General features: G+C 51.6%; 2 protein-coding genes across 5 annotated transcripts; one reads left to right on the top strand and one right to left on the bottom strand.

Annotated features, from left to right (window-relative positions):
* Positions 1-8228: 8228 nt before the first annotated feature.
* TAS1R2 (taste 1 receptor member 2) lies at positions 8229-29782 on the top strand. Its single transcript, XM_028164680.2, is given in 9 exon segments — positions 8229-8410; positions 10495-10795; positions 13294-14082; positions 16288-16405; positions 16408-16496; positions 28282-28405; positions 28869-29291; positions 29294-29582; positions 29584-29782. Coding segments are annotated over 9 exon segments (2514 nt in total).
* An 83898-nt stretch (positions 29783-113680) lies between these two features.
* Positions 113681-217752, bottom strand: PAX7 (paired box 7). Of its 4 annotated transcripts, none has more exons than XM_007175019.2 (9): positions 216942-217752; positions 214173-214408; positions 213473-213602; positions 212334-212468; positions 162345-162544; positions 155348-155513; positions 153680-153882; positions 123700-123946; positions 113681-116635 (listed from the first exon to the last, which is right to left on the bottom strand). In XM_007175019.2, the coding sequence occupies exons 1-9, from the start codon at positions 217024-217026 to the stop codon at positions 116520-116522; spliced, it is 1518 nt and encodes a 505-aa protein (XP_007175081.1). In that variant the 5' UTR covers positions 217027-217752; the 3' UTR covers positions 113681-116519. The 4 variants fall into 4 exon arrangements, with proteins under 4 accessions (XP_007175081.1, XP_007175082.1, XP_057387617.1 ...); XM_007175020.2 differs by having other exon boundaries at positions 212334-212462; XM_057531634.1 differs by having other exon boundaries at positions 213473-213599.
* Positions 217753-235721: the final 17969 nt, after the last annotated feature.

Below are 235721 nucleotides of genomic sequence, written 5' to 3'. Positions count from 1 at the left end.
GACTCAACTGCAACTTCCTGCGTCTCTGGCCTGCTGGCCGGCGCTACAAATTCTGAACTTACCAGCCTCCATGATCACGTGAGCTACATTCTTACAATAAATCTCTCTCCCTGTGTCTGTCTCTCTCTACGCCTCATAGAGGTTCCGCTTCTCTTCAGAACCCTCAGTCATACATGTGCCAAAGTCTATGCATATGTGTTTTTCACTCACAAGTCTTATGAAGGAAGTACTGCTGTGCTCCCATTTTGCAGATGAGGGTACTGGGATGTAGAAAGGTGAAGGGACTTGCCGAGGGTATGCTATCAGTGGGGTGGAAACCCAGGTCTGTCTGATTCCAAAACCCATTCTCTCTCTTCCACCCAGATGTCCACACATGGCTCGCAAAGATCTGCTCAGTTGGCCAGGTGACATGGCAGGGAGCAACCGTGGCCAGTTAGCTTGAGCCTGGAATCCGTGGGTCCAAACCCACCTGGGCCAGCTGACTTGGAGGGGAAGACACGTGTGTCCTGACCTGTCTCCACCCACAGATAATGTAAACAGAGCTGGTCCTGAACCACGCAGACACCACCCTGTCCGAGGGTCCATTGCTTAGGGCTGTTGGCTGGAGGATCTCAGAGCTGTGGGGAGGGGAGGGGACTCAACCCCGGGCAGAGCCCCTGCCCTGGCTCACCCAGGGGCTGCTACTGATTTGTGCCAAAGGGGGCTTGAGTCAGGGACAAAGGGCAGCACCCAGAGTGCTCTGGCTGGAGCTCACGGAAGGGAAGGGAGGCAACTGCCTTTTGTCGTCAGGGGGTACATAGGCCTCGCTAACCTTGCTGAATGGAGTGACTTACTCAAGGTCACACTGAGACAGCCGCAGACTTGGCTGATGACTGGCCAAGTGTTTTACCTACCTAGTCTCAGAGCCTTGACCTTGACCTTACCAGGTAACTATTACAGCATTCTATGGAAGGGCTAGTGGAGGTCAGAGGTAGAATGATGAGCCCAAGGTCACATAGCTGGTTAGTAAAGGGCCGGGTTAGAACCCAGGGCTGTGGGTGCTGCAGCCCATGCTCCTCACCACCTGCTCCATCAGGTCCCCGACTCCCAGCTATGCCTCTACCAGCGTCATTTTACCCTGGTGCCTCTGACTCCACTGAACGAGGTCAGGGGGTGGCTCAAAGCTATCGTTCCCTCCGTTCTGTCTGCCCTCCCTTGTCCCCCAGGCTTGGGGCTGGTGGCTCCCGAAGGCCCAGTGCCCACCCGGGTGCCAGAGGCCTCTTTGCGTGGTCACCGCAGTAAGTCCCCATGTCCATGGTGGCCCAAGGAGCCTCTTCATTTCCCTGTTGTGGCCGGAGGCCCAGCCGCAGGTCTGGGCTGGAGCGTGAACCATTTGACTGAGGCTGGATGTCCCTGCCACCGCGGTGCAGCCAGTGGGGTGTGCACGCGAAGGAAATGAGGGGCCACCTGTGCCCCGGTCACCAGGCAGACCTGGAGCTCCTGGGGGGCAAGAGGAAGCAGCAGGGTGCAGACCCACGCTCTTCACAGAGTCACGCCTTCATTTTCATTAATTCCCCTACTGACACATTCATCATCAAAGTTCCTGTAGGTCCTCTGTCTAGAGGCGCGTAGGAAATAGTAAGAGTCACCATTACTTGAACGCAGGCTGTGTGCCAGGCGTTGTGCTAAATGCTTTAGACGTCACACCCTCGGATCCTCACTGCAACCCCCGAAGGTACATTCCGTTAGTCCCATTTTACAGATGAGGAGACTGAGGCACACATGGGTGAAGTAACCAGTGTACCAGTAGGAGAGGACTGCCTGGGTTTCTGTTCCTCATGTCTCCCTGCCTGGGCACTGAGCACAGCCCTGATGTCCTGCCTTAACCCCTCTTACCTGTGCCTTGGCCTCCCCAATCTCAGAGTTGACATTTCTGTGGGAGCTGAGGATCGAATGACATGTTTTAGAACAAAGTGCCAGGTCCCGTGCCCTGCACAGAGTGAGATGCTCAGTGAATGAGAACTTACCTTCACCCACCCTCTCAATACCCTCATCCTGCATGCCTGTGCCCGGGAAGGAGATGAAGCTGGGCTTCCCTGAGCACCTATCCATGGGCAGGTGCTCCTGCTAATTAGCTTGGACCACACCAGCCTGGGAGGGAGGTACTATTATCTTGGCCCCATTTCACAGATGAGGAAACTGAGGCTTAGGGAGCCTCAGGGAGACTTGTTCAGTAAGGGACAGGTACAGGGACAAGAGCTGGCTATACCAGCACCCCCTTGTCCTGGTCTCTCGAAGGAATGCAGCAGCTTCTAGGTGGGAGCCATCCAGCAGGTGGATGGGAGTAGGTATGGCTGACACTGGCTCCAGACATAGCCAGCCTTGTCCCCCTCCCCCGGGTTGTTGACAGCTACCCTGGATGGTGGAGCGGGTACCATATGACCCTAGGTGCCGGGGTACATGAGCTTTCTGTTCTGGGACTCTGCCATGCCCTCCCTCCAGGCCCCAGGTGCCCGGCAGGTACTCCTCAGCCTCGCGAGCATTTGGCACACAGAGGCCGGGGCGAAACGAGGGAGCTGATGTTCTGCTGGGCACCTGCTTGGCGAGGTGCATCCGGGCAGGTGTTGTCGGAAGGAGAGTGAGGCTTGTGGAGAGATCTGAGTCTTAGGAAGGAGAGTCATACAGAATCATAGACCCTAGCCCTTTACTGGGCCTAGAATCAAGGGTCTCATGCCAGTTCCATACTAGGACAAAAGCCATCAACGCTGTAACGTAATATTCACTATCATTTATTAAGTAGGTGCTTGATGTATCCATCCCATTTAATCACCCTTGTTTGAGGTGGCTGTGTGCATTTTACAGGTGAGGAAGCTGAGCGGAGTCAGGGCCTGCTGGTTGGCCCCTGTCCGGTGGTGCAGGCGGGGCCCTCCAGAGCCCCACAGAAGAGGACCAGCCCCCTTCCCCATCCCAGCCCTTTATGCTCCCTTTAGCGACTATCACCTTTTTGGCTCTTATTGGACTTGTGGTCATTTGGAATCTTCAGATCTTTTTCTGAATGAGACACAGCTGGCTTGAGTGGATCGCTGGACCCAAGAAGGTGTCCCAACCACAGCAGAGTCCCTCCTTCAGGCCTTAGCTGACCCCCAGGTCCCCAGCTTCTAGGGGTCACCCTACCCACTACACTTTTGACATCTCAGAGGGGTGACCAATGAGGCTGGGTCCTCTGATAACCAGCTCTGAGGCCTCCCCCGTGCCCTCTTCCAAGGTGTCTCTGAACCAAGCCAGCTGGCTCAGGGGCTGTGCAGCTCCCAGACCCTCCTTGGGGAAGCCTTACCTGCCTACCCCTGCTCTACCCTCAGCTGGATTGGAACTAGGTTTCCAGCTGCCCAGTTTTGTCCTGGAGGAGGCAGTACTGGTAGGAAAGAGACAGGGGAAATGGGGGGGGGGGCAGAGAAGCAAACAGAGGATGTACAAAGGTGGGGGAGGGGAGAGGAGCCGATGCAGCCCCCAGTCCCTGGGGTCATGCCCCTCTTGGGGGCTCCCCCCTGCGCTCCAGGCCCCTCCAACCACCATGGCAGGGGGAGGAAGGAAGTTCAGGGCAGCCCCCTCCAGCCTAGAGCAAACATGGCCAATTCCTTTCTGTGAGCACCCAGGGAAGCAGATGTAAGGCAAATGGGCAGCATCTCCCAGGCCCCCATTTCCATGGCTCGCCCCTGCCCCATGAACTTTGCATAAGTCTGTCATGGTTCTCCATCACCTTGGCAACCAGTAGCCACACAGGTGTGATCATGGGGACCTCGGGCCCTGGACTGGGCCATGAAGGTGGCAGTGTGTTCAGCCTGGGCCACCGTGGGGCCTGTGCTCTGGGTGCAGCCCTGAAGGAGAACTGCAGGGCCTTGGTGTTCCTGGACATTTGTTCTCAGGGCAGCCAGTGCCCTGGCCTCACTCACTTGCCCTTCTTAGGTGATGTCAAGGCTAGAGGGGACCGCGGAGATCATCCAGCCCAGGGCATCTCAAGGGTCACGGACTGAGCCTTGTGTCATCCTGGATCTGGGCGCACGGCTGCATTTGTAGGTGTGTGCATTAGTGTCCAGGGCTTTCATCAGAATCCCAAAAGGATCCTTGCCCCTGAAATGTTAAGAAGCACTGAGTCCATTTTACAGGTGGGGAGACTGAGGCCGAGAGAATGGAAGCCACTTGTCTGAGGGTAGCCTTCGGGTTGGGGCAGAGCTGAACCAGAAGCCAAGACTTCTGACTTTCCATCCAGGGCTCCTTCTTCAGATTTTACTCTTCAGAGCAGATCATCCATCTGGACTAATAGCCCCCACTAAGCAGGGGGACCCCATCATTCCTTCCTCATTGGAGCGCCTTGGTCAACACCATTCCCCTGAGCCCCCATTAGGGTCTTGGATTCCTTCAATCCACATACTTGCCATGTGGCTTTGAATAAGTTACTGTCCCTCTCTGAACCTCAGTCTCCTCATCTGAAAAATGGAGAGATAATAACAGCACCTCAAAAGGTAGTGAGAATAAAATGGGATGGCAGCCTGGCGTAGAGTGAGCCCTCCAAACGTGTTAATGATAGAAATAACTTGTGCTCATTATCACCATCCTCCTCCCATGCTTCGTGGCACAGACACTGCCTCCCCCATGGAGCTCTTGGCTGGCCCACGCCTTCCCTCCTCCTTACCCCTTCTTGGCGGCCAGCACAGCGTGGGTCATCATAGAGCTGTCCCGACATGCTTTTGATTTGATTGGAGTCCAGGGGAAATCCACCTGCTTTTCTGGCCCTTTGGCGACTGGCCCTCTCTGGGCCTCAGTTTCCCCATCTGTATAATGGGTAGGTTTGTGGAGCTCTGCAGGCCCTCTTAGATCTGATACAATACGCCACACTATGGGTGGCCCTGGTGCCCCTGGCATCTTCCAGCATGTGCTGCCTTCACGAGGGCCCTGATTTCTGTCTCCAGACCGCAAGCCGTATCCCTTGTGTGTCCTGGCTGTGTCCCTTGTGCCCCACCCAGCCCTGGCACATAGTGGGCTCTGCTAGTGCCCTCTGGATGCATGGCTTTCTCAGCCACTCTTGTCCTCCACAACGCCACACCCAGGGGGCTCCAGTTAACTTAGATGCTCTTTTTCTCTACCATCCCCTTACCCCCAAGCTTTGCTAAATAATCTGACTTGACTGGGAGTCTCCAGAACATTCCGGCGCCACCCAGCAACTGGCATCTTTATTCTCCCTCTTCAAACTGACGCACACACTCATTGTGCCTGGAACTGGTCCTTCACCAACACCTTGGCCTTGAGGTGGGACCGGCATTGGGAGAGGGCGGCACCAGTCCCCACCCCCGTGGTGGGTGTAGCGGTGACAGCTCCTGAGGGCAGAACACACCCGAATCAGACAGTACAGGGTTGAGAGCTTGGCAGCCTGGGTCTAAATTCTAGTGTGATTGGGAATTCCCTGGCGGTCCAGTGGTTAGGACCCGATGCTTTCACTGCTGTGGGCCCGGGTTCAGTCCCTCGTCCGGGAACTAAGATCCCGCAAGCTGTGCGGTGCAGCCAAAAAAATTAAAATAAATAAATAAATAAATTCTAGCGTCACTACCTATTAAATGTGTGATTTTCGGCAAGTCGCTTAACTGTTCAGCCTCAGTTTCCTCACTTTAAAAATGGGAGTAATAATGGCTGCTTTGCAGGGTATCTAAACGATATGATGCATAAAAAGCGCTTGGCACCGTGCCTGGCACATAACACACCCCAGAAAAGTGCTGTTTAGTTACTGTCCTCACGACTCCCTAAGTAGCTGGCAGGGCAGAGGACAGTGGTCTTGGGGGCTCCTAGAATGCCACCAGGGACCGCGTTCCAAGGAGGCCAATGTGGCTGTAGTTTGCGGCACACAGTGCAGGAGAGAGCCGGGAGGGAAGGATGGGTGAGCCGGGGTCAAGCTGGGGAGGCCTTGAAAGCCAAGAGGCCAGGAGCTCAGCTGTGATCCTGCAGCAATGTGGAGTCCCAGGGGGTGTTAGAGCCAAGGAATGATAGACTCAGAGCTGTCCTTCAGGGATTTAAACTGTCAACCTGAGGCAGACGGGGAGGTCCAGACAGGAAGTTATAAGGGTCTGAGCTTGGGGTGTGGCAAAAGGGGGAGGAGTCTGGAGAGAACCGATAGACACGGTGAATTAGCGCTGGGGCTTTTGACCTGCTGACACGGAGGGTGAATAAGGGCAGTCCAAAGAGGACCTCCCCATTGTACAGATGAGGAAACTGAGGTCAGGAGAGGGGAGAGCTAGGACCAGAACCCACACCTCCAGACACCCCGTGCAGGGCTCTTCTTTTCATTCTATGGGTTGGGTCTCCCCCACCCCCCACTGGTTTACATACACCCAGAGAGGGCCAGGGCCAGGCCCCAAATCACGCAGCAAATCCTGCATCTTTCCACAGCACCCAGAGGCCTCTCCCTGTTGTTTTCAATGTCTGTGGGTTGACTCCACCCCGGGGGAGGTCAGGGGCGAGGGAGGGGGTGCTCCCTCTGGAGTTGCTAAAGACACAGCCAGTATCTTTCAGGGTAACTTCCAGAAGATTTGGGCTCTTTCAGCTGGGCTCAGAGCCCGGGGTGCCCCCCGGGGCAGTTCATTTCATTACAAGAAAGGACAATCTCGCACTCTGGCAAATTCACCTTTCTCCAGGGTCTGCCCTGCGCCCCGCAGTTCACACATGCCTTTTTATTTAATCCCCACACCGATCTCATGAGGCTAGAATTATTATTCCTATTTCAGTAGCAAACAGAGGCTCAGAGAGGTTAAGTAACCTGCCCATTCTCACACAGCACACAGAGCTGATGTCCAGTCCAGGCCGGCTGGAGTCATGCTGCCTCAATGTTCCTCGAGTGTAGACACACACGTCAGCAGGAGCTGGTCAATGATGTAGGTCCGTTACCAGGGGCGCAGTGCTGATACAGATGGAAGAGTCACTGCAGCGCAGAGCAGAAGTGGTTCCCGTGAACTGGGGCCAGGAAAGGGCTCTAGGAGGAGGTGAGGCTCCAGCTGGCCCTTGAAGGAGGATCACGGCTTGGCAGGGGTGGGCAGGGGGACAGTACTGGGTTTCCAATCCCCTTTTGGTCCCTTGGAGCCTCCTCCTCCCATGAGCCTGGGCCCCAGGAGCAGCATTCAGGCCTGTGACATATCCACCTAGGCTGGGCATTTTATAGCAGGCCCCCAAGGCTCCTGCTAGGCCATACTGTTGCGGCAGGAAAGGACCAAGGCAGCATTCCGTGGACAAGGGTCTTTGATTAAAACAGGTCCCTGATTTGCTGGAGCTCTCTCCCTCCATTCCACTCCTTGGGGGCAGTCACTTTCAACGTTAGGAATTTTCAACTTTCTATTCTGCCAACACCCTTGCCCCTGGGTCCTGGATCCCAGGGGGGATACCTAGAGGGGGGTCCCTCTGCGGAGGTGATGATGGATTATTGGGCTGACAGATGGCCCCCCTCCCCCACCCCCACTTCCCAATCTCTTTGCTGCTGTTCTGCTGCTTTTACCAAAAGCAAGGTGCTCGCGATGTAATATGGCATGAAGGTTAAGAGCCAGGCCCTGGGGTCTGGCTGTGTGATTTGAATCGCAGCTCTGCTGGTTGTGCAACCGACACTGAGTTTCTTAACTTCTCTGTGCCTCAGTTTCCTCACCTGTGAAATGGGGTTAGTAATAGTCCCAGTTATTGTGAGTGTTAAATGAGATGGTGAGTGACAAGCACTCAGCGTGATGCCTGGTTCTTAGTATCAGTGGCTGCTGTTTTGGAACAACTACTATGGGTCAGGGGCGGGACACATGACCACGTGCCAGCCCCAACTTGGTCAGGCTCTGAAGTGTGGGCTCCATTTGCCCCCCGACTCTGTCTCCTGATGGGAGCATCTATGTCCTTTACTCCCAAATGTTTGAAACATCAGAGAGATGTGACCTGACCTCATCTAAATGGCAGAAGGCGTAGGTGTGGCCAGGTTAGCAGGACATGCTCTGTCTACTGCCAAATGGGGTTCTCCTGGACCACCCAGGCTCCGCTGTGCCCTAAGAAGGGTCATCCTAATTCCAGCCTCCTCCCCTTCCTCCAGAGCCCTCAAACCTCTCTACCTGTGCCAGGTGCTTTCCTGCTCCATGGACAGCGACAGCACCCATATGTAAATGTCTGTGCAAATCCCCTGGTGTTAGGTTGCCAGCTCTCCAGGGAGGCAAAGCCGCCTCTGGGACCTCCACTTCCCAGCCATGGGAGCCCAGGGCAGGGTGGTCTGCTCCCTGATCTTCCTGCTGCGGGCCCTGGCTGAGCTGGCTGAGAACTCGGAGTTCTACTTGCTTGGGGATTACCTCCTGGGTGGCCTCTTCACCCTCCATGCCAACATGAAGGGCATTGTCCACCTCAAGTACCTGCAGGTGCCCAAGTGCAAGGAGGGAGTCTCCAGTGCGAGGCTGGAAGTGATGGTGTGGGCGGGGTGGGAGCCGAGGCTGGTCCTGTGGTCCTGGGGAGGCCAAGCCAAGCCCAATGGGTCAGAATGCGTCTCCTCATTCATTGCCAAACCCCCATCCTGGATGCACACCACTGGCTCTCAGGGAGGCCCGGCACAGTCCGTGTTATTAAAATCTATGGCGACTATGTCCTGAAATTTTGAAACCTGGTGTCTCAATGTCACGTCTCTTACTAAAGAGTTATGGGATGTTTGAGCCTAGAGGGGTCTTAGAGACCATCAAAACCAACCCCCTTCCCTCTGGCAGCAGCGGGACTCCCAGTGAGTCCATGCCAAGGCCCGGCTGTTATACCTTTGGGAGGCAGGTTCTCAGACTGGAAGGAAGGTTTGTATTTTCCCAGGGCTGTGGTTGGGTGGGCAGGGGTGTTTCCAGGACCGGGGGGGCTTTCCTCTGCACTCCATCCCCTGTGAACCCACTGGGGTGGCAGCATCATTCAGAGATTGAGTGGGCCACCTTCGGGCAGGCATGAAGGCTGAGATACTGGAGCCAGCCTGGGATTATAAAATAGTGATCTTGTGCAGAGAGGGCGAGGCATTCTGAGAAAGAGAGAGAAAGGAAGGAGAGTGCAAAGATGATTAAAGCCTGACTGTAAGAAATGAACCATTTATAAGATGTTGGGGAAGATTATATGTTGGCTTGAGAATGGTGAGGGTGATGGTACTAAGCATGATGTTGGATATTTTGATGCTTGTGATGATGGTGGAGAGTCTAGAGAAATGATGGTGGTGATAGAAGTGATGGTGATGTAGATAACGTTGGTAGTAGTAATACTGGTGATAAGGAAAATGGAGTACGGTGATGATGGTGGCGGCAGTGGTGATGGTGATGGTGGTGGTGGTGGTGATAGTGAAGGTGGTGGTGGTAGTGATACTGGTGATGGTGGTGGTGGTGGTGGTGATAGTAGTGATGGTGGTGGTGGTGATTGTGATGGTGACAGTGATGGTGGTGGTGGTGGTGATGGTGATAATAGTGATGGTGGTGGTGGTGGTGGTGATGGTGATGGTGATAGTGATGGTGGTGATGGTGAAGTTGATAGTAGTGATGGTGGTGGTGGTGGTGGTGATGGTGGTGGTGATGGTGATGGTGATAGTGATGGTGGTGATGGTGAAGTTGATAGTAGTGATGGTGGTGGTGGTGGTGGTGATGGTGGTGGTGATGGTGATGGTGATAGTGATGGTGGTGGTGGTGATGGTGATAGTAGTGATAGTGATGGTGGTGGTGGTGGTGGTGATAATAGTGATGGTGGTGGTGGTGGTGATGGTGATGGTGATAGTGATGGTGGTGGTGGTGATGGTGATAGTAGTGATAGTGATGGTGGTGGTGGTGGTGGTGGTGGTGATGGTGATGGTGATAGTGATGGTGGTGGTGGTGATGGTGATAGTAGTGATAGTGATGGTGGTGGTGGTGGTGGTGATGGTGATGGTGATAGTGATGGTGGTGGTGGTGATGGTGTTAGTAGGGATAGTGATGGTGGTGGTGGTGGTGGTGGTGGTGGTGATGGTGATGGTGATAGTGATGGTGGTGGTGGTGGTAGTGATGGTGATGATGGTGATGGTAGTGGTGGTGGTGATGATGGTAGTGGTATTGATAATGATGGCCACAGACATAGGGTGACTGTGATGGCAGTGGTGATGATACCCATAATAGGAATAGTAGGTGATGATGGTCACAGTGATGATAGTGATGATGGAGGCTATGGTGGGTAATGGTGGTCACATTGGTGGACATTGATAGAGTGATGACGGAGGTCATAGGGACGGTAGTACTGGTGGCAGTGGTGGTGACTGATGGTGGCCACAGAGATCATAGTGTCAGAGGTGGTCATAGGGACGATGGTGATCTCAGAGCTGTGAAAATGATGTGGTAAAAATGCCAGAACCCTCTGGAGTGGTTCCTTCTTGGGCGATGCCTTGGCTTTCCTACTGCAGGCAGGAGGAACAGGCTGGCCCTCCCCTCCCCTTCTCACTCTGGACCCGTTGCCCACTCCACCCTACTGCAGCCTCTCCAGGTACGAGATGAAGGTGCTGGGCTACAACCTCACGCAGGCCACGCGCTTTGCGGTGGAGGAAATCAACAATGACATCAGCCTGCTGCCCAGTGTGCTGCTGGGCTACGAGATGGTGGACACCTGCCACATGTCCAACAACGTCCATCCTGTGCTCTACTTCCTGTCACAGGACGACTATTTCCCGCCCATCCAGGAGGATTACAGCCACTACGTACCCCGCGTGGTGGCCATCACTGGCCCTGACAACTCCGAGTCCTCCATGACCGTGGCCCACTTCCTCTCCCTCTCTCTCCTTCCACAGGTGAGGCCCCTGGGCCCTGGGAGAAGGGGCTGGGCAGGAGGGCAGCCGAGTGCTTTTCCTGAGGGCTCACCACCCCCACCCGTCCCGGGGGTGTTGGATCGGGGAGCGGAAGCAAGGTCAGGACATCCACCCCAGCCCTGGCAAGGTAGCCAGCCTATTGGTTCAGAGCTCAGGCTTCGGAGGCAGAAGGACCTCGGTGTGCATCTTGCCTCTGAGTCTTGGCCATTGTGAGACCTTGAGCCAACCTCTTAACTTACCCAAGCCTCAGTTTCCCCATCTCTAAAGTGGGATGATAAGAGTCCCATCCTTGGACTGTCTGAAGATGAAAGCGTTCAATTTAGGTAAGAATTTCTAGTGCACAATAGGTAGTCAGTAATGTTACTGTTGTTACGTAAAGCATCTTGCGCGAGAATAAAAACTCAGAAAGTGCTCAATATTATCCTGTATAATTGCCTAGCACAGAATCTGCCTCACAGCAGGTCCTCAAAAAAGTGCTATAGAATTACTGCTGCTATGCTAACTATTTTCACCATCATGATCAAAAAGGCGTAGTCCAGAACTGGCATAAAATATCTGCTTGTTAAAGAGCAGCTAGCACAAGACTCGGCCCACAGTGGGTAGTTACAAATACTGTAAGTTTTGCTGTTGTTTTTATTATATCAAGCACCAAGGATCTGACTCAGAGTAGGTGCTCAATCAGTGTTAATATTCTTATGTGAAGAATCTAGTCCAGGATTGAAGTGATTCTTTCATTCATTTAACAAATATTTATTGAGTGCCGACGGTGCCAGGTATTGCTGTAGGTGTCGGGGATGCAGCTGGGGAAATGCACAGAAATTTGCCCTCAGAGAGTTTATCTTCCAGTGGGGAGAGACAGACGATCAATGTAAATAAGTATGTGAGATAGGATGATGGGAAGTGAGAAGTGAAATGGATAAAAGGAAAAGTCAAGTCAAGGTTAAGGGAGGTGGGGCGTGTCGGGGGACAGGCGGAGTGGGTACAGGGAGATTGGATGGAGGCTTGAAGGAGGTGAAGGAGGAAGAAGAGCACCCACGACAAGGGGTCAGCAAATGCAGAGGCCGGGAGGTGCCTGGCGTGTTCATGGAACCGGGTGAGCAGAACTGGGACTAGTGGGAGAGAAGGAGGTGAAATCAGAGCGGGAAGGGCTGGGGTCAGTGATGGTGCCCCTTAGGGACCACCGATGGACTCTGGCTTTTCCTGAGTGGCATTAGGAACGGTTGGAGGGTCTTGAATATGTGACTGGTGTGTATGTGTGAGCAGGACCGCCCTGGAGCCATGCTAAGTGTAGATTGGAGAGGGGCGAGGGGCGAGGATATTGGGGTAACTCGTAGCAGGAATGATGGTGGCTGGACTAGGATGGTGGGGGGGGGGTGTAGGCACTGAACGGACACACTGTGAAGGTAGATCCCATGGGGTGTGCTGATGGCTTGAAGGCGGCATGTTTGAGAGAGACGAGCCAGTGAGGACTCTACAGTTCTGGCCTGAGTAACTGGAGGAATGGATTCACCATCAGGGGTGATGGGGAGATTGTGGGCGAAGCAGGTTCAGGGGAGACAGGAGTTCAGTTCTGGCTACGTTAAGTTTGAAATGTCAAGGAGGCAGTTGCAGGTATGAGTCTGAAATTTAGCAGAGAGGTCCAGGGCAGGGCTATTGGGAGTTGTCAGCATGGATATGGTATTTAAAGCCAGGAGCCTGGATGAGATCACCAAAGGAAGGGGAGCAGATGGAGAAGACACAAGGGCTGAAGGCTGAGCCCTGGGGTCCTCCAAGGTCAAGAGGTCATAGAGGAGAGGAGAAGAAGCAACCAGTGAAAGGGGAAGAAAACCGAGACTGTGCCATCCCAGAGGCTGCGGAAGGAAATGTGACTAATCTGAGGATGATGATGGTGAGGAGGAAAGCTTTATGCTCAGGGGCACACAGTAGGCACTCAATAAATGTTACTAGATCATGAGAATGATAATGATGGAAATCACCGAGCCTAGGGCTTGGCACACAGTAGGTGGTCAACAGTGTTGCTAAAGGGTGAGGTGGGGCTGACGTCGATGAGAAGCATCTTGCCCAGGGCCTGGCGTGTGGTGGGTGCTCACGAAAGGCTACCATGCTGATGACCATCGTGAGATGGTGTACATCACTTAGCCCAGGGCATGGCACACAGTAGGTGCTTGGTAAGTGTTACTACAAGGATAATCACGATGATGTTAACGTAAAGCACCTAGCCTAGGGCCAGGCCCATGATAGATTCCTGTGAAATGTTATTTCAGTAATGACCATGGTGATGATGGAGCAAACCACCTAGTTCAGGGTCCAACACATAGTAGGTTCTCATTCATTGTCATTACTGTGATGTCCATGATGACGGTGGACTAAACCACTTAGCCCTGGGCGTGGCTGGCGCTGTGTGCTCCTCAAACGCCATAAGGATGATGGTGGTGGGTGGAACCCCCTTGGGGGCGGGGGCCCTGTGAGGCCCTCGCTAGTACCTGCTGGACCCTCCCCTCCGGCGGATCACCTACGGTGCCATCAATGACCAGCTGCGTTTCCCAGCGGTGCTGCGCACGGCGCCAGGTGTGCACCACCAAATGGAGGCCATGGTGCAGCTGATGCTGCACTTCCGCTGGAACGGGATCCTCGTGTTGCCAAGCAGCGATGACTACGGCCGCGGCAACAGCAAGCTGCTCAGCGAGCGCCTGGCCCACCGTGACATCTGCATCGCCTTCCGGGAGACGCTGCCCATGCCGCAGCCCGACCAGACGATGACGCAGCAGGAGCCTGAGCGCCTGGAGGCCGTCGTGGGCAAGCTGCAGCAGAGCACGGCGTGTGCTGTGGCCGTGTTCTCGCCAGACCTGGCCCTGTTCGACTTCTTCCGCGAGGTTCTGCGCCAGAACTTCACGGGCGCAGTGTGGATCGCCTCCGAATCCTGGGCCATCTACCCGGTCCTGCACCACCTCACCCAGCTGCAGCGCACAGGCACCTTCCTGGGCACCACCACCCAGAGCGTGCCCATCCCGGGCTTCAGCGAGTTCCTCGTGCGCCGCTCCCAGGTCAGCCGGCCCGCGCTCAACAGGAGCAGCCTGGGGGCCGCCTGCAACCAGGAGTGTGACTCCTGTATGAACACCACTGAGTCCTTCAACTCCATCCTCACACTCTCCGGCGAACGCGTGGTCTACAGCGTGTACTCCGCCGTCTACGCCGTGGCTCACGCGCCGCAGAACCTCCTGGGCTGCAACCAGACCGGCTGCCACAAGGAGGTGGTCTACCCTTGGCAGGTGAGGTCTGGCCTGTGGAAAGCCAGGGCCCCACGGAGCAGGTGCAGAGTCCGTGGTTGCCATGGAGACCGCAGAGCTGCCCACTGCTCTGCTCTATCCTCCCCTTCCCTTGGTGGGTTCTGGGCAAATGGGTGGGAGAGGCCATGGATCACGCCCTGCCTCCAGACACATAGGAGTCCTTCGTGGTGACAAAACAAAATTCCTTAAAAAAAAAAAATTAACTTAATCATCACCATCCATGATAGTCTGTCCTTGCAGATTTGGGTGAAATTCCCTAGAAGGAAGCCCCGCAGGCCGGAGCCCCAGGTCTCCCCACAGCCTCTCCAGGGTGGAGGCCCTGGGGATGAGCTTGTGTATTCCCATCAGCTCTCAGGTTCATCGTCCCAGTTCGGCATCACCTTGATTCAGGCCTGGAATTTAAAGCTGCGTTTTCCTGGTTTATGCACAGGCACACACACCCTACCTTGGGCCTGCGGAAGGTGTAGAAGGTTTTACTGAGGATCCAGAGGAGCAGAGGAGATATACACCAGGGACATATGCTTTCTACTCGTCATTAGACATCTCTGCTTAAACAGTTCACTGACTTTTTCATAGTTTGGAGCCAGCTGCCTACTCTATTGCTCAATCGCCCCCCACCCCCGTCTTTATCCTCCCCTGATACCCCGCAGGCATCTCTGATACAGCCCATCCGTTAGGAGGCAGGTGGTGATGATCTGAGCAGAGCTTTGGAATCAGGCAGCCTGGGTTCAAGTCCCAGTTCTGCCACCACTAGCTGTGCAACTTTGGGCAAGCTATTTAATATCTCTGAGCCTCAGTTTTCTCATTTATTAAACACAAGGAGTAATATGAATGCTGCTGAGTTATTATGAGGATTAATAATAATGTATGTACATTACCTGGTGCAGAGTAGAAGCTGAGTGTCTCCTCCTCTGTTTCTGACACCAGTGTCTGGCCTTAGGAGAGAGGGTGGGGCCTGGGGGTAGAACCACTGCTGGGGTTGGGGGTGGGGCTAGGTGAGGAAGGGGAAGCAAGGCTCAGACCCAAAAGGGGAGCCCGGAGAGACCCAGGCCCCTGCCAATAATAGGCCCTGCCTACTCAGGAGAATTACAGGGAAATGCTTTCTGGCCCCATGTATTGGACCCCTGGAATCCAGGCTGCTCAGCCCAGCTTGGCCAGGTCGCCGCAGGAGTGTGACATGGACACTAGTGCTGGCTCCCCAGGGGCCGTTGCCATCCTGATCCTCATCCTCAGGCTGACCACTGGGATGGAGCCTCCCCAGTCTCAGCTCCCAGGACCATTGCTCTCAGACCCAGCAACCTGTGCATATGCGAAAGAGACTTCAGCCAGGTCCTCACTCTCCCGGCAGGGCAGGGAGAAGGCTAGAGATCAAATCCCTGGGCTATCTGTCTGTCAGTTCCTGAGATGAGGTGAGCTCTGGGCCCCCAAGATGTAGTCCAATAGACTCTCTCATTTATGGAGGAAAGACCTACGAGCCAGACTGATTTGATAACTAAGCTGGAAGCCCTTTTGGGATCAGCCCAGAGAGGTTCAGTGACTTGCCCAAAGTCACACAGCAAATTTAGGACAGAGCTAGGACTGGAATTCAGGCCGAAGGATGTCCTAGCATGTTCTAGTTCATACCAGCTTCTGCATAGTGAGAATGATGGGTGATGGGGTGGGGAGAGACTGAAAAAAGAGTTGGCTCCAAAGTGTGGGGCAGCAGGCAGGACCCAGGGGGCAGGGGAGACCCCAGTAGGTGGGAGAGACAGTGGACTCTGGACCCCCCATATTGGATCCCAGAAGGATGGCCGAAGTGACTTCCAGGGAAAAGGAATAATATTGACATCTCAGTAGGAGGTGAGAGCTGACTATTTTCCAAGCACCGTTCTGAGCCCCTAACGGAGATTCACTCATTTATTGCTTCAGAGCCCAGAAGGTCAGGCCATTTTGGCCCCCACTTTGCAGAAGAGGAATCTGGGGTTTATAGAGGTTAAGTGCCAGGTCCAAGGCCTCACAGCAGGTGGTAGATCTGATGCCTAAACCCAGGTGCATCTGACTCTAAAGCCAGAGCTCTCAGCCACTGCCTCCAAACTGCCACATTTTTCAAAGTTTTGGAAATCAAGGCCCGTGGGCTGCTAGCATTTCTCCCAGGTCTGGCCCAACCTCTGATGCCAGCTCCACTTCCCTTCCCTCCGGCTCCTTTAGCTACTTCTGGATATCTGGAAGGTCAACTTCACCCTCCTGGGCCACCAAATCTTCTTCAATGAGCAAGGGGACCTGTCCCTGCACCTGGAGGTCATCCAGTGGCAATGGCACCTGAGTCAGACCCTTTCCAGAGCATCGCCTCCTACCAACCGTCGAAGCGGCAGCTGAAGGACATTTGTGACATCTCCTGGCACACCCCTAACAGCACGGTCAGCTCTCAGGAGGGGGTGGGGGAGGGGGCTGGAGGCCGGGCCCCAGAGCTCATGCTGGGGTGGCAAGGACCCTTTTACCTGGGATTCGTTCTCGACAGCTGGTGGCGTCTCTGTTTGTGGGTGTACTGTCTGGGGTCCCAGCCTTCCTCCTCTGACGGAGAACTGTACAAGTTCAGGGCTTTCTGGCTTCTCAGGACCGAGGGGCTCAGGACATGTGTGTGTTAAAGACTTCAACTCTCATGCCAACCCTGGGAAATAGATGCTACTCTTCTCCTTATCTTATGCGTTAGAAAACTGAAGGCACAGAGTGGTTGCATGACCTGCCTAAGGGCACACAGCTTGTCCATGTCTTTCTATACAGCATTCAGGCTACACCCCATCAAGGAATACTCACATTTTGGGGATAGTTCTTCTTTCCACCATGTCCGACATCTGTCAGTCCAAAGCTCCTTTGTTTTACCCTCTTTCTATAAAAAGCTGTCAGAATGCTGCTGGGGAGGGCAGGATAGAGACCCAGCCCTGTGGGGTGAGGGAGGGAATCTAAAAACTTTTCAGAGTCTTTGTCACTCTCCCCACCCCCACTTGACCCCTGTTCCAGAGGCATTTGGTGCTGCTAGTTTCTGAGCTTCTGGGGGATTTTTATGGAGTACATTGGGTTGGTGTCTTTTTTAGTTTGCTAGGCCTGCCATCACAAAGGACCACAAACTGGGGGGCTTAACCAACAGAAACATATTGTCTCATAGTTCTGGAGGCCAGAAGTCCAAGATCAAGGTGTTGGAGGGTTGATTCCTCCTGAGAGCTGTGAATGAGACTCTGTCCCAGGCCTTTCTTTTGGCTCCTGGTGATTTGCTGGTCCCTGTTGGCTTTCCTTAGCTCCTGCTGCATCACCTGATCTCTGCCTTCATCTTCACATGGTGTTCTCCCAGTGGGTGTGTCTGTCTCCAAATCTCCCCCTTTCATAAAGACATCAGTCATATTGGAGTCGGGACCCACCCTCCTCCAGTGTGACTTTATCTTAACCAATTACATCTGCAGTGATCCTATTTACCAATAAGATCACATTTTTAGGTCCTGGGGTTAGGACTCTAACATAGGAATTTTGAAGGGACACAAGTCAACAAATAAGTGTCTTAGCCTGGCTTTCCCCCAGAAAGCAGAGCCTGAGACAAGGGCTGACGTGCAGAAGGTTTATCCCAGGATATGATCTGGGGGAACAGGAGTAGGAGGCTGGGGAGTATTTAACAGGGAAAGAGGAAAAGGGAATGTTCTCAAGCTGGACCCTGCTGTGAGTAATGGGATCTCAGTCTTACCTGAACCTTCTCAGGAGTCACTTTAGAACGGTCCCCAAGGGTGGGAAGAGGATGGCACTGATCCGTTGGCTCCGTATCTCCCAGTGGTCAAGGGTCGTGCCAGGGGGTATGAGTTCCTTGGCATTTCCAGGTCGCGCTCGTGTGACGCCCAGCAGCTCCCTGCGGGCGTCTCACCCTGCAGCCCCTGGGCAGAGAGTGGCCAGTTTGGTCTCTGCACGAGGGGAGTCGAGTGAACCCAGCCACGGGTCCTGCTGCTGCCCTGGGCCCCGGGTGGACCTGATTCATCCCTCTCTTTCTGCCACCGTCCATTCTGGATTCCCTCACCCTCAGCCACTGGCTGCTCTAGGTCATTGGCATATGGGGTGATCCAGACATACATCCCCAAGGTGTCAGAGGCTGTTGTCACCTTGTCCTTGCTGGCTTGTGGTCCGGTGGCTATCTAGTAGCAGTCATCACTGGGCTAGAAGCACCAAGTGCCGCCTTGGGGAATCGCCTGGATCGCAGTCTTACTCCTTCCTACCCCTAGCAGCACCCCTAGCCCCTCCCGCTAATCCAAGTCATTTACCTCTCCTTTCTTGGCTTTCTCGTTCGCTGGCATGAGACCCCTTAAATGACCAGGTGGTAACCATAGAGCCCTATTGTGTCTGCTGGTGGGAGTATTCCCCCTTTGGATCTCCATGCTTTATTCTAGCAGAATCTAAGGTTCTGGAGATGAGAAGCCCCGATTCTACAATGGGCCTCTGCAAAGAATGGTGAGTGTGGCCAATCCTTTTTCCACCCTGTGGTTGCTGGACCCACGTCTTCTAGAATGATCAGGTTCCATGTGGATTCTGTCATGACAGACAGTAGCAGAGTACACAACTCTGCAACAAGGTAGTGAATGTGATTTGAGATCTTTCTTTTTTAATGTGGGCATTGACAGCTAGACACTTCCCTCTAAGTACTGCTTTCATTGTATTTCATAAGTTTTGTGACTTAAAAAAATTATCTTTAATTATTGTAAAAAAAACCCCACAAATGTTACCATCTTAAATGATTTTTCCCAATGTTTTAATTGTGGTAAAATACACATAACATAAACTTTACCGTCTCAACCATTTTTTTTTTTTAGTAAGCGGTACCTTATTTTATTTTATTTTATTTATTTATTTATTTATTTATGGTTGTGTTGGGTCTTCATTTCTGTGCGAGGGCTTTCTCTAGTTGCGGCAAGCGGGGGCCACTCTTCATCGCGGTGCGCGGGCCTCTCACTATCGCGGCCTCTCTTGTTGCGGAGCACAGGCTCCAGACGCGCAGGCTCAGTAGTTGCGGCTCACGGGCCTAGTCGCTCCGCGGCATGTGGGATCCTCCCAGACCAGGGCTCGAACCCATGTCCCCTGCATTGGCAGGCAGGTTCTCAACCACTGCGCCACCAGGGAAGCTCTCAACCATTTTTAAGTTGACCGTTCGGTAACATTAAGTACATTTATACTGTTGTACAACCATCACCGCCATCCATCTCTAGAATACTTTCATCTGGCAAAATTGAAATGCTATGCCCATTAAACAGTAACTCCTCCTTCATTCCTCTCCTCCAGCCCCTGGAAACCACCATTCTACTTTCTATCTCTGAATCTGACCGCACTAGATACCTCATATAAGTGGAATCATACAGTATTTGTCTTTATTACTGGTTTATTTCACTTAGCATAAGGTCCTCAAGGTTCATCCATGTTGTAACATGCATCGTAATTTCCTTCCTTTTTAAGGCTGAATAATATTCCATTTTATGGATATATAATATTTTGCTCATCCATTCATCCATAAATGGACACTTGGGTTGCTTCCATATTTTAGCTATTGTGAAATTAATACTGTTATGAATAAGAGTATACAAATATCTCTTCAAGACTGCTTTCATTTCTCTTGAGTATATACCCAGAAATGTAATTGCTGGATTATAGGTTAATTCTATTGTTAATTTTTTGAGGAACTACCATGTTTTCCACAGTGACTGTACCATTTTACATTTCCAGCAGTGCACAAAAGCTCGCTGTTCCAATTCCTCTACATCCTCACCAACACTTGTTATTTTCTGTCTTTCTGATAGCAGCCATCCTAATGGGTGTGAAGTGGTCTCTCATTGTGGTTTAGAGTCTCACTTTCCCAATGATTACTGATACTGGGTATCTTGTCATGTGTTTATTATCCATTTGTATATCTTCTTTGAAGAAATATTTGTTCAACTCTATTTTTTTAATTTTTGAATCAGGTTGGTTTTTTGGTTGTTGTTGAGTTTTAGGAGTTCTCTATATTCTGTGTATTAATCCCTTGTATATCTTATTTGCAAATATATTCTCCCACTCTATAGGTTGCCTATTTACTTGGTTGATAGTACCTTTTGATGCATAAATTTAAAATTTTTCATTAAGTCCAATTTGACCATTTTTTTCTTTTGTTGCCTGTGCCTTTGGTGTCATCTCCAAGAAACCATTGCCAAAGTCAGTGTCGTGAAACTTTTGCCCTGTGTTTTCTTCTAAGAGTTTTTATAGTTTTAGATCTTCCATTTAGGTCATGGATCTGTTTTCAGTTAATTTTTATATATGGTGTTATGTACAGGCCACTTCATTCTCTTGCCTGTGGGTATCCGGTTTTCCCAGCATCATTGGCTTAAAAAACTATCTTTTCCCCATTGAATGGCCTAGAAACCCTTGTCAAAATCATTTGACCATATATGTGAGGTTTTATTTTTGGACTTTATTTTATTCCATTCGTCTGTGTGTCTCTTTAGTCTGGTACCACGCTATTTGATTACTGCCACTTTGTAGAAAGTTTTGAAATCAGGAAATGTGATTCCTCCAGCTTTGTTCTTTTTCAAGATTGTTTTGGCTATTCAGGGTCCCTTGAGATTCCATATGAATTTCAGGATGGTTTTTGTATTTCTGCAAAAAAACCTCATTGGAATTTTGATAAGAACTACATTAGGCCTTCCCTGGTGGCGCAGTGGTTGAGAATCCGCCTGCCAATGCAGGGGACATGGGTTCGAGCCCTGGTCTGGGAAGATCCCACATGCCACGGAGCAACTAGGCCCGTGAGCCACAACTACTGAGCCTGTGCGTCTGGAGCCTGTGCTCCGCAACAAGAGAGGCCGCGATAGTGAGAGGCCCGCGCACCGCGATGAAGAGTGGCCCCCGCTCGCCGCAACTGCAGAAAGCCCTCGCACAGAAACGAAGACCCAACACAGCCAAAAATAAATAAATAAATTTATATAAAAAAAAAAAAAAGAACTACATTAAATCTGTAGATTGCTTTGGGTAGTATTGACATCGTAACAATATCAAGTCTGCCAATCCGTAAACATGGGATGTCTTTCCATTTATGTATGTCTTCTTTAATTCCTTTTAGAAATGTTTTGTAGTGTTCATTGTACAAGTCTTTCCCTCCTTGGTTAATTCCTAAGTATTTTATTCTTTTTGATGCTATTGTAAATAGAATTATTTTCTTAATTTCCTTTTTGAATCATTCATTGTTAGTGTGTAGAAAACAACTGATTTTTGTTTGTTGACTTTGTATCTTGATACTTTGAAGAGTTCACTTATTGGTCCTAACAATTTTTCTGCAGAATCTTTAGGATATTTTACATATAAGATTATATCATCTGTGAGCAGATAATTTTATTGATTACTTTCCAATTTAGATGACTTTTTTTTTTTTCTTGCCTAATTGCTCTAGCTAGGACCTCCAGTACTGTGTTAATAGAAGGGGTGAGACTGCACATCTTTGCCTTGTTCCTGATCTTAGAGGAAAAGCTTTCAGTCCTTCTCCATTGAATATGATATTCACTGTTGGCTTTTCACATAGAATTTTTATTATGTTGAGGTAGTTTTCCTTTACTTCTTGTTTGTTGAGTGTTTTTTTTATCATGAAAGAGTCAAATACTTTTCCTTCATCAATTAAGATGATCATGTGTTTTATTACATTTATTTATTTATTTATTTTTGATTGAAGTATACTTGATGTACAATATTATATAAGTTACGGGGCACAATATAGTGATTCACAATTTTTAAAGGTTATACTCCATTTATAGTTATTATAAAATATTGGCTATATTCCCTATGTTGTACAATGTTTCCTTGTAGCTTATTTTATACATAGTAGTTTGTACCTCGTAATCCCCTACCCCTGTATTGACCCTCTTCTCTTTCCCTTTCCCCATTGGTAACCACTAGTTTGTTCTCTATATCTGTGAGTCTGTTTCTTTTTTGTTATATTCACTAGTTTGTTGTATTTTTTAGATTTCACATATAAGTGATACTATACAGTATTTGTCTTTGTCTGACTTATTTCACTAGCATAATACCATCCAAGTCCATCAATGTTGTTGCAAACGGCAAAATTTCATTCTTTCTTATGACTGAGGAACATGTGTTTTTTTCCCCTTCATTTTGTTAATGTGGTGTATTACATTGATTGATTTTTATATGTTGAACTATCTTTGTATTACAGGAATAAATCCCACATGATCATGGTGCATAATCCTTTTAATATGCTGCTGAATTCAGTTTGCTAGTATTTTGTTGAGAATTTTTGCATCAATGTCCATAAGGGATATTGGTTTGTAGTTTTCTTTTCTTGAGCCTTTTTGACTGGCTTTGTTATCAGATTGATGCTGGCCTCATAAAATGAGTTAAGGAGAGTTCCTTCCTCTTTAGTTTTTGGTAGAATTCACCAGTGAAGTCATCAGATCCAGGACTTTTCTTTGTGGGGAGATTTTTTGATTACTGATTCAATCTCCTTACTAGTTATAGGTCTATTCAGATTTTCTATTTCTTCATGATTTAGTATTAGTAGATTTTGTGTTTCTAGGAATTTTTTTCATCTAGTTTATCCAATTTGTGGGTGTATAATTGCTCATAGTACTCTCTTATAATTGTTTTTATTTCTGTAGAATCAGTAGGGATATCCTCACTTTCATTTCTGATTTTAGTAATTTGAATCCTCTCTTTTTTTCTTAGCCATTTTAGCTAGAGGTTTGTCAATTTTGCTGATCTTTTCAAAGGACCAACTTTCGGCTTAATTGATTTTCTCTAATATTTTTCTATTTTCTAATTTGTTTCATTCTGCTTTAATCTTTATTATTTCCTTCCTTCTGCTAGTTTCGGGTTTAGTTTGATCTTCTTTTTCTAGTTCCTTAAGCTGTAAAGTTAGGTTGTTGATTTGAGATCTTTCTTGTTTTCCAATGTAAGTGTTTATAGCTTTAAATTCCCCCCTTAGCACTGTTTTGCTGTATCCCATGTTTTTGTACATTGTGTTTTCATTTTCATTCATCTTTAAATATTTTCTAATCCCACTTGTGGGTTCTTTGATTTGTTGGTTGTGTAAGAGCATTGTTTAATTTTTACAAATTTGTAAATTTCCCAGTTTTCATTCTGTTATTGATTTTTAACTTCATCCTATTGTGGTCAGAGAAGATACTTTGTGTGATATCTATCTTTTAAAATTTATTCAGACTTAATTCATGGTTTAACATAAGGTCTGTCCTTATCTGTAAAATGTCACATGTGCACTTGAGAAGATGTATATTCTGTTGTTGTTGGGTAGAGTGTCCTATGTATATCTGTTAAATCCAGTTGGTTTATTGTGTTGTTCAAGTCCTCTATTTCCTTACTTATTTTCTGTCTGGTTGTTCTATCCATTATTGAGAGTGAGGTATGGAAGTCTTCAATTATTACTGGGGAATATTATGTGTTGAATTGCCTTTTCTCCCTTTAATTCTGATGGTCTTTGCTCCATGTATTTTGTGGATCTCTTGTTAGGTGCATTTCTGTTTATAATTATTATATCTTCTTGATCTATTGACACTTTTATTGTTATAAAGGTCCTTCTTTTTCCCTAGTAAACGTTTTTGTTGGTATTTCCGCCCCCTCCCCCACGCCCGGCTTCCTTTGAGACATTATCTTTGTTTTTTTACATTTTGAATATTGTATACCTAAGAGTAATTTTTTAAAAGTATTTATCCCACTTGGTGTTCTCTGAACTTCCTGGATCTGTGATTTGGTATCTGTCATTAATAATTATAAAATTCTCAGCCTATATTCCTTCAAATATTTCTTCTGTTCCTTTCTTTCTTCTCCTTTGGGTATTCTCATTAAATGTATGTTACATATTTTGCAATTGTTCTATAGCTCTTAGATATTCTGTTCTCTGTTTTTCACTTTTTTTTTTCTCTTTGCTTCACTTTGGGATGTTTCTATAGAGATATCTTCAAGCTCACTGGCTTTTTCCTCAGCTGTGTCCAGTCTACTGATGAGCCCATCAAAGGCATTCTTTATTTCTGTTACCATAGGTTTTTAAAAAATGTGTTGCATTTCCTTTTGGTTCTTTCTTTCAGTTTCCATTTCTCTGCTTACATTACCCATCTTTTCTTGAATGTTGTTCACTTTTTCAGTTACAGCTCTTAGCATATTAATCATAGTTATTTTAAATTTCCTGTCTGATAATTGCAAAATCTCTACCATATATGAGTCTCATTCTGATGCTTGTTTTGTCTCTTTAGACTTTTTTTTTGTCTTTTAACATGCCTTGTAATTTTTTGTTGAAAGCCAGACATGATGTATTTGTTAAAGGAACTGAGGTAAATAAATTTTAGCATGAGGTTTTATGTTTATTTGGGCAGGAGTGAGGCTATGTTTACTCTTTGCCATAGCTGTGGTGTCAGAGGCTAAAATTTCCTCTGATGTCTCCCTTTTGGGGTCTCCCCTGCTGGCTTTGGGTTTCCCTAGAGACTCTTTCTTAAACAGAATTTGAGCCTTGCAGTTCTTTTGGTTGTAATCCCCTGTTATTATACAGGAGCCTGAATGATGTGGTCATAAGATGTGGGAGGAGGGGAAGAATTCTGGAATCATCTATGACCAGGTTTTATTCTTTTGGTAAGCCTCTGCCCTGGGCGGTGCCCTCCACAAGTGCCTCTCAGCTCTCCCCACCTTCGGTGAGACAGGAAGGCTAGAGGGGGGCTGCAGTTGGGTACTTCCTTTCCCCTATGTCAATTCAGCTGTGGTAAAATAGTTTCCCTTGAGGGCAGGCCTTTGTTAAGGAGAACAGAATGCTCTGGGTGTATTTCAGAATGGTTGCTTTTTCCTCTCCCCTTGCTGGAGAGCAGTCTTTACCCTGAGAAGCTGGTGGGGCTCCTGAGGTTAAGGATGCACCCCTAGAGGTCTCTCTCAAGCTAGTCTGAGCTCAGTCCCAGCAACTGGTCATTTGCTGTCTAGCTGCTCCTACCGGTTTCTGCCTCCAGCAGCATTTCCTGCTCCTGCTAAGCTGTGACTCTTTGTGTGCACCTGTCTCCCCAGTTTTGGGATCTGTGGTTTGCCCCATGACCCCAATTCTCTGATGGACCTAAGAAGGGTTGTTGATTTTTAGCTTGTTCAGCCTTTTTCTTGTTGTGAGGATGGAGGAGATGACTTCCAAGCTCCTTACATGCCAGACCAGAAACCAGAAGTTCCCCATTCTCTCTTGAACCTACACCAACAAGGCTTTCCACCACATCACTCTTCTGAAACTGCTTTTGTGAAGGTCACTGATGTCTAGATATTGCCAATCCAACCATCATCATCGTAGTCAACCTGTGAACAGATGTGACACAGCTGATTACGTCCTCTCTTTGGAAACAATATCTTTACTCGAATTCTGGGCCAGTCTATCTCTTGGTTCCCCTACAGCTATGACTACTCCTTCTAAGTCTCCTTTCCTGGTCCCTCCTTATCCCCTTGACCCTTAAACCCTGGAGGGTACAAGAGTTCAGCCAATGGACTTATTCTCTTCTCTGTCTACATGGCTGGAAATATGATCCATAGGTTTATAACTTCCACTTTTATATCTTCAGACTGGACTTCTCCCCTCAACTTTAAGTCAAATATTCACCTACTTACGCAAAGTTGGTCCCCCAAGGTCTTCCCATTCCAGTAAAAGGCAACACCATCTTTCTGTTGTTTGACCAAAAGCATTGAGTCATCCTTGACTCCTTTCTTTCTCATCCAACCCAGCAGTAAATCTTGTCCAGCCTACTTTCAAAACACATCCAGAATCTGACCACTTCTCACCTCTTTCACGGCTCTCTCTTTAGTCAGAACCGCCACCATTTCTCAGCTGGGCTATTACAATGACACCCTGCCTGGTCTCCTGTTGTGCCATTACCCCTCATGATCTCTATTCAGACAGGGCAGTCCTGTTAAAACGAAGGTCAGATCCTGTCACTCCTCTGCTTGGGATCCTCCAGTAGCTTCTCATTTCATTCAGAGTAAAAGCCAAAGTATTTTGACTCCAACTCTTTGAACAGACCCGCTGTTCTTCCTCTTGCTCATTCTGCTTGAGCCACGCTGACCTTGCTGCTCCTCGACTATGCCAAGTCTCCCAACCGCAGGACCTTTGCACATGCTGTCCCTTCTGCCTGAACAGATATCTTCATGACCTGCTCCCTCCCAGCCTTTACATCTTTGCTCCAATGTCACCTGATGGATGAGGCCTTCCTTCCCCTCACCCAATGTGAAAGTGAAACCAGCTCCTCCATCATTTTCCATATCCCTTGCATGGCTTTATTTTCCTTCACACTATATATCACCATCTGTTGTATCACAAATTTATATGTGTGTTGTCTCTCTTCCCCATGAAAATATTCATTTCATAAGAACAGAGACTTTGCCTCATTTGGTTCACAGCTATATTTCCAGTGCCTGGCATCGGTATGTACTCAATACCTTTTTGAATGAATGAATGTGTAAATATCAGGTTGAGACTCCATGGGTAAGAGGTAGGATTAATTTGGTTACTTAGGGGCTCAGAGTTAGTGAAGAGATGAATTTGGAGGAGGGGGAGAATACATGGCAAGGGAGTGGTAGGGTGTAGGTCTGGATAAGGTGTGTGTGTGCGTGTGTGTGTGTGTGTGTTGGTGTGCATATGCCTGCACATGTGTGGCCCCACAGGAGGCAGAAAAGACCACAGAGGGAAGGCTGGCAGGGGATCAGACTTAACTTGGCTGATGGAGAGGCTCTTCCATGAGGTTTCAGGGAGAGAACAAGACATCCAGAAACATCATCTGATGCATGTGCAAGAGAGACTAGAGGGGTGGAACAGGAAAGCATGTGATCTCTGAGAGGCCAGAAGAGAAGGGCTCTGAGGTCGAGTGGTCCTACCATGGCTCCTCGTGTCTGGGCCCTGGGTCCTTTATCTGTGTTCTCGTGCAACGCCCTCCTCATTGGTTGTCAGAATGATTTTTATATAACCCGAATCTAATCAGGCCACTCCCCACTCAAGAGCCATGGTTGCTTCCCACCGCCCCTACTTTTTTAGTGTCATAGTTCAGTCTTCCACCCTCTCCCACCCTCTCCCCATGCAGCCTGACTTCAGCCAGGCTCAGACACACCCTCTTCCCAAGAATGCCATCCCCATCCTCTCCTTCACCTCATTGCTCTTACTGTTTCCTCGACTTGTAATTCATTCATTCATTTAATAAACAATCATTGGAGGCCTCCTCTTTGCTGGGCACTCTTCTAGTTTCTAGAAATATAGCAAGGACTTCCCCGGTGGCACAATAGTTAAGAATCTGCCTGCCAGTGCAAGGGACATGGGTTCAATCCCTGGTCTGGGAAGATCCCACAGGCTGTGGAGCAACTACTACTACTACAACTACTACTACTACTACATGTGCCACAACTACTGAGCCCACATGCCGCAACTACTGAAGCCCGCACGCTTAGAGCCCGTGCTCTGCGACAAGAGAAGCCACAGCAATAAGAAGCCTGTGCACCGCAATGAAGAGTAGCCCCCACTAGCCACAACTAGAGAAAGCCCGCGTGCAGCAACGAAGACCCGACACAGCCAAAAATAAATAAATAAATAAATTTATTTATTTAAAAAAAAAGAAAAAAGAAATATAGCAGTAAAAGCAATAGACATGGCCACTGGCTACCTGCTCTTGCTCACCTGAAAACCCCTGCCCCTCCATAAAAGATGTGTTAATTGGGACTCTTGGTGGGAAGTGACAGAAAGCAATATAAGCAAAAAGTTAGTTTATTGCTTCACATCATTGAAAATTCCAGGAGTTGACCTGAAGGGGAAGCTTCAGGCAAGGCTGGATCCAGGGTCTCACTCTCTCCATCTCCCAGATCCTTCCTCAGGCATGTTCTCCCCCCGGAAACCAGCGGGCTGCTAGCAGCTCCAGAGTCATATCCTATTCACTCAGCAACCTCAGAAAGTCTCCGTCTCTACAGCTGGGTGCTGTTACCCGAAGAAGGTGGATTAGGTCTTTGCTGGGCGAAACTAAGAAGGTGCCTACAGAGGTCCAGTTCTAATGGCAATCCCAGCACCCCTCCCCCTCCCAGACAGAGGCCAGTTCCCCTCCCCTGAGCATCCTGCTGGGGATGAATTAGAGAGGGTAAGGGAGCCCCCAGAGAGTGGGAAAGAGGACTCAGGGTCTTCTGCTCTCCTCCCTCCAGATCCCTGTGTCTATGTGTTCCAAGGACTGCCAGACTGGGCAAAAGAAGAAGCCAGCTGGCATCCACCCCTGCTGCTTCGAGTGTATTGCCTGCCTCTCTGGCACCTTCCTCAACCGAGCTGCAGGTATGATTCATGGGCCCACATGCTTGCCTTGCCACTGCCCTGCCCTGGGAGGGGGGTGGTCTCCAGGGCCCTTCGCCTTTGGCAGGGTCTCTGGGGTCTCCCCCATGGTACATAAGTGTCCAAAGGCCAAGGATTATGTCTTTCCCACCAGAGGGTGAGGTCGTGGGAGGGAGGAATTATAGTTATTAGACTCTGAGTCAAGGAGACCTCGGTTCAAATCCTGCCTCTATAACTTCCTGGCTTTGTGACTTTACCTGGCTGGGCCTCAGTTTCCTCATCTGTGAAATGGGGTTGTTGTGAGAAGTTGATGAGCCAGTGGGTGTAAGGGACTCAGTGAGCGTTGGTCGCCCTTAGCTCTCTCTCTCTCTTTCTCCTTCCCGGGGCCTGGCCCAATGCAGGCCCAGAGGATGTAGATGCTGAGAAGGCAGGTTCGGCTGATGGGAGCTGCTGTGGGGTCTTGCAGGTGAATTCGACTTCCAGCCCTGCCCAAGTTATGAGTGGTCCCGCAGGAAAGACACCTCCTGCTTCAAGTGGCAGCTGGCCTTCCTTGAATGGCATGCGGCACCCACCATCACTGTGGTCGTGCTGGCTGCCCTGGGCTTCCTCAGCACCCTGGCCATCTTGATAATCTTCTGGAGGCAGTTTCAGACGCCCATGGTTCGCTCGGCTGGGGGGCCCGTGTGCTTCCTGATGCTGACGCCGCAGCTGATGGCATACATGGTGGTCCCTGTGTATGTAGGGCCGCCCATGGTCTCCACGTGCCACTGCCTCCAGGCCTTCTTCACGCTCTGCTTCACCGTCTGCATCTCCTGCATCACCGTGCGCTCTTTCCAGATCATCTGCATCTTCAAGATGGCCAGACGCCTCCCACGCACCTACGGCTTCTGGTCCGCTACCATGGGCCCTATGTCTTCGTGGCATTCATCACGGTGCTCAAGACGGTCATCGTGGGGAGCAGCATACTGGCCAACCCCACTGCCCGCACTGACCCCGATGACCCCAAGATCACGACCCTATCCTGCGACCCCAGCTACCACCGGGGGCTGCTGATCAACACCAGCCTGGACCTGCTCGTCTCCGTGCTGGGCTTCGGCTTTGCCTACATAGGCAAGGAGCTGCCCACCAACTACTACGAGGCCAAGTTCATCACCTTCTGCATGACCTTCTACTTCACCTCCCTTCCTCTGCGCCTTCATGTCTGTCTACGAGGGGGCGCTGGTCACCATCCTGGACCTCTTGGTCACTGTGCTCCACCTCCTGGGCATCACCCTGGGCTACTTCGGCCCCAAGTGCTACATGATTCTCTTCTACCTGGAGCGCAACACGCCAGCCTACTTCAACAGCATGATTCAGGGCTACACCATGGGGAGGGACTAGCACTCCTATCATCTGCCCATTGGGATGAGGGCCTCAGCGTTGGGAGATGGAGGCCGGGGGCTTGCTTGTTCAACTCCAGATGGATGCAAGGAAGCCACCCCCAAAGATTACCACCAAGCCCTGGTATCTGATTTGGCGTTCCTCCGAGGTTCTCTGTGTCCTGGCCATTTTTACCCACCTAGCGATGGATGCCTAGAAACATTTGCCCTTCGTTCCTTTCCCTCGAGCTGTTTAGCTTGCCAGGCAATGCCACCCCATTGTAGAAAAACAACCCAAGGTGACCTATTGGTCTCCAAGGACGGAGTCCAGTTTGGCAGCCTACAGCCGCCATCTGGTGGTCACTGTGGGTACCTGCAGGTTCACGGTGAAGGGACGCCTGCTGGAGGGCTGGGCGGGGGTTGGAGGATGTGAGATCAAATAATGCTGCCCTGCCTCATTCACTAGCTGCCCGTGTGTCTGCGTCTCATCCCCGAGATTCCCCCAGAGCACGAATCCCCGGCTTCTCTGTTGTCTCTGAGTACGGCTGAGCCCATAAATGCTCGGGAATAAACCTCCCTTGGGTGAAATGAATGAGATTCCTTCTTGTTTTCCAGAGGTCCCCTAAGAAGATGTGGAATCGGAGACCTCGGTTTCAATCCCAGCATTGCCACTTCCAAGCTGTGTACCTTGGGCCAATTATTTACTGCCCCTGAGCCTACACTTCCCGGTCCCTAAAATGGGGACATTGAAGGATCAGAGATAAGGGGTGCAAAGTACGTATATTAGGTACTCAATAAATGCCAACCGTTGCAAATCCACACATCCCTGGAACCATCAGGGGCAAAATAAGGCTGTGTTTCCTTTTTACACCCTGATGTCCGTGGCATATCTTCTAGTCCATGGCACTAGCCTCTGCTGGAAACTGGCCCCCACCCAGTAAATTCTGGGTGTTGTTATGGGGGTGCTCGAGCCTCTCATGTGCTCCAGAGCCACTGTGTACCATGGCACTGCCAAGCCTGGGAGAGGCTGCTCTGCTGGGTGTGGCCGTGTGCATGTCCACCACCCCCGATGGAGGGCTCCAGCTGCAGGAGGGGCCCTGTCTTCCCTGTTCAGGGGTCAGACCTGGCCTCTGACAGCTCACCAGGGAACCAGAACTTCCATACTGAGGCCTCCAAACTGCTGCCTGCCCAGAGAGGTTGAGCGACCGGCTCAGGTGCACCCAGCTCCAAGTTGGGAGAGGGAGTGTCAGAGCCTCAGTGCACTCAGGCAGAGAGATGGGGGCCCTGAAGAAGCCATAGCTGCGGTGACATGGTGGCCTTCTCAGAAATCCCCTGGGAGTGACTGAGAGCTTGGCCAGCGCCAACCCTGGAAGGAACAACTTCCCTAAGCTTATTTGCAGCTGGGAGGGCAGGACTGACTCCTCCTTGTCCTGAATTTACCTCTTTCATGCTTCAAGGTGGTGGGTGGCAGGATCTTGGCTTGAACCATCTGGGATTTGGGGCAACGGCCTTCATATTTTGGGCCACTTCTCCGTGGACGGTCCCTGTTTCTCTTCCCTAAGCCTCTTTCTGGAGCCTGGCACAGAGCAGGTGCTCCATGGATACTGATGAACCGCTAAATCACTGTCGGCTTCCTCCACCATCCCCTCCACCACCCCTTCCCCAAACCATCACATCATTCATTCAGTTCATCCTTCGTGGCCTTGGGTACTGGAAAGACGCAACAAATATTTGTACTTACAACTGATGAGGACAACAGCTAACATTTATTGCCCTCCCTAAGAACTGTACTGTAATTTTATCCATTTATTCCTCACCAAACTCTATGAGTTGGGTGCTGTTAGGGTCCTTATCTTACAGATGGGGAAAAAAAGAGACTCAAAAGGGTTATGAAACGGCCCCAGCCCCACACAGCTCACCTCTGTGGAGTGAGACCCAGACAGCCCTGCCTGGAAAGCTGGTGCAGGGGAATAGCAATCATGGTTGCGTGGAGGGGATGCAGTGTCCCCACCAGGGCGCTGTGGTGTGCTGGGGGGCTTCAGATTTTAGAGAGATGGCTGGTGGATGCAGTGACCAGGGAAGACTTTGGGGGAAGCTGGCATTTGAAAAGAGCCTTGAAGGACAGAGAAGTTTGGGAAGGCAGGAAGTATGAGTGTTGAGGGAGGAGCGGGGTGGGGGAGGGGCGGGGTGGGTGGGACAGGCAGCAGAGCAAAGGCAGAGTGGAGGGAGGCCCGCAGGAGCAGGCGGCTGAGGGTGGCTGGGTTGTAGAGCCGAGCGTGGAAGGATACCTGGGGCTACATGTGGGGGACCCTGACCTAGGGATCTGGACCTTGTCTTCCCTGGTGGCCACTGTCGGCGTCCCCTGCACAGGCTGGCTTGCCCTGCTCCTGGGGTTGCCTGAGGTGCTGTCCCTGGATGTCCCTGACCTCTGTGACCAGCCTCCTCTCTGGCTCCATCCTCTTCCCACAGTCTTGGGTGTTGGCCTGGTGGGCTGGAGACTTGCTGGGACAAGACCCCAAGGACGGACTATTGGTGGGACCATCCCTTTTCTGTCCCCTCTGCTTGCCTCGCAGGGGAGCCCGGAGCCTCGGCTGAGACCCCATCCAGCCCTGAGTTTCTGGGGAGCAGCTCTGTGCAGTCTGTTCCTGGATGTGCCTGTGTTCCGTCCCCCTCGCCCTTGGGACCAGCTTGTCAGAGGCTCAGGGAGTTTTAAGCTCTTAATTCTCTTTTCTTGCAAGCTTCTGATGCCTTGGTTTAAACATTTTTTTTTTAAGAGATAATGACCTCATTTTCCTGGTTCTGCCTCACAGACCACCATTAGAGAGAGAATCCTGGAATCCCACTGACCTCAGAGACATCTGCTCCGCACCGCCTGCTATAGCCACCCCGAGCTGAGAGCTTAATCCCTTCTTGTTCCCCTCCAGTGACGGGAGGCTCACTGAGGACCACGCCAGTTACTATGTTGATAAAATTCTTCTTAGACTGAATCAAAACCTAACTCTCCAGGATTTTGAAACATCTGTGGCCACTAGTTTTATTTTGGGGGACCACAAATTAAATCTCATTCCTCTTTCTCATGAAGGTCTTTTATATGTAATAACAAAAAGCATATCGCCTTTGAAGGAGCACCTACTGTGTGCCATGTGCTTCATACACATTGTCTCTAATCCCCATGATGACCCTGCCTGATGGGTACCTGTGACCCTCGGTGGCCACGTGCTGATACCTCCCAGCATCCCCTTCCCAAGGGAGATCTATGTGGTTATAGGGAAGCTGCCTCCCGTGTCCTGGCTCCAGGGGATGGAGCAGGTGACCCAGGCCAAGCCAATCCACACACACCCTTCCTTTGGCTGCAGTGATTGGCTCAGGGGTGGGCACATGACCTGGGTTGGTCCAATCAGAGCGACTTTCAGGATGCTTGCTGGGATAGCTTCTTTCTGAGGAACCAGCAAGGCTGTTGACCCAGGAGCTGGGGGCAGCTCTTACAGGACCACAAGGCAAGTCAGCCTTAGAGGCAAAGTGGAAGGATGGACAAACTGGGTCCTTGGAAACCTTTGAGATGATGGATCTTGCAGGCAGGCAGCCCCACATCTGAAATCTCCCATTTCACGAGTCCATTAATGTCCACTATTGCTCAAGACAGTTTGACTTGGATTTTCTGTCCCTTGCAACCCAATGCGTCCTTACCCTAGGGAAGAGGAAACTGAAGCTCAGAGATGCTGATTAACTTGCCCAGGGTCACCAGCTCATAAGTGAGAGAGCTAGGATTTGGGCTCAAAGGATAATTGGGGTGGGGTTCAGCTATTGTGCTCTCCTCGGATCATTTCTTTTTTTGGTCTAAAGGTTCTCAGTTGCTCTTAGGACCTGATTGTGACCACCGACCCGGACCTCTCCTTTGGTCCTCTCCTTACCCTCTGACCCGTAACCATCTCTCCTAGAGGACCCCACCAGCTTTCCTCTCCAAGGCCCCTGTCATCCTTCCCAAATCCACACTCTGGCCAGCTGATTGACGTCCCCTTATTCCAATCACAGTCACAGGTCTTCCCTGCTCAGAAACCTTCTGCGGTTCCCCAGTGCCTACACGATCCTGCTCCAACCCCTCCGTGTGCCAATCAGATCCTTCAAAATCTGGACCCTGCTTGCCTCTCCAGCAGCCCCCCACCTAGTCCCCAGACACACTGCCTGGTTTCACACCTTTACTCAGGCCCTTCTGTCTTTTCCCCAGTGGACTTACATTTGTCCCCTACGGCCCAGTTCATATGCCTCCTCCCCTGGGAAGACTTCCCTGCCTTAGGCAGGGGGCTTCCTTCATGCTCCCATAGCTGCTTGAGCTTAACCTCTGTTGGTCCAGCACTTGTGACATGGCTACTGCCTTTCTGGTCTGCGACCACCTGCGGGGGAGGGCAGGAACTGTTCTCTGTGCAGCCTTTTTCTCCCCTGTGGTCTCATCTCCAATGCTTTCGTTGCTCAAGGCATTGCTGGCTGAGCAGTGAGATGCCCGGGGCCTTACGCAGGGCTGGAGTGGACCTGGTGGGAGCTGGCTGTGATCTGGGGCCGGGCCAGGAGAAAGGTGCTGCCTTCCCCGGTGGCAGGGGCTGCGGGGGAATGGAGAGGGTGACAGAGGGCAGCCAGCAAGCTGGAACTGAGCCTCCCAGGCAAGCACAAGTCTCTAGTGCTGCCTAGTCTCCAACAGTTTACTTACCTCAGGTATACTTTATATAACTCTTAACTTGGAAAGAGAAAAATCCCAAAGACTAAATTCCATTGTTTTAAGAAAGAAAAAGCAAATATCTGTTCCAGTTGCACCAGTTAACAGTTTTACTTGGGAAATTTCATAGAAATAGTAGGATATCTTTCTCTAAATCTTACTTTTTGAAGAAAAAACAAAAATGGCAGCATCTCCATCACTCAGACCAGAACCCTCTGCATCATCCTGACTTCTCTTTATCTCTCATCCTACATCCTATCTGTCAGCAAAACTGTTGGCTCTACCTTCAAAATATATCCTGGTTTAAAACTACGTTCCAGCAACAGCCTCCTAATGGCTTCTGCCCTCGTCCCCATAGTGTCCAAAATGGTTCTCTAAAAACCTAAGTCAGTTCATTGCCTTCCTCTGCTCAGTACCCCATGGCTCTGCAGCACCCTCAGACGAAGAGCCAGAGTCCTTATGTGGGCGTGTGTCAGACCCACAGGGCTCCCCGCCACCTCCCTCCTACACTCCTCTGCAGCCACAATGCCCTCCTCACCATCCCCCAAACATGTCATGTTTCTGCCTCAGGGCCTTTGCACTGGCTGTTCCCTCCTCTTTATTTTTATTTTTTATTTTATTTTTATTTCATATTTTTGGCCACGCCGTGCAGCATGCAGGATCTTAGTTCCCCGACCAGGGATCGAATCTGGGCCCCCTGCACTGGAAGAGCAGAGTCTTAACCACTGGACCTCCAGGGAAGTCCCTGTTCCCTCTTCTTGAAATGTCCTTCCTGATAGTCACATGGCTTGTTCTCTCATGTATTTTGTCTTCCTGTTTAAAATTTTTTCTTTAACACTGGCCACTAACACACTATATATTTTACTTCTTTGTCTTGTTTATTGTGTTTCTTCCCCAATAGACTATACATTGCACAAGGGCAGGGAGATTTGTCTGTTTTGTTAATGGACGTATCTCAAGCATCTAGGTAAGTGCCTGGTACAGAGTAGGTGCCCAACAAATGCTGGTTGAATGAATGAGTGAAAGAAACAGAACTGTAATGGGTTGTGAGGTCAGAAGCCAGAGAAGCAGGGGCAGGTCGGGAAGTGTGGACGGTGACGGTCAGGCTGAGCAGTTCAGGTCTGTGAGTGAGGTGCATTCACTCGTGCACCCCTTCTCTCACTCCCTCGTTCATTTATTCACTCCACAAATGCTTACAAAGCACCACTAGGGTCAGGCGCTGTGTGGCCCCGAGGAGACACCACCCCAGACATCAGTCCCTGCTCCCAGGCACTCATGTTCCAGTGGGGGACCCAGGACTCCATGTGACACTGTGTGAGGGGTAGGCTCCAGGTGCTACAGGGGCACCCAGAGTAGACGCCTCGCCTTGGGAGGGGGAGGAAGGTGCCCCGAGAAGGTGACATCGGGCCAAGACCTGAGGGGTGTGCAGCCATCAGCCCAGCAAGGGGGGCTCGGAGGGCGCACCAGGCAGGGGCCAGCCTGAGCAGAGGAGGAGCCGGTAGGTCCAGAAAATAGAGAGAGGGGGTGTGGAGCCGAGCTTGAGTGTGAGGGTGAGTTGTGGAGGGGGGAGGGGAGAGGAGGAGGGATGGAGATGGAGAAAGAGAGAGAGGGAGAGGAAACTAAGAGGATAGAAGAGAGGAAGGGAGGAAGGGAGAGAGGGAAGGAGAGAGAGAGACAGAGACAGAGAGATAGACAAACAGAGGCAGAGACAGAGACAGAGAGACAGAGAGAGAGAGCGCACCTATCCAGCTGTGTGGTTCTGGGAGAGTGAACTCACCCCTCTGTGTTGCAGTTTCCTCTCCTGTGAAATGGGGGGATGGTCACAGGACCGCTGTGAGGATGACACGAGCTGCCCTTGTGAAGCACTCAGCAGGCTGCCTGGCACAGAGTGAGTGGCCGGCAGGTGTAAGCCGTTCGGTCCTAAGAGGGAAGTTTGAAGGGTTTCTGAAGGGAGAAAGCAGGCTGTGTGGTGTGAGACAGGAGGCGGGGAGGCCCCTTGGGCATCAGGTCCAGGTGAGTGAGGACACAGGCGTGGACCTGCGGCGGCCGTGGATGTGGGGCGGCCATGGACCTGGGGGCAGCTTGGCCCTGCAAGGAGGAGGGGGCTCCTGATTTGGGCAGCCGCTGGCTGGGGAAGCTGTCAGGTGGGTGGGTCCGGCCCACTCAAGAGTCAGAAGGGACCCCAGAGGGCATTCACACCTCCCCCCTTGCTTCTGGGCAGGCCTGGGGCCCAGCCTGGTGGCCAGCGCTGACCCGCTTTATAAAGGTCTCCTGGGCAGGCTTAGAGCACTAGATGCAGAGAACCGGCAGAAAGAAGCTTGTAATATCCGGGAACTTGGGACCACTTGGGTGGGTCCCCATACTGGCTCACTGCATAACGAGAAGCAATATTTCCTCCATCTCTCTGGGAGCAGGAGATGAGGCGGATTCTCCTTGGGCCTCAGATCTCCCCCATAAGACCCCCAAAGGAGACCCTCTGAGCAGCGACCATGGGGGATGTCCAGGGTGGGCCGGGAAGAAGGGCCGAGCCCCTCCTGCCCTTTCTGCAGGGAAGATGGGAGTGTGGGGTTTTCCATACAATAACGCATAGGCCCATCTGCTTCCAATTAGCAGCTCCGGGGGAGCCTAATTGGCAGATCAAACCATTCGATGTTCCACATTAGATAAGTAGTCAGAAGAGCCCCAGCAGAGTCTGATACTTTTTGGACAGAGCCCAAGCCCTGTGTTGACCACCGTGGGGCCTGGGGTGCTAATGCAAACCAGATCCTCATGCACAGAAGTGGCAGGATATTAACAAGTGTCAAAAGGCTTTGAAGAGCCTGGGCAGATGCGGCTGTGCCTCTGCCCCTGCGCTGAGGAGGGGCGCCTGGGCTCCTGAAACTTAAGCTTGAACTTCAAGGAGGCGGGAAGGGCTCTTGGAGAGTGGCATCCTGACCCTGGCTGTGGCAGGGATGTCCGAGAGCCAGTGGGTCCTGCCCTGGCAAAGACACATGGTGGAAGGCTACGGGCTCAAAGAGGGGAGACCTTGGTTCTCACTCCCTGCATGACTTGCTGTGGGCCACATGACATAAACGGACTGGCTCTAGCTGTGTGACTTTGGGCAGGTGGTGTTACCTCTCAGAGCCTCAGCTTCCCCATCTGTAAAATGGGAGAAAACCGTCTAGGCTTATTCAAGGTGGATGGATTCCATTCAGATCCCAGCTTTGCTCGTTACTACTTTGGACATGATACTTAACCTCTCAGAGCTTTACTACCCTCATCTGTAAAACAGGGTTAATAACCGGAACCATCTTATCAGGGTTGTTGTGAGGGTCAAATGAGATTTACACATGTAAAGTACTCAGACTGTGCCTGGCCCATGGTAACTGCTGTATAAATGCTAGCTGTTGTATCAGTCAGTGTGTGCTAGGTTATGCTAGCATGACAAACATCCCCTGGATCTCAATGGTTTACAGAAGCAAAGATTTTCTTTCTTTCTTGTGTGGGCTCACTGCAGCTCTTCTCCATGTGTCTTCTTTCCAGGATCCAGGCTGAAGGAGCAGGCCTGCCTTGAAACACCCTGCTCTCACAGCAGAGGGAACAGAGCGATGGTAAAGGCACATCATGCCTCTGAGGCTTCTTCTTGGGGTGTCATATGTCACTTGTGCTCACATTTCATGGGCCAAAGCAAGTCACATGACCTGGCCTGGTGTTGATGGGCAGGGAGATAAATCCTCTCAGGGGGTGGGGCAGTGAAAGTGAGGACGGGCAATGTGATGGATCACAGTCATGACTATTGTTAATTCAGGGGCCATGGGGATGTGGAGGCGGGGATTGTCATTACCCAGATGTTTTATCTCAGTTTGGTTCGAATTGTGGCAAAATGGTGAGTTTTTCAAACTTTGTTGTTAGCGTGCCTCCGCTCCCTTGTTGGTACCCTCACCCAGTCTGTCTGATACCTCCTGCTGAAGGGAAAACCTCACAGAATAAATTCACAAAAGGTGAAAGTCAGTATTCATCTGAGAGGAACACTGAGGGTGATGTTTGGCATGCTGCTCGTGGTGGAATTAGGCATCAGCCAGAAGGAAGAGAGTTTTGCCAAGGAGGTCTCTCAGCACATGGGCAGAAGAACAAGCCTGAAGAGGATTGATCGGGCCTGGTTACACCAGGCATCTGGCCTCGGAGCTGAGCCATCAGTAGCAGTGAGGCCTGATTGGAAGGGTCACCCCCTTGATTTTGCTTTGAACCATGAGCCGGACTGTCCCAGCTGGAGACCTTTGAGACCTGCCTTTAGGGGGACCTCTGAAATGCACCTGTGCATTCTGTAGCTCCTTTCCCTATGGCTGGAATCTCAGGCTCCTGGGGAGGGGCAGACTTGCCCACCCGTGGGCTCTGGACTCTGTTAGTCCTGCCTCATGCCTGATCCCAGCCCTGGGGCTCCTGCCCAGCTGTGATGTCGGGGCAGGTTCCTTGAACATGAGTCATGAGCCCCCACGAGTGGGGGTGTCTTGCATCCCGCCCAGCACATTTCCAGCCCCAGGGAGGATCTGGTTCATGGCTTTCTCGTGTTGGTGAACTGAAGGTGTTTGATGAAGGTAAATGGCAACCATGATAGTGACAACAGGTGCCATTTAAGGGTGTTTCCTGTGACCCAAGAGCTGTGTGGAGCATTTTACACCCATCATCCCATTTCATCCTCATAGTCACTACCTGAGGGTTGTTATTATTCCCATTTTACAGACGGGAAAACTGAGGCTCAAGGGAGTCTTGAGTCATTCATTTGATAAAGGATGGAGTTGGGATTGGGATCCAGGTCTTCTGACTCTAAAGTAAAAGTGGAAGTGACGCTTCTAGTGGGTAGGGTGGGGATAACATTGTAGTGGCCTTCATAATGATGCTGTGTTAACAGGTAATATAACAGCAGTACAAATCGCCACCAAGGAGACAGCTCTGGATTCAGAGCTGGTGGGGAGGTGTGGAGGAGGGCAAACCTTGTATGTTAATACATGGGGTTCCTTCACACATACATCATTTTGTTTCATCCTTATGACACCCTTGCAATGTATACAAAATTATATATTATAAATTACATATTTTCTGAAGAGGAAATTGAGGTCCAGAAGGGTATAGTGATATGTCCAAAGCCTTAGAGCAAGTGGGCAGCAGAGCCAGGGTTGAATCTGGAGTTGAACTTGGTGTTGGTGATGGTGGACACAGTGGTTATACTGTTGTCAGAATAGTAATGTAGGTGGTTGTTACTCAATTGGGGTAAAGGAGAGTAGACTACAACAAAGAGACCCCCCCGAATGCTTATACATGGCAGAAGTTGTTTCTCTGCCATGTAACAATCTGGAAGTGTGCAGGTGAGAACTGGTGGGCAACTCTGCCACACTCCACATGTGGATCCAACTCTGGGCCCAGCGTGGCTGCTCCAGCTCCCACCATCACATCTGCATCACAGCCAGTGAGAAGGTAAGTGGGAAGAGGATTACATGCTCATTCCTTTTCAGGCACAACCTGAAAGTGGCAGACATAATTTTCTCTTACATGGCATTGCCAGAATTTAGCCATCTAGCCACACCCTGCTACAAGGGAGGGTGGGAATGTGGTATTTAGTGGCATCTTTGGTGGACACGGAATGCATCACGCAGATCCCCTTTCAGGACTGAAGAACTTCTTCCCCCCGCTTCCGGGAGGGCTGCTGGCTGATAGTCCTCAGTCCTCCCTAGAAATGGCTCTTGGCTGGAGAGAGCTGTCTTGCCTAAAGTTACATCCCCATCCAGTGGGGAGCTTGCAGGCAACGACTGTAGGCTGTGGGAATCTCGAGGAATGTCAAGGCCAGTCTCTCAACTGTAGAAAACCATCCAGTCTTCAGAGGTCCTTGTGGGATCAGCCAAGACCTTTGTTGAGCTGGCTCTGCATCCAGCTTCTCCCTCTGCCCAATCCCATTTCTTTTGCTTCCTTTCCGCAGGTGTCAACCTCGAGGGCACTCCCCAGTAAACCTGCCCACTAATCTCAGAGTCTGCTTCTGGGAGAACCCAACCTGCATCCATCAAACATATTTGGGAGCGCTGTTGTAAGGGAAGTAGGGGAGAAGACCTACTGATGGGCAGCAGAAATCTGCTTCGGGAATGGTGGCATCATGGCGGGGCTAATTGTGGGGATGTGAGAGTGTTGATAGCTATGATGGTGTCATTCGTGAGGCTTGTTGCCATGGTGATGGAGGTCATGGCCATGATAGAGAGTGGGAAGCCATGGTGTTACAATGTTGGTATTCATTCACGTGGGGGTAGGCTTACCTGGCTGCTGGACCCCAGCTCTGAGAAGCTGCTCCCTCCTGCGCTGCTCCCTCACGAGCGGGCTGCTGTAGGGGCTGCTCTCTTCCTCTCTCTGACGTTCCATGTAGATGACGGTCAACCTGCTTCCTGGCTCCTCAGACTCCCTAGTCCCTCTTCCTTCTAGCCAGCCTTGAGAATTACCCTGCCCTGGATGGGGTCCTGTCTACTGCTTCTAATCTCCCGTCCCAACTCTGGGTCCCTCCAGTCCTCCCAGCTCTACTTCCCTGATGACTAACTGAGCCGTTTGGCCCTCTCTGGGGGCTGACACTCAGCCTCACTCTCTTCAGCTAGATTTCTGAGTTCAATGTTAGCTGCAGGGGATCCCCTTTCTTCCCCGGTGTAACCCAACCTAGATCTGGCTCAGTGGTGATGGTAGAAAGGCTGGTGAGGTGTGGAAGGTAGTGATGGTGATGATGGTGGTGGTAATGACGGTGATGGCAGGGTTTATGTTGGTGGTGGTGCCCTTGATGGTGATGGTGTTGATGGTGGTAGTTATGGTGATGGTGATGGTTTGCTTGTGATGGTGTTGATGGTGGTGGTAGTGGTGGTGGTGATAGTGGTGTTGGTGTTGGTGTTGGTGATGGTGGTAGTTATTATGGTGGTGGTGATGGTGTTGGTTGTACTGGGGATGCTGGTGATGGGCAAGGTAGTGAAGGTGGTGGTGGTGATGGTGGTGGTGGTCACAGTGATAAGGATGTTAATTCTGGTCCTTTCCTTTCCAGATGAATGCCTTCATTAAGTCTCTTTTTTTAGAGGCCAAAAGCCAAGATCACTTGTCCTTTCTTATACCAGCAATACCTAGACCTCTCTCTTTGTCAGACCTGGGTCATCAGGGGATCCATCCAGATTCTGGCTGAAGTGGAGCAGACCATGGGATAGAAGAGAGTGAGGACGGAGTCTGGCAGATAGAGCTATGTTCCTCTTCAGCCCCTCATCATCCACCCCCTTCTCTAGAAAAGGGTGGGCGGGTCTCACCAGGCCCCTGACCCTCTGTCACCACAGTCCTAAGGGGCAGGCCTTGGGCTTGTGGCACAATATAGAAAGAGCACTGGACAGGGAGTCAGGAGACTGGGTCCGGTTCTGACTCCCTGAGTCACTGCGACCGAGTTTGCTGCTCTGAGCCTCAGTTTCCCCACTTGCATAATGAGGGGTTTGAATGGGAGCTGAGGGTTTCAGCTGTTTCTTACAGTGGCACAAGGACTGCCTCTGGGGCCGCAGTGAAGCAGGACGTCCACACCGGGGTCCCTTAGTGACCCGGCCTGGGTGGGTCCAGCTGGCCCTCTGCCCTGTGTGCAGTTTGATCACCCAGGGGACCAGGTGGGAGAGCATGAATGGTTTGGTGTAGCTGACTCCTTTACAGCTGAGGGTGGGTTCGCTCACAGCTTCGCCTGTGAGTGTGTGTGTGTGTGTGTGTGTGTGTGTGTGTGTGTGTGTGTGTGTATCTATCTTCAGAACAGATCACAAATACGACCTCTTCTGGCCTGACCCATCCTGATCTTACCCTGGGTTCCTGGGTAGCCCCTCCCTGGTCTCCGACCTTCTGCCCATGCTGCCTCTACGGTTTATTAACTACATATTGTCCAAAGTGCACTTCAAAACTTGTCAGATCTTGCCACTTCCCTGCTCAAAACGACTCCCATCCCATCAAAGGGAAAGCCACAGTCCTGCCAGGGACCCACAAGGCCCTGCCCGATCTCCTTGTTCCCTCCCTGACCTCCCTCCTCCTCCTTCCCCGTCTGCTCGCTCTGCCCCAGCCACACCGGACGCCTCAGTTTTCTCCAACACATTAACCTGCATGGCCCCACCTCAGGGCCTTTGCACAGGCTACTGGCTTGGCCTGGAAGACACATCCATGCACCTGGTTCCCTCACCTCCTTCAGGTCTCTGCTCAAGCATTCCCTCTCAGTTACACCTCCCGAGCCTCCTTCTGTTCCTAGCGGCACCCTCCATCCCATACACACACACTCCTTATCCTGCCTCTGTGCTCTTTCTCTCCACAGCCTGTATTGAAATTTGGCGAGATGTGTCTTTTGCTAATTCACCTTATTTATCTGTTTCCTCAGTAAAAGGGAGTTTTATTTGTTTTATTCTCTGCTGTATCTTCAGCACTTGGGGTGGTGCTTGGCCTATAGTAAGTGCTCAGTAAATACTTGTTAATGAACTCCTGGGGTGTTTTCAGATCCGTGTTGCTGTGGGCCGTCAATACTGCTGAATGGATTCAAGATGCAAACACTGCCCTGGCCAGTATCTGGTAGTGGGGGCAGAGGAGAGGGGCTTGGGCTAGGGGCCACTGTCCCAGGAGTGAGACCTGGGGCAGTCACTTGGGGGTGATGTGAAGTTGGGCAAATTAGGGCACTAAGCTGAGCCTTGTTTTCCTCATCTGTAGATGGGATAAGAAGGATCCATCCTGCAGGAGGATGGCCCCAAGCTCCTTAATAAACTGTTAATAGGGGCTTCCCGGGCGGTCCAGTGGTTAAGACTCCACGCTTCTACTGCAGGGGGCACGGGTTCAATCCCTGATCGGGGAGCTAAGATCCCGCATGCTGTGTGGCGCGGCCAAAAAACCCCAGAGAAAACCATGATTCAAAAAGACACACGCGGGGCTTCCCTGGTGGCGCAGTGATTAAGAATCCACAAGCCAATGCAGGGGACACGGGTTCGATCCCTGGTCCGGGAAGATCCCACATGCCACGGAGCAACTAAGCCCATGCACCACAGCTACTGAGCCTGCGCTCTAGAGACCGTGAGCCACAACTATTGAGCCTGCGCCTAGAGCCCGTGCTCCGCAACAAGACAAGCCACCACAATGAGAAGCCCGCGCACCACAATGAAGAGTAGCCCCCGCTTGCCGCAACTAGAGAAAGCCTGCATGCAGCAACGAAGACCCAACGCAACCAAAAAAAAAAATAATAATTAATTAATTAATTTTAAAAAAGACACATGCACCCCAATGTTCATTGCAGCACTATTTACAATAGCCAGGTCATGGAAGCAACCTAAATGCCCATCAACAGAGGAATGGATAAAGAAGATGTGGACATATATACAATGAATGGGTTATTACTCAGCCATAAAAAGGAAATAAATTGGGTCATTTGTAGAGACGTGGATGGACTTAGAGAGTGTCATACAGAGTGAAGTAAGTCCGAAAGAGAAAAACAAATATGACATATTAACACATACATGTGGAATCTAGAAACATGCTATAGCTGATCTTATTTGCAAAGCAGAAATAGAGACACAGACGCAGAGAACAAATGTATGGATACCAAGAAGGAAAGGGGGGAGGGTGGGATGAATGGGGAGATTGGGACTGACATATATACACTATTGATGCTATGTATAAAATAGATAACTAATGAGAACATACTGTATAGCACAGGGAACTCTACTCAGTGTTCTGTGGTGACCTAAATGGGAAGGAAATCCAAAAAAGAGGGGATATGTATATATGTATAGCTGATTCATCTTGCCGTACAGTAGAAACTAACACAATATTGTAAAGCAACCATACCCCAATAAAAATTAATTAAAAAAAAGAAAATCTACCTCACTGTAAAAAAAAATAAACAGTAGCTACTAGGATCTGACCATTACTATTATGAAGATCTATGACATCCATGACTTAAAAGGAGGGAGGCAGGGGTAGGGGTTGGCCTAGGGCTTGGCTAAGGAACCTGGTAGAAGCCACCTTGTCCCAGGCATCCTGCGCCTCCGGCACTGCCCTCTGCTCTGGGAGGAAGGCCTGACAGACCCTTTCAAGGCCTAACTCAGCCACATCCACCAGGGATGTGAAAAGAGCCCCCCACCTTAGAAAGGGTAATTCTGGGCCCAAGGCGATGAAGGAGCCGGCCACGGGGAAGACAGGAGTGCTGGGCTGTGACACAGAGGACCTGGACCAATTCCTAGCTGGCCATTGGCTCCTGTGACCTCGGGGATCCTTCTTCCCTCTGGGCCTCAGTCTCCCCATCTGTAAAATCGTGGACAGGTCACCTCCACTCTAAGGCTGCTTCCCTCCTGCATTCAGCAGGTGTTCGCACGGTGGGACGGGAGCATGGTGACAGAGCCAGCCAGGGCCACCTTCCCAGCCACCTGTGGTCTCCCTCGCAGCCCTCATCCCTTTGCGGTTTCTTGCCTGGGCCTCCCCGCCTCTGCAGCCCCCTTTCACAGGGGGTCAGGTGTGGGCATTCGTGTGGGAGAACACGTGATCTGTACAGTGGGCCTTCCCGTCCTGGGCAGGACTCAATGTGTCTCCCATTGCTTCACCCCAAGAATTTGAGAAAAACACTCCATTTGTGAGATGGCCGTGCCCCTCTTCCTGGGGCGACCAGTGGATCTCATCACTCCCTGACTTGGGGCCCCAACTTGGGTACCAACCTTCCCAGGAGGTTCTGACCAGGAGCCCCATTCTGGACCACAGGACTGGGGTGTCCCTGTAGTCTCAGCTTGTTCTCAGGATCTCAGGTCCTTTGGGAAAGCCAGCTGAGGGCCAGGCGCGCTCTCTGCGGGGCAGGTCCAGAAGCCGGCGGCAGGTGGTGCTGTTGACCCCGTTCCTGGGCAAGGGGAAGGCCAGGAGTCTCCCGGGCTCCCAGCTCCAGGGCCTGGCAGAGCTGCTGGGGCCTGGGGTCCCCTCTCCTAGGAGGCCGGACTCTCGGGCACACCCTCCATGGTCCATCACTTGCCCTGGGGAAGCGCAGACTCACATAGACACATGCGCACACCAGACACACAGGGGCACACACAGGCTGTTCACCTCTGTCTTCCTGGTGCCAAATGCCCAGCCTGGTGGTCTTCACGGATCACACGTGTGCTTCCGTGTAGCCCACGTGGCAGGGGGCCTGCCTGGCTGGGGGTGTGTGAGGGGAGGAGGGCTCATGGCAGGGGATGCTTGTGTGGGCTCCTGTGGGTCAGCGTGAGTGCACGAGAGCTTGTGTCTGTGGTCTGTGTGTCTGTACGTGCACACGTGAAAGGTGTAGCATGTGGGTGTGGGTGCACACGTGTGTGAGTGGGTGTTGTGTGTGTGTAAGCCCTCCAGCGCCCTGTCCCTCTGGGCACGACTATTCAGCTGTGTGTGGGGAGACGTGTGTGTCTACAGCTGCCCACACAGGTATCTGTGCACACGTGTTTGGCTGTGTGTGTGTGCTTGTGTGGGCGAATCTCAAACTCCTGGCAACCTCTGGGCTGGGCTGATGGATGAGAAGGAATAATAAGTGGTCTGAGGAATAGAGAGGGTATAGACAGACAGGCTGCAGAGACGAATTAACCTCTTTGTTGGTGCCCAGAGACCCTGGCCCGGTGGGGAGTGACCCAGCGGTTCTCAGGCTGGGAGCAGGCAGCGCTGCCACCATGATTAAGTGCACTGAATTATGTGTGATGAATTGCCAGGCTCTTTCACACACTGTCTCACCTAACATCCTCCTAATGTCCCCCTTTTACAGATGAGGAAACTGAGGATCAGAGAGGTAGAAGAATTTGCCTGTGGTCAGACAGGGCTGGTGGAGCTGGGTCTTGAGCAAAAGTCCAGCCCTAAGACTTGTCACTGAATCTCCTCTACGCCAAGCAGGTCTGGCTGATGGGCCGTGACGCTGATGAGTGTCAGACCCCAAGCCTGGGATGGGACCGGAGGACATTTTCAGGGTCAAGGGCGAGATGAAGGAAAAGAGCCATGACTCCTGGTGTCGAAGGAGGCAACTCAGACAGTGGAAAATTCCCAGCTCTGTGGCAAGAGTGGCCTGGGAGCGTTGGCCTCTGCCTGCAGCGAGGGGTCAGCCTCTGGGAGCCTCAGTTTCCCTGCGTGCTGAGCCCCGACCTGGTGCAAGAAGCCTTGTTGGGTACTGCCCGCCCCCACTCATTCAGCAAAAGTTTATTGAGTACCTGCTATGTGTCCCGCGTGGTTCTAGATGCTGGAGATACAGCAAGGAACAGGAAAGACATGGTCCCTGCGCTCATGAAAGCTAAGTGCCATGAGAGACAGGAAAAAAAAAAACCAGCACAAACGAGACCTGTTCAGACCCAGGTAAGTGCCGGGAAGAATGGAACTGGCAACGTGACAAGCAGTGGCCGGGCCGCTCTGCACAGTGTGGTCAGGGAGGGTCTCCAGGGGACGGCCCTGGGGCTGAGGTGGGGGTGGGGGCCAGGAGGGGCTGAGCCGAGGCAGCAGCAGGTGCTTGACAGGGGCTGTTGGGATGGTGGCCGGAGGATGGAGCCGGCCTTGCAGGCCATGGCGAGCCCTTGAGATTTTATTCTCAGAGCAACGGGGAAGCCATGGAGAGGTTTAAGCAGGCGAGATCTGATTTGCCCTTTAAAGCTGGTCTGGATGCCATGCAGAGAATGTTCCACGGCGGCTGATGATTCTGCAGAATGGGACTTGCATGGGTGTGGCAGAGACTCCCTAACCCCTTCCCTGGGCCCGCAGGTTTGGAACACAGGAGGCCTGGGAAGTTGTGCTTTGAAATTTGGATCCTGGAGCAAGCCCTCCTCCTGCTCTCTTCCTTCCCATAGGTCCTGTGTGCCCTGTGACTTCCAGTTCTTTCCTTGAACCGGGAATTTTCTTATGCCTGGAGATGTTTTCTTCGCCACTGTGGATCCTGGGAGTGAGGTCTCCAGGTGCAGACTCTATCCTGCACAGAGGTCAAATCCCAGATCGTTTCTTATTGGCAGGATGACTTTGGCCAAGTTACGTCTATGCAAGCCTCAGTCTCCTTGTCTGTAAAATGGGGATGATGATGCTTCTTAGAGTATCAGACAGTGCTGAGGCTTAGATGTGATGGAGCACGCAAAGGGCTCAGTACAGGGCCAGGCACGTGGCCGTCAGAGCTCCCTTAGTGTTCGCTGTTGCTATGGTGTTGATTACTTAGTTACCTGAATGCCTGGCGTGGGTCCCTTAACACTCTGAACTGCAGTTTCTCCACCTGTAGAATCAGACCCACTTTGAAGGTATAGCCAGAAATTCAAATGAGATGTGGGAAAGTGCGTGGCAGACTAGGTACTTGGAAATGTGGCTTTGAGGTGCTGCCCAAGCTGGCCCAGCCTTCTTTGGGGGGCAGGCACCTGGCCACCTCTGCACAGAGGTGGCTTCCGGGGACAGGGGCACGGCCAGGAGGCCTCCACGGGCCCTTCTCTGACTCATCTGGGCTCTTCCTCTATCTGCCCTCCCTCCAGCCCCCTCCTTCATCCTCCAGTGTGTCCCCAGGAGTGAGCCTTTGGCAGTCTCCCTGAGTCCCTTGCCTTCCCCCAATTTGCATGTTTAAAATATATCTGCAGACACATCTTGCAACTAAGGCCCAGCCTCCCTCCCTCCCTCCCTGCCGCGTCTCTGGGAGCTGAGCTATCTGCGTGCACAAGAGCCCAGAAAAGCATATCCACTTGCTTCTCCAGGTCAGCATCTTCTGAGATGCCCTGCTCTTATTTGGGGGTGTCAGGTTTTTTTTAATCTCCCCATCTTTGCCTGTACCCGTGGGCCGTGCTCACTCATTGGCTGCTGGGTGATGCTTTCAGATCACAGGCCTGACACTTCAGTGTTTGTGTCTCTGTGCTAGGCAGGCACAAGCCCGAGCAATCGATTCTCCCTGCGTAATCGCCAAGCACCGTCCATAACACTTCATCAGCCCCCATCAGCCCTTTGGGCTGCTTCCTCTGGGCCTCACGCTGGGTTACCCATGCCCTCTCTGCTGTGACTGGGTGCCCTCTTTCCAAACTCCAGAAAGAACCACCCCCCCCCACCCCCGCTCCCTACTCAATTCTCCTTCTACTCCCCATGAGACAAGTAGGGATGCCTCAATTTCTGGTCACTTCCACCTTCCTCTGTGTCATCTTGTACCAGCCACATTGTGTTCCCTTCAATTCCTCTAGGAGGAGGTGCCATCCCACCTCAGGGCCTTTGCACATGCTGTGTCCTTCACCAGAACTCCTTCCCAGTAGCCTCAACACAATCTCCTTTCTACCTAGCTCACTGCCACTTGGCATTCAGGTCTCAGCTTAACTGTTACTTCCTTCAGGAAGCCCTCTTGAATTTCCCAGCCTAGGTTAGGTTATTCCATTCCACTCCTTTTTACCTTCAGCCTGTTTCTTTCGTGCTCTGTCCCTCCTGTAATGATTTATTTGACATCTGTCCTCCTCACTCCATTTGAGGGGGCCTTGCCTCTGTTTTGTTTGCTTGTGTATCCCTTTGGCTCACATGGTGGTGCTCAATAAATGCTGATTGAATTGAATGAATGCTTATTAAATGCAGTCTAACAAAGGCCTGAATTTTTGGCCAAGAAAAATTTCCTTCCGTAATCATGGGGAAAATGCTCCTCTCCAGGCCATCCTTCATATAATGAGGTGGCAAGGCTGGGGCAGGAAGAAGTGGTCCTGATGATGGATGTGATCATGGCTCCCAGGGCTTACTCCTCTGTCTTAGGCTAATGTTCACTGAGCTGAATCTAAAAATGATGATGTGTCTGGTGGTGATGGTGGAGTCAGTGACGGGGAGGTTAATGGCAATAGCTCTTGGCAGTGATGGTGCTGGTGATGGCAGTAATGATAAGACCGATGCTGATGTTGGTTACTTTTTTGGTGGTGAAAACGATGACAATTTTGCTGTGGTTTTGGGGTGGTGATACAAAGCATGTTTAAGAAGATGGACTTTGGAGTCAGACGCCTGGATTCTTCCCTTGTCTCTGTCACTTTAGAGATTCAAGAAACCCTTCAGTGTCTTGGTTTCCTCATCTGTTAAATGGGTATAACAAGAGTACCTACCCCATGGGTGCAGGGCTGGGACTAGGGTTGTCATGAGGATTAAATGAGGGGATTGCATGGAAAACCCTTAGCACAGAGCTTGGCTCACGTGAGGTTTTGGGTAAACATGTGTGGAAGGAAATCACGGGGACGATAGCTCTGTGGTGACGGCCTCTGGACTGTTGCTGTTGCTGACGATGACGATGGTAGCATTTGTGGCAAAGGCGTTGAAGACGGCAGCATTGGTGCCTTTCCTGCTGCCGGTGTAGTTGATGGTGGTGAAGTGATGGTGCTGATGGTGACAGAGGGGATTACAATGTATTAATTCAACCTGTCAGTTAAAGACACAGCGATGTGTTTAGTGCCAGCACATTTTTGGGAAAAAAATAAATAGAAGCCTTGATTTTCAGGCATCATCAATAAAGTAGCAACTACACACACACACACACACACGCACACACACACACACACCATGGTATAAAACAGGTGGCCAGATGTCAAGTGGATGTTTGCGTCAGAGGAAAGCCAGGGGATGGAGGATCAGAGAAGGCACCAAGCAGGAGGTGGTTTCAGGGCAGGAAAGGTGTGGTGCTCAGAGACTCAGGGAACGGTGAGAGGCAGGGGGGAGAGGGAGTGGAGAGGGAGAAAGAGAGAAGGCTGGAGAGATAAGAGCCATGGCCAAGGTGTGAAGGATGACGGTGCCTTGTGTCCCCACGACGTGCCGAGTGCCACGTGAGAACCCCGGTCTCTAGTCTGGAGCCCTGGTTCCAATCCCAGCTCTGCCACGATCCTCTGTGTGATCCTGGGCCAGCTCTTTCCCTCGAAATAGTCCCTGGGTTCCCTGTGACTCCTAGGGGATTTAGCTCCCATTTTAAAGATGTACACACTAGGCACATTTGGACTCTTGGTTTAGAAGGCCGGTGGTGACCTTGCAGAAGGCACCCTTGGGGTATCAGGACCACACGTTTCATGGCAGCGTTGAGTCAATTTGTGAGGAATGTCTGAGCATCCTTCCCTTCCTCCCATTTGCATGTATGAAATGTATCTGCAGATGCACCTCGGGCTGCCAGCCTCCCTCCCCGCTCTGCCTGCATCTCTGGGGGCTGAGCTTTCTGCATACACAAGAGCCCCCAGAAGCGCTTCTGCTTGGCTCCTCCTCACCAGCGCCTCCCATTCTGATGTTCACGTCCAAGATGTGAGTCACAACCAGAGAGGGCAGTGCCTTGCCCAATGTCGCACAGCTAGGGGAGGCAGAACAGTGGCTTAAGGGGCACAGGTGAAAGCCATTGTGTGACTCCCACCTTACCCAGGGCTCTCCCCACACTGGATTGACCACAAGGGTGGGGAGAAGGTGAGGAATTGGGAAATAGGGACGAGGGGAACCCTTATCTACCAGACACTGTAGTGTAATTAAGCCTGTGGACTTTGGAGCCAGAAAGGCCTGGGTTGGAATCCCAGCTTTGAATCCCATGGACTAGCTGTGTGGCCTCAGACAATCCACTCAGCCTCTCTGTGCCTCAGTTTCCTTGTCTGTAAAATGGAGGTGATAACGATGGGACCTACCTATCTCTGAGGATTCTTGTGAGGATTAAATGAGTTTGTACATAGCCCCTAGGACGGGGCTGCCCGGTGGTGAAGGTGGCTGGTGTTACGTGCCCTGTACTTCCTAGATTCACACCTGCCTCTTTGGATGTCCCCCTCTTTGACTACCCTCGTCTCTACTTTACAGGTGAGAAAACCGAGGCTCAGAGAAGAGAGATGGGAGACTCGCCTGGCCAGGATTCATGCCCGGGCCTGGCTGGCTCCAAGCCCCCTGAGCTGCCTTGGCAGAGGGACATGCAGGGGTGGGTCTGGAGAGCTGGTGGCGGGTGGAGGGGTCTAGAGAGGGGAGTGGAAAGCATTGAGCCTGACATAAGGCCCTCAAGAATGTGATCCACTTCCTCTGGGGTCCCTGGGAGCCTGGTAATCCTGGGGCGGCTGGGATGTGGGGAAACAGCTGTGCTGGGTAGGGTGGAGGGGGGGAGGATCGAGGACCATGGGCCCCGCTTCTCCGCTTTTCCTGCAGGGGTGGAGGCTACGGGACAATTTATTCTGGCAGAGCTAGAGCCAGGAGGTGGGAGAGGAAGCAGGGAGAGGAAGGCTCGAGGTGGTGGGGGAATCAGCCAGGTCTGAACTAGGCCAGTGGTGAGCCCACCCCGGGCAGCCCGGTCCCAGCTGTGGCCAGCTGGCCCTCCCGGGGAGGCGCTGGGAGACCAAACTTATGAGCGTGACAAAGGAGGAGGGGAACAGGCTTTTAACAGTGTCTCAGCTGGAAGGGCCATTGGGAGTCCTCTAGCCCAATCCCCTTGCTTTACTGAAGGGGAAACTGAGGCCCAGAGAGGGACAGCAACTGGCTCAAGGTCACACAGGAGTCAGTGACTGAGCTGGGAATAGGCCCAAGGCCTCCTGGCTCCGAAGCTGAGAAATTCTCTGCTGCCCAAGCGGCACCCTATCCCTCCAACCTGCCGCAGGGCAGGAGGTTAACTGGACGGTGGACACAGAATCCTTGGATTCATCTGAGCTGCACCAAGGGTGCCCCCTGCAGGGTCACGTGTCCACCACACTGAGCTGAGTCTAGAAGGAGGGAAACGTGTGGTCCAGCGGAAGTGGGCAGGGAAGGGATTTCTGGCAGGAGGCTCGGTGAGCCCGGGTGGGGAGGCAGGGAAGAGTAGTCATGAAGGTACTGAAAGTATTTTGTTGCTTTTTGATTTTATACATGGTTTCTAGTTTTTCTAGTTTCTATTTTACCGTATTTTCTAGTTGAGCAAGCCCTTCACATCCTTTGTCTCATACAACCCTCGCCACACTCCGTGTGAGTAGACGTTCTCACTCCCATTTTACAGGTGTGGACATTGAGCTTCAGAACGGAAGTGCTTTACTCAGTCACATGGCAACTGATAATAGCAGCGAGCCTTTATAGACACTTGCTGAACACAGGCTCCCACCTGCGAACTCGTCCACAGACCCCGTGGCTCCTGCGGGCCGTGGGCATTTGTCCTCCGTTCCTCCCTTCCCTGCGCCCTCACACCCCATCCAGCAGCCAGGGGATGGTGCCTCCTGCACGTTTCCCAAATCTCGGCCCCATCTCGTTAGTGCCGCCGCGTCCTTTCCCCTGGATGACACCTACGCCCCCCTTGCTGGTCTCTGCCTCTGTTCTTGCCCCCTGCGGTCCATCCTCCACAAAGCAGCCAGGGGCAGCTTGCCAGAGTGGGAATTCGATCCTGTCACTCGCCCCACCCCTCCCGCTACAGCCCTTCAGGACTTCCCATCCTCTTAGAAGAAACTCCGTTTCCTGAACACGGTCCCCAGTGCGGCCCTGCTTCCCACTGCTCTGATCTCATCTCCCAAGGTTCTCCCCCTCACTCTCGTCACCCGCTCCTTGCTTCAGACTCAGGGTCCTCCTTCCTCTTCCTTGAACCCGCCAAGGTTGTTTCCACCACAGGACCTTTGCACATGCTTGTCCTCCTGTCTGAACTGCTTTGCCCACATCCAAACACGGTTGTCTCCTTGTCAGTTCAGCCGGCCTTTGCTCACCACCCTGGCTAATGCTGATCTCCAATAGCCTCACTGGGCTTGACTTTCTTAATAGCACTTTCCAGCATCTGAAATCATCTGGCTTGTTTCTTCTGTTTTGGGGTTTATGATCTGTTTCCCTGACTTAGAATGTAAATATTCTGAGAGCAGGGACTTCATCTGTTCTGTTCACTGCTGTAACCCCACTTCCTAGAGTAAAGCCAGCACATAGTAGGTGCTTGATAAATCCGTGATAATTGACTGACTAGGTGACCAAGATTGTTGGGATCTGAAATGTAAGACATTTCCTCTCTATCAGCCTATCTGGCTTTCTGACCCTGATTCACTGTTGCTGTCAGAGAGCAGAGGACACTTTGGGACCAAACCCTGGTGCACTTCGACTCATGCTTCTTCACGTAATATTCAAATTATGGACTCCTTGTTATGCACCGGGTGGCCTGCGAGGCCCAGAAGCAAAAAAGGCAAACAAAAAATAAGACCCTGCCTTCAGGGAGCTTAAAACGTAAAGCATAAGATAAGAGAGGTGGACAAAGGATCCTAACAAGCTGGAGGGCTTTAGTGAGCACCTACTATGTGGTCGGTACATTGCAAACCTTGTTACATTGAATCCTCACGGAATGAATACCTGTTTGAGGGAGGATGGGATAAATCCTCACAAAATCCCAGCACAGTGGGGACTCGCCTCCGGTGACAGCTGGGGAAGGGGAGGTATGCTGAGGACAGTGACGTGCCCGAAGTCACTCAGCGGGTGAGCGGCAGAGCTGGATTCAAATTCAGCTCTACTGAAATCTGCTCTGAAATCTATATCTACCAGAGAGCAGTAGGTCAAGCCTGATTGGAATGGGGAGGATGCAGTTGAGCGGAGTCTAGGAGGGGAAGGTGTGGGCCAGGGGAAGTGGGCAGGCAGGGGATTCCTGGCAGGGGGCCCAGGAACTGCGGTGGGGAGGCACGGAAGAGCAGGACAGTCATAGCAAAGGGAGTGGCTTTCCTGGGGGCATTTAGGGGAGGAAGGAAGGGAGATGAGGGGGAAGGTGGCCTGGCCAGACCCTTGTCATTTGTCTTAGCATCACGGTGGCACCGTGGGGTGACAAAGGGAGTGCAGGGTAGAAGTCAAACCCCAGAAACTTCCCAGCAAATTGGTCCTGAGGGTCAGATGCTGGTGTGTTGGGGGGTGTCTTCTCTAAACTCAGCTCCACTCCAGGGGTTTGGGGGAATGGGGAGGACAGGAGAGGCCAACGAGAAAACAATGTGATCGGGAGAGAATTTGAGGCTTAAGTCTGTAAGGCTGGGAAGCAGTAGCCTTGCTTGGTGCTTTGAACAAGAGGTGGTGGGCGCTCTGGCTTTTGGAGTTGCCAGACCTGAGTTCTGATCCTGCCATTTCTGGACTGTGGTCTTTGTGTGCCAGACGGCTCTGAGTCTGGAATCTTCATCAAGAGAATAACAGGAATTCCCATTGCTATGAGGACTAAAGATCTTAACAAACGTAATGTGCCCAGAACAATGGCTGGAGCAGCATTTAAACACTCAATAAAGATTAGTTTCTAAGTCCACCCCCCATCCCCTCCCCTGCCCCATGGGAAACCCTAAAGGGGTTGCAAACAGACTGACTTGCCCGAGGAGGCCAGGTTGCTCCTGTAAAGGGGCAAAGTGGTTGGGTGGGGCTCTGGGGAACTATGTAGCCTGAACATTTTTTTCAAGAGAGGCTAGAAATATGGATTGTAAACCTCCCACAGCTACGGTGCGAGACCCCTCACCTCCCCAAATAAAACACCCATATGGTCCCTGAGGCTGCCAGTCTACAAACCCTCTCTGAGCACTTGGCTGAAGAGACGTGGGGGCACCTTCTGAGATTGGGGTGGGGAGCATGGTGGGTGGGGGATGAATCAGTCCAGGGTGTTTGAGGCATAGAGGACTGTTAACTGTTGAGTTAATGAGGGAGAAAAGCTTCATAGACCTGGTCAAGGTCACAGTCAGAGCAAGTCAGGGAGTGAGATTGGGACTGAAAGATGATGAGGTCTGGGAGCAGAAAGCCGAAATCTGGCCTTGGTTCTGGACAAGATTGCTGTGTGACCTTGGGCAAGCCCCTTGCCCTCTCTGAGCTTCTGTGACATGAGCGAAGAGGCTCTATCAACCGTTCTGGCATTCTAGGCTTTGATGGGGTGGGCACCTGGTCTCCACCCCTGAGCAGACGGTAGGGGAGAACTCAGGGAGAGAGCCCCGCCTCTCTTCTTGGGTCCTGGGAACAACAGGAGGTCTAATCTGCTGTTGACATTCCGCTGGGTCTAGGGGCTTGGGTTTCTCCTGGCCTGTGTGATCCTCCAGCCCCTCGCAGCAGGCGAATGCTGGGATGGAGCACTTGCTCCGTGTCACTCTGGGGTGGATTAGGGACCCTGGGGCCAGGGGATTGGGGGTGCTGAGAAGAGGGGAGTTGGGGGCAGGGCTGAGGGCCAGCTGCTGGCTGGGGGCTCTTCTTCCTTCTTAGTGTGTTTGTGGGGGATGTGCTCAGATAACCAGACGGGGCCTTGGAGATAACGATTGCTCATACAAGTCAACAGATGCTAACTGAGCACCTACTATGTGTCAGAGTTAGTAGGAACTCAACAGTCTGCACTATCTCACCATTATTATTGCCATTTAACAGAGGGAGAAAATGAGGCTCGGAGAGGGGGGATGACTCACCCAAGGTTGTTAGGTGATGGTGGGGTTTGAATCCGGGTAGCCAGGCTCTCAAGCCCACACATTTAACTCACATGTGCTCACGCGGACCAACGCCGAAGGCAGAACACAAGAGCAATGGATGCAGCCAGAGTGGCGTGGCCTGGGCTACGAGGTGGGTATGTGATGGGGTGGTCGGTGTAGCCCCGAGGGTCCCCCCGGGGAAGCTGGCACTGGTGTCCTGGTGAGCTTCAGTGAGGGGTGGGGGGCACTGAGGGGTCTTCAGTGGGGTCTGGTTTGTGCTTTAAACAGCTTTCTCCCAGCATGGTTCCTCGGAGGCAGACCTGAGTGGGGCTGTTCTGAAGGCCAAGTCTTGCTTTTTCAGGCGCTGACCCAGGTGTCCCCATGCTGGGTTCTGAGCATCCGTGGCTGGCATCTGCAGGGTGAAAAAAGGACCCGCAGTGGTCTGCAAAGACAGTTTCTCCTTGGGCTGCTGAGCTCCACGGTGTCCTCCTTTTCTCTCCCCTCCTCCTTCCTCTCTCTTCCTTTCCCTTCATCCCTCCTCTGGTCTTGGTGCTAAATGAGTGACCGGAGGTCCCAGACACAGATGGGCACCACCTCTGTCCCCAGGAAACTCATGATTGGCTGGGAGGGCAAAGACGGGGACTTCAGTTACGGGGGTGCTAAGTCTCTAGCTGAGGCATGCAGGAGGCCGTGGAGACTGCTGAATAGCCTAGGGCACGTTGCTTCCTGAGACTGAGTATCCCCGTATCACACCTTCACGGTGGGAGTGAAATGAGATGTCCTGTAGAGAGCACCTCGTGCAGCCCGGCACACCAGCTTCCTGCATGCACTCATTCACTCATTCATTCATTCCCGTAGAGGGCCAGGCACTCTTCCAGGATCTGAGAGCATCATGGGCAACATTAATTATTTGATTACTCGATGCCAGGCATGATGTTAAGATGCTATATTCATTACCTCATTTGCTATACACCGGTACTCCAAGTGGCAGATACTATTTTCATGCCCATTCTATAGATGGGGCATGGAAAGGTTAATTCCTAAGTGGCAGAGCTGGGGTTTGAGCCTAGGTCAGCCTGGAGGCAGAGCTCAAGCCCCAGTCCATACTTCAGCCTTGACCAGGCCCTCAATCCCACATGCCCTGTGTGGGAATGAAATCTCAGAGTTGGTCTTTCCTGGGCCTCTAGATTGAAAGCTCCATGAGGCCAAGGACTATGTCTGGTTCTGCTCACCTCTGGAGCCTCTTGACCAGGCACATTAGGTACTTGAGAAATGAATGGATGGATGGATGAATGGTCGCAGAGGTCAAGTCTCTCGGGAGTCCTGGAGGGGACCCTGTGGGCCATTCTCGGGGCAGGCCCTGGCCCCAGGGACCTTCTGCCTTGTGGCTTGGCTGTGGAGGACGATCTGTCTGGCCTCTCCACTCCCCAGCCTCCTCCAGGACTTACGGGGCTTGTGGATATGGGCCCGTGGCGGGATCCAGAGGGCCTCAGATAGAATATCAGTGGCTGAGCCCTTGAAAATCTGATCTCACCCCAGCCCACCTCCCCAAGTTTCCCCCCAGACCATCAATCAGCAGCAAGACACGATCGTATTTTATAGCCAGGCCGGGGTGGAGGGGGGCATGAAACCCAAGCCCCCACTCTGCCTGGGCTCCTGCTTGCTTATAAGGATCAAGGCAAACCCGGGCAGAGCCTTAACCCTTTGTGATCCTGTTCCTACCAGTGGTGGGCACAGCTCTCCCACAAACCCTGCCAAACGAGGTCCCTTGGGGTAATGGAGGGACTTAACAGAAAGGTGGGTAGGTGTTCTGGGGTCTTGACTGCCCCCAGAGACTTGCAGGAAGGCCTCTGGATTAGAGGATGGTTTCTGGCTTAAGGTCTGCCAATTTGCAGCTGTGTGAACTCAGGTGGGTTGCCTCCCCTCTCTGGGCTCACTCGTCAGCTCTAATCTGGGAATCCCAACAGCTTCCTGCTTATCTTATTAGGGGTTATCCTACTGTCTTTAACAAGGGTGAAAATTGATTCTTGGTCTTGGACCCCACGGTCTTTATAACAGGGTCCTTCCTGGACCCCTGGAATAGTTTATCCATAGTAAGAGACTCTTACCTCTCTCAAGGATTGGTATTTCCGTTTTACAGACAGGGAAGCTGAGGCCCAGATAACAGTTTCCTTTACCCCGGATCACAGCCAGTTGCACAGCTGGTGGACTTGGGTTGAGGGAGTTGAGAAACTTGGAGTTGGCCTGAAGGTGTTGCCCCAGCTCGGAACCCTTGGGAGTGACCTGGGATGAAGACCACATGGGCTTCTGGAGAACCAAGGCTGGTGGGAGAAACCCCAGGGTGAAGGGACGTGTTAACATTATGAAGGAGGTCTGGTGACACCCTCCCAACTTTAGGGTGAGCCAGTCCTCGGCTGGGAACCTTGCCTAGGTGACCTTGGAGCCTAATTTTATCATCCTTGAATGAGAAGAATAATATCACCTTGCCTAGTTATCTTGAAGCTTAAAATAATGACCATTCCCAATTGCTCCCTACTCAATGGACCCTCAGTTATCATGGGGCTATGCCAGTAGGGGCTGAGCGCCCTGTCACTGAGGGGTATTCAAGCAGACTATGGTTATGAGGTAGGGAGGCATCTTGGGGAAGGGGGTGAACGAGGTGACCCTGAAGACCCCTTTCAGTCCTGATGTGGGCAGGGGGGTGAGTGGCAGGGGAGGTGCTTTCTCTGGTGTCCAGTTACCAGCTCCTGGAATTGCAGAGGTCATTTTGGCAGCAGGGGGCGAGGAGGGCTCTAGGAGCAGTTTCCTCATGGGGACGAGGCTCTGGGGACGCGAGTGTCACACCAACAGCTGGACGTGCTGGGTTGATGGATGGCTGTTAGAAAATCAATTTTCTGAAGCCCAGTCAGTGGGGCGGGCGGCTGGCCTTGGGGAGACTTGGGCTGGCGTTGGGAGGGGCTCTGTGCCCTGCAGGTGGAGCTCAGCCCCCTCCCCAGCTCCAGAGGCCCTCCTAGGGGTCACCTCCCCTGCCTCTTCACTGGGGCTGGACCTCAGGCTTAGAGACCCTGTCCTGCCCCCTTTCTGGGCTCATGGGGAGGAAAAGAAACCAAGTCCTCGTGGGAGGGTCAAGCCATCTGGCACCTAGTTCCGGCTCCGCCTCTGATGGGCTGTGTGAGCTGTCTGGGCCTCAGTTTCCCCATCCGTAAGTAGAGGGAATAGGGCTAAATTCCCCCCACTTCCCAGGGGCCAGTAAGCCAGATCCTCCTATGCTCCAGTCTCAGTTTAAACATCATCTCCTCATTTTAATTTAATTTAATTTTATTTTATTTTTGGCCACACCGTGTGGCATGCAGGGTCTTAGTTCCCCCATCAGGGATTGAAGCCACACCCCCTGCAGTAGAAGTGCAGAGTCTTAGCCCCTGGACCACCAGGGAAGTCCCATAAACATCATCTCTTTAGAGAGATGGCCCCTCCCCTCCAACCACCCTAAGGCAGCCATCCTGAGCAGCCTGCTGGCTTTTCCCTGGCTCTCAGCACAGACCCAGGGGCTTTATCCATGCCTGTCCCTCCCATGAGGAGACGAGCTCCATAAGGAAAGGAGCTATGTTGAAGGAGATGCTGTTATGTCTCCAGGGCCTACACTGTTGTGTCTGGAGCATAACGGGTCCTCAATCAATGTTCGTTGAAGGAATGACTCGGTGGCAGGCCCTCTGCTAAGCGCTCTGGAGGCCCAAGAAAACAGTGACAAGTTTCTGTCTTCAAGGAGCTAAGATGGGGGTGGGGGGGTGTTCCCAAAGTGCTTTGATTCTGAAGCAGCGAACAGGCCAAGGAGGGAGGTGACCTGGAGCGCGGTGTGGGATGATGGGCAAGAGCTGATGGGAATGGGCTTGGGGGGACCGCTACATCTCGGCCCCTGGGGTTTTACGGGAGCATGCGCATTGTGATGGCCAAGTGGAAGTTCAGCCCTGGATGCAGGGCCGGGAGTCACAGGTCCCTCCTGCTGGACCAGGTGCTCCTGGCTTTCTTCGGCTTTTGCTCAGAGCCTTTGGCATTGCTTGAGTTCCTTCTTTTGGGAGGCCGCAGGATAGGGCATAGCATCTGGCCTGAAACGCCCAGGTTTCAATCCCACTCACTCTGGGTGACCCTGGGGCAAGCTGTTAATTTCCCTTTTACACCCCCTCTGTGACCCCGCAGGGGGTTGTGAACAGAGATCCAGAGATCCACGTGTAAACCATTGGCAGGCATTGTCTCTGGCACTTAGCACTCAGCGGTCCAGTTCTCAAGGATCAAAAGCACATTCACACCCATATCTCAGCAGGGAAAAGTGAGTCCCAGGAAGAACTCCTGCATTTATGCAATATTTACTTGAATGCCTGACTCAGTGGCACATGAGTTGGGGAAAAGCCCTCCTCCCCCTCTGCCTAATTTCTCTGATTTTGACTCAGTGTTTCAGCAACTCCACTGGAACCCCTCCTCCGCCCTTGATAAACCCAGGCTTGTAGAAAACAGACCTGGAAGGGGCCTATCTTAGAGGTCTGTGGCCCGTCGATCCATTTGGCATATGAGCAAGTAAAGCCCGGAGAGTTCCGCCCGGCCAAAAGTGGACAGAGCCCGGGGGAGACAGAGCAGGTCACGATGTCCCCTGAGCAGGAAGCCACCTCGGGGAGCTGTGGGTGTCTCCTGACCGTGACTGGGGACAGGCAAATGAAGGCGGGGGACGGGCAAACGGAACGGGGGCGGGGGCTGAACAGCACTGTGGAAGGTCTGTTCTTCTTCTCTCTCTCTTTTGTCCTAAAAAAGAAAAAAAAAGAAAGAAAAATCCCGGATCTCCCACGACTTGGAAAAATGGCCTGAATCCTGTGTCTGGCTCCGGAACATTTTATGGCCCTTTCCAGCCAGGGATGTGAAGCCCCTGGTGACATGAGCTCCCTTGTTCCACAGCCCTGGCCGGGGAGGGCCCATCCATCTTCCGCAGCTGGCGGCCGCGTGTGGGAAAGGCCCCGCTGGCAGGGGTGCCACCTGTTGCTCTCACTCTCCCTAAGCTGGCTGGTTCAGTCCTTCGTGGAGGCCGTGATGGGGGAGGGCCCTGGGGGGACCTCTGTCCCCGTTGCAGACTCTGAGCACCACCAGCATTGCCCGGGTGATGAGGCTGCCATGGGAGTCAAGGTCTGTCCAAGGCCCGGGCTCTTCGGCGGCTGTGCCCCACTGCATCCCTCCCAGAAAAGGTGGTGGGCCCTGGAGCGTCCCCAGAGGGGGAGGGAGCCAGCCCTGGCCGGGTAGGGGAGGCAGACATGTCGGTGGCAGTGACAGTGGGAAGCACAGGCAGCGAGGGAAGAGCAAGCTAGGCTGAAGGAACAGCCTCTGTGAAGGCCCAGAGACCCAGCAGGGCAGGGTGTGTTTGGGGAACTTTGTACAGGGTGCGAGGCAGGGAGGGACGCAGTCTCGGCCGGGCATGTAGGAATGGCCTTGACCATGCACTTGGACTAGTCCTGAAGACAATGCGAGTTACTGAGGGTTCTAAGAGCAGGAGAGAGACATGCTCAGATCTGCACCAAGAACTGCTCTGCTTCCAGGGTGGAGGAGGGATTGAAGATGGATGACGAGGCAGAGATTGAATGGAGCCGGATGCACATGGGCGCACGCCCAGCCTGGACACCCCTAACCGTTGTCCCCTCGGCCAGCCACCTCTCCTGTTTCCCCACCATTGGAGTGAGGGGGTTGGACAGGCAAGGTGTGGAAGACCTTGGACCAACGCAAGCTCTTCCCCAGAGGTGCCGTCGCTCGGCGCTGGGAGCAAGTGTCTTGCCTCCCTGAGCCTCAGTTTCCCTATTTATAAAGCATCAAACTCACAAGCAAGTTGGAAGCACCAGCTCACTGATTGGAAGGTGCCTAGCACCGGGCTTGGCACATACTAGGTGATCAAGGTTGGAGAATTTCATCTGCTTTAAGCCCCTCCCAGGTTGAAATTGCTCTATTTCTGTGATGACTGTTATTGGGGCTTTCCTAGAGAAACAAGGCAGGGGCGTTGAAGGAAAATGGTGCCCCAGGGAGCCCTGAGTGGGGTGGAGGGAGAGGGCCAGAGCTCTGGAAGGGCCACTCAAGTTTCAGAGATCCGGGGACCTGCAGAGCTCCTAGGAATTTTCCCAGGCCAGGAGTCAGGCAGCTGGAAGCCATCCGTCCCAGGGAAGGAGAGAGGATCAGGGGTTCTGCCAAGGTCTTTCGCTGGGAACAAGAACTCGGGAGGGGAGCGGGATTCTCCCATCCAGCCTGGAAAGACGAAACCCTTCTGCCGGGGCAGCTGCTCGTGGGGATGCCAAAAACCCAACGGCCGGCCCCTGGGCTCTCCTGGGGCTGTGACCGAGTTAAGGGGGCTGTTTGGAGCCCTGACAGCCCCGACAGCCAGGGGAGCAGACCTGGAATCTGCCACCTTCTGAGTCTGAACAGCCTCTGGCATAGACCTGCCCTGGGTGGAGGCCCAAGGACATTGCCCCTGGGGTGCTGAGGTTTCTCTTGGGTAGCCAGGGTGCCACACACTGGGAGATGGGGAGGTGGGAGACAGTGGGGGTGAGAGTCCCACTTTGGAGCCGGCCAAAGTGGGGAGCCCAAGTTCAAGGTCATCACAGGGTCAGTATTCTCTACTCTGCAAGGTTGTTGTGAAGATTAGAGATAATACATGGGAAGAAACAGCACACAGTAGGTGTTCAATAGACGCTAATTATATTACTGGAGGGGATATAGACTAGTGATTAAGAGCGCAGGCTGAGACTGATTCTCTGGGTTCAAATCTCGCCCCTGCCACTTCCTCGCTCTGTTAATCAGTTACCATTCATGAGCCTCAATTTCCTCATGGGATGCACTTGAGACACTGCCTGGCAAGGCAGTGAGCCCTCCATAAGCACTAGCTGTTATTGTTATGCTTGTTGCTACGAACGCCCTATGAATACTTTGGGCCCGGATCTACAGAATGAGAACATTCTTTTTTTTTCTTGCCAACCCTAGTAACAATAACAGCTGCTACCCACACCTTGCCTTCTGGGTGCTGGGGGCCCTGCCTGATGACTTACGTTATCGCAGGAGTCTGCTTACCATGCAGGGATATAATGATTTACTGTCGCATTTGGACAGGGGAGGAAAGAGAGATCTTAGGTCTGGAGAGACTCACCTAAGGTCCCACAGCCAGGAAGTGCCAGGGAGAAGAGATTTCAGGCCAACCTCACACAGTACGGGAGCAGAAGCAGGGAGGACTTCCAGGCACAAAGACAGCGGGGAGAGCACTGGGCTGGGAGTCAGGAGCCAACACTCTTTTTCAAACACACCGTTAACTTTCTTAGTCTCATAGTTAAAGAAGAGGTGATAATAGCAGGTACTGCGTGAAGTCGGGATGAACGTTGGTTGAAATCATGTGTGTAGAGGACCTGACACAGTGCCTGGAACAAAGTGAGTGCCGCCAGTGGTGGCGTGTCGGTAGGGAGTTTGCATTGTTGATGTTAATGGCGTTGTTGGCTTTTCTATTAGTGTTGACATAGTTGCTGCTGGGCTGATGGGGTAGGTGTGGCTGTTGTTGGGATAATCGTTGCTGTTGTTGTCGATGGTGGAGATGGTGTTGGTGGTATAATTGGTGGTAGTGTTGGTGACGGTGACACTCTTGTTATTGGCATTGGAGTTGGCGGTGATGGCGGTGTTGACGCTGATGGTGTTGGTGTTAATGTTGTTATTGGTGGCAGTGTTGTTAGAGAGGAATAGTATTGTTGGTGTCGGCAGCGTGGAATTGCTTGGTGTTGGTGCTGAGGTTGTCACTGTTGGTGGTGGTGGTGTTAATGTTCTGACTGGTGATATTGGGGGTGCAGGGACTCACTGTGGTTATAGGTGGCATTACTGCTATTGGTAATGTTGAAGTTGTTGGTGCTGAGGTTGTTCTTTTTGTTGTTATGGGGAGCGGTCAGGTTCATGTTGGTGACGTCAGTGCCCATGCTGTTTCTGGTGGTATTGGCATTGTTGGTGGTGATGCTACCATGATCACTGGTGGTGTTAGTGGTGTTGGTGCTGATGATATTATTAGTGATATTGGTGTTGGAACGGGTGTTAACACTATTGCTGGTGGTATCAGTGTGGACGACGTTAGCCTTGGTAGTGTTGATGGTGGTGATACTAACATGATCACTGGTGTTGGTGTTGGTGGTAGTGGTATTAACATTATTACTGGTGGTATTGGTGTTGCATATTGATGGTGGTGATGCTAACATTATTACTGGTGGTGTTGGTGTTGGTCCTGACATGATTACTGGTGTTAATGGTGGTGGTACTTACATGATTATTGGTGGTGTCAGTGCTGTTGTTGGTGGTGGTTCTAGAACGATTCCTGGTGTTTTGTTCGTACTCACATTGTTCCTGGCATTGGGGCTGGTGTTGATGATGGTAGTGCTGACATGATTGCTGGTAGTGTTGGTGGTGGGATGGTGGTAGTGCTAACATGTTTATTGGTCTGGGTGGTGTTGCTGTTGGTGCTAACATTGTCACTGGTGGTGTTGGTGGTGGTGTTGTTTGGGGGATGCTTTTGTTTTCTGGGTCCAGCGCTCACCCAGCCAGACTGAAACAATGCCATGGCTCGTGACTCTTCCGCTGCTCCAACCAGACTTTCCTTAAGGAGTCCGTGCCCTGCAGACACACCTGTGTGCTTTGCCATCTGGCTTCCTCTGCCTTTCCTTGTTTTCCTTTTGAAAAACTCTAGCCTGGCCTGAAAGAGCATTGCTCACTGTTCAGTTGGGATAGGGAGGGGATCGGGGTATCTGGCAAGGCCTGAAGGAGAAAGGGGGAACAACATGGGGTGGGGTTAGACTGGGGGAGGTGGGGCCCACAAAGCCTCTCCTACCAGGGCTTTCCTGTTCCCCCACTCCAGCCCTCAGACTCTCCTTCTTTCCTTCCTTCTTTCTATCTACCCTCCTTCATTCTCAAATTCACTTATTCAGCAAAGACTCCCTGAGGTCCCTCCATGCCAGGCCCTGGGTGGGCCCCTGATGTACCGTGATGAACAAAACACATTTTAGACCATGAGTCCTGTGAGAGCAGGGAGCCCCTCTAGCTTGTTCATCACAGTGTTCCCAGCTCCTGTTGGATGAGTGAATGAATGAATGAATGAATGCACAGATGAATTCCCATTTCTCAGGGGGCTCACAGACTGCCAGATGATCAGCTGGTGTAGTGGGAGTGGCACCCAGGGTTCAGAGCCTGAGGGAAAGAGGGAGGGATTATTTTGCCTGGAGGGGTCTGAGGAAGCTTTACTAAGAGGTGACAATTGATCTGGGCATTAAAGGACCAATAAGATCAACAAGAGGAGGGAAGTGAGAAGCGCTCGATAGTTGAAGGAGCAGCCTTTACTGGGGGCCACCCTCCCTCACTTCTCCGGCCCTGCCTCCAGAGACTTGGAGGAGGTCTTGTGCCTCACGGCTGGTGAGCTGCCCCTCTGGGATGGAGGGGGGTGGGATGGGGGCTTAGTCAAAGCCTTGCTTGTGGGTGTTAGCATGGGCCAGAGTGCCGCTTGGGGATGTCTTAAAATCCTCACAGAGCCTAGAATGTCAGTGCAGGAAGGGCCCTTAGAGGATGGCCAGTCCAGTGGTTCCCAAACTGGGTTTCTGGGAACCCTGGGGTTCCACTGAAGCATCACTGGGAATGAGAGGGGGACAGAGGGGCACTAGCCTCAGGCCCAGCGGTACTTCTTTCATCGGATCTATCCACTTGGGTTCTGGGTAGAAACTTTTCAAAATGCGGATCGTATTCCATCTTCACCTTCAATGGCCCCTGTTGTTCTTAAAGATCAAAATTCTTACCTTGACCTACAGGGTTGGTACGTTCAGCCCCTGGCATCCTTTGACCCTCACCACACGCCAGCTGTCCCTGTCTCACTTTGTCCTCGAAGGCAGCATCCTCTGTCCCACCCCTGCTGCTCCGTCCTCTGCGACACCTGGCCAACTCCTACTCCTCCAGGTCTCTGCTTCCCCAGGGAAGCCTGCCCTGGTCCCCAGGGGCAGTGCTGACTCCTGTCACTCATGCCTTCTCCTCGGTCCTTTCGCCGCTGGTCTCACACTTCTCACTGAACTCCTGTGATGTCTGCCTTCCCCGCAGACCATCAGCTTCCAGAGGGCAGGGAGGGGGCCCGTTTCCTGCACTGCTCTGTCTCTGGGGCCCAGCACACAGTAGGTGCTCAGCAAATACTGTGAAGTAAACCATCTTTCCCAACCCTCTTGGGTGGCAGATGGAGGCATGAGGCCCAGAGAGGGCTGTGCGGTACCTGGGGTCGCACAGCAGGTCAGCGGTGGAGGCTGCCTGTGTCCTCCTGCCTTGCCTGTTCCATTGTCCCCTGCGGCCTCTCCAGGGCTCTCCCCCATCCTTCCTGGCCACATCTCCCTCCCCTCCCCCCGCCCCTGCCTTAATCCCTGTGCTTCCCCTGAACGCTCCCTTGAACATCTGTAAACTGGGATGGGCATGGGAAGCTGGCAGTGGTCTCATCTCCCCTGTGAGGGCAGGAAGTCTCTCTCGCTGCCAGCGCTGGCTGCTTGGCCCGGACCACGCTCCTCTAAGCCCCAGCCTGGGAAAGGCACTCCTGGCCCCAGTGTGGCATTCCTGGTCCAGGCTTGCCAAGGGCCTCAGCTGGTGAAGGCCAGGATATGGGGCGAGTGGCTGAGGTGCTGGCATCAAGACTCACAGGGGGGTGGGGGCATTTACGGGAACCAGCCTTCTGCCCAGCTGCCCTTCCACTTCCAGGCTTCAAATGCAAGAAGCAGTGAGAGGGGAGAGGATTGGGCCAGGAGGTGGCCAGCAGCCAGGGAAAGATGAATAACGACACCAGAGAGGCCAGACGGCTTCTGGGAAACACCCTTGAAAATTGATTCTCAGTGTGGAAAACCAATGGGTGAAGAGGGGTCTTTTGGGGTCTTTTGAGCTTGTGGGCTGTGGCCTGCTCCCCTGAGTCCTCTGGGGCCTGCCATTCCCAGGGAGGCTCCATCCTGCCGGGGTCCACCCAATTCCCAAGGCACCGCGCCCATCTGGATACACAGGGCTGCGGCCAGCTAGACTGAGACAATAACAGTAATAATCCCTGATGTTGTTTGCTCGGCTCTCTCTACCCCATCGTGTTGCAGGCCGGATTTGAGGCAGATCATTAAATTCAGGCTCTACTTTTCAAACAATGAATGCTCTCACATAGTAGGTGCACAGTGAATGGTCTTATTCCACTAGGTCTTCATAACAATGCTGAGAAGTGGTAAGTGTTGTTGATTCCCATTTTGCAGATGAGAAAACTGAGGTTCCCAGGTTACAGTCTTGCCCAGAGGCTCCTAGCTGGTGTAGAGCAGACCTAGGGCTCTGTCTGCAGACCCCACTGTCTCTAACTGGGAAGTGTGTGGGACTCAGGCCAGAGCACCCTAGGGGTGGATCTCATCGTGCCAGCAGCCAGGATAGAGTGTCTTTGAGACAGAAACTGTAGACTTGCGGTGTCACAGGCTCCAGAACAAGCAGGCAACCCACCAAGGAACACTTTCTAGTGTTTGCTTATTTTTTCTTCTGATTACTGCAGTAAGACACGCTTATTAGAGAAAATATAGAGATGTATAAAGAAGAAAATAAACCCGATCTAAGGTGGAGGCAGTGGGGGGACGTTGAAAGTCATATATTCTGGGTTCATATCTCCATTCTGCCCCTGGGACAGGCACTCAAATTCTCTGTGACTCAGTTTCCTCTTCGTTAGATGGGGATAAGAATCCCTTTTACTGTCATGAGACAATTATGGGAATAAGGTAATGTTTGAGCAGTGGTCAGAGCTCATCAACTTTACCAGCTTATGGCAGGGTGGCTCCCGCTTCCCCACAGCTATTATTCCATCACGAGGATCATGCTGTATATACTTTAAATCCTGCATTTTAAAAACCTTTCTATTGTGAAATAATTATAGATCCTCAGAAAGTTGTAAAGATAGTACAGAGATTCTGTGTACCCTTCACCCAGTCTCCCCCACTGGTTACATCTCCCATAGCTTCAGTGGGATATCAAAACCAGGAAATTGACATTGACATTGAAAATGACATTGAATTGCCTAGTTCTCTGCCATCTTATCATGTGTAGGTGTGCGTAACCACCACTGTAATCAAGATACAGAACACAAGGGTCTCCCTTGTGCTCCACCCAATTTCTTCTCAGCCACCAGCCCTAACCTGACAACCAGGAATCTGTTCTCCGTCTCTATGATTTTGTCATTTCAAGAACGTTATATAAATGGAATCATACAGTATGCGATCTTTTGAGGTCTTTTTTTTTTTTTTTAACTCAGCAAAATTCTCTAGAGGTTCATCCAGCTGTTGAATGTATCACTAGTTTATTCCATTTTATCTCTAGGTAGTATTCCATGGTATGGATGTACCACTGTTTGTTTAAATATTCACTTATTGAAGGATAGTTTGGTTGTTTTAAACTTTTGGCTATTACACATGAACATTCACGTGCAGGTTTTTGTGTGGACATCTATTTTTATATCTCTGGGATAAATGCTGAGGATGGTAATTGCTAGGTTGTATGGTAAGTATATGCCTAGCTTTTTTGAGAGACTGCCAAACTATTTTCCAGAGTGGCTGTATCACTTTACATTCCCACATGAGAGCTCATTTTTCCTCATCTTCACCAGCATTTGGTGTTGTCACTATTTTTTATTTTAGCTGTTTTAATAGGCACATTGCGATATCTCATCGTGGTCTTAATTTGCATTTCTCTAATACCTGGTGATGCTGAACTTCTTTTTATGTGCTTCTGTGCCATCCTGAATCCTGATTTTTTTTACCCAGCATTAAACGTTAGCCCTTGCTGCCTGTGTTATTGCAAACCCTTTATAAACATTATTCGTGATGACTGCATAACCCTTTATCATATTTAATTTCACCATTCTCCTATTCTCCCTGTTATAAATAATGCTGTGATAAACATCATTGTGCATAAATCATGGTCCACATAACACACCACTCACCTAGAACAGATTCCCAGGAGCAGAATTCCTGGATCAAAGAGTGTGGACCACTCTTAAGGCTTTGCTGCACATCACCGACTGTCCTAAGGGAGGTTTCTTCCCACTACCCTCCCCAATTTTCCCATAACTTCTTTGGCAACAACTAAATGTTTTAGAACACAGGGAAGCATATAACATTCTCAAAAGGAGATCATATCCTGTGGCCAGGCTTTTGGAGGTTAAATCCTGGCTCTGCCATCCACTTGCTATGTGACCTTGGGTAAGTTACTTAATTTCTCTGAGCCCCACTTGTCTCCTTTGTACAATGGGGGTAATTAAAGAATCTTCCTTTATAGGGTTATTGTGAAGGTAGAACGGAATGCTCTCATAAAGAACACAACATAGCGCCTGGCACATAGTAGATGCTCAACAAATCAATGTTTACTACTGTTATCATCATCATCGTCGTCGTCAGGCCCTTTGCTGGGCACTGGGGACACAGAGATGAATGATGTAAAGACTGTGTTGTGCTCATGATAACAGTCAAGAGAAATGTGAAGTTATGTGGTTGGTGAAACAAAGTGCTCTGGGAGCCCAGAGGAGGGAGCGATTCTCTTTGTCTGGATCTGGGGAGCAGCAGGAAAGCTGAGGGGAGCTGGGGAAAGCATCGCAGACAGACTAAGAGTGGAGGATGCTGAGGCGCCCACCGGGAGGAGGAGGGCGTTCCTGGTGGAGGGAAGAGGGGGCACCGGTGGGTTGTGAGAGACGAGGCAGCAGAGGAGGCAGATTTTTGACTCTGCTGCAGGGTGGAGGCTGGGTCAGAGAGAAGGGAGAAGAGGCAGGGAGATGGTGGAGGCTCCTGAACATTCCGACAAGGTGTGAATCACAGCCAGACGCAACCTCAGAATCCCTCAGCTGGGAGATCCCCTAAAATGTCCAGGGACTTCCCTGGTGGCGCAGTGGTTAAGAATCCGCCTGCCAATGCAGGGGACACGGGTTCGGTCCCCTTCGTCCGGGAAGATCCCACATGCCGCAGAGCAACTAAGCCCGTGCGCCACAACTACTGAAGCCTGTGTGCCCTAGAGCCTGCACACTGCAACTACTGAAGCCTGTGCGATTTAGGGCCCGCCTGCTGCAACTACTGAGCCCGCAGGCTGCAACTGCTGAAGCCTGTGCACCTAGAGCCCGTGCTCCACAACAAGAGAAGCCACCGCAGTGAGAAGCCCGCGCACCGCAACAAAGAGTAGCCCCCGCTCGCTGCAACTAGATAAAGCCCACGCACAGCAACAAAGACCCAACGCAGCCAAAAATAAATAAAATAAAATAAAATATCTAGTCCTCTCACTTTGCAGTCGTGGAGGTTAGGCCCTGAGAAGGCAAGTGACCAGCCCAAGGTCACACAGCATGGTGGTGGCAGAGACAGAATTAGAGCAAGGAAGGGGGTGGATGAGTGAGCTGCTCGCCCTGTGACAGAAGACTAGGCGACATCCCAGGCTGTGGACCCCACCTAGCCCCTAACCTTTGTACCCCTTCCCCACACTGCGCCCAGCCTTTCCGCTGGAGCTCAGACAATCACATCACTGAGACCTCCCAAGCTTCCTCCCCCACTGGCCTCTCTGGAGACCACCTTCTTGGCCATTAGCCAGACTTCGCAGCTAAAATCCGAGTGACTAATAGAAGTTGATGGCTGAAAGGCCTCTCTGCTAATTGAGGCCTAATCAGAGGTGGCTGCAGCCAGAGTTGGGCTGTGGGAAGGGTGCAGCCTGCAGTGCCGGCCCCCTGGTATCCCTCCTGCCACCGTCACAGAAGAAGAGGACCAAGTCCCATGCGGCAGGGTCTTCACGGACCCCCATTCATTCATTCATTCATTCCACCAAGATTTATTGGGGCGACTACATGCCAGGTGCTGATGATATAGCTGCCACCAAGAAGGACATGCGGCAGGCAGCGACGCCCTGCCTTCACAGAGCTAACTGTCCAAAAGCAGAGTCAGATGGGAAGCAGGGAGATAAGACAATGTTGGCTGGTGACAAGTGCACTTGGAAAATAAAGCAGGGAAGGGGCTGGAAATTTCTGGGGAGTGGGGTGGGGCTGTGTTGGAGATGTGTGATCAGGGAAGGTGACATTTGAACTGAAACCTGAAGGATGAGGAGGAGGGAGCCAAACAGAGATCTGGGGGAAGAGCATTCCAGGTAGAGGGAACAGCAAGTGCAAAGGTAGAACTTGGAACCAGGAGTCAGAAATCCATGACTTGCTGGGTGGCCTTGGGTCAGGCTGTGGCTCTCCAGATAGGGTTGGGCTTGCTTATACTTCCAAGCCTTAGCTTTTGTATAGGTGGAAACTGTGAGGGCCACAGGGGGTTGGGAGAGGGTGGAAGAGAAGCTGGGATTTCGTGTGGGAGCTGGCAGCTCTGGCAGAGGTGTGGAAAGTCCAGCCAAAGTCCGCTGGGCTGCGATTGCAGGCAGACTGGAGGCCCCAGCTTCACACTCTCTGGCTAACTGAATTAACTCTTTAGCACTTTGGCAGCCAATGCCCCCAGCTCCAGGCTTCTCACATTTGCCCAACTCTGGCAGTAATTTAGGAAAGGGTATTTAATTTCTTCAAGGTGGCTGGAGAAGGTCACCCAGCAGATGGGGCCCCTGAGGAGGTAGACCAGATGTCTCCAGGAATGACTGGCCCTTAGAAACTGGGGCAGTTAAGGACAGTCAGGTGCAAAACTGGGGTGAGAACCAGTGCTCTCCTCCTATCCTCACCCCAGAAACTCCCAGAATGATGGGGAGAAATAGTCCCTGTTTTGAGGGACTCCCTGTCTGATGGGAGAGATGCAGCACCTGCCCTGGGAAAATCGTCTAATGGGGGAGGTACAGCCCTGACCCCAGAAGAGTTCTGGTCGGATTTAAAAAAACAAACAAGCCAACAAATGTAAAAACACATACCAAGAAACTAACGAAAGAAATCAGACCTGGTTGCTGAGGACCTCAAAGGAGCACTGCAGGTGCCTTGTTTATATGAACTTGGTGGCAGACGTAGGGGTGCCTGGTCATTTGGGCCAATTGCTTATGGACCTCAGATGTGGCTGGAGGTGAGAGGTGGTGGGGCACGAGGGGTGAAGAGAGCAGGCTCTGCGGCTTTGTACTTGGCTCCAGCACCTGCCACTGTGTGACCTTGAGCATGCTATCTGACCTCTTGCGTCTCAGCTTCTTTCATTTGTAAAATGGGAGGTGGTGGGACTTCCATCAATTTACACCTGTAAAGTGCTTAGACCAGGCTCATAGTAGCAAATAATTCTTATTTTGATGATTTGTATTCTCCCCATTTCGCAGCTGAGCAGACAGGCTCGGGGAGGGGCAGAGATTTGCCGAAAGTTCGTCAGTTAGCTATGGCTGCCTGGGACTTGAACTCAGACCTCCTGACTCCATGCTGGGTCTTCTTTCCACTGCTCCCTCAACATGGCCACATGAACAACTTCCCAGGATCCTCACAATTGCCCTGTGAAGTGGTCCAGGGAGGTATGGGTGTCCCATTCTGCAGATGAGGAAACTGAGGCCCAGAGAACTTTGACCACCTGGAGGTAGGAACCACGTCTTATTCACTGGAGCATCCCCCGCCCTTGGCCTGCAGTGCATGATCAGACAACATTTGTTGAAATGAAGAAGAAAAGAGGCGGGGATTGGTGGGGGCAGTGGTTGGGAGCTTAACATTCCCCTGGGCTGGAGCTGAGACTCCAACTCAGATCTTCTGCCCCTCGGGTCAGCGTCTCTCTCTCTCTCCATCTCACGGCCCATCCCAGATGCAGACATTTGAATTAGCATCCTGCCCAAGGCCCCTCTTCGGGCTTAATAAGTCTCACTTGCAGCCCATCTACTTGAGCTGGGGGAGGTCTATGTGAGGGCAGAGGTGGTGGCGGGGGTGCCTCTGGGCACAGACGCTGAGACCTCATGTCCAGGGCCTTGGGAAACCTCACACCTGGCTGGGGAAGATGACAAACACAGCAGAACAGTGTCTGTGACATCCTGTGAATTAATCTGAGCATCCTGGGCCTCGGGCAGTACAAGCAGTGGCAGCAGGGGGATCCTGTCTCCAGCCTTGATTAAATCAGAATGTTCTGCCAGCCTGTGTCTGTTAGTACACCCAGGAAGGGCAGTGAAAGTGGAGAAGATGTGGCTGACACATGAGGGGAGAGGGGCACCAGGTTTGTGGGTGCAGGGCTGGGCCCAGGCTCTGAGCAGCCTGGAGCAGAGAAGGCTTTGGGCCTTGGAATCCCCATCTGGTCATTGGGGCTGCTCACTCCCACACGCCCTCACCTGGTGATGCGAGCTGCCTCTGGGGCTCCCAGCGGAGCACTGGCTGAGCAGGTCCACTTGGTCTCTGTAGATCCCGGAAGTATTCATTATTCTGTGTGTGCAGAGGACAGCTCTTGAACTGGGTATTGTCGGCTGAGTAGGAGTTTTCTTGGCTCCTTCCCACCACCCTCATCTCTAATCTCTGCATCCCCTGTGGCTGGCTGATTCACGCCTCTATGCCTCTGCACATACTTCTCTCTGAGCCACCCGGCAAACTCCTGCACATGGTGGAAATAAGCAAGTCCAACCAAAGGAGACAAACAAAGGCTATGTATTCCGAGCTTGCTATAGCAAGGAGTCAGCCACTGTCACTTGTGTTTTGGCAGAGACTCAAAGGCAGGCAGAGAAGTGGGGAAGATTTATAGCGGGAAAAAGTGAAGACTTCAAGTGTGTCCTGATTGGAGGCCATTGGCACAGGGAATCTGCAGATGAACTAACCAGAAGCAGGGCATCCTATGTCATGGTCAGTGGAGCAAGTCTGGCTTTCTCTGGTTGCTCCTAAGTTGGAAGTGAGGGCAAAAATGAGGGAAACTGCCAGTTATTAATCATGTCCCAGCCATCTGGGGCCGACTGTTATAAAGTTCTTGTTTAGTGTCATGAATTGTCACTCAAGATGGCAGGCTGGTTTCCTGCAAGGCTGACTGATGGCAGGCTGACTTCCTGGGCTGTTTATTGTAGATAAGGAGTTGGTTTCCTGGGCAGGTTGTGGGTCAATGTTCTATTTTTATGTATGGTGTGGCCATTGTGCATTTGTATAATCAGTCTCTCAACATCTTTAAGAACAAGATCAAGGGCCACCTCCTCCAGGAAGCCTTCCCTAGACTCCACCATGATCTGTGCCAATGTCCTTCCTCCATGCTTCCAGACTCCCCCACTCACATGGAGACGTCGAGGCTCTTAGTCCAGACAATTAAGGGTTTGAATCACTCCTTAGCTGTGTCTGCTTTGAGCAAAGTGACTTAACCTCTCAGCTTCCTCATTGGTAAAATGGAAGGTAATGATAGTATTATCAGGAAGATGAGTTGAGATAATAAATATACAGCGTTTAGAGCACGGCTGTTGTTATTCGTAGTATTATTATTACCTCCACTCCAGCAAGACTCAGCGCGGATGGGATCATTTGTTTATGAATCTCTCTCCCCCTTAGACTGTCATTTCCAGGTCCCCCCTCCCCTTCAACCACCTGGCTCCCAGTGCAGCCAGGCACTACACAGGCATCTTTACCTGCTGGCCTCATCCCTACTGAACTCTGAGCACCTTGAGGGCAAATCGATTTCTTATTCGTCTCTGTTCTTAATGCCTCATTCAGCGTCTAGCCAGGAACGGGCGCCCAGAGAGGTTTGCTGAATGAGTGACTACACGAGTGAGTGAATGAACACACAACGTGGTCTCTGAACCACCCTGCCTTCCTTTTCCCACCCACCTGCCTGAGCAAGCCCTCCTCTTCCTTGGTTCTGACAGGTGGTGTGTGTGGGGAGGTGGCTGGGACTCATGTCCCTGGGGGAAGTTTATGCTTTAGGGGGGTTGGGGAAATGGGAGGAGGATGGGGAGAAAGGTGAGAGCTTCAACCCAGGGCAGCCTTCTGACAACCAGAGCTCTGCAGTGGTCAAGCTCCCTCCAGAGGGGATGAGTTCCCTCTGGGGGTGTGTAACCAGCATCAGAGGTGCTACGGATGGAGCCTTTGTTTAACTCATTCACTTACTTTTATATGCATTTTTTCACTTATTGAGCACCTCTATATACCAGGTACTGGGGTGGGCTCTCAGGGCAGAAGGGTAAGTAACACTGGATGGAAAACTTCAGATTAGTGATTCCCAAAGTGCGGGGTATGTGGAACAAGAGCCCCACATACCCTTCCTTGGCCAGAAGTGTCCACAGCCTCCCACTGACCCCATGTCACAAGACATTTCTGATGCAGCCCTCCATCTCTCTCTCTCTCTCAAAAACCATAGAAAAAAAAAAAGAAAGCCATTCCTGGAAAAATATACCCCTAACTACAAAGACAGCCAGTTCTCACTAAAAACTCAGCTACTAAGAGTGTTTGGAAAAGTAGATGTCACCTCAAGGTGCCAAGGAGCTGGTGAGCTGAGCCTGGCTGTAAGTGGCCAAATTGTGACTTTAAAGTTAAATAAATTTTGTTTTATTGACATAAGACATAAACACAGAAAAGAGCACAAGTCATAAGCATACAGCTAGAAGGATTTTCTCCAGGTAAACACACCGGTGTAGCCAGCACTCAGATCAAGGAACAGAGCGCCACCACCTCCCAGAAGCCCCCCTCATGCCCCTGCTGGTCACCACTCCCCCTCCCCCGAAGGTAACCACTTTCATAGAAATGGAATCACACAGTGTACACCCTTTCTGTCTGGTTTCTGCAGCTGTACTCTGTTCATTCATTCTCATGGCCCTGTAGTATTCTACCCCGTTGCATGAATAGACCTCAATTTATTTATCTGTTCTACTGTTGATGGACATTTGGATAGTTTCCAGTTTGGGGCTACTATGAATAGTATTGCCATGGGCACACAGGCTTTTGGTGACCGTAAGCACTTGTGTTGGATGGGTATCGAGGAGTAGAAAGGCTGGATCCTAGGGAAGGCATATGGTCAGCTCCATGGACACTGCCTAACAGTTTTCCAAAGTAGTTTTACCAATTTCCACCCCTGACAGCAGAGTAAGAGCGTCCCAGTTGGTCTACATCCTCAACAAAGCTTGGTGTCTCCTCCCCACTCCCATTCTGCCATGTAGTTTTAATTTGCGTTTCCTTAATGACATTGAGCACTTTTCATATTTTTTAATTTAATTTTTATTTTATACTGGAGCATAGTTGATTTACAATGTTGTGTTAGTTTCAGGAGTACAGCAAAGCAATTCAGTTATACATATACATATATCCATTCTTTTTCAGATTCTTTCCTCATATAGGTTATTACAGAATATTGAGTAGAGTTCCCTATGCTATACATTAAGTCCTTGTTGATTATCTATTTTATATATAGTAGTGTGTATATGTGTGTGTGTATGTGTGTGTGTGTATATATATATATATATATATTTTTTTTTTTTTTTGGCTTTGCCACACAGCATTTGGGATCTTAGTTCCCTGACCAGGGATCGAACCCATGCCCCTTGCATTGGAAGCATGGATTCTTAACCACTGGACCACTAGGGAAGTCCCAGTAGTGTGTATATGTTAATCCCAAACTCCTAATTTTATCCCTCCCCCCTCACATTTCCCCTTTGGTAACCGTAAATTTGTTTTCAAAAAAACAATACACACTTCCTGGTGGCCATTGCTGAAATAGAGAGAGAGAGAGAGGGAGAGAGAGAGTTTGATTGGATCACACAGTGATGGGAGAGGTTGGGGGAAGCTTTCCTGGGTATTAGCCTCCCAACCTATCTCAGGATTGTCTTTCCCCTGAGTGGATTGACAGGCACTGCGCTAAGGGCTAAAGCAGGTCAGAGCTTAGGATTCCTCTTCCTGCATCTTAGCATGTGCCTTTGGTAACAATGATGAAGTTCAGGGTGAGCACAGACCCAAGTGCTAATTTTATGTGTTTTGCTTCAGTGACACACTCTATCGCGGGGTGGGCTGCAATTATAGGAGGGCTTGGACACTTCACTTATACTTCACTTAGCAAGCTAATTCTAATTGTCTTTGAATCAGAAATGAATGAGAACTTTTAAAAAGTCTTCAGGGCTTCCCTGGTGGCGCAGTGGTTGAGAGTCTGCCTGCCAATGCAGGGGACACGGGTTCGAGCCCTGGTCTGGGAGGATCCCACATGCCGCGGAGCAACTGGGCCCGTGAGCCACAATTGCTGAGCCTGCGCATCTGGAGCCTGTGCTCCGCAACGGGAGAGGCCGCGATGGTGAGAGGCCCGCGCACCGCGATGAAGAGTGGCCCCCACTTGCCGCAACTGGAGAGAGCCCTCGCACGGAAACGAAGACTCAACACAGCCATAAATAAATAAATAAATAAAAATTAAAAAAAAAAAAAAGTCTTCAGTAGTGAAAAATATAACATTTAAATTTAGTCTTTCTGGGAAAAAAGCAACTACCATTGTCAGGTCACATGGATACTTTCTTTGGTGAAGTGTCTGTTCAAGTCTCTTGACCATTTTTCTATGGGTTTCTCTCTTTCTTATTTATTGGTAGAAAAAAAATTTACTATTCTGGACATGAGTCTTTTGTCATATATATGTAAATACCTTCTTCTTCTCTGTGAGTTGCATTTTTACCTTCTTAATGATGTCATTTGATGAACAGAAGTTCTTGATTTTAATATAGTCTAGTTTATAATTGTCTTCTTTCATGGTTAGTACTTTCTGTGACCAGTTGAAGAAATTATGCCTACCTCCAGGTCACAGAGATGGTTTTCCCTTTTCCTGTAAAAGTTTTATTATTTTACCTTTCACACTTAGACCTGCCGTCCGTCCAGAATGACTGGATATGGTGTGAGGCAGGGTTTAAGAATCACGTTTTTTCCATGTGGATTTCCAGTGGTCCCAGTGCTATTTATTGTTGTTGGGGAGGGTGATGTGGATGGAGGAGATGTTTGTGGAGACAGTGGGGTTGGGGGAGCAGGGTGAGCAGGTGGGGGCATCTTTTCCCCTAATTAGCAGAGCAGTTATCTTGGGGCGTCTGTCCCATGATGCCTATCTCCGAGACCGTGGGACTTAGGATTTGTCCTCACGCTGCTCCTTGTCAGAAGCCCATGCAAGAGGCTGTTCTCAAGTAGTAACTGCCCCTGCGCCTCCCACGTTGGAGGAGCTTGATTGCCCAAGGCTCTGAAGCGCTGGGTGGTTGAATGTCCGCTGTGAATACCCCTTTCTGGACAACACATGGCTTTTATTCACACATTTCTTCATTAATTTATTCACCCATTTCTCCCTCCCTCCATCCTTCTCTCTTTTCATCTCCCTTCCTTCCCTTCCCTTCCTTCCCTCATTCCTCCCTTCCTCCTTTTTTCCTTCCTTCCTTCCACGGACATCCTATGTAAAATCCCAATCTCCCAACCGCAATTTCCTTCTTTCGTTTCCTCTTAGCATTGAGAACCATCTGATACCATATATTTTTTCCATACATATATGTTTTACTTATTTTTTATTGAGGCTTAATTTATATACAGTAAAATGTGCAGATCTTACATGCATGGTTTGAAAAGTTTTGACAAATGTATACAATCATGTTATCACCTCCCCAGTCAAGATATATAACATTTCTATCACCCCAGAAAGCTCCCTCGTGCCCCTTCCAGCCAATCCTCCCTCTAGAGGCAACCATTGTTCTGATTCCTATCACCATAGATTAGTTTTGCCTGTTCTTGAGCTTCATATAAATGGAATCCTACAGCAACACTATGTGTTTTACTTATCTTGTTTATTGTCTGTCTCTCTGACTAGAACTGTAGGAGTGGATTTTTGTTTGTCTTGTTCATGGCTGAATTCCCAGCTTCTAGAATAGTGCCTGGCGCATACTTGGAACATATTTGTTGAATAAATGAATAAATGTATAAATAAAGCTATAGAGTTGCCCTTTCACTCACCCATTTACTCATTTTTTCTCTAATAAGAGTCAGAATGAAGTTAAGCAAGAGGGCCCCAGAGACAGCCTGCACCCTGGCTCCAGCATCTATCTGCTCTCTGAACTGGGAGAAGTTGCCTCAGTTTGTTCATTTGTGAAATGGGGATACGAATGTTCCTACCTCATACGATAGGAATCTTACTCATAGGGTAGGGTCGTAGGAGTTGATATATATAAAATGATTTAGTAAGCTTTCATTAAATGTTAATGATTGTAATTAATTGATTAATCAACTGTTTGTTAACATACACTTAGAGGTCATCCAGGGCATTCATTCATTATTTGTTCAACAAATATTTATCGATGACTTGACTGGTGACACACACTGGTATTATAACAGTGAATAAGTCTAAGTCCCTTCTTCATGGGGGCTGACATTTTAGTGAGAGAGTATTTTAGTATTACATATTAGTATAAGCTACTAGAAAAAATAAACCCAACAATACAGTTTCTTAAACAACTTAGAAGTTTTTTGTTTATTTAATTTTTTTTCACCTTGAGTAATACTCCAGAAATAAGTGGTTCAGCCCTGCTAGGGCAACTCTGCCATCCTTAGCATATGGCTTCTACCTCTGGGTCTATAATGGCTGCTGCAGCTCCTGCTATCTCATCTGCAACCCAGCAAACAGGAAGTGGGAAAGGGCAAGAGAAGTGTCCATTGTTTCCTTTTAAGGCATGACCCAGAAGGGCCCTATGTCACTTTTATTCACATCCCACTGACCAGAACTTACTCATGTGACCACATCTCATCACAAGGAGGTCTGGGAAATAGAATCTCTAGCTGAAACTTCTAAGAGCTTGGGAATTAGTGGTTTGGAGCACTGACTTCATATCCCCATGTGAGCCAGACCCCTTGTGGGGTAGTTTGGGATATCTCAAAGCTAGGACTGCCAGATTTAGCAAATAAAAATACAGGATACCCAGTCAACCTGAATTTCAGATAAATTATATTTGGGACATATTTATACTAAAAAGGTATTCATTGTTTATTTGAAATACTGTATTTTATCCATCAATCCTGTTCAAAGCTCTTCCTTGGGTAGGGCCCAAACCAGTCTTCTCTGGCTCTCCCAGTCCATCCTAGCTCTGCCTCCGAAGCCTATGAGACGGTTAAGCCAAGACTTAACTGTGTACCTAAAGGGTGCTAGACGCTGCAGAAGGATGCAGAAAACACAGCTGATGGGGCATCTTCTGCTTGGGGCATAGCCGTCAGGACAGGCAGCTGCATCTTTCCCATGAAGGTGCATTAAACAGAAGTCCATGGTTTGTGCCGTGGGACAGCTGATCCGAGGCAGCCTAGAGGTGCCCATCCCAGGAGTCTCATCACAGTGGGCTGAGGTCTGCCTGAGAAGGCTTCTTGGAGGAGCTGAGCTTTGAACTTGGGGTTTTCACGTGGTGCCAAGGCAAGACCCAACTCCTAGAAGCACCCTAGCCCTGGTTCAAATCCCAGGTCTGCTCCTTCCTAGCTGTGTGACCTTGGGCAGGTCCCCTCACCTCTCCAAACCTGGGTTTTCTTATCTGTAAAGTGGGGATCAAAAGAGAACCCACCTCAGAGCATGGTGGTGAAGATCAGGTGAGACAGTGTCCATGCGATGCTCCCGGGACACCCTTATCTTGCAAAATAAGATCTGGACTAATGTTCCTTGTCTGGTTGTTGTAACTGTTTTTGTTGAGGCTTTGAGGGAACAAAGGATCGGGATGGTTATGCAGGGGGCAGCAGGACTCTCACAGCAGGATGGGGGTGGGAGGGAGTGCAAAGGCATATATGTAAAAGGGGCGGGGTTGTCTTCCTGGCCGCCCAAGGGGATTTGGTACCCCAGGGCTGGGCTTGGTGTCGTGGGTGACCCGGTTGGGGACGGATCAGGGCCAGCAGGACCCCGAAGGCCGGCAGCACTATCCATCCTCTTGTCCCCAAGCCCCTGCCCCTCGGTACCCCCTCACTCAGTTCAGTGCGCCTCTGGTTCCCACGGCCCGCTGCGTCCTAGCCCACCATAGCCACGGCCACGGCCACACTGTGGAATTTCCAATTTTCAGCTAATGTGCAGGTCGTGACAGAGGCTCAGAGGCCCTGGTCGGACATAATGGCAGAAGAATTGTAAATGTCGCCCCAGTGAATGGCAATGAGGAAGGGCGGGGAGGAGACATTTTCCACTGGCCACGCGCAGAGCCCGGGAATACATTTGCTCTCCGAGTGTGTCGCATTAGATTTCCAGAGGTGCTGGGGCTCCAGGTACATGTCATTAGTAACAGTTTGGGTGATAATGAATCCTTTTATTTCTTTTCCTCACAGCTCATGAATACATAACGAGGCCCCGCTCAGGCGCATCTGGCCTGGGCCCCGAGCCTCTGCCACCTAATCTCGTCCTGCTCCAATATCCAAGCAGCCCAGCTGGGGCCTGCCTTAAAGGAGCCGTGTGCCCTTTCCTGCCTGGCGAGGCCCAGCCAGGCCGGCCGAGGGGCTGAGCCCTAGCTGAGAGTTTGGCACCACTGAATCCCAGGACGTGGAGGAGGGTGGCAGAGCCGGGCAAGGAAGGCACCACCAGATCCTGACTCGGTTGTGAGCATCACGCAGTGCATCCAGCAGGCACTCAACAATGCTGCTTAGTGCACAGTGCCTGCCTGGCGAGGGGCGAACTGTCTGAAGGCTTTCTAGAGACCCCCTTGTTGAGCCTGGCCAGCTGTTCTATCAGGTGGGGTTGTGAGGTTGTGACCCCATGTTATAGCTAAAGAAACTGAGGCTTAGAAGGGTGGAGGGTTCATCTTGGGCTTAGCAAGGCAGGCCAAAGCAGAGCCCAGCTCCTCCCCAGCTGGCCATCATTTAGGGAGGTTCCCAGGAAAGGACATTTTATCAAGTGATTCTTGGTTTTATAAAATGTTCCCTACCAAGAATTTGGTTTCTGTATTCATCGTAAATCTGTGTAGTTTTATCACTTAACCGAGCAAATGCTTCAAGGAAGAACAGAGGGTTAGTTTTTTAAAATTGTTTTCCGAGATGTCTACAACCTTCTTTTCCAAAAAACTCCCTCCTCCCTCCTCCCCTCTTTGGCCCACCCTGTTTTCTTCACTGCACCCCGTCAGGTCCTCACATGCTCTCCTACATCTCACATTATATTTGTTTACTGTCCCATGGGGATGTGAGCCCTGTATGAGCAGGGACTTTGTTCTCAACTGGATCTTCAGGACCAAGGACAGTGCCCACCACACAGTAGGTGATCAGCCTCCAGACGCAGAACAACTAACCAGGTTGCGTCCCAGTCGTGGTCACCCCAAGGCTGGGCTCTGGACTCCATTGGCTCCAGGAGGAAAGACCTCCATGGTGACAGGCCTCCAGGTGAGTGTGTGGCCTCGCAGCTGAGGCTCTCTGGGACTTTCAGGTGTGGTCAGACCTCGGTGGCCTGGACACTGTGGAGGGTGGAGATAGAGCAGGCAAGCACGGCTCCTGGCTGCGAGGGTGTGGAGGGAAAGTTCAGACGCTGAGATGACAATGCCTTTGTGATGGCCTGGGTCTCAGCTCTCTGATGGTCCCTCCTCAGGCGGGAGGCACCCGCCCCCAGAGCCACAGGGATCTGACAATGTGAAGGTCACTCTGATGCTGGGACCCAGGCCAGGACATCCATCTATTGAGGGCTTGTTTTCTGCCAGGCAAAATTACAAACACATTAAAAACATTACTTAACAACTTAACTCTTCTGAGAGGCAAGTAGGTATTATCATGCACCCCATTTCCTCGTGTAAGGAAACAGAGGAAATGGGGTGCATGAGAAACTTAGGCAACTTGCCCAAAGACACACAGCAGTAAATGGCAGAGGTAGGATCTGAACCCAAACTGTTTGGATTCTGCATGCAGTTTCTTAACTACAAGACTATTCTGCTCTTCTGATATGACATTATAAAAAGGCAGATAGCATTATGAGGACCCTCTCTGCAAAGCCAGCCAACCCGTCTTTCTGGATCCACTGAACGCTGAGAAACTCTCTATGATTCCACTCCTAAATCTGAGCTGTGTTGGTGTGAAGTCTCTAATGGACCAGGGCCTGGGAGGCAGTGTTGCAGTGTTACAGTGTTAGGTGTGTGGGCCCTGCAGTCAGACAGACCTGGGTTGGAACCTTGGATCTGCTACTTAGTGCTCTGTGATCTTGAGCAAGCCACTTTCCCTCTCTGTGCCTCAGCTTCCTCATCTGTAAAATGGGGGTGATATAACACCACCTCGTAGGGATGCTGGGGGGATCAATGTGACAATACATGTAACACTTTTAGAACAGTGCCCGTGATGCTCAAGGAGTGTTAGGTTTTTCTAGAAAAAGCTTGAGGGGGTGCAGGGGAGGCACTCTGGTTAGGGCTCCACCATGGTCTCGTCATGGTGATCACCTATCATGACCTCTTACCTCACCTTTCTTCCATCTTCCCATCTCTGCCTTCTGCCCCTGAACTTCCGCCCCGGCTAAGAAGTCTTCCCAGATTAAAGGACAGAGGGAGAATAAACGCCACCCCCCTGCCATCATCTGCACGCACTTGCCCATGGTCTGAGGTTTGTCTTGCTCAGACTTTGTGTCATAACTTTCAGGGACACGCCTTAGGGCTGAGTGTCTGGTGGGCAGGCTCGGCCCAGGGAGGCTCCGGAAGGCAGGAAACCGAGTGTCAGAGCCTTGGTATCCAGCCCTGCTCCGTATGGTGTCGGAGCCCTTGACCTTAGCCTCACCGCCCCGGCTTTGCCATCTCCACCATGCACTTGTGGGGAGGCAGTGTGATCTGGGGAAACTATATCCTGGGCGGAGGGAGAAGGCCTCGATCCCAGCCCGAGCTCAGCCACTGACTAGCTTTGTGACCTTCTGGCCAATGGCCCCTCTGATACCCAGTTTCCTCATTTATAAAATAGGCGCAATAATGCTACTTCCTGTGTGGATATTGCCTGTGCTCAAAACAGTGGTCGGCACTTGGAAGTTCTCAGTAAACGTCAAGCTATAATTATAAGGATTATTTTATTTCCTTCTCTTGGGATGTCTCTGTCCTGTGGCCCATTCATTCAGGGCCCTGCCTACACAACCCTTGCTTGCCTGCCTTGCTGTGTTCACTCTTTAACCCATTTTGTGAGAGTTGCCCTGATGAGTCTTCTGAGAACACCTCTCTGATCATGGCAATGCCAAGCCCAGGAATCTTCAGTGGCTCCCTATTGCCTCCAAGACAAAGACCAAAGCACTTACTCTGGCATTCACAGCCCTTCACAGTCCTCAGCTTCCCTCACAGGGCCCCAGGCAAACCCTCCACTCCCCACAGGCACCCACCCCACATGTGGCCGGTCCTGCCTCGTTCGTTGGCTTTCCTCTCGCTGTATCCTCCTCCTGGAATGCATTCCCCCTTCCAGCTTGAGTTTCACCTCCTGCAGTAAGCGGTCCTTTCACCTGACCTCCCTGAGCCTCTGTTTTCTCATCCGTCAAGTGGATGTCCACCGTGCCCGTTTTGTGGAGTTTCCATGACAACCGAATGTTCTAAAAGCACAGTAAGGACTTTGAAAATTGTCACCGTGGGACATCTTCTCATGATCCCCCCCCTCTGCCCCCACTCCCGATTCCCCAGCACACAGCAGGGCGTGCCGAAGAGCAGCCTGAACAGCAGTGAAGCCCCTCGGATGCTGTCTGGTGAGGACTGCCACCCATGCCCTGTGCAACCTCTCCCGGCCTCGCTGTTGACTTTGGCACACAGCCCTCACCTGAGCTGCCGTGACCAGCCTGGAATTTCAAGCTGAGTTTGATTTGACCTGTTCCGCAGGTCTGGCCCCTAAACCAAACCATATTCCTGCTGAGGCCCCAGTGCCCAGTGTTCCCTGGGGAGCTGGGGATGAAGCCTGGCTGGGCTACCGCCTGGGGCCGCCTTCACCAACCCCTGCCCGGCGCTGCCTCCTGAACTAATTCCATAATCCTACCTCCTGCCTGGCCCCGGCGGCTCAGGAAGGCTCCTCTGGCAGGCTCTGATCCCACCTTCCTGCTCAGCCTGGGCTGGCAGCCCCTCGGCCCCTCGCCAGCCCACACTAGGGCCCTGCTGGGGCTCTGAAACTCATTTAGGCCCTGTGCTCTGCTGCCTTAGCACCCCGCCCTGGACCCCCAGCCAGGCCTTGTAACAGGATCCAGATGTTCCTTCCCCTGTCCCCAGGGTCCCTGGGATAATCCGTGACAGTCCGGGGGGCCAGTGGGGGCAGGCACAGCTGCTGGGATAGAGGACAGAAACCGGGTATGAGGCCCAGGGCCCAGGGTCAGTGGAGGGATAAACATACACCCCAACCCAGGCGCCCTCGGTCTACACAGCTCCACCCTCGTCCAGAAAGCATCCTCATGTCCCCAGCTGAGGGTGGAAGTGCTGTGTGACCTTGGGTGGGTTGTAGACCTCTCTGTGCCTCATCTGCCTCACCTGTTTGACCAGCTCTGACCTCACAGCATTGCTCTGCATAGATGAAGGGCTGATTTGGTGCAGGAGCCTGGTACCTAGTAGGTACTCACCAAACAGTCTTGGGGAAGTCACCTCATCACTTGGGACTTCTTTCCTTGCCTTTCAGTGTTTCAGGGAGAACTGGCACAGAGCAGGGGTTCAGCAAATGGCAGGGGCTCCCCTCTCACGTTCCAGGGTCTCTGGCCAGCACACATGTGGCAGAAGGAGGGGCCAGCCATCTCCTGGAATCTGCCTCAGAGGCCTAGACTAGCTCGGGGAGCCCCTCATCCAATGGGGAACCCAGGTCAGGAAGACCCGGGTTCCAGTCCGAGGTCCACCCCCAGGTGAGTCCCGTCCCCTGAAGGCCTCAGTTTTCCCATCTGAAACATAAGTCCTTTTCCAAACATCTTCGAAACACAGTTGATGCTCCATGAATATCTGTTGAATGATACTCAGGATGCCCTCCATCCTTTTCTCTCTTCCACATTTCTGTGCCCACTGCTGCCCACCCCCCAAATGAGGGCCACCCCTGAGGCACCCCTGGGCCTGACCACCTTTCCCAGACTCTTACAGCCACCCCTGCTCAGCAGAGGAGGGATTGAGGGCCAGGTGACAGGCCAGGAGGACAGGCCCCGGAGGGACCTCCTGGCCTTTCCAGGCTCCCTATGGAAGCCGCCGGGGGGACAGAGTGGGAGACCAAGCTTTGGGTCGAGGTTGGGGTCTCAGCAAGTCATTCAGCCCTTTTGTGCCACAAATTCTTCCTTGGAAATATAATAAGAGTAGTTACCACGACCTGAGGCATCACAGGGGTCAGGCACCGAATCAGGGCCTTTATGAGTCTGTTCTCCTCCACCCTTATCTGGATCAGGGATACTCAAAGTTGTTGGCAGCAGCTGGGAACTGGTTAGAAATGCAAATTTTCCAGCTCCATCCTAGACCCGCTGAATCTCCACCTCTGGAGGTAGGGCCCAGCAGTCTGTGTTTTAACAAGCTCTCCTGATGATGCTTGTTGGGAACTCAAGCAGGAGAACCACAGATCCACATCCTCCTCCTCCTCTTCCTCGCCCAGGCCCTTCTTGTCCGCAGTCCCTCTGAGGCATCCTTTCACAAGCCCACCCCTTCCCCAACAGGCCACAGGGAACTCCCCCTACTTCTCAGGGTCTCCAGCGTTACCAGCTGTGCTCTCCTCTGGTCCGGAATCAGCGGCTTTTTGCCACACACCTGTGAGGTCCCTGCAGGCAGATGCCCCCCCCCTCCCCCCGCGCATCCCCCGCTGCACATGTACTCCGGTCTCTGAGATGGGTCCGCTGCCAGCCTACCTCTTTATACGTGGACAAATGCCTGGCAGCCATCAACAGACCACTCACCCTGTCCCCCTGCCCCATCACTGTGACCTAGTGAAATGAAGTGATTTAAAGCACTCACAGCCTGGGTTTGAACCCTGACTCCTTCGCTTACTAGCAGTGTGTCCTCAAATTCGTTTCTTAACCTCTCTGTGTCTCATTTTCTCATATTTAAGCAGAGATAAGAATACCTATTTCTAGGATGGTTGCAAGAATTAAAGATGATAATATGGGTAAAGCTTAGGCCAACACCTATCATGTAGCATGTACCGCATACGTGCTAGAAATTATGGTTCACTGGGTCCTGTCCACACCCCACCCCAGGCTTACCTGCTTCTCCTTCCCTCCATGTACCAGGTCTACCAGCCAGACTGGGCTACTGTGACTCCCTGAATCTGCCGTTCTTTTCCATGCCTCCCTTTGTATACGCTGTGATCTCTGTCTGGAGTGTTTCTCCCTCTTCACCTGGAATACTCCTGCTTGCTCACCCTTCCTGTTCCTGTGACTGATGCTTCTGCATTCACAGCCTGATTGGCTTAGCTGCCTGCCCCACCTCACCCCGCACCTCGCCCCCATCAACATACACTCTGATCCTTTCCTCCAAGCCCTCAGTTCGCGGGTGCTTAAATGCCTAATTTGATGTTTGGCTTTTCTCCTACCATGTAAGTTCCTTGAAAGCACAGTCTGCGTCTTATTTATCTCTGTATTCTGGCTGGCTTTTAGTGGGTGTTTAATAAATGTTTATGGAGTAAAAATTAAGAGTGAATTTAAAAAGATGAATTAGAGGGGCTTTCCTGGTGGTGCAGTGGTTGAGAATCCGCCTGCCAATGCAGGGGACACGGGTTCGAGCCCTGGTCTGGGAAGATCCCACATGCCGCAGAGCAACTAAGCCCGTGCGCCACAGCTACTGAGCCTGCGCGTCTGGAGCCCGTGCTCCGAAACGGGAGAGGCCGCGATAGTGAGAGGCCCGCGCACCGCGATGAAGAGTGGCCCCCGCTTGCCGCAACTGGAGAAAGCCCTCGCACAGAAACGAAGACCCAACACAGCCATAAATAAATTAAAAAAAAAAAAAAAGATGAATTAGAGTTATAGGGACTGACAAAGAAAGATCTTCGAGATATAGCAAGTGAAACTGGCAGAAAAATAATGAACGATATGATCCCATGTAATCACCCACCCCAAACTGCATATCTGTGTATATACTGAATGCCTAGAAAGGAATCTGGAAGAGTGAACACCAAAGTGACAACAGACATGGACTTGGGCAGGGAGACTAATTTCAATGGTGGGTGAAGGGGTCTCTGTCACCTTGTCTTGTTTGAACTATTACAGAGAGAAAAAATTGAAGTGTTATCTGTGTCTTAAAAACAAATTAAATAGTTCTCCTTCTCCTGTAAAAGGCTGACATGGAACCCTTGCCTCACTCTGCTCTAGAGTCAAACTGGACATGCCAAGCCTTTTCTGCCGCAGGGCATTTGCACTTGCTGTTCCTTCTGCCCGGAATGCCCTTCCCCAGCTTCTGGGTGGCTGCCTTCTCTGGATCATTCAGGTACCTGTAAATATAGCATCCTCAGAGGCACCTAATTCAGCCTGTCATCCTCTGCTCTTTCACCATGCTGAGTCCACCTGCAATTATTATTTTCAATCTTTATTTGTTCAGTTGCTTACTGTCTGTCTCCACTTACTAGAACATAAGCCCTCTGAGGTCAGGAACTGTGACCATGTTGTCCCTGCTACACCCCAGTGCCCAACACAGCTCTGGGATATAGTAAGAGCTCATGTAATATTTGTTGAATGAATAAAATCCTCTTTAATGGTCTTTTTTTTTTGGTCCAGTGTTCTTGAGCTTTTGTGGGGGTGTGTGCATGTCTCTCTCTCTCTTTTTGTGTGTGTGATGTGTGTCTCTTTTTTCTTAGCTTCTCTAGGTCAAACCTTGACCATCTAATACATTCCCTGTCCTTGGAATCCTGGGGCTCTCACTAACTTAGGCTCCCTTAAAGAACTGCCCAATGGTCCAAATAAGCTTTTCAAGCAATGACAGCGAGGAAATGCAAGGCTAATCCTGTGAAACCCCAAAGCTTCTCAGAAGAAATGGTTCAGAGACTGTTCTGATGAGCACGTGGTTGGTGATGACAGCATATCTGTGCTTTCAAGACCAATGTGTTCTTTGTTTTCCTTAAGTGTCACAATTTTTAGCTATTGACTCATACATCCACATGATTCAAAATTCGAAAGGACAAAGGCATCTCTCCCTGTCCCCCTTTCTACACGACAACCCACGTAACCAGCTTCGTATGTAGCTGCCAGAGTTTTTATATATGTTCAAGCAAGCACATGTATACATGTTCTATTTTTCCTCTTTCATACACATACAAATGGTGATATACTATACACACAGTTCTGCATTTTTTTAACCTAACTGGATCTCTTGGAGACCTTTCCGTGATTAATAACTAAAGGGCATCCACATATTTCCTTATGGCAGCAGAGAGAGACAAATGCTTTCTTACATGCAGTGGTCCAGCTGATGTTTACCAGGCTCCTGCCTAGTGAGCCGAGCCTGGTGGTAAAGGTCAAGAAACCAGGGTTTGCGTGTCAGCTCTGCCACTGGCCCTTGAGTGAGCAGCTTAAGTGGAACCTCCGTGCAGATCTGCAAAGGGGACAATCCCAGCACCTGCCTCGTGAGTAGTGAGGATTAAGCAAGGTCATGTGTGTAGGGGTCTTAGTTCTTACACATAAGGTGCTCAATAAATGGGGGCTGCTTTGACAAGTATTATTAATTATAAAAATAAGTATTATTGTTCAGTCCCAATTGCTAAGCCAGGGGGTGAGGACTTTGCATACTGTGACATGAGTGTCCTGTTGAAACTGGAACCCTCTGTTTATTACTATTTTTTTTTAAATAAATAAATTTATTTATTTATTTATTTATAGCTGTGTTGGGTCTTCGTTTCTGTGCGAGGGCTTTCTCCAGTTGCGGCAAGCAGGGGCTACTCTTCATTGCGGTGCGCGGGCCTCTCACTATCACGGCCTCTCTTGTTGCGGAGCACAGGCTCCAGACGCGCAGTTTCAGTAATTGGGGCTCACGGGCCTAGTTGCTCCGCGGCATGTGGGATCTTCCCAGACCAGGGCTCGAACCCGTGTCCCCTGCATCGGCAGGCAGATTCTCAACCACTGCGCCACCAGGGAAGCCCTATTACTATTTTTTTAATTGAAGTGTAGTTGATTTACAATGTTCTGTTAGTTTCTGGTGTACAGCAAAGTGATTCAGTTATACACACACACACACACATATATTCTTTTTTCATATTCTTTTCCATTGTGGTTTATTATAAGATATCGAATATAGTTCTCTGTGCTATACAGTAGGACATTGTTGTTTATCTATTTAATATTTTATATATACTTGTGTGTATCTGCTAATCCCAAACTTCTAATTTATCCCTCCTCCACCCCCTTGCCCCTTTGGTAACCATAAATTTGTTTTCTATGTCTGTGAGTCTGTTTCTGTTTTGTAAATAAGTTCATTTGCGTCATATTTTAGATTCCAAGTATAAGTCATATCACATGGTATTTGTCTTTCTCTGTCTGACTTACTTCAGTCAGTGTGATAATCTCTAGGTCCATCCATGCTGCTGCAAATGGCATTATTTCGTTCTTTTTTGCAGCTGAGTACTATGGAATCCTCTGTTTGGAAGAAGCCATGCTGATGGCTCATGGGAGGTGGCCTTGGTGCATCTGGGCAAGAAGGGCCCTGGGAGGCCATCCACACTCCGCCCCTTTCATGTGAGAATGGGAAGAGGAGCAGAGGCCACCAGATGAGCCCAGGAGTCCTCCTTGTGCATCGGGAGACAAAGGGCTGAGAGCTTTCCTTTGCAGCCTCACAGCCTTTTTTTTTTTCTTAGTCACTGGACACATTTAGGCTTGAAGCTTTTTGGATTTTGTTAAATTCCTTTGCTCCATTTTCCTTTCCCATGTAGAGGCAACTTCTGCTTTCCTTGGAGAGTAGTCATTAACAAGAGGTGATAACCAAGAAGAGGGCATTTTTTTCCCTCTTTCGCCCACTGACTCATTGTCTGTCTTTTGTTTTATGAATTTCTAGTTATCAGAGTAATAGGGCGTCTTTTGGAGAGTAAAAAGCGAATCCCCATAATCTCGTCCTCGATGGCAATTTCTATGAACACTTTCATACTGTCCCTTCTGGTCTACCTTCTACGCACTTCAACATACTCGAGATCATATCAGAACGCCAGTTTTCTATTCTAAGTTATTTGGGTCATTGTTGGAGCATCACCTTTCCCCGTGTGGTTAAAAATGTCGTAAATGTCCATTGTAATGGCTACAGAATAGCTTATTGAGTGGAAATACCATATTTCCCATTACTATCTTCCTATTGTTGGACCTTTGGGTTGTTCTCATTTTATTTCAGTTTCCTGAGCATTCACTTAAAAGAGCTTTGCCCCCATCACAGTTTCTTTTCTCTGAGGCTTGGATTCCTAGGGGTGGAATCCCTTGGCCAATGATTATGAAGGAGTTTAAGGATCTTGATTCTCCCTGCCCCCATGATCCCCAATCAGTTTTATTTTAATATGTGGCTTAGCAATTCCTGCTTCCATAACAGACAGGGCTCTGACCTGAGTGACATAAATTTCACATTTGTTTCCCCGAAAGCATCTCCGAAGTCCCTGAATCCAAAACCATTAGAACCTGGTGCAAACGACTTTCCAAGGCATCCATGACGGCCCTGCCCAACTGTCAAAGCAGCTAAGGACAGAAAATTCTGCCACGTGCAGCAGACCTGTGTTCCAACCATTCCCACCTACCACCCCATCCCTGTCACTTTGTAGCTGTGTGATCTTGCAAAAAAGCTTAGCCACTCTGAGCATCTGTTCTCTTTAAACTAGAGTTAATCCTCCACTCATCTGAATATTGGTTGGTGATTTCCTAAGGTCGCTACAGTTCTAAGAGGACCGTACATTCACTCATTCGTTTACTCAATACATATTTAATTAATGTTGTGTCAGGCTCTGGATTTGATTCCTCATTCCCCACAGTTCCATCTATACTCATTGTGTCAACAGAGACATGAGCTGAGGTCAGACAGTCATGAGTGTGGTACTTGGGCAAGTCATTGAACTTCTCTGAGTATCTATTTTCTTACCTGTGAATTGGGAACAATAATGATACCTGTAAGGTGGCTGTGAGGATTAAATGATGTACCACATGGACTTAGTAAGCATCCAGCGAATGTTAGCTAGAATAACAATTGTTAACCTGCTATTACATTGCATAAGAGGGTTTCAAACAACTTACAAGATAGTCATCTTGCTCCATATTCAGGATGACCAATTGCCTTAACTCTGTTCCACTTGTGTGGTGGAAGAGGGAGGGAGAGGCTGATATTGCCTGGGTACCTACCAGAAGGTTCTCCAGGGCTTGTTCATGGGGCTTGTTTGCACCCTCCCACCGAGGGTCTGGCCACCACCTTGTCCATGACAGAATCAGATACAGGAGAATTGAGGATTAGAGGGCTTCAGTGGAGACCAGACAGATTGAATGTCTGAACGAGGCAGTGCCTGCATGTTAGAATAATGTTATAATCAAGGGTGACAATGTCATAACGTTAGGATGTTAAAATGACTCAATGTGTGGATATTATAATAACCAGTAGAACGTTATACTAGAAGAACTTTGGCTTTGGAAGGGCCTACTGAAGAGGATCTGGTCTTTTGCTGAATCTGTAGATAGGCAAAGCCATAGCAAAAAGGCAGTATAACTTTTCGGGGGCTTGGTAGTAGTAATTATAGACAGAATCATGAGGGGGAGAATTCAGAAGTGAACTGGCACCATTTTTATATTACAGCATGCACGTGGAAACAGAATGCAAAATTAGAATGCATTTTAAAAATTATTTATTTATTTGGTTGCACTGGGTCTTAGTTGCGGCTCACCGGCTCCTTAGTTGCGGCACTTGGGCTCCTTAGTAGTGGTATGCGAAATCTTAGCTGCAGCATGCATGTGGGATCTAGTTCCCTGACCGGGGATTGAACCCGGGCCCCCTGCATTGGGAGTGTGGAGTCTTATCCACTGCGCCACCAGAGAAGTCCCTAGAATGCATTTTTAAGATTAAAAAATGTGACCATTTAAACTAATGTTGGTTTGGGGTGGGCTGTTTGGAGTTATTTGCCTTCTCCAAATGCCCTGGGCACAGTACCCATGGTCCCTCTTCTGTACCTTGGGAGGCTTGTGGAAATATGAGCAGACCATTGATTTCAGATCAGACCTTCATTCTACAGATGAAGATGAAGAGGCCTAGAGATACACAGTGATCTGGTCAAGCCACATGGGAGGCTGTGCAGAACCACAAGTGGAATCTGACCTCCTCCTAACTATGCATCCCCTATCCTCCCACACCTACTGCCTCAGCTGCTCCCTGGGTCATGGTCTGACCAGAGTGCCACGGGGGTGCTTGGTAACACTGCCTCCTATACTTGGCATCAGTGAATTCTGTCTTGGAATAAAGCTAATTGTGCACATGTCATTCTCAACCCACTAGCTGTTGACATACCTTTGTTTCCTGGGACAACCACAATGTTCATTGCAGCTCTATTTACAATAGCCAGGACATGGAAGCAACCTAAGTGTCCATTGACAGATGAATGGATAAAGAAGATGTGGCACATATATACAATGGAATATTACTCAGCCATAAAAAGAAACGAAATTGAGTCATTTGTAGTGAGGTGGATGGACCTAGAGTCTGTCATACAGAGTGAAGTAAGTCAGAAAGAGAAAAACAAATACTGTATGCTAACACATATATATGGAATCAAAAAAAAAAAAAAAGGATATTTGGTCATATCTTTTTACTGAGAAAAATAAATAGTTGGGAAAATACAGTCATCTGGTCTACCTAGAACACTTGACTATGGCAGTTTTTAAGAGCCAGGTCTCCAGTTCTGCCACTTCCTAGCTGTGTGATCTTGGGCAAGTAACATAACCTCTCTGTGACTCAGTTTTTCCATTTTGTTAAATGCGGCTAAAAGTAGCCTCATAATATTTTTGTGCAGATTAAATGAGAAAATGACCCTTGTGCAGTGCCTGTAACAGAGAGCAGATACTTAATAAACATTATTCTATTTATAGCGATAATTTGTAATAATTTAAAATAATAATCTTTCCTTCCTGCTTCCCCTCAGTTCCTACCACCCCTCCCTGGACGTTCACACATTCATCTTTCAATATGCTGGTGTCTGCTTCGGCGCATAGTAACTTGACTCACTCCCAAATACCAACATGTTTCTAAGTGATAAACATTATGGGGCTTGGGGTTTCTTGATGAACTGGAAAGATTTTTTTTTAATATCTCAAAATCCCTTAGCAAGCTGGGAGCCACTGCATGAGGGCAGGAAGTTCACACCTGCCGAAAGCCTGCCGCATGCTCTCAAAGTTAGTTCTCACAGCCTCCATGTAGAAGTATCATTACCTCCATCTTCTAGGTGAGAAAAACAGAGGCACAGAAACCAATTTATTTGGCCAAGGTCAGAGAGCAAGAAACAGATGGAGGTTAGATTCTGAAACTCTGAATGCTTGACCCTAAAACCCATTCCGTTTCCACTAGGACAGCCCATTTTGCTTTCTGAGCTGGAGTATGACCCAGTTTTCATCTGGCCCTGGGGTCAGAAGGCAGGTTAGTGGGTGGAGCATAAGGTAGGATGGAGTCAGAGGAAGAGGATATGGTCCAAGTTCACAAAGTTCCATGAAGTAGCTTCCAGACAAGCAGCTGGGAGACATGGCAACGGGTATGGAATTGCTTTGGCAATTTCCTGCATGGGTCTAGAATACCTGGTTACTTCCTCAGTAACACACTATGTGTGTTCTTTGTGGGTGACGTCCTCCATGCAGGGCAGTTGCAAGATGGGATGGAGCTGAAGCAAGTGAAAGTGCTTGGAAAACAAAAGCAAACATGCTAAGAAAAAGCCAGCGGCTCTAAGCCCTGCATCTTATCATCTGTGTTTCTCCTCAGGCTCCTTTTACGTCTCAAAGAGAAGGCAGAAGGATGACCATGCTGAATGGAGGACACTCGGGCCAGGCTCTTGACTAGCCCAGGATGGACTGCTGGTGAGCCAGAATTACCATCAAGGAGGGAAAGGCAGGACGCAGCTGGCGGAGAGAGTGAAGTGAGAACACACAACTGATGGGAACCAAGTCTTGAGGGCAGCGGCTGGGGGTTTGGGGGTGCTGATGTCCCCACAGCAGACGATGGGTCAGAGCAGGAGGCTCAGAACCAAGACCGAGAACCAGGTGAAAGGTTGGAGGTCTGCTCTTAGGTGATTTGGATGCAGACCTAATGGTCCAAGAGGTCCATCCACCCAAAGCTCAGACCAAAGGGATGGGTTGTTCAAGATGACGGGCTTACAGACACAGGGAAAAGACGGATTAGCGTAGGAATGACCTTCATCAAAGGTACCCAGCTTGGGCATTGAACAGAGAGCCACACCCAGGAACTAAGACCCACTGGCTGCCTCCCTTCTCCACTCCTGCTGAACCCCAAAGTTCTTTATCTAGCCTATGGGGGCTGGAGCAAGCCACAGGCAGCGGTTGCTCATCCTTTCGTCTTCAGCCATAAAGAGACAAGAGGATGGAAAAATAATTAAAAAATAAGACTGGAGGTTGTGGAGGCGGGTGCATTGGTAGGGGAGAGCGGGGGGCTGGGGAAGCGATTTCCAGAGAAGAGAGGGATGGAGGGTCGGAGTGGCTGTCGTTGAGATAACCAACAGATGCGATTCTTCAGATAAGCGTAGCAATTTAGATAAATCTCAGGCTTTGGAGCGGGTCGCCTGCGTCCCCTCTCCTCCGTCTGCCTTTTTTCAATTTTATCTCTGAGCCAAGGCAGGGGGAGGGGGAGGGCAGGGAACTCTGAGGGGTGAGGAGATGGGAGATGGGGGGGCAGCGAGGGGGGCCAACTTCATCTTCGGGGACTTTGGCTTTTCTTTTTAATGTGGTTTTCCCAGAAGGTGGGAAATGCCAACACACACTCGGAGACCTAGAAGGCGGCCTATGTTTTTTAAAAAGCGGCGGACAAAAATCAAAATATTTGAAAATGTATTTCATGGTAATTATGTCATATTTCATGGGCTGGTGCCACTACTGAAAGAGAGGCTGAATGCCTTAATTTGTATAGAAATTGTAATCATTTGTTCATTTCAAGGTGAAAATTGCATTTTTTAATTTAAATTGTATCCTGCATGATAGTCTATTATCTAGTAAAATTGTCTCCATGTCTGAATGCCTTATATGCAGCTGCAATGCTTGTTACAAATCCACTTATATTCATAAAAGCAGGTGGACATCTCAGGAAATGGAAGCCGTTGTGTGTGCGTGCATGTGGATGTGTGTGCGTGCGTGTGGATGTGTGTGGATACGTGTGGATGCCGTAGCTCCTCTTGCCCATCTCACTTCTGCCTCCTCCCGCGCCCCCCCCACCTACGACTCTCATGTCAGCATTTCCAGATCTGCTTAACAAATGATAATTAGTTGGAATAAATGAGGAAGCTACACAATGTGGAGGAACAAGCCTGGGACTGAGTCAGGGGGCCGGGCAGGGCTCTCTCTCCACCTTACTTTGCACCCCTGAGCAGGTTGCAGCCTTGATCCCCACTCTGGGCCTTAGTTTCCCTGTCTGTAAAATCGGAAGCTTGACTTCCCCCAAGTGAAGTTTCTGTGCTCACATGGCAGCAGGGTGGTTAAGAGTCTGGTTGTCTTTGCCTGATTGTTTTTGTCAATAGCAAGCTGTGTGATCTGACACAAATTCTTTAACCTCTCTGAAACTCAGTTTCCTTATCTTTAAAATGGAATAAAAACGAAATCTACTTCATCTGGTTGTTACCAACAAACGATGGCCGGTGGACCAAATCTGTCCATCACTTGTCTACACAGCCTGCCAGCTTACAATGGTTTCTGAATTTTTTAATGGTTGAAAAATAAATCAAAAACAGAACAACATATTGTGACATAAGATTATATAGATTCAAATTTGTGTCTATAAATAAAGTTTGACTGGAACACGGACACGCTCCTGGGTTTATATATGGCTGCTGTCACCCTTTATCAGATTGAGTAGTTGCGACAAAGCCCACATGGGCTGCAAAGGCTAAAATATTTACTGCTGGCCCTTTATAGGAAAAGTTTGCCAACCCTTGAAATAGCATAGGTAAAGTGCTCAGTCCAGTGTCTGGGATCTCAGAAGCATCAATTCTTGGTAGCAGTTACTACAGGGTGGGAGATTTAAGGAAGTTTGGGTGTCAGGAAGAAAATCAATCAACCAGTATTTATACAATAGTTACCAACAGTTTACCATCTGCCTTATAGACACAGAATTTCTCTTTGGGGCCAAAACCAGAACTGGGGCCTTGTTTTTTCAGAGGAATTTTACCCAGAGTTACAAAAAAAAAAAAAATTCTATAGCATTTAAAATAAAAAACGGAAGTGTCAGAAGGGGCTCTGGACCAGAAGTTAGATGCTCTTTTCCATTCACTTACTCTGGGCCTTAATTTTCCTCGTAAAATGGATCCCTTCTAGCAAAGGTACAACTTCAAGTGCCCCATGCCACGTGTAAAGGGTTAGCATGTCCCTGGGCATATAGCAGCTGCCCAGATGGTTAATTCCTTGCTCTTCTTTCACTGGGACATATTCCTTGGTCATTGGAGAACCCTGTTTAGAAGCACCTACTCCCATCTTTTAGCCCAGCTCCTTCCTTCCATTCTCCCTCCCTCCCTCCCTCCTCCCCTCCCACCTTCCCTTTTTTCCTCCCTCCTTCCCTTCCTTCCTTCTTCCTTCCCTCCTTCATCCAACAATTTCCAAGCATCTCTATGTCCCAGTCACTATCTTGGAGGAGACTATATGTGGTTCCTCTTAATTCCAGGCTCCCTTTGACAAAGGAGAAAGACACTTGCACTCAAGCCCAAGCTGAGTGTCCTTTGGTGAGTGACTTTGTCTCTGAGCCTTGTTTCCCCAACCAGAAAATGGAACTAATAATTTCCCTCTTCCTCACAGGATTATGGGGGAGAATTCAAGGTGATGGTGTGTGTCAAAATGCCTTGTCAACTGTAAAGAGTCATGCAATTGCTATTTAAGGATTTACCTTTTCTAGGACTCAGGTTGGGGATGACTTGCCCAAGACCACACAGCTAAAAAGTAACCTAGATGGGTTTTTCATCAATGCTTCAGTTATGGACTGAACGTTTTTGTGTCCCCCCAAATTCATATGCTGAAGTCCTAACTCCCAATGTGATGGTATTTGGAGATGGGGTCTTTGGATAATTAGGGTTAGATGAGGTCATGAGGGTGGGGCCCCATGATGGGATTAGTGCCCTTATAAGTAGAGGAAGAGACCAGAGCTCCAAGTGCACAGGGGACAGGCCATGTGAGCACACAGTGAGGAGGCAGCCTTCTGCAAGCCAGGAAGAGAGTCCTCACCAGAACCTGACCACACTGGCACCCTGACCTCAGACTCCCAACTTTCAGAACTGCATGCAAGTAAATGTCTATTGTTAAAGCCCCAGTTTATAGTAATTTGTCACAGCAGCCTGAGCAAATGAAGCCACTTGGACTCTCACCACCCAACACACTTCCTCCCCGGACATTAATTTATGAAGGGAAGAGAATGCCATCCTTCTGTTTGTAGCCTGGGGGAATTTCGGGTAGGAGAGAATTAGGGTTAGAGTTCCAGGATCTCAGTTTCCCCATTGATTGTCAATATTGGCCATGTGACAGAATCAACTGGGGAGCTAAAAAGAAAAAATCATAATAATAGCAGCAGTAGTAGTAGTAGTAGTAGTAATAACAATGCCTGAGCTTCATTCCCAGAGGTTCTGATTTAATGGGTCCAGGGGGGGCCTAGACATTGGTATGTTTTATCGCCCCACCCCACTCACCCATCCCTCTGTGATCCACACAGAATAGTTGTTGGGTGGAGGCCCTTCCCCAAGCAGCAGCCGTCTGAACATGTGATGACCCTCATACTCTCCCATCGGCCCAGGGGAAGTGAACAGGTGCTGGGGTGGTGGGACCTGTTCGCATGGCAAGTCCATCCGTGCCTCATACACATCCGGAATTCCTGTAGGGCTCCCAACGCTCTGTGCCAACTCCTGAGAGTCCGAGGATGTTGAAATGATTCAACCAGAGTGGATCCTGGGGCTGGAGGGCTGGGGCCTCAAGCCTGCCTGCCTGCCTGGCTGGGGAGCATCTGCATCGTTGAAGAGGGGCTAATAGTGGACTGATGGGCAGTGGCGAGGAGTCTGCAGATGGGGCGCTTTCTTGGCAATCTTCCAAGCATGTTTAAGCATTAATAACGATATTTACCAATTACTGCCGGCCTAGAATCTTCTAGAGGCTTTGCTTACGTCATCTCACTGAGGACCTACTATGTGCCGGTGTGTTGCCCATCCCCTGCCTCTCCTCTTGGCTTCTGGCTCCATCCTCCCCTGCTTGTCCTCTTGTCCCCAGCTGCTCCTTCACTGATTCTTTCCCTGAATTCTTCTTCTTCTTTTTTTTTTTTGAACTCTAAAGGCTGGAGTAACTGCAGCCCAGTTCTTGGCTCTCTTTTCTTTTCTTTTCTACCTCACTCACTCCCTAAGTGGTCTCAGCCAAACTTTAATACCAACCAAACTTCCAAAGTCACCCGTGGAGCATCACCCACCCCTCCAGATACAGGATTGTCAGGCGGTGTTTTCTCCACCTGGGAATTCTCGGCTCTAGCGTGGCTGAACAGGCCTGTTGAATCTCTGCTCCATATTTTATTAAAATAAAATCCAAACTCTTTGCCAGAGTCTACAGGACCTCCCATTATCTGGCCCCAGCCCATTTCACCCGATTGGCGGACTGAACAAATGAATGAATGAATGAATGAATGTTTTGGGAAGGACCTGGACTGAGATTTAAGACATGGACTCAAGCTCTGGTTACTCTGGAACTTTGGGCAACCACCCTTGTCCTCTCTGGGACTTTGCTTTTAATATTTGTTGGAATAAATTCTCCTATGAAGTAGGTATTGTTACACCCATTTTATAGATGGAAAAAAATCATCTTGGAGGGGTTAAGTCCCATGTCAAGGTCACCCAGTGGTAACTGAGAGGGCTAGGATTTGAACACAGGTCCATCTGGTTCCAAAGCCCACGCACAATTTTCACCGTGCTTCTGCTCTGATTGTGCCTCCCATCCCAGACCCCTCCCCTGGTCTCCAGGTTGGGACCAGAGACACATACAGCTGCTAATGGAACGTCTCCTCCCCCTTCCTTCTGGCTGGGAGCTGGGGCCCCTCATTCTGCAGCACCCTCCATCCTCCAAGACCTGGTCACTCCCAGACCAGCTGCACAAGCGTGGAGAAGATACTTTATAAGCCACAGTGTACCCGACTGAAAACGGACACGTAGCCCCATCCATCTGCCTTCTGGAAAGAACCAGATCAACTGCTACCCTGTCTGGCAAGGATGGAAAAATTCTGTTAATTTAGTGAGTCTGGACACAGGGTGGGATGACTGAAGTCTCAGTCTCCCAGCCTCTGTGTGATGGAGCTACCCCCTCCTGATCCTCCTCTAATCCTGAATTTCTCTTTGGCACTATTGACATTTGGGTCAGATAATTCTTTGCTGCAGGGGCTGTTCTGTGCATTGTAGGAGGCTTAGTAGCCTCCCTGGTCTCCGCTCACTAGATGCCAGTAGCAGGCCACTCACCCAATTGTGGCAACCAAAATGATCTCCAGGCTGCCAAACGCCTCCCGGGGGGACACAAATTGCCCCTGGTTGAGAATCACTAATCCTAAGCATAGCTTGATCCTTATCTGTTCTATCTTACAGGAAGATAACCATTATCCTACATGGTTATTTTCCATGCATCAGGCTTCTAACGCCTAATAGCTCATGCTGAGCATCTACTAAGTGCTAGGCATAGACAGACTCAATCCTCACAGCAGCCCTTTGGAATGGGTATTATTATTATCCCATTTCACAGATGATGAGACAGGCACAGAGAAATTAGGTGAGTCACTTGACCTCTGTTCCTGCAGACCACCTGCTTCAGCTAGGCTGTCTGCTGGGCATGTGCCCATATTCATGTTCTTGTTCACGCCTTGCAACTTTGCAAGTCACGGTGTCATAATGCTCAGATTCCGAGCAGGAAGCTGAGGTTCATGTGGTTTCCATGAGCTCACCCAGTGTCCCATAGCCATTGCAATGGACAGAGCTGGGTCTGAACCCAAACTTTATGGTAAAGCCCATTATCTTCCCACCTCTCCCGGCTGCCTTTTAGAGACTTGCAGATATATTTTCAGCTTGATGGGCCCTTAGATATCATTCACTTACTCAACAAATATTTATTGATGCCCATTCCATGCCAGGCCCTGTGGTTAAGAATGTGGGCTCTTCCTCATCTATTAGAGACACTTGCTGAAATGTCTAAGGATAAGATGAGGTGGGATCTGGGATTTGCTCCAAAGTATGGATGTGGAGGGGAAGTGGGTGAGTGTACAGATGAAATGAGCTTGGTGGTGAGTTGATAATTATTGAAGCCAGGTGATGGCTACATCTTTACTCTTGTAGAATTTCCCATCATACAATGCGTTTAGAAGTGTGGGTACTGATTCCTTGTCTGGGTTCAAATCCCAGCTTCACTATCTTTGATATGATCTTGGGTAATTTTCTCTCCCTCTCTAGACCTCAGTTTCCTCATCTGCAAAGTGAAGGGATAATAATTTGTAGCTTGCAGGGTTGTTGTTAGGATTGAATGAGATAATACCGAGTATATGTGATAGTTCCTGAACAGAGTAAGGACCTGGCTGAGAGCAGGGCTCCTCTGGGGACATAGCAGCTTGTCTTTCTTCACTGCAAGGACCTCAGTGTCTGCAAGGGGATGGGGAGACCCAGCCTCATCACAGAACTCCTCCTAGCAGTATCCTTGATCCCCCTCCAGCCCTGGTCACCAGCGAAGCTCTACGCCCTATGATGGCCCTGGAGAGACTCTAACCCCAATTTGCCCACAGAGCTAGGTGAGGACAAAACTCCTAATCCCCATGAAGGACTCTGAGGCCATGCAAGTCCCCTCTCGGCCTCAGCTGTGACAAAGCCTCATCTGGAATTCCTAATGGCCAAACTGCCAGCAAGATCCTTGCCGAAGCCACAGTTGAAAGGCCGCTCCTGCCCATTCAGCCCTCTCCCCTCACTCCCTCTGTTCTCCTGGGGGGACAGCCCCATTCCTTCATCATCAGCTGTCTGCGCTGGTTGAATTATTTCGATGTTCTCAGGCTCTCAGGAGTTGACACGGGGTGTTGGGAGCTCTCCAGGAATTCTGGCCGGTAACAGGGCGTGGATGGACTGACTCCGTGAGAACTGTTTCCCAATCAGTGCCCATCTACTTCCCCTGGGTTGATGGGAAAGGGTGGGGATCATCTCATGCTCAGAAGGCTGCTGCTTGGGGAAGGGCCTCCACCCAACAGATATCCCAAGGGTGGCCCTACATCTCCCAGACTGCCTTACAGCAGTAAGTTGGAGCCATGCAGCCAATTCCAGGAGAGGAGACGATGGGTAGCTTCTGGGCTGAGGCAGTTAAGAGCCAGTGTGCCTCAGCCCCACTTCCCTTCTCAGCTACAGTGACCTGGGGGCCCATGCATTCTAAATGGTGTAGGAACACGAAGGAGAAAACAAACCTTTATTGTGTAGGGCCACCAACCTTTGGGGATTGTCTGCCTCTGCACAGAGCCATGTCTCTCCTGGCAGATATAACAGGGGCTGTCCAAAGGATCAGCCCCACCTCCAGTGTCTGGGGACTGCAGGTAAGCCACGTGGGCAGTCAGCCTTGGCTTCCCCAAAAAAACTCTGCACAGCAAGGCTCAGGTGAACTTTCCCGGTTGGCAATAGCCTGTGTGCACAGGTATTGTCATACCTATTTTCCGGAAGGAGTTAACATGATCTGTGACTCCACAGGGCAAGGAGCTCTGTGTTTGGAGCCCTCCTGGATTCTGTCCGAGCATCTCTTTTCTAGGCTGTTTTTAATCTGCATCCTTGAGCGTCCTAAACCATAATCGTGGGTGGAACCACTTTCAACGAGTTCTGTGAGTCCTTCCAGCAAATTACTGAACCTAAGCATGGTCTTGACCCCCAAAGTCTGAGAGGAGTGAGAGTCAAAAGCAAGGGTGATCTTGTGGCCTACACCCCTAACTTCACCGTGTTTGTTCTCCTGTCATGGAGGAACTATAGCTGAATGTGACACTGGGTGAATGGACTTCGCGTGCTCTGGAGATGAGATTCATGGGCCAATCTGTCTTCCTGGGACAAAATCACCAATGTGGAAAATGGCAGTGAGATCCCCCTTGGACAGCCTTGGGCTATCCAGCCGTGCTTGATGGCCTCACAATCCCACTGCTGGGTGCTAGGCCAGCTCTGCAAGGGGGCTGGTGCTGCGATGTTCATTTAGCACTGTCTGTGGAGGTGTGGGGTGTGTGTGGAGCTGGAGGCCACCCGGGCGTGCACCCCTCAGGGTTTGGAGAGGTAACATCTGATGGAATGCTACATAGCACACAGAGCCGATGCTCCAGCACGATCACGTGGATGAAGTTCAGTGTCACCTGAGGACGGAAGAAACAGAAGACAATCCACAGCACAAAGATATTTATGTAAATTTGTAACGCACACAAAGTTATTTTTCAAAAATCTGTTTAAGGATGTACATTCAGCATGGAGGATGCTAATGGATGAAGAAAATGATAAAATAAGACAATGAAAATTAACATCTGATTGGAGATTATAGAACTATTGGAGATTATAGAGCTATAAACCATAGTTTATAAAATTACTTGTGCAACTTCGTGGCTTATTTGTCTTGGTCTCTTTGGGGGTCTTTGCATTGCACTGCCCCCCTTTCTTGACTTTCATTTCAAGCACGCATGGCAGCCAGCATGGATTTCAATGAAGTTCCTATGTCTTATGTTTCCCTGGTTTCCCACCTGCCTTCAGCACCCCATGAGCCTAGATACACTGTTGGGTAGACCTCAGGCCTCCTCCCAGAGAGTCAGGGGGTCTCAGTGCTGATTGCAACTCAGAATCGTTTGGGACATTTAGAAAATTACCCACCCCACCCCACCACAATGTTGATGTAATTGGCTGGGGTGGGGTCTGGTATTGGCCCTTTAAATGGCCATTATAAGTTATTACAAGATATTGAATATAGTTCCCTGTGCTATACAGTAGGTCCTTGTTGTTTTGTGTTTTCATGTTGCTTTGTGTTTTCATCTGTGTTCCATGCACACGCAGCCTGAACAGGTGCTTGCGTCAGTTCACACGCAGAATTAGGTTTTCCCCGTCCCCATTTCTCTCTTCTTGGAGATTTCCGCCATATCCTCTGACTCCCAGGGACCCCCTTTTCTGGTCCTTCCGACCAGAAAAACAGGGTTCTCTCAATGTTTTAGCCTCCCATGATGTCACATAGTTGCATGTGACTTCACCCACCTTCAGGGAAACAGCACAAAAGATATAACCACTATTCAAGTCCCAGACCAACCCCTGAATGGCATGTGAATAGGGCAGACCCAAACAACATAGCAAAGGCTTTGCTTTGAACACTGGAGCGAGGTTGAAACCGCCATTCACAGAAGACAAGACAGATCTTGAGATCTGAATTTAAATGGGTTGATTGTCTGCTAAATTAAAACAACAAAACAAACAAACAAACAAAAACCCCTATTCTCCAGAGGATTTTTAACAGGATCCAGAGACTCAATGTAATATTCAAAAAGTTCAAAATTACTTGACATCTAAACCAGTTCTCAAGGGAAAAGACAACAAATGCTAACTTCTAGATGACCCAGATATTGGAATTATTGAAGACTTTCTATTTATTATCATACCTCATGAGGTGAAGTAAACATTCTTGAAATAAAGGGAAAGGTACAATAGAAATTCTAAGCAGAGAAATAGAAACTACAAAAAACAACCAAATGGAAATTTTATAAAATACAATATCAGAAAAAATTTTAAAAGTCACTGGGTGAGTTTAATAGCAGAATAAAGATAACAGAGAAAACAGTCATTGAAGTTGAAAACAGATCAATAGAAATTATCTAATCCAAAGAGCAGAGAAAAAATTTTTTAAAAATTAACAGAGCCTCAAAGACCTGTGGGACTATAAGAAAAGATCTAATATCTATCATTGGAATCCCTGAATGTGAGGAGTAAGAGATAATAGGAAAAATATGAAATAAAATATAATGGCTGAAAATGTCTCAAACTTAAGTGAAAAACATACATTTACAGGTTCAAGAGGTTAGTGAGTCCCAAAGAGGATAAGCCCAAAGAAAACCATGCCCAAATACAACCTAATCAAACTTCTGCAAATAAAAGATAAAGAAAAGTCATTAAAGCAGTCATAGAAAAACTACATGTTACATAAAAGGGAACAGCAGTTCAAGGAACTGTGAATGTTTCATCAGAAACCATAGAGACCAGAAGACATTGAGACAACATCTTTACAGAAAGAAAATATCATCAACCCAGAATTCTATATCTAGCAAAAATATCTTTCAGATACGAAGATGAATTAAAGATATTAGATGAAGGAAAACTAAGAGAATTCTTAACCAGCAGACATGCGCTAAAAGAAAGACTAAAGGAAGCCCTGGCTGAAGGAAACTGATATAAGAGGGAAACTTGAAACTTCAGGAATAAAGGAAGAGCAGCAGACATGGTAGATATCTGGGTAAATATAACAGACCATTTTTTTCCTCTTAAGTTCTTTAAAATATATGCTTGTTTAAAGAAAGTATTACATTATTTGGGAAGGTTCAATGTATGTACATGTAACACATACAACTATAATATCAAGGGTTGTAGGCGTCTATGTTTTATAAGAAGTTGTAAAATATTAATGCTAAGTAGACTGTGAAGAAGTTAGGTATGTATATTATAATCCCTAGACCATTCACTAAGAACTAATATAAAGAGATAGAGGGACTTCCCTGATGGTCCAGTGGTTGGGACTCTGTGCTTCCAATGCTGGGGCGAGGGTTCGATCCTTGGTCAGGGAACTAGGATCCCACATGCTGCACAGCACAGCCAAAAAATTTTTAAAAAATAATAAAATAAAATGAACCTTTTGAACAAACACTTCGATGTGTGGGGAAAGGCCATTAAAAAAAAGAGAGAGAGGGCTTCCCTGGTGGCGCAGTGGTTGAGAATCTGCCTGCCCATGCAGGGGACACGGGTTCGAGCCCTGGTCTGGGAGGATCCCACATGCCGCGGAGCAACTAACCCCGTGAGCCACAACTACTGAGCCTGCGCGTCTGGAGCCTGTGCTCCGCAACGAGAGGCCGCGACAGTGAGAGGCCCGCGCACCGCGATGAAGAGTGGCCCCCGCTTGCCACAACTAGAGAAAGCCCTCGCACAAAAATGAAGACCCGACACAGCCAAAAAGAAATCAATCAATCAATAAATAAATTTATTTTAAAAAAAAAAAGAGAGAGAGCCAAAAGCCAAGAGATAAACGAAAATGAAACACTAAAATATATTTTAAAAATCCAAAATAAGGCAGGAAGAAAGGAACAGAAATTAAAAATGAGGTTACAAGCAGAAAATTAATGAAATGGCAGACCTAAATCCAACTACATCAATCATTACACTAAATGCATTTCAGGAGTTTATTCTTGAGTTGTTATTTATTATATCACACTGTCCTATTTAGGAAGATACCAGGGAGAACCTTCCTTTAGCAAGTTTCTTAGTTCTCATTGACATTGGTACTTGGGTAACTTACCAGGTTTCCCATGTTCCATTGGCTGTTAGGAAGCTACAGGAACCTCCCCATAATGTTAATAAGCACTCCTACAATAAAAGATTCTGTGGTCACATAAGTCTGTGAAACACAGGGCTAAAGAAGTTAAATACATTTCTTTATTCTGTCTCATTTAATCTTCGTAACTACCTTGGGAGTTGATATCATCATTATGCCAGTTTTATAAATGACAAGAAAACTGAGTCTTCAGAGAAGTTTAGACTACTTGCCCAAGATTAGCTGGTTTTGACATTAGGTTGGGAACATAGGATGTCTGACTTCAGAGTCTGCCCTCTTAAGAATGTAGAAAAATTATGTATATAAAGTCCCTGGCACGTAGGAAATGCTTATCCTTATGGCATGGGTAGCTCAAGGGCTGGCCTCAAGCCTGGCTTCACAAAAGGAGGAAGTTCTATAGGGTCAGACAGGTGTGATGCAGCCCAAAGAATCAAGGAGTCCAGCCATCCCTACCCCACCACTTACCTAAGTCCTTCTGCTTGGGGATGCTCGTGCCGACACGAGTCTTATCCAAAGCTGCTCCTGATGACCCACAAACCTCATACTGATCCCCTAATCCTCACCCTAATTTCTCCTAGATCCTACTTTCCTCTCTTTGAGGTTTTCTTCAAGAGATAAATTTGCAGGGCTGGGGAAGGGGGCTTCACAGGCTTCAAATACATGGAGGTAACTGCTTATTGGTCACCTGTGTACCCATGGAAGTAGAGGAGGTAGAACCAAGCAGACAATTTTTTTTTTGGCTAAATTTCTTGTATAATGGGTCCCAGTTCTTAACTCCCCTGTGATAGAATTCAACATCCATACCCTTTCTGTGCTTCAAGATGTGTGGAATGGACCTCCCCAGCCCTTGACTTTGGGCTTGCCCATGAAACTTGCCGGGGCCAATGGGTTGTTAGTAGATCTGATAAGAAAGAAGCTTGAAGTGGGGCTTGAAACGGGACCCCCCCCTCACCCACAATGCCCTTAGAACTCTGGTGATCTGTAATTATGGCCCAGTATCTGCCTTCTTCATGGTCCTCCCAGAACAGTTATTGTCAGACTTAGAGCCTGAAGCCCAGCTGCCCATCTGTATTATTTTTCTATTGTTGCATAAAAAATTACTAGAAACTTAATGGCTTAAGGCAACTCATTTATTATCTCATAGTTTCTGCAGGTGAGAAATTTGGGCACAGCGTAGCTGGGTCCTCTGCTTAGGATCTCACCAGGCTGAAGTCAAGGTGTTGGCAGGAGCTGTGATCTCATCTGAAGGCTTGATGGGAAAGAATCTGTTTTCAAGCCCATTCAGGGTAATGGCAGAATTCAGTTCTTTGTGTAGGACTGAAGTCCCCATTTTCTTGTTGGCTGTCAGTCAAGGGTCACTCTCAGCTCCTAGAGGGTAACCTCACATCCTAGCAATGGCCCTCTCATAACATAGCATCTCATTTCTTTAAAGGCAGTAGGAAAACCTCACTCCAGTTTGCTGTGATGGAGTCTTATGTAATGTAGTGTAACCACATGAGTGACTATCCCATCACCTTTGCCAGATAACATAACCATGTCATGATAGTGACCATCTCATCACCTTCACAGATCCCACCCACATTCAAGGGCAGGGGACTATATAGGTCATGTACAACAAGGGGCAGGAGTCTTGGTGGAGAACAGAGAGTTATGCCTACCACACCATCCAAGCCAAAATTAGCCAGACCATGGTCAACCTACCAAAAGGTGAAGGTGAGAATGAATGCTTGTTGTAAGCCACTGGATTTTGAGGCAGCTCATTATGCAGCATTATTGTGGCAATGGCTAGCTGATACACTTCTTTTCAAGAAGCATTGCCCTCCTAGGTCATATTTCCATTCTGGGGAGGCAGCTTGCTATGATGGGCAGGGCACTGGACCAGAGAGGTCTGGGTTTGAATCTCTGCTCCTCCCCCTCCTGGTTGGGGGGCTTTGAGACAGTTACTTCACTTCTGTGGATTCATTTCCTTACCTGAATAGTGGGACCCACAGTGCCTACCTCATCTGGATGTTGGGAGGGTTAGCTAGAACAATAGATGAAGATCAGCTGGCACATAGTAGGCGTCATAAATGTTAGTGTCTTATCTCTCTAAAGCTCATAGCCAACACGCCCCTATTTTCAGAGGATGAATATGATATGGATTCTGGGAGGGGCCACTGCATTGCTGATACCTGTGCGTTGCCTGGGTGCTGTCTCATCACCAGATGAGGGGCTGACCTGCAGGGCTCTTTGACCTTGAAAGGACTCTCGGTTTGAGCCAGATTGTAGAAGGCAGCCCTCCCTGGTTTCTGTAGGGTAGAGACTCTGGGCATCCACCCTCAGACAAGACCCCAGCTCTTTCTCTCTTGCACTTTAATTTTAAATTATTTTGAAATGTGACATGGAAGCCTTCTTTTGGAGAGCTCGGTTTCTTCCACTAACCAACAGTGTGAGCTTAGGCAAGTGATCTTAACTTTCTGACACTTGGTTTCTTCCCCAAACATTAAGGGTGAGATCCACACCTCACAAGGTTTTTATGCAGATGATATGACAAAAAATTGTGTGCCTGGGCGCATCACAGAAGCTTCGTAGACTGTGCGCCCATTCCCACAGAGCAGAGGCTGTCTATGTCTGTCCTTTTAGCGCCACTCCCTGCCCCTCCCTTCTTCCAGGAGAAGAGCACAGAGCAGGTGCTTAAGGAAATGTTTGCTTTCGCTTTCTCATCTTTAGCCTCATTTGATCCTAGTGTAAACCCTCTGTGGCAGGTAGAGGTGGTGGTCCTGAGAGCTGCTTCCAATAGTTCCGCTTCCCACCTCCCAGGCTCAGGGTGGACCATGCTTCCCTGCTCCCTTTCAAGTTCACGTGGCCATAGGACTCGCTTCATCAATGGAGGGTGAACAGAAGTGTCCTGTGTCACTCGGGTGGAAGCTTTAGGAGGCACAGCATGATTCAATACCTCTCTCTTTCCTTCTGGTACCAGCGACAAGTAACACTCAAGATAATGCCCATTCTCTATCAGGCTGACTCATCAGAGTCTTGAACATGAATATGAACAAGAAAAAATGTAAACCTTTGGGGCTTCCCTGGTGGTGCAGTGATTGAGAATCTGCCTGCCAATGCAGGGGACACGGGTTCGAGCCCTGGTCTGGGAAGATCCCACATGCCGCGGAGCAACTAGGCCCGTGAGCCACAATTACTGAGCCTGCACGTCTGGAGTCTGTGCTCCGCAACAAGAGAGGCCACGATAGTGAGAGGCCTGCGCACCGTGATGAAGAGTGGCCCCCGCTTGCCGCAACTAGAGAAAGCCCTCGCACAGAAACGAAGACCCAACACAGCCATAAATAAATAAATAAATAAATAAATAAAAAAGTAAACCTTTGGTATTTTAAGCCATCGAGATTTGGGGTCGTTGGTTACTGCCTTCCAACCTGATATAGTGGGACAGACTTTATCTCTGTTCGAAGGATGATGGGAAGTGGCTTGCCTACAGTCACACAGAGGGCACCTAGGACCAAGGGCAGGGCTTTACCTGAGAAAGCACATTTGATTCATTCCAGGGGCAAGAGTGGAGGTGACTGGAGGCTTGAACGCACTCTCCCTGGTGTCTCCGGGAAGTGACTCTCTGCTCCCTGCCATAGCTGTTTACATGATCAGGAGCAGGAGTGATTCTCTGCTCAGAGTAAGTCAATGACAGCCTGGGGAGTGGACAGGACAGAGTTCTGGAAGCTGTATTCTTGGGAGGACTAGACATTCTAGACTTAACTTTGTAACAGACACGATTATACTCAGAAGCCCCAGTCTCTGTTCTGTTTCCCTCCCCATCTCAATGGCTCCATTTATCTCCTGTCTCAGGAGACTCTTTCCCTCACTAGTAAATTTTCTCAAGGAAAGGCAGTGAAACTCACCCACCATAAGGTGTGCCTGATAAATGAGACCAGGAACAGAGATGGCTATGTTACGTAGCATTGCTGTGGCAGTAGCTGACTGATACACTTATCTGATTAATATCCATTCTTCTCTTTTCTCTTAGGTACAGAAACCTGACTTTATTCTGGATATAGTAGTGTGCCTGGGCAGGGGACTATGTTTCTCAGCTTTCCTTGGAGTTATAAACAAAGGTTGTTGAGTGGGATCCATAGGAAAGCTCTCTAAGAGGGGGTCAGAGAACTCTCTGGGGGTCCCCAAGGGCAGGTCTGTGTCTGGAGCAACTTGGCATCCTACACTCAGCACTCAGCACATTGTGTTGCTTCCCTAGCACCGGTGATGGGCAGCTCCAAGCCACCTGGGCACTGTCTGGGCTGCTTCAAGACCAGCCTTTGGCTCAGTTTATTGTCATGGTAACCTGGAAGATCCTTAGATATCATCTAGCCTGCTTTTTAAAAAGTATACTGAAATAAGGCCTGAGAAGGGAAGAAAATTGTCTCAGGACCCACAGAGAGTCATATGCAGACGTCAGGATAGAACTTGACTAGTTCTTGACTCTCCCCCATATCTTCCTGATTTACTGAATGACAATTGCTTGGTTGGGGTGGTAGGTAGGGAGACAGACCTGGGGTGAAACGTAGTTGGGAGCCTTGGTTCTGACATAAACTGCCTGGATTCCACGGGGGGCTGGTACAGAGCTCATCACACTGCAGGGAAGGCTTGGCAGCCTTCCCATCGGTCTGAACTTGGGAAGAGAACTTGGCTGGATTGGATGGACTCAGGTCCTTCCTTCCCACCCACCTTACCAATGTTTCATGTACACTTTCTCCCCAAAACTCCTCCACCTCGCTGCTGCCCCGTTCAGATTCCCCACGTAAACCAGCACCCTGGAACGACACAGGTGCCCTGGTGTAGAGCCAGGGGAACACATGTGGAGTAGCTGGTGCTGGTCCTGCCCAGAGGCCCTTTTACTGGGCCAGCGCATCTGTCCCCTAACTGATGTGAATGTTGTTGCTAAGGGCTCACTTCCACACCTTTCTCTGGAGAACTGCCCTCAGCCCATAGGAGCCATTTTAACTAGAGGTGCTTAGCCGTATAAGTCCTTTACCCACCATCCACATCCCCAGAGACAGCCAGCAGCCAATGAATGACTGAATTGCGCAACAAGAGTCCCCTGGTCTTAAGGTGAGACTAACTCACAATGCTACGATTCACACTCCAGAGCTCCCTGCAGCATCAGGTTGGTGCTAGACTCCAAGTGAACCCTCCTCTTTGCCAGCTCCTTCCCCTGCCCTATCTTGCTTCCTTTACTCCCTTATGGATTTTTCTTGAGGGCTTTCCCTCAATAATTCACCTGCCCAGAATCTCCACATCAGGCCCTGTTTCTAAGGCAACAGGTAAGCTTCTGAGCTCTCTCCCACCTTCCAAATTTTATATACTGGGACATGACCACAGAGGGTTCTAAGTTTAGTGACAGGAAAATTTGTCCTGGTGAAGAGAACTGAGGCTTCCCCAGAGAGATACTTGAGAATGGCATCCATTAATCAAATACTGATGAGGCTTTCGCTATGTGTCCAGCATCTGCTTAGCACTGGGGGACCTGGTGGGGCGCAAGAGAAATGCAGTTCTTACTCCTCCACACCCTCTAAATTACGTCAAAGCTCTTGACCGCCCCCACCCTCTTTTTTTTTTTTTTTAAACATCTTTATTGAAGTATAATTGCCTTACAATAGTGTGTTAGCTTCTGCTTTATAACAAAGTGAATCAGTTATACATATACAATATGTTCCCATTTCTCTTCCGTCTTGCATCTCCCTCCCTCCCACCCTCCCCGTCCCACCCCTCTAGGTGGTCACAAAGCACCGAGCTGATCTCCCTGTGCTATGCGGCTGCTTCCCACTAGTTATCTATTTTACATTTGGTAGTGTATATATGTCCATGCCACTCTCTTACCCTGTCACATCTCACCCCACCCCCTCCCCATATCCTCAAGTCCATTCTCTAGTAGGTCTGTGTCTTTATTCCCGTCTTGCCACTAGGTTCTTCATGGCCTTTTTTTTTTTTTTTTTCCCTTAGATTCCGTATATATGTGTTAGCATACTGTATTTGTTTTTCTCTTTCTGACTTACTTCACTCTGTATGACAGACTCTAACTCCATCCACCTCATTACAAATACCTCCATTTCATTTCTGTTTATGGCTGAGTAATATTCCATTGTGTATATGTGCCACATCTTCTTTATCCATTCATCCGATGATGGACACTTAGGTTGCTTCCATGTCCTGGCTATTGTAAATAGAGCTGCAATGAACATTGTGGTACATGACTCTTTTGACCTATGGTTTTCTCAGGGTATATGCCCAGTAGTGGCGCACCATGACGATCAATTGAGTACACGGAATCTTGGAGATGCTTTTAATTTCTTTTTAATGTATATGTAACAGTTAACGCCTGAGTTACAGAGGAAGCGCTTACAAGCAGGTAGTTAAAGCGAATGCCAGTTTCTCTTTCTAGTCTACTACTTCATATAGCTGAATAAATTATGGTGCGATTATATTTAAACACACACCCTCGCGCCCACACACGCCCACGCGGACGCCCCACTCACACTCTCATGCACACACACTCACCCCCACATGGAGGAAAATGGCTGTGAGTCAAACACGGAAGCAACCAGTTACTAGGAAGAAGGAATGATCTAGAGTGCTATGCACATAGTTCCCAGGTAGGGGATTGGCCTTGCTAGAGCTGGCAGAGAAAGCATTCGATACACAGATATCTCTGAGCATTTCAAGATGGCAGCTGAAGGACCCCCATTTGGCCTTGGTGTGGTGTCTCTGCAGGAGGGGAGAAGATCTGTTGACCTCAAAAAGCATCCAATAGTGAAGGGCACATTCAGGAACTTGAGGAGAATATTAACCTGAGAGAGGCCCCGGAGCATGTCTTTTTGGGGGCCATCACAGAGTTTCCCAAGTCCCAGGATCCAAATCTCAGAATTCTTCACCCGCTCCATCTCAAACAGCATAGAATTTCGGTGGAGTGATCGATGTCTGGGACCCACGATCTTCTCAAGCCATTGTCAGATTGGAAATCTGACCTTCTCGTTTTTCTTCTGGGCAAACCTCTCCCTTGATTCTTCTCTCCTTCTCTCTCATTCCTCTATCTCTCTTCTCCTTCATGTTCCTCTGGCAAAAGAACGGCAAATGTAAATCAAGGAAAACGTAAGAGTATAAAAGCATAGCTTGGTTCTTACATATCACTTCTTTTTTTTTTTTTTTCCCCAATAGCAAGAGAGAAATACCAAATGAAAAACAAAGCAATAAAAATGAAAGAACACAAGAGAGCCCGGAATGTATAATTTGAAACACACGATATGCAGATATATCCCTACAGATGGTCCCTGGCACTAGCACGACACGCACTGTGGGGGGTTTCGTTCCTTTATATATATATATATATATATATATATATATATATATATATATATATATATATATATATATATATATGTATATATATGTCAACTTCCTATAAACAAATAGCACATCACATTTCCAACTAATGTACAATGAGTTCAGAAGAGGGGCCCCATAGGTAGGACCAACAGCTACTTGTGATAAGTTGGGGGAAACATCTTTTATTTTGCTATGGAATCTATTTACAGGGATGGATGGGGATTGTGTCCGGGCTGGCCTACCCACTGGGATTCAGGCCTTCTTCCTCAGCCTGTGGTCAACCCTCAAGAGTTTGAGGCCTTGTAACTCTCATCCAATATCACCTTTCTGGTGAAGTTGCAAGCTGCCAACACAAGACTGAATTTTATAGACTGAGTTGGCTAGACACGTTAATACACTGGGTTTTAGGAAAACCTGTCAGGGTCAGGGTCTCTTTCTGAGGAGGGTGGAGCCCCTGGGGGAATAAGACCCATTTTCTACCAAGATGGTGGCTTGGGAGAACTCCAGAGACAGTGGACGTAATGAGAAATCATTTGGTTTATTCCCATTTCGCCATGGGGGGCAGATACTTGTCGTTGGTCCTAGCATTGGAATGTCACTTCCTGGGGGTAGGGCTGGGTGGTTTTGATGTCACCTGCCTGAGATCCCTGCTCCTGGGTAACCTAAGGAGGCTCAAAGGATTTCTGAGACAGGCCTCCAGGGGGAAAGATTGACCATTTAAGGAATGTGGATGAAGATTGTGGTTGATCTTAAGGAAGAACTGCTTCCTGGCTGTGACAGCTACAAAAGCATGGACCGGGTCACCAACACACAATACGCCCTTCCTTTTTGTCCAGAGCGTGAAGAACCCAAAGTCTCCTGCCGTGGATGCTCCCACTGAAACCTTGGCTGAACTTGATGGGCCACACGTGTCTGGGTGTCCGCGGCTACCAAAGAGTCTGTTCGTCCCCAATTAATAATAGGTTCCTCAAAACCAGAGATACAAGCCACCTTGGTCATGGTCCAGGACGGGCTTGGTATTACTGAGTCTGAAGATGAGAAGCAGGTGAGCATTTGTCACAGAAGTGATGTCCATGCAGGAAAGTGTCCTAGTATCTTGCCAACCCAGCTCCCCAGTAGGGAGGAACTCAGGTTGATTCCCAAAGCAGCAGCCCTTCCCTCTGGGAGTGTCTTGTTAGCTGAGGGCAAGAGGCATGGGTTGAGCAAAGAGGTGGCCTCAGGTGCCCAGGTAGGGCCAAGCAATTTGGTCCGGTCTTCGTGGATTCAGTGCTGTGTCTCCCATCTCAAGTGCCTTTGACCCAGCAACACTTGATACAGGTGATCTAAGTGTAGATTATAATGATGGCGATGGAGAAGATGAATATAATTTTGCTCAACAGGTGAAGGTGGTGAAAAGTTCCAGGGAGGCTGCAGTCAGGGGCTGGAACCATTCCCCAAAGGTCTCAACTTGTAAAGAGAGGGGAGCTTGGGAGAGCAACTGGAGTGGCCAAGGAAGGTGACTTTGCCCCTTTCTCCAGAACCTTTGGTGTCTCCCTCTGCCCAGGGGTGGTGGTTCAAAGTTTGGCCACATCTCTGCACCCAGCTGTGCTGGATCAGAAGACAGAGGCATCTTGGCTGAGAATGTGTCAACACTGAAAGATGCACCTCTGGGTGGGACAGGGACATGCCCCCCCCCAAATGCCAAGGAGAATCTGTGGTCTTGTCTGTGGGGCAAGCAGTCCCTGATGATCCAAGAACCCTCCTCCAGAGCTCCAAGGGAAGCTCTCTGCACCCCCAGCAGCTTAAAGGGACTCCCGGACAGATGGAGGCCCCATTCCTAGAGGGTAGGGCATGCAGGGGATAGGCCTGGGTCTCTGAAGGAGGTTCTGTGAGAAATCGAAGCTCCACGGGCTGTGGACTTGGAGGCATAGAGCCGACGCCTTTGGCAACAAAGGTTTGCCGCCCACAAGCAGAGGGACCCCAGTTACAGAAACCCCTTCCGAGCCTGCCTCTTCACTTATGCGTCCTCAAGACTTGATCCCTTCCCCCTGCCATCCGATTCAATGAATGAGAAAACTGGAGGTTCTGTGGGCTCCCCAGGCCCTAAGTGGGGTGGGCAAAGTTGGAACAGGGGCTTCAGTCTAAGAGCCCAAAGCTGCTTCCAGATGCCTGGCTTGGGTCCTGGTACCCTGGGCTGGCCCACTGCTGACAAGCCCCACCCACATGGCCCCACCCCCTGGCTAAGCCTGTCCCTGGTGGTCCCAGTCCCCCTGCCTGGGCTAGATGCCCCCCCAACCCAGAAGAGGTGCATGGAGAGGGTCCTGAAGTCCTCAGAATTCCTGGGTGATTCCCTGGAAATGCCCCAGGGCTAGGGTCCCCCCTTCTGCTGAAGTCCCAGTGTTCAGAGGAAGAATGGCTGTGGTTCTGGCCCTGAGCTGGAGACCCACCCGGGAGGGCCGGCTCCCAGCACTCCCAGCCAAGAGCAGCCCTGTGAGCTCCACCTCCTCCTCTGGCCGGGGGACCAACTGGAGCTGGGTCCAAAGGGCTCCAGGACGTCATCCCGAACACCATCCTCCTTTGGGTGCTCAAGGTACTCTATTCAGGGTGAGCTTTGATCTCTGTGCCTGAAATGGCACAGAGGCCACGACAGGATTTGGCTGGGGGAAGACTGCAGGCTGACCAGAGACCCTCCTGGGGGGACAGTGAGGGGGCAGACTCCAAGGGGGTCACTCCAGGTCCCTAATCACAGGCAAATGGTGGACAGGCTGCTCGTCTCCAGAGCGCTGGCCACGAGAAGGGAATGGGCTCCTTTCCTGGCCTCCTGGGACCGCAGGGCAATGAAGGGACGGCGGCTGGGAGGCTCAGGGATCAGTAAGGGTGAGGCTGGGACTTGGGCTGGGGCGAGTCGCCCCAGGGGCCCTAGTAGGCCTGGCCAGTTTCCACGGGCAGGAGGCCCAGCACAGCCGAGTGTTCCCCGAGCTTCATGCGACGCTGTGTGGAGAGGCTCACGTTTTTGGCCAGGTAATCAACAGCAGCTGGAAAAAAAAAAGATAAACTCCTAGAAATTGAGGTTCTTTTTGCCTATTATTCAATCTGCCCCACATCCATTCACCCATCCATCCATCCATCCATCCATCCATGTATCTATCCATCCATTTATTCATTCATTAATTTACCCATCCATCCTTCTGTCCATCTATCCATCTCTTCTTCCATCCATCCATCCATCCAATCATATATTTATCCATCTATGCATTGTCCATCCACTCTTTGTCTGTCCATCTGTTCATCCATCCATCCACCCATCCATCCATCCATTTCTTCATGAAGCTCTTTCTCTCACTTCCTCTCCAATCATTCAGCACATATTTGCTTAACACATTATTTACCCAGCTCTTTCGTGGATTCTGTAGGGAAGTACAGAGGGTATCACATTGTTTAGTGAACAATTAGTTCCTCTTTCCAACATGTCTCTACCTATCCCTGCTCTGGCGGACATCCAGTGAGTCCCATGGCATCCAGGTAGTAATGAGGGCAAGGTCCTTCTGCCTTTTTTGGACCCTAAGCCCAGCTCATGGATGAGGCAAAGCAAGACCTCGTACTCAAAAATCAAAGGAGATTTTGCCGGGGAGCTGAGGGGTCCACGCAGGAGGAGGAGCTAGGAGCCTGTAAGGCAGGGAGTTGAGACCTTCAGCCTTGTCATTTCTGGTCACCCAGAGGAGAGGGATGAGAGTCTGAGGGTGTGTACTTGTGTGTGTGTGAACCGTGGAAACAAGAATCTCCGGGATGTAGTAATGGGCACGAACAATACTTGCACATGTACGTCTGCACCGATGTGGGTGAGTGGTGTGCACCTGCATGTGTAGAAAAACAGTGGGAACACCTGTGCATGTACAGGTAACTGCACAGGTGAGTTCTACCTAAGCCAGGTCCATATGTCTGGGTGAGTGCGTGTGTGTGTGCAGGTATGTCTACGTGTGTTCTGTCTTGACTGTCCGAATTGTGCCTGCCTGGGGCTGCAGCAGAAATCATCCCTGACCAAATGACTTGACTGGAATGTGACCAAGGCCTCTTGAAAGGCACAGAGATGCCACCTCCCAAACCAGCATCTGTGGCTGTGGTCAATCCAACCCCCTGGACCCCTTGGATCCAGAGGTGAGAGGAAGATGGAGAGGAGACTACAGTAGGAATCACGAGGCCTGGCCCAACACCCTCTCTGTCACTTGCCCACTGAGGGGCCCTGTAACACTTTACATGTCTCCCCAAAGTTGGGGGCTCCTGCCTAGGATGGGTGGGTAGAGCCAGGAGGTGACGGGCATGGCTGGAGGGCAAGGGGGGAGGTGAGATGGGCTGTATCAATAATTGAGCTCCAGTGGGACTTCCCTGGCGGTCCAGTGGTTAAGACTCCACGCTTCCACTGCAGGGGGCTCAGGTTCAATCCCTGGCAGGGGAACTAAGACCCCGCATGCCACCCGGCATGGCCAAAAAAAAAAAAAAATTCTAAAAAATAATTGAGCTCCAGGAGGCTGTATTGCCTAGGGGCTCAAATGACCTAGATGCAAACTCCGCTCCTGTCAACTCTCAGTGTGTGATTTGGGGCATACCATCTTACCTTTCCAAGCCTCAGTTTCCTTGGAAGGTAATAATAGCACCTAGGCTGAAGGATAATTGTGATTAAATGAGAAAATGTATATAAAGTGGTGAGCTAGCACTGTGCCTGGCACATAGTGAGTTGGACAGATGTGGGCTCCTGGGATTGGGGCTTAGTAAGCAGACATGCCCTTTGACGGTGACAAGAAGGAAAGGAACAGTGAATGGGGCAATTCAGAGGCCCAGTTACCTCCTGCTCATGTGGCTTTGGGCAAATCACTTCGTCTCTCCAGCCCTGTTTACTTGTCTGTAAAATGGGGAGAACAAATTCCAGCCTCCTCAAGGGCTGTTATGAGAATCAAATGAGATAATGGGCTTTAAGATGCCAGGCACAGAGGGCTCAGGGCATGGCCCCCTAGATTCCTAAAGGATGCGCAAGAGCCCTGGGGTCTTTCTGGAGTGTCTGGACCCTGTGCCCCTCAGCTTCCCAGGCTCTAGGGCCTGAATTGGGCCCCTTGGGTGCTGCCTCTGAGGTCATTCAGCCTCCAGGCTCCCAGCAGGTAGGACAGAGTGGTGGTGGCCTGCCTTGCCCTGCCTTGGATCTGGCCCTTACTCTGGGTGAGGGTGGGAAAATCTCCCATCTCTGGCTTCAGGGGGACCCGGCAGCTGTGGCCACACCATCTCAGCTACTTGGAGCCAATTTCATCTGGGCTCCAGGTCCTGCCCACGAGGAGGTCTCACTGTCAGGATGATGATAGGAAGGGGAGGAGGGGAAGCTAACATTTCCCCAGAGCTGGCTCCCCGCCAGTCCTGTTTTAAGCACTTTATGTGCATCGTCTCATTCAAAATTCTCACAACAACTCTGTGAGGCCGGTATTATTATTATCATTCCCATTTTGCATATGACAAAACTGAGGCCCTGCCCTGAGAGACTGCATAACTTGAAAGATCCCAGGGCTCCTAAATTATGGAATCATAATTCAAATGCAGGCAGTCTGATGCCAGCTGCTAATCACCCCCCCCACCCCCACCCAGCAGCCTCCTATAGCATCACCCTTGCTCGTGTGCAGCACTTCAGAGTGTATGAAACACTCTACACCCCAAAGCCTGCAGTGGCCCCATTTTCTACTTCAGGAAATGTAAGTGACTTGTCTAAGGGCACAGCTCTTCCTGCAGGTGGGGCAGAAAGGTCTGGCTTTGAATAACAATGATGGATGGGAACCACTAGGTACTAGGCGGACAAAATCTCATCTGATTCTTTCAACAGTCCCAGGCTTTAGATACGGTTGTTCCCATTTTACAAACATGGAAACCGAGGCTCAGAAAGATGGCTGGCCCAGAGGCAAGCGCACGCCACGTGAACTGGAGGAGCCTGAATTTGTCCTGCTTGTGCCTCTGGCCACTCTGTCTCTCCCTCTTTAGCCTCCCCCTGTCACCAGCCACGGCCCTGCGCACAGTAGGTACTTGTTGTCAAGATGAGCAAGGAAACACCAAGCCAAAATTTACCTACGACCCAGCCTACTTCAAGGGCACCCGTCGTCCCGCAGAGCCTGCCTCTCCCTGGGGTCAAGCCGGGGTCCGGCGAGGGGCAGGGCTGTGACATTTCTCATTATGGCCTCTGTCAATGGCCCTTCCCGTCCTTCTGTCTCTCTGCGTCTCCCCTCCTTTGCCTCGCGCCTGAGCCTGGGCTCTAAATGTCTCAAATTAGATTAATCGGGAGTTGGCAGGAGAGGTGGCAGCAATGCCAACCAGTAAACAAATCTCAGCCGTCAGCGTCTCGTCAGCCCGCGGCCCCAGAGGAGGACCCTTCTAGACACAAATTCTTATTAGACTTGTCAGATCTATTAAAATTCTTTTCACACTTCTGCGTTCTATCAGCCCCATCATTAGTACGGCCCTGGCCTCTGGGAACACCAGGGCCATATTAATCTGCCATGTGCCCCGTCCCTGCCCCCCTGCCCCCACCCCCTTTAGGGACGGGGAGAGACGGATGGATGGACGATGGCAGGGAGCAGGAAAGGAAGGTGTGAAGGTGTCCCTGGGAAGATGAGAGGCCCGGGAAGAGGGGGTGGACCCTGCTGCTTAAGAGTTGGGCCCACGTGACTCCAGGCACACCTGAAAGTGATGCTTTCCGTGGCTAAATGTGTGGCCGTGTGCACGTTGATACGTACCACCGGGTGATCTCAGGCAGCCAATCTCTGGGATCCCATTTCCTCATCTGCCCAATGGGAATAATCCTGCACCCTGCGCAGGGTGGCCGTCAGGATGGAATGCCAGACCCATAGTAGATGCTCAAGAAACCATCATTTCTCCTTTCTTTATACACATACATCTTGTATAGTTCTACCTTGAAGCTATGTAGAGACACACATTAGTGAATACACACAGAGAAATAAATCTCTGTCCATGCATAGGTGCATGTGAAGGTGTGCACATGAATCCACACCCAGGTGGGTCAAGGTGTGCATCATTACTCAGCATCTTATACAGGTTTGTGGTTTGGCCCAAAGAGAACTAGGTTTGAAGTTAGATGACCTGGAGTCCATCACTCACTTTCTGTGTGACCTTGGGGAAAGTTCCTAGTCTCTCTGAGCCATAGCTTTTGCATCTGTAACCTGAGGGCAAATAACCTGGGATTTTTGAGGATTACACGAAATGAGGAACATGCATTTCGTCCAGTGCCCAGTGGGCTAACCTCACGCATGGGACAGATGTGAGAAGATGACAGGTGGCCCTGGGCATACACAGCACAGCTTGGAACATGAGGCTGTGGGAGCCCAGTCATAGGTGGGTTCGGCCACCCATGAACATGGGGCAGGGTCAGTGGGAACACCGTGTGTCCCTGGGCTGTCCCAGGATGCCAAAGGTGAGGGGGATGGCACCAGGGGGAACATCAAGACGATGGAGTCTAATCCCTGAGCCCCCATTTCACAGATGGCAAAACTGAGGCTCAGAGAGGCAGGTGACTTGCCCACACAAGTCACGTGGTGGTGGAGGGGCAGACTCTCCCTCAGGCCCCTCCCAGCCTGCCCCTGGAGCCTCTGTGGGGTGGGTGGAGGGGTACGGGGTCTGAGTTGGGAGGGCAGGAGAAGGTGGCCCAGGAGGCGCTCTGAGTGACCCTGGAGGAGCCAGGGGAGCAAGGGTGGAGCTAGAGGGGGAGTGAGTGGGAGGAGGGGGAGCCGGAGGGAGGAGGGATGAGGGAGGATGGGGGGGTGAGTGGGAGGGTGAGTGGGGACAGGGGAGGAAATCACTGGCCAGCTTTTCCCCAGCAAAGGGGAACAAAACTCCTTTCTCGCCTCCTGGGCCCTTTTCCTTTTGATCCCCCCTCCTTCGCGGCCCCCCTGCTGACTTTGGGGTTAATTTTATTTCCGAGTTGGGCAGGCGCCCCTGGAGTGGGGCACAGGGCTCCGGGTGTGACTAACGCCTGCCCCAGGCCAGGGCTGCCGCCGCCGCCACCGCCACTGGAGCTGCTCTAAACTCTTTATCAAGAGCATGTGTGTCCCGCTCCGTGCCCAGGAACACGGGCTGGGGCAGGGGGTCACCCTGGCCCCTCTGGAAACACTCCCGTGCACATGCAGGCACCCTGCTCTCAAATATATACGCACATGTGTGTTCTATGATCCCATGCACACACATTCACACAGACACAGTTATACACACAGACAGCATCATGTGTTCACACCCAGATGCACAACTGGGCACCAGTACACACAGCCACACCTAGGCACACACTCAAGCAGACCCACACCCGTATGTACACTCTGCACACACACATACTCCCCAATACACACACTTACACACTCCAGCGTATGTACATGCTGAACACACGTGTACATACTGCCACACATATTTGTACACTTACACACCTACACACATGCACACATATTTGTCATACATTCCACATAGCGACGCAGGTCAAACACAGGCACCTACCTAGACACTGAGCCACATGTACACACCTGAACACACACTTCAACACACGTGCATATGTGTTGTAGCCACATATACTCACATGACCAAATGTGTACAGGAGTGTTCACATACAAACCCACATGCAATCACGTGCACACGATATGCTCATTTATACTCACACATGTGTGTCATACACACATACACCCACATGTGCCACTCACACATTCACATATATACATATAAACATACCTACACGCAAGATGTGTGCACTTACACGTGCATGCCGAACCCCCCCACACACACAGACTGTAAGGTATCCATGACGCATGTATTCGCACTCGTCCAGATACACGTATGCGAACATGCACACGTACAGGGAAGGGGCTGCGAACACGGCTGGGAGGCGGAGGCCGGCACAGCTGGCCCTCATTTAGCCGTGGAGGCCAAGGCTGCGTGAGGAGGGGTGGGCGGGTGTGGGCTTAGGAAGCAGAGGTCAGCGCGGCCGGGTCAGGGCTACAGTGAGGGCAGAGAAGCCCAGAGAAGCCCTGGGGCTGGAAGGTCACACCCTCTTGTCACATGCCCTTCTGACTGGTTTGACACCAGCAGGTGACACCTTTGCCGGGGGCGGGGCAGGAAGAGCAGCCTGTGACCTCGGCTCCCCGGGCTGTCTTGACCCGCCCTGCTGCTGCCCCGTCCGTCCCCGTCCAGCTGGAGGCTGTGGCCCAGCCTGTCTTTTGCAGCCTTTGGTCTGAGGGTCTGCTGTCTCTGCCCCCAGGCCAGGTGCCAAGGGTGTGGCAGCTGGGATGGGCACCTGAGACCAGCTCACGGTTTGGGGAAACCAAGGCAGAGGATGGGGGCAGGGGAGAGAACTCAAGATACTGCTTTGCCCTATAGCGGGGGTGGGGCGGGGAGAAAGGGGCAGGCTCTCTCACGCGGCTGCCACCAGCACACGTGGCTCTCCGAGCACTTGAAATGTGCCTGGGGCAACCGGGGAACTGAATGTTACCTTTTGATTTCATTTTATCCAACTTAAATTTAAAAACTGAAATTCGCTTTAATTTAGTGGTTGGGAAACTTTTCAGTATATTTGAAACAACTTGGGTGTGTAAATCTACTTCCTCAGTTGTAAATTTGATGCAACTTAAATGCAGATCAAGTATTTCCAATGAAAACAGCATCTGAATGAAAATAGGCTGGATTTCAAAGACAGTGTATGAAAAAAAGAATGTAAAAAAAACCTTATTACTAATTTTGTACGGATTACACATCGAAATGATCATCTCTTGGATATACTGGGTTACATAAAAAATGTTAGTAAAAATCATTCCACTTGTAAACTGTGGCTACTAGGGAATCTTAATGACATTGGTGGCTCGCATTATGTTCCTATGGGGCGGCGCGGCTCTAAGACAGTAGTAGTGTCTCAGCATCATCTTAGGACAGCCGTTCCGCCTTCTTGGAGCTCAGTTTCCTCACCTATGAAATGGGCACCAGCACCCCAGCACCACCTTGCTGTTCTCTACAAATCAGCGGGAGGTCCTTGGAGGCGGGCAGGGCAGGGAGAGGGAGGGGGACGCCCAGGGCGCCAGGCACTCACTCTGGCCGTACTGGCCGTACTGGTAGCCAGCCACGGGGTCCACGCTGTAGCCGGTGGTGCTGTAGGTGGGCGGGCAGTAGGACTGGGAGGTGGGCAGGCTGTCTCCCGGCTTGATGGAGTCGGCCCGCTGGCTGCAGCTGGCCGAGATGGAGGTGGCAGAGTCCAGGCCGCCGTGCAGCGGAGAGATGGAGAAGTCGGCCTGGGGCTGCGGTGGCACTGCACTGGGGTTGCTCAGAATGCTCATCACCTGCGGGGGAGAGACCGTCAGTGCTGGTGCCGCGGCAGGCGTGGGGGCTCGGAGGAAGGACCTGGCAGACGCAAGGGTGAGCAGGGCAGATGCCAGGCTGGCCTTGGACAGGCCTTTGCTGGAGTTGCTCCCTTGAGGTCCCTGCAGACTTGAGATCCTCCATTTACCTGGCTGGCTTGCCTTTGTGGGTAAGATGGTTAGCGGTTTCTCTGGTCAAGTCCTGGCCCATCGAACCTCCCTCCACGGAGAGCTTTTGGGGGCAGGGCAGGCATAGTTCCCCTCTCTATTCCTGGGCCTGGCTCTGAGGGGCACCTTATTTCTGTCTGCTGAATGAATGAATGTATACATGCATGAACGAATGACTGACTGACTGAATGAATGAATGAACCAGCTAATTATGTCTTTCCCATCAGACTGGGATGCCCCCATCTTCCAACACAAAGATTAAAGACTCTGGATCTGTCCAGCTTTACCCCCCCCATCCTGTGCTAGGCCTACCATGCTCTTGACTTTGAGCTTCTGCCCCTACATGGCCAATGCTTTCAAATAGCATCGATTCTGGCAGCTCCCGGATGTCTGTGACTGTCACCCCATTCCTGCTTGGCCTGGTTTAGCAAACAGGAACTCACCATCGGTGCTGGCAACCCCAGCTGACAGGGTGAGGCTTGTCTCTAGAAACTCAGCTTAAAAACCTGGTGTTGGGGGCTTCCCTGGTGGCGCAGTGGTTGAGAATCTGCCTGCCAATGCAGGGGACACGGGTTCGAGCCCTGGTCTGGGAAGATCCCACATGCCGCGGAGCAACTAGGCCCGTGAGCCACAATTACTGAGCCTGTGCCCCGCAACAAGAGAGGCTGCGACAGTGAAAGGCCCGTGCACCGCGATGAAGAGTGGCCCCCGCTTGCCGCAACGAGAGAAAGCCCTCACACAGAAACGAAGACCCAACACAGCCAAAAAAAAAAAAAAAAAACCTGGTGTTGGTTCATTGGTGTGTTCACTTATTCATTCAACAAACATGCACTGATGATGACTATAGCTCTAGGCCTCAGGCCGGGCCCTGGGACTTCAGAGAATGAAGAGCCATGGTCCCTGACCTTGACCGGAGGAGTCTCTGGGTCTGGTGGGGGTGGCAACTAGCAACAGATCATCAGGATATGGAGTGATGAGGGGCATGATAGAGGCAGCAGAGGGGACTGTGGGAGCCCAGAGGAGGGCACCCAGGCATCCCGGTGGCCCAGCTACTGGAGAGAGAGTGGGAAAGGCGGTGCAGGCAGCAGGTGCAGGCGGGGTGAGGTGCAGGTGGGGTGAGGTGCAGGTGGGGTGTCCTAGTCAATCCAGGAGAGATGAGGGGGAGGGGGATAGACCTCCCTTGTGGACCTGACCTGCAGGGCCCGGGACCCTGATGACCTCCTGGTAATGCCACCCTTTATGGGGAGGGAGGCCCCAGGACCAGGGGTGGTCAGTCTTGCTGATAATCTGCTCAGCACGGAGCTGAAGGGCCACGCTGCAATCCATGCTGGGCACACGGTGTGCCCTCTGATGTCCCCACCCCGCCCCCACCCCGGGGAGAAAGCAGGCTTCGGGCATTGGAGCAATGATCTTTTTGCCAACTAGACACCTTGTGAAAATTTTCACCTTCCCATTTTTGACCCATCCCTGCCACAGGCATGAGGCATGGGCTGGGTGGAGGGCATGGATGTGGAATCCTCAGGCCAGGGGCAGACACTGAGCTCCTCCACTTACTGGCTGTGCAGCCGCCAGGGGTGACCTGTAACCCCTGTGACCGCCCGCATCCTTAGAGTGTGGCTGGGAGGTTGAGACAGGCTGTGTGTGTGGAAAGTGCTTAGGTATCAGCAGCCCCAGATCCTCTAATCCTCCTCTTCCCCTTCTCCTTACCTTTCCCTCCTCTTAGCAACAGATTCGTGTGACTCTCCCGGTGCAGAGCCCTGCAGAGAGGTGGGGGGTGGAGCCATGGGGCCCATTTCTCGGATGGAGAAACTGAGGCCCGCGAAGGGCTGCGGCTTCCCCAGATCTCACAGCAGGTCTGCCAGGGAGCAGTCCAGGCCTGACCCCACTCCCCTGATAATGGCAAGTCTGACTCTCAAAGATGGGTTTTAACCACGGTAGAGGTTCTCACTCCAGATGTTTGTTCCCTGGCAGCTGTTGGTGGGGGTGTGCTGTGGGGTCCCTCACCCCTGGGGGGCCTGGTTCCTCCAGAATGCCATGAGCACAGCCTCCCCCTGACTCTTCCCACAATGTACCCAGAACGCTCCCCTCAGCCCTGGGGGTCACCCCTCCTCTGTCCTTTCTTTCTCCACCCTCTTCCAGAGCCAACATCAAGGGCACCAGGCCCACTGGGGTTGGACTTTGTCTCCACTGCAGCTGGTGGGGTTTAGGTGGGACTTCATGGGGTGTCAACCCAGTGAGATGGCAAAGACACACGGGGATGGGTCTGGGAGAAGGAGACACCTGGACTAGTTTGGGTGTTTTTAGGGAGCTGAGTTCTCCCAAACTCACTCTTTGTTGAACACACTTCCGAGGCCTCTCTCACGGCAGGGTCCACCCAGGGGTGCTGAGGTGCTGGCGAGAGGGACCCGGTGAAGGGGGTGGTGTGTGAGGACGTCTGACACCGCTGAGCTGGGTTTGTTGCTCTCTGACTTTTGAGATGGGGTCCTGGATCTGAGGAATTTGCTGGTGTGTGTGTTTGGTGGGCCTGGCGGGGGGTGGGTGCGGTACTCAGGAATCTCACACTGCCCTGGGGTTAGGAGACCCGATTCTCTTCCAGGTTGCCTGTCAGGTTCCCAATCTAGACCTCACCTTCCATCTACATTAAGAAAATCACCATCATCTCATTCCCTACCCCATGTAAACACTAACCCTGCTCTTCCCTTCAAGGAGGCCTGGGCCCCAGGAATAAACTTAGAGCCTCAGGGAAAACACACAGGCCCCCATTTCTCTTCCTTCAAAATGACAATTGTGGGGCTGGGGAGACTCTTGTGAGGGTTTGCCAGCTCTGGTGAGACCCCAGTTTAAGCCTTATCTCCTGCACAGCACCCAGATGCCACCCCCAGAAAGGATGGGATGGAGGGGGCAAAGCGGGCGTGGTTAGGGAGAGGAGATGGGTGCTTTGGGGGATGGGCTGGGAGCTGTGCATAGACCCAGTACTCATCCTGCAAAGCACAGCCCTACAGACAACCGCCACCAAATCTGATGACATGGCTTGAATTATCCGTGGCTCCTCATACCTCCCAGATAAACAGGGCAAAGGCTTCTTGTGACTGGACCTCTACCTGCCTGTCCCAACTCCTCCCACCCATTCCTACCTTGCACTTTATGGCCCAGCTATCCCAAACCATACAGTGTTTCCGGAAGACATCCTTCATTCATTCACTTATTCACTGATCAAATGTTTCACAGACTGCTACTATGTGCCAGGCTAGAGATAGGGCCGGACTGTGAGCTCTTTGAGGGCAGGATGGAACTGTGTTTCATCCATCATTGCAGCCTCAGTGCCTACATTGTACCTGCTACATCCTATAAGCTCAGAAAATCTTATTGAATTCATGCATATTCACTTAGCAAATATTTATTGAGCACCTAATATGTGCCAGACACTAAGCCAGGCACTGAGATACAGTAATAAACAGTAGCAGCTCCACGACCTCCTGGAGCTGCCAGTCGAGTGAAGGAGGTTGACAACAAATAAATCAACAAATAATATAATTTATGATACTGATAAACGCTATGGAAGAAAAACAGAGTATGTGGAGTAGTTAGGCAAGACCTCCCCAGAGAGGTGAGATTCAGCAAGACCAAGAAGAACCAGCCAAGGGAAGACAGAGCAGAGAGTTTTCCAGGCAGAAGAGTCAGCAAGTGCAAAGGCCCTGAGGTTGGAACACGCCTAGCAGGTTTGAGACATAGCAAGAAGGTCAACGATAAGACTGAAGATCCTTGGAGCTGCAAGACTTCCTGGAATGCTTTGTCAGAAGGAGCTCGTGTGGTGCCCAGTGGCTCGGGGGGCTTGGGCCCTGGGTCATTAACAGACAGCTCAGAACCAGCTCAGGCCCAGGGAGCTCTCCCTGTAATGGGATTTGTTCAATGAGATTTGCCCTGGAGCATCAAATCAAATCCACATCTGGGATAGGTGTGAATGGGGGGCGTGCAGCATCTGCCTGCTCTCTTTCAGAGTGCCTGGAGGCCTGGGGATCAAAGGGCTTCCCTTGCATCCAACCCCTGTCTCAAGGCATGACCACTTCCAAGCCAATGGGATTGGATCCACCTAAAGAGAGGTGGGAGAGGGGAGCACTGAATGACTTCTCCAGCAAATGGGCTATTACCCCCGTTCTGCAGATGGGGAAATCGAAGCACAGGAACGTGAAAAGGAGTGCCTGAGATCACACCGCCAGTAAGTGGCAGAGCTGGGATTTGAACCCGTGTCTCCCTGACCCCTAGCTGTGTTCCTTCCCCACAGCAAGCTGTGTTGGAGAGCACGAGAGAGAGAGGCCCTCGGCCACCCCACTGCACAGAGCCCTACAGGCCTACGTGGCCCTCGCCGGCCTGTGGCTGGCCCATGGGCCCCTGGGAGTCCCTCTTTGCCTGCGGAAGCAGGAAGCGTTTGCCCAGAGTTAGGGGCCCAGCCGAAGTCTGGGCCTGCAAACTTTTGAACTTGAGGAAGTCCTGGTCTGATGCGGTAATCCACCCCCCTCCAGTATGCTAAGGCCTCTCCCCCGGTGGGTTTTACTTTTTTCCCGGTGACCTTGCTTTCACTAATGTATTACTTCTTGGTACGTTACCGTTACTAACTCAAAATCAATACCGACCTCCACATCTGTAAGGTTTTATCTGAAGGCAAATCTCTGGGCTGTCTGTCAGGCTGAGTGACAGCCATCCCTTCCTCTCCCCCTCTACCCGCCATGCCCCCCCACCCCAAGCCCCTTCCTTTCCCTCTGCTCTAAATCAGTCCCAGCCTCCACCAGACTAAATCAATAAGGGGCCGGCCTCACCCCGCCACCTTCTGCCGCCGGGGAGAGGCTTCTAGGTTTTGGGGGGTGGAGGCCGCGGGAGCCAAGCACCAGCCCCCCTTCCACATCCTCTGCTCACCGCCCCCTCCCCTGGGACGTGCTGGCGCTCCCCTACTTTAAAAGAAGGGGATGGGAAAAATGTAATTAATTCCCTCCGTTCCTGAGCTGGCCCCGAGGGCCTGGGACAGAGGAGGCTGAGCTGTGAGATCTGCACCCTCTGTGATAACCGAAAGTGGCTTTGGGAGCGAGGCTGCAATTAGAAGGGGTGATCACCATCATCGGGGCTCCAGGTTCGGGGTGGGTGAGTGGGCCCATGGCAGGATGCAGAGGGGGGAGGGAGGGGCAGGGGCCGAGACTGGTGAGGTCAGGACGGTGGACCTGGAGATGAGACTGGGGTTAGAATGAGGCCAAGGACCACGGGACCAGCGACCAGGCAGCAGGTGGGGAGCCCCACCTCTGCAATGCCAGAAGGGGACCCTGAGGCCTCAGAGGGACAGCGGTTTCACCGAAGGCACTCGGCCAGTGAGTGCTCTGAGGGGCTTCCCTGCAGCATTGGGGGCCAGGATTACCTGCATGAGCATCCATGCTCTGCCGCTAACTAGCTGTGACCCTGGGCAGTTTCTTTAACCTTCTGGACCTCAGTTTTCTCATCTGTATAACGGGAATGATAGTAATTGTAGCTACCTATAGGGTTACTGGAAGGATTAAATGAGTAAATGCACATAGGATGCTTACACAGTGCCGGGCATGTTATTTGTTCTCGGTAAATGTAAGCTCTCCCCCTCCTCTTCCTCTCTCCCGACCTTCCACCTGGATTAGATGGGACATAGCTTGAGACAAGGCAGGCCCAGGGACCTCCTCCCTGTCAGGGACCCTGTCTTTTCTATCTCTTCTCCCCCATGGGGCCAGGCACACAGTGGGTGCTTTCTGAATAGCGCATCACTCTGCCTGCACTCTGGAAAGGGAGCAAAGCGTGTGTCATGTGGACAGGTCATACCCCTCTGGGGGATGGTCTGGGGAGGCCCAGGTCATGGCTTGCCTTGGTCCCCAAGGGTCCCTGAATGTGCTCATTTGTAGAGAGTGGCGAATCTATGAAGTCTCCAGCTGAGAACTAGCGAGGCCCAGAATTCACACACCTGCACAACACACACACCGCACAGAGCAGCCCACACTGCACCTCCACAGGGACACACACCTGCATCCCAGAAGGTGAGACAACTCAAAACACCTCTTCTCCAGATCACCACATGGCTTTTCATCAAAACTCCAATAAACTGTCAGGATAAACTTCACGTACGCCCACCTACCCTTCTTAAACTCATCAATGCACTTTTGTGCACACACCTGCCCGTAAGCACATCTAAATACACACATGGAAGCTGGGAGGCGCCTCGGAGATTGGCACATCTTCAGAGATGGGGAAACCGAGGCTCAAAGAGGAGCAATGGTTTGCATCGGGTAGAGTGCCCCGCAAACTAGTGGCAGTGTAGCCGGTCCTGGGGCTCACGACGGCCACCCCTCCTGCCGGCAGGCTCCGGTTTGGCCCCAAAATGACCGGCTGGCTTGGCACCCTAAGCGCTTTGATCTCCAAGCCTCAGGTCTAATTGCAGCCCTGCCTGGTCCACCCGCTTACTAACTCATCCCCCTGACTTCCACAAGGGTGGAGAGGGGCATGTTTTGGGGGGCAGCCTGTTCCCATTGTCAGGGAGAGAAGGTAAGGGCACAGCTTGTCAGGAATGGAACACAATTTCCGTCTGCATTACATGAAATATGTCTCTTTGGACCACAGACTGTCCCAGGCTGAGGATGAGCTGGGGAAGCCCAGCTCATGACTTGCCTTGGTCTCTCAGCGTCTGGGGTCCAAAGTCCATCTCTGTGTCCAGATAAATCCCGTAAGGGCAGGCTAAGAGCTGGGGAGAAGGCACAGGGCGGCTCCCCTGGGGTTTGTCTGCTGGGAAACTGCTTCTCCATGTTGGCTGCCCAGTGCAATCACCTGGAGAGTCTTTTAAAATGTTGATGCCAGGACCACACCCCTGAGAGCTGCTGATTAGTTGGTCTGAGGGTCTGGTAATCGAGATTTTTAAAAGCTCATTCCTCCAATGATTCTAGTATGCTGCCAACTTTGAGAACCACTGCTCTCAGATCATCACTATTGTTGCTACACACACAATATGACTACACCTCCACACCCATGTGGGTGAAATCACAGGCATGCACACAGAATACACACAGACACTCATACCGGGATAAGCACAGCATTATACAGACAAGCCAACATGGACACACAAAGAATGAGACACGTGAACAACTGCCTGCCCTTACGCCATCCACACACTTCACAGATGCACACGGGCAAGCAGACCTACACACACCGCACACCGCAGACACACATCACACAAACGCACACCCGCCCGTCCCGCCGCCTGTCCCCAGCTCCATGCTGGGATTAGTGCAAGCGAGAAATCACCCACCCAGAGAGACGCCCACCACCGCTGCTCCCCCTCTCTCGCGCTCAATTCTCCGCTAAGAGGATCTGGGCCCCCTCCCCTCTCCCTGCCTCCTGTGGACAGCGGTAATGGGCTTCGGGTGCTGACTCTGAGCATCCAAACAAGATTTCCCGCAGGTCTCCCTGTCACCGCCCCCCACTTCGCCTTCCATCTTTCTGCTTGTGGCCCTCGCCTGCCACACCCTCCACCAGCCACATCTCACACAGCAGCCCCCCGCCAACCAGGAGAGCTGGTGCCCAAGCAGCATCCCTCCCCTGCCCGACCCCAACCCCAGCCCCCTGACTCCTGTATCCCCTCACGCTTGTCCCCACCCAGTCTTCCATGAAGGCCATTCGCTTGCATGAGCACAGCACCTTACAGTTTCCAAAGCCATCTCCCTTTAAGCCTCAGAACCATTCTATGAAGCGCTGTTACCCCCTTTCTCAGATGAGGAAACTGAGGCTTAGGAGAGGCTCACCCAGAATCACCTAGGGGATGAGTGGCAGCATTGGGGCAAGAACCCTTGACCCCTGACTTTTAGTCCAGTACTCTTGCCCTGCACTGGCTGTGGTCTTCACTTACCATACGTGGCTCTGGGTCCTTCTTAACTCTGTGTATGTGTGTGTTGTGTGTGTGTGTGTGTGTGTGTGTGTGTGTGTGTATTATACGGGAGCATATGGGGGATACTGCATGTGTGAGACTAGTGTGGGTGTATATGCATGCAGGTGTACTTGAAAGTATTGTGTGTATGTTTAGTTGAATTTTGTATGTGTGTTTGTGAGTCTGTGTGTCCATGTATGTGAATATGGTGTGTGCATGTGTGAGTGTCACGTATGTGCACGCATGTACACATGAGAGTACGTGTGCAGGTGTGAGTTCTGTATGTGTGCTCCTGAGTTCGTGTGAGAGTATTGTGTGTGCATGTGTGTGAGTATTGTTTGTGATTCTCACGTGTGAGTGTTGCTAATGGGTACAGCACGTATGTCTGGGCACATGTCCAGTCTGCCCCTCTAGTTGATCTCACCAAGGGCACACACTGGGGCTTGGGGACCTCAGAAGCTCAGAGGGCACTCGGGAAACAGCTGGCCACTGACTGTCATCTCTGGCCCAGAGGGCCCTCCCCACCGCCAGAGTCCACCAGCTTCTCTCCTCCCTCCACGTGGGAGTTCCACAGACCAGACCCAAAAAGACTCAGGAGTCAGGCTCTGTTTGATTGGAGAGGAAAGCAGGGAGAGTAATTTCTGCAGAGGAAGGATTCAGCCAAGACTGTGGTAAGAACCTCCTGGTGTGTGAAGGGAGACACTCTGAGAGACGAAGCCAAAAAAGGGCATCACTGAGAGAAAAGTTTCAGCCCTGCCGTGGTCCCCCTTTCTGCCCTGGGCACAGACTGACCTTGACCTTGGATTTGACCAAGAGCTGCTAGAGGCACATTTGCTGTCCTATTTATTCCCTGTGCCCATCACACAGTAGATGTCTAACAAATATTTATTGAGTGAGTGAATCCATGAATGAATGAATTTACTTATCTTTTATCCCCAGCACAGGGCCTGGCACAGAGTTGGGTGGATGAAAATAAATGGAAGGTCCCTCCTCTCCCCTCAACTCAGTGGGTTTCAGAGCCCCCTCCTCACCCCAGAGGTCCTTGACGGCTTAGCTAAAGGCTGTTTCGAAAATGGGGGGGATGCACAGAATGACTTCCCACTCATTGTCCAAGAAGCTAAGACTCTCTCTCTCTCTCACACACACACACACACACACACAAATTTCCAGTGTTTGGTCTACAAGATGTCAACCTCCAAATATCTGGAAACATCTAGAAGCATCTAGAAACACTGGTGGGGCGGGGGCTGACTTTGGCTTCCCCCTCCCTAGGCGGATCCTGGGTTGGCCCAAGTCTGAAGGGGTCTCTGCCAGGATGGGTCCAAGGGCTCCTGGTCCCTGGCGGGTGCTGGAGCTGATGGGGTGCGGTGGGATTCAGAGACCATTTCTGATGGCCTGATAATGGCGGATGGGGATTAGCGCAACTCCGCTCTCAGAGCGGCGGTGGGGTTGGAGAAGGAAGGGGCCGATCGCCGGGAAAGATATGACTATTTAAAGATAATGATTGCATAAATTTAATTAGCACACTTTCACGCGGCAAATGGCCGTTTTGTAATTAATGTATCTGGCCTTACTAAGCATGAAAGATCCCATCTCCTCCCCCTCCCCTCCAGCTCCCCCTCCTCTGCGGCCCTAATGAAAGACAGAGAGCAAGTGACAGAAACAGTTTGTCAGTGGCTCCAGGTGTCAGGGGCCTAATTGGCTGAGCTGAAGGGAGGAGGGGGAGCCGGGAGGGCTGAGAGGGGGAGGGAGGGGGGCCTCCTTGACTTTGGCCGGGCCCAGGTTGGGAGAGGAGGAGGGGGACACGGTGGCCTGGGCTCTCGGGCACCCTGGCGTGGTGGGAGTGCTCCCCCTCGGTAATTACCAGAGACGAGGACGCAGATTGGCCATGGCAGGGAGTGAGTGGTGGCAGGGAGGCCTCGTTAGTACCTGGGCAGACAAGCTGGCACGTATCACAACGCGTTAGGGACTCACGGCCATGACGACTCAGGCCCTGCTTGGTCCTCTCCAAGGAGCAAAGTCCCTTAAGTGGAAAGAACGAGTGAAAAAAGGAACAAACCTCAGTGTCCTCTTGTATAAAACAGCCCCTGGTTATCAAGAGGCTCACAAGGAAACCCGATCATAGCCTTCCATAATTAAGCACCTACTACGTGCCAAGCACCTATTATGGGCGGGCAGCGCTGCCATTCACTCCTTACCACAGCTGTCAGAACAATGTGGATTTTCATCTTTCTAGAATTGGAATGCATTTCACCATCCATAGCACCTTGCTACGGCTGTGGTAGCAATGACACCAGCTGTGTGCAAAGGTTTTGTTGACGTCTTCTGAGAAGATCAAGAAAGGGCCACCATCAAATCATCTTAGGTTCAATGAAATATGAGTATTGGCTGTTCCATGTTACAGATCAGGAAACTGAGGCTCAGGGGAGCTAAAAAACCTCACCCAAGTCTGTACAATCAGGAAGTGGTGGACTGGGGCTTGAACTCGGAAGGTGTAACTCCAAAGTCGATTCTCCTTCCAGCATCTATCTCCAGGACCCACTGCAGGGCCAGCTCGGCACCTTTCCTACACGCATGGTACCACCCCCTGCAGGCTGCCTAAGGTGCTTGCCGGGTCCCACAGGGAAGTCTTTGCTGGTGGGTATAGCAGTCAATTGCAATAACGTCCCCCGAAGTTAGAGTTGCCTGGTTTTCTTGTAGGGTGAGCAGGTAACGGGGTCGAGAGGGTTCCGGCCGCCGTGCCTGACCCTTACGCCGTGGCCGCCTTGGTGGCTGCATCCTCTCCCACCTCTCTGACAATGACCCTCCACCGGCTTCACCAGCTGCCCTCTGCCAGCCTCAGCCGCCAGCCCCTGCCCAGTTTTCCTGGAGAAAGGCAGGGCAGGGAGGCCTTGAGCCAGCCTCAGCCGGGTGGAGCAGGGCCCAGCCAGCCCTTTCCCGGACCAAATTCAATTTCGAAGTTTAATGAGTTTGCGGAGGAGCCGGGTGAGCTCACTGACGCCACTCCTTGCCGGCTGGGTGGTTCCGGCCCGGCCACCGAGCGAGCAGAGCAGCGGCCCGGGCTGGGAGAGCCCTGGGCTCCATCAAGAGTGGCGGGGGCACTCAGTGAGTGAAAAATGTCAGAGCAAATTGCTCTTGACAGCGTTAATATCTGCACCTCATAGCAATAATTACATGTAAATAAATAGCAAAATCACACTCAGCTGGAGGCAGCTTGGCGAGGACAGACGCTGCTAAGGACCAGCTGGGGACCCGGGATGCTCTGCTCCATCCTTTTCTTTCCTTCTTAGAGTCTCTGCTCCCCCCCTCACCCTCAACCAGATTCTTGCTGCAGCACAGAGCAGGGACCTCAAGATCCCGGCCACCCATAGTAGAAACGGAGGGGGAAAAGAAAACATGTGGGTCCCCCTGTGTTCTCATCCAGCCTAAAGGAACAGCTGGACCAAGCATCCTCCCAGCCTCTTTCTCTCCTCTCCCCCTGAGCATATTATTCCGTCTCCGGGTCTCTATAGAGAGAGGCCTCTGAAATCCACATCTCTGCCCTGAGCTCTCTCCTGGGCAGCCCCCTGGCCTTGACCTCCATACATCTACCCTGATCCAATCCTCCTCCTGTACTCCCTGTATCTGTCTACGATTACATCAACCTCTTGGTCACCCAAACTCCACACGTCCAGTCATCTTTGCCTCTCCCTCAGTCTCAACATCCATGATGTTGCATGGCATCGTGTACCATGCCAAGTCACAAGAGAACATGCCACAACTTCCTGGAGTGTCGACTTGCCCTGATGCTAATTAATTTTATTGTGATGGTCAACAAATATAGCTCCACAGTGGCAAAGCATGCAAAATGAGCCTGCATTTTAAAGCTAATACATAAAAATCTGTTAGAACCCACCCCCAGGGCCTTGGGGGAACACACTTTGGACTTTGGAGAGAACTTTGAGAAGGCCAGTATGCAACCAGAGTTGCCTCTTGCTGCCATGTTCGGAGGCTTCTGGGTTTGGTTTTATTCTTTTGTCTGTAAAAGCAAGGACCACGTCTCATCCACGTCTGGGTTCACAATACTTAGCAAAAAGCCTTCGGAGGTATTTGAGGGAGGAAAGAAAAGAAACAAAAGGGAAGCAAAAGGCTAGGAGGAAGGAGAGGAGGGAAGACAAAGGCATCAGAAGGTAGGAGATAGGGAGGAAGCTGCCGCCCAGGGAGCTGACACTCTCCAAATGAGCCCAGGGATGACAGGTAGCTGGATTGAACTCGGGGTTCCACTCTCTCCTCCCCAGAGGGACCCTGTTCTCCGGGAACCCAGCTTCCCTCCCACTTCCTGCTTGCCCTGTAGGGAGTTCCCAAGAGTTAGGGTTCCCCTGCCCTGGGAGAAGGAGCTCAGAGGGCCGGCCCTCCAGCTACTTCACCGCCCTGCCTGCCTCGCCTGCACAGGGAAGGCAACGCAGGCTCCATTCTTTGCGAAACAAATATCTTCTCCGGAGCAGCCCCTGCATCCCACAGCATCTTGTTTAGCTCGCCAACTAATCCACTTATCGAGGATAAAGCGCCTGTGAATCCCCATTTGATAAAGGCAGCCACAAAATTAGCAGAAACGTGCCCACGGCTCCGATGTACCAAACAACAAGAGTCTGGGGACGGTCACGGAGAGATGCTGTCTCTTTGCAGGCCCCAGGCTGGGAGAGATGCGGGAGGAGACAGCAGCTTTCTGCTGGTGCTGTGGGCTGGGAAGGCGATGCCCTGGGTTATTTGAGAAGGGGGTTGGGCAAGGTGGGGTAGGAACCAGAATGGAGTGCCCACCCCATCCTCTACCGCATGCACCCCAATGCAGCCGGTTTCCCAACTCCCAATACAATCCAACTCCATGACCCTGTGCTGACTGTGCTTCCAAAGGTAACCAACCATCTGTAATCCCAGCTAACAGGCTTCAGTGCTTACTCCATGCCAAGCAGGGTCCTAAGCATTTCCCGTGTTAACCTATTTTCTCTCCTCACAACAACCCTGTGAAACAGGTACTGCTGTCATCCACATTTTATAGATGAGGACACTGAGGCCCAGAGAGGTCAAGTCATTTGCTCAAGATCACACAGCTGGTGACCACCCATCCCAACTGGAGAGTTATTATCTAAAGCTCTCCCATTCGACCACGACCAATTTGAACTCAACCTGCATCTCCAACCGTGGTCCCCAACTCTGACAGAAGTCCCCAAAACCACCTGGCAGTACCCCCAACGATCCACAGTCCCCTCCCCTGCCACTAGGTATAAGAGCCTTCAAATGGCTGAAGCCTGTATGCCCCCTACATGGTTTGATGACTGTCTAATTCACCTCCCGGGGTCACTGTCAGAGCCAAAGTTGTTCTTCTGTGCCCTATGTCCACCTTTAGTGCTTCTGTTATCAGGGCTTTAGGGTCCTCCCAGCAGGCTCCCAGAGGTCTCTCTGCTTTGCCCCGAGGGGCTCCGGGCCCTTTGCTGACACAGCCTCCTAACCATGGCTGCAAGATTATGAATATCACACAGATGAGAAAACGGGGACTTGGATGAAAACTCAGCTCATCTGAGTTGAACTGGCTCCTCTGAGGGTGGCTTTGAGGAAGGGTCAAGGAAGAGGGAAAACCAGGAGGGGATTCTGGAAGGTTCGGTCCCTATGCTGCCCACACACCCACCAGCTCTGGCTTGGGGAAGAGGGGCAGGTCCCAGGCCGTGGGGGCGGGGACATTAATCACAGGGGAGCCCCTGTCAGGGTGGCATCTGGAACTAAAGGGAAACACTCATCAAAAGGCCAAGACTTTTCACCCTGGGCTCTGGGGGCTTGGAGACCAACCACTGCCACACCAGGAGGCCAGGGCTGGGAGCAGGGCATCTGGGGTTCAGGCCTGGGCTTGAGAAAAGGTCCCTGCCATGGACACCGGGACCGCAGGGGAGAGAAGGAGCATGGAGAGTAGCTGTGCTCTGGCAGGTTCCCATGTCCCACTGATCCTTGGCAGGATCCCAGGGTAAAGTTCCTTCCCTCCCCAAGGCTGCACAGCTAGGAGGTGGTGGGGCTGGCATTCAAACTGGAGTCTGACTGCAGAGCTGGGTATGTGTCTCCCTCAAGCCCTCTGCACCTCCCCTCCTCCAGCTTTGGGGTCCTCCTTCCCGGCTTGGCTCCCCGTCCCCGTCCCATTTCTGTGCGTTCATCTCCCTCCAACTGTGTCTCTGACTCTCCATCACTGCCGTCACCCCAGCCTCTCCCTGTTTCTGCCTTTTGCTTCCTGTCCCAGCCCCTGTCTGCACACTCTCTCTGGGTTGCTCTGTCTCCTTTTCTTTCTGTCTTTCTTCCCATTTCTGTCTCTTGGTCTCTGGGTGTCTCTCTGTTTCTCTCTGTCTCTTCTCTCGTCCTGCCTCTCTCCCTCTGCCTCCGCCGCTCCTCCATCCCTCCCTTTCCCTGACCATTCTGCATATCTGTCTGGACTGACCTCCCTTCTCTCCACCAGCATCGCACACCCTGATTCTCTCTATGGGTCTGTGGGTCTGTCTGTCCACTTTCATGCCCCTCTGCCCTCCACTCCTACATACCTCCAACAGGGGGCACCTCCCAAATCAGCCCTGGAGCCTAGTGTGCCAGAATTGAGGCCACTAGGCTGGGAGGCCAGGCCAGCACCCTGGTCCAGCTGGTTGTCAGCCCAGCACTGGACTGCAGGCTGGAGGAACCCTCAGCCGACCTCCTCTGCTCCCCTGCTTCTTCCTCTGAGGGATTTCGGCGGCTTCCCTCCAAGGCCCCTTCCTTTCCCCTTCCTCTGCTGCCCAGAGTGGTCCATTCTGAGTCACTCAAGGAGCTTATGGGGCATCTGAGAGCTGGGAGGGCATAACGAGGTCATTTCAGCCAGTGCTTCTCAAGCTTTCCTGAACACGGGAATCCCCTGGGAGCTTGTTGAAGTGCAGACCAGACCTGGAGAGGCAAGGGTTCTGTTCTGGTGGCCCGGCACAGAGGACAGAATTTAATCTCTGGCATTGGGCAGACCTGGGTTTTGGATTCCAACATTGTCCCTTGCTGCTGACCTTGAGCTTTGCCCCTCTGTCAATTCCAGGCCCTCAGGGCTCAGTGAGGACCAAATAGCCAATGGGGGCAAAAGCACATCGTTGACTCCTTTGGTTCTGAACAAATCGGGGATTTGTTGTAATTATTATGAACAGTAAAGGTGCTAGAGAAGTAACCCCATTTCTTTGGGGGCCAAAGCAGGGTGGGACCCCAGCTGGGACAGCCGCTTCCTCCAGAGGCCTAGAGAGGAGACTGGAGTTGGCTGGGGTGGGAGTCAGCATCCAGGGGGCTCAGGGAAGGATGCCTGGGCAGTTAGGGGTGGTGGGGGGCATTATCTGTGATAGGGAAGGGAAGGCAGCCCCTGGGGGAGGCTCAGGAACATCTGCCCTCAGGCATCACGTCTCAGTTTCAGCCTGGACCGTCCCCTTTGTGCAAGACACTTGCCAGGGCTCTCGTGGGACCTTAATCCTCCGATGCCTCAGGTCACACCCCGGTCTGGCAAGAGGGTCGCCCGCATGCTGCGCCTCCACGCTCTCTGCTGGCCCCCAACAAACGAGCAGGATGGAGGGACAGCAGCCAGGCAGGGATGGGTGTCCCCCTCCTTGCCTGGTGGGCGATCCTTGGAAAGGTTTCCCAGGGCTTTGTGTCAAAGCAGGGATTGCCCGTGCCACTTGGAGCAGAGGCAGAGATGACTGTGAATGCTGTCCACCGACCCTCTGGAAGGATCCGGCCATTGCCACACCCACCATGCCCTCGGGAAAGCCCTGCTAATCCCTGAGTCTTTCTAGGCAGTGAGAAGTGTGGAGGGCTACCGCAGGTGCCTCTATTATAAAAGGAGGCAGTGGGTTAACTACTTCAAGGGAGCCTTCCAGCCCAGAGATTGCTGGAGAGGGGTCTCAGTTCAATTCAAACAGCCCTGCCCCTGAGTCACTTCCTAAAGAAAGGGGGTTGAGGGTCAAGGTGCTGATGCGATGTTGACAAGGTGAAGGCTCGCTAATCCGGTGCCTTGAATGTGCCAGACCTCACACCAGCTGCCTCGGATGGTGCCTTCTTTAAAATATAGATTCCCGGGCTTCCCTGGTGGCGCAGTGGTTGAGAATCCGCCTGCCAATGCAGGGGACACGGGTTCGAGCCCTGGTCTGGGAAGATCCCACATGCCGCGGGGCAACTAGGCCCGTGAGCCACAACTACTGAGCCTGCGCATCTGGAGCCTGTGCTCCGCAATGAGAGAGGCTGCGGCTGCGATAGTGAGAAGCCCGCGCACCGCGATGAAGAGTGGCCCCCGCTCTCTGCAACTAGAGAAAGCCCTCGCACAGAAACGAAGACCCAACACAGCCATAAATAAATAAATAAAATTTTTTAAAAAAATTTAAAAATATATATATATATATAGATTCCCCTGCTCCCACAGCAGAGCTACTGTATTGACCTATCAGGGTGGAGCCTGGGAATTTCGATTTTTAACAGGCATTCCAGATCATTCTGATGCACAGCTTTGGGAACCACTGACTCTAATTGAATCCCCTACCCTTCTAAGAACCCACTCTCCAACAGTCTTGACAAAACCAGATCCTGCCTGCACCCCCAGAGATGGGGATTCTGCCTCCCCATGACCTCTGGCCCCTGCCATCACCTGGATCATGCTGGCTCTCTCTGTCCCAAACAGACAGCGCCCTGGGGCTTTAGGCTGGGATTGTGAAGGTTCCCTTTTGCTCTCCCTTTACATAATCTGACCTCTTGTCACCTCTTGAACCTCCAAGGTAGACCCCAGCTTGCCAAGGAAGGTGGTGGGAAAGCAAAGGTGGACCTCCAGGTGGTCAGTCCAGTCCAGTCTAGCTTGGGATCCCTGAGAAACATATTTCCCTTGTCAGGTGGGTGCGGGGGCCACAGATACTTCCCTACCTCCCCACACCCTCTTGTCTGGGGCATCCTCTCCTCTCTGGAGGCTTCTGGCTCCTGGTTTCCTTGCTTTCTTCTGCCAAACTAACTTGGAGGTCTCTGAAGGCAGGGACCGTGGGGCTGGGCATACGATGGATGCTGTGACCAATGCGGGCCCACCGCTGTTTATCAGACCCCTACTATGAGCCAGGCTCCATGCTGGGGCCACGCGCCCCCAGAAAAGCCTGGTTCTTGCTTTAGGGGGAGAGAGCAGTATCCAGAAAGTTAGAATTCAGAGGCAAAACTGCTACCCTGGGAAGGAGTGCGGCCACCCAGACTGGAGGACGGGAAGCTTCTCAGAGGAAGTGAAGAGGGCTTGGCTGAGTGATGAGAAGGGAGGGTGAGAACATCCCAGCAAGTGCACCATTGGCTAAGAGGAGCGACTGAATGGAGGATGGCAATGAGGGAGGAAGCCCTCACTGGGGGCGCTACCAAGCAAGGAAGTGCCTGTCTGCGGAGCGCACTCGCTCCCCCGGCCCTCGGCCACCGGCCACCGGCCACCACCGTGCGCGCGTCGGCTGGGCCGGCGGAGGCAGAACCCGCAACCGCACGCCCCGCGCCAGGCCCGGCGTTCCGGGCGGCGGCCAGGCTCGCTGCTGCTCCCCGATCTCAGGCCCGGGCCGCAGGAATTAAGCAGGCCGCCGAGCCCGAGCGCGTCCTTATCTCGGGGAGACAGTTGTTGGGAATCACTTTGACTGAGTGGTTTTGTCTCCCCGCATTTTCCACTGTCAGGCGGCCTCGGGCCATGGATCAAAGGCGCGCGGCGGCGGCGGTGGAGGCGGCGGAGCGCGGGGAGGGGGCGGCCGCGCGGATCCGGCCCGATCCCCCCACCTCGACGCCCCCGCCCCGACCCGGGTCGGCCGGGCCCGGAACCTCGCTCAGTCCCTGCCTGGAGCCCACCATCAGCGGGCTGGAGAGGAGAGAAGGGGAGAAGAGGGAAGACAGAACGGGAGGGGCTGGCGAGAGGGGGCAGAGGGTGAGGGGCGGGGAGGGGCTGGAGAGGGAGAAAGAAGAGGTGTTTCCGGGAGAAGAAAGAGAGAGATTAGGGGGAAGAGAGTGGGGGAGGGGGACTGGATTTGAGAGAAGGAAGGATGGCGCAAAAGAGGGTCGGATGCAGATGGGGCTAAAAGGGGAAAAGGAGCAGGAGAGCTGGGGATTGGGGGCAGGAAAGGGGAAAAGGAGAGAACAAGGAAGCAGAAGAAAATCAGTGCAGAAAAGAAAGCAGCGGTTAATTTCCCATCAGCTGGGCCCAAGAGCGCGTTCTGGGCTGAGGCAGGGCACGCGGAGAGGAGACTGGCTGGAGGAAGAGGGGGCAGGGCAGCCTGCCAGCACAGGGCTTGGGGTGGAGACGGTCCTCCCTCCAAAGAAAGTGCTGGCCCTCGTCACTGAGAAGGAAAGGGAAGCAGAGAATGGTGGTGGCTGGCTGAATTACCCCACAGGAGCTGGGGTGGCACTCAGGCCTGACCTTGCAAAGGTCGCTCGCAATGCCTGGGGGACACTAGCCCAGGTCTTGGCTACTCCCAGGAGCCCCAGGAGAGGGGCCTCCTCTGCCTGTTTCCTCCCCATCAGCCCCAACCCCACAGCAGAACTCCCAGGGGCAGCTCGGAATACCTGTCCCAAGCCCTTGAAGGTGTTGGAGAAATGTTCCCAGCTGGGGCGAGGGCCAGCAGAGAGAAGGGACTGGTGGGAGGGTCTGGAGAGAGGGGGGAGCCCTGGGGCTGAGGCTGGGGCAGGGCAGGAGGGTAGACAGGGAGGCAGGAAGGAGCAGGGGAACTCAAAGGTGCTGAGAAGAGTTAGTTGGGGGCCTGGCCCTGCACCAGCTCACTGTGTGGCCTTGGGAGCCCCCATCTGCAAACAGCTACCCGGCATTGTGCCAGATGCCAACCTGCTCTGCATCTATCAGCACGCTTACTCCTCAGACTGGTTCTATGAGATGGGAACTATTTATTAGCTCCACTTTACCGAGGGGGAAACTGAGGCAGAGAAGAACCTGTTTGGAAGCACCCAGCTAGGAAGTGACAGTCCTGGGGGTTGGGCACAGGCCCCGGGGTTCCAGAGCTGGTATCCTGACGCCTCTCCTCCCCTGCCTCTTAGGGCACTGGGAATAGCCGAGATCAAAGAATTTGGGGCCCTCAAAGATCTCACCAGCGAGTGGGAAACAGACCATTTCTGTGACATGTACTGGCTAAGAGCGTGATCACTGGGGCCAGGCAGTCTGAGTTCAAGTCCAGGCCCTGACACTTGCTAGTTCCTGACCTTGGACAAATTGTTTAAACTGCACGATGCCACTGTCCACCGCCTCATTTGCAAGACAGAAATAATTCCAGGCCCTCCCCTTCCAAAGGAGATGTTATGAAGATTAAATGGAATAATCCATATAACGGGTTTAGCACAGCACCTGGCCTGTGGTATAAGGCCTCAAATAAATTGAACTATTATTATTATTACTTAATATTTGTCTAGCAATACAGGTACTTTTAATATACTGATAAAATGTGATAAATGCACAGGGAAAGCACAACTAACCCAGCATAAGGGGGTACAGGAAGGCTTCCTGGAAGGGACCAAGTCTTTAAAAGTAAGTAAGAGTGAGTCTGAGGTGATGACAGGATGGTGGAGGAGACCCAGGCAGGGGGAGCAGCAGGTGCAAAGGCCTGGAGGCAGGGGACAGTATGGCCCCCTGGGGACCCTCAAAGTCACCCCTGCCTCTCCTATCTGGGTACATGCCTGGCCTCCCAGGTCCGGCTGCCCTGCCATCCCAGAGGCCTCCCTCCTGCTGGGGACCCCAGGGACGGACCTGAGCAGTTCTGAGTCTGCCTGCTGTATTAAATACTAATCTCTCTCATTTTCTTCCCTTCTATCTGCCGGGACTGTCTCGTTCAGAGCCCCCAGCCCCGTGCTAATCAGAAAGAAGGACAAATCCGCTATTTGCATTCTTTCCCACCAAGCCAGGCAGGTCTGGTTGGCTAAACCCCCAGCCTGTTGGGAAGCTCACCAGGCCCAGGCTGGGGCCCCAGGAGGGTGGAGAGGAGGCGCAGGGTGGAGAGGAAGGCTGGCCCCCACCCGGAGACCTAGAGGCTGTGACTCATGTGCTCGTACAAAGAACCCATGGGAATCATGGACTCTGAGCAGGAAGGTTCCTTTCTAGAAGTTGGTCTCTCACTTTCATTGCACCGCTAGGGAAACTGAGGCCCAGAGTGGAGAGGCATCTACCAAGGTCACACAGTGCGTCAGAAGCAAAGTCTGGAGGGAACTCAGATCGCCTGACTTTCCAGCCAGTGACCAGGCCTGGCCTGGGCTGAGCCGGACCTCTAGTCCCAGAAAAGAATGGCTAATTCAATTTTTCCCTTTTCCATTGTGGTTTATTACAGGATATACTGTAGTTCCCTGTGCTCTACAGTAGGACCGTGTTGTTTATGCATCCTATATATAATAGTTTGTATCTGCTAATCCCAAACTCCCAATCCATCTGTCCTCCCTCCCCTCGCCCCCAATTTCTAATTAGAGCAGGGAGAAGCAAAGAGGGAAAAACTGTCACTTATTAAGCTCTTCCTCTATGCCAGGCATAGTTTTAGGTATTTCACATGAATAGTCTCATTTATTTCTCAAAATCCTACAAGGTGACCAGTATTGGCCCCATCTTCCAGATGAGGAAACTGAGGCTCAGAGAGCTTATGTAACTTGCCTGTGGTCACATAGCAAGTAAGTATAGAAGACCTGGGATCCAAAACCTGGTCTGTATGATCATTTCACTCAGCCCATGATGTATCTGAATTAGACACTGTTTTAGCATTTGCCATATTATTTGCTGCTGTCCAGTCTGCACCAAGCTCTTACCCCTTCCCTTATTTTCCCCTGAGCAAATGCTACCTTGCCCTTTGAGACTCCTCCTCCAGGAAGCCTTCTTTGACATGCCCTCCCTTTACCAAACTCCTCTGCTCTTCCTATCCTGTCTGACCAGAAAGCCCTCTAAACTGTCAATAACTGATTCTCTCATTGCTCTTTGGTGGTGAGCGGGGGTAGTACTGTCTCCCCTAAAACATACTTGGTAAGAGCAGAGACAGCCACGTGTTATTTCTTTTTTTGCGCCTCCCTATACATTGTGTTAATAACAGGAGCTAGACAAATGAATTTGAAGGCAATTGAACATACTAACATTCAAACTAACTGATCAGCTGCCTCAAAAATCTCTTGGGTACGGAACACAGCTGTGTGTAGTCAAGCCTGCAATACTCCTGGGGGTTCACCAACACTTGCTGGAGGCCTACTACGGGCCAGACACTGAGTTCTGTGTGTCACTAGAATGAATCACCATGCACAGAGTACCACTGCCTCGCCTGTGGTCCTACTGAAGACCTTGGTCCCTGACATCAAATGGTGCATAGAAACATCTAGGTCTCCTCTTTCCCACTTGTTTATGCCAGGCCTTACTCTGCCCATGGGGAGGGACAGAGGTCAGCTCCTGCCCACATCTTCTCAAGGTATAGGGTCTTGATTGCTATAGATGTATGAGTAGTGGACAAAAAAGAGGCCCAGAGCATCCCTTGAGGGCAGCCCTCAATCCACAGCCCTTGTCCAGACTCAGGGAGATGGGCTCAAAATGCCGTCTTCCCAGAATCCCATTCAGTCCTCTAAGGAGAAAAAGCCAGGGTTGCCCTCAATGGTAAAAAGACCCCAAAGTTGGGGACTTCTCTGGCGGTCCAGTAGTTAAGACTTCTCCTTCCAATGCAGGGGGTTCAGGTTCGATCCCTGGTTGGGGAGCTAAGACCCCACATGATGCCTTGGGGCCAAAAAACCAAAACATAAAAAGCAGAAGCAATACTGAAATAAATTCAATAAAGACTTTAAAAATAGTCCACATCAAAAAAATCTTTAAAAGAAAAAAAAGATCCCAAAGTCACCCAGAAGCCAGGCAATAAGCCAGGCCCCCCAATTCCTAGCAGGGCCTGCCCATAGGCATGACCCGCCTCCATCACCAGTATTCTGAAAAGTTCCTGATCCCGGTCTCGTCTTTCTGTCCACCACCCCCTCAGTCCCCTCCACCCAGGAAAAAGGGGTGAGAAAGGCAGAGACATAAACACGAGTCTGTTTTCACAGGAGACGAGGCTCTGCCCAGGCCTCTCCCTGTGGGCTGGAGCTGGGCCTCTGATTGATGTGAGCAGGTGGCTTTGTTTGGCCAGCCGCCAGCGGGGAAATAACTCAGCTTTTCCCACTGAGGTAGGTTAACCATGGACAAAGGCAGAGCTGGATATGAGAGCAGGGTCTTGGCAGGTCTGTCCGCCCAGGGGCTGGAGGGACTGAGGATGCCTGGGACCCCATGGCTGATTGTCTGAGCCTGTAGCTCATCCTCGTCCTGGGGTGGGCCTGGCCGGGAGTTATGGGGAAGGGGCACTGGGGGTGTGCGGAGGCCTGATGAGGTGAGTGGACGCTCCTCACGACCTCCAGTTGGTACCCTGATCAGGGCTGTGACTCAGGCTGGCAGATGTGGCTGGTTGATGTGGGGGAGGTCTGGGAGCTGGGCTGTTACTGGTGCAGTGAAAGCCAGTCAGGGAGGGCAGATACTGCAAAAGGGCATTTGGCTTCAAGTCCAAGAAAATCTGGCCACAGGTTCTTGGTCCTTTCCACAGCTGACCCCTGACCCCACACCATCACCACTGGTCACCATGAGCAATGGGTAGGTGGGTGAGGTGATTCAGTTAGCTTTCCCCTAATCCTGGGAAAAACCAGCGTCAGAGCCTGTCCTTCCAACTGGAGCCGGTCACTCCTTCCATCCCAGCTCATCTTTCCCCGGGACCTGAGGGCGGAGGGAGGAAGATGGCCTTTCCTGTGCTTTCCGCAGAGAGGGGTGCTACCTGCACCCTGTCAACCTCTCTTCCCAAGACTGGAAACCAACTCAGGCATTTTCCAGGTGGGAAGGAAAGGGGGAAAGAGATAGAAGAAATGAGGTGGCAGTAAAACAGAGTTGGGAGGCCAGGGCACAGACGGGGGAGGTGGGTGGAGAATTTATTAAGCACCTACTATGTGCCAGGCACTGTACTCAAATCTCCCTTAGTCCTCACAGCACCCCCTGAGAGGTAGGGATTATCACTCCCTTTTACAGATGAGGAAAAGGAAGCCCAGAGAGGTTAGGCAAGCTGCCCCAGGGCCACACAGCAACTTAGATAGTGGCAGAACCAGAACTCCAACTCAGGGCTGCTTGTTGCCAGAGGCCAGGCAGTTTCTCTTGCCCCAGGCTTCCCAGGAGAGACTTCCCGGGAAAGGATGAGCCTGGAAGAGACCCTGAGAAGGCGAAGGGAAGGAAGCTGGAGGCAAAGGGGCCGCTGGGAAGGGAGGAAAAGGAAGGGCTGCGCGGGGCCCAGAGGCGCGCTCACTCGGCTGGGGTTAAAGCCTCATGTTCCTACAACCCGCTAAGCCGGAGAAATGAATTCTGATCCTTCCAAAACCCAACCTTGGAAAATGTGCAAGAGAAGGGTCTCCTTTCAGGGGAGCAGGAAATCCTCCACACCTCCTCCCGACGCCCCAGTAATGCCAGGATGTCCCCAATCTGCTTTGAGGAATGGAGAGATTAAGAATAATAAAAAAATTGCAATAAAATATGTGTGAAGGAGGGGGTAATTGTGGACAAACGCAGCATTCAAATTCATTTTTCAGCTCTTTTACACACCATTTCAATCTTATTTTCTGCTTGTTAATGAGATCTTGTTGCCTGGGCTAGGCAAAACCTTCCAATATCAGGACGTAATTGCACATAATTTTCTCTCCTACCAGTGATTTGCATCAGTTTTTAAAAAATTCTGGGCTATTTAACACCCCACGATCCCCCTCCCCGTCTTCCTGCCGACAAATCTCTTACGCCCTCCTCCTTCCCTGTCCCTGGTCCAGCAAGACTCATTTTAAATGCTTATTATAAACGCAGTGTCGCCAATAAAGGGAGAAAAAACACACAGAGGAAGTGAGGGGAGAAAAAGGCAAAGGGAGTTTCCAGTGGCCGCTGCGTGAAGGGCCCTGGCTCAGTTCCCCAGCGCGAGGGGTTTCTCGATCTTATCCCGCTGAGGGTGATGTGAAGGTGAAGTGCGTGGGTCAGGCACGTCTGCCTTAGAATTGCATCGCCACCACTCACCTGCTCTGTGGCCTTCAGCAAGTTACTTAACCTCTCTGAGCCTCTCTTCCAAGTTCTGTGGGGCCAGAGTCACTTCACAGAAGCAAAGTGCTGACAGGGGATGTGGCATCCCATAGGTGGTCAGCTGATGGAGTGTCTTTCCTGGCTGGATTGGCTCCCCTGGAGGCCTCAAAGGATGCCAGGAGGGCAGTGGTGGGACTCTACCATGGAGAGGCATTCTGGAGACCCCATTCATAAAGAATTGAAAAGCCTTGAGCTTTATTCCTACTGGTCTAGGGAGGAAGGGGAAGCTTGACTTTTAAAGGTGTAGACCATGAACCTGACCATGCCATTAACTGCCACTGTGGCCTCAGACCTCAGTTTCCCCATATGGACCACAGGACCAATCTTACGGGGCAGATACAAGAGAACAGCATAGTGGGCTCTGGAGCCAGACCATTTGAATCCTAGCTTTGCCACTTTCCAGAACCTACCATGGGGCCTGGCATGTGGTAGGGGCTTAATTAATATTTGTTAGATGGGCGGATGGATGGATGACCCTGGACAAATCCATTTCCTCATCTATAAACCAAGATCACAAGGTCACCGCCAAGACTGGCTGAGTGAAAGCTGGTATAACATTTAGCCCATGCATGGCTGGCCCACGGTAAGCGTTCATTCTACGTAAGCCGTCACTGTAACTATTACAGGAGGGAAAGGACGAGGCTTGGTGTACTGTGATCACGGCCGTGTGATTAGCTTCACACTTAGAGAATATCTTTCATTAATTCCACATGGGGGAAACTGTAAATATGTAAATCCCTTTACAGGTTCCTCCACGTTAAGCTCCAGAGAGGAACAAAGGGGGACGATGTGCAAGGGACATCATGAGGAAGCAAGAGGAGGGGTGGTGGCAGGAGAGAAACGCCCCCTTCCCATGAAGCAGTGACAGGAGCTGTGGGTGAGGCGTCTGGAATCCTGGGTGCGGGTCCCAGCTCAGCTGCTAACCTGACAGTGTGATCTGGGCAATTTTCTCCCCCTCTCTGGGCCTCAGTTTCCACTGCCAACTCTGATAGTCTGCATCTAAGAAAGCCTGGGGGAGAAGGCAGCTCCGGCTTCGGGCTGCCCCTGGGAACACATCTGCACAGGCCCCGGAGAAGACCCCAGCACAGGGCAGCCTGCCTGTGGCCTTCAGCTCAAATGACCCTGGAAACAGCAGAACCTTGCTCCTGATGCTTTGCTTGGGGGCTTTGACTGGTCAGTGCTGCAGCTATGAATGGCCTCCGTGGCCTGTCTCCCCCATCACATTGGGAACTCTCCAAGACAGGGCTGTGCTTCCACCATCAGACTGGGGCGTCTAAGGACAAGGGGTTTCTCTTCCAGCAGACTATGGGTTCCTGAGGACAGAGTCATGTCCCTCATCTCAGACTGAGAGCTCCTCAGGTTGGGGGCTGTGTCTCTCCCATCAGACCGGGGAATCTCTAAGGACCTGAGTGTCCCCTTTCTATCTCTGCCCACCGCCCTTAAAATTGTGCCCTGCTTGTGATTCCTACACGTGGGCTGGTATGAACTGATCCACCTGCAGGAATCGGATCACTCAAAGTGATGTCACAAAAGGGTCCTTTTGTCCTAAGCTGTCCTGAGCTGGTTTCTAAGAGTTGTTTCCAAGCAAAGCCAGGGCCGTCCACGTGCTGAGTCCCTAATCCTACCAGGCTGGGTTCTAGGGGTGGGTGAGGGCCTGGGCCCCGAGGGAACCAAGCCTCAAGGTCATCTAAGCCTCTCATATGACTCAGCTCTGCCTGTTGGCCCCTAACCTGAGTTAGGCCTCAGTGTTCTCATCCATGACATGGGCTGAAGGAGCTTTCCCTTCCACTGAGCTGGGGGGACTGGCTTCCCGAGATGATTTCTCCTCGCCGCCAGCCAGTCTCTCAAAAAGAGAGCATGTGTGGGCGTTTCTGAGAGGCAGGAGGGCAGTGTGAGTGGGTAAAATCTCAGGCTCTGGAAACGAAGGTTGAACCCAGGCTTTGACGCTCAAGTAGATTAGTATATAGGAAACACTGAGAACAGGGTCAGAACATCACAGGGGCTCAGAAAGCTTAGCTGTCCTCATCCACGTTGTTATTAAACATGTTGCATGCCTTGCTGTTTTATTGTTTACTGTCTGTCTGTCCTGTTACACTGCCAGCTCCACTAGAGCACGGACCTTCATCCCTATGTTCACTGATTTATCCCAAGTGCCGAGAACAGTGCCTGGCCCATAGCCGGCACTCCATAACTATGTGTTATATTAGAGCCAGAGGACAGGCCCAGAGCTGAGATGAGTAAATGGCTTTTCTGTGAGATTCTGCTGGGCAGACTCTCCGGGGAGGCTCTGAGGCTTGGAAGCACCCACTTCCCAGGCTGGGTCTGAGGCCAGGACCCGGGTCAACCCGCGGGGAGGAGGCAGGTCCTCTCCAGGCAGCGGCAAGCCGGCCGGTGTGACAAGCAGATGCTCAGCAGAGTCCCAGCTGGGTCCCCGACTGCATCCCCTTGGGCTTCTGTAAGAACAAGGGCCGAGGCTACCTGGGCGACCGTGGACCTGCGATCCTGGAGGAGGGAGGGGTATGCTGGCCCCGCAGCCCAAGTGGGGCCCATCCTCCCCCTGTTGCCCAGGTGAGCTACGGAGAAACCCCTCCTGCTGGGAAGACAGACATGGTAATGAACCTCTCTTGGTGGAGAACCCGCACGACCCCCAAGACCACAGAGATTGCTGACCATGTGTAACTGGCCTGTCAGATGGGGGAGGGAGTACAGAGAATCAGAGCTCAGAAATGCCAGGGACTTCTGTATAAGACCCTAAACACCCCCTCGCTGCCCCCTTCCTTCAGGAAGTGTTTGTAGCCTAACCCGGAGGTTCACACACACAGAAGCACACACAGCCTGACCCTGCCCTCATGTCCGCCCTGCACGCAGCCCTCTCCCTGCCCTCCAGCAGCTGTTCACCTCCTGGTCCCCTCGGCCCCCGTTAGACCCTCCATCTCTCTTCACACCTTTGGTGGGAACCTCCCGATGGGTCTCCGAAGTTTGCACAATCCGTCACGCCCCGCACAGCCTCTCTGCCCTGAGGAATGGGGCGGAAGCCTTGAGGGTCTCTCAGAGGAGGGGTGAGGGTCCAACTCAAGTGGGGAAAAGGTCGGGTTTGGTCTGGCTGCTCACGGTAGTGGGGCAGGCTCTCTTCCTTCTTCTCCTTCCCTCCCTGAGGTTCAATTCTGGACTCAGACAGTGCGTGGAACATCGTCTCTTTAATACCATTGCTGAACCATGCTCCAGAAGCCAGGGGCCCCTTGATTTGCTGGCTTCTCCTCTGTCTTGTGACAGAAGTGCTGCTCTGGGGATAAACCTCAGCCCGCATGGAGATGGGTGGACACGGAAGAGCAGTGGTCAGGGAGCCAGGTGCCCTGGACTCTCAGGCCCGGCCCAGCCAACGTGTCCTGGCTCTCCATCTGTAAAGTGAGCTGGAGGGCCCACTTGATCTCAACACCCCTCTCCAGATTTCCTCCAGTTTGTTTTGTACCATAAGGCCAGGCCTGGACCACATTCTCGAGTGTGGGCACTGTGGGTCTCTGCATCCATCCTTACCCAGCCAGCTCTGGATCCTGTCATGTCTAAACCTGGCTCTGGAAGGTTAGTCCTCGGCACTAATGAGATGGAGGTGGTGGCCTTGAACCCCAAAGAGGCCAATTAGGTTCTACCGGAAAAACATTCTGGTCTACAGGCTGCATCACCCTCACAATGCGGGGCCCACGAGGACTTGGTGCTTTCCCACTGGGAGCTCTGCCTTCAGCGGCTTCCATTCACTGGGCATTCAACTCTGCACTGGACCTGGCCTAAGTGCTTTACCTCGGTCATCTCATTCAATCCTCAGCAACCCTATGAGGTAGGGGCTAACATCATCCCATTTCACGGATGAGAAAACTGGGGTGTAGAGAGGGAAAGGGGTCTTACCCATAAGTAAATGATGGAACTGAAATACAATTAGTCCTCAACGACACACATTAGTTGAGGCAAATAGGAATGACCCCCAAACATGCAGAAAATTAACATTTGGGGGAATATTTTAGACCAACGGTAGCCATTTTTTTCTATAAGGGCCAGATAGTAAATGTTTTAGGCTTTACAGGCCATGTGATCTCTTTTGAAACTACTCAACTCTGCTGTTGTAGCACAAAGGCAGCCATAAATAAATACGTAAATGAACGGACATGGCTGTGTTCCAATAAAACTTTACTTACAAAAACAGGTAGCTGGGTGGAAGTGGCCTGGGGGGATGTAGCTGACCTTCTCTTTGGTCCTTTTCTTTAGGTAACACATTTCTCATACTAACTATATTGTCCTGGCAATGGCGGGGGCGGGGTGGGGCAGGGTGGGGGAGAGCTAATGTTTATTTGGCCCCTATTCTGTGCCAGGCTCTGTGCTAAGTGCTTTGACCTGTTAGCACATTGAATGCAGAGAACACCCCTCTTAGGAGGTTAGCAGCTCTCTGTTTAATTACTCTTTTGTTTAATGGGGGATAAACTAAGGCTCAAAGATGCTTACTAGCCTAACACCCTGAGCGGTGGAGCTGGGATTTAAACCCCCTCCAAGCCTCACCTTTTCTACCACGTTACAGCTGTTCAGATAAGTTTGCATCCCATGTGTTCTCACCACAGACGTGACAGAGGTGTCTCAGAAAATGGGAGGCAAGGTAAAATGAGACTTGGATTCAATTCTTTCCCCCACGGATATTTGAGAACCTGTTATAGCGACAAAAATGGACTCAGCAGTTCTTCCAATTTACTAGGATTTGGAGCATCACTGAATCCTATTCCCCAAACCCACCAATAACCACGTCAGCCTCAGCCTTGTCTTTCTGGCTTCATCTAAAGACGGTCCCACCACTTCTAATAGCACCAACAGGCAATGCGTGACTTAACCAGCAACCAATCACATGTGAGTAAACAGAGTTCCAAGACCCAATGAGCGTAGAGTTCCCAAGCTAGAACCATCCCTCCCCTCCCCACCCATTGCCACAGTTCTCTCCACCAGTAGTACGTGATCCTTCCTTTCACTCATTGGTCACTCCTAGTGACCAAGGTGGGAGATGGAGCCCAGGATGGAATCCAGGAAAGACTCCCGATTCTAGAACAAAGGCCCAACGAGTGAGCATCCCATAGGAAATGGTGCAAAGCTTCCATCAACGCGCTGAAAATGCCTGACTTTTATGGACTGAACAGCCATGAGGTGGGTGATGGGCCAGTTTAATAAGCTCTGGGTGGTGAGAAATATGGAAACCTGTGATGGAAACCTTTTCTCTGCATCTGCCCGCTGGGTCACCCAGGTCTGTGGCTTGAAGAAGATAAACCCAGGGCGAAGGGGTCACAGAATAGTGACAAGTGAAGGTGGAAGGAGCATCCGCGCCTCCCACTTAAACTCTCTCAAGGTGTCCAACAGCCATTCTTCCCCAAGGGAGAGTCAGCCTGTGTCCCCCAGAGCCCTTGCTGGCTGGGCTGGCGATCATCTGGTGATGGGACCCTGGGCAGGGGGCGGGGACACCTACCTGAGGAGACAGGCCATTGCTGACAGGGTTCATGTGGTTGGAGGGCGCTGCCGGGTTCATGAAGCTCTCGGAGTAGCTGGAGAAGCTGTGGCGAGCTCCGTAAGCAGAGCTGGTGTCTGCAGCTGCAGCGGCCGCAGCCAGGCCCCCCTGGTGCATGGTGGACGGCGGGAGGGGCTGGGGCCGGTGCACGGTGCTGCCTCCATCTGTGGAGAGACCCAGGAGAGGGCCTGAGCAAGTGGCCTCACCCCAGAGGGCGAGGGAGGACAAGTACTTCCTGTTTGGAAGGCAAGACCTGAGCCTCCTCCTTCTCCCAGCCTCCGTCCATCGGATGGAGGGGGGAGGGGACCACCTTCTCTTGCTACTTGGGATGGGACGACTGGCTTCTGGGCAGGACACTACGGACTGGCAAGTCTTGACTGACCGTCAATCAACATTCCAGACAACCTCTAGGCACCTACTACGTGCTGGCCTTGTTCTCAGTGGTTGGCACATAGTAGGTGCTCAATAAACATTATCTGGACTGAAAGTCAGATCTCGTTGAGGACTGTGTCAATCTGCCCAGGCCTGTCCCGATAGCACTTTGAGAGCACCGACCACTCACCAGGTGCTTTTACAAATAGTGTCTAAGGGTATGAAGCAAGAGTGATTCCCATTTTACAGATGAAGAAACTAAGGCTCAGTGGGCTCAGGGCCCTTGTGCAAGGTGACAAGGCTAGTGAGTGGGGGGGTCAGAGTTTGAACTGCCGTTCTGTTCCTAGCTGCTGGGCTGCTCTTCCTCTCTGTCACGGCCCCTCCACGTAGCCTTCCAGCAGATGGGACCATCACCATTGCCAACAGTTCAATTTCTCATCAAAAATCACAGGGAGGCCTCTCCTCAGCTTCTAGAACTCTAGCCTGCCAGTCCTTTAAGAGGAGGCCACGGGGCTCCATGAGGCAGAAGTCAAGTAGCAGGATTCTTAATGTGTGCTGGGGGCGGAGGGCGGGAAGGGGAGGGCAGACTGGGGGCCAGGAGCCAGGGAGGGAGGGGAGTTACTCTTCTCTGCCCACCATCATCTCTTCTGCATTTTAATAAGACCCAGGAGATGCATGTGACTTTACAGTTTGAGAAGCTCTGTTCTAAACGTGTGCATGGAGGTGACCTTGTTTATCTTCACCTGGATGCAGAGCCAAGTAGTTCAAGGGCAGGACCCCATCTCTTTTGCCTTAATAGTCTGTCCACATGAAAGCAGACAAACAACCATTAAAAAGAAACCAGGGGCTTCCCTGGTGGCACAGTGGTTGAGAATCTGCCTGCCAATGCAGGGGACACGGGTTCGAGCCCTGGTCTGGGAAGATCCCACATGCCGCGGAGCAACAAGGCCCGTGAGTCACAACTACTGAGCCTGCGCGTCTGGAGCCTGTGTTCCGCAACGAGAGAGGCCGCGATGGTGAGAGGCCCGCGCACCACGATGAAGAGTGGCCCCCGCTCGTCTCAACTAGAGAAAGCCCTCGCACAGAAATGAAGACCCAACACAGCCATTAAAAAAAAAAAAATTAAATTAAAAAAAAAAAAAAGAAAGAAACCAAACACCCTTTTATTCCTTCTTTGTTAAGGAAGGGAGGAGTGGGTGGGGGTGGAGGGGAATGGAAAGGTGTGGCTGAGATGCCAGGATGGGGCCGAGCACTCACCTTGGGAGATGGTGGTGGTGGGGTAGGTGGAGTCTGGCAGCTGGTAGGGGGGCAGCGTGGGCATGCCGGTGGGCGGGAAGCCGCCTGGCAGAAGGTGGTTGAATGCTGCCAGCTGGTTGGCTCCTGCCTGTTTACGCCAGCGGGCACGGCGGTTACTGAACCAGACCTGGGGGATGGAGAGCGGAGGATGGAGAGCCCTCAGCTTGGCTCCTGGCAGGGAGCTGAGGCACGGCTACACCCTCCATCCAGCCAGCATTCTCTTCCGTGGGAGGAGGTCCCCACCTCCCTGCAACTCGGAACAGTTTGCAAAGTGATTTCATAGGTACAATCCTATTCTGTCTTCCCGACTGCCCAGTGAGGAGGTCGTTATCATGATTCCCATTTTACAGATGAGCAAACTGAGACCCAGAGAGAGTGGGGGACTTGTCCACGTGACAGGGTGGGTCGGAGAGGCACAGCCAGGTCTGAGTGACTCTCAGTTCAGTGCTCTTTCCCTGCAGCGGCTCCTGCCCCCAAAGATGTATGACCATCCTTGTTCGTACACATGCTCACTCCTCACCTCCTCCAGGAAGCCCCCAAGGAGGAGGCCACATATCCGGAACCCACCTGAATTGAGACCCACCTGCCACACTCAGATGTGAAAGCTAGTTCTTTGTCCGGAGCCTGAGGCCCTGCTTGGCTTTCGCTGCATGGGCCCCCTTGATTAGGAAAGCCCACCTTCCACAGACACAGGGATTGATTAAGCACCAGTGGGAAGATAACCTAACATCTTTAAGTCTCCCTTTCCTCCGAGACCTGTGCTAGCTCTTCGTACGTCTGTCCATACATAGACCCACGAGGCCTGCCCTCCTAGTCCCATTTACAGGAGGGGAAACTGAGGCTCAAAGAGGTCAAATCACTTGCCCAAGGCCACACTGCTAGTCTGTAATAGATGTGAGGTTCAAACTTCAATCAGTGTGACTTCCTAGAACCTTCTTGTCTGGATTTGCAGCAAATTCCCTGGGACAAGCCAGAGAAATATGAACACAAGAATGAGTGTGCAAAACGGGGCTGCTGTGAGAGAATGCTTCTCCACCTCTGGACTTTGCACATGCTGTTCCCTCCAACCTAAACACTCTTCCAGGGCTGGCTCCTTGGCCTGCAGGGCTCAGCAGAAATGCCTCCCCCCCTGCTCCAATGAGGAATCCCCTGCCTCAAAAGTAAGTCTAGGCAGGTCCCCATCCCCTTCTCTCAGGAGGCCTCCAGCTGTGAGATGCCTCATACAAACAATTATTGTCTTTATCTGTTTCTTTGTTTCCCCTTCAGGCCCTAAGCCTCACAGGCAGAGGCCAGGAATTCCTGGCCCACAGCTCACAGCTCTATAGGAATACTTGTTGAATGAATGAATGAACGAACAAACAAATGAACAGTGGAAGGCGGAGATGGCTCTGGTGTGCCTTTGCTGGTGCTTGGCCACAAGGCTCAGTGGGGAGTACCCCCCTGGTGGGTAAAGACATGGATTCCCTGGCATGGATCACTTAAGACACCCAAACCTCTGGACGATGTCTGCTGACCAGAGGGCAGTCTCAGCAGGGATGGAGGGGTGTTTATGGCCCCTGGTATCGGTTGTCGTTTCTCCGAGGGGAGAAACGGTGTTCAGCTTACCAAGCTGGATGAACAGAGCAGCTGGCTCTTACCCGTTAAGGATTCACAGAAAAAGGAGATACGGCTTCCCCAGGGGCGTCCTGGGTGGGATGGATGCCTGCCAGTCCGACTGAGGCTGCCTCTGAACTGGCGAGGAATGGGCAGTGTTACCTGCTCCCTGCTTCAGAGGGAGGGTGTGGGGAACAGCTTTGTTTTAAATCAGCATTTCCCAAAGGGTGGGGGTCCTACACTCCGAGGTGGAGAGACATCCCCAAAGGCGAGTGACACGGATGTTAAATAACCCTGAACCACTCCCATCTCTTCTGGGCCTGGGGTGTGTGGAAGAGAAAGTCTCAGCTTGGCGTTCAGCATCCTTCGTGCCTTCCTAACACTTGCCAATCTCCCTGTTTAAAGCACAGACAGGACGCCCTGGTAGGTGATGTTTTCCGGCAGGACTTTCCTATGTTGTCTTGTTTTCCCTTGTGTGAGTGATTCCAGTTGCCTTCCTTTTTATGACAGTGATGTGCGTGTTTATTTTAAAATACACTGATCTTATTTTTAAAAGTAAATGACAATACAGATAATATGCAAATGTGGCCAAAATCCTGAAGATGGTCAGAGAATGACTTAAGTTTGGGACACCGTGCTCTAGTTTTGCTGCATGCAGCTGTTTCTTCGGCATGGGTCATCTGTTCCTCAAACAAAGAGGACTCAAACAAGTTGGAAGCGTTCTCCCCCTTTCCCTTCCTTTCCCTCCTCCTTCCCGCCCTCCTTACTTCCCTCCTTCCCATCTCAAACTGTTCCTGGGACTCCACTCTGTGTCAAGCAGGACAGTAAGGATAGAAGGTGAGCAGGACACAGTCCCAGCCCTCAAGCTGCCCTTGGCCTGGGCACACGACAGATAAGTCAAAGGACAGCTGCTCTCTGGTGCAGTCAGCTCAGATGGGGTGGCATGCAAGGTGCTATAAGGAGGTCTGAGGAGGGGTTTCCAACTCCTCTCAGCATCCAGGAGGACTTCCTGGAGGAGAGGACACGTCTTATGCTTTTTTTTCCTCTCCCCTCTTCTTCCTCACTGTCCTGTCTCCCCAGGGCTGCCTCCACCACAGCAGGCACCTCCGTCCTCACAAGATGTGACATGATGGTTAAGAGCAGGGACTCCGGAGTCCAACTGCCTGGCTTTGAATCCTGCCTCTGACTCCTAGCTAAGATGGGCAAATTCCGTTATTCCTCTGGGCCTCACTTCCTTTGTTGCTAATAACCACCTACCTTCTTGGTGGTTCTGGACCTCAGAAGAGTTAACACAGGCAAAGTGTTTACTTAGAACAGCATCTACAACTCTTATTCTGCTGGAAAGCCTCCGATGGCTGAGCTGGAAAGGCTCTTAGCCAGTATGTACTGCAAGCTTCCTATTTACGTATGGGGAAATGGAGGCTCCAGGAGGGACAGTGGTGGCCCCAGTGTCCCACCCAGAATCCCTGATCAGGGTTGAGTTCTTTAAAAGTAGAGGCTGCATTTTATTATTTACTTTTGGTCCTTCCCTCAACACCCAGCCCTGGTAGCAGGACACTGTAGGAAGCATCAGTTTACCGAGTTGAACATTTCATCTGGCCCTTCTTTCAGTGTAGCACCGAGGAAAAGAACACGACGGACAGACTTGGGCTCCGGTCCCAGGACAGTCACTTATTACGTGTGTCTTTAGGAAGTTGCTTCTCTTAGTGAAATCTCAGGTTTCTCACCTACGAAATGGAGAGACTAATCGTCCCTACCTCCTAGGATTACAGTGAGGATGATGAAGATAATGTATGTAGGGTGCTGAGCATCGTGCCTGCCACATAGAAATGCATCATAAATGTCATCTAGGGTAATGAAAAGATTTGGCATAAGTTATTACTTAGCCAGTCCCTCTAGCACCTCCAAAATGGAATTCTGTTCAGAATGCGCCCAGCTCACCCCCAAGCAAATAGCAGGGTTCTGAATTGGGGCCATATGTAAAGAGTTGCACACAGCCCTGGTCTCTTGGTGCTGGTCATCTGAAGGATGAGATGTTTTCATAGGCAGTTGTGGGAGACACCTGGGGTGGCCTCGGGACCTATCAGACCTGCAGCCTCTGTTTCTAGAAGAAACGCACAGGCTCAGGGATCTTGGAGCTCAGTGCGAAACAGATTTGTTTACCTGCAAGGAAGATGTATGCAAGGTTGGCTTCGGGACCCCAGTTGTTTAGAAATGAAGATTCTTCCAGGCCAAGGAGTCATTGGTCCCTAGGCATGTGTCCTCCTGCCTCACGCCCCTTTCCTACCCTTCATGGTGGTTGGGCTTTCTGTGGGCTGAGATGGGGCGTCTCCACCAGCCATCGGGGGTACCATATAACACCATATAATGCCCTGCAGGCTTCAGAAGGAGGCTCCCGACCCTCTGCTGGGGAGCAGGGCTGGAAGGGAGGCAGAGGGAGTGACACAGTTGACTGATAGAACCCCATCTGACCTATATTTACCTGCTTCCTTGCTTATTTGGGCATCAGCCCCATGACAGCAGGGATTTCTTGTCTGCTGAATCCCCTGTGCCTAGAACAGTGTCTGGCACATAGTAGGTACCCAATATGACTGCCAGATGAATGAACCTGGAGTTTCAAGGGTGGCCAGAATTGGAACCACTAAGAATAGGTGGAGTTTAATAATAATGGCCCCTACTCAGGGCACTTCTGTGTGACAAGCACTTCCTGACTCTGTGTCTGTGTATTTACATGCAATCATTTAAATCCTCAGAACAAAGTGGACCCTATTTTTGTCATCTCCATTTTGCAGATGAGGGAACTGAGGACCGAGGGAGTAAGTGATGGAGCTGGAATTCACACATGGGCGTCTGGCTCCGAGACCACTCTGAACCACTCCAGTATCCCACCGTCTCCCAGCACCATTGAAATGTGATGGCATAGGACTGCAAAATCCCCGAATCATAGACTCATAGAATCAGACGCCAAGACCTTAAAAGTATACAGCCCTAAAATCAAAGCAGTGCTCAGAGGGCTTCAAGGTCCCTGCCCGCTTGTCCACAGCAGGAACCCTCTCACCAGGGTCTCCGATCCACTGGACATTGCACTTTTCCTTGAATACTTCCGGTTACAGGGATCTCATCACCTCACAAGACAGCTGTGATCGTCAATAAGTCAGGATCCTAGAACTTAAAGGAGCCTTAGTGCTCATTTAGTTTGATCCCTTTATTTATAAATGGGAGACTAAGTCTCAGGAAAGGAAGCTGACCTGTTGAAGGTGACACAGCTGATCAGAGGCAGAAACCGATGGGAACCCGGCCTGTGGCTCCCAATCTTGTGTTTCTGACCCTGCAGACCTTTATATGGGATTGAGGACACTGTCCTATCGGCCCTGGTCTCCCCCCCACTCCGAGGGGCCTCTCAGAGCAGCTGTGTCCTCCAAGCCTTCTCTTCTCTGGGACAAATATTCTGTTATTCCTGTCTTGATTTTTGGGTCTGCCTTTGTTCATTTTTTAAAAACTCAACATGTATTGATCCCTCCTCTGCTGGGATCAGGCCAAGTTCTCAGGCTAAGGGTTGTGGGGAGACCCCGCCCCACCCTGGGGGAGCTCAGAGTCTGAGGGAGGAGACCCCACCCCGCCCTGGGGGAGCTCAGAGCCTGATAGAGTAGTCACCACGTGGAGGACGGCGGCCTTGGTCCCCCCACCGTGGGTTTGCCTGGGCTCTGGCTGCCCCCCCTGTTCCCAGGCCCCCCTCCATCCTTGGACCTTGAGTGACACCTGTTTCTGAGTCCCCTGGGCCAATAAAAGCACTGCCCTGACAGCCAGGAAATTTTACAAGGAGCGGTCAGGCTTCCAGGTGGTGGGAAGCAGCCGTGGCCACCAGACGTGGGAATGAGAAAGCACCCAGGAATGTGCCCAGGAGAACAGCTGCAGGAAGATCAGAGGCGGGGGAGGGTGGCGGGGGGCTGGGGGGCAGGCTCGGGTATCACCCGGGAGAGGAGGGGAAGGAATGAGATGAGCTGGCTGCTGCCGCCTGCCCGCTTCCCCTCAGGCTCTCCCTCAGTGGCAGCCAAGGGTCCCCCACTCCAGGATGGGGGTGGGGAGGGCAGAGGGAGGTACGCTGGTCCCCCGATTGCTTAAATGCCAGTTTGCATTGCTTTCAAGTCCCAGGCTCTGAGTCCATTTCTTCCTTCTGGATGGCTAGAACCTGGGCTTGGCATCCATCAGGCTTGAGTTCCAGGCCCAGCTCAGCCTCTGCTGAGCTCTGTATCCCCCCCATGTCGCTTCTCTGAGCCTCGGTTTCTGTGCCTGAGGCTTGGGGAGTGGCCATCCCGACCTGAGACGGTGGTCTGCGCTTCCACCAGGTCACGTGGGAGTAGCCCCCAGCACTGCAGCTGGCATAAGGTAGGTGCCCAACAAAGGCTGGTCCCCCTTGGATAAGATAGAAGCGCCCCCAGTGAGCAGTTGGGGGCGGGACCTCTGTAGACCCGCCTCCCCCATTCACGGAGAAGCCAGGCCAAGAATGGGCTCCCACTGGAGCTGTTCATCAGACCCCTCTCTTCCTCCTCTGCACCCTCCCCGACCCACCCAGCCTGAGCCTGTCCCAGCCGGGCCCCTAGAGACTGACTTAGAGAACTGTAGACCTCGAATCTGAGAGCTCAGCTTGGGGAGCAGAGGCGAGTCCCCCCACCCCACTGCAGGCCTTGAACCCCAGACAGACTCTGCTCTTTCCATGCCCTTCCTTCCCCCAGGCCCACTGATTAGGAGCCATGCACTCTGAGGGTGTGGAGGGGGTGTTCTAGGTCTGCCCACCCTCCCCCGCATGCTTCTAACTCACCAGGAACATGCTCCTAGTCGGCTTGCATGCTTCCCATAACAGGAAACTCATTACCCATCTTAGGAAGCTACGTCTGTTCTAGAATTTTTGTCCTGATTACTTCCTCCCCTCCTCAGAGATTTGGAGATTTTTCTATTCCCTGAGCTCCCTCTCTTGTGGCTGAACCAATGTCCTTCCTTCCTCCCTCCCTCACCGTTTTCTCCTCTCCCTTTCTGTCTCTCCCTCCATCCCTCCTTCCCCCCTTCCCCCCCCCACCATGAAGTTCTTGTCGGCAGGAGGATGAAGGCAATCCAAGTCCTCACTGCCGCTCCTGGCTTCCCTGGGACTGTCTAGGGATTAGTTAGTCAGTCAACATTCGCTGCCCATTTACTCTGTACCAAGTGCCAGGGCAATACTTGTCTACACGGTTCCTGGATCACTTGCTGCAGAACCTCCATCCCCACCCTGGGGGGTGCCCACTAAACCCTCTGACGCTGGCCACTCCCACCTTCCCAGTCCTGGTCTCCGGGTGATGCCCACTGCACAAACCCCCAGGCGCCCCCTCACCTGCACTCGTGCCTCCGTCAGCTTGGTCCTCTGCGCCAGTTCCTCCCGGGTGTAGATGTCCGGGTAGTGAGTCCTCTCGAAGGCCTTCTCCAGCTCCTCCAGCTGTTCGGCTGTGAACGTGGTCCGACTGCGGCGCTGCTTACGTTTCAGAGGGAGGTCGGGTTCTGACTCCACGTCCGAGCCCTCATCCAGACGGTTGCCTACAGCCAGGTGAGAGGGAGGAAGAGGGTGGGGGCCCAGTGAGATGGAGGGGTGCTCTGTGCACACCTTCAGGCCACCACGGCACTGAGGCTCAGGTCCCTCCTGAGCGTAGGAAGGATGTTCCCCCCGGCACCATTTATCGGCGTGAAGGCTGGGAAGCAACCTCTCTGCCCAGCCTTAGGGGATTGGTTAAATACCTTATGGCCCAGACATTCCTTTAAAAAAATAACCCCTGTAGTTGGGCATTTAGGTTATTTCTACTGACACGGAAGGATGTCCATGACATAGCACTCAGGGGATGGTTTCGTGATGAAACACACTGGTCAAAATTCCTAGAACTATATTCTCCAAAAAGGGGAGAATTTTACCGAATATTCACTGCACCTCAATAAACCTGACTTTAAGAAGAAGGCAAGGTACAAACCAGGGTGTGGAGATGAATCCCACTTTTGGAAAAAGCATGCATAATACATTACGGAACACTACACCCCAAAGACTAACAAATGTTAACCTTCAGGGTGACAGAATTTTTGTTTTCTTTTTAAAACTTATTTATGGTTTAGTATTTCTTAAATGATGATCATTTAAACAATGACACTATTGCATTTTTGGAAAATATTGCAAAAACTAACGAAAGGAAGAAGCAGGAAGAAAGGAAAGGATGGAGGAAGGGAGCAAATGCTTGTGCCCGGGGCTGGCAGTCAGGAAGCTTAGATTCCAGGCTTGATTCTCTCCCAAATGCCCTGAACAGTGACCCTAGGAAGGCTACCTTCCCTCCTTGGGTCTCAGTTTCCCCATTTACAGTATGAAGGGTTTGGACGATGTGACTTCCACACCCAGGCCCTTCCTGGGATGTTCCAGGATCACTGAGTGATCTTACAGGCTGGAGGAGACCTCACCTGATGACCTTGGCCATGTCCATGACTTTCACCACATCATCCCCATTAATTTCCACCCTGGAGCCTAGGGGTAGGTGAAGGCCTTTGCTTCCTGTGCAGAGAGAGCCCAGGAGTCTGGCCCTGGATGGGCTGTCAGGACAGGAATTTACTTCTGTCCCAGGTCCAGGTGATGGAGGCTGCAAGAAGGGCTTGATCAAGCTCCTCAGCAGTCAGGGCTGAAGACACCCTGGGGGCTGAACTGACTCTCCACCCCCATCAAGCTTGGGCCTCTTGCCCATCCCTGATCCAGCAGAAGGAATGCCAGCAAGGAGCTCCCTAGCCAGGGCTCTGAAGCTGCACTCTCAGGAGCCCTGGGGGAACTGTAGAGAGCATGGAGGAGGAGGCTGGTGAGAAGAGGAAACCAAGGAAGGGAAAAGAGAAAGCGGGCAGAGATGATCTTCCTCTTCCCCACTCCTGCTTTCTCCCTTTTCTTGTTTCATTTCTCTCTCTCTTCCCTTTCCATCTCCATCTTTGGTATTTCTGGAAGCACATCTATGTTTTGTCATTCATTCATTCCCCAGAGCATTGACAGAGCACCTGCTATGTGTCATGCACAGACTACGTAAGCTGTGTTCTGGAAGCTCACCTGAGTCAAGCTGGAAGAGCCTCAGAGATCTTGTGCTCACACTACAGATGGGAGAAACTGAGTCACAGAGTAACATCACACACCCAAAGTCCCTCAGCAAGTGTCCACACCCACACTCAGACCCTGCTCTCCTGTCCCCCATCCTGTTCTTACCCAGTGGCTACAAATGTTGGTTATACAAATAGGTCTAGGCCCTTCCCACAAGGGACAACTGTCCCCCATCCCTGAAAACAACAAAACACCTAATGCAACCTCTTAGATGTCAAGTGAAGGTGAAGGGAAAGGCATTCCAGGCGGGGGGAAGAGCATGTGCGAAGGCCTGGCATATCAAAGGGCATGATGCGTGATGCTGTCATAGGGCTGCATCCACAGCTGGCAGATCATCCAGTCTTGGGCAATGCTCCTCTGCCCCAGATCCCCTTTCCCCCATCCTGCTAACACGGCCATTGGGAGGTCATCCCTGCTTTTCACTGGCCGCTGATTGTGACGCCACACAACAAGGGAACCAATTGATAAGGAGACCTGCCTTCATCGCTGCCTGCCTCACCCCTAAAGGCAGAGACCTGGGGTCGGATCCAGCCACCCCCCCTGCCCTTTCCCAGCTGCCCAGCTCCCTGTCACTAAGAGGAGGCCAGAATGGTCACAGCTGGCATGCTGGGGTGCTTTCCCCAGCACATCCGGGGCTCAGAGCCAAATACAACTAATCCCAAGGATTCACTTCCTGAAACTCACTGCATAACTTCGATTTTCTGACGTTGACAAGGAGAGAGCCCTTGGGGCCTCAGAAGGAGAAAGCTGAGATTGGCAGGCAGGAAGGGAGGCCAGCCTGTAGATGGGGAATGGGACACCGGGCTCCGTCCTCCAGTGGGGACCCTTTGGCTCGGACAGGAGCTGAGATGGGAAGCAGGGCTGTTGGGGGCAAAACCTATGGGTAGAGATCGTACTCAGAGCTGTGAGGTCAGACTGGGGAGGAGATGGAGAGCCCCAGTCTGATGGAGAAGGCACAGCCCTGTCCTGGGAGAAACCCCTGCCTGATTAAGTCTCAGCTCAGTTTAGAGCAGTGCCGTCCAATAGAACTTTCTGTGATGATGGAAATGTTCTAGGTCTGTGCAGTTCAATATGGTAGTATCAGCCACGTGTAGTACCGAGCACTTGAAATGTGTCTAGTGCAACTGAAGATCCGAGTTTTTCATTTTATATCATTTTCCTTCAAATTTACTTAGCCGCACGGGGCTGTTGGCTACCCCACAGGACAGCGTGTCTTTAGCACCGCTGGTCTCTCTTTTTAGCAAGGAGAGGACAGGCCTCAAGATCTTTCTGCATGCACTAGTCTCCAGGTAGAATTTAATGACATTGTTTGTTTTTAGGATATTCGTTTTTATGGTTCCCATCTGTTTATAGGACATGATAGGCGTATTTCATTTACAAGAGAATTCGTTTCCTTGAATTCAGGTTTTAAAGATACTTTTGTACCAAGTTAAATATTAGGGAAATAATAGCATAGGCTGAAGGACCGTAATCAAAATCATGAGTGCAGTTAGCAAATGACTGACTGGAGATAAGTTCAAGGTGCTTCTGTTACTAGACCTTGCCTAGCCTCAGTGCCCACTCAGGCCCCATGTGCATCGGATGCTCTTGCCATCCAAAGTACTTCTGGCTTTCTAGGTGCCTCATGGAATCCTGTGTTTATTTCTTCCTCATCTCCCTGTCCCTCAGGCCCCTTACTGAGCACGGATCTGGGATCTCCTCGAGCCCAGAGAGACACCCAGATGGAAACCCAGACTAGAAAAGGCAGAGCAGGGCCCACAAGTCTCTGTTGATTGAAAAGATCTGGAACGATCCACTAGGATGATGGTGGTTGCCATAACAACCTTCTGGATGCTGAGTGGGGAGAGCAGGGCCGTGTCCCAGTAGCTGGGAGATCCAGAGAGATCTCAAGAGAGCTGGACTACAGTCTGTGACTTCAGGCCCCTGGAAAAGATCTCCCACCTCCACCCTGGCCCATCCCAGGGGAAGAGACCCCCCCATGCTAGGTTGGAGCCATTCTTTGGTGTACCATCCTCATGGCAGGTCTATGAAGCTGGCACTATTGGTTCTTTTACAAATAGGGAAACAAAGCTCAGAAAGGTTCAGTAACTTGAGAGAGGCCACATAGCCAGTAAGCCCATGCTCATTCCTGGAGAGGGATGGGGAGGAAGGACAGATTGAGAGGGAGTTTCGGGGGCCCTCTGGGGCAGCTCTGGTCTAGTCAAGAGTCCTTTTCTGGGAGGCCTGACACCTGGATTCTGAGCTCTGTCTCCACCCTTGCTGTGTGGCCTTGGACAAGTTGCACCCTCTCTCTGGACCTCCATTGTCTCAGAGGTAAAAATGAGGATAATGATACATCCCTGCATGCCTCACTGGACTGCTCTGAGAACAGAATGAAATGAAGACTATGGGAGTAATTTGGAACATGTAAAGGACACATGAAGGATTATTATTATTATTGATGAGGATAATGATGATAATAACAGAAAAAAGGGGCATCGACGCACTCCTGCTCATCCAGCAGAACCCAGACGGTGGGTGTCCTCCCCCAGGAAGCCTTCCTGGGCCCATACAGGCCAGGCTGGTTTCACTGCTCATCCTTGGAGCTCTCAAAGCTCATCAGGAGACATCAAACTTGCCTGTTTATGGGTCTCTTGGTCCCACTGGACTGGGAGAAGGGACACAAAGAGCCCTGATGCTACCACATCACCTTCACTTCGGTTTCCCCTGTGCTGCCTCTCCCCCTCCCCACCCCTGGGAACCCTTTAGCCTCAGAGTTAAATTAATAGGATTAGGTGGACTTGGCCACAGAGAGGCCCTGCTGGCTGGGGCTGAGTCCTCCATGCATTGAAAGCTGGTTGCCTCTTGGTGAAGCCTGGGCAGCTGGCACAGGGTGGGGGACACATAGGGAGGGGGACATGGGCTCACCTCCATTCAACAGAGGCTGGATTTGGGGTGACCAGTGGGGGAGCAGCCTCCTGGCCATCTGCAGCCCCTGCCTTCCTGCTCTGAAGCAGCTCTGGAGAGAAAGGTCCCAGTGGGGGTGGGACAGAGCCTGGAGCAGGTCTGGATAGCCCCAGGAGAGGAATATGATGAGGGACCCTCTCTCTGGGTTCCCAGATCCTGTCTTGCTTAGGGATGTGAGGAGTCCAATACAGAGCAAGGAAGAAACAGCCCCTCCCTTGGGGCCCTCCCAATCTTACAGGGGGAAAACAGCCTCTGGCTTAGGAAGCTTCCGATCTGATGGAGGAGGCCTCACCCCTGTGATAGGAATTTCCCAGCCTGATGGAGGAAACACCACTTCCAGATGAACTGGGGCCAGGACAGGCATAAAAGAGGAAGACAGCTCCGTGAATTGAGAGCAGCCTGAGGATAGAATAAGGGATGAGAGGGTGACAAGAGCTGCCTGGCTTGTCAGAGCTTTAGGGCGGACAGGACCAGGTCTGGTCAGGTCAGAGCCCAGCTCAGGCCAGGTTGATGGAAGTGGAGAGAAGATCGCTGGAGGGCACCTCTCCTGTGCTCTACCCCAGCCTCTGCCCCCTCCTTTGAAGCATGCTGAATTGCACAGCCACTGACATGGGAGGCCTCAGTTACACCAGCGAGGCCCCACCATTACTGGCCTTGCCCACACGTCCAGACTCACCCCACCACTCCCTGTCCAGCTCTCAGCGTCCTAAATGACCCAGCTGGGCTGTCTCACACATCCCTGCCTTTGAACTCCAGCCTCCTCTGCTCGGAATGCCTCACCCTTTCATCGGTGCACTCCTGTTCATCCTGCAGAACCCAGCTGCTGGGTGTCCTGGGTCCATCCAGGCCAGGCTGGTTTCACTTCTCATCCTAGGAGCTCTCAGAGCTCATCGGGAGACATCAAACTGGCCTGTTTCTGGTCTCTTGGTCCCACTGGACAGGGAGATCCTTGAGTCCAGCAGAGACTGTGCCTGGCACACAGCAGGGGCCTAATAAAGCCTCCTTAAATGAATAGAGCTTGGCAGAATGCTCAGAAAGTTCCTTTCAAACTCTGACACACTGCAGTAGTCACGACCCTATACTTGTGCATGCACTCTACAGTTTATAGGCCCTTTCACAGTTCCAACACTAATCTCTCCCAATGGACGGTCAAGCAGACAGGATTAGCCCCATTTTACAGATGGTCAGTGAAGTCTCAGGCCAGTGAGGCCGCGAAGAAAACCCAGGACTTGGGACTCCCAGCCCAATGAAAGCCAACTTTGCTATAATTCCCAGGTGATGGAGAATTCCATTTCTGATCATGAAAACCCAGGTGGCTTCTTCTCCATCCCACCCTCCCAAACTTTCTCTGTTCTCCCTTTTGCCAAAGAAAAGCATGGAAATGAGATGGTCACAATTTCTGGACCTACCCACCTCTCTCTCAGAAGGCGGGAGGGAGCTGAGCCATCTCCAAACCAAGTCCTTGTCATGGAAGATCCGTGGAAGCCAGCAGTGGTCCTGAGGTTTGGGGTCCTTATCTCAGCCCCCCAACTCAGAGACGCCCTCCCACCCCGCTCCTGAGCTCCCCCGTCCCCGCAGCCTCCCAGCCCAGCCTTTATTACAGTTTAACATAGGCCGGCTCACAGCCGCAGCAGAGAAATGAATCACATAATAGTTGATATGCGTTTTAATCAAGTAATTCGGGCAGAGCCGAGAGCCAGCGAGTGTGGGCTGGGTGTCCCTGAATACCAAACAGGCCTGGGCGCAGGTCTTGGAAAATGGAAAAGTCATTTACAGCTCAGCTGGGGGTCCAGCGAGCAGGGGCCATGGCGGGCGCCCTCCCAGCCCCTCCACAGGAACTGTTCATCTGTAACCAGCGTGTGGTGCGTGCAGCTCAGTAGGGTCAGCAGGAGCTGGACCAGATGGCACACAAGGCCTGGGTGAAGGGGCTGGATGCAGAGGAGGGAATCAGACCCCTAGTTACACCTCCCTGGAAGCAACCCCTCCCATTCACCTTCTCTGCCCAAACTTCTCTTGGGTACCCATCTCAGCACCACCACCCAGGCATCCAGGTCACAGACCTTAGGAGTCCTTAATAACCCCTTTGCTCTCCCATCACGCCTCACAGGCAATCAGCCCAGCACCAAAAGCGGGTGATTCAGCATCCAGGTTTGCTGCGAACCCACCCTGCCACTCCACCCTGGCCCCGCCCCAGAATCTGTCCATCTCTCCCTGGACTCCAGCAGTTGGCTCGGGCCCCAGCAATCGTCTCCAGCCCCAGCAATCGTGGGCCTTTGCACAGGCTGTGCCCTCCGCCTGGAACACCCTTCCCATTCCCCTCTTGGCCTTCAGTTTGCTGCTGGCTGGAGCAGGGCATTGAAAAGCCCTGCTGGGACTTCCCTGGCGGTCCAGTGGTTAAGACTCTGTGCTTCCACTGCAGCGGGCGCGGTTCGATCCTGGTCCCGGAACTAAGATCCTGCAAGCCGAGCGGCGCGACAAAAAAAAAAAAAAAAAAAAAAAAAAAAGCATAGGCTCCTGACACAGTTTGCCTGGATTCTGTAGATTCCACACGTGTAAAATATGGATAATGATGGGAATCCCCTCCCCCCAAGAACCACTTTCCTTGCTTTGCGGTTTTTCCACAGCACATAGCACAGTCAGATATGCTAAATATTCCATTTTATTCCCCGCGCCCCCCCAACCCCGCATCATCCTGGCCCTCACTAGAGTGCAAGCTCCAAGCAGCTGGGCGTTTTTGTCTCCTTTGTTCACTGCTGAATCTCCAGTGCTTGGCATAAAGTGGACACCCAAATATTTGTTGAATAACGGAAGGAATGAGTAAATGAGTGAGTATATTAAGGCCAGGAAAGAGTGCCAGGGACAAGCAAGTGCTCAGCAAGTGTAGGCTTCCATCAAACCTCGTCGTTTTCCCACTCAGTTTGGGACCATTCCTCCAGGAAGCCTTCTGGAGGACGGCACCCTCTCCATCTAGGTCTGGGGTGCCCACCTCTGTGCCCTCACGGCTGGGGCTCAGCCAAACTGTCCCCGTGGATTCACTTCAGTCCTGCCCTCCAAGAGGCCTCCCGAGGGGTCGGGAGGCATTGGTGAGGTAGGGGTCCAAATAGGTTCTGTCTGACTCCAAATCCTACGCTATTTCTCAGCGACTGACGGAGACCCAACTTCACTCTGCCAACTCCAGGAGGAAACGGAAGGGAGGAGAGCATCTTTAGGACGCCTTGGTGGAACTCTCACTTTGTTCATAACCTAAACGTGAGAAAATTTTTCCTTCTCCCGGAAGTCCCCATCACACCCCAGCAGGCTGCCTTTTTTTTAAAACTCTGAACCTTTGGTAGCTGATTTGCATTACAAAATACGAGGCCCACATGGGGTATTCTCTGATTGTGGCTTCTATGCTCACAGTATGGTCCTGTCCTCAGGCACTAGAGGGCACTCTTTATACATTCCTGCCAGGAAGGCGAATATCTAGGAAGAAGGAAGTAGTACTGTTTGAAATGGTACTGTGTAGTTGCATCTCCAGAATTCAGAGCCATGTTTTCTCACGATGGATCCAGAGCTCTGTCTGCACCAAACTGTGAACCAAGCCCAAGTCACGTGTGGGAGAGAAGAGTGGGTTGGTAGAGGGCTGGAACTATCTGAGCCAGCACTCAGTCAGGGAAGACTTCCTGGGGACAGAGTTCAAAACTAATGTTCGCCTGCTTAGGGCAAGAGGTTGAAGCTGAAGAGTGGTGATTAGTCCTGGGTAGACAGCAGAGCCCGCTCTGTCGGCTCCTGAAAGGGGGTGTGCCAATAGGGCTCCGCCTCACAGAGCGTGGCCGAGCCTGTCACCATCAGACACTGGGAAGAGGTGGGCAGAACAGAAGCTGTGAGATCAGAAGCACCTGAGTTTGAATTCTGGATCTGCCCCCTACCGCTATAGACGCTGAACGTGTGATTGAATTCCAAGCTTCATTCTCATCCTTTCTAAAATGGGGGCAGTGGTGGGAGTCAAGGAGGAAAAGAAGAGAGAAAACTATGTCTGGAAGCTGAGATCCAAGAGTGGGGGTGATGGGCCCCCCCCAGCCCTGGCTGAGCAGACCCCATCTCTCTTCTCATTCAGGCAGAAGCTGGGCAGGCGGGGAGCCGGCACTCTGGGCTCAGTCCCCGACCTGCTGTGTGACCTTGAACGTGTCACTCGTCCTCGTGGCATCTCCATTTCCCCATCCACCCACAGGGAGTAAGAACTGCCATCCACCTGCCCTTCAGGGTGTTGGTGTAGCTGCACAGATGGAAACCTTGAGAAATCACCAAGGGGCGCCTCTGATGCAGTGATCACAGCCTGCTGCCCTACTCACTCAGGAAAGTTACTTCGCTCCTCTGGGCCACAATTTCCTCATCTGTAAAAGGAGGAAAATCACATAGTGCTGACCTCACAGAGTCGTCATACGTGAAAATTAAATGAACTACTGCAAGACAAGGCTTACAACACTGCCACGTATACAGTAAGTGCTCAACATACGTTAGTTGTTATTATTATTGCTATTACGATTGATGCCCGAATACAATGAGAACTTCATCTATCTCTGGAGCAAGCACATTTGCCTGGCACAAAACACGAAGGCAAGGAATGCATGCATGCATGCATGAACAAATGAATGAATACCCCTTTGTCATTCCTTCCTTATTCTCCTACGGTGGAGGCTTTGCACAAACCCAGCCACACCCACAGACCCCGCATCCCATCCCCAGGGGGAGCCATCCCAGGAGCAAGCGGTGCCCATGGAGAGGAGAGGTGCAAGGGTCTCAAGTAAGCCATCCAGCTGGGGCACCAATGCTGGCAGGCACGAAGGGGCCAAGGCAGGCACTCAGAAAGCTGGGCTGGGAGAGGCCTGGGGTGAGGTCTCCAAATCAGTGAAGGAGAAATGACAGCAGCTGGGGCCCCAGTGGCCAGACGAAGCCGCCCTGCGTGGCCGCAAGGAAGAGGCAGCCTGGTTACCCGTCAGAGCCCCACAAAGCCACTGTGAAAGGACCACATGCCTGGGAAGTCAAGCCTGCCCAGACCCTCCTTCCTCCACCTCCCAACCCCCACTCCCCCTCCTCAAAGCTGGAGCCTGGAAGGCTGCAGCCACTGGAAAGTCGTCACAGGAGGTGGGATGGAAAATGGTTTCAGAACCCCGGCTCCATCCATCAATCCTCCTGCCTCCAGGCTCAGCTCTGAGGAAGGGCTTAAACCTGGGGCTCATTGAACCCCGAAGACTGGGCTATGCGACCACACAAAGTCTCCTACAGCAGGACTGGGCAGGAAGGCCACAGGAGAATAAACATAAAAAGAGCTGCTGATGTGTTTTGAGCTATGTGCCTTTCCCGTGGTAAGTCATGTGGTCCCATGATAGCTCTAAGAGGTGAGTGTTACTATGAGCCCCATGTTACAGATGAGGAAACTGAGGCTCAGAGGGACTAACTTAGTGGCAGACTGACAATTAAATCCAGGCAGCTTGCCCCTGAGTCCCTGTCTTCACCATCAAGGTGACCCCTGTGAGCCTGGCATTCAGGGTCCTCCCTGCCCTGCCCCAAATGTGCCTCCCCTGAAGGTCACTGCCAGGCCTTTGTACCCTGCGGTGGCCTGGGATGGTGCCCTCACACTACTTCCTACTGTCTCACTTCCCCCATCCTTCAAGTCTGGACTTGAAGTCCACCTAGTCCAGGAAGCCCTCCATGACTGCCACACCCTGAGCACTCTCCTGGAATCCCTGTGGCATTTGCCCCCCGTGCCACCCTCTCAGCACATGGCCTCGACTCCTGCTGGGGGCTGACAATTAAGTTTGTGGGTTTGTTTGTTTGTTTGTTTTTAGTTTTTCACCACACCTCCCAGCATGTGGGATCTTAGTTCCCCACGACCAGGGATCGAACCCGTGCCCCCTGAATTGGAAGCGTGGAGTCTTAACCACTGGACCACCAGGGAAGTCCCAGTGTTTGAAGGCTTGTGTTCTGTTTACCTTATCATCCAGTTCGCGAAAGGTTTATTTGAACTTCTCGAGGATGGGAACTAGGTCTCCCCCATCAAGCTGGGGACACTCTGGAGTAGAGGTTTCGCCTTCACAATAAGACTGGCAGCTTCTTAAAGTTGGAAACTATATTTCTTCTGTTATAACTGGGCATTACCCCAGGGTGGGGTGACTGGGCATAGCTCTGAGTTCCTATCATTCTAGAATGCTCTTAATAACAGTCTCCCATGGGAACTGCAGCTTGTCAGTTAAACGAAGAAACCATGGACCTTGCCCCCCCAAACACAACAAGGAGAAACGACTCAAGCTTCCTCAAAGAAGTCATAGGTTCTCTCTCGGGACTCTGGGCTGATTCCTTTTCCCTCGGGAGCCATTTCTAGCCATCCAACTTCCATCCAGCCCCACCTCCATCTTTCTTTAAATGGGCCTCCCAGAAAACCCTGAAACCTAACATCACATTGCATATCAAGGTGCACCTACTGGGTGCCCCACAGACCCACACGGACAAAAGCCATAGCAGTTACTATGCCCCACCACGGAGACGAGCGGATTTCTCAGAACCCTGCCGCCTTCGAAGAGAACCACGCATACAGGTGGGCAGTGCTGTGAGTGTGGGCTTGAAAGTGAAGCAGGATCAGTGGAAAAACAAGTCAGACCTTTAATGTCGCTTAGGGGAGGCCAGCCTTCCTCCTTAGGAACAGAAAGCTTTACCTGGGAAGTCCACCTAACAGAACAGACTTCCCCTCTGTAGACCAACACCCAAGCCTTCAACTTGAGTTACCTCTCCACCTATTGCTGCCTCCGGGAACTCCAGATTAAAATACAGACAGTCACTGCGGACGTGACACCCCCAGGCCTGCTACAGGCAGCTGGCACCCCGGCCAGAGGAGGGTCTCCAGGGAGCCTGTGGGCTGCTTGGAAAGACTAGGGGATTCCAGACTGGAACCCTGAAGTTTGTTCCTGACTTTGTCTCCAACTTGCTGTGTGACTTTGGCAAGTCTAAGCCCCTCTCTGGGCCCCCTTTTCCCCACCCCTGAAAACCAGAGGTCCTCCTGGGTCTCTAAGAATGACCCTGAGAAGGGGGCCTGGGCTGTATCTGATTTATTCATTACTTCCCACTCCAGAACCCAGTATAGTCACTGGCATACGTAGGGCTTTGGATAAATGTCTGTTGCTGGATGAAAGAGTGATGATGGATGGGGCTAGTGAGGAGCTCCAGAAGGGATTGGGATTCTAAGCTAGGAGTGCAGTGTGGGCTACAAGACACCCCAAGATCATCTGATTCCTGTGGGGGTGAAGGAGAATGGATTTCATGACCCTCGTATTCTGCCCAGGGCCAACCCTGCTTGCCAGTAGTCCCCAACCCTTCTTCCTCTCTTAGGGGAAGGCGGTGGGGGAAGGCTTTTCCCCTCCCTGCCCCTCCCCCTCCCCTCCCTGCCCCTCCCCCCTCCCCTCCCCTCTCCCCAGCCAGTCGTGGGCCCCTTGTGTCTACGGCTGGTCGCTGGGCAGCCCGGCCTTTCATGGTGCATTCTCCTGCTGTCCGCTCCCCACCCTCGCTCCCCAGCAACCCCATCCTGTCGTGCCCCCATCAATCTACGGCAACCCAGCCTCTCCAGCTGGCCTGGCTGGGCCGTTCCCAGGCAGAGCAGGTCCACAGTGGAAGGTGGTGGAAAAATGTGGACAAATTTCTGATTTGCAACACTCTGGGAAAGAGTTTATTGCCATTGTTTGAGGACGAATGTATAAATAAAGCAAGGCGAAGATTGCAGGGGGAGGCTGATGAAAGGCAGAAAACGAGAAATTTTATGGCCATAAGGAGCGTACTCTAATGGTGATTTTTGAGGCACTGGACCATGGTAGTTACTTAGCCAAATGATCACTGTGAAGCTGGGCAAGGCGGCTTATTTCTTAATTACTGTTACGTATTATGTCAGGGGGACGCCCCAGCCCTGGAAAACTTGGTCTTGAAGCAGACACCAGCTCGGAGCCAGGTCCCAGTGCTGGGATGCTGGTGGGTCCACGGCAGGCCATCGCCTGCACCCATCAAGGGCAGGGGGTTCCCAGGGCCCGATGACCTCTCCTCCTGTCCAGGCTCCTGCCCTCAGATATTAATTCATCCACTCAACACATAGGTGTAGGTTCTGAGCCAGCTATGGGTGATAGAGCAGAGGACGAAAAGGACAAGATGTCCAGTTTGAAAAGATATTCGCAAAAGGCAGCTAGGGGCTCATTTGGGGCTCCTCCTGCAAAATAAGTGAGCAGGCAGGACAGAAGGGGGAAGGAGGCAGGCTGTGTGATCGGAAGGGGGTGGAGAGAGAAGAGGGACGGCTCTGGTGTGCTGTGTCACCTGGGCCAGGTACACAGCCTCTGTGAACCTCTGTTTCTTCACCTGTGAAAAGACGGGCAGGACTAAATCATGCCCTTTTGGCTCTAACACACTATGGTTCTGAAATTCTAAGATGCTGTGATTCTGTTGCTGTTGGAGTTGGTGAGGTTGATTTTTCAAAGGTGATCAGCACTTGTCCTGTTAAATACTTTCATCTTCTTTTAATTGTTTGTTTCTGTCAAGTGATGCAGTAATAGAAGGGGGTGGGGGTTTCAGTTTATTTAGGGTCTGCTAGGTGCCAGGAACTCAACACGCATTGTGTCCTTTCATGAAATCCTCACAAACATCTCTTAGGGCCAGTGCTCTTTGGTAAATGCTCAGAAAGGTGTGGAGACCTGTCGGATGCCAAGTGGCAAAGCCTTCCTTCAGCCGAGGTGGGTTCCAGGCCAAAGCCAGCGAGTGCATTTTAAGTCAATCAAGCTGCCTCCCCAGCACCTCCTACAGGAGTGGTTCTTAGGGCATCAGAATCCCTGGGAGGGCTTGTGGAAACACAGATTGCTGCCCCCCCCCGGGGGGAGTTTCTGATTCAGTAGGTGGAGCTTAATAAGTTGCATTTCCAACAAGTACCCCAGTGATACCGCCTCTGCTGCTAGGGGCTACACTTTGAGAACCACTATTCCATAGAAATTCAAAGAAGAGTAGCAACAGCTAACAAACAAAAACCACGGTGCTCCAGGGAAAGGGAAAAGCATACAACTTTTCTTGCTATTATTAGAATGGAGGTAGAGGGGCTGAGAGTGCCAAGCCCACAGCCCTTCACCACACCAAACCCTAGATCATTTTCACAGTGATGGGGGAGAAGACACTCACCCAGGGGGACCCAGAGGGGGGCCAGTTTGGCAGGTGAACTTTCTTCTCTGCTGTCCTTGCTCCTGCAGCTTGCCATGGTGGCTGGGTCATCAGACTCAGGACCACCTGCATGTCTGGAACCCTGACCAGGGCCCAGCCTGTCCCTGCCCTGCCCCAGTCTCTGGACCCACCTCTTTCCACTCCTTCTATCTACCCTGGCTTCTGTCCTAAGTCCTACTTCCTTCTCCCACCATCTCTCCCTCCACGATCAGCAATCAGATGTGCACTGGTATTAAAAAGGGGAAACAGCTGCCACAGCATCAAAACAGTGACTTCAAAAGGCTGAAGTCAGGGACCACGCCTGACACATGCCTCCTCCCTGACCCATCTTCCAGCCCCCCAGCTTGAGTTATTTGAAAAGGCGATGTTTCCGCTCCAGAAAAACGAGGACCTTTATCTGTTCTGTTTACTGCTTTATTCCCACTGCCCAGAAGAGGGTCTGGCCCATGGGAAGAGCTCAACACAGATTTGCTGAATGAATGAATGAATGAGTGAATAAATGCACATTTATGGAATGAATGCACCGCCCCCCGCCCCCACATGCTGAGATCTCTGCAATAACTTTTAACGTTCCGACAGATGCTGATGAACGTTTGCTCTTCAGGCCAACGTGCTTATTGGCAAGTAGAATCATCCTGCACAATGATCTCATTAGAAATGTATTTATGCATCGCCAGACACCTGGCACCACGCTGAAAGCCCCAGCTAGCCAGCTGAACGGTTCCAAGAGGTCTGGAGGATTGACGCTCTGTAAGCCAGCACACAGGTACTCCACTGAATCCCCTCATCCTCATCCAGATGTTTGGTCCACTCAGAGGCGGCCCAAATGCTAATGTGGTGTCTGAACGATGGTCGCAAAACAGCCTCCGCTGCCGAGGAACCCCTCAGGTACCCTGGACTGCAAGCACCTCCCTGCAAAGCATCAGACGTCTCTGGAAGTGGGTTGTCGGAGGAGACCGTTTTTAAAGGAGTTAAAATCCAATTTGATCCCGCTGCTTACGCCTTTTCTAGTCCGATGTGTTTTCGATAAAAAAATTTTTTTTTGATCAATAAAAATAAAATCTGTCACTCGCACCCTGGGGCAATTATTGCTCTGGGCCCAGTTTGCTGAATCTTGATAGAATAAATAATGTTATTTTCCCCAAATGCGGCCAGCTATAGGTTAGTTACGTTAAACCAGCAGGGAGGGGGTGGAATCTGAAAACATAGTGGTTCTCAGAGGGCAAAATCATGCTTCGAGATGCTGAGGGACTGGGCTTCCCAGTTCTGGGGAACAAGTGGGGATAAAACTCCATGGGGATAAAACAGTGATAACAGGCATTTGTGATGCTCTTACTGGTGCCAGGTGCTATGCCTGGCACGCATAACTGGCCTCATCCCACAACACTCAGAGCTGGCAGGCACTGATATTGAACTGGTTCTAAGAATGAGGCTCAGAGGAGGGGCAATGACTTATCCAAGGTCACACAGCTCTATGTGGCTGTATCAGGACTTGAACCCAGGTCCATCAGGAGTCTGAACCTATGGTCAGACCCCTTTGCCCCTCCATCTGCCTTCCACTAAGTGAGGGCAGTGACAAGGCCTTGGAAACTATAGAACATTCACAATCCACTGCCTCTTTCTCTACACTCCTTTGCTTTCTTCTCCTCTCCCTGCAATGCCATACTGTGTTTGCTCCAAATCACCCTGATAGAGTTGCTGAAAAGACAAGTGCTCTCTGGCATGGGGTGGCATTGGTGGGAAGGGATGCAGCCCTCGATAAGTGGATGAACATCATAGGAAGGTCTGGATCCTGTGCGTTGTGAAATACACGTGGAAGGACCCACATCTACTGTAGCCATGGTCCCGCTGGGTGTGTGCACGTGTGCTTACAATTCATGGAACTTATACTTTCTGTTATATATTTCTGAACAAAAAAGTTGATCTTACACTAAAAGAATCTGAAGTACCCTTCAAGAGGTCGAGGGAGGAGGTGAGGAAGGGAGGGATGGCTTGGCGACCTCAGAGGCTGAGCTAGACGTGTGATACCAGGAGTCTAGGGGACCTGGAGGCTAGATTCAGAGGGTCAATGGTGAAAGAGAGGGAGATGGTGGAGGGAGATTCTGAAAGTCAAGGGGATGATCAAGGTGCCTGGAGATTCGGAAGGTGTCAGTGACGGAGGCGTGGAGACGGGTAAGGCGGTGGATGAGGAAGGACAGAAATATACAAACCCAGAGGGCCCAGTGTGGGTCCAGCTCAGCTCATACATGCCCTCATTTCATCCTGACAACTACAGCAATAATGAATTTTATCATTCCCTTTTTTTTTTTAAACGCACCATGCAGCATGCGGGATCCCTGTTAGCCGACCAGGGATCGAACCCATCACCTCTGCAGTGGAAACGCAGAGTTTTAACCACTGGACCACCAGGGAAGTCCTTTCATTCCCATTTTTAAATGAAGAAACAGATGATCATATCAAGCCTCTAACTCAAAGACATACGTCAGAGCCGAGATGCAAGATTCGAATCCAAGCAAGCCGAGCCTCCCGTGATGCTGGGAAGGGAAATGCATCCCCCAAACCCCAACTTTTACCCTCACAGCCCTCCTCCCACACAACCCATGGGGCCTCCCAGACCCAGCCTCCAGCTTTCATTCCCCCCACAGGCTGGGCCGCCTGCCCTCTAATTAGATTCCCCTGGAAATAAGAGTGCATTGTACCGTTCTGCTGAAGGCAAACTGATTTTACAATTTCTTTTCTTTCCTCCTCTTTAATAACTCACAATGTCTCAAGGAGGTTTTACTTAGGGCCTGCACACTGGAAAATTATTCTGTCTCTCGTGCACTCGTTTTTCTCTCGAGGAAAATTGAAAACTGGATTTCTCCTCCATCACCAGCCCCCTCTCTTGGCCTATCTTGTGCCCAGAATATGCTAGTCCATCCCCAAATCCCTCCTTGGCCCTTCTCTACCTCGAAAGCAAGGCGCCCTGCCTTCCTGACCCACAGCTTGGAAAGGCTCGCAGCCCCACTGATCTTGGGAACAGTGAAGAGTCTTTTCAAAAGTTGAGAGAGCGGGTAGGCGGGCAGGCAGGGGGAGGGGCGGGGCAGGCGGGAGCAAAGCCGCTCGCTCCACTTTGAGATACTTTTGCCTCCAGAGAACTGGACCGGCTCCAGCACTTTTGAGGTGGGAGTTGGGTGAGGGCAGGGCCTTTATTGGTCCCATCGGGTTCCCGTTAAGTGTCAGAGAGTAAATTATAAACAAATGGGTCCCATTTCCATTTCTGAAAGCATCCCCGGCTCTGCCTTCGCCCTCCACATTTAAGGGTACATCCCTTTAAGTGGAGCCTGATGGGACCAGGAGCCAGGTGGATGGTGTCACACAGGCGTGGGCTGTCATCTGTACAGTCTGCAGCCCACACCGGCTGCTGGGCACCCACTCTTCAGACACTGGAGCCAGACCAGCAATGACGTGTGACGGACGGACAGACCGACGGACGCCCCCGGGGGACTGCAGATCTGGGCTTTGAGTGGACAGGTTTCATAAATTAGGGTTTGAGAGCTCTGGCCCAAGGGGAAGCAAGAGGGCGGAGTCGGGGAGCTGGCTGCAGAAAGAGCCCCGGGCTGGGGCTGCGCTGAGGGCGCGGCTGGCGTGACCACGGCCCCACGTGGGCTAAGAGGGTGGCAGAGCACAGCAGGTCCCCGGGGCCCGGGCACTCAGGACATGTGGGACGGGGTGTCTCTGGCACCCTGAGCAGGGCTACACCCCCTATGTCCCCCCACTTCCCAGCTCCTACCGCCCCTGCTCCCATTATGGGGGCTGGAAATGGGAGAATGACTCAGCTGCGCCCACACACATAATTCGTTTTCCAATAACTGGGACCATGTGCCAGGCACCGAGGTCCAGGCACTTATTATCTCATTTAATCCTGGCACTATCCCCACCAGGTAGGCACTGTTACCCCCACTTTACAGAGGAGGGCTCTGGAATGCAGAGAAACCATTCCCAGTGGTCATTACCACTCCCAGGAAGCGCTTTCCACGCGCCAGGCGCTGTTCAAAGCCTTTTTGCGGATTAGTGAACTCACTTAACTATGGCAATATGTTGCAATGATTATTATTCCATTTACAGGTGAAGAAACCAAGGCTCAGAGAGGCAGAACGTGAGTTGATCTCAGGTCTGGTGCAGGCACCGACCTCCCTGTTTGGGAAGGGGAGGCTTCCGCAGATGAACTTGGTCTCTAAATGTTTGAAATCTCCTTTTTGTTTCAAGAGAGTCCGTTGGTTCAAGCTAGGAGCAACCTGAGAGATCATTGAGTCCCAACTCATTGGGACTCAACTTACAGTTGAAAAAACTGAGACCAGAGACGGGGTGTGACTTGCCTGAGGTCACACAGCAAGTCAGTAGGAGAGCCGGGACTGGTGTCAGGCCCCCCTCTAGTCCCAGAGACCCACAGACACTCTCAGGGTATGTCAGCAACGGGAGGAGGGGTGGTCGACAGCAGGCCTCCTGGACAGGGCTCTGGAGAGGGTGCTGCCAGTATGGCCATTGTTTTAGTTAAGTCCTGGGGCCACTGACTTGGGATGCAGGCTCTGTGTTCTAACGATGCCCTGAATTCCTCCTGGCCCTCCCCTGCAAACCCGGAAGCAATGCCATCGGCTGCCACCCCCAGTCTGAGGGTGCTCCAGGACTGGGAGGAGGGAAGGAAAAAAAGGAGAGTGAGGCCAAGTGCCAGGAACTGAGTGGTGTCAGCCAGGCTGGGGATCAGAGCATCATTCTTTTGTTCCCCAGGTGGAACTAGAGGCTGCCAGCAAGATATGGCTTTGGAGACCGAGAACTGGGGGTCTGAATCCTGGGTGAGCTCGGGCTGGTACTTAGCCTCTCTGAGCCCCAGCATATAGGAGGCAGGTGGGTGCTCAGGTAAAGTAAGCATCTGAGGATGGGAAGGCAAAGGAGAGACCCGCTGTCCTTCACTCCCATCCCTCCCAAGGGCCCCCAAGGAAAACAGACACAGGTGCTTGCTACATCCTCATGGGCCCTGACATGTTGCAGGAAGAAACTTGAGGAAGACAGGCCTGGCTGGGGAAGGGACTCGGCTACAGCTGAGTCACTGTTTGCCGAAGGTGACCTAAGGTGTGTCCAAACGAGAACCAGCCAGGGTCCTACTCCTCCAGGGCCTCCAGACATACCCGCCTGTCCAAAACCAGGACAAAGGCAACCCTCCCCCTGGGAAAAGACGTGCCAACCCAGGAATCATCCAGGTCCAGAAAAATGCTTAGGTAAATGCACGCAAAAAACACACTGAGTGTGTGCTCCATGATTGGGAGCCGTTATTATTTTAACAAGCATTTAATGAGCACCTACTAGGTACCACGTGCTTTCTCACATGCTCTCCCTTCTAAGCTGCCTTCCGGTCTAAGAGGGTTCTGATGGTGTCTGGTTTTTGCAGGTGAGGAGGTTGAACCTGAGAGGGTGTGGCTCAGGCGTCCATGTGGCTGGAATGCCCCCAGCTCTGATTCTGGGCCAGGGGTTTTCAACCTGGGCCGCTCATAAGAATCCCCTGGGGAGCTCTTAAAAATACTGCCCCCCTTCTGATGTAATGGTCTGGGGCACAACCTGGGATTTTTTAAAGCTCCCCCATTGACTCTCCTGTGCAGCTAAGGCTCCTGGGCTTTGCTGCAGAATTTCTCATCTCCTATTTAGCTCTTGAGGTGGCATGGTTAAGAGATGGATGGTTAAGAGATTTCAGAGGAAAGGGGAGAATCAGGACCATGTGTCCCATTGACCTTGGCTGGGGGAAGAGAAGAGCAAAGATTGGACCCTCCCCAAGCCCTGGTGCTGGCTGGGCTGGCTCAGGGGTCCCAGCTGAAGGTGACAGGTGGGTAAGAGCTCCTGGGCTGGGGAGGTCATTCATACCACCCCCCTGCCTCTACCACATTCTCAGAGTAAATCCCACCCCTGTCCCCCAGCTAATCTTCCTCCTCACCCCCAGGACCTCATGACTTGTAGAGACGAATGAGCGTGCATTTCCTTAAATCTAACCTCAATCCCTCCAGCCGCATCCTCCAGAATCTGTCTCCTGGAATTTGTCCTCCTTGTGCTCCATTATTGTGTGAGGATCTAGGCTTCTTGGGAGAAGGACTTCCCTTTATTGGGCTGCTGCAAAGTCAGGGGTGTGTGTAGTCCCAAGCATCCTTCCTTCCCCTGCAAGTCTCTGAAGGATGTAGATGAAGCCCAGCCACAGAACAAACTTCTCCCTAGCCCTTCCCTTTCCGTAGGACTTTGCACTTGACCAAGAACCTCAGAGTGGGTATTATTATTCTCCTCCATTTTACAGATGGGAAACAGGCACAGGGAGGTAAAACAGCTTGCCTGACAGCACACGCATCTAGCTCTGATCTGCAGCAGGAGGGAATAAAGTCAGACCAAAGGAAGAACTGGCCCAACCTTAGCAGTCCCAAACCCTAGAACCAGCTGTTAGGGCGAAGCTGTAGGATGTCTCGAGGGCTTTTCTGGATGACCCCAAAGCACCCCTGGCCCCTAAGGCTACCACTGGAGCCAGGCTCCCAGGTACTCCCACCACCAAGCAGTCTGAATTGTCCCCCAGGTGAGTCGGAGGGGAAATTCAATCCTGTTTCCTTTTCTCTGAACTTGCCAAAAGCTTGTTTGCTCTGAGAGGCCCGTGAGGCCTTGGCTTCCTCGGTTTCAGATAATTGACTTTCAAAGCCTGTCTTCAGGTGGAACGCTGCCATGCACCACCTGGGCAAAGGGCTGAACTCCGAGGACTTTGCCAGGGAATGAATGGGGAGCTATCCGAGCTCCGAGATTGGCTGGATGCCTCCCAGAGTCATCTCAGGGCCCCACCAACCCCTTCCTCCACCCCAAAGCCTTGCCCACAGTCACCGGCTGCCATGGAGTTGACTGATTGGGAGCCAAGATGCGTAGGCAGGCTGCAAGCCCCGGCACACCCTGGAGCATCTTACTGGGCAGCTATTAGAGGGAATGCGGCACTTGCAGGGGTGTTCACCTGTGCCCTTAGCCCTTCTGGGGCTGGAGGCGGAGAGTACACCTCCCCACACCCAACATCTTTTCTGGAGGGCACATGAGGTCCCCACAGGCCAGCGCGCTCAGGGTCCCCCTGGGCTGAAACCAGACCACTGTGTGGGGAGGGGCTGGGGACAGGCCCGAGGTTTGGAGCTGCAGATTAAATGATTATTTTGAAACAGAATGAGTCGAATTAGCACAGTGTCTGGATGAAGGAGGTGCAGGAAACTTCACCAGTTCTGCGGCATTCCCCACCCCAACCCCGAGCCTGCGCGTGCCTGCATCTGTCTAGCTCCAGGCACAAGACACCTGGTCCCTTGGCCTTCTGTGTTGGCTGGAGACCTGGGAAGGGCACGTACCACAGGTGTGTTGTCAAGGCCACTGGGGCCGAGAGCTGGGCCAATCTCAACCCCTCTCAGTCTGTCCTGAAAGTAAAAATAATCAGCGGCCACGTTTATCAAGAGGTGTGTCGAGGCTCTCTGCTGAGCTGTGTGCGTGCATCACGTCATGTAAACCACTCAGCCATGATCTGTAATGAAACTTCACAGTGAGGGAATTAAGGTTCAGAGAGATGAGGTCGCTTCCCCAAGGACACACAGCACGGCACAGTCAGGATTGGAATTCGGGGTCTAGCTGACGCTGGAGCCTGGGAGCTTAGCCACCACCTTACACTGCCATGTTTAGAATCACTGGAAGTAAAGGATGGTATCTCAGGCTGGGCCTCATCAGGAAGCTGGCATGGTTCCTGGGGAAGGTAACGCATTGTCCTGGTTCCCCACAGGATTTGGGGTTCACCTGTCATATGTCTAGGGGAACAGTATGTGTCTAGGGGAGCAGGTCCTAGAATAGTGAGCTCCTGGCCTCCCCTCCTCTGGGCCTTACCTTTCTCATCTGTAAAATGGGGGCAGAGAGCTAGATGATCCCAAAGCTCCATGCCCCCCCCAGCCCTGGACTGACACTCCATCACTCACTGTGTGGTTCTGAGCTACTGATGTCACCCTTTGGGCCTCAATTTCCCCATAGGTAAAACAGGGTGACAAGGCTACTCCACAGAGGGCTGTAAAGGTCACAGCCTTGGAGGAGCTTTGTAAACTGTAAAGTAATGGCCAAAGGAGAGGGCTGTGATAACTTCGTAAGTGGACTCCCAGCATGGCAGCCTCACCCTCAGCCCTGGGGGCAGCTCCTCTCCCCCACCCTCCCCCAAACAGGCTTTGTCTTCCTTTTTCCAGGTCACTAGCTCCCCATTTGTTATGCCTCCTGCCCTCCTGCGGGTCTGGAATACTCTCAACGGTTGGGAAGGAAAAACCCAGATGTGGCTATAGGCCGTGTGGGGGCCAGGAGAGAGGTCACCACTGCCTCAGAGAAATGAGATCATCTTTCCAGGAAGATGGAATAGGTCCCGATGCTGCCACTAATTAGCTGTGTGACCTTGGGCAAGTCACTTAAAGTTTCTGGGGCCTTTGCCCCTCCATCTGTGAAAGTGAGAGGGTCAGACTAGATGCTTCCAGAGCTGATATATGAGATGGATCTGATGTAGGAGAAGCTTCTTTCAGCTCCAAATCGCAATCTTAGTGCAAGGATCTGGGGGAGCTGTGAGTTTCACAATCCTAGATGGGAAAAGGAATTGTGGCCCCAGGAGCCCACGTTCTTAATGCCAATGGATGAGATGTGGGTTGACATCTTTTTTTCTCTCTGCTCTCTCTTAATAAGAGGGAGAAGGGAAGGCTGTGGTATTAGTGAGCCATCTTGGATGGGCTGGTACCAGCCGGCCTTAACTTCAAGGCCATGTTAAAGTCTCGTAACAGTTCCTGGCCTGTTGGGAGAATGTCAGCACTCCTTATCTTTCGCCATGGGGCCAGGCAATTCTTATCTGGAGTCTGTCCTCTGAACTCGACAGTTGTGTATTAGGATGGGACCAACTCCTCCGCACACCCCAGAATATTCCAGAGGACTTAGAATCAGAAAAATTCAAATTCCAGCTCAGCTACATTCTAGCAAGGGGCTTGAAGGAACAGTCTACTTCTCTGGTCCTCAGTCTTAACCATCTGTAAAATAGGGGCCGCAATGGCTCCTGGAGTTAACAGGTGAGAATGACAGGCACAGGGCCAAAAGCACATCAGTTCTCACTTGTCAGATCAACAGTGACAAAACAACTGACAAAGCCCATGGCTCGTGAGGTATCACAGAGGAAGCAGCTTCTTGTACCAGTCTCCAGAAAATGATGTTTGACATTGTCTTGACACCCAAACTGTTTAAGCCTAGAACAGTGCATACTGCCCACTTCGTCAAAATAAACGAAGTGTATTTTGCAGCTGTAGCCTCTCTTACAGGGCAAGAGAATAAGTGAATGAATGAATGAACTAAAGAAAGAACAAAGAAGCCACTATAAACTCCACGACTTCATAAAGATTACCTAATCTTTTCACGTCACTGAGCATCACTTAGCACATCCTACAAGGGTGCTGGGGCGGGGTCATCATCTTTAGGTCTGTTTTGAGGACAAGATCACTGAAGCTCAGAGAGAATGAATGACTTGGCCAGGGCCCCGGTCACACGATTCAGAAGTGCTTACTTCAGGCTCTGGGAAGCCAAGGCTCCTGCCCCCCCACGCCTGACTCAGCGTCCTCCCCAGCCTGCCAGCAGCTCATGGAAGAGAGGCTGCCCCCTTGGCCCTTGAGTGCCCAACCTGTCCCTGGCAAAGCACCCACCCCTGTTGTCCAGCCCCAGAGCAGCCTCTGAGGACATCGGTGCAGGCCGAGACCAGGCTGTACTCCACCGGGGACCAAAAAATAAATAACACCACTCTCTGGGCTCCGGGAGGCTGGTTTCTACCCCGTCCCTGGAAACGTCCTTTGATTTCAAAACAGACTGGAGTGTAAAACCAATAAAACTTCCTGGGCCCATAAACAGTCAGCCGCTTAACACCCTCCTCCCAGAGCCCTCCGCCTACCCCCTGCCACTGGAAGGCGCAGGCAGAGGGCAGGGCTGAGCGCCATTGTCCTGGGTAATTAATTGCGGTAATAAGGAGCTGCACTGAGCTTCAAAGGCTGGCCCGGCCACGGGAGCGGGAGCCCTGGCTCCTGTGTGCAGCTGGAAGGCAGCTTGGGCTCCAGGCCCACCTCTGCACCTGCACCCTGAGGACCCACTGTGTGCAGGCCTGGTACCAGGCACTTGGCTTTTTCCAACACTGTACTTTGGGTGTCATTCACCCTGTTTTACAGATGAGAAGACTGAGGCTCAGAAAGTTTCGGAAAGATGCACAGGAAGTGTGAAAAAATAAAAACAAATTCATTTCCACCTCTTGTTTTCTTATTCTACCGTTTTTTTTTAATTAATTTTTTTTTGTTTATAATGTGAATGATATATCTAGTATAACATGCTGTGGTTTTTTCTTTTTTCTTTTTTTTTTAAGAGAGTGGTTGCTTGAGGATAAACAACTAGTTTTTTTTTTTTAATTAATTAATTAATGGCTGTGTTGGGTCTTCGTTTCTGTGCGAGGGCTTTCTCTAGCTGCGGCAAGAGGGGGCCACTCTTCATCGCGGTGGCGGGCCTCTCACTATCGCGGCCTCTCTTGTTGCGGAGCACAGGCTCCAAACGCGCAGGCTCAGTAATTGTGGCTCACGGGCCTAGTTGCTCCGCGGCATGTGGGATCTTCCCAGACCAGGGCTCGAACCTGTGTCCCCTGCATTGGCAGGCAGATTCTCAACCACTGCGCCACCAGGGAAGCCCCTAAAATTAATTTTCATTGGAGTATAGTTGCTTTACAATGTTGCATTAGTTTTTGCTGTACAGCAAAGTGAATCAGTTATATGTATACATATATCCCCTCTTTTTAAGATTTCCTTCCCATTTAGGTCACCATAGATCATTGAGTAGGATTCCCTGTGCTAAACAGCAGGTTCTCATTAGTTATCTACTTTATCACAGTATTGTATATATGTCAATCCCAATCTCCCAATTTGTCCCTCCCCCCTTCCCCCCTTGGTAACCGTAAGTTTGTTCTCTACATCTGTGACTCTATTTCTGCTTTGCCAATAAGTTCATTTCCACCTCATGAAACTCAAAGCCTGAATCTCTCACGGCCCCTGTGCCCCACCCCAAGCACCTCTCACACTGAATGTGGGGGGGGGCATATCTGTATGTCTGTCTGTCCCCCATGCCAAACAAGGGGCCCCTGAGGGCACGGATGTTCCCATGTTGTTCCCTGCTTCAGCCCAGCGCCTGGCATTTAGTTAGAGCTCAACAAAGACTAATTGATGGACTGACAACCGAGTGTCAACTATTTCAATCCTCAATCATCCCCCACCCCCATTCTGAGCTCCTGCTTTATCACATTTTTCTTTTCATCTTTCCCTTCTAGCACTCTTGAGCCCCTATTGTGCTCCAGGCTCATGCAAGCTCCTTTCACCCACATTATTTCACCGAATCCTTACAAAAACCCTATGAGGACAATATTTTTAGCTCCATTTTACAGGTGAGAAAACTGAGGGTCAGAGAGAAGAAATACCTTCTCATTTGGGGAGTCGGCTGCCCACTGCTTCTTCCCTAACTCTCTCTACCTCCCGATTATCCTCCCACCCCTCCACCCTCACCCTCTCCATCCCCACACACCCCCTCCTCGGCCACGTGCTCACAGCCTGGGTCCCGCCCCACCTCTGAGCTCCCTTCTGTTTTTTCACTCAGGATTCCTGAGCCCAAGGAGCCGTGCTTGTTTATAGCCCTGCCTGCCCCGTTGCCTGGGTCCCAGCCCAGGTCAGCTCTCTGGGGCTAGTAGGGACTTTTGAACGTGCTAAATACAGGTTACAGGGGTCAGAGGGTCATGGCCCTTCCTTGGTGGAAGTTTGACTTGAACCATCCATGAAATAGTGACTCTTATCTTGGGGGGCGGGGAAGGGAGGAGAGGCAGATTTCTTAAATGTGATGATACTTCAACCACTTCCCCACCCCACCCCCGCTATGCCTCACTCAACCCCACCCCGCTTTGGTCTCTGGATAGATTCGGCATCTGGATTTCCCGTTTTCTTCCCTCTAATTCTGTCCTTAAGCCAGAAAAAAATAAGGGGTCTGGGGGGACGAGCAGAGCAGAAGTGAAGGGAGGAGTTAACATTCGTTGGAGGCCTGCTTTGTTCTGAGCAGATTGGGATTTGAGGGGTTCTCACCTCCCTTTCACAGGCCGGGGGATGAATCGGCTGAAACCACCCAGGTGGCAAGTGGCAGAGCCCGGACTGGAACGCAGTCTAAAGCTAAGGGCCAAATCACCAAATGGGAGTCAGGCCCACCCGGGGGGCCCCTCCCCGGGAAGGGGCTCCCCCCGCAGGCTCTAGCCCCAAGCTCCACTTCCACGCACCTAGGACCCCCCCTCAGCCACCCAGCACAAGGGCTCAGGCCCAGGAAGCACCCTCTAGATACAGCCTCACGAGCACACAGCTCTCCATGCTTTTCCAAGTCCCTTTGCGGTCCCTCTTCTCTTCCCACCCAGCCCCTTCTCAAAGCTGGGATGAGGCTGAGATAACCCTACTTGATGGTGACATATCTGAGCCTCAAGGCCAAAGAGACTTGTCCCCTGCACCCCAGGGAGTAGGGTGAGCAGCCGTCCCAATGTGCCTAGGATTGAGGGTTTCCTGGGAATATGGGACTCTCAGTGCTAAAACCAGGACAGTCCCAGGCAAGCCAGGGCAGTCTGTCGCCCCACCAGGGAGGGAAGGCACGATGCAGAGGCGAGGCTCTGAGCTCCCAGGCAACAGTGTTTTCCTTCCACCTGCTACTTGCCTAAGCCCCCTTGCCTTCCCCTGTCTATCCCTTTCTCCAGGGAAACACCACCAGGGAAGATGACTGCAAACACCCTCGCTGGCATTGCTACAAGGGAAGCTGTTCAGGAGGAAAAGGCAAATAATCCAGGTCCAATTCTCTGGCCTATGATCATAAGGGATGCTCCCTTTTCAGCCTCTCAGTACCCAAATTAAGACAGGTGTGGGATGGGGAGAGAGGGAGGAGGAGAAGCGGAGGGGGAGGAGAGGGAGGGGTTGGCCTCACCCTCAGCAGAGGCCCGGCTGCCCCTTTCCCCTCCGACTGCTCACGTGTCTCAGGAAAGTTCCAGATTTAGGAAGCATGTATTGAGCACTTACTCTGTCTACAGCATCGTACCGACCAGACGAGATCAAAACAGAATAACACACAGTTAACCAGCCCTTGTCATCCAAGAAAGTTCTAACCTGGCACAGGAGACAGAAGCATGGAACGAAACCCACTAGGACAGTGAGTCTGCGGGACACACACACATACACACGCACACACACATACGCACAGGGCACACACACTACTGCACACATGTACCCGCATACTTACACACATGCACACACACATACGCACGAGGCCGCACACACTACTGCACACGTGTACCCGCATACATACACACACGCACACACACATACGCACGAGGCCGCACACACTACTGCACACGTGTACCCGCATATATACACACACACACACATACGCACAAGGCCGCACACACTACTGCACACGTGTACCCGCATACATACACATACGCACAAGGCCGCACACACTACTGCACATGTGTACCCGCATACATACACACACGCACACACACATACGCACAAGGCCGCACACACTACTGCACACGTGTACCCGCATATATACACACACGCACACACACGCACAAGGCCGCACACACTACTGCACACGTGTACCCGCATACATACACACACGCACACACACATACGCACGAGGCCGCACACACTACTGCACACGTGTACCCGCATATATACACACACGCACACACACATACGCACAAGGCCGCACACTACTGCACACGTGTACCCGCATACATACACATACGCACAAGGCCGCACACACTACTGCACACGTGTACCCGCATATATACACACACGCACACACACACGCACAAGGCCGCACACACTACTGCACACGTGTACCCGCATATATACACACACGCACACACACATACGCACAAGGCCGCACACTACTGCACACGTGTACCCACATACACACACGCACACACACACACGCACAAGGGCACCCACACTACTGCACACGTGTATCCGCATATATACACACACGCACACACACATACATACAAGGCCGCACACACTACTGCACACGTGTACCCGCATATATACACACACGCACACACAGCCAGACCCATACACAAGCACATACACACATACACACTCCCCATCCTAGTTAGAAGGAATCTGGAATTTTTCCCTTACAGTGGCTTATCTGAGTGATAATCAGGAAAGGATTCTCCCGAGGCCACTTCCAGCCCAGCACCCCCGCCAGGTCTTCTCCCACAGCCCTGTGTCCTGGGGCTCGGGCCTCTTCCAGACAACTGCCCTCTCAAAACACACGGATTCTCTCTGAGCTGAGCTATAGCCTCCTGTTCACAAGCCCGCTGCCGTCTCACTGGGACTAAGATTTGCTTTGGGCTTCAACCCCTGTCCTGAATGCAGCCCCTGAAAAACAGGGCAAGGCCCTAAGCATCAGTCCGGCCTGGAGTGCATCCCAGCTGGATTCTTCCTTCTCTCTTGCCTCACTTTCCCGTCCACAACTTGGGGGAAATAACACCATCATCGACATTAAAGCCCACCTGAGTGATGACACACATCCCTCCCCCCTCCAGCCACCGGGACATAGTAAGTGCTCAATAAAAGTGGTTAGGATGATGGGGACAGACAGGAAGAGACCCTGGTCTCTCGCTCTTCTCCAGAAACACCCACCCTGGGGTCCCTCGAAGACTCCAGCAGGCTGTGCTGGGCAACATATGGCTGGGGGGAGGGGCTGGAAGGTTGGGGGAGGAGGGGCAGGTGGGGGCAGGGAAGAGGAGGAGGAAGGGTGTACTTAGGAAAAAAGAAAAACCCACACAAAACCGATAGAATTCCAGCCGATTATTTCTCCTGCTGCAGATGTACATTAATGCAGGAGAAGCGGGGACGGAGCTCTGGGCTGGGGAAAGAGAAACAGTTCCTTTTAACAAGCCGTTGTCTGGCTTGATCTTGTCACTCTAAAGAGGGCCATTGAGGGGTATTCATGCGTCGGCCCTGGGGGGACAAAAGGGCCCAGTATATATACTGACTGCTCAGTTGCCCGCGGGCCTTGGGGCCTTTGTCTAACCTTCTCTTAATAAACTTTTGGGAAGAGTTCATCAATCCGCTTCAATAGCTGATGTTCTCATTTTCAGAGAGAGAAGAAAAATAGCAGAAGGCTGGCGTGGCTTTTTTTTTTTTTTTTTTTTTTAAGGAGGCATTCTCAATAAGAAGGGGAATGGGAAAGAGAGAGAAAAGGAGAAAGCCCGCAGACACCCCACTTTAAAGGGAAAAAGAACACATCACAACTACAGCCACAAATCCTAGATGGGAGCCCAGACAAAACCGCTATTCATGGGGCCCCAGGTCTGCCTCCATCTGAGTGTCTCTGGGCCGCTGGCCCTGGGTCCCCTTGGTGGAGGCCAGAAAGGCTGAGTTCGTCGCTGGTAGGGCGGCGTCAGGGTGAGAGAAGAAATTTCTTATAAGGAAAGTGTGGCTTAGAAGGGCAGCAGGCAGGAGCCTTCCGTCCAGGTTCTGTGTTAGATCTGGGGTCACTTGGTTTCCTTCCCATCAGGCAGTTTTTAAAAACTGGAGGTGGTGTTTTTTCAGTCAAGGGGGTGGCGGGGTGAGGTGGGTGGGCAGCTTTTTCTCCTCTAAGCAGTTTTTCCTCCTGCGGTTTCAATCCCCAGCCCCAGCCCCCTAAAAAGCTCTGCTTTAGGTTGTAGGAAGTACCCCCCATGCTCCTCCCCAAAGGAGTAAGACCTAGAAATTCCCCCCCCATTCCATGCTGCATGGTGAGGTGGGGGGAGTGGGTTGAATTGGGGGTGGGCAAGGAAGAAAGGATATTCCTAATATTCCTACCGTGCCAGACACTGTACTAGTTTTGACTCTATATGTGTTAACTCACTTCTCACCACTATCCTATTTTCTAACACACATTTTTTCCCTCACTTTTTCTCATTTACTTAGGGAAACCAAGGCTCAGAGAAATGATCCCTGATCCCGAGTCCCATAACAGGAAGCTGAGGTCCAAACTCAAGTCTTATCAAATCCATGTTTTCAAGTTCTAAACTAAGCTGCCTCTTACATTTTAAGGTATTATTAAGTTGTAATAGCCACAGAAGTCGTGCTTTTAAAATGTGCCGGACATTGTCATAAGACTTTATGGACACTGTTTTCCCAAGAGCCCAGTGATATGGGTCCTATTATGATAACACCCATAATACAGATGGGGTGACTGAGGCACAGAGGAGAAGGAACTGTCAGACAGCCAGATGGGCAAAGGCAGATTCGAACTCAAGTCTGTTCTGACTCTGGGGCTCCGCCTTGGTCCCTACGCTGCTCTGCTTTCGATGAAAGGCAAACGCAGGAGGAGGGAAGCAGATGAACAAACGAATCTGACTTCCACCCCAACAAGCCTGGAAGTGGGTCTCCCAGGTCCTGGTTCAGCTTTGCAGTGCAGGCTCCCAGACACACACATACACACACACACACACACACACATACACACAAATCCTCCAAGTCTCCCCAGTGGCTCTAGTTCAATGTTTTACAGGCCTAATGAGTGTTGACAAGTTTAATGAGTTTGTTTTAAAGAAGGGAGGGGGGACCTGGTCAAACTGAGATTTCCGAGTCAAATGAATTAGTGGAGGCCGCCAGACTTCAGCTGACAGGCCTGGAAACCCTCCCGCCGACTGCAGCCTTGAGCCATGGACCCCGGCCCCCTCAATGGGAGCAGGGCCCCAGGCCAGACACTGGGGGCTCCGGGAGCCTCGGAGCGGTCCACGGGTGCCTGGGTCCCAGTCAAAGCCCCTGTCTTCATCCCGCAGCCCCGCTCCCTGCCAGCCCACCCCGGTGGGCCCCCCTTCTGCTGGACTCTCCTCCCGCACTGCGTCCCCAATGAGAAATGTGATTCAAACCCAGTTTGGCACTTGTTTGCATATTGATTGCGTGGTAATTAAGTGGCTTCATCTGAGGAGGGGACGCACCACCTGCATTTCTAAGCTTCCCAGTCGTGGGCTGGGACAGGGCGCAGCCCTTGTGTCTGACCGTGCAAACCAGAATCCAGGGAGACCGGCTTCTGGCTGCTAGAAGGGACTTTCATCGTCCTTTAAAATAGTATTGTTTCATTTTTTTGTGGTGTGGAGATGAATTGGGAAGGAGCTTGCACAAACCTGACCAGCTGCAGATGAAACAGCAGAGTTAAAATTAAATCATAATTATACCAAAAGGAAAGGAATACATATGTGCTTCTGATGTCACTGTGTCATGATAGTCACGTGCAAAGCAAGATTAGTTCTCCCTTTGATTGGCCCCTCCTGAGCCATGGGGGGCGCTGACCTGAGTCCTGGACCCAAAGCCAGAGAGGCCGGGATCCAAACTCCTTCTACCTCTTTTTCTAGATCTGATCTTGGGCAAGTGACTTCACCTCTCTGACCCTCAGTTCTCTCATCCGTAAAATGGGTTTAATAAAGCCTGTGATGTTCTCAGCGTTGTGGGCCTAAAGGGGGCTATTGCCCCCAACACACAGTAAGTCCTCCACCATCCCAAGTTTGTTTTCCAGAGCTGCCTCCCAGCTAGAAATGACCATGATCTGTTCATCTCAAATTATCACAGCCTTGCAAATTAGTACATGCTAACTTCCAGCCCATCCAATGGTTTTTCCCCCCCCCTCCACTAGCCCCAGTAGCCCCTGAAATTCTCAGGGGGCATCTGTCACCCTCATTGCTCGCCAAGAAGAAGTGGGTGAGTGGAGATTCAGGAAGGAGAAAGGCTTTGCATCCCTGTGCGTTGGTTTTGCTTTATTATACTGTGTCTTGTCGTCCATTAAGGAGAACAGAGTTGGAGCTGACACATCCCAGGCTGGGTCACAGCGTCCAGCTGGGATTCCAGACCCACCCCGCCCCGCCCTCACCCAGCTCTCTCTCTCTCTCCCTCTCTCCCACATGTGATTATTTATTGGATATTTCCCTCTGGGAGGAGATGCCCCTCCCCTTCCTTAACTTTCCCCTAATCTCTGGTCTAAGGCGGTGAACTTGTGAGAAGTGTTCTTTCCAGTGAGAATTTCTTTACAGACTGTTTTCCCTTTCCAGCTGGGAGCATGGCGTTGGGCCGGGTGGGGGGGTGGGGGGAGGGGAGCGGGGAGGGGGGGATGGGTCACTCCATGTCAAGTGGGCAGACGCTGTGAACCGCCTCTCTGGACAGCGGCAGTGGTGCCTCTCTGGTGATTTCTTCACTTCCTAGGTCTTGCCATTGTTCAGTGCTACAGCCAGCTGCGGGTGTTAATCTTTGGCGTATTTGCAGTCCCAGGAAAGAAAGGCCCTGCGTGCAACAGGGCTGGGCTGGGGGCCCAGGGAATGGGCAGAGGCTGAGACGCCAGAGTGAGGAGGGGGACACGCATGTGACCGCACACACGTCCATCCGCCAGGCCCCGGGACAGAAGGCAGCATCTAGGCTCGCTGGCATGTGAACCTTTATGTTGTCACTTAAACCCTTCCTGGGGAGCAGAGGAAAGAGGCTGGAACTCAAGGCGGCCCTGGTTTTCCTTCCTGGCTCAGCCACTTACTAGCTAGGTGACTTCAGGCAGATGACTTGGGCTCCCTAAGCCTCGGTTGCTGTCTGTAAAATGGGGGCAAGTGCATTTAGACCACAGAGAAATGCACTGACCTGCGCCCGTGCACGGTGGAAACGATGTAGCCCCACGAGTACATAAACACCCAGGGCCATCCACCTCACAGCGCCAGCAGACGCACACCCATATCTACACAACCACACAGCCCTGAACATGTTCGCACTTGGTCCTTACACTTCATATCACAAGGACATACCCACATATACCAATAACCCAAGACAAAGCCCCCCACCTAATCTAACCAGGACCCACTCTACCTCTGCCCTGACTCCCAAAATACGATCCATCAGCAACCATGTAAACACAGTACACTGTACACAGTACACAGTGTACACAGTACAAAATACACACAAGAAAAAACACTCCCTTAACAGCAATCCCAACATCTACCTTCCAACACACTCCCAAGGCCACTGGGGATTTCTCAGTTCATAATCCCAAATGCAAATCAGAAATGTGGGCACGGTACCCCATTAAAAAAAAATCAAGCCCTCTTCTTGCTGAATCTTCTGTTAATGACAAGCCCTTTGCTCTAGAGACAGGGGAAGCCACTCCCCAGGGACACAGGACCCTGTGAGTCAGTGGAGAGCATTCCAAAGTCAGATGCCTGCCAAAAGTTGGTGCATCATGGCAGGAAGAGTTTGTGGTGCCCGGATTCTATTTCTGTCTCTGCCATTTGCTGGCTGTGTGGCTCTAGGGAATTGAGCAAACCTCTCTGAGCTCTGCTTTCAACTGCAAAATTGGGATAACAAATACCCACGGGGCAGGGCTGGGGGTTAGGTGAGATGAGACACCTGACACAGTGTCAAGAGGTGGACGGGCTGAGAGCACAGGCATCCAATCTTCCAATGAGACATCCCTGCCTGTTTGTGCCCAAAGAGCTGAGCACCTCCTTGTGCCTCAATTTCTGTATCTATAAATGAGCATCTTAATAATCCCTCCTTCAAGGTGCTCTTGGGAGGATTTCATGCATTCATTCCTGGAAAGGGCTTAACCCAATACCTGACCCACAGTCAGCTCTCGGTGGGCTATTCTCTTAAGTAGATACTCAATAAATGGCTGCCTCTTTCCTGCCATCCAGGTCTCAGGTCAAATATCACCTCCTCCAGGCAGGCCTCCCTGATAACCCACCTACCATCACTTCCCTGGTCAGCCACTTTCTATTAGCACTCTGCTTTATCTTCTTCAAACCCTTGTCCACCTTCTGAAAGTATTTCCTTACTTGAGGACATGCTCATTGCCTCCCTTCCCCCAGGTGCCAGCCTCGGGAGACCAGGGCCTTGTGCGTTCCAGGCTGTTCTCCCAGCCCATGGAACAATGCCTGGCACATAGTGGGTGCTCAGTACATCACTGTGGGAATAAAGTGGTAGTTCCAGCTCCACCCTCCTGGGGCACTGGTGGTGGGGGAGGGGAAGGAGGATGGTGGAGGTTGTAGGTGGAGGGGCCCTCCTTCTCCTCCCTGCCCCCCCTGGGGAATGTGATTCCAGGCTGCTGGCCCAGCTTTTCTGCTGCCTGCTGCCAAGGGGCCGGTGAGCCTTGATGGGTTTACCTGGGTGTTAATCCCCCCAACAATCCCCCTTGGCCTGACCCGAGAGTCAGCCTCCATTCTTGTCCTGGGTCTAATTAAGTGCCTGAATTGCCACTTCCCCCTTTCAAGCCAGGCTGCCTTTCTCCGAGGTGAGTCAGGTAAAGCCCAGCCTGCCGCTTTGAAGCAGAGGAGGCCGGAAGCCCAGGCAGGTGCATGAAGGGGAGGCGGGGGAGGCACTGAGGGGCCTGGGGGGAGGGGGGACTTCTGCCTGCCCCATCTCAGAGAGGACAGACACCTGCAAATCTCCTAACTCGGGATGCTTAACCTTTTGAGGACCCTGAGCCCTAGGAGACCCAGGAAAACTAAGGCTTCCTCCCTAGGGAAATGCATACATACATACACATACCCATGACTGAGAATTCAATTCTGGGGCTTCATGGTCACCCCTGAAGCCTCTATAGTGCCTGGGTTAAGTTGACACGACGCCACTTTCCTTTCAATATATATCTGTATCTAGATGGATGGAGAGATGGATACTGATATAATCTAGATATATATATGAGACAACTATACCCCCAATCTCAACAAGATTATCTCTGGGGAAGGAGAGGATTCTCAGTTTTTATTTTATATACTTTTTTTCTGATTTGAAATTTTACAAGTATATATTACTTTTATAATGTATCTTTCAAATTCATATGAAAAAATATATGCAAATATATTTTAGAGCCCCTGATAAAACAATGTGTGTTTGTCTTGGGAAACTCTCAGCAAACTTTATGGATCCCCTATCGCACACAAATTACTTTCAGGTCTTTTATCTCATGTTAATCACATTCTCCCTATGTGCCAGCCATCTTTTCTGTGTTTTAACTCCTTCGCTCCTTCTTTAATTTTTAATGTCCATTGGATGGATGGGAAAACTAAGGCTCAAAGATGTGAAGTAACTTGCTCAGGGGACACAGCAGGGAGGCAGCACCTGGGTCTCACTGATTCCATGTCCAGTGTTCCTTTTGTGGCCCAGCAGCGGCTGCCTTTGGATGTAAGGGCTGAGGGCCCAGAGCTGAGATGAAAGTGCGTGTCTGAAGGCCATCCCTATGGTGTGGGCAGGAGTTGGGGACAGCAGGACAGGCAGGGGGCCTTCCCTGTCAGCCCCATGGTTCCTAGCATGGTGCCCTGGCAGATCACACCCTCAATAGGGACAGGTGACACTAATAAAAGGTGAGGGACCCAGAGACTTTGGAAGATGTTCCATCCATGGTTCCTGGTCTAACAGTGTGGAGATCGGGTCCCTGTTCTGACTCTGTTCTCGATTTGCTGTGCAACAAGGAACAAGTCTCTTCCCTTCTCTGGGTCTCAATTTCTCCATCTATAAACAGGGCGTTGCACTAGACCAGTGGCTGTCAGGTGGGGTGGCCATCAGAGTGACCTGGGCAGCTTACCCAAAAGCCACTTCCCTCAGATGTCCCAAATCGAGAAAGTGCCCAGGTGCACAGGCTTGGCAAAAACACCTGGGTGACTCTGGGGCACACCCTTCTGCCCTCCTGGCTCACGGGTCTTTCCATCTCCCCCACCCTGCATTGAATCCTCCTTCCAGGACCAAGCCAAGATGCTGCCGCAACCCAGCCACACCACCAGCACCCCAATCAAGCACAGAGAGGGTAACTGCCTCCCCCTGGCCCAGCAGCAAGTTGGTCAGGGACTCAAGAGGTAAACCCCACTGTCTGGAGACCAGCCCAGCTCTGCCTGTTCTCCCAGAGAGACCTCCCAGCCAGGAGAGAAAGTTCTCTAATCAGGGGAATGGAAGAGGAGGGGAACCATTTGTCACCAGATAAGCAATATCAGCTTATCTCTGAAGACCAATAACCACAGCCCCCGGGCTCTGATTCCAGGCATAAACAGAGCTGGTCCCTCCTCCCCTCCAGAGTAGCTGAGGATAGTAGTCTCAGCTCCTCCCTAGGACAAAGCCCCGTCTCACCAGAGTTTCCTCTATCAATGGGAAACAACGCTGGTTTTGACTTCTTCCCCTCCAACGCAGTCATGCCCAGAGCATCAGAGCCTGAAGGATCCTCACGGGCCATATCACCTCTGAAGCTCTTGTTTGGAACCCCAAGGCTCCATGGAACACAGTTTGAAAACCACTAGGCTGATTGCATCTTGCCGTTGTTCAGACAACAGAGCAAAGACCAGAGAAATTGTGTCCAGAGTTACACAGCAGTTGTGTTGAAGCCAGGGCCTCTTCATGGGAAGATCTGAATTCTAACCCTAGTCAAGATACTGTGGTTACTTTTCCTTGGGGCTTTATTTTCTTTTTTTTTTTTTTTTTTTTTAAATTTATTTATTTTATTTATTTATTTTTGGCTGCGTTGGGTCTTTGTTGCTGCTGGCGGGCTTTCTCTAGTTGCGGTGAGCAGGGGTTACTCTTTGCAGTGCATGGGCTTCTCAATGTGGTGGCTTCTCTTGTTGTGGAGCACGGACTTCAGTAGTTGTGGCTCACGGGCTCTAGAGCGCAGGCTCAGTAGTTGTGGTGCACAGGCTTAGTTGCTCGGCGTCATGTGGGATCTTCCCGGACCAGGGCTTGAACCCGTGTCCTCTGCATTGGCAGACGGATTCTTAACCACTGAGCCACCAGGGAAGCCCGGGGCTTTATTTTCTCTTGCTGCTAAAAGGACTCTTCTCAGGAAGATGAAGAGACCCTCAGAGGACCAAATCTTCAGCATCTGTCAAGTCCCAAGATCCCAGTGGGTGCTTATGGGTGGCAGTGGGGGGTACTGACTTAAGCTATAGTCTCCCTGGGGCCTGAGGATCTAGGGTTCCTGAAGGATGGGGAGGGTGCTGGGGGCTGCATTGTTCAGATGGGGCAAGAAGCACAGCTGGATCTGTGCCCTTCGGGCTTCTTAGGGTAAAGGCATCAGGGTCCTGCAGACCCTATTAGGGAAGAACACCCCTCTCCCTTCTTCCTTGGGCTAATTTCTCTGTGCCTCAGTTTTCCCCTCTGAAATGGGACTTGAAAGCGTGTATCATATTACACACAAAGAATGACATACTGTAGAGACGAGAAAGGGTTGTATTCGCCCTCACCCCAAGCCTTCGAATTCCTAGAAACAAGACTTCCACCAGCTTATTTTTCTCCTTTACCAGTGCAACTGCCACCAGACTGGGGTTACTTCTCCCTCCTTTGGGCTCACTCAGGCCACGCCCTCTGGACCTCAGCTTTTCAATCTGTAAAATGACCCGATGACCTCTAAGGCCTATACAACTCTGTCTTTGGGATCTCAGCGTAGAGAGGAATCCCAAGATCCCTTTAATTGACCTAGCCAGCCACGGGCTCAGTACACCTGGGCATCAGGTGGAAAAATCTGGAAACAGCTGCTTCTCTCCCTTCCTCTCCATCTCAGGCTGGGGCTGCCCACCCTCTTCTAAAATCTCTCCACTCATCCTCTGCTCTCCATCCCCTCTGTATCTCTCTCTCTCTCTCATTAACTTTCTAGCTGGTCTCTCCACACCTTCCAGTACATTCTCTGCTCAGTCCATCGCTTCCCTGCCTTGGCTCCTCACTGCCCTTAGAATAAGTCCTAACTCCTTCACTCAGCCTTGAGGAATCCACAGCTGAGGCTCTGGTGGTATCATCCCCAGAAGAGCTCACAGAAAGAAGGGTTTCATAAATACTCGTGAGATGAACGGATGAACAGCCTTCAAAGCGTTTCCAAGTCATCTGGGTCAGGGCCTGGACCTAGCCTATTTGGGAAAGGGGCAGCTATGATTGGGGATGGGATGTGACTGGGGGCCTGTGTCACATACCCACACCTGCCTCCTTTACACCTGGAGGATGCTTCCACCATGTCCTCAATCAGCACATGGTGCCCACCTTCCCACCCTACCTGCCAAAGCTGCCCAGCCTTTATCTGGGAGTGAGGGTGGGGCAGAACTCATTAGGTGAGGAAAGTCCCTCCACACCTCCACACACCTAACAAGTCTGTTGGGCTCTGTTTCTGCCTTCTTCCCTTGGCCGCTGTTGAATGAGGAGCTGCCCACAGGGCCCCCTGATTTCTTTCCGTTAAGGAAGAACACTATTCATTGGCACCGGCTGAGCACCTGCCCTCACGCCCCCCCCGCCCCACCCCAGTCCAGATATGGTGATCACTTATAGATTTCCAGCCCCTATTATTTCTGAAGCCATAGTGGGGTGGGTTCTAGATTGAAAGAAGCCTTGGAGAAGAGGAGGTGGAAGGGATTGCGGAGGAATATTTATTCAGTCTCCCAATCGGTCCTGTGTTTTATGTAATTATATTGTTGACCCTTCCCAATGCACTGTGAAGTTGTCATCCATGGGACAGTTTTGCAGGTGGGAACACTGAGGCTCTCAGGGGACCTCACTCAAAGTTACCCAGATCTTTCAGGCTCCAGGACTTCCCCTTCTCCTTCATTCGTCCCCCTTCCCACCTCCCACTCAGGTACCACCTCTAGAGCATCTCACAGGGGTGGCCTCTGCCCACCAAACCTCACTGATCACAGGCCCGCAGGTGGACGCAGCTGGGGGTGACTTTTGGAGGTCTCTGGACCCAACTCGACGGGTTCAGGAGGAGGAAAGCAAGGCCTGAGAGCCAGAGGCGCGTGCCCTAGCCACGCAGCACTTTGCGACAGACACCTTTCTCGCCTCCTCCACCACCCCCTCCCAAGAAAGCCAGCGACTCCAGGCTCTTTTGCGACACTCCCATCTCTGGGGGCCGCCGGGGGCAGCTGACCCAGCAGAGGCTCAGCAGCCCACCGGGGTCTGGCTTCCCCTGGCCCGGGGCTCGGTTTTGTTGTGGGGTTTTGTGCGTCCTGTTTTGTTCGGTCTCCCCGCCCCTTCCCGCGCGGGGCCGGCCCCCACCCCCTCCCCGTCCCTGTCCCCTCCCCCTCCCCCTCCCGGGCTCCCAGCGTGCCCGCTCTTGACTTCATCCACTAAGTCAATAGCCCGGGCGCGGGCGGGCCGCTCCCCCCCGCTCCCCCGCCCCGCGCCGCCCCCCGGTTTTCTTCTCGGGATAATGGGGGCTCTTTGTGGCCTAATCAGCCTCCTGAGGGGCCGGGAGGCCGGGAGCGCTTCCCCCGCGGCCGTCGGTGAAAATGAAAGCGGGATTAGGCCGGGGCCTCGGCCCACACCATAGTAAAGCGCCACCAGGCATTCGCCCCTTCAAAGCCCCTTTCGGGGGTTTGGTTACTTTATTTCTAAAGTTGTTTGTATTTCTAAAGTGTCCATTGAGGCGCGAGCGGGGACAGTGCCGGGAGGGCGTTGAGAGGAGGGGGCGGCCCCGGCGGAGGAGAAACTCTCGGAGCTTCCCTCTCCCCCCTCCTCGGACCCGCTGACCAGTTTCCAAAGAGCCTCTCCAGGCCCTGATTTCCTCCCGCCCTGGGAGGTGGGGAGAGGCTCTTATCCCCACTAATCAGATCGGGAAACTGAGGCTCCGGCACTGATGCAAGGCTCCACACTAGAAGATGGGCTCCCGGGATTCAAACCCACCACGCAGCCAGAAGGGGAAAGGGGGTTTTATTTTTGTTTTTGGTTTTTTTGGGGGGGAGACGCCAAGGGGCATTGATCGCGTTAATCGCCCACGGCGCACAGCTCTTGAGTGCACCAGCTAAACCTCTTGTTGTCGCCTGCCTGTACAGGCCATCGAAAGGAACGCCCCAACCCGAACACGATTCGACCCCCTGAGGGAGGGAAGTTTAGCCCCACTTATTAAAGAAAGTCCCAGAGCCTCTTTTCTTAGGGTTCGCTCTCAACACCTCCAGTAAATCCCAGAAATGCCGGCGCAATAATTCAGAATCTTCTCCCACCGCCAGAGATGGGAGGGAGAGAGCAGAGATTCTGAATTTTGGCATTTGCAGGCAGCTGGAGAGGAAGGGGTACAGAGGGGGTGTGTGTGGGGCAACAAGCAGCAGCAGAAGAGGGTTTTCCCTAGCTGCGCCCCTTCTCCCACACGCGTACATTGCAATTTCTTTTTTTCTGTCGTACATTTTAACCCTCCGAAGGGTGGATCCGAGCTCAAAAAGTCCAGACGTGGAGATAAACTGTAAAGAGGAGGATCGCAAGGGCGGGGCGGGGCGGGGCGGGGCGGGGCGGGGCGGGGCAGGGGTGGGACTTAGTGCAAATTCGGGGGTCAGGTTCTGGCCCTGCGGCTGGACCAGCGTTGTCAGTTGTATCCGTGGTTACAACTCCGGGTTACAAGAGAGCTCCGGGAGATAGAGGCGCTTCTGCAGCCTTTCACTGGGAATGAGAGAGTTCCAGAAGGTTCCTTAAGACTCCCCCTGACCCCTCCCAACCCCAAAGTTGTCGCTCTACAGAGAAACTCGAGCTTCAATCTGATGCTCTTGTCTACACAGCCCAGATAAATTCGGTGCGGACTTCCTGGACAAGTTTCCAGGGAACAGGAAGGTTTGATCCCATCTCCACGCAAAAGTATAAACAACACACCAGGCAAACACATGTCCACCCCACAAAACCTCGGCGGAATGTTGCCCTCTTTTCACCTTCCTCGGTCACCTAGAGACCCGCGGTCTGAATTCGAACTCGAAGCCATAATAACATCTTCTTCACCTGTCACCCCGCGCGACCGTGGAGAGGGGCCCGAGGAAAGGTGGCCGCCCTCTCGTCTGGGGCTCTGTCGGGTCTGGGTCCCACGGAAAGGACCCCAGAAAAGTTCAGGGGGCGGTTTTCCAAGCTACTTCTCGTGCGGACGCCCCACCCCCTTTTCTGTCCGATCCCGGGGCCTCTTTGATCTTTGGTCAGACAAAGAGCGCAGTGAAGGCCAGAGGCTCCGGAGCCCCGCGGCCGGGCTGCTGCTCCCTCCTCCTCCCGCTGGAACCCGCGGCGCTTCGAGGCCCTGGTGGACGCCTGAGATTCCCGAGATCAGGTTGGAGGCTGCCTGCCAAACTCGGCAAGGGCCCCCAAACACATCCTGCTGTTGTGCTCACCCGGAGAGTTACCCAAACACACACACTCGGACACTTCCTTTTCCCCTCCCCCAATTCACAAACACCCAGACACACACAGGTAGTCTGGCAAGGAGGCAGGCGCACAGGGAGACATGATGGGTCAACACTCACACAAACACATGCACTGAAGCACAGCCTGTTTATTTTCTGTCTCCACCACCTGGCTCAGAACTCCACGAAGGCAGGCACCTTCTTGATATCTCAGGTATTCCTGGGCACTTAACACAATGCCCAGCACATAGTAGGTGCTCAACAATATTTTTATAGGATGAATGAATAAACTGACCCCCTGAGAAAATGTTTTTTTCTTCTTCTTCTTTTTCCTTTTCTTTTCTCTCTCCATCTCTTTCTTTCAGACATACAAAAGGGGAGCACAGCATTTGTGCTTATCTCTGCATATAGCAACCTCATAAAGGACCCCTCCAACAACCAAATGGGGATGGGAGGGTGGGATTCACTGCCTCTGTCTTGGAAAGAGAAGGAAGCAACAAGGGCCAGACAGAGGTCAGGCTCTCAGCCTCACCTCTTCCCCCACCCCACCCCACCCCATCCACCATCCATCTCCCCCTCCTGGGCTCGGGTTCCTACTCCTGGACTCGGACGCTCCCTCAAGGATACCAGAGTAACCAGAAAACATGTGTACGTCAAGTTCTTAATGGGGTGTGGCCTCTAGAAGCCCACACACCCCTTTGTACGGCCTGTAAAATTCCTCCTGTATGAACCTCTGTGAATAGCCAATTTCTTAGGTTTTATCCCATTCTCAAAGGGGTCCAGGTTCCCCCAAAAGGATAAGAATCTTTGTCTTAGTGCAATTCTCTGGTTTTTCATGGAAGGAAACTGAGACCCAGAGGGGCTAAGAGAGTTGTTCAAGATTGCATTGTTAGTGAGTTGGGGACAGGACGGATGGTATACTTCCTGGGCCCAGCGCAGTGCACTTCACCCCTCCCGGATTCGTCCTGTTGGGCTCAGCTGGAGATCGGGAGAGCAGGCCATCAGAGGCAGGGATCGAACACTCAGCTGGGAACTGGATCCAGAGCAGCATGAAGCCGTCACCTCCTCCAGTGTTGTAACCTCACTCTTACCCTCCAGTCTGCAGCGTCCCGAAGCTGGGGAGTGGGGATGGTGGCCTGCGCGCCACCCCTTCCCCAAACTGGTAACTTAGAAGGGGCGGCTGCTAAAAGCCGGAAGGCGGTGAGCCTCACTCTCCGGGCAGTGAAACCGGGACTGGGATATTTATTTAGCGGCGCTCTGAATAAGGGTTCTCCGCCCCTCTCGCCGCTAGTCCCGACGGGGCCAGGCTCACGGGCCGGCCCCTTTCCAGCACCCCGGTCGGAGCGCGGACCCGGGGCCCCCGCCTCGGGGTCGGCCTCCCGCCCGTCCCGCCGGCCCCACTGGCTCTCCTCTAATTAAGCGGCGGGATCGCAGCGAGCCGTCCGGCCGCGCTGTAATATGATGAACTGTCTTTGTGACGGTGTCACCGAAAGCGCTTCTGATAAGGGGAAGCAGCGGAGGATCAAAAGGACGACAGCGGCTCGTCCGCCTCCCGCCGCCACCCGGCTCTGCGCGCTCGCCCTCTCCGCCCGCGCTCTCCCGCGGGCCGTCTCTAGGTCCCGAGGTCTCTCCTGATCTCCCCGTCCCAGGCCAGCCTTTCGATGCCTCTGCGTCTCTTTGTCTTTCTTCCTGCTGCTCTGCGCCTCCCTCGGCCCCGGCGCGTTTCTCAGCGTCCTCAAACGCTCTAGGCAAGGTTCTCCCGTCCCGCACTGGGTCTTTCTCTGAATTTTCTCGTGCACGCGCGCTCTCTCTCTCCTGAAGCTCTCCTCCTCCTTTCTGACTCTCTCTCGTCCCTCCTCTGTGGTTCTGGGTCTCCCAGGCCTCTGCCCATCCCTGCCTTGCTCTCGACCCGGGCTCGGACCCAGCACACCTCCAGAGCCCGGGCAACCGAATCTTGGAAAGGTTCACGAGCTGACCCGCAGTCTCAGAAAGTCGAACCAATTCACCCTCAGCAGGCTCGCAGGGCCCCCCGGCCCCTGGCAACCCGCGCTCACTCAGCTGCCGAATAGAGGGCTGGGCACGAGGGCCCAAGGCGCCCTGGCCTGCCCTCGGGGCCTCTTTGGAGCGGGACTTAGGGTGCACACAACTTCCCCTCATCCCTCTAGAGGCTACTGCGACTCGCGACGCTTTTCCTCTCCCCCGGGGCTGAAGTTCCAAGTGCAGCCCACCCCTCTTTGGCATCCCCTTCCCTATACCCCTTCCTTTGGCCCTCACCTCCCCTTTGCCCTCGACCCCTTCTCTTCCTTCTTCAGGCCCCTCCCCTTTGCCTGCTCCTAGTTCCCCCTGCGCTCTCTCCAGACTCCCTCCCTGCCTCGCCTCTCCCTTCCCCCCACTTTGTTTGAAGTTCTGGAGAGATCTATCTACTAATGGGGAAGTTTCCCCCTTAGGTCACCGTTCTGCCTTGATTCGATTTGGAAAGGCAAGTTCCCTCCCTCCCCCGCCCGACCCCAGCCGGGGCCAATCGCTCCAGAGCAGGTCAGAAAGCGCTGACCCCATTTCCACCTTTCCTCTTTCAGCCAGAGTTGGGGGAAGGGGGAAAGGAGAAGAAAGGCCAACGACAGCAAAAATTGGGGGGGTGGGTGTCCCAACCTTCCACTCCCTCTCATCCCCATCCCCAACTGGGTTTCCTAATTACCTCATTAGTCTGGAGTGGGAGAGGGAGACGAGTTATTTTTCTGGAATTCCTGGAATGTGCCCCCCTTAGTCATGGCCTTCAAGGCCCCAAAGCCCCTGGAGAACCTCCCCTTTGGGGTGTCTCTTCTGTGTTCTTCTTGGTAGCAGGAAGGCTCCCCCTCACCTGGCACTGTCTATTATGTGGTGTGAGTTCTATCTGGCTTTAGACTATGCGCTTCCAGGACAGAGCCAGGGGTCTTGGACGTTTCATGCTTATATCCTTAGGTGCCCATTAGGAATGAAGCCTCATCAACTTTGCTGATGATGGTAAACAGAAACTCCAAAGAAGCAACCTAGAAGGAAATCTCATTTGCTCAGTCCTCTTTCCCTATATTAAAAAAAAATGTTTGTATAGATTATTTATATAAAATGTAGTGTGTGACAACTATCATTTTCAGAAAGGCATTCTTCAAAAAAAAAAAAAAAAGCCCAAATAATCACCATACTGCTTTAAGGCTACTGTTATATGTGCTTTTAAATCCTTCCATGTAAATTCCACTGAAAAATTTGGAGAGCTGTGACAGGGGAGGGGGCCGCGGGGGTAGGAGGGGGGAGGTTAATCCGGGTTTAACGCTGCGATGCCGTCTTAGGACCAGGGTTAGCCTGATTGCGTTATCTCTTCCCAACATTTGAGACGCCCATATTTCACCCAGCCAAATAGCTCGGAGAGCAGCGCAGATGGCTGCCGTGGTCGCGCCTCAGGAAAATGTGTTATTAATATCTAAATAACTTCCCAATACTGTCTGGTAAATCTCCCCTCCACCATTCCAAATGATGAATTCGTTTGAAGTCTTCCCCCAGCCTCATCTTTTCAATGTCCCTCTCTCTTCTCTCTTCTTAGCCAGGCTTATTTCAAACTGGTAAATATCTAATTCCTTTAACGGCTGTGCCGTGCACACGAGTCTCTTAGACGCCTGGAAACAGCCGGTGTGTGGCAGTGCGTGCCCGGAGGTGAACAGAAAACCCGCATGCCCTCGCAGCGGGGGACCCCACCCTGTTTAGAAATGCGTTTGGGAGACTGGGGCTGCGCGGGAACCTCAATCTGGGAGCTGAGCCCTTCCTTTGCGCGCCCCGGACACCCTCTCCTGGTCCCCCGCGGAGTCCCAAAGGCATCCCCCCTCCCTAACGCGCAGCTCTTCCGCGGCTCCGGTCTCCGAGACCCCACCCGCAGCCCTCCGAAGGCGTCCCTCGCTCTCTGGGGCGGATAATTACCCTCCGCTCGCCTGTTCTCCCTTGTTTAAAGTTTGTTTTCTAAATGTCTTCTATTAGATTATGTTCGTTCATTCCCCCTCCAACCTTATCTCCTTCTGTCTCTTCTCTCCTTGCCCGTCACACTCGATTTAGGCGCGAGTTTATCTGGCTAACAGTTTGCCGACTTTGTTTATTTACCGCGGGTTCTGGGGCTCCGAGCGCGCGCGCGCCAGTGTTCGCCTTTGTAATAGTTATCTCATTGTTGTTCTTCGTTAGTCCCAGCTCCCTCCACCCTCTCTCTCTTCTTCGGTTGGGGGGATGGAGGAAAGAAAGGGGGAGTCTTGTCAGCCCAGTGTGGGTTCGCCCCCTCGCCCGGAGCCCCCTCCCCCGGGATATCTGCCTCAGACCCCCGCACCCCTCCTCTCCGCTCACCCCATCCCCCCACCACCCCGGCGCGGCGGAGCCCTCACCCCCTCCCTCTCCCCCTCTGGTCTCACTGAATATCCACCGCCGAGCTCTGCCTAAAGCCGGGGAATTGCCTGACACCCTCCCATCTTCCTCCGAGCCCCCATTATGCGAAGCTGATCCCACTCTGAACAGCCTCAAATCCCGCCTGGACTCTGTTTGATTAGATTGCCAACCCGGGGTAATCCTTTGATTTGGTGGAGTGTCAATTACCTTTCTGTAAACACACATTTACAGAGGAGGGAACTTGTTGGTATAAATCAATGCAGATTGTTTCTTGATAAATGGACTATCTTCGACCCCTCCCTCGCTCCCTCTTCCAAGGCCCCTCTCCCTGGAGGCCCCTCCCCTCCCCTCTCCCGTTCTCGCCCAGCCAGTAAACAATGCCCCTTCCAGGTGTGAAACCGAAAAAACGGTGTGGGCTGAGGGGAGCCGTGCCCCCCTTCCCCCATTCATTCGCTCCCCCGGAGCCTAATTAAATTTGGCAGGTTCTTGTACACACAATCAAAACAGCTTCCTCCAGTGTAGCAAACGACCGAAAACCGCATTAGCAGCTATCGCAGCTCTGCCAAATTAAATTGTTTCCCACCTCCTTTTACAAGTGTCTAAAACCGACACTTCGGGCTCTCCCCTCCTTTCCGATCCTTCTCCGTCATTTCTCACTCCACACCTGTAAGTTTGCTGCTTTAAAAACAAATTAAGGGAAAATGCAAAGAAATACAAATCTGCCTTTCACGCACGCACACCCTTGGCCTCCACCTCAGATGGTCTTTCAGAGCGGGAAGTCAGCATATTCCCGGATGGACTTTGACGTCGCCACTCCACCCCTCCCGAAAATGCACACTCTTCTTTTTCATCTTGTGAATTTCCACCTTATTTCATATTAATTGTGACCTGGCTGGGCTTCTACCCTAGAGACCAACGTGGTCTGATCTGGTCAGTTTCAGCCTAAACTGGAGCCTTGTCAGATGCAAGAGGCATTGATGCTCTTACTCTTTTACTGTTGTTACTGCTTTTCTAAATTATTGCTTATTTCTTCACACTCACTCCCTCAGCTCCCACGGAGGAATGGTTTGACTCTTTCCAAACCCCTATCAAATTTCCCACAAGAGTCTCCCTGGACTCAGGTTGGGAAGATCTTTTTCTTTCCCCATCCCTCCTCAAATCCTTTACCAGTCGAGTCCCTGCCTATCTCTCCCCTGATCCTCGAAGGGGTGAGGAGGAGAGAGTCCAAGTGGATGAGGGCAAGGAACCTTTCCAGGTGTGCAGAGCATGGCCGGAGCCCCTATCCAAAGCGGTCTGAGAATTCTCACAACCAACAATCCTAATAACTCAGTCTTAACAAGGATAAGAGCAAAAAAAAAAAAAAAAATATGAACAGCCTCATGAATATCAGCCCAAGGGGAGCAGGAGTGAGCTGCTCAGAGATGAAAGTGCACAGAAATAAAAGCTCAATTTAATCTGCTTTAAAACCCTTCAACTTAACGTTTGTGCTTCAAACTCTGAGAGTGAGGACTGATTGCGGATAAATAGTTTCTTACCATGCCTGGAAGCTATTACACCCCTCTCCAACACAGTTTCCTATTCAGCAGTCCCAGTTTTCATTACCAGCTCTAATAAGTCTTAACATTATTAAATGCCAAGCGGACGATAGGAAAAAACGGACTCAGGGAGGGATCTCTCTTTAGCGCTTAAAGAGGAGAGCTCTTAAACCCCTTCTTCGGCGGCTCCCCGCCTTGAGAGAGGCAACCCCCGGAGAAGGTATTTGTCAGGAGCAAGAAGCCAAAACAAAGTTTGTGGGTGTGCACCCCTCCCCCTGCTCTGCCCAAGGGTATCTCTGCCTCTCCCCATCTGGCCCACTCGGGTGGAGGTTGGGAGGTCTTTTCACCCTTAACTTGGCCATGAAACTGACATCCAGGGCCTGGGAGAGAGATGAGAGTTTCCAGCTGGGTGGTTCACCGGGATGCCAGCCACTGGCCAAGGTACTCAAATCCGGAGCTGATACCATTTGCCCACAGATGGAAAGACAACCCTCTCTCATCCCCCCTTGTCATAGTGCCCATCACACCCATCTACAATCATACTGCATATCCACACAGAATCCACGGCTCCGATCCAAAGGCCCGTGGGCAAACCGCCACACCGAGAGACATGCGCTTACACTGCCATCCAGCTCCCAGTTACAGGGCCCAACATGCCCACTGTCACTCAAAAACCACGGGGCTTTCTGGACATCAGGCCCACCACTTTCATTTCATTTCTGCAACTCCTCTCCAGACTCAGCACCAGTACTTTCAGCCTTCCCATCTGGAACCTCCAGCCTCCTCGTTAAACCCTTGGAGACTTGGAAGTCCCTGGTTCTACTGCAGGGAAAACCTCTATCCAGCGAAGTTGCCTTTCTGCTGGTTTTATAAGCCCAGATCAGCACCGGAAACCCCTGGATTCCTTTGAGCCAAAGGGTTTTCCAAACCGAACTTGCTACCCTTTTCCTTTCCTTTACTTCCCTTCCCACCCCTTCCCTTCTCTTCCCTTCCCTTTCCTTCTTCCTCAGAAGAAATTTATCTATTGTGCTTCCTTACAGACTGAATTGGACATACCCCTGCCACACACACACACACACACACACACACACACACACACAGTCTCTCCAAATAAAACCAAACTTCCTTCGCTTCTCCTGGGGTACCTCTCAGAAGCTGTGTCTGCTGCGCTGTATTTCGCAGGGAAAGATTATTCAAGTTCTCTCCCCCCCAACCCAAGTAAAAGAAGTTCAACTAAGTCCCTTTCCAATCTGAACTGAAATAAGGAGTGGGTATCCCCCCCGCCCTGCCAGGGATCCCCGGGCTCTAGGCTGCCTCAGCCGAGCCAGGGGCTTACTTGGAAGCCCCAGGCCGCCTCCCGCTGCAGCCCCGAGGCCCTCCGGCAGGCCCGCACAGCGGGGTGCCAGGCACAGCTTGCTCACTATCTTCCCTGCCCTTTTGTCCCCGGTGGAACTGGGCTCCACTTGGGGCCCTGAATGTCAATAGCCCACTTCTTCCCCAGCTCCAGACTGCTCCCACACCGGGCTGCCCGTACCCCCCCACCATCCTTCCCCCTCAGACCAGGCCTGCGAGGGCTGGGCCCCGCTGGGAGTTGTCTTTGGAAGCGGGCTTTGTCTGTGAAGTTCATCTTCAAGGTTGGGAGAGACTACTGAAAGCTGGAGGGAGACCTAGGCTAGGAGTTCCAGGGAGGCGAGGAGAGGAGAAACCCCTGGAAGGAAACTCAAAGAAAACTGTGCTCTTTTACAAGTTTCAGGGTTCAGAACACTCCCCCACCTTTTCCAAATCCACCATTTTTTTTTGCAGGTTATAGTGGCCACTGCCTTTCCTGTCTTCCTGCTGCCTCCCTGCGCGTGTGTTTGGAGGCTTAGCTTCTCTTCCCGTCAGTCTATGTGACTTTGGGTCTTCCGTTTTTCTTTCTTTACCCACATCCCCCCTTGAAGCACACTTACCAAGTCTCAAAGAGACCTGCGAGGGGAGTGGTAATGAGGAAGGACTTTCCCTTCTCTTGAAACTTACCCCGTCAATAAACAAAAGCACAGTCCCCTTTCCTGGGCGCGCAGGCGCTTGAAAGATAAATGCCTTCCCTAGTTCATCTCCAGAAAAAGCGGGGCTCAGACTCCAGACCCGCTCGGCAACCACGCTAAAAGCGGGGAGAGGGCGTGTGGAGCCTGAATCTCTCTCCCGCACTGGGATCCTCCGACCCTGGGCATCTGAGAACTCGGCCTCAACTCCTGGCCCCGCCTGCGCGTGCCCAAGACGAAAGCACCTAAAAAGTGCACCCTTCTGCCCTCTCTCCCGCTACCTCCGCGCTGTCTCGGTTCAGCCCTGGCATCACAGGACGGAGAATTAGGCAGCGGCCCACGCGGCCCTCGCTAATTTTTATTGATTGCAGCGGTCAGTCAACTGTCAGGCGGGGTTTCAAGGGACCGTTTAGAGAGCGTGTGCGGGTCTGCTTAACAAATTCATTTAGGGAGCCGCGGGGCCGGCTCCTCTTTGCTCGCCCCCCGCCCCCTTGCCCAAGTTTCCTATAAATAATAGATCGACACCGACACCGGCACTAGCAGCCAAAACGCCAGCCCCGGAGGACACACGACCCGGAGTCTTCGCCGGAGTGCGCGGTCTGCGGCGCCCGGAGCCCTGACCCGCCGCCGGGTTCCCCGGGGACGCAGAGGTCGCCTGGACCCCGCTCCGCCGCGCAACTGAGTCGCAGGCTCCGCACCCAAGCCGGCCTGGGGGCGCACCGAGGGGGCGCTCTCCACACACACCGAGAGGCTCCCGGCTACTCCGGGGGCTGCGATCCCTCCCGCTAAAGATCTGGCCGCCAGCCCGGGTGGCGGAGGCGCCACCACTGGCTCGCACCCTGGTGAGCGGGGCGACGCGGGCTCGGGCGTCGCCGGCCCCGGGACGGCTCCCTACCTTTGTCGCCCAAGATGCCGTCGATGCTGTGCTTGGCTTTCTTCTCGCCGTCGTCCTCCTTCTTGTCCGCTTCGTCGTCCTCCTCCTTCTTCCCGAACTTGATTCTGAGCACGCGGCTAATTGAACTCACTAAACCTCAGAAATTCAAAGGCAAAAGAGCGAGTATAAGTCGTTGGGGCCGTGGAGCGGGGCCGCCTGGGGCCCTGGGAGAAGTAGCGGAGCCCATTTCCCCCCTAAATACACTCAGGAGGATTCGCACCCATTCCCCCCCCCCACCGTTGAACATTTACACCTACTGGGAGGCACAAGTACAGTCACTCAGGTAGAGACTCACACGTGAGACCTGGGGCACTCACACGGTGGCAAGGCGGTGGCAGAGGAACCCACCTAGTGCATTCCTATCACATCCTTGCACACACTTGTGCTTTCCACTGTCACGTACCCTAGATGCACTCACACCCACACCCACCTCCCCAGGACCTCCCTGGAGGCCCTCCAGCCCCCGATGCTGTAGTCCCCACACTCAGGCGTGCATCCCAGCCCTGCACACTTGAATGCTCAGGTACACCACAGACACCTGGGGCCACTTTCTCCCCCACAGGCAGCAAGATTCAGGGCCTCCACATTTGGGACCCACTGGGGGCTGGTGGCAGCAACAGAATAGAAATGGTGACTTGGAGAAAGAGATCCAGGGAGATCACAATCTACCCTCCTAGGACAGACTCATCTCTCTAGGCCACTTCTCTGAGAAGGCGCCAAGGGAGCTTCCCTTACCACCCAACTTTATAGGATAACTTTGTCCCCATTTCCCTCCCTCTTCCCTCCCTCCCTTCCTTCCTTCCTCTCTCCCTTCCTCCCTTCCTTCCTCCCTCCCGTCCTTCTCCCTTTCTTTCTTCCTTCTCCTCCTCTCTCCTCCTTTCCTAACTTCTTTTCTTTCCTTCTTACCTCTTCCCATCTTCCTTTCAGTTCTGATTCCCTCCTGTGCCCTCACCCTCTTTGCGTTCTGGTTCTTTTCCTTCTCACTTTTCTCTGAGTTCCCTGTCATCCATCATCCCCCCTCCTCTCCCACCTCCAGCCCCACACGACCTGAGCCCTGGCCAGACTGCAGGCAAGTTCTGCTGGCTCAGCTGCCTTCTCACCTGAGGGCACGGTGCTGCGGTCACAGTGCCCATCCTTCAGCAGCCGGTCTCGGATCTCCCAGCTGAACATGCCTGGGTTTTCCCTCTTGTACTCCTCTATCTTTTTCTCCACATCCGGAGTCGCCACCTGCTTCAGAGGTGGAGGTGGGAGAGTAGGAGTGGAAAGATGGGGTAGGGGGAGGGAGATACTTTTAATATCAACCTCCCAAGAGCCCCAGGCCAGGCTGGTGGCTCTGGTCACCATGCCTCCATTCTGAGATTGGCTTTATCCTTTCAAGAAACCTGTTACTGGCTCCCAGGAAGGCGGCCGGGATTGGGGCATGTGGAATAGGGTAGTGATAGGTAATAAAATAGAAACCTAATTAGGACTGGCGTCCCCCCTCACTATTCCAGGCAAGACTGGGGAAAGATTTCCCCCGGTCCGGGATGGTGATGGGGGGTCTGGGCAGATGTAGGGACAGCACAGGAGTGACTCATTGGCCTCTCAGGCAATCTGGACATCAGTTATCCCCATCCCTGAGAAATTCAAATAATGGAGGATGTCTGGGGGTGGGGACCCTCTTCCGCTGTCCTTCCCATAGGAAGCATATAGACCCCCGCCCCGGTGCTACTGGATGACACGGGGTAGAGAGAGGGGCTACAGCCAGGATACCCCAACCACGGGAAGGCTGGCTGCCAGCTCTGCAGCAAAGACACTCACTCTGGGTTTGCTGCCGCCAATGGCGCCAGGCCGGATGGACCCGGTCTCCTGGTAGCGGCAGAGAATCTTGGACACGCAGCCATGGGAGACGCGCAGCTGGCGGGAGATGACACAGGGCCGGATACCATGGTGGGCCATCTCTACTATCTTGTGGCGGATGTGGTTAGGAAGGGGTCGCCCGTTGATGAAGACCCCACCAAGCTGATTGACCCGGCCTTGGCCAAGTGGGGTGGACACTGGAGAAGGAAGGGGGAGATGAGGAAAAAGAGAGGCACGGGGTGAGGATGGGGAGGAGACACTGAGTACAGCCCTTTTAACTCCAGTTTTGTTTGAGCCCCAAGACTCCTGAAAGCAGATCTCAGTTCCCCACATTTGAAGCTGTGGCAGTTCAGAGGTCAGGAAAAAACCTGTCATGAAGCCAAGGGAAGGTCTGGCAGAGATGGAGAGAGGGGTCAGGGTTGGCTGCAAGAGTCCCCACAGATGCTGTGTGTCCCCAGTCCTGCCACACTATGGGGAATGCGGACACACCTGGGGGATCTGAATGCCTCTGAGAAGGAGAGGGAGAGAGACAGAGGTGAGAGGGCAGAGCCTGGAGACTGGCAGAGCCTGGGGACTCTGGGACCAATGGTTCTCTGGACCCACAGCTTGGGTGGCAGGTCCACTTGCCTTTTATAGAGGCCGATAATGGGTGAGATGTGGCCCATCTGGTCAGTTCCATGCTCTAAGTGGTCAAGTCTGATCCATTTTATTGGGGCCCAGAAGGGGTTGGTTGATTACTAGTAGTTACAGCCCTGGCTTGGGCAGCAGAATCGTCCTACCCATAACTGAACAGCCAAGGCACAGCAGAGGGACCAGCAACAGAATGCCGTTGGCTGCTGCTTCTGGGGGCACCTGGCTGCCCCTTGAGGGACTCTCCTTCCTTCCAACCCCTCTCAGAGTTCGAATTTCGTTTTGGGATGATTTGGGGACATGCCCCATTGTCGGCAAGCTTCTAATCAAATACTTATTTGGCCTCAAAAACCCATGAACTGTCCCTGCAGGTTCAGAGAGGCTGGTGCACAGATGGGCCAGAGTCCCTGGGTGTGGGTGACTTTGGGAACCAGGAAGACAGACTCGCCTGATGTGTGCTAGGGAGAGGAGAACGCCTGGGAAGCTTTAATGCAAAGTCCACACAATTTCCTCCCAGGAGGTTGGAGGACACCCGGTGCACTAATCCGGCCTCGATCCCCCCAATTTGGGGACTCGGCGGCTGCGGAGATCTGGCAGATTAGAACGATTTCACAGCCGCCCGAGTGGAGGGAGCTGACAGTATAATTGGAAGGGAGGAGGCGAGAAGAGGCTCCGTTGCCGAGCTGTTCCTACCGCCTCCTCCCTGGCTCTGCCGGTCCCCACACCCCTCTTCGTAAAAGTAGGTGTCTGAAGCCACCCTCGGATTTAATCAGAAATCGTGCGTCGCCAAGTCAGAGTCACTCGGTCTCCGTGGCGGGATATGCCATTAGCGCTGGAGAGCTCTCCAGCGCACAACTTTATATTCAAGAGCCTCTTTAGCGACCGGCACTCGGCTCTCCTCAGTATTCTCCGTCATGTTGGGCAAATATTGTCCTAATCCGCTGCGCGTCTTCGGCCGCCTGTTTTACTTGCATTCGCTACAGGAGAGTGCTACGGCAAATCCCCGGGCTTGTGCGCTCTCCCGCCTGCGGGGTTGCTCGCGCGTACTTGATCACGGAGCCACTCTCCTCGCCTCTGTCTAATTCAGGGACCCGCGCCGTCTAGCTGCTGTAGGGACCCCCTCCCTCCCCAGATCTCAGGCTGCCTGTCCATCCATCCCCTCCTTGCCTTCTCTCTCCTTCTTCACGCACAAGGGGCTCATATAATTATAAGAAGAGTAATTAAAAAATAAAAGTCGCACCTCTCTCTAACCACTTCTGACATCCTGGGCTACCTACCCCCAGAAGCCAAGTGATCCCTCAGTTGACAGGTTGAAGGCCTTCTATTAGTTTACAAAGAAAACAAAACAAAAACGCAGGAAAGGTGCGCTCCCAGCCCTTGCTAGAGCCCGGAGCCGGTTCACCACCCGTCCCTTCTGCTCACCCCGGATGCTGGATATTTAGGGAGGACACACTACAAAACTAACACTTTTCCCTCGTCTGGACATTTCCCTGCCCTCTCGCCGTCTTGAGGTCTCCCCCGAGAGATTTCCAGAGTTCGGAAGCCCGAGTGGAAACTTTTGGGGGAAAATCGTTACTATTTATTGTTTCAAATTAGTTTGTTTCCAGACCCAAAAGCAGAGTCCTAGTTTAGGCATAAAATATCACACATTGTTGGTATTTCGAAATAGAAGGGGCTGGAAGACCATCCCAGAGGTGAAAAGAACAATTCAAAACAAGAGTAGAAAGCACGTAGCTGGCGAACGCAGAGAGCCGAGAAAGTATTAGGTGGAAAGTATCTAAAAATAGTGGACAGAGTTGAAACTCACTAGGACTTGAAATTGACTAGGAGCCGAAATCTACTAGGAGTTCAGCCCCGCGGGTAAAGGCCAGAATCCTGGACCTGTGAAGCTGAGGCCGCGGGTGGGTGAAACCCACGCGAAAACGGACAAGTGTCGGTCCCAGAAACTTCCTGGGTCCGGCGCCCGGACTTGGATCCAGAAGGGAAGGGGACTCCCCTGCTGCCGCTGGCGCCGCCACCACCCCGTGAAGATCGCCACCTCTCCAAGGACCTCGAGGTCCTGGCGGAGGAGGGAAGCGAGGCAAGTCCAGACGCTCTTACCTTCCAGAGGAAATCCCGTGCGGGGATAGTTCTGCCCGGGAGCCGGCCGCATCATCCTCGGTACAGTGCCGGGAAGGGCCGCCATTCTTGCGCACGCCGGGGACGAATCCAGAGTCGGCGAAAATCGCTTCCCGTCCGCTCCCTTTACCCCTGCTGCGATCTCTTTCTTTCCTTCTTTTTTTTTTAAACCTCTTCCCCCTCCCCTCCGCAAACACTCCCTACCCCCATCCCCCCACCCCCGGCTGCGGTCGCTCGCGTCCAGAAGCTGGGGAGGGGGGTGAGGTAGGGGCGGAGGTTGGGGGGGGTGGGGGGGAGGGAAGGTGGCGACAACGAAGTTCAAACAAACAAACACACCAACCCCAAGGCCTCCTCTGCCCGCTCCGCTGGGCCAGAAGTTGTGCGGGCGGATGCGCCGGGCAGGAGCGGGAGACGAGGCCGCGCCGCGGAGCGGGGCTGGGGGGGACGCGGCCGGAGTCAGGGCCCCCAGGCTCGGACTGGCGAGCGATGCGCTCTCGCGCTCCGGGCCAAAGTTTCTGAGCCGAGAGGCTGCGGAGTGGATTTCTTTTTCGAATTTATTTATATATTTATTCCCTCGCTCTCGCTCCCCTCCCTCCCTGTCCTCTCCCACTCCTCTCCACGCCTTCTTTCTCAGACCACACTCGCTACTCCCTTACACACCAGCTTTCACACCCCCGCCCCCCAGAAGACTTGGGGAGGGAAGAAGGTGCCTCTCGGGTTTCTGGGCTTGAGGGGAGGCGATAAGGGGTGACGAGGTTGGGAGGAGAAGAGGGAAAGCGAGGGGGCGAGCGATCCGCCGGGTAAGTTGTGCAAAAGTGCTCACTGGAGTACGCAGAGGAGGAGGAGGAGGCAGCGAATGAGATCTGATAGGTTCGGACTTTTCTTTTATTCATGAGGAGGGAAGGGGGCCAGGGCGGAAGGCAGCCGAGGACCAATAACGAAAAGAAATCTTAAACGAATATTTTTTTCCTCTTTTCTGATCCCCAGCTCACCTCGCTTTTGGGGGAGAATTTGAACTGCCGGTTAAAACAGAGGGAGCAACGGCGGGGCGTGGGGACTGGGGGAGGGGGGAGGGAGGGAGGGGGCCAACTCAGTCCCAGTGTCTTCCTTTGACGAATGGGCCGGGTCCGCGGAGTCCCCAGCCTCCGGTCGCCCACGGCGCCGCTCTACAGTCCGGCTGCATGGGAATGCCCGCCTCCCGTTGGTGGCTCCCTTGGATTCTCGCGTCTTCTCTAGCCTCCCAGAATCAGAGTCCGCTGTGTTTCACGTCTTCACCCTCATCTCACTCACACACTCTGAAGTTTCCGCTGGTGGGCCCCACCAGGAATTGGCCTAGGTGGCTTCAAGGGAGGGGTTTATGACTTTCTCTGGGAAATAGCCTCTGAGCCCCGGTGTCCCATTCTTGCCTGGCTCCCTGCAGTCTGAGAAGCCCAGAATGATGGCCGGGCCTGGTGCTTAGAAAGAGGTTCGGGGAGTGTTAGGGGACCCATCTCTTTCTTTCCTCCCCTCCCCTCACCCATCCCCAGCCGGGATTAAACCCGCGCTCCTCTTCAGGCCCCCGGCCCACATCCAGAGCCCCTCTCCAGCAGGTAGTCCGGTGCCCTGAGGCGGAACAGCAAGTGGGTGCCCAGGATCTGGGGGTCCAGAGGGGTGGGAAGTTGGGGGGACGGGGCGGTCAGGACTTGGTACCACCCTGAGCTCCTCAATTCTGAGCTCCTCCACTGTTGGATTGAGGGGGAGGGTGCCCCAGTTAATCGGTGGGGAGTGGGAGTGGGGTGATGGGAGGTCCTGCAGTTCTCCGCTCTCCCCCTCGCTCTCCCCGTGCCAGAGTGACCGGACGTCCCTGCCTGGGGATACCGAGTCCTGGGGGCGAAACGCCCTCCCAGCGGGGCAGGACGCCATGACTGCAGGTCTTTTGTCTCCCCCGGGAAAGAGTGTCTCCGGCCCAGCGCTGGAGGCAAAATACAATAAAATAAACCCAGCCCTCAAACTCGCCCCCAACCCCGCAGCTTGCCCCCTGCCCGCCCTCTCCCGGTGCTGGGGTCAGCCTCTTCTTGGCCTGGGAGCGCTCCTCAGGCTGGCCCCCGTGTGCCCCTCTCCCCTCCCATTTTCCTCACCTGTGACCTTTGCCCCTCTCAGCATGTGACAAACTCCCTCTTCTCCCCTCTATCCCAGTACCAGGGGCTTCTCCGGCTGGGGGTGGGGATGGAGGGGTCGGGGAGGCCTTCTGGAAATGGGGGCCTGCTGAAAAGCTGTTAAACTCACGCCCCCAGTGGCCCCAGAATTGAGGTGGGGGGAGGCCAAGCCGCTTTAGAATTGGACAGGAGGACATCTGAGTGCCTTTCCCAAACCAGGGTGCCAGGCTGCCTGAATTATAGGGACCCTACAGGTTTTCTGGGACACTTTCCTTTTTGGAGGTGCTACCCCACTGTATCCACTGGCCCCAAAAGAGATTGGAAGATGATATTTAAGCTCTAATGTGATGTCTGGGGAAGATGAGTCAGCCTTGAGTCCCTTTTACATCTCATCTTGCTGGAGAGTCTGGCCTGTCTTGACCTTCAGAGGTGGCTATATATATACACAGATACACACACACAAACCTAAGTATGTAATATACACACATATATATTGTTCATTCATTCATTCATTCATTCATCCATCAGTAATTTCTGTCTTGGCGAGTAAGAATTTAAGGCACCTTTTCTCTGTATCTGTGGGTGGAACGGGCCAGTGTGTTTGTGTGTGAATATAGGTGTATGCCCACGTCTGTCTGTATCCAGGTGAAGGTGGGTTTGTGTGTAGGTCTGCTGTCGGCTTGTATGCCAGTTTGAGTAAGTGTGTGCTTCTAAGTGATGGTCTGTGTCTGCATTTAGGTTTTGGAGTCTCTTCCTTGTTGCCTTAGCAAAGCTCTATGTGCCCATCAAGAAGGTGTGAGCTGTGATTTGGTCCGTTCCCCGGGGTGAGAGAAGCCCTCTGGGGCGCGCCAGGAGCGGCCGCTGAAGACTCAGTCCCTCCTGGAGGACTTGGCCGCTGGCGCGGGCTCGCCAAGCCGGATGGGGCTAACGCAAAGCTGGACCCCTCGGTTCAGGGCCACCACCGATCGGCTGCTGCCGGGGACACTGGAACCCCAGGCGACCCGCGCGGGGGCCACCTAACCGTTGGCCTGGTCCCCGCCCTCCGCTGCTGCAGAAGACTCAAAGCGGCAGGTCCAGTCGCGAGGGAGACCCCCGAGCAGGCGCCCCTAAACCCCGCGCTGGCAGCACCAACCCTGCGTTTCCGCTGCTGGGGGATTCCGTGGCCTCCCACTGGGCAGGCAGAGGGGGAGGGAAAGAGGGGTGTCTGTCGGAATGAGCTTGGCCGTTCTCGCCTGTTGGAGACCAATTTCACAAATGATTTTTGCAACAATTAAGAAGTGTGGCGGAGTGAAATGGCGATTTCACATCCAGCAGGGGAAAGGGGAGTTCACCTGGGAGCTGGGGCGGCTGCAGCTGGAGGGGGGATCTCTCCCCCTCCTCTCAGTTCCCTTCGCTAACCCCCTTGCCCCATTTCACTCCCCATAGGACGTTAATCAACTCCTAAGACCTCCAATCGTTGCTGTAAGCGCGATGGTGTGTGTTGGGATGGAAGTGGCTGGGAAAGTTTTCCCTTCAGCCCCTCACCCCAATCTCTCTCTCCCTGTTTCTTTCCCCCTCCCTCTCCTTCTCTCTCTCCCTTTCTCCATCTGTCTGTCTCTCACACACACTATTCTGTCCCTCTCTGTCCCCCTACAGTCAGTTTCATGGGCTCCTCCATCATTTTGTCGCCCACTGTCTCATTCCCTCCTTGCCTTTCTGACGTCTCCCCGGCAGTTTCCTCTCCTCCACTGCCCATTTTGTCCACTGCATCCCCCAACTCCATGGTTTCCTGAAGTATGTATGGGCCTCCCTTGCTCTCGGTGCTGTAACTCAGACCTGAATCCCTGGGGAGCCCTTTGGTCAGATGGGGCTGGACAAAGACCTTTGGGAAGGGACCCTCCTGTGTTTGGCATCTACCTCAAACTCTTGAAAGGAGATTGTCCGGGCCCAGCCCAGTCTGATTCCAGCACACACACATCCCACACCCCACCGCCACCCACTTCTTGCAGAAATCAGTCGTCCTTGTGCTCTAAAGGCTTGAACCATGGCCCCTACCTCCACCTGTCCCTGTCTGGTCTGAGATCTCCCCCCACCTCTTTTTTAAGGGCCACAACAATGCTAAAAATAGGAATTCTTTCCCCAAGTTCCCAAATGGAACCCTCCAACCCCAATTCAAATGGGAGAGAAAGACATAGGCCCAAGGGTCGGGGCAAGACCCCAGGTTGACTTCAGCTGGGGAAGTTGGCCTTTCTCCGGCTGTAAATTGATGGGAAGTATGAGACCAGTAAGGGCCACCACTGGGGCTCCTTTTCCAGGCTCCCAGGTGGCCAGTGGTCCCTTCCCCCTGCCCAAGGGAGAGGACACTCCTTCTTTCAGATCCCTGTGCTATGAGCACTTTTTGAAAGCGATTACCCAATAAATCTTCCTTTAAAGAGTGATAAATCCACCTTGAAAACCAGCGGTTTTGATTTCGGCGGGGTCTTTTGCATTTTCAGAGGCTGTGGCCAAAGACATCGACAAATGGAATTATTCAGTCTTCAAATGTTTGATAATGAGAGAGGTGGGGGTGGGGAGAGAAATGGGATATCCGTGAACAAAGGCCCCTCTGGAGGCTCCCTCCAGGCGCTCCAGGTTCCGGAAGCCAGAATTCCTCAGGGCCGCATTGGAAGAGGCACCCTTGAGAAAGAACACCTTTCCCTCCCCACTCCCCAGAATCTTTTATTATTTTTTCCTCTTAAGAAGTAGCACTATTCTCAGAGTGACCTTGAAATATTTGCCCAAACCCAAATAGGAAGAAATGGAAAACTGGGATGTGTCCCTGCTTGACATTTTAATTTTCCCCAGAAAAATAGAATCGTATGCATTGCATTCCAGTTCCCAAAGTAAATAAAAACAATAATCATAATCAGGCTTCTCCCAGGCCCACCGTTCATCAGGATCTCAGGCAGCCTCCTCCTCCCCTTCTTCTTCCTGGCCCTCCATCCTCCTTTTCCTCCTCCCTTTCCTTCTCCTCCCTCCCCACCTATTCCTTTTCCTCCCTCTCTTCCTCCTTCCCCTCCCCCCGCTTCTTCTTTCTCCTCCTTCTCAGGCTGGTCCTGGGAACTTCTTACCTCCTGAAATTCTGGGAGGTAAGACAGGCTGAGGCCTAGAGGTGCCAAGATGCCTCTGTCACTCACCTTGATGTGGCCGACTGCTAGGGCCTCCCCCTCATCCCCATCCTACCCCCCCCTTCTCCTCTGGACTTCCCTCTCTTGCTAACTGCTTTTCCACTGGCTTTCAGAAATGCAGCCAAGGCCATCTTTACAGTGTGTTCCCCAATATCTGTAAAAACCTTTCCTCTGCCCATTAACCCCTCTTTCCTTTCCATTTCTGGCTTGGGCAAAGGGCCTCCCCAGGAAGAGGAGAATGCCCCTCTGATCTGGCCCCAGTGGCCTAAGGGGAAGGGAGTGGGATGGAGGTCACTGTGTATCGGAGTGTGTATGTGGGAACATGTGAGGCTGAGAGCATGTGGGTACCCGTATGAGAGTGTATGAGAGCAAATGACTGTGTACATGGGCATGTGTGCGTGTTACGTGTGTGAGGCGCACACGCAGATCTGAGGAGATGGATGTGTGTGTGTGCAACAGAAATCTCTCTTTGCTGGATCCATTGAGGAGCCTGGGGAGGGAAATCTCCTAAGCTCCCAGCTGCCTGAACAAAAGACCAAGTGTCGGATCGCACTGGGCTGCCTTCTCCGGCCCCTTTAGATCATTTCTCCAAGTTCAGTTGCACTGAGTCCAGTGTTAATGGGTTGTAGACTGCGCCCTCAGACAATTACCTTATCACAGCTGAGCATCTATGGAACCTGCAAAGCATTTTCATTAAACAAATCAAAAAGGGGTGGCGGCTCCCAGCTCCGGCTGGCCCGGAGCTCGTGGCTGTGCACACATTCCAGGGAAGCCCACAAGCCCAGGCGAACTTTCCCTCCAGGCCCCCAGGCTTTTGGAGGGTAGAGTGGGACTGGAATGAGGATGAAAAGATCAAACACTGCCGGGTTCCCACCTCAGATGGGCTTGCTGCTAAGGGGAAGCTGATGGGATGGGGTTCCTTTGGTCCCTAGGGCTCCTCTGTCCTCCTCTCCTTGGGAAGCCCCCTCCTCCATCATGGCCTACTCAGTGAGGAGGGGTCTTTCTTCTCCTGGATGCAGGAGCACTTGTTCTGTGTATTCATTCACTGCTGTCACCTAATTTCCCTAGTAGATGTTCAATAAATATTCATTGGATGAATGGATGAATGAATGAAAGAATGAATGATTCTAGCTCAAGCAGGATATCTGGACTTGGGAAAAGGCTGGGAGACCTAGGCTTGAATCTTATGAGACCAGTGATTGGTAGGGATATTGAACATTTGGTGTGCCTTCTGTGTGCTAAGACTTTCTCAATCTCTCGGCGCATGAGGAGGGTGAATAGCCATATATGCATAGAGAAAGATGCTCAAATGGATCTCAAAACATGCCAATCTGTACCATCTTGAGTAGCAGTGGTGAGCTGGGTGCAAACACCTAGGCTAATGTTTGGTCTGCAGTCGGCACTCAGTGAGTGCTGGCTCCCTTGTTTCCTGCTTCCTCTATACAGTTGGCCACTGGGTTCCTTTTGTATTTGTCTCTGTAGTTCTGGGGCTGAGCTAGAACACAGAGCATGCTAGAGAAAGGGCTAAATTGAATGATCACATTATTCTTTGACCTTGGGCACAAATGTTAATAACTAGTGTTTTTGAATGGCAACCCTGCACCAGGCATTCAGGCAAGCCCGTTTAATCTCAAAGCCACTTGGGGTGGTGGATATCAGCATCTCTGTTCTACAGAGTGGGAAACTGAGATTCAGGGACGTCCAAGGTCAAAATGAGACTGGTCCAAGGTCAAAGAGCTATCAGGTGGTACGGAAGGGATTTTAACTTAGGCTTCCTTGACTCTAAAGCTTGCCCTATTTCCTGCTCCCGTTTCATCTCTTGCTGCCTCTGTTTCCCCTTTTTGTAAACTGGGTAATCACCAGAACTGAACACAGAGACTGGTACATGGCAGGGGCTCAGAAGGTGCTGTTGAATGAATGAATGAAGCTGAAACATCCTAACGACCATAAGATATTATATCTTGTATGGGAGTCCATGTGGGTGGGTTGGGGGATGGGGACAGCAGGACCAGAGCATGCCAGAGCTGGAAGGGAGCCTTTGAGATGACCTTGTCCAGGGATGCAGGTTCAGGAGCCCAGCCCCCTCCTGGGGGCTCTGGGGAAGTCAGAAGGTGCCTAGCCTGAGGGAGGAGGTGGCCAGTCTGGGGGGTACTCTGGAGCCCCCGGCAGGTGCCAGGTCTTCATTGGAATGTATAGATGGAAGGGAGAGAGCACTTCATATTTGTCTAGGTGAATTAAAAGCACAATCCCCATTTCCCAGAGGGAGCATTTGGTTCATATTTATACATTTAGTCTTACAGGTGTAAAATAGGTTTCCTTTATGCTTATATAATAATTTTTCATTTGAATTTCAAGGCTTTATTCCCTTCTTTGGATTCAAGTCTTCCACCTGAACCCGATTCTCTCCATAACCATTAATTCCTTCATCATAAAAATGAATTCCATCTAATTCTCTATAGCGGCAGTTAGAGCAGATCAAAAAGTGCCTTTGCAAAGGGGCTCCCCCCGCTTCCACCATTGTAGTTTTCAGCTCGCCTGTTCACCCCACCTCCCTACCAATGCTGAGTTTCAGAAACCAGAGCTTGGAGCAGAAAAACTTATTTCTCTCACTCAGGAAGTATGTGTGTGTGTGTGTGTGTGTGTGTGTGTGCGCGCACATGTGCACGCACACACATGCCCACACGTGCACGCACACACGTGCCCACACGTGCGCATAGGTGTGCTGTAGAAAATGCTCCTCAATTTCAGAAAGGCAACAACAGCAATAATAATAATGATGACTTATGATGAGCCAGACACCTGCCAGGCACTTTATAAACATTATACTATTGAATGCTCCTACACACTCATGAAGAAGGTTTCAGTATCCTCATATTACAGAGGAGGAGATCAAAGTCCAGAAATGTGAAAAAAGTTGCCCAGGGTCACACTGCTAGGAGGTGGCAGTGTTTAAAACTTTTTTTTTTTTAATTATTAAGTATTTCACACAGACATTAAATAGAATTGGCACCTACAGACACGGTTGGTACCCTCATGCTCTCCTCCCCTCCATCATTCTCTTTCTTTTCCCCTAGAAGAAACTACAGTCACGAATTTGATGTGTATCATTTCTATACATGCTGAAGGAGGCTGAATAACAGCCCCCAGAGGTATCAGGTCCTAATCCCTGGAACCTGTCAACGTTACCTTAAAGTCAAAAAGGATTTTTGCAGAGGGGACTAAGTTCAGAATCTTGAGATGGGGAAGTTATCCTAGATTATCTGGGAGGGTCCTAAATATCATCCCAAGTACCCTTATAAGAGAGGAGAAAAAAGAGATTTGACGCAGACAGAGGACACAGCGCTGTGACCATGGAGGCAGAGATAGGAGTGAAGTGGCCATAAGCCAAGGAATGCTGGCAGCCACCAGAAACTGAAGGAAGTAAGGGATAGATTTGGCTTTGTGACTCCTTGGTTTTAGCCCAGTGATAGTGTGACCCCCAGAACTGTGAGAGAATAAGTTCCTATTGTTTTAAGCCACCAAGTTTGTAGTAATTTGTTACTGCAGTCACAGGAAAGTAATATACATGCTTTTATAATTTTACTATCTTTTTACATTGAAATATGTGGGGTTTTTTTTAAAAAATTAATTAATTAATTAATTAATTTTTGGCTGTGTTGGGTCTTCGTTTCTGTGCGAGGGCTTCCTCTAGTTGTGGCAAGTGGGGGCCACTCTTCATCGCGGTGCGCGGGCCTCTCACTATCGTGGCCTCTCTTGTTGCGGAGCACAGGCTCCAGACGCGCAGGCTCAGTAGTTGTGGCTCACGGGCCTAGTTGCTCTGTGGCATGTGGGATCTTCCCAGACCAGGGCTCGAACCCATGTCCCCTGCATTGGCAGGCAGATTCTCAAGCACTGCACCACCAGGGAAGCCCAAAATATGTGGGTTTTACAGTTTATGTAATGGTATACTGTAGGTTTCACCCTGAAAATTGCTTTTCTTGCCCCACATAATGTTTCTGAGATTTATCCTTATTGACACAAGTAGTGTCGGTTTAAAGGCAGAGAAGAATCTAATCTGCAGGGCAGGCACAGTTGGATCTTGAAGGGCCTCATTTTTGCCTCTGTGGGATGCTCTGCTGGGTAGAAGCTGAGGTGCCTCTGGCTGCAACGTTCTGGAAGGGCAGGGCCACACTTGCCCTCCCTGTACCCCCAGGTATGGGGACTCAGATGAACACGGATTTGCCATGTGTCGGGAAGGCTGGGCTCACTGGAGGAGGGGGAAGGTGTGGGGACCTGGTTTCAAGTGAACTCAGGGATTCCATGTCTCTGAGACCTCAGAAGAGTCAAGGTTCCCAGCCATGAAGAGAAAGACACTCAAAAGGAAAACTCAAATGGAGATGAGAATGTGTGTGCACACGTGCGTGGTGTGTGCGTGTGTGTACGGTGTGTGCATGAGTACGTGTGCATGTGTGTGCGTTAGTTCTGTTCCCTAAAGTTACAGACCCAGTTTGCCTCTCCCCCCAGGACGTGGAAAACAGTGATTATTTGTTGAATGAATGATTGAGTGTGTTTATGAGGGTGAGAAGGGGGTTGGTGATCTGTCCTGTAAATATAAGCATCCGGCTATATATGATGGAGTCAAGTTGATACAACTTGACATAAATTGTAAGGTTGTGAGTGAATGAGTGATTCTGTGGAACTCATCTAGCATTTACACCTTTGTTGAACACTTTCACAGTTTATGGAGTTTTCATGTCCATGTTTTAAAAACTTGATTCTCACCTCAATATGGTGTGGTAGAGGCAGGCTATTATGCTCCCCAGATAAAGGAAAGCTGAAGATGAGGGGGTGAAGCAACTCTCCTGGTGTCATAGAGCAAGCAGGTGGCAAACTGGGGGTTAAATCCAGGTAGGTCCAGTGAGTGGGGCTCTGCAAGAGGACACAGGCTTTAAATCCTGATGAGCTCCATTTTAATCTCGGTCTCAGTCCTCAGGAGCTGGGTTTCCTGGGGCAAGTGACTTAACCTCTCTGAACTTCCATTTCCTCATTTTAAAAATGAGTACAGAAACAACTTGTGGGGATTGCTGGAGAGAGAAGGCACATATAGCGAATGGCACTCAGTAGGGCTCAGTAAGGACAGCTCTCATTGCTTTCCTCAACTGGATAGTATTTTTCCTCTTGCAGTCCTGGGCTATAACCTACATTCCACCAAAAGTTATCAGGGAAATTTAGAAATGCAAGCTGCCAAACCAGTTGGCTGGCATCAACTGCTATCACCAGGGGGACTGAGTTATCCTTTTTGGGGCTCACTGGGGCGTGATGACCTGTGACCTGTGCAGCCAGCAGGGGTAGGAGCCCAGCAGATTTGGGGTCATCTCGGACTTCTGGAGAGATCTGAGAGACCACTCTCCAATCTGGGGTTTTTCATTATGTAGGGGGCAGTAAGTCCAAGGGACAGCCCCAGGCTACAAACTTAAAAGGGCCCTAGGCTGATGGAACTGGGCAGGAAAGATGCTGATGGGGGAGGAAACTATGGCTACCCTGGTTGGTTACCAAATGGACCTGAGGAGAATGAAGTAACACACAAGGTGGAAAAACCCACCAAAAATAGAATTGAGAAGCAAATGACAAACTGGAGAATATACCTTCAACATCTCTGCTGCAAAGGGTTAATGTCTTTGCTATATAAAGAGCTCTTGCAAATCAATGAGGATGATGAACAACACCTGGTCAATGGACATGGACAGGCAATTTATTGAAGACATATGTGAGGGCTAGAAGCGTATAAAAAATTGTCGGTCTTACCAGATACCTAAGAAAAGAAATTAATGAGTTACCATGCTCATACATCACAGTGGCAGTTGTGAGGGGGAAAATGATACCATCCAGGGTTGCTTAGGGTTCTGGAAGCGGGGACTCTCATATACTGTTTGTGGCAGAGTACATTGGTATCAGCTTTCTGAAGGGCAGCTTGGAAAGTATGTTTCAGAAGCTCTGGAAATGTTTAGAACCATCCTCGGGCCATCACTTTGTACTTCTAGGAATTTATCATGCATACGGGCAAAGATACAAGCATGTTCATCACATTTTTTTTACAGTAGGGAAAACAGGAAAAAATCTTTAATAAGAGGATATTGCCAATATGTTATGAAACTTCCATATAGTGGAGTACTCTGGAACCATGACAAAGACACGTAATGAAAGAAGTAACATTTGGGTAATGTTTCTTTCACTCCATGCTAGCAACCATTCTAAATGCTTAGCTCATTTCATTCTTACAACTGTTTGAGATAAATACTAACATTATCATCCCAGTTGGGGAAGAATAGGAGGCACTGAGAGGTTAACTTTTCCTTGGTCTCTTACCTAGTCAATGGCAGACCTCAGTGTGAACTCAGGTAGTCTGGATCCAAGGTCTGTCTGTCTTTTTTTTTTTTTTTTTCCCAGCCGCTCTGCGTGGCTTGCTGGGATCTTAGTTCCCCGCCCGACCAGAGATCAAACCCAGGCTCCAACAGTGAAAATGCTGAGTCCTAACCACTGGACTGCCAGGGAATTCCCCGAAGGTCTGTCTTCTTAACTGAACTATACTACCTCTCAGAATTTTTAATGACTTGGCAAAATGTTCACGAAACATTGAGTGAAAAAAAAGCAGCGTCCAAAACAGCATGATCCTACTTTAAAAAACAAACAAACAAAAAACAACAAAAAACCCAAAAAACTTATGCGTAGAAAAATAACCCCAGGACTTCCCTGGTGGCGCAGTGGTTAAGAGTCCGCCTACCAATGCAGGGGACACGGGTTCGAGCCCTGGTCCGGGAAGATCCCACATGCCGTGGAGCAACTAAACCCGTGCGCCACAACTACTGAGCCTGCGTGCCACAACTACTGAAGCCCACGCACCTAGAGCCCCTGCTCCGCAACAAGAGAAGCCACCACACTGAGAAGCCTGCGCACCGCAACGAAGAGTAGCCCCTGCCCGCCGCAACTAGGAAAGCCTGCGCACAGCAACGAAGACCCAGCACAGCCAAAAATAAATGAAATAAAATAAATAAATTTTAATAAAGAAAAATAACCCCAGAATAACGTTAATAATGTTGACCAAAATGATGAGTAAGTACAACTAAGGGGTGAGATTATGGGTGATATTTTTCTTTTTTTGGCCCCCAGGCATTTTCTGAATGTTCTATAATGAGGATAATAACTTTAAAGAATAAGGACATCCACGTGAAAGTTATTACAAATGAAAAGAAACAGACTTGGGGCCCATGTTGGTGCCTCAGCACCTAATTACCCCCTAAGCCAGTATCAAGGCAAAGAAATGAGATTCATGGGTCATTCTTGATGTTCTCCTAGACCCTTGTCCCTTCCTTTCCACTTAGGGAGTGGGGAAGCACTGGCATAGTTTACGCGTGATTTACCTCCACCCAACAACCAAGACAGCATCCAGAAACACACCTTTACCCTACACCTATGATATGCCAGCCCCAGGGCTGGCACTCCTGCAGTTTATGGTAGAGCTCAGGTACCAGTACCTCTGCTTGACTTGGAGTCTTATGCCCGACCACTGTGTTATTCACCTCCCAGATGAAAGTAGTTTTTCTCACTCTTTTGTCTGGACCATTCCAATGGCTTCAATGGCGGAGAACACTGATTCTCAAAGTGTGGTTCCCCGGACAAGCAGCATCAGATCATCGGGGAGCTTGTTAGAAACGCAGCTTCTCAGGACCCATGCCAGACCTTCTTGATCAGAAACTCTGGGTGGGTGGGTGGGTAGGGGGCAGTGATCTGTGTTTTAACAAGCCTTCCAGATGATTCTGATTTATGTAAAGGGTGAGGGTCACTAAATCAGAGGGATCATGGTGCTGGGTTAGAGTATTTGACGGCGTGAGAGGCATTTCTCATTTTTTTTCAGATGCCCCCAAAGTGACTGGCTCTGCTAAACTCGTTTTTGAAATCCGGAAGACAGGCTCTGGGAAATGCGTTAGTCTCCCCTCCCCTCCCCTCCCTTAGAACGCTGCTGACAGCTGATTAATGGGGAATGCTCTCCAAAGATTTCTTTACATATATTAGGTTAGGAAAATCTTTGAAAACTTTTTGTGGCAATTGTGCCTGTGAAGATTCCCTCCATTGGCTCTCCTCGGGGATGGAGAAGTGTATTCATCTCCTTGCAATTTAGACAATGACCTTGATTCTTGTGCCTCTCTGGGCAGTGCTGGACTGGGAGCCAGGGGACCTGGGACCCACTTGGGCTCCAGCACAGATTCACTAGATGACCTTGGGCCAGTCACTTCCCCTCTGGGCCCCAGTGTGCTCCTCTGTTTAATTATAGGGTCTAAGGGTCCCTAAGCCTGCATCTGTGATTTGGAATCTGAACATTTCCTTCTGTTCTGAATTTCCAGAGCTGGGTTTGATTGAGAAGGTTCCCAGAGCTGTGTTTCATATATTGATTAATTTTAGGGAAGAAACTCACAGAATTGTAAAGAGAGAATGTGTGGGGGTGCACACTTGTGCATGTCTGTGCTCTAAAGACTGATGTGGGCTGAAATCCATAGAAGATGCAGACGGATACAGATAAAAGAAGTGGACTTCAGTTGTCTTTATTCCCTGAAAGATATGTTAACCAAAAAGTGTTGACTGATCCTGGGTTGGTTGCTGTGAGTTGCAAAATATGGACCATTCAGCCTCCGTGTATTTGTGTTTTTTAGTTTTTTTCTTGTAGTTGATTTCTATATCTCATAGCATTGTGGTTGGAAAAGATGCTTGATATGAATTATGGGCTATTCAAATGTGTTCATTGGAAAGTCAAACATTTCTTCAAGTGTTCATGGACACCGAAGCTTTTACACTAAAGCTAGGAATCTGCATGAAAGCAGAGTGTCCTTGGAATGAACTGGGAGTCCTTTAAAAACCCTCCAGAGGCAAATTCTTTATTTTTCCTTCAACTGAAAAGTAAGTCCTAGAGGGTAGGGGTAGGAGAGGGCAGTGGAGGGATGCTCCTGAACCAAGCCTCCCACTTCGTGTGCCAAGATCCGACCCCCCAAACTTGGGGTGCGAGTGGGGGGCTGAGCCAGTTGCCTCCAGCCGCACGTCTGATTTATCCCAAGTATTATCAGTTTCTGTGCATGCCATGTTGTGTGAAAAGTTGGGAAGCGAACACCTACACTTTGCCGGTGGGCCATGTGCTCGGGCTGCAAGGTAAAGAGCATCGTACCTTGTGTTCTTCAGCTAGGTGATGTCCGCTGACCTACAGCGGGGTCACAGTGTCCACCAGTCCGTGCCTGGCTAGTGCTCCCTGCCCCTACAACCTCTGCTGAGTGATGGGAGACCCAGGGTACCAACAGCTTTAGGCCCAGGGCACTGCTGCCCACCTGTAAGCCAGATCCTTGGGTCAAGATTTCCGGTGGCCTTATTGGCTGAACCAACCCAGGGCAGTCAGTTTAGAACCATTACCCCCAGTCCTATATAGATCCCAGCTGTAAGTCCCAAGCCATAGAGCTAATCATCTTAATCTTCTACACATCCGACCCTCTTGAGTTCAGATCCCCTGACTCTCCAGCTGTGTGATACTAGGTGACTGTCTGTGCCTTCATCTCTTCCTCTGTAAAATGGGGATGAGAATGCCCACTGATGAAAGGTTAAATGAGGTGATGTGTGGAAAACACTTAGCACAGCGGCTGACACTTAGTAGTTGCCCAATCAATGTTTATTATTATTAAAGATTTGTCACAAATGTTTACTGAAACAGATGTGACATTTATCGCCAAGCCGCAGCATAGCCAGAGGGACAGTGTAGACACAAAACTGAGAAACAATTCAAAGGGGCTTTGACTCTGGGTCCAGGGATCTGGGTTCAAATCCCGACTCTGCCGTCTTCCAGCTGTGCGGCTTTGGGCAGCTGTTTCTCATCGGTAGAGGTGCACCTGCCTCAGAGCGTTGTCCAGATAGGTGACTAAGTAGACCAGAGTGGCCTGAATGCAGGGTTAAAGTCACAGGCGAGACTGGAGTTCTGAGGGCTTGCTCATTTGAATCTTACTGGAACAACTACGTTTGCCCCTCTTCAGCATGCATGGGGGATTGGTTCCAGGAGCCCTTATGGGTACAAAAATCACGGATGCTTGAGTCCCTTATGTAAAATGGCACAACACAGCAGAGTACAGCCCACCCTCTGTATCTGCGGGTCCGTATCTGTGGGTTCGGCATCCGTGGCGACAGAGGGCAGACTGTATTTCTTTTTAACAGTGGTGATTCAAATGACTTGCCCAAGGACACCCGACCAGTTAAGCGGCTGAAGCAAGAGTGGAAAGCATTAGATAGAAGGCGGCATGGGAGGTGGGGGTGGGGGAGAACCACCTACACTCAGATTGGAAAGGATGGTCCTGATTCTCTCTGAGAAAGAATTCCATCATGGGTGGAACCAGAGAATGGAGAGGACCATGTACTCCCGGAGGGAGGCTATGTGTCCGTCCCCCCCCCCCCCAGACTCCATTGCCCTCTAGGACTGGGTTTGTCTGCTGCTGTCTGCTGAGGCAGCATCTTTGGGAGGTGGCCAGGAGCAGCCTGCAGCTAAATGGCTTCTCTGCCTGTGATCTGGATTTCCCCCACTGCGGCTGCCATGACAGGCATAGAGCAAAGAGTTTAGTCCCTTTGCAAGCTGGAAGCCATCTCAAAGGGAAGGCTGGTCCTTGATATTCCCTGAAAATATTTGAAAACAGTGTTTTTGGATTATAAAAGCAACACTTGCTCTTTGCAAAGTACGTAGAATGAAATAAAGACTGCCTACCACGACATCATTCTCTGCATTTTCTTGTTTTCATGTATTTGCTTCTAATATTTTCCCTGTACCTACATTTGCAATCCTACTATGGGTTCAAGTGCTATTTTTACTCAAATCTATAGGAAAATATATCTTCATGTTCTCAGTTGTTTTATTCTTCTTTATTTTAATCCAGACAGCATATTTAATAGCTGCATCATGTTCCATTGTATGGATAGAGTGCAGTGTCATTAGCTATCCCAGTTGAGACTTCTGTGGTTGCTTTCGCCTACCCCCAGGATAAATAATGCTGTGATGAGCCCTCTGGCACACCTGTTATATAAAACCCTCCTCTCTTGGCCCCAGGGAACAGTGAAGCCCCATGGGCTCCCCTTGCATCATTTTCCCATCGCTTGGAGTGGGACCAAAACTCACTCTGGCTTCAAATGCCTGAGGCCAAATCCTTCAAAGAAAGGACTTTCCCTCTTCTATTAATTGGGCAATTTGGAAACCTGGGCTTGAGTAAAAATATTATTTTTCCTTAGTCATTCTCAAATTGCTTATTCACCAAGTTAAAGCAGCCAGTCGAATCGAGGGAAAAGAAAACAAAACCCCAAACTTCGAACCAGCTGTGCCGTGTTGTGTAGACAAAATAACCCTTTGACAGACCGATCGCATCACCTTTTTGACCTGTTGATTCCCCACAACGTCGGCGAGACTCAGCTGTCCCAGTGGTTTGAGCTGTTGTTTTTTTCTTCTTTCTCCTTCTCCTTTCCCCCTCCTCCTCCTCCTTTTTTGATTGGTTTGCTGTGCAAACAATATTCCAAAATGGAGAGATGGAAGAAAAAGAAAGAAAAAGATGTTCACATACACTCCTGGCCCAGAGGAGTCAGACTGGTTTTTCTCTCCCTCCCTCCCTCTCTTCTTTCCTTCCTTCCTCTCTCTTCCTTCCTTTTTCTTTCTTTCCTTTTCTTTGTTCTCCTTCCTTCCTTCCTTCCTCCCTCCCTTCCTCCCTTCCTCTTTCTTTCTTTCTGTCTTTTTCTTTCCTTCCTTCCTTCCTTCCTTCTTTCTTTCTTTCTTTCTTTCTTTCTTTCTTTCTTTGTCTCTCATTCTTTCTTTACATTTAAAACAATTGTGGGAAAACACACACACACATATATATAAAACACACCATGTTTTAACCATTTTAAACTGTACTATATGGTGGCATTTAGTACATTCACAATGCTGTGTAACCATTACCACTATGTAGTTCTGGAACATTCTCACCCCTCCAAAAGGAAACCACATACCCATCAGTAGTCACTCCCCATTCCTCCCCTGACCCCAGCCCTTAGTAACCACTAATTTACTTTCCGTCTCTGTAGATTTGCCTATTGTGAATATTTCCTATCAATGGAACCATAAAATACGTGTCCTTTAGTGTCTGGCATCCCTTGCTCAGCATAACTCTTTCCTGCTTCATCTGTGTTGTAGCAGGAATCGGCTCCTCATTCCTTTTTATGGCTGAATAATATTCTATTGCATGCATATACTTATACCTGCGGTTTTGAGGCTGGTGTTCCCCTCAGGCAGCCTGTGGCTCGGATGGGAGGGCAGGGAGCACTGAAGACAGGGCTGGCTGAAACATGGGCTGACAGCTTCAAATGTGCTAATCATCTGGGTCACTTAGGTGTGTTGGGTTTCCTCCTCTTAAAAAAGGAAATAATGTAATAATGCCATTTTTTAAAAAAGGGTTGCTGTGAGAATTAATTGGTTAAGTCAGATAATGCATTAAGAGTTATTACTGGGCTTCCCTGGTGGCGCAGTGGTTGGGAATCCGCCTGCCAATGCAGGGGACACGGGTTCGAGCCCTGGTCTGGGAAGATCCCATATGCCGCGGAGCATCTAGGCCCGTGAGCCACAACTACTGAGCCTGCATGTCTGGAGCCCGTGCTCCGCAACAAGAGAGGCCGCGATAGTGAGAGGCCTGCACATCGCAATGAAGAGTGGCCCCCGCTTGCCGCAACTAGAGAAAGCCCTCGCACAGAAAACAAAGACCCAACACAGCCAAAAATAAATAAATAAATAAATTTATTTATTTTTTAAAAAAAAAGAGTTATTACTACTCCCTGTCAAAGAAAATCAATACGATTTAGTCTCCAGCAACTCACTCAATGCAGGTGTAAGTCCCAGCTTCATCATTTACTCCTAAAGTCACCTGGCTGAGGCTGTTTCCTCACCTGCTTGCTTTGCACAGCTATTGAGAGAATGAAATGTTATAAATGAGACTGCAAACCATAAACAACTTTAAAAATCACTTAAAAAACAAACAGAGTTTAGTTTTGGTTTGGTTTATTCACCCTCTTTTCCCTAGAACAATAAAACACAATTAAATGAGACAAAAATCTTGTAGGCCTATTGAAGGAAGGATAAAAGAAGATTGAAGATGGGAGTAGAGGAAGGAGTTGAATCAGAAACCTAGGCTGAGAGAAGCTATGGCAATTGAGAAGTTTGCTCTGAGCTTCCTAGTGGACAAGGCAAAAAGGGAAAGCAAGTGGTTTAATCAATCTGATACAGGGTCTGTCAACCTAGTTACCAGTGATATATTGGCTGGATGACTCTTTGTTGTGGAGGGCTGTCCTGTGTCCTGTGGGATGTTTAGCAGCATCCCTAGCCTCTGTCCACTAGATGCCAGAAGCATCTCCCAGCTCCTTCCCTGCTCAGTTGTCATGATTAATAATGTCTCCAGACAATGCCAAATGTCCTC

The sequence above is a fragment of the Balaenoptera acutorostrata genome, chromosome 1, assembly GCF_949987535.1.
Source record: "Balaenoptera acutorostrata chromosome 1, mBalAcu1.1, whole genome shotgun sequence".
Taxonomy (NCBI): domain Eukaryota; kingdom Metazoa; phylum Chordata; class Mammalia; order Artiodactyla; family Balaenopteridae; genus Balaenoptera; species Balaenoptera acutorostrata.
The sequence above is the reverse complement of the archived record's forward strand: the minus strand, read 5'-3'. Positions and strand labels throughout refer to the sequence as shown.

What these genes read in the sequence shown, in the direction of transcription:
- PAX7 (XM_007175019.2), bottom strand. Translation starts at nt 217,026, where the DNA reads ATGGCGGCCCTTCCCGGCACTGTACCGAGGATGATGCGGCCGGCTCCC. An exon ending in CCGCAGCACCGTGCCCTCAG is followed by an intron (nt 212,469 to 213,472) that starts GTGAGAAGGCAG and finishes TGAATTTCTGAG; the next exon opens with GTTTAGTGAGTTCAATTAGC. An exon ending in CACCACCACCATCTCCCAAG is followed by an intron (nt 153,883 to 155,347) that starts GTGAGTGCTCGG and finishes GTCTCTCCACAG; the next exon opens with ATGGAGGCAGCACCGTGCAC.